General features: G+C 40.6%; 9 protein-coding genes across 20 annotated transcripts; 5 read left to right on the top strand and 4 right to left on the bottom strand.

Moving 5' to 3' along the window:
* The first annotated feature begins 55,155 nt into the window (after positions 1-55,155).
* rpl7l1 (ribosomal protein L7-like 1) lies at positions 55,156-58,913 on the top strand. Its single transcript, XM_068342418.1, has 6 exons — positions 55,156-55,200; positions 55,655-55,763; positions 56,124-56,287; positions 57,173-57,310; positions 57,395-57,504; positions 58,212-58,913. The coding sequence occupies exons 1-6, from the start codon at positions 55,187-55,189 to the stop codon at positions 58,418-58,420; spliced, it is 744 nt and encodes a 247-aa protein (XP_068198519.1). The 5' UTR covers positions 55,156-55,186; the 3' UTR covers positions 58,421-58,913.
* Positions 58,914-59,177: 264 nt separating this feature from the next.
* slc5a6a (solute carrier family 5 member 6a) lies at positions 59,178-72,653 on the top strand. 3 transcript variants are annotated; one of them, XM_068342322.1, is made up of 18 exons: positions 59,178-59,333; positions 64,327-64,434; positions 64,618-64,847; positions 64,968-65,189; positions 65,608-65,673; positions 66,156-66,207; positions 66,343-66,410; positions 67,091-67,245; positions 67,369-67,509; positions 67,691-67,820; positions 67,900-67,988; positions 68,084-68,196; positions 68,277-68,344; positions 68,438-68,524; positions 68,626-68,813; positions 68,898-69,001; positions 69,204-69,325; positions 69,412-72,653. In XM_068342322.1, the coding sequence occupies exons 3-18, from the start codon at positions 64,722-64,724 to the stop codon at positions 69,610-69,612; spliced, it is 1,932 nt and encodes a 643-aa protein (XP_068198423.1). In that variant the 5' UTR covers positions 59,178-59,333; positions 64,327-64,434; positions 64,618-64,721; the 3' UTR covers positions 69,613-72,653. The 3 variants fall into 3 exon arrangements, with proteins under 3 accessions (XP_068198423.1, XP_068198422.1, XP_068198424.1); XM_068342321.1 differs by lacking the exon at positions 59,178-59,333 and adding an exon at positions 60,027-60,071; XM_068342323.1 differs by lacking the exon at positions 59,178-59,333 and adding an exon at positions 64,109-64,228.
* Positions 72,654-77,300: 4,647 nt separating this feature from the next.
* Positions 77,301-80,450, bottom strand: LOC137613658 (transcription factor 24-like). The gene is made up of 4 exons (XM_068343038.1): positions 79,698-80,450; positions 79,148-79,291; positions 78,843-79,007; positions 77,301-77,576 (listed from the first exon to the last, which is right to left on the bottom strand). Exons 1-4 carry the CDS (start codon positions 79,872-79,874, stop codon positions 77,436-77,438), a joined length of 627 nt encoding a protein of 208 aa, XP_068199139.1. The 5' UTR covers positions 79,875-80,450; the 3' UTR covers positions 77,301-77,435.
* An 896-nt stretch (positions 80,451-81,346) lies between these two features.
* ephx1 (epoxide hydrolase 1, microsomal (xenobiotic)) lies at positions 81,347-86,579 on the bottom strand. 2 transcript variants are annotated; one of them, XM_068342361.1, is made up of 9 exons: positions 86,390-86,579; positions 85,103-85,305; positions 84,836-85,016; positions 84,542-84,760; positions 84,256-84,385; positions 83,869-84,083; positions 83,539-83,647; positions 83,093-83,215; positions 81,347-82,932 (listed from the first exon to the last, which is right to left on the bottom strand). In XM_068342361.1, the coding sequence occupies exons 2-9, from the start codon at positions 85,283-85,285 to the stop codon at positions 82,722-82,724; spliced, it is 1,371 nt and encodes a 456-aa protein (XP_068198462.1). In that variant the 5' UTR covers positions 85,286-85,305; positions 86,390-86,579; the 3' UTR covers positions 81,347-82,721. The 2 variants fall into 2 exon arrangements, with proteins under 2 accessions (XP_068198462.1, XP_068198461.1); XM_068342360.1 differs by having other exon boundaries at positions 85,103-85,302; positions 86,390-86,578.
* Positions 86,580-86,978: 399 nt separating this feature from the next.
* Positions 86,979-88,517, bottom strand: LOC137613614 (signal recognition particle 9 kDa protein-like). The gene is made up of 3 exons (XM_068342972.1): positions 88,405-88,517; positions 88,207-88,275; positions 86,979-87,642 (listed from the first exon to the last, which is right to left on the bottom strand). Exons 1-3 carry the CDS (start codon positions 88,474-88,476, stop codon positions 87,523-87,525), a joined length of 261 nt encoding a protein of 86 aa, XP_068199073.1. The 5' UTR covers positions 88,477-88,517; the 3' UTR covers positions 86,979-87,522.
* Positions 88,518-89,787: 1,270 nt separating this feature from the next.
* On the bottom strand, positions 89,788-92,005 carry LOC137613481 (signal recognition particle 9 kDa protein-like). Its single transcript, XM_068342741.1, has 3 exons — positions 91,835-92,005; positions 91,624-91,692; positions 89,788-90,784 (listed from the first exon to the last, which is right to left on the bottom strand). The coding sequence occupies exons 1-3, from the start codon at positions 91,904-91,906 to the stop codon at positions 90,665-90,667; spliced, it is 261 nt and encodes an 86-aa protein (XP_068198842.1). The 5' UTR covers positions 91,907-92,005; the 3' UTR covers positions 89,788-90,664.
* A 3,711-nt stretch (positions 92,006-95,716) lies between these two features.
* On the top strand, positions 95,717-186,478 carry enah (ENAH actin regulator). Of its 8 annotated transcripts, none has more exons than XM_068342128.1 (15): positions 95,717-96,073; positions 140,564-140,729; positions 142,541-142,718; positions 158,511-158,583; positions 169,317-169,639; positions 173,805-174,599; positions 176,127-176,461; positions 177,063-177,205; positions 177,559-177,607; positions 179,441-179,492; positions 179,725-179,791; positions 180,297-180,344; positions 181,867-181,951; positions 182,772-182,829; positions 183,046-186,478. In XM_068342128.1, the coding sequence occupies exons 1-15, from the start codon at positions 96,069-96,071 to the stop codon at positions 183,081-183,083; spliced, it is 2,415 nt and encodes an 804-aa protein (XP_068198229.1). In that variant the 5' UTR covers positions 95,717-96,068; the 3' UTR covers positions 183,084-186,478. The 8 variants fall into 8 exon arrangements, with proteins under 8 accessions (XP_068198229.1, XP_068198228.1, XP_068198227.1 ...); XM_068342127.1 differs by lacking the exon at positions 95,717-96,073 and adding an exon at positions 109,310-109,391; XM_068342126.1 differs by lacking the exon at positions 95,717-96,073 and adding an exon at positions 120,252-120,399.
* A 2,207-nt stretch (positions 186,479-188,685) lies between these two features.
* Positions 188,686-200,794, top strand: lbr (lamin B receptor). 2 transcript variants are annotated; one of them, XM_068342144.1, is made up of 14 exons: positions 188,686-188,823; positions 192,118-192,292; positions 192,759-192,974; positions 193,754-193,837; positions 194,707-194,884; positions 195,176-195,372; positions 196,096-196,150; positions 196,390-196,584; positions 196,679-196,782; positions 197,194-197,319; positions 197,442-197,610; positions 197,960-198,040; positions 198,555-198,677; positions 198,887-200,794. In XM_068342144.1, exons 2-14 carry the CDS (start codon positions 192,128-192,130, stop codon positions 199,045-199,047), a joined length of 1,854 nt encoding a protein of 617 aa, XP_068198245.1. In that variant the 5' UTR covers positions 188,686-188,823; positions 192,118-192,127; the 3' UTR covers positions 199,048-200,794. The 2 variants fall into 2 exon arrangements, with proteins under 2 accessions (XP_068198245.1, XP_068198244.1); XM_068342143.1 differs by lacking the exon at positions 188,686-188,823 and adding an exon at positions 189,833-190,032.
* Positions 200,795-201,320: 526 nt separating this feature from the next.
* On the top strand, positions 201,321-210,085 carry frk (fyn-related Src family tyrosine kinase). The gene is made up of 8 exons (XM_068342693.1): positions 201,321-201,914; positions 203,396-203,517; positions 204,540-204,703; positions 204,797-204,965; positions 205,409-205,567; positions 206,529-206,710; positions 207,411-207,576; positions 207,715-210,085. The coding sequence occupies exons 1-8, from the start codon at positions 201,520-201,522 to the stop codon at positions 207,921-207,923; spliced, it is 1,566 nt and encodes a 521-aa protein (XP_068198794.1). The 5' UTR covers positions 201,321-201,519; the 3' UTR covers positions 207,924-210,085.
* The last annotated feature ends 53,255 nt before the right edge of the window (positions 210,086-263,340 follow it).

Here is a 263,340-nt window from a genome sequence, read left to right as displayed (position 1 = left end):
TTCTAGTAAGTGACTTTCTGGCTTGTTCGACCAACTCCATTTAGCTCTGCTTTGGTTTCTTATCTGGGTCTTTAGCTGCCTTATCTGTCTTGTTGTGTTGAACAATTATTCTTCACAGAGAAGTTTTGGCAAAAAAAAAATGACATTGATGAAAGCTAAGCTGAAAAAACTTGAAATAACCATGATTCTGCATGTAGCCGGGTAATAATTGTGTGCTGAACTGTCCCTGTGAGCAACCGGTCACACACGTATTATAATTCTACTATACTGCTAGACTGAGTATTAAGTGTATATTCAACTGTAGGATTCATAGTGCAGTTGAATGATTATATAACAGAAGACAGCTGGACCGTTCACCAGATGACATCTACCTCCACAATGTGTGTGTGCCCACAGGGCTAATGATAAATGAGCTGTTCTGATTGGTCCAGACTTTTACCACAAAGAAAAATATTATTTTAGCCCTGCTGTTAAAGTGGGTTTTTTTATTTAAAATTAATGAGGATAAACAAGCTTTATAACATCTATACACACTATGATTGTGTGTGTGTGTGTGTGTGTGTGTGTGTGTGTGTGTGTGTGTGTGTGTGTGTGTGTGTGTGTGTATGTGTGTGTGTGTGTGTGTGTGTGTGTGTGTGTGTGTGTGTGTGTGTGTGTGTGTGTGTGTGTGTGTGTGTGTGTGTGTGTGTGTGTCCAAGCAGTGGCAGAACATTTCTGACAGATCACTGACAGTCTGTCTTCCCAGCATGCACCTGGTTACTGTCCACACTGCTGCCATAGACTTCATCATGATTAAAGCAGGCACACAATGCTGACCTTTTGATCCTTGTGTGCGCATGTGTGTCTGTGTATCCTGGCCATGATGTGTTTGGATTAGTCCTCCTCCCGTACCGCTTCCTCTCACCTCCCTCTGTCTCTTTCTCTCTTCCCCAAATTCTGCCCAGGACCCAGCCGTCCTCTTAAAGCTGTGAATTGACATTGAGCTCTTGTCCTGCAGCTTTGGCACGCTGTGCTCGGCCGTCTGGAACCTGGCGTTAGTCTGTAAAACTCTGTTTCTTCAACTTTTCCCAGCGAGGGAGCGGGTTCTGATGTTGCTCTGCATGGGACCGGAGCTCACTGATGCCTATTGGTTCTGTGTGTCTGCAAAGGCCCAGCAGAAATAGGCTGGCTGTGACTCACTCAGGACAAAGACACAGCTATCCACAGTGAACATAGGATGGTGAGTCAACTTATGTAGAAGAGACTGTCGTGAGACACATAGCAGTAGTTATTCTAGGTTGGTAGTTTGGATTTCTGCCTGTGGCAACCCTTCAGGTTTTCATTCACACAAACATATGCAACATTTTTAGGCAAAAAAAAACAAAAAAAAACTGATGTGCTGAACAAAACTTGACAATTTTCTGCAAATTGAAAGCACTTCCAGCACTTAGCCAATTTCCACTTTGCTTATGGAGATTCAGGTCATTTTAAAGTAACCTGAGGAATTATGGGCAGATCAGGTTCCATGTTTCTGTCTTCACTTTATCAACATTGTGATCAATGCCAGTTATTTTATGTTTAACAGCTGACTCAGTGTCTCTTACTCTGAGAGTCCTGCTCACTGACTCAGTCTCTTTGTTCCAGCCAGCTGTTCGTCTGCTTTTCACCTGGGATCACACAAAAAAAATTCTGTCCTACACTATTTTATGCTTCCACTGCAAGTTCCTTACCTGGTTTCACTGTCATCCTTTTAATCCTCACACAAGACAAACGGTCAGTGTGTGTGTGTGTGTGTGTGTGTGTGTGTGCGTGTGTGCGTGTGTGCGTGTGTGTGTGTGTGTGTGTGTGTGTGTGTGTGTGTGTGTGTGTGCGTGTGTGCGCGTGTGTGTGTGTTTGCACCAATACAGACAGTGATATTTCACGAACACACACTTGTCCGGTTTTCAAAGTCAAAGTCAGCTTTATTGTCAAATGTACCATATATGCACGACATACAGCATGGATGGAATTGCAGTCCTGTCAGACCCACTCGCTGCTACTAATAAATTAGTACCAGGTATGTTTTCCATAATGGAAAGGCGTAATATAAAGAGGTAACCAGGCCTAATCGTATGGATCACAAACTCATTGTGTATCTGAATCATTCACATCTACTCCAAAGTGATAGAAGAGCAGCAGACGCAGTATAAAAGGAAAACTTTATTATTGATGGATTTATGTTCCAACATCTGCTGTAGGGTAAAGTGAATACAACTTTTCAACTAATAGGAAAATGCTGGATTTTCCTCCAGCTTGTATTTTTTGCTAGCTGACTCTCTCTCCCCTGTATGGGAGTGTAGATTATGCAGCAGACGGGTGTGACTGACAATGTGCATGAGCTGAAATAGCATGAATTGCATTACCTTACCTCAGTGAGTAAAAACAGATTTCTCTTAGTAAAAATTGCAGAAGCGTGTTTGTGCTTTAGAGCCATGATAACGCAACACATAATAGTAAAAGCTGGATGCATCCACCACTGAGTCAATGTACAGCAGACATTTAAAGCACTGCTATATTTCCCTGTAGGCATTAAAGGTGACATTAAGGTCTTGTCCAGTGTTTGTTTCCTGCAAAGAACATCTTCTGTGACACTGTTTGGTCAGAGGGGATGAGAACACGTCTATGTGACTTAAAGCCCAAACTGTAGTGTACAGCTATCTGCCAGGGGCCAGGCTCCCTCTGCAGATGAGGTTTATCGGCTACAACAAAGCACAGAGTCAACAATTCAAAGTAATTTGTTTGTCCTTGTGCACAAAGAGAAGCAGAGCTGGATTCAATTTAGCAGCCTGCTTTGCGTGATGCAGGACACATTTACCGTAGGGTAGATGATAGAGCAACATATACAGTCACATATATACAGTACATAAATGTAGTTTTGGGGTTCTCTTACACCGTCCTGCCATCAAAATACATTTAGTTTTCCGGCTTCCTCCCACCTCCCAAAACATGCAGCTTAGGCGGATTGGTCTCTGAATTGTCCATGAGTGTGAGTGGTTGTCTGTCTGTTTTGTGGCCCCAGGATGAGCTGGCATCTCACCCAGGGTGTACCCCACCTCTCAATCGTAGCCAGCTGAGATAGGCTCCAGCAAATCACGGTTTCTGTTTGGTTGGGATGAGGCAACTAACCTGTTGGTTAGTTTAAGAAGAGAAGTCCTGTTTGAGTTACTGATGTAACCTGTAAAGTAACTTCAACAGGTTTAATATATTAAGTCTCACATGAAAGTTTCAGTGTCTACTTTGGGTTCCATGTGAAAGCTGGTCTCCTGGGCAACAGACCTGCATTTGTTGGAGCATCCATCGCTACATACTACAAGTGAAGATGGGTTCACACCTGAATGTCTGAACCAAATGTCAATAAAGTCAGTTAGAAGAGTCTTTTCTTTGACGTGTGGCTAACAATGCAATATAAAAACTAACAAATATATGAGCAAGCATAATATTTAATTTATATAATTTGACAAAATGTTCTGAGTTTTGGGAACTTTTTCAATATTGTTGAACTTTGGACTTAATTCTATTTTTGGAGACAATTAACAATTAAATGTTGTTGTTTTTTAATGAGCTCTTTTAGGGTTTCAAAAATTGGTCTTGCTATTAAAGTTTTAGCAGAGTGTGAGCTGCGCCATTAGACACAGATGCTGTACTCTCTGTGGGAGTGCTAATTAGAAAAGATACACTCCTCTCCTTCATGTTATGCTGACCTTCAACACTGTTGCATTAACCACAAGGCTGGCAGCGTTCACACAGCTCCCACACACTCTGACACACACACATGCTGCTGAGAAATATTGTTACTCTCCTACTCAGTTGAAGGAGCAGTTTGTCCCTGGTCTTTTCCCAGGAACAGCTTTAGAGAAGACCAACCTCTTAATCATCAAATATCCGAGCACCCAAGGTGAAACCGGTCTTATTGAGACGTTTTCATATTTTACTCATCCTTTATGTATCTTTCTAAACCAGAAGGTAATAGTGATCAATATTTAGCGCCCATGATTTCTTCCTAACATGGAATCCCAACAAGATTCTGTATGTTCTGCAGAATCTGAATTTGGTCAGACTGGTTTGTGTTTTTCAGCTTGATCAGATGATGTTGTATCAGATTGTATCCATTATTTAACACAAGCACAAACGTTGTTCATTATCTGGATGTGAAAATATTTTTGCACCATGGTGATAAAGAGTCCAATATCATTGAATGCATCGTTAAAGAGATGGGATTGAAATGGGATTACTTTATTAAGGGCTGTAATACCATCATTTATTTGATAATGTCATAGACAACCTTGCTCTCACCTCTGGTTCCCAACTGGTGGCTCCAGGTCTGAATGTGGGTCTGAATCACAGGTCCATTTGGAGTGGATCACAGGGTTTTGTGTGTACATCTTCAGTCTCTCTCTCTCTCTCTCTCTCTCTCTCTCTCTCTCTCTCTCTCTCTCTCTCTCTCTCTCTCTCTCTCTCTCTCTCTCTCTCTCTCTCTCTCTCTCTCTCTCTCTCTCTCTCTCTCTCTCTCTCTCTCTCTCTCTCTCTCTCTCTCTCTCTCTCACGCACACACACACACCACTCTTATCCCCTGCTGGCTTCATATGTGCCAGCCTTTCATCTGTTTATGCAGGATAAGTACACCATAACTAATAAAGATGGAGTCTATGACATACACACTAACACACACTTGTGTGGATTTACATGTATATGTATAGTGAAAATGTGTCCATGATACACACAAACATAGTGACAGTCACACATATTGTATGTAGTCACACAGTAACACAGTCACTGGTGGATTTTCTCTGAGCTGCATCTGTTCTTAGGCAACCTATTTCTGTTGGATTGTGTGTGTGTGTGTGTGTGTGTGTGTGTGTGTGTGTGTGCGTGCGTGCGTGCGTGCGTGTGCGCGTGTGCGTGTGCGTGTATGAATAACTGTCTTACATTTAATGTTTCGTCTGAGTCAGACTTCAACATTTACTAACACACCAGGTTGTGAAGCCGTGGGTAACTTATAGTGTGATGTGGGATTACAGTCATGTGATCACAGTCGACGTGGAGAGCTGCAGCTCTACTGGTTGCCTCCAAAGGCTCAGATGACTGCAAACCAGTTCTTTTAATTATGTCAAATGTTTGCCAAATGTTATTTTACAAATTAATTAAGATCTATACCATCTGGGAGGTTAATGGTTTGACAATGTTTTCCCAGGCTAATCTGGAAACAGCAGTTTATCTAATGCACTATATATATACTACTACCACGGGGACCACATCAACCTTGAGATATATATATATATATATATATATATATATATATACACTGTATATATACTGTATATATACTGTATATATACTGTATATATACTGTATATATATACTGTATATATATATATATGTATACTGTATATATACTGTATATATACTGTATATATATACTGTATATATATATATGTATACTGTATTTACTGTATATATATACACTGTATATACTGTATATATACTGTGTTTTATTTAATTACACACACACACATCCGCCCCCATGCCATAGCAGATTAGTGCTCTTGTTTGATCCGGGCTTTATTGGCTGCATTCTGTACAGTGTAGCTGTGATATATTGAATGCTGCAGTTGTGAGGTCATGTTGTTCACATTATGAGGTGCTAAGCAATATTGCTTAATATATCATGTGGCACGGCTTCAATAAAGCATTGACACTGACTGTTTACTGAGTGTGTGAATATCTCTGGACTCATACATTCAGTACAAAGACTTGTGTATATCTCCAGGCACACGGGTGTCCTGGTGTACATGTTACCGCGTGGAGTGAAGCCCCCCGGGAGGACCAAAATAAGAAGGATGTTCAGACTTGTCCTGTCGAAACACATACAAATACAGAAATAGCTGTGGGACAACAAAGCCTGGACATTTTCTCAGGATGAGTCTTCCACCAGATAGCAATGAAATCAGTATGTGAGGCAGTGCAAAAGCACACACACTTTCACATTATACTTCCAGTAAAGCTACTAGCAAATAAAACTTGATTAATAGAATAAAAAACAGCAAAATAAATTTTAACAAATTATACTTTGAGAATTCTGAGATGTTCTGCTTCATTTCATTCGTAAGATTTCAGAAAACATGTACAAATCCAGACTATATAAATATTTAGTATGCACAGAGGTGTCATTTTTCAGCTAAATTATAGTTAAGGTCCAAATTTGGAGAATGGAATCACAGTTCAGAACACTTACAGGCAGTACTGATCAAAGGAGAAATAATCAAAATAAAAACGTCTATTAACAAGGGAAAAATTAAGTCCATAACCTCTCTTGTTTTGCTCTATTGTGTTTCTATTCCTGGGCAACAGATCGATTACTCAAACCAACAACCATTTGTCGTTCAATACAACATAAAACTGCAAAGTCGACGCAAATACCTGGCCCACAAATGTTATGTCAGGACCTTTGGGGACACATGAATAGTCACACAAACACTGTTTGGGAAGTTTGTTTTCTAAATATCAAGTCATTTCATCCCTGCCACAATCTAATGAAGCTGACAATTCAATGTGTTCTGCCATGGAGAATAGGAGGATGCATCGGTGGTGGAGGTGAGCTGAGGGCTGGTGATAAGCAGCACAGACAGAGCTAATGAGTTTGACAGGGTAAACGGGCCACCCTAATGGTGGTGGCAGTGTGCAAACTCAGCTGACACCAGATGACTCAGACTAGCGCTTCACCTTCAGACCTCTGCTCAGCTAACTTCATGGTTTTACTGGTGCAGCATGGAGAAAGGAAACAGACGTGATGCTGCAGATGAGATAGATAGATAGATAGATACTTTATTAATCCCGGAGGAAATTGCATAGAGGAAACTGCAGCCTGCTCGCGCATGCGCAGAAAGACTTTAACATGAAAACAACATGAAAGCAATGAAAACATGAAAGCAACATGAAAACACATAGGAGCGGGGAAACTTAAAAATATAGACGCTTTACACATGACTGGGATGTCATCAACGTGTATTAATTGAAATTGAATCACCAAATTGAAGACCAGGGATCAAAAGAAAGGCGTTAAGTTAATGATAGTTAGATTTCAAGCCTGCAGACAATGTCCTCACATATGTTTTGCAAGTTTATCACTGAATAAAGAAGTTTACTGACAATAACACAAGCTTAAACTATAAGAAGTTACCTAAAGTATACCTCGCCCTTCATTTTGTCCTCTTCTTCATCGCCTTTCTCCTCTCTGCCCTCTCATGAATCCTCTTTCTTTCACATCCCCATCTCTTCTTATTTCCTCTATCTTCTAATACAGAGAGCCAGTAACAATGGCCCTGTGGAGAGGGTTGCAGATCAATTTCTCTTCCCCCTGGTATTGAATAGTGTCTTTGTCTTGTCGTAATGCATCACAGCCACTGACCTCTCCTTTGCTGCCCGACCCGGCGCTTTACTGGAGGCTATCTCTCCAATTTTTCACTTCCTCCTCCGTCCTCTGACACATTCCATTAAACAAAGCGTTGTTGCTTTGGTGGAATCACTCTTTAACAATGAATTTCCTGAGCTTTGAGTAGGTAAGATATGAAGAAGTCTATTAGTAATCTGTGGGAGCCGCATGAATGAATAATGTTCCATCCTTCCTCAACAGCACGGTGACTCTTAACCTGCAATTGAGCTCCTCAGAGTCGATAGCATTAAGTGGTGGTTGATCGTATCAGCTACCGAATGAAAATGCTAATTAGCTCTGAACCTTCGTCTTCTTCCTGTTGTTCTTATATGACCAAAATGTTCTAACTGAAATACTAAAAAATCACAAGCTAACATTTTCATTTATTTAACCTAAACTCCAGTGTTGCAGTAATGCCCTTCAATTATGAACATTAGGACACAGCTACACCTAAATGGATGAATAAAGTATCCTAATTTATCTTCATTTACAAGGTGCAGTGATAATGGAAGATAGGATTTATAGCACCAAAATATCAGTAAAACAACTGAAGACAACATGATCCAAATATGTCTGTTGTATAATCTGAAGGTGCAGAGATAAAAATACAAAGGAGCTCACAATAAGTTGTTTAAGATATGTTACTGGCTTTATTTGCCTTTGTTTTCTATGCGAGCAGAGAGAAGAGAGAAATGAAAATATAACAATATTGTTTTCAGGATCTTTGCTATGGCTTCATCTCCTCTGGGTTCTGTGTTATGTTCTCATCCTTCCCTCTGGGATATGGGACAGAGTGTGATTGTGTTTGTGTCCACGCACTGGATATCTAATTACATATTCAAAGTTCATGCCATTTAATCCAGAAGGCAAGTAATCATAGACAACAGAAAAGCAGAAAGGACAAAGAACACCCAAGGACCAAAACACAAACATTACACAGACTCTTTGGTTTTGGTTTAGTTGACTTAACTAGTATGCCTGTGTTTTTTATGGTATTCAAAGAGATGACTTGTGAAGTAAACTTAAAAGAGATGTACACACCTGCAGTGACATTTATAACACCTTATGAACTCAAGATACCTCACCTCACAGGAAGTGTTGGCCCAAAATATACTGTTAATAGAACTTCATCAATGCCAATAAGATTAAACCAAGACATTTATAAACTTTTGATCTGTTTATATATATAAATCAATAACTTTGGGTTGATATATAGTGCAAGCCCCCCCGTCAACCACACACACACATACACACCGTCTCTTTTCAACAATCCTGTTTTCATATGATTTAATGAGCAGAATATAATGACTGCAGAAAGAGGATTTGAGCTTGATACGTAATATAGAGAAAGGTTACCGTACCAATAGCTCCCCATGTCACCCATTTAACTTCTCTCACCTCACTCTGTGTGTATGCAGTGTGCATAGTGTGTGTAGTGTGTGTGCAGTTTGTGTCTCTCAGCGGGATCTCCATTTTGCTCCCAGTATGAATCTCCGGTGTGGGAGGAAGACCTTTGGATGAGCTTCAAACCAGATCCGTATGGTTCCAGGGTGTAAATATTAACAGCCTCAGAGCAGCAGATTGACACGCAGAGGCGCCGTCATCCTCCCAACGGTGGCTAAATCATCCTCATAGGCGACCGACAAAAAAACAGGTGACTGGAATAGTTTTATTTATACATCTTAATTTTGTAATAACGTTTAAAATTTCAGTAAAACAGTTGTGAGCTTGAAGTTGAAGTTGAAGTTTGAATCAAAAAATTGATAATAGAAGAAAATTATTATTACATCCTGCGAAGCGGTGATGTATTGTAATTGTCAGTGTGTGTTTGTGCGTCCGTCTGTCCTTCCATATCTTCATAAGCATTGCAGATAGAAAGATCAAACGAAAAGCATATTACTCAGGCGGCAAAATGGATGAAAATGAGATGATGACCTTGACCTTGAGAATACTAGGTCAAGGTCAAATTTCAACTTTTGTTCATTTTTTTTGCACATATCTCAGGAATCGGATAAGATAGAAAGATCAAGAAAGGAAATCTTGTGACATATTTTTTCTGTTAAAAAAAACAAAACATTAACATAAAATACTAAATTGAATTATTGATATCCATCCATCCATCTTCTTGTAGATGAGACAATCGCAATTAGCTTCTCTATAGTCCCTTGTCAGGTGTCACTGGAGCCTATCCCAGCTGGCAAAAGGCGGGGTACACCCCGAATGAGATGTCAGCTCATTGAGGGGCACTACTGATATTATCAAAAATATATTTAACAAAGACAAATAAAACAAACTGCTTCAAATAAATCCTTATTTTCCAGAGATAAATGCAGAAATATTCTCATTAAATCGTAACGATGTTGGACTACCGCTGTAATTCACCATGACACCACCTGTCACAATCTGGCTCCATCTTTTGCAAGCTGTGCTGGATCGCGTTCCAGCTGTGTTCACTGGGAGGCTGCTGGACCTGGTTTTCATGCTCACAATGTAAGAACTGCATGGAGACAGCCAGAACATCAGCAGTCGGCTGGTCTGATTACAAGGAAAATAAGAAAATGTGACTAAAACTGAAAAAGAAACAACAAAACATGAGCAGTTTTAGGTCATACATTTATGGTTTCAATTTGTACATGACAAACAGCTGAGAGGGAAAACAAACCAATTGAAGCCGAGGTGTAAAAACGAAGGGCAATAAGCTGCAGTGGAAAAAGAAACAAATGGACTGTCATTCAAAATTTATCCAGAAATTCTGTAGTCGGAACAGAAAAACAACAATAAATATATTCAACATTTACATTGAAAGATGTATTGTTTATTCATTAAATTATTCAAACACATTCTGAATTTGGAGTGCGTGTGTCGTGAAGACACAGCATTTTAACCCCCAACTACGCTGAACCTCCCTCCACCGTATGCTCACCAGCTGTTGCATCACAATGCACCACATTCTGCATTTCAAATTATGCTCTCAAGGTTCTCTGTATCGTCATCTGCATGTCACACAGCCTCGAGGTGAATAACATGAGACCAAAGTGGATCTATGACTATCTCAGTTGCGTTATCTCAACTCAGGGAACAGTGGCTGCTCTGATGATGAATTAGGATCAAGTGTGAGATCAGCCTAATCGGTTGATCTCACACTTGATCGGGAGGTCATATTTCCTTGTGTGCTTCCTCCGGATTTGTTTTGCACAAGTTGTGTTGTTATAAGCCAGTTTAACCATCAGAGAGATCACTTTATTTCCATACTCTTCTGTGCTCCTGCAACCTCTGGACCTTTTCTCAAATCAGAGATAAATATCGTTAGTCGATTGGTGAAATTGACACACTTAATTCTATTATTCTTGTTGACAGCAATCTGTTTAGGTTTAAAATGTTTTCCAGTGTTCGTTTTGTTTAACTGGGGGTTGGATCCCCATCCTCAGCAACACCTTCCAGCTCCTCCTGGGGTATACTGGGGCGTTCACAGGGTAGAAAGGTTCTGTAATCTCTCCAGCGAGGTGTGGGTCCACCTTGGGGTCCCTTCCCAAGATGGATACTAATTAGATGCCTAAACCACCTCACTTTGCTCCCTTTGATGTGAAGGAGTAACAATTACACTCCAAGCTCCCTTCTGATGTCTGAGCTCCTCTTCTGATCTCAAAAGCTGAGCCCAGCAACTCGACTAGGGATGTTAATTTCAAATGCTTGGCTCCACTATCTCATTTTCTTTTTGGTAACCCACACCGAGCTCTTGACCCTCACTGGAGCATAAATCAGCTGTTTCTTCGCCAAGATGGTCCCGATGTAGTGCCCAGATTTCCTCTCCATCCGTTGGTCCAACTTCTCCACACAGATTCAAAGATGATTCTAGACAAGCTCCTCATCACAAACGGGATCAGAGACGAGTATGAAGTGGCTTCTGTTCTATACATGTCTTTCATCCCATAAATTGAATCTGTCAATGATGACGAGATGATAGAATTACAGTCAGTTCGTGTTTGTTGAATCATCAACACATTATATATAGAATATAATGAAAGGGGATGGAGAGAGGAAGGAACAACCAGTTGAGAATGAATGGGTTTGTGAAAGTGTGATAGTATATATCTGTGCGTGTCGACATGTATTTAAACTTAAGATTCGTTTAAGGAACAATAATTTAATTTAAGTCATCTGGAATGGTCTGATAAAATCCCCTCCTGTAACACCTCTTCTTATACTACATGTTTTATAATCTTTCTTGAGCCATCATTTTGTAAAACCCTGCTCTATTTATTTACATTTTGACATTGAATGTGTTTTGCTTGCATTAGGATTAATCTTTTATTAGCGTGCGGCACAAACCGATGAGAAAATCCTTTCATGATTTTAGAAAAATCAATTACTGTAAATCCGTCCATTGAAACTTAAACCTCAACAAATAAACAGTCCAATTTCCTCCTGACAGAAGCATTCATACGTTTACAGCACATCAAAGCGACTCTGTTCTACATCTCAGGCATTCATTTCACCTCTGTCCTCCACAGCTACTCCAGAGATAAGAGATGAACGGTGAGGGTGTGATCGAGTCCCCTTTCAATTTAATGATGTCCCCATGAACTACAAGGAGCTGCTACTGTGATCAGAGGGACAGACAGACAGACAGACAGACAGACAGACAGACAGACAGACAGACAGACAGACAGACAGACAGACAGACAGACAGACAGACAGACAGACAGACAGACCACTTGCTGCTCTAACTTCAGACTACTGATCCAGTGATGCAGCAGTGATACAGTAACCACAGTCACATTTGCTAACAAGGATGTCCTACAACTATCTACTCCTGGACTTCACATCATCAGTCTTCCCTTTGAAATTCCCATTAAATTGTTGCCATTTTCTTATGAAAGGAAGGACAGTTGTGTGATCTCTCTGTTTGGAAGTGCAATCTTTGCCAATTTTTGTCAATTTAAAGCAATCAAAGTTATTCAAGACTCCATCGGTTGCCTGTTTGATCTAAAGCAATCTCAGGGGGAGTTTTGCTGAAGGTCAGCGTCGACGTAAAATGCAAAAGCATATGAATTTATCAGCTCTCTGAAATAAAAGCATTAAAATCATCCTGTCATTTCATTGTAGTGATTAAATCTATCTGTCTGTGTTTATAACATTGTCTTTTCAGTTGTTTGCTTCGCTTTACACATTCAGAGGAGATCAGTGAGCTAATTTTGTGTATGTGTGTGGGTGTGTGTGTGTGTGTGTGTGTGTGCGTGCGTGCGTGCGTGCGTACGTACGTGCGTACGTGCATGCGTGTGTTATCATGAAGTAATTTGTCAAGTGTTCCTCGTTCATTAGAGTAAAGTGGAGGAGCGTCTTCTTCTGCACATCTAAAAATGATTGAGGGTCTAACTGGTTCAGAGATTTCCAGGAGGATAGAGATAAACATCAGCACACACACACACACACACACACACACACACACACACACACACACACACACACACACACACACACACACACACACACACACACACACACACACACACACACACACACACACACTTCAACACATCAGCACATACGTGTGTATTAAGGGAAGCTAATGTAATAGCATTAATCTGGTCACTACTAACACACTACATAAGCACAGAATGAATAAATGGGAAGTGCTTCAATACATAAATACCAGTGCAGATGGCTTTGTAACATTGCTCTGAAACACACACACACACACACACACACACACGCACACACACACACAGCTGATAGCAGGAACAGAGAGGCAGCTGAGTACAAATTATTTTCATCAAGCATGACATATCCATTTGACATCTCACCATGGAAAAAGTGCTTAAGCAATCACAGATTTGGCGAGCCAGCATCAGAGATGCGAATACATTTTCTATGGGGCTCGCCGTTGCATCCCCACACCCTGTTCTATCTGTCCTCATTTCAAAGATGACTGGAAAACACGGAACGAAAGAGGGGCAGGCGCTGTGAGTGAGTGGGGAGGGAAGGGGGGTGAGGAAGGGGGAAATGAAATAAAGGCTTTTCTTTTCCTTAGTAGATAACTAAGAATTCTATAAATATACATCATGCAAAATTCTTACAATCGGCACACAGTTGATTAAAATGGAAATAAAAAGTGTCATAAAAGAAGAATTTTGATTGTTTTAATACAATATTGTGACATTTATTGCATCTTTTGAATCTGTTGGTTTGAATGAGTTGTTTCCAGTTGGTATTGTGTGTCAACCTCTCTATAATGAAGAAGAAATGCTCAGTTTTCTGATCCATCTGCACTATTCCTGAAGTTTAAATCGGGGAAAGAGTTTTGCAGTACGATTTGTTAAAATAATTAGTTGATGTAGAAATATGTCTCTCTTTGTTAACCTTCATTCGGAGCCGTCCTTCAGACAGGCAACACTCATCCACTTGCCGCTGTAATATTTCCCACACTGCAAGGCTAATCTGAAAAGTAAAGGAGAATAAAAAGTTTAATCATGTCATTACTGTCAAGGAGATGAGTAATGATCTCCTGTTATCTCTCATCCTTCTTTCTGCCTGTATCTACCTAGCAACTCTCTCTCCTTGGAATGCCCTTAGACAAGATGCACCTCCACACTTCGTGTACATCCATCATCAGATAGAGCAGCTAAATATTGGAACAATGTGGACGACGCAGAACACGGTGGTTCTTAAAGCTGAAATAATCAAGTTGCACCACAAGGTGCTAGCATGTAGAACGAGACGGTTCTTCTCCAGCCAACGTCCACTAGAGCGAACTCATCAAGACTGTAATTGTACAATTAAAATTACAGTGTTGAAAATGCCATCATATCATCAGGCTAAGCATGTTATGGTTTCAATCCATAAATCAATCAAATCTGTCAAGTTATACATAATAAATGTATATAATGTATATAAATGTTTAATAAATGTGTGTTGTTCTATTTTGATTTTACAAATAAATTTTTACCTCTGCAAAGTGTTTTACATTATTTATTTTTTAATTCCACTATCAGATTGAAACTTTGCAACGGAACAGGTGGATGGAAATGCATTGTCGGCCTGTGATTTTAGCACCAATTACTCTTTCTCTCTAATCAAGGAAGACAGAAATGGAGCTAAGCAGAGTTAACATTGTTAACCAGTGCAGTCAGACAGTTGTCCAAATGTTGGAACACTGTCACTGATGAATAGTTAGTGGTGACAAAACTCCACGTGAAAAGATGTCAGGCACAAATAAACAATTCAAGTTGCTGGAAGTTTGTTTTCAAGTTGGCGTCTCCAGCTGCAAAAGGGTCTGATGACGATTGTGAGCATTTTATGAACTAGACACACTCAGCAGCCATTTGTGTACCGCTATCCAGCTGTATGAGTGTATGGTGTGCAGTAGGCTGTGTGTGTCCCTATTATTTGCTGCTCACACTTTAGTTATTGCAGCTGTGCTTGTTCTGCAGCAGCTTGAAGTCCTGCTCTCAACTTCTCTCTGATATTTTTCCATTTTTCCTCCATGGCTATTTGTGCAGCAGCAACATTTAGCAGCAGCGTTTAGCAGCAGCGTGTAGCGCCCTTCTTTAGTAGCTGTCTAGAGTCTTCGCCATCAGTCATTAGTTGATATAAGCAGACCACGGAGCATGTCTTCACTTTTGAAATGATTCCTGTCTGAAATATGAATGACTGTGTGTGTTGTCTGTGTTTGAAGACCTGCCCTGCCAGATTAATTTTACTTACTACCTTCAATATAAAGCCTCACATCTCAGATGTCATTGCACAGACAGCAGGCAGAGATATGTTTTGTAGAATAACTGATAGCTACTTGGGATATCTCTATTCCATTCATGCTGATGCCATTTGTGTAACTGATTCATGAGCGAGGTTGTCCGCCCAGACTCCTGGACTGGATGTATGTTTCTGTGAGGAAGTGAACAGGCAAAGGTGCTGGGTGTGATTTAAACCTGAGAGGGGGACAAGTTCACCCTGGGTGGATCAGATTTCTCTTATTCGATGACAGCCAGCATTCATCAATGCTGACATTTTAAAAACATTCATTTAAAAGTCTCAGGGTTAGCCAAGCACATTAGCAACCTATACGTTTGATAACTCCTGTTATAATAACTCAGCAGTGATGCATGAAGGATCACAATTAGTTTTCAAGATCAAATGTATAATTATTTTAAAGCTATTAAAATATAGTAATCAGCCAATTTATGCCACACTTTAAGCCACGTGACACGCTGTTTCCCTTCCTTGCAATCAAAAGTCCGACACACTACTTTATGCTTGATTAGTCTGTTTTATATACATTAAATTTCGACAATAAAGCCCAGAAGCCCAAATGAAGTCAGACATCAGAGCGAACTGTTCACTCAGTCTTTTATTAGCTGAGTTATTTTGACATGACCTGAAATCTGGATCAGCGGTGTGTTAATGGTACACTGCTAAGTGTGGGTTGCAGCAGGAAGAAGAAATTCAGTATTCGGAAATGGCAACGCACGGTTGTTTGTATCTAAAAATGTTCGTAAATCAGATGTTCGCATCTTGAGGACTGCCTCTATAGTCTGTCTTTATCTATAAATGAACATGTTACACTATCTGCCTCTATAGTCTCTATCTATAAATGAACGTGAGTGTTATAGTATCTGTTGTCCACAGCTACCCCATGTAAAATCAGTCCATTAAATGCCTCCGGCCATCTGGAGATTATCTGCATTGGAGCAAAGCGACATCACACACACTTATTGATTGTTTACCATCATTATATCACATGCAAACAATACCAGGCTGCTAAATTACCACACACAACTCTGTACATCTGTTTTCATCTGGTTTGAAGACAAAGATGGATGCGTTGGGTTAGGAGTGGCTCATCACTTTCAAAAGTTATTGTCTACTTTTTAAACTTTTTTATGAAAAATTGACTAATAAGCTGTTTATTCTATTAATTTATAACTGTATGGTGCTAATTAATTGTTAATCATCATCCCACACCATCTGCCACCAGCTGCAGATCAGCTGTTGTTTCACACCACACCCTCAGACAACAACACAATTTCCTGATGAAGCATCTTTTCACTTGGACCGTTGGACTTCACTCTGATGGGCTCAGATGTTCAAAAAGTTAAGAAAATTATATTATATTATATTATATTATATTATATTATATTATATTATATTATATTATATTATATTATATTATATTATATTATATTATATTATATTATATTATATTATGAACTGTCCTATTCAGGAGAATGTAACAACACAGGACTGAAGTCGTCCTTATTGGCTGGACTTCCATTGCATAATAAATGTTATTACTATATCCAGGTCTGAGTGAGTATAGTTATTGAAATATATTAGGAGCCCATTTGTGGGTGATAGATTTTGTATGATCCTGTTAGCACAGATGCTGTTTTTCTGGCGGTGAATAAAAACAACATTATCTGTATTTGAACAACGTTCTAAATCCTCTGTATCTGCCCCCCTCCCCACCACCACCACCACCACCACCACCCCCAAACTCAATGTGCTTGACTGATATTGGTGATCAGAAGTTGCTCAGTTGGTTAACCTAACTCATGTCTGAGCTTCAGATCAATGTTTTTGAGTACAGGAGTAAGAGAAATATTTATTTAATGTTCATAAGCTTGAATGAATAGCCAGAGTTAGTGACTGTGACTCCTGGACTAAGATATTAATGAAATAATGTATAAAAAGATTAAACTTTTGACTCTTCTCTGACTAACTACACTGAAATACTTCGCGTTTGATTAAAAAAGAAGACTAAAGTACTTTCAGCGGAGTAAATCTCCTCTGAAAAACAGGATAAAGTGACTAACTATTGTAAAGAGGACATACTGTATTGGACACCTGACCAAGAATGAAAATGAAAAAGTAATTGATAAAATTAATGGTCTTAATCCACTATGGAGATCAGGGTCATCTTGAAATTTGGAGGGTTAAACACAGATGGATAAATGACAGGCCCTTGCCTGGTATCTGATAGTAATGAGCCATTGTGTTCACGGCATGCTGATAAAGTTGTCCAACACTGCCCCCTCACAGAAACATCAGCGTCAGCAAACAGCATCTATTTCTCAGGCTGTATTTCACGTTCTTTGGCAGAACAGAGCTTCAAACTGCGTCACTTATGGTTACTTTGACATTTAAACGACACCCCTGAGCAAAAGAAAGGACTCTGTAAAATACCAGGGGTTACATAAAGGCCTGCCCACGTGGGATTAATTGTGCCAGAGCAGGTCAAGTTCATAATTCAATTCTTGTGCAAGGAAGCATTACAGGGTGAAAAAGAAAACGATTTGTCTCAGCCATCGGGGGAAGTAGAACTAAAGGATTCATCGAGGATGGATCTGAGTGAAGTCACTTTCCTGTAATGTCAGGATTAACAGACCGTCTTCACATGGAGCCCCGTCTGTAGGGGGTTCAACACCACATGTGATTCAGTTACCGGTACAAACAGCCCGCGGTGTCGCCCTTTACACCTCCAGATGACACAGGAAGCTCTGTTGGGGTTATCTACCAGTTATTGACAGCACCATCCAGCTGGAAATCCTCCTCTGCTGCCATGGGACCAGCACTGCTGCTGTAAAGCTGCTGTTGAAATGGTATGTAAATCACGAGCTGATGTAACCCACAGCAACCGTGTCAGACCAGTATAAACACTGCTTCAAAGGGGAATAGTCGTTCTTAAATGTTTTAATGTGTCGTATCTCCTGTGACTTCAGTCACACAAGATTCAGTAAAAAATTCAGATGTTTTAAACTGAATTAATCTTCTCTGTCCAGACATCCTGAGTCCTCATTCACCTCCAAGTGGCATCCTTCGGTTTTCTCAAGAGGAAATGCCCCAGTTTCCATCTAACTTTAACCATTAACAGTAAATTGCTCCTTTGTTTTGAGTTGAAGTGCATCTCTGCTTCCTGACTCAGTAACTGGAGAACTAAATGACGAGATTTTGCTGAGGCTGCAGCTTTATGTGATTTTAATGGTTCAGAGTTGCAAGTATTTTTTTTTATTGATTAATCCATAGATTTTGGGGGGGATTAATCCTTAAATGACTTTACTACCAGAAAATAACCATAAATAATCTTTCCACCTTTTAGTCAAGTAGCTTTACTTTTTTTTTTTTAGTGACTCTAGTTATGTTTTTTTGATTAATCCTATTTTATTGATTATTGTAACACAAGTATATTAGCCATAAGTAACCTTTCCAGCTTCCATTGGAGCAGTTGGTCATATTTTTTATAAAATACAAATATACTGTAAACTGGCAATAATGAAACATATAGCTGCAATGCAAATGTCCAACAAAAGTTCTGTCAAACTTTTAATTTTTGGTCTAGTGTTGACTATTTATCACTAATGTCTGCTGCGAGTAGTAACGTGAAATGTACTGTGTGTGTGTGTGTGTGTGTGTGTGTGTGTGTGTGTGTGTGTGTGTGTGTGTGTGTGTGTGTGTGTGTGTGTGTGTGTGTGTGTTCATGAGATCTCTATTCGCAACTGTTATCAGAGGAAAAGCTCTCTGCACAGGCGTCAGACCGCAGCTCATAATCTTATCTGAGATTCTGGTCTGTAATCCAGGAACCACTGCTTTCTAATAGAGGTCTTTCTTCTCTTCAAACAGACAAACACTATGTTGAAAGAGTAATTACTTTTGGCAATGAGAGTTGGAAAGTTCTGTGATACGTTTTATATTATTTGTTGTTTTATCTGCAAGATATTTCAAAAAGTCTTCAACAGATCAGAGATTGTTAGTAGTGAATTTTGGGCCAAATAAGAACTGATTGAGTCCAGATATGTGGAGGATGTGGATTATGAGTTACCTTTCACTTCAATCATTTCAAAAGGTGGCCTTTTTTTCACCGATATCATGAAAAAGATAAATGCTGTGGCAAGGATCATTAATTGTTTTCCCCCAGGTGGATATATTTCAAGGCAATAATCCTTATCTGGTAGATTAAAATACATATTTAGAGAGACAAAGGGGAGAGAAGTGGCTCAGCCACCAATCTATTGCTGAGATAAAGATTCAGAGTCATTTCAATTAGTTGAATGGATCAGATGTGTTTGTTGGAAGTGCGCAGCAGAGCTGCTAATCTGTTCTTAGACCTAATGGATATTTTATAATAATCATTTTGCTCATTTGCATTTTTCAAGCCCTTGTTAAAAAGGCACTCACATGGACAGACAAAAAATAAAACAACCATTACAGTGTATAATTAAAATGAGAAAGGCTCTAATGAAATTTTGAAAAAGAATTTTAAGAGATTCCTGACTCCATCCACCTGGTTTTCTGGGAATATCATTACGGAGCCGTGGGGCCCAGACTCCAAATGTTCTGCCCCCCTCCAGTCTTGAGACGGACCCCTGGAACAGATTAGACCTCTGCCCAAGGACCTCCAACTGTGTGCTGGCACATATAGAACTAAGATGTAGACGTATAAGTGGCAGAGAGGCTATAAGGGGCCTTAAAGGTGATCAGTAAAATATTAATCTGTCCTAAATCATACTGGGAGCCACCTTTTATCTGTATTACCTTTTCCCTCACTCTTATAGACTATTTAAAGCACTTTTGTGTCTCACAGAAGTTCAAGAATAACAGAATGTAGCACACTGCCGTGAGCCAATAGAATGTGCAAACGGTATCACGTGACTGCCTTCCAAAAATCCACAAGAGTACAAAAGTTGAAATTTGACCTTGACCTAGTTTTCTCAAGGTCAAGGTCATCTTTTCATTTTCATCCCCTTTGCCACCCGAGTAATGTGCTTTTTTTTCATCTTTCTATCTGCAACAGTTGTGAAGATATTTAGCGGACTGACAGACAGACAGACACGAACACTGACAATTACAATACATCACCACTTGGCGGGATGTAATAAATATGCCATGAAATCCTGTTGCATTAGAAATATACCGATATTTAATTAGTGTTTGTTTTCCTACTCTTTTAAAACATTTTTCCATAAATATTAACATGAATAACTTGTCGTAGGTGTTGCCACATGGCTGCTGTTGGCCAAAGGGTTCATTTCCAACAGCTGACTTTAGTAACTGCTGCTGCTCAGTGGTCAGTGCAGCCTGTGTAAAACTTTATCATACAGAACACAATGAAGACGGCCTCTGTGGGGTCATAAAACATCTGTTTTTTTGTTGTTGTGTTGTTCTGTCAGTGACTTTAACTGCTCAGTCATTTCACGGATCCTTGTTCCTCTGGTTTATACGGCCTGTCTCCTGGGCTGCCAAGCCTAATAACTCCTGATCTGAGCTGCATGGATTCAGGGCCCAGGAGGACCATGTAGCCCTGCCTGAAAATATCAATAAAGCTTTATTGGCCTTTGAGGACATCATGAGAAAATCAAATTGCAGAATGAAGCCTGGGAGTGGAAGAGCATATTACATAACACAGAATAATATAAGATTTGCTATATGTGTTACAAATAGCTGTTGGGAACAGGAAATGAATGACAGATATCATTTAACAATTAAATATCTTCATAGACTCAGTTATAAGTCTGAAATGGACAACCGTGCAACAGCAGACAGTTTATATAAATTATACTAATCAGCTCCTGAATTAAAGTAATGCTTCCTCCATGAACACAACAAGGAAACATATATATTATCCCCATGTGAAATAACAAATACCTTGTTATTTATGACCAAAAGGAGCAACTCTAACCCCAGGGCTCTTATTAAACTAATTATACTCTCATAAGGAGCACATTCAGAAGAGCTGTTTGACTCTGCTTCATGACATTACGCTATGATTGGATTAAAATAATTCCTTTCAGTGCTGCTGTGTGTCTGGAGCTGACCTACAGAAGATAGCCACAGGTCTTCTGGATTATTATCTTACTGTAAAAAGTTCACCTCTGGCTTTAGAACAACTTCAGCTGGGAAATGCAGGATTGCTCATTTACAAATCATCAAAATGAGTGATCCTCCCTAATCATCTGATATTAACAATGATAATACCTGTGTAATATAATGCTAGAAAGTATAGTATATATCCATTATAATGTAAGGATAATGACCATTTTAAATGATTGCATCATGCTTTGGATACATTTGAACTAGAGTACTTTTTAAGAAAATACATCGTCCATTGCTCTGAATGCAGGACTTCCTCTTAACTGCTCACCAAAAAGTGATTTCAGCGTATTTTCATAGTGTTTGTCTCGTTGCAGATTTCAAGTGAAAGAAAGATTTATTTGGACTAAAAATCTATGTTATTAAAAAGTCTTTTTCTTTCGATGTGAAAATAGTAAAGTTACGGAACACGTAAACAAAACAATAAGCTGGAAAGTGCTAAAATGATTCATAGTAAAGAAGAAATAATTCCTCTTCCAGCAATAACTGTCTGACTAAAATGACTGACTTTAATCTTCTCCAGCTAGTTTGTAGCCAGTTTTTTTTTTCCAGTGCAGTTTTTAAGTGACATTGACTAACATGCCACAAGAGTGTCGCAGATTGAGGTGAATACTGGCTCACATTCCAGCCGATGACACACTGACAAAGCGAGAGGACATGAGGAGTCACATCCCCACCGGACATGATTCAGCACAAAGTTAGACTCGTCTCTTCTCACTGAATACATGAATATCCAATGACGCAATTAGACCAAACTGTCGCCAACCACATGCACCCGTGTGAGTGACATTCAATTACTGCCGGTCCTTTGGTGCCGCTCTCAAATGTTCTTCTTTGGACGACAGCATTCTCATTTCCATATAAAATTATCCCATCATTTCTTCTTGGCAGCCAATTGCAGTTTGATGTATTTCTCTTTTTTTTTTCTTATTACATTTTCCTAATTTTCACCAAAACAGGCTCAGCTGAGCCAAGAGAGGGGTCCAGGGGGAGGATTTCATGCAGCTGCCGGAGCCAGACGAGCGTTTTTGGATTCAAGTTTGGATGATGGGGTTTCTTTTAGCTTGACTGAGATCATCAAGCATCGGCTTTACTCTGATGGAAAAGAAAAAAATCATTCCAGCTCACTCTGCATTCTGTAGATAACAGAGGTTTTACAGAAAAACTCAGCAGGCGATTTTTTTTTTTTTCAGTTGAAATAAGGGTGTTGCAGGAGGAGAGTGGCAACGTTTGATTGATGCGAGTCAGCAGCCATCTGAAAACACAAGAGACTGGGTCAGAAGTCCTGCTGCTTATCTGAGAGTGTGTCAATACATATTGTATGTGTGTTTCCCTTCATGTTTGTGCAGATGTGTGTGTGTGTGTGTGTGTGTTTTTTACCTAGTGTTGAAGGTGTGTTTGTTCCATGTATCTGAAGCCTCCACATGTGCATCTGTGTGTGCACATGCAGGGGAGCATCCCTGACTGGTTGGAAGAAAAGCTGCCTTCAAAGGCGCAGTGTGACTTTTCAAAATGGGACGTTGCATACAGGGTATCCTCTGCATCCTCCTGTTTAAACTCGAGTCAAGAGATCACCGTTGCTAGGTAACTGACAAATTAAACATATGCCATGATCGACTCTTTGATTTTTCGTTAAAAAATAGTGAACATCTGTCACATGTTGACACGATCCTGGGAAACTTCAAAACACCAGAGGGGTGTGCTAACAAATAATATTAATGGGTTAGTGGGGTATGTTGTGGCCAGAGCCATGTTTTTCAAGGTGTCTCTCTTCTAACCTGGCTAGATCACCATGGTAACCATGGTGAGAGGATGGTTTTGTTAGGAGGTTTGGATTAAAAACATGCTGCCCTTTAGCTAATGCTCTTCCTGACAATATTCACTCTGGGCCTTTCTGATCCTCAAGTGAGGAAACCTGTTAAAAGAAAATTGACATTAGTAACTCACTGACTCTGCAAAATGACGAGAGGAAGAGGAAAATCGGAGGACGATGAGAACAAAAGAGAAGCTAAAACCTGTGCTAGACGCCATGGAAGAAAAGGACGAAATGAAGAACATGCAGAAAGACATAGATGAAAAAGACCGAAGAACAGTTCTGTTCCTGAAACCAGACAGTGAATCTATTGTAGGTTCAAGGTTATTTTGATGGTTGGTTGTGACTCCATCCACATGAGCAGCTGTTACCCATTAATGCAAGTGAGGGCTGAACCTGTACAGTAGGTACAAACATATTTTTTACAGTCAAGTTTACTGTCACCTTCACAGAACAATCTGCCAGAAAATAAACACCCATACATGGCTCAATTTGACCAAATATTGCATTATGTAAAATCACCCACAGCTAAACTTAAATCAATGGTCTGGTCCAGACGGATCAATGGACAACCTCCACACTGGCAAAGTGTCATTGGCCTTTAGTAGATAAAAGAAAGGTCAGTGTGGGTTTCTAGAGGAGATCAATAAATAATGGGTGTACCACTACTGCACATCATACAGACACACACAAATATGATTCAGCCTCTCCTGTATCATAGGGTAATGATTGATTCTGTATATAGTAGATCGGCATTTTTTGTGTCTATCTTCTATTAATTTCATGTTTGCAGCTCAGCCCAGGAATTACTCAATAATAATTCAAAAAAACAGGTACAAACACAGATCTATAGCAACCTTACATGCAGTAGTAGAAGCAGAGGTCATTTGTATTTTTATAACCTACTAATTTTCAAAGTACATGTGAGCGACAGTGCGTTTATGTATTAGCACTGAATGGAGCTAGAAGAAGAGTAGAGGCGGTTCGCGGAATTGTGACGGGGATCTCTACTAGGTGTTCTGTAATAAACTGAGCGCTCTCTCGCCCTCAGCAGGACAGACCCGGTTCTGCTGGCTATGTGGATCAGCACGTACAACTTTTAATTTGAGTGCTGTCATAAGAATAGAGGGTAGAATTTTGATTATATAGTCCTGAGGAAGGAATCTGTGCTGACATCTAATATTTCTAAACTCCACAGCAACTTAATCTGGTCATTAAAGTATCTAATATTAAATCTATACTTATTAATGATGTCCCAAAGGTATAATGCTCCTGTATCTCCTCTGGGTTGTAGAGCTGTAAATAAATGTGGACTGTCTTGGACTGTGAGCTGCCTTGATTTGCAAAATTCTTTATTTCTAATGTTGAAATAGGGACACTGCTTTCTTAGAATATTCTCAATGGAATACACAGAAGTTGTGTCTGTGATCTAACTCATCAGCAAATTCATCAGTGCCCAGAAAGCAGGGAAAGGAGTCATTTCTGTCATATCAATTCCCGTGACACCGTCATGTACTACTAATTGTAGTTTTGTTCTTTTTTCCTTTTCCTTCCCATTTGTCTTCACAACTGTTGCAGATAGAAAGTTGAAAGAAAAAGCACATTACTCGGGCAGCAAAGGGGATGAAAATGAGGTCAAGGTCAAATTTCAACTTTTGTACTCATCGCGGATTTTTGGAAGGCAGTCACGTGATACCATACGCGCATTCTATTGGCTGACGGCATCTGGAAGTGCACTACATTCCGTGAGTCTCGGACTTCCTTGAGACACAAAAGTGCCTTAAACAGTTGATAAGAGTGTGGGAAAAGGTAATACAGATAGAAGGTGGTATAATATCGGTATGGGGAGGGTTCATAAACATTTAAATTACCGTAAATATTAAGATATATAGTTCATTGCTATATCACGGAATTTGATTTGATTGCGTGTGGTTCCTGGAACGCATTAACCGCCAGGAACACTGTATACCGTTTTAGGTACACATCTCTGAAACTTGATGAGATATAATCACAAAACAATAAGCAACATTTTCAGGACGCCAGAGGCACAAAAATGCATAGGTCCGGTTAAAATGCTGAATTCAAGGGTGTGGCGGGATGTTGCAGTCTCTGACTGCCTTGTTTTAGTTTGCATTTGAAGAGAACACTCCTCTAAAGGGCTTGAGGTTAATAACACAATGTGTAGAGGAGGGGGTGAAATGAAGTATATATTAGACAGAGCTGGAGAGGTTGGTTAGGAGGACTGGCAGTAAGAGAATAAGTGAAGAGTTGAAGAAGCCTGGGATTAATTAGAGGATGGAGTGGCTGTCTCTTTACTGAATGCTAATGACTTGTATCAGCAGTGGATTTACAACATGCTGCTTGTGCAGTAGTGCGTGTCCTAGAGAGTCAGAGATCAGTTGTCTGGACTCGTTTAATCCACTCAGCCATTGTGTAGAGACTCGACCAAAGACACAAGAGCCCATGATTGTTTCCCCAACTCATGTCCACAGCGCGAAAAGCTGATCACACACTCGCAGGTGTGAGTGACCGCAAGACAGCAGCATTAGCATTACGCTAATCATTGAAGCAGAATGTTCTTCTGAAAGGTCTACTACTTGAAATGATCGCTGCGTGATCACAGTAATACATACGAATCAGTTCCAGCTACAGCTCTCAACTTACTGTCTGCTTGTTATCTCATGTGCTCAAGTGCATCCATGTAAACTGCGTTATGATCTGCAATAATACACTTCATGGTCCATTTTCTTTGCTGGAAGATGTTTTTCCAATTCTTTTTTCTGAATTTTGAAGACGTAATATGTGAAAAATATTGATGTTACAAAGAGAATTTGTTAATTTTGCTGCTGAAGTTTATATTTACATAAAGCATTTTAATTGCTTTCTTTTCAAGTTGTCCTACACTTAAAATTAGGCCTTATCTATGTAAAAAGGCAGAAAGCAAGGAATCAGCTAGTAGTCTGGCTTTTGGGAATCTATGTGAAACATACCTGCAGTATTCACTGGCTCAGATCTCAGTTGAGTCCATTACTGTTTTGCTTGACAACCTGCATCAGATGAGGTTGGAACTTTCTCCGCTGCCTTTCCTCACTAGAATGTCAATGCAGATGCAACTTGGATATGAAATGAATCATTGATGTAGAATGTGTTTCGATGGGCAGGGCTGGTGGAGTATAATGTTGTTGTGTTGCATGCAAATGAGAGATGAAGAGGAGGTTTGTGAAAGTAGTGTCATATAGTATTCTGATAGATCATATTTCAAGCTGCAAACAGCTGCAGCAGGGGAGACCAGAGGAGGATCGAACCATTGGAGTGGCTGAAACAGGAAGTCCATCATGACGGAACAAAATAGTTACTGATTAGTCAATCAAGGTGAGATAGGTACAGGATAAGGGGATTGATTATAACATATTACCTACATTGATTTTCTTCCTGGTTCACCTAATTATTTTCACAGGAGTATTGCCCCCTCTTTCTGTTCTGGTTCATCCGTGTTTTTTACTCTGGTTCTGTTTGTTACCAGACTTCTCCTTTCAGCCTTTCTGCCACCTGCCCTGACTGCTATCACCTGTGTCTCATTATGTCCTTCCACACATCCATGTGTCTGTGCCCTTTGTACCACTTGTCTTTCAAGTGTTTTCATATAGTTTTTGGGTTTTTGCTCTGCTTGGTGTTTTTCCCCCCCCAATGATTTGAATTACCTGCCTGAATGTTTTTGGTTGTAATTTTACTTCTTTGTAAATACTGCTGCTTATCTTAGATTGTCCTTGAAGGGCAGCTGGCATCTTGGAATTTTTCCCAACATGGGAGTCGATCAAGAATGACCTGGATGAAAAAGTAATGTAAGGTGTCTCTTATGTCTGAGGAACAATTTGGAATTGCTTAGGACAGGGACACTTGAAATATCCTATTTGTCATGGATTGCCTGAAACACGTATGGAATGGTGAGATTTTTACTCGGAATGTTCATATCAAGTGATCGGCACAATGGTACCAAAAAAAATAAATAGCACATCTAAAACGATTTAAAACTTGAATCATAGGTAATATCTGCTCTATATAAGCAAACTACATTTAGACTGGCAAGAAAATAAGTCCACCCAAATGATTATAGGAAGCATTGACAATTCCTAGTGGCCTGTCCTTACCAAAAGAGTGATTGATTCTGGAGAGACAGCTAAAGGGCAGAGGCTTCCAACAGTTTGCATCTAGTGTGAAAAACCTTTCAGGGCCAGAGAGTGTGGGTGTTTGCTGCGAGTGACACACTGATATATATAAAAAAAATATGTGAAAGGGGGAACTTGGAGAAACAAGCAATTAAATAAAATGAGAAGTGTTCCATGGCAAAAAAAAGAAGAAAAATTAGAATCCACTCGAAAAAGAAGAAAATATACAGACAGCTACATACAGTAATGCTAAACTGCCCCATGTCCTCGTCCAGTACCTCCCTCTGACCCTGATGCATGCATTTACACCAGAGAATCAAAGATAGTAGGCTCAAACAAAGACAAGAATTGGGACTGGCTACATGAGAGCAAACAGAAAGAAATGTACAGGTAGACTTATGAACATGGGATGCAGGCGGAGGATGATGGGACCACACTGAACAACCTGACACCGGTTTTGAAGAGAAAGTGAGATATTGCCTTGTCAAAGCTCTCAATGAACAGATAAAGGACACAGCAGAAATGACTCACTCTGAATAACAAGCTCCATATTTACAGTAAGGGTGGGCAAGCATGGACATATATGGATTGTATTATAGAAACATATATGTGCACATATGGAGGAGCTGAAACAGACAGCTAGAAATCCTTTTCATGTGTTTGACATGCTGTTTTCAAAGGCATTGTCACAGGGGAGGGAGGAGAAAAGATGAAGTGATGGAGGGAGATGTAGGCAATACCCTCTCCATAACCCTCTCCACAAAGTAACCTAATGGGAGGACTCTCTAGGCATCTCCCTACTCATCAAAAGATAGATGGTTTCTAACTGGAGAAGAACAACTAGGCAGATTATGAGCATCACAATGATCCAGGTGTCTGCATCCGTGGGATGCAGACACCTGGCCCGCGGGCCAGATGCGGCCCACCTTTGACATTTGGCACACCCCCCTGAACAGGAGATTCCTCAGAGATGTGTAAGAGATCACACAGAGATGCAGAGCCAGACAGACATGGTCAAACACATACTGGATGATCATTATTTTAAATTAAATCAGCTCAGATTCAAAGGTGACAGGGATTTACATTTTACATTTATCCTCAGATTTGTTCTGGTTTAGGGTAACCAGTTAAATCTAAACCTCGACAAGACGTTTTGAGACTAAATAAAAGTGTGAGATGAGAACAAATGGCAGAAATTTGCTGACACCCATTGCTTTTCATAATTAGAGTTTGAACTTGTTCTTTGTGAAAGTGTGAAACCGGTTTTTTTTTTCATTATCGCTCAAAATGAGAAAGACTTGTCTGATTAATTTGTGTGTGATGTTTTGATGTTAAACACGTAGCCTTGCATATTCACTGAATAAGCGCACGCGTGAAAACAGAGATGAGAAGCGATGAAAACAAACTGATTGGAGATCATTACTGTTACATGTTGTTCTGACTTGTTAGCTCTTTCTGACAGTTATGCCCATTTAATTTGTTACGTGACTTTTAAAATGTACATCTTGTTACCTATACCCCTATTTATAGAGTAAATGCCTAGTGTGAAATTAAGTTATGAAAGATTCACAAGAGTTCCTGGTGTAATAATTCAAATCCAAAGCCTGAAAATATATCTGTTCTTGAGATCATTTAAGAACCATTTGAATCACAACACCAAAGACTTACAAGATGTGTTTGTTTACCAGGCACCAGATATATGATTGGATATAAGATACAACAGATTAAAAACGATCTGCAAACATTTGGATTCATAGTTTTTCTTTTCAAGTTCGAAGAAGCTACAGCAGCAAACCTGACTCCTCTTAATAACACATTGATTAAATACTGATTGTGCACCAAAGCCTATCACATGTGGAACAGATAGGTTCCCTCAGTGATCCCAAAAGGATTTATCCATCTGAGATCTGACCCATGGTCATGTGACACATGGTTGTATTATGAGTCTTTAAATAATCTCTATGGGAAATGATGGTGTTCTAAAATCATTACTGATTGGACAGGAAAGACAATAATTGTCAGAGAAGCTAGGACATAAAAACTATTTTTTCATTCTCATTCTGCCTTTTAGTTCTCGATGTTGGCTGCGTGCAAACTCACTAATAATAACTCTAAAAAACAACACAATAGAAGCACTTGTCACCGTATAAAACTCACGCCTGGGAAATCCCACATGGAACAATTAGGGTTTTCCCTCCTCCAAACCTTCAGCTCTGCTATGGAGGATGTCAAATTCTATTTCTCCTTTGGGTGGCCTAAAAAAAAACAAGAAGAAAAACAAATAAAAAACCATCCCACACATTCAATCAACCACTGCCACTTCTTGTTATGATTCCTAGTAGTTACTTGAATGCAGCTTTTCCTGCCAAATGCATCTCAGATATCATTATGTGTAAGTCACCTCCAGGCGTTTTTGTGGTGAGGGGATGAGATCCATTTCTCTCTGGTGGTGCGCTGGATCGTTACAGGCTGCTTCTCCCTGTGTGTCTGTCACACGCGGAGGTGTAGCCATGCTTCTCGTCGTCACATGGAGGGGGTATATACTTTCATTCCCTAAACCCCCACGGGAGGAGCTCCGGTCATGTTCAATTATTAATACCGGCTACATTTCTCAGGCTCATTTCACCCGTCTTTCACCTCCACACTCACATCTACATCATCAACATCTGCCGCCAATGGGAGTTCAACGGGAGCATTTAAATCATCGATAGGTTTGCATATACCTTCTTCTCCATGAATGTCCTTCCTACTCTAGAATTGAACATCGGTATTGACTGTTAGTTGGAACGATAACCCCTGATTTTTAGGCTGACATGCCTTCATGTTGTCGTCATCTTCCTATTCTTGGTGGCTGATTCTTCAGGTCATAGAGAAAAGTGACAAAGTCCAAACCAAATGATTTGGGTGTGAAAGTAGACACTAAAAGAACAAAACCTGTTGGGGGAATCCACACATTAGTCATGATTTCTTATAGTTACTGTAGTGATCACCTACCAGAGTTATCAAGACGTTTTGACATGTTGAATAAATGAAATCAATCGAATGAAGTGATTTCAAACGACCTTCATTGACAGTAAATTTCTTCCATAAAAGATTTTTCATGAAGAGGCGACCTGACCTCTATATTCTGCCCAGTAATCACCTCCTTCTGGTTCCATTATATGAGAAAGCACAGAAAATGCAGGTTCAATATGTCCCAACTTTATTTGCTCTTACCCCTACTCCTGCATTCTCCTTCACAATCTCTCTCCACATCAGTGGCTTCGCCTGGTTGTTTGCTGTTGTCCATCTCTTTCTGCTCAACCTCCTCCACCCGCCCTGTACTCTTTACACTCCTCTCTTTAAACTAGTTTTTTATTCTTATCTATGACTTTTAAGATGCCTGACAGACATGTTTCTAAAATGGCTTTTCCCTGTGGAAAATCTCACTGGTCGTTCAGTTGCTAAAAGGTCAAAAATCCCCCGCTGGTTGCTAGGTGATGTAGTTTTACTTTTGATAGCATAGAAACAACTCCTTAATTCAAGGGAATACCTGGCATCAGAGGATGTAGTGAAATTCCATGTAGTCGAAGTGGAGATAAAGATTGTTCATCCACCCAGGGAATTGTGTGTGTGTGTGTGTGTGTGTGTGTGTGTGTGTGTGTGTGTGTGTGTGTGTGTGTGTGTGTGTGTGTGTGTGTGTGTGTGTGTGTGTGTGTGTGTGTGTGTGTGTGTGTGTGTGTGTGTGTGTGTGTGTGTGTGTGTGTGTGTGTGTGTGTGTGTGTGTGTGTGTGTGTGTGTGTGTGTGTGTGTGTGTTGATGTTTGGGCTACCCGTGGCCACTTACCGCTGCCAGGCTCACTCGCTCATTTCTTTCGAGCTTTACTGTCACTGTCATATATCTGCTGTGCAGAGCAGAGGTAGACAGCATTACCCAGAGATAACTGGTAAGCAGATAAATATGAATCTCTAAGAGTTCATCTAAAACAGGAAGCATTGCTGACACGGCCAATTAAACACACTTTCCCAAACGTCACCTAAAATAGATAAATTATAAATTATAAAGTGCCCTGTGGGGCAATTATATGACAGCCTGGCAGTTAAAAGAGGAAGCATTTTCTAAGTCTTCCGTACTCCTCAACTGTTTACCTGAAGGAAGGGAGGGAGGGGTGCTGACATAGAGAGACATAGGCTGTCGAATAACGCCCCCATACCCCCATCAAGCGAGAGTTACAACATCATCTTACTTCTATGATTAAATTATATTCTTGTCTTCTCCTAAACGTCACCTTCAGCCAATAACTTTTGAAAGAAATCCGCTTTTGTGCTAAATTATAAAAATAACATTTATATAAGGAGTAAAAAAATATTAAACGCATCTGTTATTTTAAATATACCTGCAAAATATTCAAGAAAATCCAGTATGTTTGCCTTCCTCTATGGACCGATGAACAACCCTATGAGAAAGGACAGATTTACCTTTAGTAATTTTTACTAACATAACCAGTTTTTTATTGCAGCCTAAAATGAACAACATGGTGGATGTACATATTCTTACAACTTCTGCATAGATGAATGCTAAAAACAACACCCAGTGAACATGAACCTAGTTTCTAGCAGACTTGAATCCATCTCCAGTGAGTCTCCTAGAGAATCCATGTCACCTACAGTACACGGAGGCCAACTATTGGTTTAGTTGATGCTTGCATTTCAGTAAAAGATTAATGCAACATGGACAAACAACAGCGAGATAGCAAAGATGTTGTGATGCTGTTTTTGTTCCTCAGTGGGTGACCTGTTAATTACTTGAGTGATGCTCCGGAAAAACTACTTGAAGATAACGTATGGGAACTGCTGACACAGGCTGATACGCTTAATAGTTAGCTTTGAGACCAGCGTTCTCCCTGCCTCATTATCATTCCTCTCCAGTTTTCCTTCAAAAGTGCTGCTTGTATGAGAGCATTTTCTAAATTAAATATTAGTTCACAGCAAATGAGGAGGCAGAGGAGATGAGATGTGTGCGAGCAGCAAGCAGCCGGGACGGACGTGATGAGTTCAAGTGTTGAATTTGTCGATGTGAGAGGTTTTAGGCCAGGCAAGCATTATTCGAACTGTTACATGTAGCGTGTATTCTTTAACTGGAACAAAGTCGTTTCTTATTAACAAGATTTTCTAAGAATATCTAACAAGAATATGAACAGCACACAAACTAATTAATTTGGATCAGCTTTTGAAAAAAAAAAAAAAAGGCACAAAGCAAAGCAAAGCACGTACATCATTCACATTTCTCATTACTGAAGGTTCCCTCAACCAGTCAGGCTGAGAAGAATGATGACCTCACCTCGTGGCATTCTATTACCTCTGGTAAACAATAACAATAGATGTTTGGGGGGGGGGGGGTTATTCCTGTGTGTTGCATCTAGGGACGATTTTGGCCTTCAACTCAACACAACTCATTATAGTGCACAGAGTTTGGAAGATTGAAAGAGACACCAGCATAGTTACATGAAGTGAAAATGATTTTAAAAATCACTTTAACATCATGAAGCACAAAAAATATCAACCATAAAAAGGTAAAAATAAATGAAGAGAGGCAAACAGGTCATAACAGGAATATCCATCACGCTGTTTCTTACAGCGACATGTTTCCATTAGAAGAGTATGAAGGTAGTCAGAGAGAGGAATATTTCCAAGTGCAGATTGGAAATGATTGATATTTTTATGAATTCTATGAATTGAAGCCCAATTAATCCAAATCCAGTCACGGTATTTCAATCTGCTGCATCTGCTAAATATGTGGTACATAAGTCCACAACAAAGACTTACAAACACTTTTTAAAATATTCAAAAGCTGCTTGAATTTGTGGGCTCCATAAGTATTGTTCATAATCTGAGCATGAGTGACATTTTTCAGTCAGTTAAATAAGTATTTCACAGTGGAGATGATGCTCATGTCATAAAAGAAGCCAGTCCGTGCTGCAGAGAGATGCACGCCTTTCCAAAAGTGGTGCAAATGATGAGATGAAATGACTATGTAGCTTCTGTTTGTTCCAAAGTTGGAAATTAAAAAAAATTAAAGAAACTTTTAAACTTGGCACATATTTAAAAATATATATATAACCATCCAGAAATAAACACTGAATAATTTCTCAGCCCGGATTTTCGCAATATAAAGAACAGAATGGATGCATCAAAGTCATTGTTGGCTTCAGTTACACATCAGAAAAGTAGAACTAAATGTGTTTTCAAAAACATTGTAGGTTAAAAAAAAAAGAAAAGGCAATAAAGATTCACTATCCTTTGAAAATAATAGCCTGTAGTGTATGTTCTGGTGTCATATTGAACTTTTTTTACAAACCAAGTCACAAACCAATGAGAGGAGAATTATCAGACAAGTGTAAGAGGAGGGCTGGGAAGAGGTCATGTGATGCATGACAGCACAACCTGTAATCTGCTCTGATCCTCAGGTGACTGTAGTGGAACATAGGCCTAACAGCCCACTGGTGCCAACAGTGATATCACAATAGTTAGGTTTTATAATTTCATGGCTTCTGATGAGTTTGAAGAAAAAACCTCAAATACTGCTGTCAGCAATTTTTTAAAGAAACAGAATCTCATCCTCTCTCTCATTAGCAGTGCTCCCCTCAGATTTCAGAGGCTCATTATCAGCCTTACAGTATTGATTATGGAATTGGTTCAACATTACAGTACATTCCCAGCCCAGATTCCTTGACCTCAATTATTTGGCCGGGTGGTCTGTGATGGGCTCGGCCCCCTGGCAGACAGTCAGCAACTCACGCTAAGTGACTGTCCATAGATTTAAAGTGGGTCAAAAGTTAATGAAGAAAAGAAAAGAAACTAGAATTGGACACAGCATGACAAAAATGCTGCTAGGTGGCTAGGCTAACAAGGAGGTCTGCTTCTCATGCCTGGGTACAGCATACACGGAGAAAAAAGTTGTATTTTTGTATATGTTAAGAACTTTCAGGATGGATAAAACACATAGAAATGACACCATCTAACCAAAAACACAATCTATTGTAATCAGCCTTAGGATTTGGAGAATTTTTCATCTGATGAAAGAAGCTGAAAGAGTTCAGACCTCAGATAAACATTAAGAAGTGAAAGAGCAGCTCCTGAGGTGCTCTTGTGGAGCGAGGACGTGATTGTATGATTTTGACTTTTACCGTTGAAAACATCCAAACATATGGTTTCAGATACCTCAGGGGATGAACAGCATGGTGCAGAGCATTGCTGTTTGAGCAACGGTGCCTCGCAACAGGGATCACCCTTCTCATTAAAGGTCATTAATTCATGTTTTTGCTGTTCCAGTCATTAAAACTGAGCCCCAAGGGAAACGCTTTTCAGAGCAGTTATGCAGATGTTAGGCAAACACGAATAAAACTATTTATGACAAAAACGGAGTCAAGGTCACAAACCAGAGCCTGAATATAGGATTGGGAAAAAAATCTCTTAAAAACATGTTGAATCTCATTATTGAACATTTCTTATAGGTAAAGAACTGATTTGTCACTTTAATCTGAATAAATCAATGATTCCATCACTGTTTGCAGAATAAATAGATCATAGTCTAGAAGTTCACAGTCCTGACACTGAATTTTTCTTTTTTTAATAATGAGCAGCTTTGAGATTTTCTGTTTTGGTAGAACATCCTCCTCCATATCACCAAGCTGGTCACTCTTGGTGATATGGCAGATTCATCTTTTTAATGTAGTGCGTTAACGTGTTATTATTTGATAGCTCGAAACCATTAAAATTCATAAATTGTAGCACTGGGCAATTAAGAAAAATATACCCAATGTTTGCATTGAATTAAAATTTCATTTAAAAAAAAGTATAATGGGAAAATGGATATTTCAGTAAATGCAGCAATACTTCTGCGTAACCCTAACCCTGAAACGACAGGTTAATTATAAGCAGTGTGTCTGTTTTAATAGTCTGAAAATCCATTTCCAAATAAATCCAGGCTAATGAAAATGTCTCATTTCCTGTCTGTCTGCCGCGTGTGACGTCGGTTTAACTGTGACTCAAAATTTATTTTAACTTTAAATCACTAGTATGAATCAGAGAAAACAAAACTGCATGATTTCAACATGGAGATAATGAGCTGAAACTCCCAAATAGTTCTCTGAGACGTGACATGGTGTCTGGCTCTGACCTCAGTCTTATTCATAAAGCGAAGGCACTGGTGATTGCACCCTCAGTGTGTGTCACCCAGAGCCTGTTATTGCCCACATGCCTCCACATTATGGCCACAAATTGAATCCTGGACATCTGCAGCTTCCCTGTGATTGAGTTACTTTGTTTATCGCCTCTTATGAGTTTTCCCCTCAGCATCCACAGCCTGTCAGCAGCCAGCAGGTGTAACGCCGCCGCTGTCAGGGGTGAACTACTATGTGGTGTGTGCGATGTGGACCGCGTGTGACACCTCACCGCTACTGTGTAGCGGTGATAATGCTGCTTTGTGCTGCAGATTATTCCTCCTGCCTACTCTTATTAAATACAACAGCAACTTGTTTTGACAAGAAACACTTCCTGATTCATGAGCCGGTTCTCCTTCTGCATGCTTTGTCCTTGAAAGACACATTTTTGTGTAGCTGTGCACTAGAGAGGACCTTCAGTTGGTGACAGCCAGTTTGGTAGGAAACGCATAGATAGAGTACACACACATCTGCAGGTATTGCATACATAAGTAAGGGTTACCATGGCAACAGTGGGATGAAATGGTGGTGTTGAGATAGCAAAACATTTGGAGAGTTGAGCGTATTCCGAGTCTTCCGTCACTTTGTTGTTGGTGACTGTTATTGTAACAGGTTGGTCATTTCCACTGAATGTTGTGCAGTCGGTTTAATACAGTATGGATTACAGCTAGCCATTTTCAAGCAAAAACACCATGATATGCAGACACAGAGATAGGAGTTATATTTTCTACACTCACTAGAAGTTTTCAGCCCATGTGCATCAGAATCGTATAACTGGTCCAGGCTTCCAGTCACCGTTTCAGGAGATGACACCTTGAACCTCCATCAACTTTTGAAAACCCTCACCTTCAATAAAGGTGATAGGAGGTCTACCAACACTGTCCTCTGACTGTGTAACTGTCAGATTTTTTTTTACCTCGCAGAGTTGTTACTGCACCTCATTCTCATGTATTTATGCATTCATTTATTTAAGGAAGTTATACACTGGAGATTTAAAAACTATGATTCTGCAGCTCTTTCTGTCTTTTTATTAGGACTGAAAAATGAATTTATTTTATTTTTTTATAATTGAATGACTGTTTGAGTATTTAAAGATAAAGGCCCATTCTTATTACGTTTGTCTATCACAATCATTTTATGCAAGTACAAAAGAAAACAGTTTCCTTTAATCACACTGAAAAGAAAGTGGGTTTTTTTCCTGCATATTTTCTCTGCTACCAAACAAGAAAATATAGAAAATAATCCTGCAGCTTTTCACCTAATTTTCTGAATCCATGGTAATCATGGTAATGCTCAAGAAAGTCATTGTTATCCAGATATACATACAAAGTGTTGCCAAGTCATGACTTAACCCCCAAAGGAATGCAGCCATGGAGCAGAAAGCAAACACATACCACAGTGGTTGGGTGTAGCCGGGGCAGATCTGTGCTAAACCACAGCTAGCTGTCTGCTGGACCCGCCAGGCTGACATGTAGCCCAGTGTCAGTTTTTTAATCCACAAATAAACTTTGTTGAACATATTTATTTATCTCAATAAGGGTTGTGTCATGTAAAAACTGAGCTGAAACAATTTTCTCAAATCTATTGGTTTTGGTTGCCTGAACATAATCAAGCACAGAAGTCTTCATAATGTTGATCTCAATTTTAATGTTGTTGCCATGGTGACATGGCGCTTGATTTTGTCCTTTCCTGCAAAGCAAAGTCTCAGAAATCAAGTCTCCGCATCTTCCAGGATATGACATACTTGTGGTGTTTATAATATTTATAATACTAATTAAGATTTATATTTATTGTATTGCACATAGAGGAATAAAATTAAAAAGCTTTTCCCATTCTGTTTTAATCTAGAATTTAAACTTAAGCCTGTTTTTATGTTTACATCTGGAGTTATTGGCTCTATCAGAGCCAATAACCCTGAACTGTCTCAGCTGCCAAATATAGTGTTTCTCTCTCCAAATCCCATTCTCTGCTTCTCACACCAGGAGGCAATTTACCAACTTTCCACCCTCTCTTAATCCCCATCCACCTACACTCCACTTTCTGATACTCTGTTTGCTCAATACTGTAATTACTAGTAAACTCCTTTCTCTTTTCTCTGTTTGTGAAATCCAAAAACATCCAGAAACTCACTCCAGACGAGCTCTGATGAAGCGTTTCTGCTCATCCAGAGTGTGAGTATAAACAGCTTTTTGTTTGAGCTGTTAATCAGGTGGAAAGTAATCATCCTGAGTCCACACAAGAAAATTTATGGAGCCACATGCAAAAATTATTAACATTGCAGCACTTCAGTTTAAATTTTATTGTGCTAATTTAGTTGTAATTTGACATGAAGGTTTTTTACTTGTTTTCTTGGTTTTGTTTGAACTACGTATTCCCAAACCAGCTCGCCTGATCACTGGACAGTTCATCATATGCACCATCAGTACATGACCTCATTTCACACACAGCTGAATTTGCTCTTTAGAAAGTTGCGCAAGCCCAAATGGAGCAGTACCGAGGGGTGTACCACAAAGGGAGATTAATGGCTAGGTGAGGTATGGTATAGTTAAGTTTGGTCCCTAAATGGTTCTCTTTTATCCTGCTTGAATTGTTGTGGAAGATTTGTGATTAAAATGTCAATAATCCTCCTCACCGTTCATCCGTTTAATTTTCTTTCCTCTAAGCATTTACAATTTTTGTCCTCTTATTCCTCTCAGGTGAATAAGGTGTGTGTTAGTTATATCAGAAAATATCATTACACCTAGTGAAAGTCTTACAGCAACATCACACCTATTCTGCAAAAACATAAAATGCAAAAATATGAGCTTCATGCCAAACAGACGACAGTCAATCATAGATCCGTGTGCTCCATTCTCATAGCCCCTTTCACTTTTGGTTTCTCTACACTCGGTGTGTGCTAACATTACAAATCACACATCACACACAAGAGGGAAATTACCTGGAATTGTGCTCCCATTGGAAAAAGGCAGTTTTAGATATTTTCTCCTCTGAGCCCTGCATTTATGGGTCCAACTGAGCCAAAGTGGTCCCAGGTCTTCCTGTCGGTGCCACCATGATTTATTCAGGAAACTGTGATGACGGGGAGCAAAGCTTGTTAGCAGAAAAAAATACCTGATATTTTTTCTTTCACTTGGAAACATTGATTGCATTTTGTAACCTTTAAAAATTTGGTCTGATGATCATGTTAACAGCTTGTTAAAGGTTAATTAAACATTAGCATAGAATTAGGCTACGTTTAAACTTCTTTAATCCAGTGCTCTTCACCACATGCTCTTTGTGCAGGTCGTAATAAGAAAAGCCATTTCACTGGACACTGCAAACACGAATCATATTTGCAGGAAAAAATCCATACAATTAAAAATGATAGAAGGCTAAAAGAGCTCAGGTTGAACTTCAGAGGTGGGCGGGTAAATATCTGTGCTGTCTAAATGTTTGCTCAAGCAGAGTTTAAAGCAAATGTTAGAGGAAGCATGAAAAGACAGGGCTGCCAACTCACCAACGTTCACCATGAGACACATGCAATTCATTCGTTCTCGTGCCACACGTCCATTATCTCACGCAGTGACAAACAAATTCAGAACTGATAACGGAGTGATAAAGCTCACAGTCGGTGCAGCGCCAGGCAGCAGTGAGTTATTCCAACCATCAGGATAGTGAGAAATATACACAAATGTAGTAGGTTGCTTTAATTTTCTTTCAGCCAGTGTCCCACTCTCTGCAGGGGAGGAGTGACAGTCACTCTTTAATGAGTTCTGGTTTCCTTCTGTCGTCTTGACAAAACAAAATGACTCCACACACTCTCTACACTGCACACACAGTCCCTAGAATTAAAGGCTTTCTGCAGGGTGACTCCCTGATAACCTGCTATGTTTTGCTCTTGTCATATAATATTATGAGGTTGAGAGATTTTTTTTCTGATCAACCATAATTTTTCTTTGTTGATTGTGATTATTGAATAGATTTGGCTGGGACAACATAATTAACATTGCATAACATAATGTAGCATAAAACATAGCATAGCAACACTTAACATACCAACATAATGTAACTCAACATTATGTAACTCAACATAATATAACTCAACATAATATAACTCAACATAATATAACTCAACATAATATAACTCAACATAATATAACTCAACATAATATAACTCAACATAATATAACGTTACACAACATTACATAACATAACACAACATGCACTATTCATTCACCAACCAAAGCAGAATTCTGCATCTACTCTAGGAAAAAAGTTAATTTCAGATAGGACAGGATGGAAAGCCTCTGATGATGGGATGTGTTTCCATTCAGTGGATGTATCCAGTGGTCCATCAACACACTTGTGTTGTTCAAGAGATAATAGATCACAGAAGAACATATCCATTCAACCAATGAACGAAACAAACAAACTGAATGAAAAAATTTTTGGGGCCATTTTAAACATGTTTTGTGCAGTTTTAAATCATCCAGGAATGTTTTATTACCTGAAGAATTCATAAAATCCTGACAAAACACAACAGTCTGGATGATTTAAAAGTGAGAGCGCCCTTAGTAGTAGTATGTAGCGGTATTATAATCTAGTACATTGTTGTAATATATTATTTAAGACTATATGCATGTTCAAAGATATTCAAATATCTAGAGCACAAAAGCATGTGGACAAAAGAAGCGTTCAGTTATGTTATATTTCTCGTGGGGATGACACATGACATCTGAAAAGGAAATCATCTGCAATGGTGGTAAGTGTGAAATGTTAATGACGAATGAACTGTAGCGTGGTTTTTGGACTAAAGTGAAATTCTTTTTAAATATGACAGAATTTATGCATCCTATTAAAATAAGAGCGGCATAATGTTTTTTTCAGGGAGGACAAAATAAATCTTGACTTTGTAAAATGAAATGCCAGAGAGATGAGCTCCACTGCAGCTTGAGACAGAAGCTGGCTATTATATTGTTCTCGGGTGCGCTCCTGTAATAGTAGGTTGAATGCAGGTGGATATTAAAGCGATTATCTCCCCCAAAGAATTGGGAGACGCCGGCCTTTTCACGCCCTTTCAAAATCATTGTATGTGGAGGTCGATTGAAGTTGCCTTGTCAATTGTCAGCGCTCTGCTATCGACTGTCTCCCACCTCCACTCCGCCAGCCCTCCCATCACCTCTTCACTCCGCGCTTACTCCCATTTGCTCAAATCTTTCCTCGCTTCCCTTTGTGAAGTGATGTCTCTGTCACTGTCTCCATCTGCTTCATCTTGTGGATGCTCAGCGGTGAGAACACGTCTGACAGCAGCAGGTACGAGGAAGTTGCGGTGCAGAAGAAGTAAATCACAGCATGAAGTGTGATGCAGATGCACTGACAGGAGAATAAGGGGTTTGCACTGAAGCAGCAGGAAGTAAAACACAGGTTGTGCAAATTCCATTGTGCACTAAATAGCCAAAAGTATAGGGACAGCTTTCCATGTCTCTTCCAGCCCTGATTATAATAAGTTTGAAGCTGAAGTTAATTTTCTGCATTTCCCTTCACATTTCTATCCCATCTTTTATTTCCTTTCTTGGTGTAAAATGTTGCGCAGAACAACAAAAGCGTTATTGCTAGTGTTTGAGAGATGTACCAATCTGTGTGCCCACGGAAATGCTGTTCCAGCGTTGCTGGTGCATTCTTACTTAGGAGAAGCAGTAGGATTGTGACAAAAAAAAATGTCTAAAGTCAGTGACGAAATGTTTTATAAGGAATAGACATAAAGTTTTCACGGCAAATAAGCTTTTACAGTAATTAAGTAAGAAGGAACTTTTGAATGGATGGATGGATGGATGGATGAATGGATAGATGGATGATTTTTAAGAAGGTGTTTATGCAAGGTCTTTGCTATAAGCATCCATGTGTTGCTCTTAAATTAGAAAAAGGAGTAAGACACTATCCTGCAGAGAAATATACTGACTGCGTTTTAGCTTTGTAGAGTGACTTGTTTAAAATGTAAACTCTGTATGAAGTTAATCATCCGTATTCGTTCATTCTAAGCCCATCCTGTGGTCTTTCCATGGGTTTAGGCAGGGCAGGGCAGTTTGTCAGCTTGAAGGCTGGAGAAGCTCTTATTTCTCAGCTTTGGAGGACCCGCACACTTCAGAGCATCCCGAGGTGACAGCATGGCCTTGGTCTGTCCCATCCATTGTACCAAGGAGATGATGTTACAGTCGCATTGCCACGGGTTGTCATGGAGGCGCAGCTTTTTGAGATCTAAGAGGAGACAGAAAAGGAAAAACTAAAAATGTTGGCATTAATAGATGTCGTTCTTTGAAAGTGGGGCAATAAAAATGCAAGCTGGTGGCAGTTTTACCAGGCATATGGGCAAACATGTTTCCATCCACTGTCTTCAGGCGATTTGTGCTGAGAGCCAACTGAGAAAGCTTGGCCATTTTCCCAAACACATCAGGCGGCAGGTGCTCCAGTTCGTTGTTCCTCAGGTAGAGCTCCTGGTTCAATATTCAGCTCATTTATTATTGGGACATTTAGAGAACCAATGCAAGAAAGTTATATGTAAAACATTCTGTGGGAATATAAGAGCAACTGAGTACCAAAATATTTTACTGCAAAGGTCACCTAATTATCACACTTAACCAATTTCAGCTTAACTTCACATAGAGGCGGTTGGTTTTAAACAAAGACGGATGAATCAATTCTGGTTGTGTTCCTTTATGGAAACTGATCCTGATTAAAACTCAAGACAGTTTGTTACCTGCACATTGTTCAAGCCATCCAATGCTGATTGGCTCAGCGTGGACAAAAGGTTGTTGTCTAGAACCAGCATCTCCAGAGAGCGCAGCGGCTTGAAGGCTCCAGCAGGGATGGTCTTCAGACTGGATTGAGTAGAGCATCAGAATTCCTTGACATTAAAAATGATGCCATATCCGATAAGATCATTTTCTTAAATTGACCATATTTTTATGCCTGAATCTAACCAAACCCTAAGCCTAGGTCTGAAAAATCATGAAACACGTTTGGTTTTCAACAAAGACTGCGATGGATGGTCACCAAACAACATATTCTCTCACACCAGACTTTGTGGAGGAGTGAGACATGGGTCAGGATTGTCAAAGCCTTGGATAAGGTTTGTGCTGGTTTAGCTTTACCTGTTATTGTCTAAGTTGAGGAACATGAGCTGTCTTAGTCCTGCAAAGGCCTGAGGAGAAATCTTCTGGATACGGTTCAAAGAAAGGTCCAAAACTTTGAGGGCGATGAGAGGCTTGAAGACATTAGATGGGAGCGTAGTTAAAGCATTGAGGGGCAGGTCTAACTCTGACAGATTCCTCAATCCTGCAAACATTTCAGGTTTGAGGATGCCAAGCTGGTTCTGTCCCAGCATGAGAAAACGAAGGTTCAGGAGGTCCTAGAAACACAGGTTGAGATTAAAGTATGAAAGGAACGGTTAATATGGTTAAACTCAATGTGATTTGTAAATTTGTAAATATGTAAATCCTTTCCAGGCTCTTTACCTGCAGTCCCCTGGGAGGGAGGGTGGTGATGTGGTTGCCATAGAGATCGAGAAGTTTCAGTTGTTTTGCACCAGAAAAAGCCTGGGGATGGATGGACATGATGGCATTTCTTTCCAGCTTGATGCTCTCAATTTTTGGGACAGACCTCAGGGCATTGGCCTTCAGTTCTGTGATGCCATTCTCACCTATGCACAGATGTAAGATTCTTTGAGGTTATTTGCTTACAGTAAATGTCAGGTTCAATTGAAATGAAGTGTCTTGAACTTCACAGGAGTCTTAAAAGTCATTCACCCAGTTTGAGGATCCAGACATCAGTGGGCAGTTTGGAGGGAAAGGCCCGAAGCCCTCTCTTATGACAGTTGACCTCTGACCTTTCAGGACCGGACTTCCTGGAACATTTACACACATCTGGACAGCCTTCCACTCCCATCACCACCCATAATATCACTAGCATTAACATGTGCAGCATCTCCCCTGTAAGATAGATATAGAGAAATGGAGTTAGTGTTGATGCTGAACAAGCAAGTTTGTTTTTTAATTGGTAAATTTATATATATATATATATATATATATATATATATATATATATATATATATATATATATATATATATATATATATATATATATATATATATATATTCTTTAAATATTGAAGGTAATTCTTAGATTTTATATATTTAAATTGTTACGTATTTGCTGTTAAAATTATTCAATTGTAAATCTCTCTTTTGGTCAGTTTTTTTATTTACTTAATTATCCATCCATTTACTTATTCTTTGATTCTGAAATATTAAATAAAGACAAATGGGGGGTAAAAAACAATATTGATTAATTTGAAATAAAATTAATCAATATTTTTCTCAAATTTACTGTAGTATAAACTTAAAATTCCTCAAATCTACAAACCAAATATTCAGTTAAAGTTAAAGTGTCAAAAATAAGTGGAACCAACAAATTAACACTAACCAGAATCATCCATACACCATTTATGTTCTGGTTGCCTAGATCTGCAAACACCTACATAATATTTACTGGAAATTGCTTTTATAAAGCACCTGTGTGTTTAATTATGGATTCCTTAGATGTTTCTACTTGCTCAGACATTCATAGGGCAGAATTTAAAAGTGAATCACTCAAGTAGATATAAAAATACAAGAAAAGCAGAGCTTCTTAAAGTATTTAGCAAAATATGAATTAATGTGGCAAATCTCACATTTTTAAGGCCACACTGTGTGTGGAAATAATCTTTTTCAACAGCTCCTACAACTGCGACACACTAGAAACTCTAATACCTGATAATCATTTGAACGTGCTAAACTTCAGAGCTCATCCAAATTTGAAAAAGACGAATTAGAAATCAAACTGTTTTTCCTCCTGCTGGCTTCTACTTACCTAAGCAGGCTGTCATCACACTTTCTAATCAACTCTTGATTTTCCAGAGGTTTGTCCACTTTATTTCACCTTTCTCTTTAAAACTGTCCATCATACTTACCCGTAAGAACAAGACGCCAGTCACAAAATCCACCTTGTGGCCTCTCTTCCTTTGAAAAGTGAGTTTGAGGATTAACTATTATTTTTTTAATATATGACAAGAAGTTCTTGAAAAGGTCTGTGCTCTCCCTTTGTTCTGAAGCAGGTAGATGAAACTGCGCAGCATATATCTGACACACAAGCAGCTAAAAAACACTTTCCAGTGCAGAGTGTGGGAATGCAGCTCTGAGACAGTGAAAGTAAGGTGTGAAACTCGCAGAGCTGCAAACCCTGCTATGTTGCAAAGCCCAGAGAAATATGGCATCCATAGATTATGGCACCAATCCATGTTGAGTTTCCAGGTGTCATGACTGTGTGTGTGCGTGCGTGCGTGTGTGCGTGCGTGCATGTGTGTGTGTCGCCAAAACATGACCTGAGCTCATACACACTGAACTCATTGAATGCTCCTGTCTAAGGCTTGACTTAAAGGCTTTTAAGATTTTCCCACAATAACAATTGGAGAAATTATTTAATTAAAGTCTAAAACGATTAAAGATGTATTAAATCAACATGTTAAGACAATGAGAAATTTTTTATATTTTAATGTTTTTTTCTTTCTTTTTGTGTACTTTGCTGAGTATAGCACCCTGTCACTATAATTTGATAGAATTTAGCTTTTTTCAAGCATGATAGATCAGCTTAAAACAATGGAGGGAAATGGGGACTGACTCTGTCTGACAATATATAAATTTATATTGTGTAAAAAAACAAAAAGCTGTAAGTCACTAAAGAAACAACACAGACTTTTTTTTTTAAAGTCCATTTGTCCACTAAGCTAACTGGCGGATTTAGTTTAGGGTCATAGAGTGATATTTATCTTCTGATAAGTTCCATAAAACGGTAACTGTGACAGTGTGTAGCACTTTCATGTCAGCATCATCCACGTAATGAAAATCAACAAATATCAACATCATCAGTGTTTCAACTGTGCATTTCAGGGGTGTCGAGACCGTAGCGAGGACTAATCAAAAGGTTCATTCATCAATATGTAAATGAGTCATAATATCAAATGAATTTAGTGTCCTTATGAGTAATGAGCGAAACGGAAAAGTTTTAATAAGTGAAATCACCAGAATTTGTCATGATTTTTTATTAACAAGGATTCAATGCTTTCCAAGATTAAGAGTCACTGATGGAACTCTCAACATTCAAATGTGGTTTTTAAAAAAGACGTCTGTTTTATGATGATGAGCTGTTGTGTTTGCATGCAGGGCATTTGTGTATTTGATTGCACTGTTTGTCTAATAAAGACTTTTGAACAGCACTGAAGTGACTTCAATGATTTTGAAATCTTTTTTCTCTTCTGAATATTACAGCGAATTCATAAAGTATTTGGACAAAGTGACACTGATTAAAGTTTAAGAAGGTAGCCAAATCTTTCCCTGGCAAACATGCTGTTGGCTGCATTTTCTTAATGTTGAGGATTACATCTCTTCCCTGGTTTTTTGAGTCTAGTAACACAACCATTAACAGTCAGACTGTCAGACAGGACCAAAAGTGGTTCATGGTAGATTTCCTGCCATCGCTCAGGACTTTATTCTGTACTCACATCTTTATTACGGTCAATTCTATAACATTCATTCAACAGTACAGCACGTGCTTTGATTCTAGGATGTTCATTACATCTAATGCCCTTTACATTAAGTTAACATCAAGCAGAATAACAGTTTGGCTTTGCTTTATTGTCCGTGATGTAATGTGTGTCATAGCCCATTCTTTTTTTGTCATGCAAAATTTGTCCACACAGACAAATATTCCATCAATAAGGAGTCATTAGATTAGTGCAACCATGAAAAAAATAACTCTTCCTCCTACATCCAGCAAAATCTATCTGGTCAAAGCAAAAAGATCTGTAGAAACAGCGCCATAGATGAAGAGTAATATAATTTATTTCTAAAGAACCTCAGATGGTCTCATTGGTTAAAGTTAGTGGGTGGAGCTATATAAAAACATTTTAGTTGTTAGAGTTTTCACAGTTTTCTTGGATGCAAAAATGGATCAAATAACCAAGAAGCCTATTTGGCGTATTTTAGATTTCTGTAGGCAAGCGTGACAGATTCACACATTATATGATGCCGATCCAGTGAGGTCGGTCTGGTAGTCACATCTTTCTCCTTGGTAGCCTGTGACATGAGTTGTTCCACAGGCGTGTGGATGTGGCAGTGGCTGCATGTGGAAGTGGGTCAGAACAGTAATTCCTTATGAGAGGAGGGAGCAGAAGAGCTGCCAAACATGTCAGTCTCTGTTACACAGCAAAGAGAAGACTGGGGATGGAGAGAGGAGAGGAGAGGAAGAGGCAGAGAGACAAAAATCGAAAGAAAAAGACAAGAATTTGAGGAAACAATGATGGGACAGAAGGCTGGAGAGCCGGCCAGACAAGAGGAGAGAGGACGGAAGAGAAAGATCTAACACTAACACTGGAACTGCAGGGAGAAACAGAGAGGAATACACTGTGCAAATGACAGATTGACAGATTGAAAAAGCAAGAATAACATTAGAGGTGGGAAAGAGCGCACGCCGGGACCGAGCTGTGCAGCATGACGTCGGGATTAATTGGGACATGTGCTGGGGAAAATGGGCAGCAAATAGACAGCTGTGCTGACTAGACAGATTCTTTTGTCAGAGGAAGATGAAAGATCCTTTTTAAACCTGGCTAAGACACACGCACACACACACACACACACACACACACACACACACACACACACAAGCTAGCCATCTGGTGTCATTAACCAGGCTCCACAAAGACACAGAAGGAGACAGAGAGCAGATAGTAAAACACGGAGAGGTGAGACACCGGGGGGAAAAAGTGCATTTAACCTCTTTTACACTGACTGGTTCAGGCAAGCCTGTTTCACCTTCATTGTGCTGTTTCTTATAATGTAATGAAGGATCATTAGCTCTGAGTCCTGTTATGTGTGTTAGCTCACAATGGGATGCTTTCAAGGGCAGCTGGCAGTAGTCTGGAGATAGCTTGAAGAAGGATGGAACTTTACTTCAAGTTGGGGCGACAAAAAAGGAACAAATGGTGTCACTGGTTAAGCTACTGTTAACCACATGGATTTTGTAATTATCCAAGGAAAATGTGTCTACTAGTAGTGCTTTAATATAATGTGATAAAAGTTAGATTATCATCTGATTGTTTTTTTTTATTTCAATTCATAGCAGACCTGGACCCTTCCCTAGCTACCAGCATGAATAAACAAATTCAACCTGATTACCAGCACGATTGGCTATTTCTGTGCTCATTAGTATTATTAAGGTCAAACACATTAACAGAATTGTCCTATTAAGTGAAGTAATGAACATTCATTAACCAATCTCTCAGGTGTGACATGGGATATTTACTATTTGTTCCCCGTGCCAACACATTAGCAAGTTTTATGAAGTCCGTTAATCCATTGTCGTGTTTGGTGCACACACATCAACAACAGGCGGCTGTTTTTAGCACAGTAATACCTGCAGAATGCTCCAATTCATTCCCACGTTTATAAGTCCTTCCCACATAAGGATTAAACTGCGTGCAAGAGATAAACATACAGACCTTTGTATGGGTAATGGGAAATGTTAACTCTGAGTCAGTATTCAGCCTGCATCCATCTCATTTCATTGTTTGTGCATACTTTGTGACACACAGACACACACTCACACTTTTCTAAATAGTACATGTAAGTAGTTGGTTTCATAAACCTGTGATTTTCATTTTAGTTGTTTTTCATTGGATTTCACTACTGGTGAAATAATGTAAAATATTACGGGTTTTTTTGTTTGTTTTTTAAAGATGCTGCATTCAGAATTAATAAATAACCCACATGCTACATCATTAGCATGACCAAAAATGAAATATGCATGAGTCACGCTGTTCCACTAGACAATATCTTCAACCATTACTATGAACACACACTGTTCTGCTTCCAGGGATGCTAGCCAACAACAAACAGGAGTAAAAATGTGTCTGTGAAAGTTCTGGTGTAATTTTATTCCAGTGTTCCATAAAGCACAGCAAATGTCACTGCAATTGTTTGTACAGGATCAGAAAACCTCCCTCGTCTCTCCTCCCACCTGCTGGTGCTTTTACGTCAATCCCTTCTCTTTTTTTTTAAAAACACATTTCAGAACACAGGTTGGTGCTAATGGAGCAGATCATTCCTGCCGGATACGCATAGTTAACCCCCTCTAGCAAATAGAAGTCCACTTCCTCTTTGGTAAACAAGCTTTTACCGACCCCAGAGGAGCATTTAAACCATCTTTATTGATAGCGGCGGTCCGATCCACAGGGGCTTTGACAAATGTGAGCAGTCAGGTCGTTCATGGACAATTGAAACAAACAATGTCGGTTGATGAATTGTGTATTTCAGCTTCACATTTTGGCTGATTTACTCACAATGTGGAATATTTGAATATTTCTAAAATAATATAATATTTACCCAGCCTGGATTTTCTTATATTTCCTTCGTCTATTTTCATTTTTTTATAGATAGTAGTTGTTTGTTCTGTAAAATCAATAAAGTTGAGGTGTACAGGACTCTGCTAAAAGTAGGACTTTTCCATTTTGTGGCTAATTGGTACCTGATCCAGCATTTTAAGCAGTAGGGGAGCCACAATATTGTTTTGTACAGTGTTGGAGCAACTATTTTTGAATCTATATGTGACTTCATTAAGAACCAATGGGTTTAATGAGGAAGAAAAACAGAATAGTCCCACCCTTATCCTTTAAGCCCGAGTAAATGACAGAATTCTGGCTCTGCTTAGTGTAATATGTGATGTACAAAATTAGATCACGATCATCTGTCAACTATAACAGATTTAATTTTTTTTTTCTCAAAAGCATGGCTGAAATGCATGCTGTCGGTTTAATCCATCACTAAATCCCCAGACAGAACGGAAATAAAGTGAGAAAACAAAATTATGGAAAAGATAAAAGTTAAACTAGCAGAGAGGACGAGAAGACGGGAAGAGCAAACAGGGCTGATGATGACTGTCTGATAAATACCTCTATGTCTCTCTACACAGCCATCTGAAGCTGTTAAAAACCACTGTACTCGCTGCAGATGGCTATTCAATTTGTATGACTAGCTCCCAATCGAAGAGTTTGTTAACAATGGACTGATGCCATCAGATCAAACCTAATAGTGATCAGATGACATTTTTTATGGAGGAGTCCATCATTTGTGGCGTCTCCTGAAAGCGGCCATGTCAATAAACTGCTGCTGTAAGAGAGATGGATGCAGCGAGTGCTTATTGATTAGAGCACTTGAGTTTACACAGTCAATAGCCTGCAAATGGCAACAGTCAGTAATTGCCTGCTGGTGCACAGAAGTACGTTCCTCCAGTTTTTAGTTTTAAGGACACATTTTATGAAATCACTACTCAGTGCTCAGGTAGGCGATGAGCCAGCATGGGTGCACTTCCTGTGTCAGAAATGTCATAAATATGTATTCAGGATCTGCTTCAAATTCATAAATTATGAATTCATGACAAAAGTGGTCTAACTATTAGTAGAATGGTGGAGGAAATATGAGCTACAGGACACCACGGTGAAGGAACTCTGTTGATGTGCGCTATATTGCAGCTGACAAAGGTAACAGCCTTCATATCCTGTCATATCTAGACTGTGTCCAGACTTCAGGACATTGTAGCAAGGTCGTCACGGGAGCTGAGGGAAATATTTCATGTCAGGAGGAGCAGACAGAACCAGAAGGCTGAGATTTCTCTTTGCTGTGCAGCCAAAAGCACAGAAAACAAAGTGCTTGCAGAAAACAGACAGAAAAAAGAGATGTTAAGCACGTTTTATGATTGTTAGTAAGGACAGAAAGGCATTGGAGTTAATTTATTTCACTTAAAATACCCGTAATGATGATAAATGTGGCCTCCAGTTTAAAAAAGAACACGTTTACTAATGATGTTTGTGTTTGCTCGTTTCTGCTGCCCCCTGGTGGCCAAGAAACACTTTCGGTGCAGATTTTATTTGACCTCCACCAACTGCCTGATGACCTCTTGTTCTTCTTGACTGGTGACACTGGAACTATTTGTCATCATGGATCCCTCTACAAAATGTGGTCCAAAGCTTTCTGAGATATTCTTCTAACCAACGAGCAAACAAGTGAAAATATAACATCTCTGGTAAAGGTAATGATTTCTTTAACTAATATTTAAAATGTTCCCTTAAAAACACATCCAGTTACTAAAATCTCAGCGGATACCCAGTTATGTTTTCACGTCATGCATTTCATGGTTAGCACAAAGATCTTGTGGCTTCATGATGTCAGCAAATCACATTGAATGATTGTGTTTTTAATTTCAGAGAGTCATATTCAAGCTTCATTTTAGTGGCTGGTGTTATTTTACCTCTGAATCGGTCATGTTTAGCATCATTTGTTGGCAGTATGTCACATAAACTCCCTAACAGATGTAGATAAACCTTGTTGTAAGGGTTGTGAATAGAGGGAGGAAGAATGGAGTGGATCCGGAAAAATAGAAGAAATTAAGAATTCCCTCTGCTTTTTTAAACACTGCAATATTTATTGGAATTCAAAGCAGGGTTTAGCTGAATTGAAAAAGAAAAATACTTAACCTTCGTATCTTCTCTGCACGTCCACAGCCGATGGCTAAGACACTTAACAACTCATGCCCAAACAATCTGGAAGAATTTATCTGGCACACCTTTGATGAACTGTTCTTTTCAGGATAACATCAACCACATTGTTGCTTCTATTCTAACACAAACAACAGCATTATATCTCTCAGCTGCCACTACTTCTGAAAGCCTACAAGTTTCCAGAGCCTGCTGTTAGAAGAGCTTCTGTGATGAGATGCTTCACGGGCTAACGACAGGCCCTCGTGGTTGGGTTCCTATCAGACAGATGTTAGCTGTAATGATGCTCAGTCAAGCACTGAAAGCCCGATCACCTAATCTCCCTTCAGTGAGACCATTTCCTGAGTCAAATCAACCATCGTCTACTTGAGCGAACACTTCGGTCGTTCCCTGCAGGCTAATGACTGATCCCACGTTAGACCCCGCGCTCAGTATCTTCTCGCTCATGATGGTGAAAACAGAGCCTGCAGAACACAGACACCGATAGACCATAACGAACACACATTATTTCCATGGTGATGACAAGCCATGCCATATGTGTGGCTCTCCAGTACCCCCTCCTGACAAACGGTGTGCAGTGCTGCTTGGGTTTTATTTATTCAAGCATTCAAAGACGAGATTCTGAACTCAACATGGACTCTCCTTCAGAAGTGTGAGGGCTTCTATTGTGAGGCATTCCCTTCTTTATACATATATTCATGCATTTTAAGTGTAATTTACACTGTGTGCAAGAGCTGTTTTATAATTTGCATCATTCAGAATTCAGTCTTATGCACTGACTCCTAAAATAACAATAAAGACTTGTTATTCCATTCTATTCCCAACCTTGTATCCTTACATGACTCTAATTTGTTAAAATTTCTTCTCACATCTACAGGATTTTAATATTCACTACCGCTTTCATCCTTCGAACCATAACCACGGGTACAGAAAACATTACAAATAATCAGCCTTGGGGTGGTTTTTGGCGTCCTTCCAGCAGAGAGGGCGAAGACTAAACTTTGCTGATTAAGTATGACATATTTATCTTCCAGCTCTGAGCTGAAGTTTGACCTCTGTGGAAATGGAAGCAATTAAAAGAAGAACTTCTCTGCAGATCAACTCAAATAATGTCTCCTCTCTGAACTTTTTGCAATAAATTTTGTCCAACCAACACCTCACTGTAGTATGATTCATTCCTGTGAAATTATTCAGTCGCATCCGCAGTAGTGACACCTCACATCTAGCCTTCAAAAGCCACAAGTGGCGAGCAGGCTGATTGTACCATCTGTGTGTACTTGTACACTGTGTGCTCTACCTGCATGTGTGATTAAAGCCAGGGAAGCCCTCTGTGCTTCCTGTCGGAGCTGTTTGCCTGCTGCACCTGTCACTGTGTCATATCTGGCAGCTGTAAAAACACATCTGTGAGCTGAACTGTGAGGCAGCCTCATCTCCATGTCAAACAAATGTAAAAGATCAGCTTTTTACTCTATTCCCACATGCCAGAGAGGTTTGTTCCTAGCCAGGTTGCCAACATAGGAACGGCAGTGTTGATTGGTCGAGAGCAGGGGGAAGTCGAACAGTAACAGACACGGGGCTCATTTCTTTAAGGACTTTTTCTTTCACTATATTTTCATTTTATTTAAATTTTTTTTTTGCACATGAAATTCTATATGTTGCAAAATAGGGCTATTTGCATTTAAACAGATTACTGAGACTGGGAGGAAGGGGTGGGACACGTGCCACAAAAATACCATCAAATGTTTGGATGATCTGGATTAAGGGGAAGATCTGGGAAGTTGTTTCATTCCACAGGACAACATGGACTGGGACTGGCTGTACTGCCAGGATCATGGCTGACACCGTCTTGCATCGTCTTGATTATCTTTTGTTTCCTCCTTGTGCGGTGTGTGTGAAAAGTGTGTTCAGTTTGAACGACTGCGTTGCCAGGGGAACAAATTGTCCCTTTACCCCAGGCAGCTCCTCTGTCTCCATTCCACTCCATCTGCATAGCTGCCTCAAACTGTCCAATTTATTGATACATCCAGAGCCTGGCAGAGGTTAGCGTTTACTCTATTGAATTTGAACTGCTCGTTATACATCAAGGGGAGCACCATAACGTCTCATGATGTAATCCACAAAGCCGTAGAGAACTATCACCCATCTCCAATTCATTGTCTGTCTGTTTGACCTTATTTCCAGCAGCATGAAGTTAATGGTCATATGCACCAAACAACTAAATTATTCCTATTCTCCAAGCAGATTGATACAATTTTGCCATTCTACAAAGTTTCTTGTGCCTTTATAATTACCTGTTGGCTTCTTGACTGTTAGCTTAAACCTATAAGGCTAAGTAGAAAGACAAAAAGAACTGTAAAGTCTGTTTTAGACTGTTCCAAGAGGGTTAATGAAATATTCCAGCTGTAGAGTTAGTGGATTTTCTTGTAATGAAAATATGGCCAGATGTAGTAAAGAAATTACAGTCACAAGAAGTGAAACTTCTGAAAATGAATGGGATAGACATAGACATTTTAGCATTTATTCCAAACTTTGAAGCTCAACATAGACTTTCCACCTTCGAAAGGAAACAATTCAAAAAGCAATGTACATCAAAGACTTTATGAAAGATCAAAAAGCAGTTCTTGGAATACGCAGTGGCGCAGTGGGTAGTGCTGTTGCCTCACAACACGGCGGTTCTGTGTTTGAGTCCCGCTCTGTCCGGAGTTTGCATGCTCTCCCCGTGTCTGCGTGAGCGTCCTCCCACCTCCAAAAGCATGCGCTTCAGGTTGATTGGCCGGTCCCACATTGCCCGAGTGTGTGTGTGTGCATGATTGTCTGTCATTGTGTGTGGCTCCGCGGTGCACTGGCGTCGTGCCCGGAGTGTCCCCCGCCTCACCCTATGCCAGCCGAGATGCCTCTCCGTGACCCACTACGGCGGATGAAGCAGCAGAAAATGAATGGAAAAGACAACAGGGCTTCACCATTCATAAAAACTTGCATTACATTGAACCATGTCAGCAGCTTCATTTAATCACACCAATATGTGTTTTCATGTGAATGAGATGAGAATTTTTATTATAGTGCAAATAAATGTTTTCACTATATATTATTAGCATTACTCTTAAACAAAATTATTTGATACCTTTGTCACACTTAGAACAACTGAAGGGTTTCTCCTTTGTGCGGTCTCAAGTATAAGTTTCCAAAATCGCCTTTTTTGCCGTATTGTTACAATCAACCTGAGCCGCTGAACCTTTGTCCTGAAATGCGTTGCCAAAAGCTTATTTTGCTGGCAGCGTCCAGTTATTTGTTTGTTTGTGTTGTTTTTTGTTTCTCCTCGTACTTTGCTGATGTTCTGTCAAATCGATCCGACATCTCGTTAGTAAACATCGTTTGCTGCTGAACAAAACCTTTTAGCGTCTCCTCCAGGTAGACGAAACTGGTTACTCATGGATGTGCATCAAGTTGGTAAAGTAGATGTTCAGTATATCTGTTTACAACTAACACACTAAGTTACCTTCAAAACCTTCGGAGAACAGCGAGAGATAATTCACATATTAAACATTTCCAGATTCATCGAACAGCTAATTGTCTATTTAACCAGCTTTTGCAGTACATGAATAAATAATTCCAGTTGAGTTTGTCGATATGTTCCAAATACTGTAGCACCTCAAAGGCGCTCCGTTTGGGCTCAATCCGCTTCCTGTTTCTCTTCTTCTTGGATTCTTAATGTCGGTTGGCAACCTGGTTTTACACACATGGCCGCCTCCTGCTGGACTGGAGGAGGTAACGTTCTACGGAAGTAGAACATTAGCGGAAGGAGAAAAAGACCGGTAAAAATGAAAACTGTTTTTTTTTCTCTCTATTTTCTGTTGACGTGCTAACTTGTTTTAGAAACAATTTTTACAAACATTTTTATATCTGACTTATGGACAATGTACACAAAAGCAAAGTTCACAATCTTTGTACACTTGATAATTGATATCGTTTATGACCTGTGAACGCCTAAGTGGCCAATAGATGGCAGTGTGTACTAGTCTGGCGAAATTTAAAGATGTTGTGACGTCAAATGCAAGCGACGGTCTAGCGTTCCGCTCCACCATGGCCGAGTCAGAGTAAGAACATGTCAATAATTAAATCTAAATTCATCCGTCCGTTCTTTGTGTTCAGATATATATATACAGACTATTTCCGGGGATTATAAATAGTATATATTTGGTACAAATAATTCATTTAGAGGATTGATGTTTGGAAAAGTTGATTTTCGGGAGTTTAGTTTCACATGGGGTCAGATTCAAAATAGCGACAGATAGCCTCAATTTAGCAACGTTTTCTCTATAATATGAAGTACCTTTAAATATAACCGATGATCTTCATGTTACGTGTTAACACGACTTTTTGTAGATACTGTTAGCATTATTGTTGACTAGTGTAACTCACCATCACGTAAAAGGTGAAGCTGCATACTGTACAGTTAATTCTCTCTGGCAGCACAGAGCCGCTTGTTTTCGTGTAGCTCTTGATCCACTGCTTGTTATGTGTGTTTGAAATGAATGCTCCTGTTATTAGATCAAAAAAGGTAATCAAGCTGGTTCCAGAGTACCTCCTGAAAAAGAGAAAAGCGTATCAGGCCATCAAAGCAACACAAGCTAAGCTAGCTCTGCTCGAGAGGAGAAGGGTAAGTCACATTGCTGTTAGATTGTTTACTGTCATGCTAGTATCAGCACTAGCATTCAACTGGCGTGAATGTTAGAGTATCTGACTGTATCTTACTGTAAGATGGATGTGCAATTTGGGCTCTATTTGAAATTGCCTTCAATCTGACTTTTACCAGAAACAATATCCCTGTTGATTAAAAAAAAAAGACCTCAAAATTCTCACAAAATACACGTCTCACTCGCAGGAATTCCACATATTATGAAGTCAGGACGTACTCACTTGGATGTCATTCTTAACACATGGCCTGCCTCAGTGTGAAAAATCCAAACATATGTATGGACTGTTTTGTCAGATTTTTTGCATTTATTCTACATTCCAGGTTTCCAAGGGTAAGCCTGTGCCTTTCAAGCGTTTGGAAGACTTCTTGAAAGACAGTCACAGGGCGCATCGTGATGAAACTCGAATCCGCAGAGCAAAGCACAGACCTCCTGCTCCTCTTCCTCCTGCTAAGAACAAGCTAGCCTTCGCCGTCCGCATCAGAGAGTAAGTTCTCGGACCCACACAGGGACTTGAATTAACAATCCTCTCATTTGTGTGCGTGTGTGTGTATGTGTGTGCGTGTGTGCGTGTGTGCGTGCGTGAGAGAGAGATGTGGAATACACAGCTTTTGTCCACAGCAATGGTGATATCATCTTCCCTGTAGAATATTCTTGTTTGCTGTTTTTTTCTGTTCCAGCTTTTTTAAATGTCTTGATACACTGAACACAGTACATTTGTTGGATGTCAAAGCGATTAGCAAATTGTTGCACTGATTTTTGTTGATGCAGCATCTTTTTGGTACCATGGGTTTTATGTTAGTATGAGTTTGATTGAGAGCTTTCCTAATAGGGTTAGATTTGACTTATTTTGAGAATAAAAACCATTTGCTTTGATGCTTCTAATTGTAACGTTGTGTAAAAATGTTCAAGTTGGCTGAGAATTTGGAAATTTGTTGTTAAAATTAAGTCGAATAATCAATCATTCCTCAACTCTTTTCAGTCTTGAATAAAATCGACTTTGAGAAAGCACCCTGAAAAGTAATATAATAATATAGAAAAGTTTAAATTATTTTGTGGGTGTTTGTTTTTTTTAGCCAAGATTAATATTGATGCAGAAAGAAAACAGCTTTGCATTGAGTTTTTTTTTTTTTACATGATGTCCTAAATGATTATACAGCTGTTGATATTAATTTCCCAGAATTCCCTAAAGGAATATTGAATGAACAGGAAGACACTGTTTGCTCACTCTGTATGATTTCAATTTTCAAACTGACACGAGACACGGTGACATCCGGACTTGTGCATTAGAGCAAAGGGACAAACCCAGTTGTGTTTGTGTGAACAAAACAGCATTCCAGTTAGGTAAGCACTGTTTCTCCTCTCCTGCCAGGATCAAAGGTGTCAGTCCCCAAGTGATGAAAGTCATCCGGATGTTGAGACTGAAGAAGATCTTCAGCGGCACCTTCGTGAAAATCACTCGGGATTCGGTAGACATGATGAAGATTGTTGAACCTTATGTGGCCTGGGGGTGAGTGCTCAGAAAATATATAAGCTTGCATGTCATTTGAATGAGAGAGGGGTGAATTTACATTTTAAACACATGTTCTAATAGATTCCCAAACTTGAAGTCTGTTCGTGAGCTCATCCTGAAGAGAGGGCAGGCCATGAAAAAAGGGAGGAGTGTTCCTCTAACGGACAACACCTTCATCGAGGAACACATGGGTACGTCTCCATAGAAACGCAGCAGGACCCCAAACATTCCATAATAAGGCTTATTTATGCTTCTCAAGGAGACATTAAGCAGAGTGGGGTAATAGTTCTGTCACATCCGCGCTGGTTAAGACATGTATTGCCCTGGTTCTAGTAGAAAGGTCATCCACGTCCACATTGAAGTGATTTGCCTCTTTATGCGGCACAGTGACATAGTGGTTAGCATTGTTGCCTCACAGCAAGAAGGACATGGGTTCAAACACCAGCATTCCCAACATGGCCTTTCTGTGTGCAGTTTGAATGTTGGATGAATATCAGAGGGAAGAGTTGTGTCAGAAGTGGGGAAACAGAGTCATGACCAATTGAAAATCATGGAGCCATCATCTAAATTTATTGAGAATTTAAACAACTATATTGAATTTTTTGATTCAGTTCCTTTTGTCAAAATGATTTTGCTTCATGTTCACACTCGCTCATTAACACAGTCTTCTTGCATGTTGAGTGAGAAAATGGCATCAGGCAAATTTGGATGTTCTCCAACTGTGTTCACAAACAATATGAATGTAGATGAGGAAGCGTTAGCAGGCTGGATGAAACCATTTCTGTTTTCAGTGTCAATTGACTCCAATAGCTTAATTCGTCCCTTTTTCCTGTTGACACAGCACTGTGTCTTCAGGCGGCTCCTCCCCATGACTCACCTCCTTCTCCTTGTTTCACAGGTGAGCATGGAATCATCTGTTTGGAGGACCTAATTCACGAAATCTCCTCTGTCGGCGACAGCTTCCAGCCCGCCAACGACTTCCTGGTGCCCTTTAAACTGTCAGTTGCTCGCCATGCCGCCAAGGACAAGGCTGGACTCCTCAAAGACCTGGGAAAGCCGGGGTTCCGCGGCGCAGACATTAATTCCATCATCAGACAACTGAACTGAGGAGGACGACGCGGATGGTGGACGCTCGGCAGCAGCTTCAAGGACGCCAACTGCTGATTATTTTATTGTTTTTTGGCAGAGGTGTTCCACCCAGAGTCATCCTCACTGTACGTTTAACTGTACGCCCATCCTGGGCGGGGGAAACGTGCAGCGTACAAGGACCTGTGAAGGACTGCTTTTACTCCTCCGTGATATTTTGCTCATGTTTGGGTATGCACTGGGGTTTTTTTTTGTTTTTTTTTAAACCTTTCCTAAATGTAAATATCATTTAAGCAGCATCATGTGAAGTTCACGTCATCAGAGGAATTAATACATGATTAATGCACAAATATAATTAAACGATTAGGACCGCATGTCTTTCACTCATTTTCATTGTGAAAAAAAAGGGAGAGAATGTGTTGTGTTACTGTGACATACTGTTAATACTTCATTTGTACAATTAAAAACAAGATCAATATCAAGGTTTTCACACAACTTTTATCACAAGGGAGAGAAAATGATGGAAATATTATCATTCAGATGCTGAGTCAGTAAATATTTACCTTGGAACCGCACTTCTGTTGGTTGCGTGTTAACATGAAGCAGTGGTGGAGCAAGTTTGCGTTGTGGTGTCTGTGACTTATTTCATAGGAGAAAAATTACTGGTTCGTGGAAAAAGTGAAGGGAATGAACCGGTTGTTTGTGGTGACACTCTGCTAGTCGTGTTTTACTGGTGTCACATAATCCAGTGAGACACAGCAGTCAGCTGGAGGAGGGGGATGAGAGGTGTTCTCCAGTGCAGCTGCGCCTTTTTCAGTGCGCACTGGGAGAAATGGAGGACGGCATCCGGTCATGATCACAGACACCGATGAATTCCCCCAACGCGTTTATTTATCCGCACGACCCACTGGAGGATATCGACGTCAAAAAGCAGGTATGGGAAAAAAAAGCACCGTGTGTCTTTTATAACGTAGAGTGGAGGAAGCGTGTAGAAGTCATCTATAGAACCAATCAGCCGCTATTTCCATGGTAATAAATTGTCATATTGACGGCAAAGCCGTTTTCAGTGCGGCAGCGATCGCATCCAGGCGTCCTTCACCTCTCTAATGTCATTCAGTGTAGCACCGTGACTCATTAATGACGTCACGTTGGCAGTCAAACGGCTTTCAAACGTGCTTGATGTCAGTCATTACGTTATAAAACGTCAAATCCGTTTTGCGCTGGTCGTAACAAGACACTTGTGACATAAATTGAAGCTATTTCCAGGCAAATTTAATTTCAAGCCGACAAACCACGTGTTGTGTTGCCTTCAAAGTATCGGAGATGTGCAAAATATGGAAACATTGAGGAAAACTTGTGATTTGCTATTCATCATTTCCTTTTATTTCACACGGATACGGTTTGGATAAAAACAAATCTAAAGTTATAAAGAATGTGGGTGAAATAAAACGTAAAAACACGCATTTGTGACAACACCGTGTTTTGAAGAATCCCACGAAAATCGTGTTGCCATTGGCAAGTTCAAATGTTCAAGTTTACGAGGATCACCTGAATGCATCATCCAATAGTAGCGTCAAGGAGAGTAGGCAGCCTGTTACCGTGTGACCCCACGATCAGATCGTAGTGAGACGGCGATCATCGTCACAGCATTTTGACCGCGAAGAGATCTAAGGTAAGCTTCTTCATCCTATCGATGAATTCAATCAATTTCCAATTGAAAAGGATGAAATTATCTTCAGTCAGTAGCGTAATTTAACATGGGCGCACGCCACAGCACGAGAAAGTTTGCCTTGATTCTAGGCAACAAGACCATGCGGTTGTTTCGGAAATGACAGCATTGCGTGCTGGTGCTTGGCGTTAACTGTGTCATCAGCTGTGATAGTGAATGATACCGTCTGGTGTGTAACACAACATCTGTGCAATGCATCGATCTGTTGCGTCACGTGTAACTCGGCAATCGTGAGCCGGGTTAGCTAGCTCTGACTGTAGTAATGAATGAGTTGTGCGCGCATGCGGACACCGGCTAGCCAAATTAGCAATGCATTATGCATTATCATGATTTTTTTTTTTAAAAATAGTCACATTTTTTTGGAAGTTTACTACCTGAACTTTTGGCGAAGATAACTTCCCGCTACCCTGATCATGTGTAAAACTAATATTTAAAACTAATATTTATAGCTTTATCATCTCCTCTAATGCAGTTAGCGTTAGGATTGAATTTACCCCAGTGAAGGGACTTTCATTTATGTCAGTTTGTTGAATATAAGATGAGTCCACACGGTAATTGTTTTTGCGCAAATACAAACTGATGGGTTCAAATTCGATTGAACTTGCTCTCAGAAAAACGGACCCAGATCAATATTTATATTTTGGAGGGGGTCAGTGTTAGAAGTGGGTCACAGCATGCTGCTGGAGAGATGACATGTGCGTCTGGGGTGATGCAGATTCAGTCCTTCACGTGGATTTCACACACATGTATTATGTGAAATGTTAGGATACTGAGGAAAAACAGAACAGCTGCAAATAAAATATTCCTGTTCAGTACCCCCCAAACTACTGGTAAAGGGACTGAAAGTGATCAAGTGGTGTTACTTCAATTATATGAAGTGGATCTGACTCCTGCTATATCTATTTTTTCAAGTGAATTCCTTTCCGATCAACTGCTGAAGGTCAAATTGACCTGTTTGGTTATCTGTTATGTACAGCAGTCTCATCTCTTTCAGGCTAATGATTACATAAAACTTGGACCATTCCTCCATTATCTGCTCTTGTTGTCTCAGAATATTGTCACAGCACGTGTCTGTAGTTTTATTCACTGTTATCATGTCATCTCAGCATTTTTTTTAGATAGATAAATACTTTAATAATCCCGGAGGAAATTGCACATATCCACTGCTCAGCCAAACACCAGGAAAATACAAAAACAAAACTGGACATACCACAAGACATACACTACACTAACAGACACATGCAGCATTAACAGGACATATACTAAACTATAACTAAAATATCACATCGCTGCCTATCAGACATTGATAGGGCGTTAGTCAGTGGTTCAGACGCTGGATTTCTCTTGTCAGTGGCCTTTTGCTTTCAGCTTATAAAAACAAATTGGGATAACACTAGTTATCGGAGTTGACCAGGGTTCATCTGAAACATTAATGATTTACACAAATTTATGACCTTTTAGCCACCGAGGGGGGAAAAAAACAGCAGGGACCCATAGGATGAGGCATGCATGGTGTTTACACACACATTTGTAGAAGAATTCATGATGCTCAACCCATATAATTAAACTTTTCTGTTGTTATCTTTACATACATCCTAATGTCACTCTCTTCAAAAAAAATTATGGAAAGGAAGGTTTTTAATACTGTGAAATTGCCGATTTGTCATGAGTATGTCTTGTCAGTGGAATAGAAAGCTGAGAGAAGCGGGGGTGCAGGAGCCAAAACATCATTCTAGAAGAGATAGATGGATAGATGTTCAGTCTGGTGTGAATGAAAATGCTGGGTTTGTTTTAATAAAACAACCTTGAATGGTTTTTTTCAGTCCTCTTTCTCTGATCGATTCCTGAGCAGCTGCTAACTTTCCCATCATGCTCTACCTGTTACATCATCTTCAAACAGCTGCTCCTTTATTTTCTAGCATTTACATTAAACACAAGATGGGGTGGGGAGGTGTGGAGGGCGTAGGGACATGAAAGCGCTGCCGGCTCTGCTCTCTTCTTATGTATAGCCACTGTCATTGTCCCTGTGTTGCCTGGCAACCAGCAGCCTGCCTGACCTCAGGCTCAGGATAACCCTCCACCACAGTTTTACCCCGATACACACACACGTGCGGTCCGACTAACATACAAGCGGGGCTGAGCACAGGCTGTATTTGCATCGTATGTATGATATATGCGTAGTAAATATTTCTTCTTGACGTTTTGCGATCTGTGGAAGTGCAGAACTCAGGCAAAACGGGCTTCGGGCCAACTGGTGCAGAAGCAAATCGCTGACTGTGTGCTGTACGTTTCTTATGGAAACGGGCCATTAAGTGTGAGACGGGTGTAGCCTTTGGGTGACCAAGTAAACACAACACAATCCCACAGACCCCCACACTGCTTGATAATAGAACGTCAGATTGAACACTTGAGTATGCCTCCGCCTTAGGGGGGCTATATTTTTGTCCGTATATCCATCAGTATATGACAGGCGTGAAGGGGGTGTGGCCTGTTCACATCAGCTTTCATTGAATTCAGTGGCATTTCACCTGCCTTTTAAAGGAGAGCGTATCCACCTCCATATCACAAGGTTATTCCTGTCAAATATTCCCACCAGGATTTCTGTTAGCATTTAAATCACTGAATCACAAGATTGGACGTTTTAAAAAGGAAATAAAAGACACAGATAAAACCAGCCGGTCAAGGAAACTGCCAGCCAATCCTGTGTGCTCTGTCAAACTGGTTGAGTCGGTAACAGGAAGAGACGGCAGATGATTGCGATGACACACTGAACGGTTTTCTAATTAACTTTAAATGGCTTTTCATCCAGATTCTTGAATGTTTATTCAGAGGTTTGGGGTCACCTTGTCTTTGTTCGCTCTGATTGGCTCTCAGGCTTCTGTAATGATGTCAATCTGAAATCGGTCAGATTAATTTCTGCTGTGGTTCACTTTCTATTTTCCAAACAGACTATCGATCTGCTTTTAGAATCTTGTCAGCGACCGCTGCTGCTGCCCTTGGGGGGGTGTCCTGTAGAGACGTGACCTGTCCCACATGTAGAACTGCTGGCACATTTCAGTCCTGGCATGTTAAGGCGCTTTACCTCGCTGATTTTCAGTGAACACCACACTCTTAGTGACTACAGGCATTTTAATCCCTCTAACCCCTTTGTGACTCGCCAGATATTACATGTGATATTTTGTTTTGTTTTTTTAAGATGGTGTCGTTTCAGTGGGAGCAAAGGTTTTGTATGAAACACCAGGACAAAGGCCTGCTCGATGAGCCCTGCTGTAAATTCAATCTAATCTAACATTTGAAAGTAATTTAGAATACCCTCCATATTGGCATGTACACATTCTATAGAAAAACTTTAGCGTTTTAGATCTGTCAGGAGGTTGTTCCTTTTAAGTCTCACCGATAGCTCTGTTCCCGACCCGTCATCTGAGATTAGATGTAATGAACAGTAATGATAGGATTTAATCTGTGATCAAACCGGCTGCAGCGTCACACAGACGGGCCTGTCGGTACGGGATGGATAGGGAGATGATGTCTGAAGGAGTCACACACACATACACACACACACACACAAAACCTCCACGTATCAAATCCCTGTGGGTCTGTCCTCATAAACTATTTCCCCATCACTGACGGCGCAACTTAACGACACCTGTTGCATGAACATGTGACCACGTGTTTCTTCACCCTTCCTCATCCCTCCCCCCATCCTTTTCTTCTGTAGTTGTACTTCTCACACCACATCCCTTCGTTTCCCAAACTTTTCTTTGCTTTCTGAGGACCCCCCACCCCGCCTCCGCCCTATCCACTTTCACTTTTTTTTGCCAACCCCTCCTTTTACCTCCTCTTCCTCTCCCTTCCTCTCCTTCAGCAGCTCTTTGCTCTTCAAATGCAGAGTTAGAAGCTGCAGCACAACTTGTTAGAAAAAGGACGCTTTTGTTTCATGGGAAAGTAGAAGATTTTTTATTTTTGTTGTAAGATGAGCACCACAAGGTTCTTTCTTGTTGAACACAATAACAAATCCCGTGACGTGAGAAGTGTAACGTATCCTTTATCAAAATAAAGTCCAGTCATGGTTTTGTTTGGCTAAAGGTGTTTTGGAACAGGTATTGGATTATTCGTAACAATATTGTGACGTTCGTCTTGTGTTTTCTGGTGAATTGTCATTTTTTTTGCTCAGTGAGTTTCTCCTCTTCCTCCACAGTGACCGTGATTGGACGTCGTGACACGGAGACACGCCTCCAAGTGAGCTTCAGTCGGAGCGGTCGGCGCGCGTCCAGTCAAGCCGGTGGCGGCGGGTGGATCTCAAGAGGTACTGTCGTCTTCCCCTCTTTCGTTTGTTTCATTAAGAAAATGTATTTATTTAATTTATTCCAATTATTATTTAACTTAACCACCGGTGACCCAGATAAGCGACTGCAGATGAAAAGATTACCATCGATTAGAAGAAAATGGATGGGATATCACTCACTTCCTGTTTGTTCTGCTCCTCCAGCTCTCGGTCGTCCCGTCCATGGATGAAGAGCTCTCTCTGAGGTCGTGATCAGCCCTCGAGGCCGCTCTATCACCAGCTCCCCCATCCCAACATCCAACAGCATCATGGGGGAGGTAATCCAAATGCACTTCACCACTGTGGACTACGTCATCTTCGCCTTGTTGCTGGTGGCCTCAGCCGGCATCGGCCTCTTCTACGCCTTCACGGGAGGACGCCAGCGCACGACGCAGGTACGCCGCTTAAATGAAAGACCCAGCATCCGTCGAGGCCTCCCGTACTGTGCAGGATCCGTCGGATTTTCACCGCGGAAATTTCTGTCTTTATCTCTACGTGTTTTGTTTTTGCTCCAGGAGTTCCTGATGGCCGACCGCTCCATGAGCTGCTTGCCCGTATCCCTGTCCCTTCTGGCCACGTTCCAGTCGGCTGTGGCCATCCTGGGGGCTCCGTCTGAGGTGTACACCTTCGGGACGCAGTACTGGTTCCTGGGCTGCTCCTACTTCCTGGGGTTGCTCATCCCAGCTCACGTGTTCATCCCGGTCTTCTACAGGCTGCGGCTGTCCAGCGCCTACGAGGTACGAACAACCAGCACAGAGACTGACACGACCGTACCGCTGGTTTGGATGGACGCATTTGAATTTCTTCATTGTGATTTCTTTTTTCCCGTCTGCTCGTTTTTCTGTTTTACACTTTGAACACTTTAGTTTTTTATTCAATTTTGTTAAGTATGATCTGAGACCTTTTACGGTATCAGTTTATCCTTTGTGTACTTGTTTTAAAACAGACATTATTGACTTTATCTACTTCCTCTCCTAAAAGCTCAGTGACTCTTAAATCCTCATTTTGAATCTAAACAGTTGCTCAGATTAAGCACAGCACCAATCGGATGTCACAGATTGACTCTGAGATTATATTTTTACCAGCTTTTTGATTTTTATTTAAGCTTTTTTCCCTTTTTTTTTCTTCTTTCTTTTCATTCCGTCCCTTCAACAGTACCTGGAGCTGCGCTTTAATAAGACGGTTCGTATCTGTGGGACCGTGACCTTCATCTTTCAGATGGTATGTTCATCATCATATCTTTTTGCGATAACTTCTTTGCATTCTCGTGTGGAAGCTTGCAGGAATTGTGGGTCAAGTTCCGATTTATCAGCTGGATATCTGCTGAGTAAACGTGTGAATGAAAGAGATGTTACTGTGACCGCTGTAAATTTTATACAAGTTTCTTTTATGAGCTTTTATGTGTGAGGTCCCCAATTAAATCATTGACAATGTTCTGAACTGATGACATGACAAAAACAAATGGTTAATTAAGTTATAAAAGTGTGTAAAGTATGGCTGGTGTTCGTTTGCTCAAAGGCTACTTGTCCTTTTCACACATCGTACTGTTGAAGCATCCAGAGGTCACAATATTTACGACTGGAGTGATTGACAGGAAGGTTTAATCTCACGCCAAATTAGACCACAATACGACCTCAAGAGTTCGACTAAGTTCTGAATAAACGTGCAGCATTTTCTTCTTGTCTCTTTTTTATCTTCTGCAGATCATTTATATGGGTGTGGTTCTGTATGCGCCGGCATTGGCCCTCAATGCAGGTAAGAGTCGATGATGTCACCACACAGGATGCTGTGTTCACCGATGCCACTGAATGCAGCGTGTATAATTATATTGTTTAAAACAGTTTCACCTGCAGAGGTGCGTTTGGTTACCCTCGCTCTTTTTACTTGCAGTAACGGGTTTTGACCTGTGGGGGGCAGTGATGGCCATGGGATTAGTGTGCACTGTGTATACTGCTCTGGTGAGTCACTCTACAAACCACTGATAACTTTTATCCACGTTTGTTGACTACTAAACACCACAATTATGTCACAAAAATTAAACCAAAAATATAAACAGAAAATAATATATATATATAAGAGATAGATAGATATACAGTCAAACCTCGGTTTTCGCACGCTTCTGTTCTCGACCAAATCGGTTTTCGACCAGAAAATCCGAGAATTTTACGTCTCTGAACTCGACCAAAATTCGGCTCTCGACCAAACCGAAAGAAAGCCGAGCGTACCTGAACGCAACTCACTCGGGAGCCGAGCGAACTGCTCAGGATGCTTCCTCCGTAGTGCATTCGTGTTCAAAGTTCGACAGGACATCTTTTATTAAAATAAAACACAGTGTCTATTTCTACCCCTTTTTATTTATGGTAAACAGTATACAGTGCAGTTTATGGTGTGAAACAGTAAAAAAAAAAAATTTAGAAAAAGTTGTTTTTTAGACTTGGAACGGATCAAAATTATTTACATTAATTATAATGGGAAAAATAGCTTCGGATTTCGAACAACTCTCTTTTCGAACAGCCTTCTGGAACGGATTATGTTCGAAAACCGACGGTTGACTGTATATAGATATATATATATATCTGATTAACCAAAAAAATTGACAAAAAATGGCCTGGATTGGCATTGTTACATCTCCTCACAGGGCGGTTTGAAGGCGGTGATCTGGACCGACGTGTTCCAGACCGTAGTGATGTTTGCGGGCCAGCTGGCGGTCATCGTGGTGGGGGCTAGTCAGGCAGGCGGCATGGCAGAGGTGTGGAGGAAAGCGGTGAACGGCAGCCGCATCGCTTCCCTTGAGTGAGTGGTTGGCCTTTCAAACCGCATCAGAAGAAGCTTTCCTTGTTACCTTGGCGCTTCGACAGAGATCTCCACTCATAAACGCCTCACAGATTCAGTTTCGTTTCCTCTCATTCTGCACAGCTTGAACCCCGATCCTCTGGAACGCCACACCTTCTGGACGCTGGGCGTGGGGGGAGTCTTCCTGATGCTGGCGTTGTACGGGGTCAACCAGGCTCAGGTCCAGAGATACCTCAGCTCTCGTACTGAGAAACAGGCTATCATGTGGGTACAAGCAACATCAAACCACACGTGCATTCAAGCATTTTAAGGATCGTTCCATTTCCCGAGTTGGGTTTTTATTGCTTCAGATTGTTTCAAACTATTAAAAGAACTTGAAGCTATTCATGTTTTACCCCCAGCTGGTTTCTAAACATGTTCGTCTCCGTCGCTCGTGTTTTTCCAGGTCCTGCTACGTGGTTTTCCCGTGCCAGCAGATCGTCCTGTGTTTGGGTTGTCTCATGGGTCTGGTGATGTTCGCTCGCTATGGCGAGGACAGCCCTCTGGATAAGGGTTACGTCAAAGCCAACGACCAGGTAACACTCTCCTCCATCGTTTCCCAAGTTGAACACGTGTGTTTCATTACGAAGGCTAATCGGATTCGTCCTTGCGCAGATGGTGCTGTACTTCGTGATGGACGTGTTCAGAGATCTGCCGGGACTCGCCGGGCTGTTTGTGGCCTGTCTCTTCAGCGGCGCTCTAAGGTAAACCAAGGAAAACCAGACTGAAAACACCCCCAGGCGCTCCTTAAAAATTCCCAGTTATTCATTTATTCTCATTTTCCTTTTTTTCCTCCCAGCACCATCTCATCAGCATTCAACTCCTTAGCGACAGTAACCATGGAGGACCTGATTAAACCTCATTTTCCTGACATGACTGAAGCTAAAGCCACGCTGCTGTCCAAGGGACTCGGTAAGATGATATCCTGTTTGTCCACTAGGGGGAGACTGCTCGTCTACACAACACTAACACCTGATCCTTGTGCTCCACAGCGCTGGTGTACGGGCTGGTGTGTCTGGCGATGGCCTACATCGCCTCTCTGATGGGATCCGTGCTGCAGGTAGAGAATTGCGGCATTGTTTGTTGCAGAGTGTTTAAATGAAGAAATGCTGAGGAAGCCAGGATTAACCCCTCGTGTTCTCTGTGCCCTCAGGCAGCCTTCAGCATCTTCGGGATGGTGGGGGGTCCCCTGCTGGGTCTCTTCAGTCTGGGGATGTTCTTTCCCTGGGCAAACTCTATAGTGAGTCCTTTCTGTTCAGTGTACATTTGTGTCCACACCGATTTTGTATCCGTATCGCCATGGAGACGTGGTTTCACCTGCTGTCTCTGATTCGTCCTCAGGGTGCCGTGGTCGGGTTAGCGGCGGGTCTCATCATGGCCTTCTGGATCGGCATCGGCAGCTTCGTGATGCGTGTTTCCGCCGCCACCCCGGCGCCGCCGCTGCTCAACGCCACCGCTCCGCCCCTGTTCAACAACATGACCACGGCCGTCATGACAACGCTGGTCAATGTCAGCACAGTCAAGCCAAGGTAAAGTATTAGAGGAGAGTCCGTGATGATGACGTCATTAATGGAATTTCACTTGTCTTAAAATGGGCCCCGTCTGTCCTTCAGGCCCACCGGTGTGGAGGCTCTGTACTCGCTGTCCTACATGTGGTACAGCGCTCACAACTCCGCCACCGTAGTGGTGGTGGGACTGATCGTCAGCCTGCTAACAGGTACCGAACGCATCATCACACTTGGATCTAGTGCAAACACACGATTTCTGGGTGAGGGGGGTTCAACCCTGTTTTGAACAGCTCATGGCTTGGCAGGCTTGTCTAGCCGCTAGCTGACCAGGTTAAGCTTCACGTAGAAGTCCTTGCTTAGAGGTAAATGTGATCAAAGGTCAAACCTCGGTTTTGCTGGTGTATCCCTCAGGACCTATGAAGGAGAAGGAGCTGACCCCCGGGACAGTGTTCCCTGTCCTCGGAATGCTGCTGTTCTTCCTGCCCAAACGCTACAAGGAGAAGCTTTGCTGCGTCACACCTCTGTCTAAGAAGGTACCGCCAGTGTTTCCCATCCATACTCTGGTTTCATTTCTCCCCTTTTTTCATTTTTGAGTGACCCAAGTTTTTCGCTCCTCCAGCCCAAAGAGATCAACAGACAGCCTTACCAGATGGCCAAGAAGGACAGCAACGGGGCGCCTTACTGCAAAGAGGACGCGGTCACGGAGGACAAGGAGATGGAGAGCGACGAGGCTCAATCGGAGGACGACCGCTTGAAAACCAGAGTGGTCCTGCCCAAATGCCAGCTGACGGCTCACACGGTCCAGGAGACGGCTTTGTGATCCTTTTTCTTTTTTTATTTATTTTTTCCCCTCTCATACTTACAACACGCACAACACAGATCACCCCCCCACCCCATCCCCCAGGAAGAGACATCACTATGTACAAAGTCCTGGAGGTCTTTTGTACCAGGTTTGGTTGTTTTTTTTGGTGTTAAATGAAGACAGTCAGGTGACTCTGATTGTAGAGGAACACTTCAGTATCTGCACAGGGAGGTGAGTTTTTTATCGGTACAGATTCTTCTTAAACCGACTGTCTGGGGTTTTTTTTTTGTTTTTTTGCCAGGCTGGAACTTTGCACCTATAGCCCCAGAGGCTATGGTTCTGTTCTTTCTCAATGCACAAGGGTTGAAGCTGGTGGGTAGCTCTCCTGCCCAGTGAGCTACAACCCAGGAGAATCAGGTAGCTCTTAGATATAGCATGTAGAATGTTGTTTTTTGGTTTATTTTTTATTTTGTTTTTTTACTGAAAAAAAATGACCCAAATCAATCCAAGAACACGTATAGATGTGAGATTATAACGGAAAAAAAGTCTGATTTTTCAATTGAAGTTTCCAAGCCGGATTAGTGTCCTTTAATGACGCTTTAGTTAATATGAATAGCTGCTGCTACAGACGGTTTTAGCCCAAGATAACTGGAAATGGAAAATCTAGCGCGCTCTGTTGTTCGAGGCATGCAATTGTTGGATGTCATCCAACTGAAAACATTTGTTTTTTTTAGATGGAACAACTGGAAATGGAGAAAAATATATTTTAAGATTTAGTCCAAAAAAAAATTGCATATAAAGGAATAAATTAAAGTTAAATACACAGACGTGTTCTTAGGGAGATACAGCATCCACATCAGAGTGTTCTTCAAATAGATTCTTCAACATTGTGGAAGTTGATGAATGATTGTAGTTCAGTGCAGCTGACAGGATGTTTTATAAAACAACATGCCGCCCCATGAAGTGAATCAGAAAACCAGTGGCATCAGTAGAAATGAGCACATGACCACAACTGTTAGCGTGTTGATAACAGAAAAGCACTAGAAGGTTAAAGTGCCTCTCTGGACTTGTGTTCCTCTGAGCTCATACTATGTGGGATATAGGTAGATACAGGTGTCGCTTTGTTTAATCGACACACTACTGCTGGGTTTTGCCCCTGCTGCGACCGCCCTGACCTGCGATAAAGCACAGAACTGCCCCACAAGCACAGGTGAGTTCTGCCAGGCAGCAACACGCTGCGTTTGACTGGGAAGAGAACCCAGTCGTCTCTGGTAAATCTTTGTAAGTGCCCGTCGTCTTTACAGTTTCAGGTCTTCATCAGTGCCAGTATGTGATTGACTCGAGTGCTAACGTGTCCTTAGAGTGTTAACAGTGTTGTGTGTTTTTTGGAATCAGAATTCTTGACCATCGCATTTGTGGCTTTTTTTTGTCATCCATTGTCGTAGCTTAAAGGTATTGTGTTTATATCACAACAATACTTCATGGCCATATTTTGTCAGATGACTCAATATGATTAGTTGGCTCAGCTAAGCTTTTTTTTTTTTTTTTTAACTGAAATATTCACTAACTTCTAAGCTAGATGCTTTAGTGAAGGTTTCGTCTTTTAAAAACGGGGTGTAATTATTGTGTTTGGATTAGATTACATCAAAGTCCCCATATGAAATTGTGAGGTGTACTACTCCTTTAAATACCTGCAAGACAATCACATGGATCCAGTTTAGCAGCAGGAACAAGCAGCTTAGTGCATTTCTTTTATATCTGAAGGATTGTGGACTCTAGATCCCCCTGCTTGATGGCGCGTTGAGCCCTTTGAGACCCATGTGAACGTCGATCCGCTACCAAATCGCCGTATTTGAACCATCATTCTTTAGAAATACCTCAACTTCCCCAAAGCATATAGAATATGATTATTTTTCATATTTTTTATACCAGCAGAAGATTTGTTATATTTTTGTAATTTCACATAAAGCCTGAGCACATTTCCCAAGATGAAATGTGGAATTCTATATGCAAGAGCCATGAAATGTTTGGAGGGTTTTTGTTTTTTTTTGTGTTTCATTTTGTTGTGAATGTGCAGCAGGCTGGGGAACGTAGCGATAAAATGTTTTTTGCACTGTGTCCTATAGATAAAAACTATTTTCGTGCTACATCCCATAAACCGGCCTCTATAGTCACATTCCTTCAAACCATTTTAGCGTTTGAAAAACAATCATGTGTGATAATCTGTGCTTTATTATTTGATTGCCTTCTATTGAACCCTCTCCTTCATACCTGAAATTACTTGAAGTGTGTGCCTGTGATACGCCCCTGATACCCTTCCATGATATATAATTCAAGTGCTGACGCATCATCGATAACACTATTAGTGTATCACTGTGGAACCAAGGAACACTAACACACTTAATAAAACACACTGATGTCATAGCTCCGTAGTGACCATTAACATCGACTTTGAAATACAGACCTACTGTATACAGTAAAGACCACAGTTGGTAAAGGTAAATCACGCCACTTGGTAATTTCTAGCAACAATAAATATTGTTTTGAACAATATTTATTATATTTGTTCTTCATCCACAAGAATTCTTCTTGTAGCACATTCCAAAAACAACAACCCCACAAGCACTGAAGTCGAGATGACTCCTCTGCTTTGGCTGTGCCTTCATGTTGTGATTTATATTTTAACTCTATCCTAATGTGGATTTTATTTATGATCCAGGATAGTTCCATGAATGGGTCAGCCCCAAACAGCTGTCCAGGAGTGGACCCAACCCCAGATTTATGAATGAATAAATGAGTTCAGTGTCACGTGATAAGACGGGGAGAAGCAGCCCTGACAGGAGTATGAAACAGAACACTGTTGCATGGACCTTTAAAACTGACCCGTTGATGTTTCACTGTTCTTGGATGTATGACTATTAGATTTATGGTTGATGTACTTGAATTGAGATGTTAAGAATGACGAGAATAAATAACGTGTGTGTCATGAGTTTACCGAAATAAACGGTTGTGTTGAGTCTATCCGCTGTCGCCCTCTAGTGGAGGAAGACTTCATGTTTCCAAACAGCTCTGGACTGTGATGTTCAGTTTCTGACATCTTTTATTTAAAAATGTTGACACTTTATACATTGAAAAAAATTTATTCAACTATGTAATATATCTATAACGTATGTAATTCTTTCCATAAGTCTGTTAAATCACAAAAATGAAGAAAAAACCAGTTATGGCAATTTTTTCGTGAGACTTTGTTGAGGTTTGTTGATTTGAAATGAAGGAATTGGAAAGGATAGGTGAAGGATGTAGCCCATTATTAAGTCTCCCTATATTTCACATATCTATTATCATTGGATTTTGGAACTCCATTTAGAGTAAAAATGCATTTCTTTTCTATTTGTGGACTATTAACCTCTGTACCGTAACAGATCTGTTCGATCCCCAAAAATTAAAACCACAGTTTTAAATTGCAAATTTATACCTTTACCCACCACAATACTTTCCAGAGCCTCACCACAGCAAGCTTTTCAGACCCACATTGACAGTGTTCTCCAGTCCCACGGTTGCCATGGAGCTGTAATCACATTTACATGTGGTCATGTGATGATGTTCATACAGATTTCTCTAAGTAGTCTCGCACAGACTTTTGAAATCCAGCAGAAATGTGAGGAATGAGTTCATGTTATCAGCAGCTCAATGCTACTTGCTGGAATTCCATACTGAGTTTGACTGAAAGTGTAAAGCAGCAGCTCTGACCTATTGCCATCAAGGAAAACCAAAAGAAGAAAGAAAGTGAATAAAAGATGTCCTGCTTCATGATAGCAATGTTTTGCCAAGCTTAATCTTACAAGGCTCTGTCATTTAAGACAAATGGCACAGCTATAATCTTATCTGAGGTTGATCGAATATGATTTATTCCCAGCATTAGCTTTGTTCAGCAGGAGTCAGTTGAAATACAGTAAGTGAATCATTCGTCACCATCAAGCTTTTCATCATTTTAATCCCTTTGCACCTCCATCCTCGGCGCCTCCATCATTTCTCCTCCTGTTTTTCTCCTTTCTCCTTCCAAACTCTTTCTACATTTATTTTCTCCACGATTCTCTTTTCTCCACCCCTTTCTCTTCCTCTTCATCTTTCTCTCCAGCAGTCCTCCTCTCCAATGTCATCCTCTCCCTGGATTTGAACCCAGTTCCAAAGAAGAACCGGCCAGAGCAGGGGGAGTGTGGCCTCGGAGCTCCATAAATCCAGCCTGTAATGGTTGTGTGCCGGCCATAATGAGCAGGAGATAGTGGAAATATGCTGATTATCTCCCAACATGAGGGGGTAGTTTGGATCCATGCTCTCTGTCTTTACATGGAAGCATGGACAAACACACATATTGTAAAGGCAGACACAGGGCTTAATGTTTGTATTACTGCAGCCACACACACACACAAAATTGCTGCAAAAAAAAGATTTTTACATATTTTTTAAGGAAAGTTTAAGGTACTCGTAATCTACACCAATATGCTGGTGGATTTCTCTACAAAACATTACAGGAGCATCGCAGGAACATTTGTGGAGCATTCACTTAAACAGTTGAAGACGATGCACAAGTATTAACTTGCACTACAAGAGGAAGGCTGGCTTAGATCAACTTGTACATGTGCTGCTCAACAAGAAATCCTTCTTCTCATTGATCTTGTTTGCCAGCGTGACTAACTAACCTATTAACCAAGGCAAAAAGTCTTGCTTGAAAGGATTAAGTTCAAGTTCAAGGAGTAAAATGAGATGAAATTATTCAGGTGTTAAGTCAGGTAGTTGAAATCTTAAGGTTTACCTGGTAAATGGCACTACAATGGTGCAAAATTATTATATGAAACAAAACTTTGTACATGAAAGAAAAAGTAAAATTACAAATTGCAACTGAACCTGACTCAAACTAATCCTATACTGTCGTATAAAATCTGACCATCTGTCTGAGTTAGCATCAAGGCTAAAGCAGAGCTAATTTTAAAGCATTAATGTTGTCAAGTAAAGGTTAAGAGCTGCTCCCACACCTAATACAATAGAATTCCTAACTAAGCTGACAGCAGGATGTATTTCTACATGTAACATCTAAACACGGAGGTACTGAGTAGCAGCCAATCACAGCACAGCAGAGCAGGACAATGACACTTGGGAATGAAAAAGGCCAAACTATTTAATTTAAGAGTTTATTTTTTTAACAAATCTATTGCTTACAGTACATTTGAGGACAGCAGTACCGTTGGCCCACAGCTAACTCCTGGTCCTGGTTCTTATTTCAACTCAAGTCTCACTTCACCAAACCGTCTGGATTCTTCAGTCGGTGTGTGTCCTCAACTTCAGCAGTCAGACTTCACCAGCTCCAAATTAGTCATCACCGCGTATGGGAATTCGGGACAGCCGTCCCCCCCCTTGGACAGATTTATAGAGCTAGCCTTGAACGCTGGGCTGTTGCTCGTGGAGCTGAGCCCATCTCGTTCCAGGGGGAGATGATTTTAGTTTGTTTGGGCTCCCATCTGTTGTTGGCTTCTCATACCCACCCACAAACATATCTACATGACTTATTGGGTTGGATTGTAATCCAGAACTCTTATTTCTGCAAACACAGTATCACTAAAATATGATACATGGTGAATTATGAGCGCAGAACTGTAAATACTGTTCAAAGGAGAACCTTGAAAATTTTATATCTTTTTTATCTATCGGAATAGTCCGGTCCAAACATTCACTCATTTGGTGATTTGGAGATATTTTACTATTAAACAGCTTTACTTTTTTAGAAAACATACAAACATAAATCAATATTAAGATAGTGGTTTTAGGTTTGAGAAGTGATTGACACAAAATATATTCTGAAAGAGCTTTAAGTCTTGAATTAAAGCTTTTCAGGAAGTAGTTTATCTTGGTAGTAGTATTTCTCAACTGGTGATAATGTCCCGTTTGTTTGATCTCATTTGTTTTGACGCTCAAATTCACACATGTCAAACTTTATGTGTATTTCGACCTGGCATTTCATTTTATGTTGCCTGCAAAAGCCAGCTGTGGCATTCTAGTTGGGTGGTTGTGTCTGCACAGTGGTGCTCCAGATGTTCAACATAAAAAAAAATTTAAAAAAAAACATGCAGAGGGCTAAACTGACATTATCAGGATGAAGTGACCCTGATTTTCCAGGGTTGCGTGAGCACAAAATTCCAATCTTTTAAAATTGGATCCTAGATCGGATGCATATCCTGTTCAGATTCAGTTTGAAATTCAGCGTGAGGTCATGTAGCTTTAGCGTGAATAAGAGATATGAACAGCGGTTTGTGTTTATTAAAAACAAACTGGTGCGTATGAAAGCCAATCCTTGAGATGTTGCTATGTCCGTTAAGCGTTGATCCTTTTCAACAAGAAAATGAGGTTTTAAATAAGCAGCGGATTTATTTGGGCCTCTAACAGGTGGCGTTCAGGCTCTGCAATAACAACACACACACACGCACACGCCTCTACACACACACACACACACACACACGTTTTTGTAGCTGATGTTTTATTCAAGGAGGAAGGTTACATTCTGTGGCAGAGCTGTAATGAGAAGTAAGTGGTCATTACTGCAGAGATAACAAGTGATCAGACAGCAGCTGTGTTCCCACAACAAGCCCTCCCTCACCGCTCATCTGTCCGTCCATCCTTTCACTCCTACACACATGCACGTGCATTCACACACACACACACACACACACACACACACACACACACACACACACACACACACACACACACTCACACACACACTGATACCACAAACATCTAGATAAAATAAGGATTTGACCCCATTGGAGACGTTTGCATTCGACTTTTTGTGAGAGCAAACAGGTGAGGGGATTCTTCCTTAGGATGAAAAGTAATGTCTGACAAAATTAAAACACTGTGCAACCTTTAAATCAGGCAGATAGGTTACACACTGTTCCTCCATGTGATGATTTGTGGAGTTATTATTCAAGCAAAGCAGCTTTTTCATTTCCTCATATCAAACCTGTTCCTGACACCCTCAGATAGGATGGACTATATCCAACAGGGCTTGTTGAGTGTGTTAACCTGTATGTGTTATTCACTATTTCTGTGTTCCTGTTTCCTTTGCTATCACTACTCCTGCAACTATGCACGGCTGCACATTGGAGAAACAGGGAGAAAATACAAGGACATCAGGTTTTATTCTTACTGTTTATTCTGCAATCAGCCGACCAAACATCTAAAAAAAAAAGGCGGTATTCTGAGATTAGTCAAACATCCAAAATAATATAATAAATGATATTGTAGATGACAATGCAGCAATGTTATGGAAGATTTCAATTGGTTAAAAAACAATAAGCATGAGGATTTAAATGTGTAGAACATGTTTGATTAAATCTTGCTTAAAAAAAAGCTTCCCTGGTAAAAACCAGATATTTTACCATTAATTATGTTTCAAAACAAAAGTAAAATTATGAATTATTTCACCAGATTATGCACAAATGTGGAGTGCAGCATTTATTTGTGGTTTTTCATTTGTTGCTCCTTCTGACAGCCAGTGACAGATTATTATATTTATCCCCTCTATTATAAGTTCATGAGGGGAACATAATTAAAAAGGGTACAGCAAGAATATTGGATCAGAGATTCAGACAATAACACACACTCGTGAAACACATTTATGATTTATTATATCAAACCTTTTTATTTCATGATAAACTTGACATGTATAAACATTTACAACGTATGTTTGTATATGCCCGTATGTGCTCTGTCTGTAAATGTAAATGTACGTGTTTGTGAGGTCATAACCCTCCGAACAGGAAGAAAATAAAGTGAATGAATTTGGATTAACACTCTTTTCCTGCTTCTGAGTTCGGGTTCAGAGAATGTGTCCCATCCTTTCCAAATGGAGGCATCTGATTGGCTGGGACTCCTGACAACAGCTCTCCCACACTGCCGCAGTAAAGAAGGGACCGCATGGGCCACTTCTGAGGGGGACAGACGAGTGAGTTAGCTCATCATGCTAATAGGCTAATGGTATTCTCAGAATTCACAAATCTGATATCAAGAGAAGACAGAGAAGAACACTCTAACTCCATAAGAGATAAACTTGCATAAAGTACACCAGTATGCATGTCAAATACCGTATTTGCCCGAATATAAGACGACCCTGATTATAAGATGACCCCCTCTTTTTCAAGACTCAAGTTTGAAAAAAGACTTTTTGAACACCAAATTTAATTTTTATACAGAAAATAATTACAGTACATCTGAAACAAATGATTATATTAATTTATTCAATATATTCGATCACATTGCAATTGTTTGAAGACTCTGCCTCATTTATCACCATCATCTTGAAGTTTGCATCATAACTTCTCCTCAGCTGCCGGTTAACCTGGCCGATCTTCGACCCACTTTTCTCCAGATTGTCGCTACGTTTCTCCGTTTTCTGTTATCTCTTCTCTTATTTTCTTCTCTTTTCTTTCTTACCGCTATTTTTTATTTTTCGTCTTCGTGACAGGGGTTCGATTTGTCCTGGGGAGTTAAGTTCAGCATTCGCTTTAAAGATATCTGGCGCCATCTAGCGTTGTGAATGGGTATAATGTCTAGACCCCGAATGTAAGACGACCCCCAATCTTTCAGTCTTATTTCAATGCAAAAAACACCGTCTTGTATTCGGACCAATACGGTACATTTTTAAAAAAACTTTTTTTTTCAAATAAAGTTTTCAGTGCTCCCTCAGCGGTGGCTTAATTTTTTATTCTGCTACACACAGAAATCTATTACTCATTTCTCTGTTAGTGTACCTTGCTGACATTTCTTCTTGTCCAAATGAAAATTTGAGAGTTTGACATCCTTCTTCTTCTTCTCCTTTCGGCTTTTCCCTTCAAGGGTCGCCACAGCGAATCAGCTGCCTCCGTCTAACCCTGTCTTCTGCATCCTCTTCTCTCACATCAACTACCTTCATGTCCTCTTTCACTACATCCATAAACCTCCTCTTTGGTCTTCCTCTAGGCCTCCTGCCTGGAAGTTCAAAACTCAGCATCCTTCTACCAGTATATTCGCTATCTCTCCTTGTGAAACACAAACCAGTTAGTTGACATAAAAGTAGATGCCTTTGATTTGATGAGATGTGCGTTACGTTTAGCCTCAGCTTCATCCTAACTGTCTCTCATGTTATCATGCTTTGTTAAGTAACAATCTATACAATCCACCTTAAGAAGAAGTAGGTAGCTGACTGCTAACCTGACCTTAACAGGATGAAGGTAACCACCCGCTCGGGATGACAGGGTGTGCTCAGCCAGCGTCCCTCCTTGGTCCAGGGTCTCGGTTAGGTAAGCTATGTAGTTGGTAGCCAAGACCAGCACGTCTAGTTTGGACAACTTGGTGTCTGGTGGGACTGAAGGCAGCGCAGCCTGAGGACAGAGGAATACTTTCTCTCTTAGCTCTTACACTCAAATGTGTTAAATAATTAAACATAAATAAATAATTGTCTAATAATAGAGGTTGTCTTAACATAATTTAACAGGTACAGGTCTGTCTGTGACCAGGGTACCTGCAGGCTGTGGAAGGCCTGTCGCAGGTTTCGGACTCGACTCCTTTCTCGCGCTGCATTCTCCGGGGAGTGTTGACCCCTCAGCGTCCTGGACTGAACTGCAGACCCAAAACTAAAACCAGGGTTTGACCTGGACCCACACACCTGTAGCAGAAGAATCCTTTATAGAAACATTTATGTAATGGTATTTATTTATCTACTTTGATTTTAAAAAATTACATTCTAGGGATGCAACTAAGCAGAATTGCTATTTAAAAACATCTTTCTTCAATGAATATTTCATGCTTCTTTAAATTTGTTAAATCACAACCATGTTAAATAAAGGATAAATGTTTCCATTATTATCCAAACAGCCCCTGAAGAAAACACAGCTTTATTATAATCTGTGTATTCATCTGTGGGAAAGGAGGAAATTAATCCCACCGTTTCCTCTCTGAGATAGCATACAACAATTTTATGAACACGTTTGAAGCATGTTTCCTGTTCTCTTTTGGTTCCATTTGATTTTTGATGGTTATGATGATGCTTGATGATGTAAATTCCAACTCACCCACTTGCTCGGCTCGCGGCTGCTGCTGCTGTTCTGTGAGCTCTGCCTGATTCCATGCAGGGATGCTGGGCTTCCCGCTGCACAGGGCTGCTGCCTCTGCAGCTCACTGGTGGAACTGGAGACCAGCTGGTGGTTGGCTGCAACTGACATGAGACCTTCCAGAGGATTCACCGCCATGGATGTTGCTTTGCTGACTCTGTTTTCATTAGCCGGGTTGAAGTTTGCTCTTTTGGTGATGGCTGTGCACCATAATCTGTTTTAACTGCTTGAGTTAAAATGCTGCAAAACACACTCTGAGGTCGTCATCTTTCCATCTACGCTGAAAACATCTTCAAAGGTTTGCTTAACTAATAAAAAAAATCTCAAGAGCAGCTGAAATGACTCATCTGATCTGAAGAAAAATAATCAACATTCTCATCAATGAGAACCAATCTTCATGCATCTCCCAGATCCTCTCACCAGGCCTAAGGGACCCCGACTTCCACCCACACCCCTAAATAACTGGTGAAAACCCCTGCTCATCACCGTCCGTCCAGAGAATTCCTCCCAGTCTGACCCTCTCTCTCTCTCTACGTCTCCTTCTGCTTGTTTCCTTATCGGGTGAGGTAATGTGGGGAACTTCATGCGGTCGTTATCTTAGCCGGCCGGTCGTCCTGATCCTCCCCTGGCTGTTTGGCTGCCAAGAAGAGCAGGCAGGCAGGCAGTCAGGCCTGGGGGAGTGCAGTGCTGGGAGGGTGTCCTGAGCCAGGGCACTGGGGGGCTTGGGAAAGTCAAAGCTGTGCAAAAAAACTGGACAAGGGTGGGACTGGAAGCTGGGAGCAGTGCGACATGGAACGTTACTACAGAGAGGCAGAAGTGGCTGTCTCTTTTGGGTTGTTGGAAACATTCACTGCATCGCAGCATCTTAAAAACCTTGTTATGACAGAACGGAGAAGAAAAGATTCACTGCAGTGCTGTAACTCTGCTGTGTAACAGCCCAACGTGGCACAGACCTGTTGGACCATAACTCCTGGGTGGTATTCCAGAAAGGAGGATGACTTAGCTCCATCTGCAAAAATGAAATTTAGGGAAGTTCCACACTGTCATTCAGCCGTATTCCAGGAATCAAGATTAGTATCAACTACAGTCAACTGATGCCCCAAGGCTAAATTGCCGCTATGATTCTTATCTTGTGTTTACTTGTGTTTTTTATCTGTTTTCATGTCTTTTAAGGTCATTTCACTGTAACCATAAGTACCTTTACGAATGTTTCATGTTTGTAAAAAGTTCAAAAATGTATGAATACCAAGATTATAGGTACAGATAAAATGTCACTGTCAATAAAACACATTTCATGTTCTCTTGAAGTCTTTTCTAAAAGAGTATTTGTAAATATATTCCTATATTAGGATATAAAACTGCAGCTCTGAGTGACTTTTCATGACATCTGAGTTTCTGGACTTTCATTATAGAATAAACTGAGTGAAAAATCCAATGATTCATCAATGAATCATGTGTGGATGCAACAGTCTGAGACTAGAATGGTGTTTAGTGGAGTGGAATAATCCCGTTTGTCTGTTTATGTCTGGACTCCAAGGTTTCTGGCAATGGGAAGACAATTTGTTGAACACGTTGAATAAGGCAGTAACAGAAGCAAAGTCAGAGCAGAGTATAAATTTATTTAGATCGAAATTAGAACGTTGTTGAATGATTTATGATACAACATACTATTTTAGTCAAAAAACAGATTTTAATATTGGTATTAAAAACGTATGCGGTAAAAGAAAGACCTTCCTTCATTAGAAACAAATATTTCAGCATTTAAGGAAATCATCAGAATTTTTTTTAAAAAAACAACTTGCTGCAAACATAATTATAGATTTGACCTTCTTCCAGATCAGCATGGTGAAAGACTCATCTCACAAGGATTGCTACCTTCCTATGAGGTTATCATGCCCTAAAGCAGCTAAATAATACACATCAAAGAAGTGAATCTAAAACTCTCTGCAGGCATTAAAACTCTAGAATGAAATGAGAATAACATAAATGTAAGTGTCCAGTTCTTCTACTAACATGCTTTACAATAATACAGAAAGCTTTCTTCTTATGGGAGAATGCAGAGATGTTAGTGGAAGCTGTAGCGTGGCAGGACAGTTGTGGTTCTCAGCTATCAGTTACAGGAATGCCTGGTACCTTCTGCAGGCTGTCAACACAATAACAACTGGTGACCCCTGACCTCCCATCTGCAGCTGCATGGTGAACCACTCAGCGGTGCAAGGCTGAGTGGAGCTGTGAGGAGGGCAGACTGAACGGGTGGATGCTGCGTCCTGACTTTAAACAGGTGTAGCTCTAGGTTGTACTCACGCGCCTGCTGGTTAAATCCATGTCACCAGCACACAGGGATGCAACCTGCAACTTTACGATTCTTTACCTGAATGATGACGTAATAGGGTTATTATTTTGATTCTTTGTCAATACATCTTTGAAACCAGTAGTTTAAGTGTAAAAGCTTTTAACAAAAAAGGATCTACGATTAGATTGGATACTTAAACATTATTAGACATGTGTTGCTGTATTCATGGACTTTCTGCATTTTCATTTCTTTTTGTCACGGGAGGGCTATTGTGATTTAAAACTAGCAGTGTACAAATGTTTGAAATTCTGATATTGTGGTAATCTCGGTGCTAAAAGTTTCAAATATATGTCGTTTCATATTTATCTTTCCTTTTTAGAAAAAAATTCTTCTGATTACTGATGTCAATTCCTGCTTTGTAAGAAATAAAAAAGAAGCTCTCATGTCACTGTTTGCTCTTCGTGTTGACATTCCATACATTTTTTAGGATTGACACTCCAACATGAAGAATTATTGGACATTTTGCGCTACACGTTTACTATATTGTGGATTGCACCTCATAGAAAAACACTTGTGTACATGTCTACTTCTTGCTCACCAAAGTGCTCCCATTCCTTCTTGACACCTTCTAATCAATACCATCACAATTTAGTTTTAATCCATTTTATTTGCCCAACCTCTGCCCCCTGCTCTTATTTCTTCTTCTTCTTCTCTACTATCTTTGTGAAGTTCTGGATGTCTTCCGCCATCAGCTGGGGCTCCTCCATGGCAGCAAAATGCCCGCCTCTAGCCATGGCCGAGAAGGTCAGGAGTTTCCGGTATTTCTGTTTCACCCATAGTTTGGGGGTGTGCATCAACTCATTGGGGAAGCAAGCAAACCCGGTGGGGACGTACACCTGCATCCTGTGAAGAGACGATGATGTGCTAGTTGGTCAGCGCCCAATTCCTCCTTAAGGACAAGCAGTACCTACACCACCAAGACCCAACCCTCCTATATGTTCATCTGTCCTTTAAATACTCCAACTCTGATTTAACCATTATCACCACAGAATCAGTATCTTACTTGGTGTGAGGCGGGTAGAGGCCTCTGCTGAGGTTCTCCTTGTAGAACCTCATGGAGGGGACGATGCAGCCAGAAGTCCAGTAGATCATCACATTTGTCAGAAGATCATCCAGGGAGAACTTCCTGCAAGGCACCTAAAACTTTATCTGACAGTAATCTGTAGAGACTTCCAATCTAATAATTTCTTTTTAAAAGGAATTTCTACATTATTTGGTCTATGAAGTGTCCAAACTTTTTTCATCAGTGCTTCCTGAAAATCAAGATAATGTCCTCATGCAAAAATAAATTTAAAACAAAATCAAATATTATCAATTATGAAGCTGGATTGGGAATATTTCAACTCTCCATAATTACTTAAACCAATTAATCAACTATCCAAGCAGTTTAGTAGCTGGTGATTGATTAAATGCAACTAAATCTCTTATATTCTATTCTGTGCTAGTAACCTGGTGAGTCCTCCATCCTCCAGGTTCCTGAAGTTCTGATCTGTCCAGGTGGAGAACTTTTCCAGGATGTAGGCAGCCAGACCCACAGGGGAATCATTCAGTCCTCGACCTGATGGAACATACAGAGGCACCGATTATTATGGATGCTGTCATAAGGTCTGGTCAGAAACATCTCCATAGGATACTATAAATACAGAAAATAAAAACAGAGTTTCTGCTCCCAGGATCTGTTTCATAAAAGTCTCTCTGCTTACACGCATTCTTCTTGTGTCCACCTCAGCCTCAGATAAAATGATCTCATGTCGCAAAGTAGCTGAAATGGACACTTACCCACAGTGTCAGGCTTGGTGGCCTGGATATGCATGTAGCCGGTCTCTTTAATCATCTCCACCCCCAGTTTCTCCAATGGAGGAAAGAGACGTTGAATATCCATGTCGGAGAAACCGAACAGCTTCGGGAAGCGGCGGCCAAGCATAACGGACAAAAGCACAGGCAGCCCAGGCTTGGAGGGTGGGGCAAAGTTCACGTGGAGGCCTTTGACTGTCCTGGGGCATAAAAAAATATCAATATGTCAAAAGAACCAAACAGGAAAGTCTGAAAAATATATGTATCAACGTTTGGATTTTCGAGGAAGAATACATCGTTATTGCAAAATGTAAAGCTGGTAAATTCATTCAGAATGAAGGAAGCTTTCAAAGCTTTTAGTAAATCTGTTACTTGGGCTCCAGCTGAGCCATATTGGTGGTGATCAGCCAGCCCCAGTCCCCTCCATGAGCGTAGAACTGCTGGAAGCCCAGACGTCTCATGAGTTTGTGGAAGATGCGTGCTGCACAAACTGAATCAAAACCTGTTGACAGAGGGATGATACGACAAAAAGCACATACAGTACTTAGTGGTATATATGCAATAGAATAGTCCAAATCCAATAGTCATGATAGTAAAAGCAAGTTTTTTGGATTAGCTTCGTTTTCAAGCATCGTGGATACTTTCCTTCCAGACTCACCTTTCTTGTGTGGAGCTTCAGAAAAGCCGTAGCCTGGAATGGAGGGACACACCACCTCAAACACCAGGTCATCTGGGTTTGATGGTTCTGTAAGCAGAGGGATCAACCCGTAGAACTCGTAGAAGGAGCCAGGCCAGCCGTGGACCATTATCAGAGGAATGGCGGTGGTTCCATCTGGAACCTTCTTGGGCTTCACGTGCAGGTAGTGGATATCGATGCCTAAATGGAAGTTCAGTGGTTAAGACGAGGTCAAATGAAGGATGATGTTCTTCAGTGTCTGATCAGTCGCCTCACCTTCGATGTTGGTTTTGAAGTGGGGGTACTGGTTGAGTTTGTTTACTTGTCTCCTCCAGTCAAAGTCGTTTCTCCAGTACGTGACCACCTCCTTTAGGTAGTTGGAATTGAAGCCATAATTAAACTGACTGTCCTCCAATGAAGGAACAGGACGGGTCTGGTCTATCCTTCTGTAGAGGTCCTGATAGAGAAAAACAGAAGGTATGAGGGCACCCTCACCGTTCACAAGCCTTCCTACTGGTCAACTGCTCCACGAGAGAATCTGACCTCCAGCTCCTCATCACTAGTGGTGACTTTAAAAGGACGAATGGCACCGTCCTCTTCGCCATCTGGGGGTGCATCAACCCCCCACCATCCATCTTCGGTCTTTAGAACCTGGCTTCTGCTCCTCTGAACCAGGAATAAAATCAGTCCTCCAATCACCACGGCAACCAGTACTTCCGTGAACATGGTGCTCAGTGTCGCCGCTGCTTCAGACAGAGTAACAGATAATTGACACAGCTAAGACGTCCATATAACTAAATATTCTTTCATTCAAACATTAACCAAACAACAACTCCCTCTCTGCGTGAGCTCTCCCTCACAATGATGCAAGCTGGGTCGAATGAATTCATTAGTCAGGAGTTAGAAATGTGAACAGGAGCAGCTGAACAAAGGTGTCAGTGTTGTGTTTGTGGCCAGCTAACAGGATTAGGTAAAGAACGGAGCTGACCAGGCCCCTTATAGTCCTGCATGACAAAGCTTTTCTCATTCGGGAGCGCTGCAAGCATGATAACACGACAACATGCCCCCACTGCATCAATGTAGTGCAGTTGTTTAGAATTTGTGAGTTAGAAACTGCCACACTATGTTATCGGTTGGGATAGGACCAACCAAGACTACTAAACCCCTTCTTCTACTGCTGGCTTATTGGACGTTTACAGTAATTGTCAAACTAAATCAGGGCAGCAGCTTTTGTAAATGGTCCAAATCTATGAAATACAGTTCCTATTGACATCATTAAATCCTATCATCAGCATTCAAACAGCTAATCCTCTCCAAAGATTTTGCACATTTGAATCCCATGTTTGCTATTCTTTTCATAATTACTCTGCATTGCTATATTATTACTCATTGCCTTATTTGTGCTCCTATCATATAATTTTATCCATATTTAGTGTCCCAATTAGCATATTTACATGAATATGCATATTTCAGGTTGATATTATTCGTTGTTAGGAAAACAGTTTGAGAGGTATTTCCTGTTTGAAAGATTCTATTATTATAACACACACGCCTGGTATTGTCACTATTCACACTGCTCTACAGTTTCTAGCTATAAAAAACGTGAATCAGCAAGACGAGTGATGACGTCAGGACGTAGGTTAACCTGACAGATAAATTAGAAAGTAGTTCCGACAAATGTTCCAAGTTTAAATTTTATCTACGCACTCTGCAGATTTGATCACTTCCTGCAACTTAAGCTTTTTAACACACACACAGAAAAAATCTTAACGAAGATTTTTTAATTCGCGTCTTTTTTACCCCTTACTGACACTGTTCGAGCCGTTTTACCTGTCGCTGCTGCTGCGGGACGAGGTGGTCGGCGGAAGTGCCTTCAGTGGTCTTCCTCTTTAACCCAGTTCAGGAAATAACAAATAAGTGACAAAATACACTTAAGAATTCATTTAGAAGGACGATGCCGGCCAAATGACTGAGAAAGGCACGTAATCATCTGCACATGATGGAGAAGTGTAAGGACGAACGTGTCAGGAAAACGAGGTGTGCGAATACGAGTGCCTTATGGGACATGTAGTGTACTGTAGTGGACTACAAGTACTGTCCCGTTTGGGTGAGTCGGTACAAAAGATCATAGTGCAGGTGGAAATTAATCTTTAGCTAACATAGATAATGACCGTTTTCTGGTCAGTTTTTTTTTTTTTTAACTCAATGAGGCCTCTTTCTTTTAAATGCTCATGAATAAATTACTTCATTGTTCACTATTTAGTTGTGGGACTTAATTTACAAAAGTTGAACCAAATTTGCAGTCATATACTGTCCTCAACACATAGCAGGAGACAGTGATTGTACTGGGGTAAATAAAAATTTATTTTACAAATAATGTGATCATTGTAAATGATATAGCATTTCGATGTGTGTGGAAGTATTCGACTTCAGTTTCTCTGCACCATCCTCAGGAAATCACATGGTCTTGCTTCATCAAAGCCGATGGGGAAAAACAGGAGGGCAAAATAGTGCGTCCCTAAAATTTAATCTAACATAAAAACATAGATGTAAACACATAAGACATGCAACATCTTCATTCCTTGTCCTTTTTGTCCCCTTTCAAAATAAAAGTAAATGCTCCTCTAGTGATATTAAATATCGTCCTACATTTCCCCAACAAGGTTGATTCTCCAGCAGCTACAACTGACTCTTATAAACACCATCAGGGATGTGATCTAAATGCCTCCCAAGGTAAAGCTGCAAAACATGATATTTGATAACTAATAAAGAATCGTTAAAACAAAATCCTGAGAGAATAAAATATATTTACAGTATGTAAACACATCTCTGACAGCATATTAATTAGTGGAGGCATCTGCATTGATCCCACGTGTTCCCTCTTTACATACACCCACATCACACTCCGATGGTACTGTGTTCTCAACAACTGCTGAAATCAGTCCAGGTGCTTCTACAGCATTTTAGTTCATCTCCATGGAACCACTGTGCGTCTCCTTGGACACCATGAGTCTCATAAACTTTCCATGGAGCTTGTCCATCTTCTTCACGTCCTGAGCCTGGTCTGTTTTGTACTGTAAGCACTGTAAAGATGGACAAAACACCACATGAAGGAGCCATTTCCTGTTAACATTTTTACAAAACACATTATACAAACACGTGTTATGTTTTTGTTACGCATTACAGTTGGCGAATTTTACTGTATCCAAAAATACAAGACATTAAACAATGATGTTTTGATGTTATCTCCGTATCTATGGCCATGCTCAAAACTCTGTTACGGAGATCATTATTCCATGAGGATGAATCTCAGTAATCTTTACATTCATCTAAAACAATCATCCGGTTGACATGAATCTGTCAAACATTTTGGTTTTATTTATGAAACCAAATGTTTAATTCAAATATTCCTGCACTGGTGCATTGTGGGTAGTCGTGCTGCCTAGTTTCTTCAAGTAGAAAGTACCCAGCCTCACACGTGTTCACATTTGTTTGTATCGCCGTTGTCGTTACACTATAAATTAAATATCGTCATCTCACCTCAATTAGAACTGTCACAGGGTTTTCTGTTCATAAACCGGATTTATATTATTTAATCATGACGACTGATAGTAAATCATCAATGATTTTTAACTTACTTGACTTACCACATCATTGTCGGTCATTTTGATACAAAGTTTGCCGTTACAGTGTCTGTACTTTATCACCAATCTAACCTGCAAAAAAAAAATAAACAATTACTATATCTGACAATATTTTTTTTTTTTAAATAATGTGCAGCGGTCACCCTGTTCATAAGCGATCTAGCTAACACGCTAAACTACTTTAACATAAAATGTTTTTACCTTCATGGGATCTGCCAGATACAATTTTTCCGCTGCACGGGCAAACTCCTCCCAAACTTCATAACAAGTCATAATTTTAACCGAGCAAAGCTACTGTTGTACCAAACAATCTGTTTGAATTGAACGATGTGGATGAATGATGTGACGTCATGTATCGCGGCTTTAAAGCGTGTGCCGTGAGGAAAGGTGCTGGAATGAACCAATGGGATGAAAGGCTTCAAAGCTCTATGAAGTTTCATATGCCCATCACTACGGATAACTATTTTCTCAACAACACATCAGCAGTGTGTTCCAAATGTCTTTCGTCTCAGATGTGACCTTGAACATGTTCACAATAATATTTTCCCAGGGACAGCAAGTTTTGTAAGTATCATAAATTATTGGAAGAAGAAGTTGACCTAGCCAGTGTACTTACAGTCTCTGTACACAATGTTATGAAAGGTTAACCAACATTTCTTTATTTTCACAATTAGCACGTTTACATTAACATCTATATTTCTGGTTGAAGTTATTTGTTGTTAGAAAACAGTTTGAGGAGTATTTCTTGTCTGAAAGATTCTATAGAAATACAGATGATTTATTATTATAACAAACGCGCCTGGTACCCATTCTCACTATTCAGACTGTTCTACAGTTTCTAGCTATAAAAAAAACATAAATCATCCAGACGACTGATGACGTCAGGACGTAGGTTAGCGTGGAAGTGACGTCAGAAAGTACAGTACAGTACTGTATTTCCGACAAAATTTAAATTTTATCTACGCACTACGATTTAGATGTATCTGTCAGATCAACGGTTTTCTTCCCCCCTCACGGCTAAACCTGGTTAAAACAATCACTTCCTGCAACTTTAGCTTTTCAACACAAAAAAAAAAATCTTAACTAAGATATTTAAATTCGTGTTTTTACCCCTTACTGTCACTGTTCGAGTCGTTTTACCTGTCGCTGCTGCCACGGGACGAGGTGGTCGGCGGATGTACCGTCAGTCGTCTCCCTCTTTAACCCAGTTCAGAAAATAAATAAATTATTACAAAATTGACACTGAAGAATTCATCTAGACGGATGACTGAGAAAGGCACGTAATCATCTGCACATGATGAATACCACGAGTGGCTTATGGGACATGTAGTGTACTGTAGTGGACTACAAGTACTGTCCCTTTTGGGTGCACAAGACCCTAGTGCAGGTGGAAATTAACATTTAGCTAATATAATGACCGTTTTCTGGTTGTTCTTTTTTTACATAATGTGGCCTCTTTCTTTTACACCCTCATTAAGAATTTACATCATTGTTCATTATTCAGATGTAGGACTTAAAATTGAACCGAATATGCAGTCACATACTGTATAGTCCTCAACACATATCAGGAGACAGTGATTGTACTGGGTTAAATATATATTTATTTTACAAATAATGTGATCATTGTCAATGAAATAGGATTTGGACATGTGTGGAAGTATTCGACTTCACGGTTTCTCTGCACCATCCTCAGGAAACCATAGGGTCTTGTTTCATCAAAGTGGTACAAGCCGATGGGGAGAAACAAGAGGAAACGAAATGCATCCCTAAAATTTTATCTAACATAAAAACATAGATGTACACATAAGACATGCAACATCTTCATTCCTTGTCCTCTTTCCAAATAAAAACCGTATTTTCTGCACTATAAATCGCACCCAAAAGCCTTTTTCTCAAAAGCCGACAGTGCACCTTATAATCCAATGCACCTTATATATGGAAAAAGCTTTAGAATAGGCCATTCAATGAAGGTGCACCTTATAGTGCAGAAAATACTGTACTCTTCTAGTGACATCAAGTCATTAAAACTGCTTCCACCACAGCAGGGGATTTTTAATTTAACTATAGTCCCACATTTCCCCAACCAGGTCGGTTCTCCAGCAGCTACCACTGACTCTTATATGAACACCATCAGGGATGTGATCTAAATGCCTGGCAAGATAAAGCTGCGAAACATGATATTTGATGACTAACAAAGAATTGTTAAAATAAAATCCTGAGAGAATAAAATACAGTATATATACAGTATATAATCACATCTCTGACAGTATTAACTTTCAATTTCATTCTACCATCCCTGTATAATGACAAATAAAGCTCTTTGTCTCTTTGTTTGTCTTAAATCAGTGGAGGCAGCCGCATCGATCCAACATGTTCCCTCTTTACATACACCCACATCACACTCTGATGGTACTGTGTTCTCAACAATCGCTGAAATCTGTCCAGGTGCTTCTACAGCATTTTAGTCCGTCTCCATGGCACCACTGTGTGTCTCCTTGGACACCATGAGTCTCATCAGTTTTCCATGGAGCTTCTCAATCTTCTTCACGTCCTGAGCCTGGTCTGTTTTGTACTGTAAGCACTGTAAGGATGGACAAAACACCACATGAAGGAGCTGACAGCTTACGGTCATTAAATCCACCGGGGAGACATTATTACTTTTTTTCCCCTGTTAATATTTTTTTAACACATAATGACTTATGTTTTTGTTTTGCATTACAATTGGCGAATAGGGAAAAAGCGCTATAAGTTAATATAAACTATTTAACTGTAGAAAAATATAAGCCATTTAACAGCAATGTTTTGACTGTAGACACACGCTTCTATTAACAATAATAACATTGAGGTGTTCCACAGCCACAGCACTCCTGGACCTTCTAAGTTGACAGCTGTCATTTTTTACATCGACTTCACCTGAGCTTGTTCATTCAAGTCGCATGAAGTTGTCTGGTATGAAAAGATCAACTCAGGATGGGCATCAATTTTTTTTAAAGAGGATAGAAGATGTGGAGCACTGATAAATAAGCCTGTAGCATGCTCAGCTGGATTAGTTGATGTGTGGTTATAGTTGATGATTTTGGTACAAAAGTTTTGTAGTTGTAGTAAATGTTGTGGTATGACAGTATCACGATAGTGAAGCTAGGGTTGTCATAGCACTCTTTTATGTTGCCATGATCCAAACTTCTAGTAATACAATCAGAAACAAATGGGTGAGGATGCATGATTTTACAATACAGCTGTCAAAAGGATGTGGCCCCTGAATTGAGTCACGGCTAATTTCTATGAACTGGCATGACGTGTACAAAATGTTAGGATTCTAAAACAATTATCTTCATATCTATGGCCATTCTCAAAACTCTGTTAAAGACATTTTTTATCTTAGTTTTTATTTTTATTTCATTTTAAACTCATTTTACTTACCACAGAATTGTCGGTCACTTTGATACAAAGGTTGCCGTCACAATGTCTGTACTTTAGTACCACTCTAACCTGTAAAAAAACCAAACAACATAAAAAAACAATTACAAACCTGACAAACATTTTTTAATAAAGTGCAGCGCAGTCACGTTGTTCATAAGCTATCTAGCTAACAAGCTAGCAGCTAACCTACTTTAAAATGAAGTGTTTTTACCTTCATGGGATCAGTCAGATACAGTTTTTCTGCTGCACGGGAAAACTCTTCCCAAACATGATAATACGGCATTATTTTAACCGAGTAAAGCTACTGTTGTACCAAAGAATCTGTTTGAATTGAACGACCAGGATGGCTATTTTCTAAACACCACATCAGCAGCACAGTGAACACAGCCAATCAGAGCGAAGAGGGAGGGACGCCCAAAGCATTTCCGGGTCATAATTTCAAAACGAAACAAATCAAAAGCTAAAGGGCAATGTTGAACGGTGACTCAAACCAGACCGTTTAATTCGACTTTTCAATGGATATTTTTAATTTAAAAATATGTTCCAAAACACACATATAGTTTACAAAGTTAGATGCAAATACGTAAATCATAACTGTGTGTATTGTGTATACTAACTGCATGCTTACAGGCCCCCTCCTGTGCTGTGGTTGTTTCAGGGGCCTGTACATACTGTGAAAAACTAACAGAAAAATGAACGAAATGTACACCTGAGTGACAAATGTAATTTCCGTGAGTTGATCAATAAAGTATATCGTCCTCTTCTTCTTTTTCTAACTCACGATTGATAATCGTTTCCAATTTCCTAAACCTGACAAAGTAATGCTGTCTGTTGATCATGATTCCATTATATGGGTTAAAATTTAAACCGAAAAAATATGCTGGTTGACAATTATAGTTAACGCCAATAAAACAATGTTACGTTTTTTTTAAGTACTGCACTGTTGCCTTTTCGTAGGGCGTTTAGTAGACCTTACTTCGAAATGTGTCTTCCCAGCACGACAGGAAGTGTTCTATTCGCCGTTTGTTTGTCTGTTTACTGATGCGGACAATTTAACATACCGCCATCTAGTGGTTGGAGGTAAACGGAACACTGACCATAGCCGACCTCAGTGTATTATGATTTTATGCAATTCCGACTGGTTACCTTTCACATTAGATTTTACTGTGCGTTTAGAGACAGTATCACATTCAGATGTTTTCGCATCAAGTTTTCTAGTTGTGTCTTCTCTTCTGTTCCTATTTTAAAACGTTTTGGTAAGACCGACATGCCCCTCTGAAATGTACACAATTAAAGGATCGTAAAATGGAAATGCTAAAATAGAGAACAAGAACCTCATAATTGTGTGGTCGCAAGCACATGTGGTTGAGGGAGAAGTTCTGCAGCTGATAAGAAATCAGTGGGATTTTATTTGACACTAGATGGCAGACAAAGCTCATGTATGCACACAGCAGTCAGATTATTGAACTTGAAGCTTTGTATTCATGTTTGGATGCTGTTCTTTTTCTCCCTCCTGAACATTTTTAAATGAGTGCAACGAGCCAGTCCAATTTCTCTCACATCTAATGACATTTACTGAGTTGAATGTCACAGTAACAGAGCTGTAAGGGAGTGGGTGGTGTAATGACTGCTCATTCATCATCAGCTGAGTCAGCGGTGGGCCTGCCACTCGCTGAATAAAAAGAATAAAGTCAGTGTTAAAGTCTCACAACCTGCAGCGCTAGAGCTACCTTTAAAAGGAATAATGCACTTCCACAGCAGTTAAATCATGTTATTTATCATGACTTGTGTTTACATATGTCATTGTCTCTCTCGGTCCGAGGCTTAATTTCAATCCCACCAGATCAGTTCTTCAGGGTTTTTTTTTTTTAATTACTATGCCGAAAAAGGATTTATGTGTCTTATTTATTTCCTCTTAATCAACATGATGCACGTCCTTCAGATCAAGATATCACAGATGGGGGAAGAGTACTGCATCCCTTGTGCTATGAAGACATATCTTACATATTTTGTTGTAAATGGTTTAAATAGGCTTCGGCTCTGGTAAACATCCATTCAGTAGTCGGAGGGTTAAGTCCTATATGCAGTGCCATTATAGTAAAGGTGATATTTAATATTACATGATGGACACACACACACATTCGGCAATAACAGAAAACACAATCCCGTTCCCTGTGAAAAGATGACACCTTTGTGTCCCACTGACATTTAGATTAAATCCTGAAGGGTTGACAATGACCCTCCAGTACCACCTCCACCCACTTAATCACCTTCACCCCCCCCCCACACACACGTATACTGTTTACACACTATATGAAATGAAATGGAAAGAAAAGACAAATGAAAAAAACCAAATGATCTCAACTTTGTTATGTCCTCATTGATAGAGACAGACAGACAGACAGACAGACAGACAGGTGGATGGATGGATGGATGGATGGATGGATGGATGGATGGATGGATGGATGGATGGATGGATGGATGGATGGATGGATGGATGGATGGATGGATGGATGGATGGATGGATGGATGGATGGATGGATGGATGGATGGATGGATGGATGGATGGATGGATGGATGGATGGATGGATGGATGGATGGATGGATGGATGGATGGATGGATGGATGGATAGATAGATAGATAGATAGATAGATAGATAGATAGATAGATAGATAGATAGATAGATAGATAGATAGATTGCTAAATTGCTAGATTGCTAGATTGCTAGATTGCTAGATCTGCTATGTAGCAAATGTACTATTTGGCGTATGACAAGCATATTTAGGCTACATTAACAGACATAGGGCACATTAAATACTGAATTGCAGACACTTGACTTTAAGTCATGTGGATAGTTAGACATTTAATCAAACAGTCCTCATACACAATACACATTCAAAATACTGAGAATGATATTGACTGCACCGGAAAATGCAAATACAAATAACAGTTGTCCTTAACGATTTTTATTGATGAGCGCACAGTGTAATCCACATGGGAGTTTACAAGGGGCATGTGTGCATTTAATATTTAATGTGACTCCTTATGTAATTGTGGCTCAGGACTCTTATTGTGTTAAGTAATTCCTGGACGTAACCAGAAAAGGGGAACTAGAACAGATACAGACAGTTTTACGGGCTTATTTTGTTATATTCTCAGTCTACTGTGGTCCCTGCTCAACACCACAAGCACACAGCGGGAGAGCCAACTCAGTTGTCAGGGGCAACCCGTACGTGCAACGTCCCACAAGTTGCGTAAAGTGATGCCTTCTGGTACCATGGTAAATTTTGCTAAAAATCCAGACGGGTATGTGAGTTACACCTTTGAGTTTCTTAAAAATATTATTGCATGTTGCGAAGAACAAAAGTAAATGTCCACTACCTGGAGTAGAGTGTTTTATGAGCTACAAATAAACAAAACACAAACTGCGTGTCACAGCTGGTATGTGATCACTAATACAAGATCACAAATTATTTTGGTAACTGTAGTTTGTACACGTTTAGAGACATTTTAACAAAAATATCAGCCTCGCTTCTCAGACAAATAGTACTTAGCGACGATTTTTTTGTCACCTAGATCAGGACTTAGGCACAATAAAGATCAACATAATGATCAGTTGGTCTACACTGTTTTTATTAAGTTCCACAATAGACTGTCAAAAAGTTGTTATGCTTACATAGACACATATCACCTTTATTTATTTAATTCTCTCATATTTGATTCTATTACAACAAAATAGTTTGAAAAGAGGATATCTCATTATTTATTATTTTGCTAGGATTCCGTATAATGCTGTCAACATGACAATACCCTTTTTTCACTTGGGCACTTTATTATGAGTCACAGGATTTGCTGTTACTCCAGAGTGCTATAACATCCCGCTGGTGGAATGAATCTACTTGCAACACACGTTCTTTTTCCAACGTGCCTCTTTTGACAAGAGATTAAGTAAATATTAAATGAAATATATGTTGTTGTTTTTTTCAATTTTGTGGCAGGGAAAGTTAAAACTAAGTTGACCGAGCGGCCTTGAACGCAGCACATGTTGCAGCCCACAGTCCGCGGCAGCAGTCTGGTACCCGAGCGGCACAGCGCCGCATCACGCCGACACTCGTGCGATAGAAGTAGCAGAGAAACGCCGCAACTGTCCTCGTTCTTCTCAGTGACCCACTGGCACCAGCGGAGACACGATGCTCTAGATCATGTAGGAATCCTCTGTATCTTTTTTTACACCCAAATTTTATTTTTTCTTTTCTTTTTTTTTTGTACTTTTTACCCGGATTTCCCTGCAAAACTGTGAAGCCTCGGAGTCCCATTCATCTGGTCGCCTGTAGCCTTGAAACGAGCGGTGAACTTTTTTTTTTTTGGAGAGCTCCGAGTCAGCCGTCACCGATACTTAAAGGGAGTTTCTGATATTTATAAGGCCTGACAACACTTTGAGGTCATGAGGTGAGTAGCCAGTTTCTATATTTATGAAGTAAGAACTGAGAAGAATCTCCTTGTTGGACGTGATGAAGTCAGAAGCTACCGAACAGTTTAGCCTGGCGCGAGACAACTGTGAGACATTAGCTAAACATGTTGCGTTGACATGTCACACACAACTGTGTCCAAAATCAGCCCCGACAGCAGCCCGTGAGGGACAAACTGCATGCGGCGTCTGTCTGCACTACCACGTTAATCATTTTAAAAGCTGAATATTATTGCCTCGCTGCTCCGGCAGGACCTTCCACTCGGGTTCGTGCTACATTTGAGGACGTGCATGGGTTTTGGAATGGCGCTGCTTTTACTCCCACACTGCATAAGAGGGATTATCTTTCAGCACTTGGTGATGGCAAAGCGTTTATTTCATGTCACTTTTTTTTTTTTTATAGCCTGGGACTGGTGAACGTGTCTGAACATAGACCCAGGGTTATGTAAATGAGGAGACCTGAGAGAAATTGTTACAAAAACTTTATTACACATTAACACATGCGAGGGGTGTGATGGGGTCGTATTTATTGAAACTAATTATAGGACCTGTAGTATATACCCCCCCCCCCCCTTTAGGTTAGGCTGCACCCAAGATCAAGATGTTCACATGGAAGCAATATTATTGACCATAATTTGTAGTAGGTTTATTTGCTAAAGCCTCTGTTTACAACAGTTGACATATCTCGATGTGAGAGATATTACACGTGTTTCTCCTCAGTGGAACAGAATACTACTTTTATGGACTACTGCAGTCTCTAAATGATCCATCCCTTAATGACGAGCATCTCTAGTTCTCTATGGAGACTACTAAACTGCTATGACCTGTTGCAAACAAGATGCATATCCAGATACCAGCAGTCCTGATGAATCTTAATTCATTCCACGTGGAATAAGGCCTCCACTTCTGGAATATTCCTATTTCCCTGCTGCAAACACCTTCTTCAAATCCTAATAGAGATTTTATCAAGGAAAAAAAAGGAACAGCAGCGAACCTCAAGGTCTGCTGGGGATCCTTGTTCTTTGGGAACGTGAAGTGACATCCAAGCTTCTTCTTCCTTACAGATTGAGATATTTTCTCCAAGGATCTAGAGCTCTACCGGAAAACTGTCTCATTTAGATGGTTTTGAACTAGTGGAGAAACTTTTCCTATGCTTTTAAGTCAGCAGTGGTAAAGTCTTGGAGTTCAGACATGGATTTAGGCTTTGGTATATAGTTCTGAAACTACCATTAAAGTACATGAAGGTTGGTACAGTGTTATAAAAAGTGTGCTCTTATGAGAGATGTTGTTCAAGGGGGTTGAATAATTTAGAGGCTGCTGTTGTCAAAGTTGAATGTTGTGTTGAATGTTGGTGAAAAAGCATAATAGCTGTCACACTGAGGCTTTGAAAACATTTGATTTGGTTATTGCAAACAGTTGATAAATAGTGGATGCTGTTGTGTAACACGGATTGAGTTTTCACTGTCTGTTTTTTAGAGGGCAAAATGGACCCCAAGCTGTGAAACTGCAAGTTCGCTAAGCATGCCCTGTCATTTGAATATATCTGTTTTCTCTTTTCTGAATGGTCTACAAATGCCCTTGTTTATTTCGGACACCTTTCAGAAATTATTTGAGCTGTTTGTGCTGAATTGCCTTCAGGAATGTGTGGGTTTGACTTGATCCTGCCCGACACGTCCAACGCCGTCCAGCAGTTCTTGGATGTTTCTTTTTTACACAGTGCCATGAGTGATGTTCAGTTTAACAGTCAAAATGTCAAAACGGCTCCTACGGAGGAGTGTGACCTTGTTTTGTTTCATCCACCATCTACCAGTGTGTTGAGAATGCGGCGTGGATGGGGCCTGCTGCCTTTAAGAAAGCCCTTAACTGATTCCAGCTGTTGGAATCTCTCTCTGGGCCAAACTGTGGTTAACAATAGAACTGCTTGTTTCATGTTGTGTCCATATCCCAGAATGGAAACCACTATCTTTTCATCTTTCCTCTCCTCCTTCCTCCTCCTCACACTTTTAAACAACTTTGTCAGCAGTTGCTGCTAAACTGTCACACATTGTGGAGCTCATGTCTCCTCAAAGGTGTGTCTAGCAAAACACAAGATGTGTTCCCCGCCGTTGTTAAAGGGAAGGGGTGAGGTATTGATAAATCAGATAGCAGGTGTGTGTGCACGAGCGTGTGTGTGTGTGTGTGTGTGTGTGTGTGTGTGTGTGTGTGTGTGTGTGTGTGAGTGGCAGCTCCAGCTGCTAACAGCTGACGCCTGCAGCTCAGTGTGAGGGTGCCATGAGGTTGTGACCACAGTGACAATCCTCAGCTATCGGTCACACACTTCAGCACACACTGCAGAAGTTTAACACTCTCTGCTGAGTGTATTGACAAGAAGATAAGAATGAGATTATATTTTCCATTCTTAAAATTGTGCTTACATAATCTTTGTTGTGCTGGCTCGCTGTAATAGGTAGGATATTAATTGTTGCCTGTGAATGGAAGCATGTTGATTTAAAGTTGAAGAAGTAAGTGAAGAACCAGGTGTTGATGGCTGGTTTAGGCATGGCACAGATGCCACCAAATGTATAAAATCACTCACATCAACAAACTCTTAAATTATATTTTGTCAGATACTTCATAGAAAACTAGTCCGAGAGCAAATTATTCAAGGCACTCCTGCTTGACTGTTGCACATATTCCTATTTAACAAAAGCTGATGTATCAGGAACAATAGACATGTCTGGATGTACAGGTCGGAAGTCAAGTTGCTTCCAGCTAATTAGTTTGTAGAAGTGAAGAACAATGTTCAGTTATTTAGACCTTGTATGATATCTTTATAGTTGCATTCCATCCATGATAAGCATGACCGTCCGATTGGGCTTGTGTCTTTATTGCTTTGTGAAGTTTGACTTCCTGTAATTTTGAGTGTAGTTCCTCTTGACTTCAGCCCAAACAAAGAACAAATACATGGTTTGTGGAAGATGTGGTCCACAACTATAAAGCTAGTTTGTGGACCAGACAAGGTAAAAATACTTTGTTGGGCACCAACAAAAGAAGGTTTCATTCCAAACCAACAGAGCTCAGCTGATGTTCAGCAGGACATGGCTGGTGCTTTGATTCAGTCTGGTAAGGTCAGAGGAAACTACCGGGGCACATTCCTGCTGCGTGAGAATGAAGATGTACTTTAATATATATAAAGTAAAGCTGGTCAGTGTGTTTGCCTGTGTTTTGTCAGGTAGCACCTAATGCTGACGTCAGCTTATCTGAGGCTGCTAGATAAGCAGCGTAGCTAGGATGCAGGGCCATTAAACGTAATGGTAACAAGCTTTGACAACCTCTTCACAACTGCATGCCACCAACGTACGTCAGGCTTCACCTCGTGGGTGAGTGACAGTCGCTGAGGTCGGACTTTGTGCATCCTGGAACGCTTCTATCGAATGCCCCACTGGATGAGCAGTTTGTTTAATCGGTAAGGAGTTGAACTGCAGCCAGGTGTACATCTGAAGGAGCTATTAATGAGGTCAATCTGAGGCTAAATAGAAATGAGAATAAATTTGTCTTGTGTATTGATTTAAAAGAATCCAGATGCAACCGACTGACTCAAGAAGTTTAGTTTTATTGAGTCTAGACAGAATGCGATGCACAGGAACACTCAGAGGGGAGATGAGTCACACTTTGCTCTTTTTACCAGGACATAATGACAGATCACGTCTCTGTGATATCATTATAAGAAGTATGGCTTCAGTACAACTGAGCATGATGAGGTAAGTCAAGGTCAGTCACCGTGCAGCAGTCTTTACTGAACTCCTGGGGCTGCAGACTTCTATAGATTCTTTTCTCTTTCTAATTTTTGATCATCAGAAAGAAAAAAAGCAGCAAAATGGAATAATAATCATGAGATTATTGAGGCAGACATGCCAGCCTGTTCCCAAGGCTGGAAGAATCATGTCAATGTTATCCAATTATATGAAATGTCAGAAAAATAATCAGTAGACTGGCCTAGTCAGGTGAATGAGTAAAGCCACATAATCAGGCTCTCAGTGTTCCCCTTCTGCTGTTCTGGATGTACCTAAAGGACTGGATTGCATTAAAGAACATTAAGCATGTGACAACATGACTAAATAATGAATAAATTATTTGCCCGCAACTTCTTTTTTGAAGTTTTTCGGTGATATTTTCGTTGCCACTGCTCCTCGCTGCCATCTGCTCCTCACACTTCACATCTCTCCTCGCTCTGCAGCAACCTCTTCGTCCATCTATCCTTAACTGCTCTCTCTTTTTTTTTCTCTCTCTATCACCTCCAGAAAGGGCCAGTTTACTGGTTTCTCCCTGCTTGGTGTTATTTTATTATTTCTGTCCATTCCCTGACGAGTTTCATCCGTTACATCTTCTGTTTCCTCCATCTGCTGACCGACTTTTTGCAGAGGTGAAATGTTCTCTCAGGATAGTGCCGATCCACTGGGGTAAGAATATGGCTTTCAAGTACATCCAGGCATTTCTTCTTTATTAGATGAGGCTAAAGACAGAAAATGGCTTCAGTCATAAAGCACACATCTCAGCCACAGTACTTCTGTGCTGCATCTGAAGGTTAAATGCCGTTCTCAAGTGCTTCCCCACAATAACTACAAAGGCAGCGTTTGATGACTCCCAGTGCTTGAACTGACCTGGTGATTCAAGCCTGCATCTCTCTAATCTGGAGGCGACCACCACCCAACATGTGAGGTGTGTTTGCTCTCTCTTTTTAGTCATTTTCAGTTGTATATAATAAGTCCCCATTGCTGCATAAGATGAAGCTGATCACAGATCAGGGTTAGAACCTGTCTTTACTCAGAACTCTTTATGCAGCCTGGATGACTGACAGATTATCTGCAAAGAATTGGACAAAACGAAGACTATGGATCAATAAAAAGCGGCTTGAGGTAGTAATACTGTGCTGCAGCATTTAGTGTGGCTTTTCCATGTAGACACCCCAGCAGCACTTTTCTGTTATGCTGTTCTCACGACCACAGAGCTCATAACAGTTTAATTCTGCCAGGAGCTCCATTCAGAATAGATTCTCATTGAATGAAGGGATAAGGGGGCTATGCATTCTGCTTCGTGTCCCTGTATACCGCTTGCCAAAGTGGTCATCGCTGTTAGTTCAGTGAAACAACATGAAACCTGACTGGCAAAAATGAAATAAGTGATCCTTAGCCTTTGCTTGGAGGGTTAAGAGATTCTGGAGCCGCTCCGTCTCCTGACTTTGCTTCAATTTCAGTTAATGTTCTTCTTCTTTGAGTTGCTAACTGCTGCCACTTGCTTTTTTTTATTTAAATCATCCATGTATAGAGAGCAAACATAATACACATCGTCAAAATGTCACACCTCCAACCTGTCCTACAGCTTGTTGCTGGTTTGCCTCTTCACACAATAGATTGTGGTTGTATAATGTCCCTCTGCTGATCCAGTAATTATTCCGATATTTTATTATCAACAGTCACTTTCTTGTTCTAGTGTTGTGAAATAGTCCTTTGAGATGTAAACTGTATTAAACTCTAAATTTCAAGGATGCTCGTCCTGATTCCCAAGAGTTAGTCAGTGTGTGATGGACAGGTGGTTTATGTGTTTAACCTGCGAGGCGTTATTCTCACCATCCTGTGGGTTTGGTGAGCTCCTGCCATTGACATCACTTCCTGTGGGAGGATGGAATGCAGTGAAGGTATGGTCTGTGTGTGTGTGTGTGTTAGTGTGTGTGTGTGTGTGTGTGTGTGTGTGTGTGTGTGTGTGTGTGTGCGTGCGCTTAGTGGACAGATGGCTGTCAGGATAGCCGATGCATCTTTCAGTTTGCGAACACATGATTAAACACCAACCACCGTCTCAGCCTGCTATGAATTACAGTCATATCCAGCTAATTAGCATCAGTTGTTAATATTCACTGGCAAACTCCACTTCTTCTACAGCGACTATGGTGGCAGCATCGCAATGCACCGATCGCAGACTCAGTTTTTTTTAAATCCTGGCTTGTCAAGTCAGTGTTTTCTTATTCAAAATTTAGCAACCCAAAAGTTTCATACATCCTTAAATACCTTCGTCATGTTTCGGCACTGATGTGTCATGAATATTAGCCGATGCAGTCAGTGCGAATTTCATCCATCAACCTTTGTGAACAGGCGGCACGGTGGCGCAGTGGTTAGCGCTGCTGCCTCACAACACGGCGGACCCGGGTTCAAGTCCCGCTCTGTGCGGAGTTCGCATGCTCTCCCCGTGTCTGCGTGGGTTCTCTCAGGGTTCTCCGGCTTCCTCCCACCTCCAAAAGCATGCGCTTCAGGTTGATTGGCCGGTCCCGAATTGACCATAGGAGTGAGTGTGTGAGTGAATGGTTGTTTGTTTCTGTGTGGCTCCGCGGTACACTGGCGTCGTGCCCGGAGTGTCCCCCGCCTCGCGCCCTGGGACTGCCAGGATGGGCACTGGCTGCCCCGCGACCTGCGTTAGCGGATTAAGCGGGTCAGAAAATGAATGAATGAATGAACCTTTGTGAACACCCACACATGCCGACAGTGCTTTTTGCATGGGAACAAATTTGCAGCTAATTTTGTGAATTTTATTCTTATATCACATGTTTTATAATATCTGTAGCCTCATCCTGCTGTTGGCAAGATGTTACAGATCTGTCTAGATATACAGGCCAGCCTTTCATTAAAGCATGTTTAGAATATTTATGTTAATTATTTTTGCCCTCTTGTTTAGCACCGTCTGTCAACATATCTACTGAAATACTGGAAATGCTGAAAGGTAGTGTCTCACTATATGGTGATGGCATCTCTAGTAGAGGTGGGTGTGTTTCTGTCTGTAGGCAGAAATCACCACTGTTGCGTCTTCTGTGTGGCAGATTATTAATCGATTACTGGCCATATGTTAGTGTCTTTAGACCACTGGTTCTTTGATGAGATGTTTTGAACTCATTTGAGTCCATTTGCCTTTAAATTAAAGGGGTCTTATTATGATTTTTTTTCAGGTCTCTACATATGCATGGTGGTCCTTCCTAACCCCACCAGCTCCTAGAATCTGGAAAGCAAATAGGTCCTGTATCGACTTATATGTCCAGAAAAACATCCAGGAGTCTAAAATGTCCTGAATAAAAATGTATACAGTGGTATGTACAGTTTTTTAAATTTGGAAAAGGATGATACACTGTAGCGACTCCTATCGGGACAAAGGAAAGGAAGTTTAGTTTTACTACGAGGATTCATCAATCTCCCCAACTTTGTGAGACTTCTGACAGTTATTCTCATCTACTGGACCTATGAAGACTTAGTGCAAAGAAAGTTACAGAAAACCATCGGAGGTCAATATCAAACATTAAAAAACACTTCATAGGAAAAAAAGGATTTAAATGTGGAAGCACATATCAATAACACTTGAATTTCATTCTCTAAATATTAGTCTCTATTTCTAAAAGTACCAGTCTAGACCTGATATTCCTGCAGTAATAATTTTTCCTTGGGAATTTCCAGACAGAAGACTTATCTGGTTGGAAAATTCCTTCCATGGATACTTTGTATGTTTGTGTGTGTTTCTGAGCCATGCATGCTAAATCTTTAATAGTTATTGCGGACTGTAATGGATTGATCAGATAAGACATCATCAGGATCTGATCCAATGGCGCAGGAGTTCTGATGTAGATGGTGTGGTTGTTGGAAATGTTCCGTGTCTTTTGAGCCCAGCATATAATAAAAAAGAAGGTCACCAGACGCCATGCTGATATGAACCACTCATATGAATGAAGGGATGAGCTGTCCCGCCCTCACAGCTGCAATGAACTGAACTGGAGGGGGAGATATCCATTAAGCAGTCCGATCATGCCGGTAGCATGGACTGAGTCACCTCACGTGGGACGTCACCTCTGTTCCACTGATGTTCAGGGCGTGTGCAGAAAGGAACTTATGGATTAGCATCTTAAAGTAGCAAAGGAGCAGGACTGAGTCCCAGGATACAACACATATCCAGACATTGCTGCACATCCTTTGAATTGATGAATGCTGTGAGGGAGCTGGGAACGTGGCTGAGGCACCAAGCAGCAGAGCAGCTCATAATCAATGAAAGTAGCAGCAGTGAATTCAAACCTGTTCTCACTATTCTGTCTGTAGTTGGGCTCAGAGATAAAATACCAGAAACAATCAGCCTGGAAATAAATTGAAATCAATTACATGTATTTTTTGGTAAAGTTTAATTTAAAAAAAACAAAGAACAGAGGCTCACTCTTCCTGTAGGCGAATTCACTGTGAAATGGCTTGACCAAGGTGGACATGGTGCTGTTGTTCCCCTCATTTCCACTCAAACCTAACTTCATGAACTTGTGACCTTCTTTCTCCTTCTGTTTCGAGCCAGTACTCACCAAGCAGGACAACCTGGATCGATTTGAAGTATTTAAACACATGCGACGGCCGAAGAGCTGAGAATAGCTGAAGAGAATAGCTCTGAGGTTCATTGTGGCTAATGAACCATTAAGTACTTCCCAATCCACATGTGTCCCCTTACAAAAAAACCCCTTCAGAAGTAGATCTGGGTCATTACATAAAAGCCTACTTAGGTTGATAAGTTATGAACTGCAACATTAAAAACACGATGCTGGCTGTTGGTTTCCAAGGTCGAGGAATTTGATCATATTCCTAAATTTAGCATGAAGTTATTCCCTGTAAATTTGCGTTATCAATAGTGTATGAAATGGCTCTAGGATTATCATGGGATGTTTTTAACATAGACAGGGAATTGTCTTCTCATTAGTTCAGGTTTTAATGACAATGTCAACAGTGGTATCTTAAGAGTTTTCCGGTTTAAAAAGTGCTTTTTTGTGAATCATTAGTTCTTTTTCTTTTTGAATGAAGAGGTATTTAGGGGTATTATTGACACACACGCACACACACGCACGTCTCCGCTGTGGTGCTCCCCCCTGAAACCCCCCCCCCCCTAAATAGTTCAGTCATCAGAAGTGGTCACCCTAGCGACACAACTACGCTGCCAATTTGAGTTTGTTTAGCCAACTGTAGCCTCACTGAATGAATGCGTGGCGAGGAGAAATAAGAGTTGCAGTTCCAGGAAATATGGAGACAAGGCAAAAACAGGGGGAGGGAGGGAGGAGTGTCAAGAGGGAGTTGTGAAACAGGTCATCCACATCGAAGGCAGGCCTCATCTGCCCCTCCTAATGAAGCCAAACCCAGGACAAACCTCTCCATCTTTGTTTGCCCAGACAATGGCTGTGCTTCTGGGAGAGAATCATCTGACACATGAACTCCACAGGCTGGGCTGAAAGGTAGAGGGAGGTTTGAACTTTTTAACTGTCCAAATACCAAAAACGTTGATATGGACTTAAACTGAAGTATCAATTTAACTTCCATTAGCAGCCTCATTTCCTAATTTGCAATTTTGTTATCTTTGTGTCATCTTTGGTATAAATCTAATTACAAAACCCGTAGAAGTTATAGAGTTTGCTCATTAAATACTTAATATTGGGCTTAAGATATGTAGACTGTGTTTTCTCACTATTAAACTGATTGCTGCTGTTTCCTATCTCACATAATTCCATTTATTAATTTGGTAAAAGAAAGATCCAGAAAATCTAAGTGTTACATTTAAGGATAAAGACTTTAAGGATACTCCTTTTGTTCGTCCTTCTGAGGGAACATGGAACAGGCACGGAAAAATGTCAAGAAAAATGAAACTGGGTTAGAGGTAGGACAGACTGTTGGAGTTTCATTAATATTTTATTATCTCTTTCAATAAAGTTAATTTTAGACCTTTTTTTTCCTGTGTCAAAAATGCTTTGTCCAAATGGAATCCTCTTGTGGCCCATGTTAGGCTCCTGGACCACAGCTTGGCAAACCCTGTTATAAAAGATCAGTGTTCACTTTTTGTGTGTGTTTCTAGTGTTCAGGCTTTTTATGTAGCGTTTGAAATGATCTTCCTTGTGATGGTGTGATACCGATGTTTTTTATCTCATCCTTTCTATCTCTGATCTTTCATTTTGAATATAAACAACATCTCCCGCTGAAGCTGTAGGTTCACCGTGCCCCCTGATGGTGTGGCTCCTGATCTTTGACCCTGTAACCCCTGTCAGTGAGTCATGTTAGTACTGATGGTGTCAGCTCCAGCTACTTCTTTTTAAATGTGATCTAATGTGATTATGTTCTGCTTCCCTTCATTGGTGTTCCTCTTCAAGCGGTTCAGCTGCTGAGGTTGTGACCCTGGACTGTGAAATGGACTGAACTGGACCTGGACTTTGGTATTGACTGAAAGCTCTCCAAAAAACTTAACTGGTAACTGCTGAAGACTGCCAAATTAGATTTGAGAGCGCTCGGTCAGTGTTGACCTGAACAGCAGTATCTGGAAAAAATAATCTTTTGTTGGACACTTACATCAGATGACAAGATTTAAACCAACATACTGCAATTTTCTTCCCGCCAAAGTTTAACATTGAAAAAGATTAGCATCCTTTTAATGTATTGAAAATTAGCACTGAAAACGTACATGTGGTACTCTCACATGACATCTGGAGAGTTTATTCAACTGTTAATAAGCTTCAACGATCGATTGTAATTCTTATTATAATTTTATAATCAATTATAAATTTATAACTGATTATAAAATTCAATTTTGGACCAATTTTATATTAAGTACTTGTCTGTATGGCTTTTGGTAAGGATGTACAGTATGACCAAAAGCTCCTATATTAATAAAAAGATTATGTCATATCTCAATAATGATTGAGATGCAGAAATCCCCTTTTCTAATTCATTATTACATTCTATAATTCATTTATAAAGCTAAATTGAAAATGCGTTATTCTCCATTGACACATTAACTGCTTTAATCTGCTCTTGAATCATAGGATAATGAAATAATGGATGACGCATTTCATGAAACAATCTAATGACACATGCCTTCATATCCACAGCCTCGGTCTAAATCAGACATCAATGAAGATATTTGTTCCAATGTCACAGAGTCACAAATTAGCTAGAGACAGCATTCAGAATGAGTGGAACATTGTTAACACACCCCATACAGAGTGGTTGGTTCGGGACAGGCGGCCAACCGAGGTCTTCAGACCCCGTCCCTCTTAGCAGCGTGTCCTTGTGCCTGCAGAGCATCCATTAAACATTCAGAGGTCCCTGGTGCAGCGTTTCCCCTGTTGCCTCCGACAGCCCTCAGCCACACAGCTGCTGCTGCAGCCGCCTGCCGATCACCTGCCGACACTTGAGAACAGTTGCTGCTCGGTGCTATTCGGTAGCCCGAGCAAGGGCCTGCCCAACTACTGCTGCTGCTTTATGCGTTTAGGAGGCAGATTCTGTTTTTAGTGATGTTTACATGCTCTCCTCTTCTAACAGTGTATTTGGTGTGCGTCTCGTGGGCACGGGCTGGAGGAGGTCAGACAGTAATCTCTGTAGGGGACATTAGTCAGATTACACAAGATTACTGCTTTCCCCTCTTGGCATCAGAGTTTAGTGCTTGATTAGTTTTCTTAACCTTTGTTTGTGGCCAAACATAATTTGGATTGTTCACGTCATACAGACGTCATGAACTTGGATGTTCAGACAAGTCAAGCTCTTATCAGCTAACATTACATTTAGGCCATCATGATATATTATGAATAGGAATATCTCCTGTATTTAGTATTGAGAAGAACGTTTTGTGTGTGTAGTGTCTGTGCACACCTGATCCGTAACAAATCAGCATGTGGCAAGGTTAAGATGACAGTCCGATGGGATTAGAGAGGTGAGACATGGACTAAAAGCCAATCTGTTTTACCACAGCCAGGACAAACACTCACTGGACTTCTTTCCTCTGCACGATCTGCTGCTTTAGAAGTCATCAGCAACAGCATGTACTCCTCAGCCTGTAGGGATCTGTTGTCTTAACATCAGATGATGTCACACTGATGGTCCTGTGTGAGTTCTGTTTTCCGATGTGAGCAATCCAATTTAGATGAGATATGTTTGACAGTTAGATTTTAAAAAATGGCTGTGGTGTTCCTACGAACTGGTGGAATCCATATGCGACCATATACTGTGGGACTGTGGGCTTCATGTTATAATTCAGCATCAAATAGTTTGACAAGAGACCCGCTGAACCTCCAGCCACTATCTTGTAGTCTGTACTGAGTAATGAAACAAGATCACTTATTCAAATCCATTTCCAGCTTCTCTACGCTGTCATGTTTGTGCAAGCTCATATTCCCAGTGTTGCTGTGTTATCAAAGCGCCGTATCCTTGCATGTAACCCTAGGCAGCAGATGTCACTGGTAGTAAAAACTGGAAGAGGCTTATGTGGCAGGCGGTAATGCGTCTGCCAGCGTAATGCCCAAAACTCCGTTGAGTGTGTGTGTGAGTGTGTGTGTGAGAGAGAGAGAGAGAGAGAGAGAGAGAAGCTGAATGCGTCTGAGCCGTTGACATATTTGCTACGATTTTTTGGTAAAAGATGACTGACTCTCCTGATGTAAATGGTACTGAGGAGGAAAAACAGGTGGCTATTTTGTTCTGTCCATCTGTCCCACTGTCCTACAGCAGCTGTCTGTCCTTCTTTCTCTTTCTCCTCTGTGTAGGTCTGCGCTCGGGTTGAGGGTCACGAACTACAATCTGCAGACGATAAGCAGTCTGGAAAAACAAACTTAGTGCAACCTGGCAAGATCAACACCCTGCATTGCACAGGAGAGGACGGTCATGTGGTTTAATGGCTTTGTGATGGTATCTTGTATTTTTGAGTAGTTATGTTTACTCACATGTTTACTTGCATTCACCATGAAGATATCATTCGTCCACATCAGAACCAATTAAATTTTTCCACTAGTGGGGTTGCGTTTGTGTCCTTAAACACAAACTTTGGTGTATTGTTCCCAATAGCAGTCCATCTGTTCTGTTCGCTGATGACTAACCATTTCACCAGTGTGGATTTATAGCTGCTAAATCTAGATTCACTCTTCACACCGGAAATTTTTGTTTTGTGATTGCACTCATGACTATTTTAGGAAATGGTTTTCATGAGACACAGGAATAGTGTCTGTGTTGACCATAAGGGAGATTACAATAACACCGACTGTGTGTATGTGTGTGTATTTGAGACCTAGCGCTGTGTATCCTGGACTAAATGTACTGTCAGAGCCAAGTCTGGTCTTATCAGCTCCAGAAGAAGAGGAGCGCTTCACTCCGGAGGTGTAGCTTATCTCCCTCTTTCTGTTCCTCCGTCTCCTTTTATTCTGTGTTTCCCCATCTTCTCTCAGCTTCTGGATTTTTTTTTTCTTTTCTGTTTATTCCATTCGAGTTGTGAAGGACATCTGATGCACAGAGATGAGTGAGTCAGCTTTGCATGTGTTGAAATGCAGATCTTTTTCATTTGATTTTGAGTTTTCACAACTCAGTGTGTATCTGGGAGAAAACACAGCCGCTGCTTTGACTGTCGTCTTTAATTGCCGTCTTGCATCAGTTCAACTTTTCAGCTGCGAAGCCCTGCTGTGTGACACATTCACAAAACTGTGTCACTTTCTGTGCTGAGGCAGCTTTTTAGTTGGTATAAGTCACTGGTATCTAAATGATGAAAGATGGTATTCTCTTTTTTTTTTTTAAACTTATTCTTGTTCCTCATTAAAATATGTGTGCAGTGAGCAGCAGCAGGATGCATTATCAGCTCTTTGACAAGAAAATGTAAAAATACATCAGCCGTCTGCTCTTCCTCCTTTTTCGCTGTCAGTCTTTTCTCTTCATTCATTTCTCATCTTTCCTCTTCTCTCACTGCACCTCTCAATCGCTTCTCAGCTTTTTCTCAGTTTGCTCCATCTTTCTCACGCCCACACCAACAGATGGCTCGTAGCTATTGTTTCACACTGAAAACACAGCCAAGTTATTAGGGCTCCGACAGCCATTATGAAACATGTTTATATCTGTAATTGTGTGTTCTTCAGCTCCATGTAGGGATTAGTAATATTGGAACTGACCAAGGCTTAAAGCTGCAACTCTCAGATACATGACCTGCGCTGGAGATCCACCATCACTGGCATCAACTCAGAATACTTCAGAGACACACAGTACTCATACTCGCATTCAGGTTTCGGAGTATCTGGACACAATTCAACACTTCAACTTTCACCCAACTTCACCCAACTCTGAACCTACTGGATGAAGATCAATTACCTGTTGTCAACAGGTACTGGTCCCCTACATGTCCTCCACCTGAACCCAACCATTACAGGACTTTTACCTGTTTCTTATCTGAAGACAAATGGCAAAGGTCCACTACTTGCACCCAACTGATACAGCCCCCCCTCACCACCACCTGTTGAGGTCAATCCCTGGCCGTGATGAAATGGGTATAAAGAAATATTGATACACTTTAGTGTCATCATGGTTTGTTCTGCAATACTGTATCGAAAACAGTGGATTAGCTGTAAATCAATAGTTTAAAGTGCTGTGAAGAGTGAATCGTCACCATGGTGAAACACCCTCTGCCAGACTGTCAGCTGGGAGATGATTTGAAGTGCCCAATCAGGTACAACACAATCAGACACGTTGTGTCATGGCTCTTGGAGAACGAAAGGCGGCAAGGGTTTACATGCTTGCTAGATTTTAGAATCCGTGACAGGTGAGGAGGAGGCCTATGAGTCTGAGTTGTATAAATATTTTCACTAATTGAGAAAATGCAAAGCACAGTGAAAGTCAGCTGAGAGAAGGGGAGTTGGCGGCTTCATCACAGCTTTTTGTTTCTTTTTCTGAAGATGAATTCCTGTTGTCTTTGTGAACTGAGCACTTCTCTTTGCAAACGCCAGCATTAAATCCAAAGACCAGACAACGTTATGCTTCCTTATCAGCTCATCTGCTGTTTGAAAAGACTCCGAAACATAATCACAGACACAGATAAGCAAATACACAAGCCAAGGAGCGCTTTGCTAATTGCTCTAATTGAGCCTCATATTACTTTGCAATATTTGTTAGTGTTTTGTGCGTCATTATAGGATTCAGCTTCTAACAGGACTTTCATTATGTCAGCTGGGTAGCACTCTCTTATTCTGAACTGCAACAGTGTCTTCTAAACCCATTTTATTATATTCTGTTCATGATGTCATTCATTTAGATAGATGAATAGAAAGATACTTTATTAATCCCGAAGGAAATTACGTTTTATTACAATTTAATATGGAACCTTTTCAAACAAAGTTTAAATATAAAAAAAGTGTAACTTTCAAGTGCTTGTTGACTCTTGTTAAAATACGTATGCAGATACATCATATATAATAAATGAGCCAATCTTATCTCTACTTTTACACTTGTTACTTAATGTTGTCTCTTCATCCTTATTGGCAACAAAACGTGAACGAATAATTGGATTCCTTTACATAAATCGTCTTTGCAAATGTAATGCAAGGAGTCTGATTATTTATTCAGCTACATAAACTGTTGGCACTTAAACTTCATACCAGCTGCACAGATGAGTAATGTACACTGTGGCATGCAAAATTGTTTTTCAAACAAAGTTTATCTATAATAAATCATTTAATACATCATAATATACAAATGCAGTTAGGAATCTATTTTAACATACTCACTTGCTAACTCTTTCATCTTAAATAAAATCTAACACCTTGACTTTCTTGGCAATTTCTCTGTAGGAAAGACCTACATTATCAAGTGTTATAATGGTCTTTCTCTGTTTTACTGTTAATTGCCTTTCCCTCACTATTTTTGTAGTAACACACTACTTGCTGCACTACAATCCTGTTCAAATAATGCTCACAACAGTATGATACCAAAGTGTGTTGTAACACTACTTTTATGCAGACAGATGGGGTTGAAAGTAATTAAGAAACGTTGCGACAGCTGTATGAATTGGTAGCACTACCTCCGAGGCTTGATCAACCTCCAATGTTAACTGCTTTAAGTTTTAAATCCATTTCTTAATCCCTTTTTTGTGTGAACCAAAAATGTACATTATTTTTCAGATTTTTTTAACCTCACCTTTCACCACTAACCTTTGTACCATTCCAAGCTGTTCAGGGGGCTTGAAATGCCTGCATTTCATTACAAAACTTTAAAAATTGGGATGTTCTTAAACTTTTGACCGATAGTGTACATTTATTGTTATCTAAAACCAGAAACTCTTTCTCAGTGGTATGTGGTGTATTAATACCAGCTTGTTGAAAGAGTTACGATCACACTGACCTAAGAGCCGAGAAACAATGGGAGACAAGACTACCTCCAGATGAGATCTGGTTGATCTGATCGAACTTGTATCAGAGCTTATTTACAGCTTTAAAAAAAGACTAAGGAGGCATTTTTGTCTCGCAGATCTTGAAAGATTACTTCACCAGTTTGTGTCTCACATGCAGTTCTTTTAAAGTTTTGGAACTCCTCCTGATTTTTTTTTCCTCGGTGTGGGGAAATTCTTTCTTGCATTTGACCCATCCCTGAGCAGACTATTTGGTGCCAGGGCAGCACATTGGGGTTCAGTATCTTGCTCAATAATCCCTGGATGTGAACACTTTGGGGAATCTGGATCAAACCACCGTTTCAATAAACGGATGACGGTTTTGTGTTCCAGGAGCTGCTGAACTGTGTCTGATGTTTGTATAAAATTTTATATAAAATAACCTGAGTAAACACATTCTAACTTTTATATGTTGATCTTATTTATAGAGGCAAAAAGGTCATCCAAAAGGCATTTGCCTCCCTGAACTTAATAGCTAGTTGCATCATCGTTAGCAGCAACAACAGCAACCAAACACTTCAGATAACTGAGATCAGTCTGATATCATTGTGGTAGAATTCTGTCTCTTTCATCTTCATAGTGCTCCTTTAGTGCAACAGCATTAGCCACTATTACATCATGTTCAGACTTTCACTAGGACTCCCCAAAACTCCCAAAATGTATAGCCAGGCAGATATGCATTTACTCTAACTGCATGACCCAGTTATCTGTGAGGTTGATGACAGATGACCTGATATCCTTCTTTGGAATTTTCTGGTGGAGCAGAATGTTTCCTCAGTTACAGCGAGGCATTCTGGCCCTGAAGAAGGAAAGTATTCCCATAGTTTTACACTATCACTCACCTTCGTCTCCTTCATTGCTTTTGTGTGATTTTAGTGAAGGGTTGTTTGTAGTTTCCAATAGATAGAACTGGGTCCTGTCCCATTCTATCTACAGTTCATCTTTCAGCTCACCAGTCCATAGAATATCATCCCACATGTTCCAAGGGTTGCAAAGTTGTGTGATTGGAATAGTGGATTTGTGGACGCTGAACTTCATTGAGCTGATGGAGATCTGTACTTCATTTGATGTTTTTATCGGATCGTTTATGATTTCTTGGATTTTGGTAGCTTTTGTTTGCAGATCTGAAATAGTGTCAGCCAAAAGCCCTCCTGTTCAGTGGCTTTGTCCACTGTTACCTGCTGCTTTAAAGTGTCTTGTAGAAATGCAAACACTTTCCTTTGCATTATTTAATGTGTGTTTTCCTGGTGTGTTATGTTGCAGCTCGTCACTGCTGTGGCTTTTCCATCCTGGCCCTTTTTGACTCACTGGAATCTGCTAGAGCGGAGGGGGGGATTTGTGGTTTGATGAAGCTCCACATTAGCTGATGGCTTAAATAACTTATAGGATATTCCATTGTGGTGTACATAAACAGTACTTCTTTTATCAAATCATATGAACCACAGGATCTTACTTGAGGCTATTCAAAGACTATTGGAAAAAAATTTTGGCCTGATTATCTGCTGATAAGTTTAGTCACCCGTCCACATGATTTATATTTGTCAGCTCTCGTCTGGATCCAATAACAACATCATAAACCAAAGCAAATAGGGAGGCCAGGAAGAATCAATGCATTTTTCATTTGTTGATTGATGTATTGATCATACATGACACAGGTTCCTCCTCTCATGTTTTTAATTCAGTGTTCAACAGCATATTATGATGGTTGACAATTACTTTGGTATTAAAATAATTAAAGATTGTCTTAGATTTGTGCCTTTTGTCATTGGCCTGAGGATTTGTCGCGGCAGCAAATGGCTTATTAATTAATGAAACCAAGTGAAACATCTTTTCTCTGAGGAAATGGCAGACGCATTGGAGCGGGGCTATAATTGAGTTGTGTTTGTGTAGCACTTTTCCTCAAATCTACAAAAGCCTGAATGACAGGAAAGTTACTGAATAGTCAGCTATTTTAAAGCTGTAAAGATGAATTAATTAGTCTCTGCAATGCGGACTCCGTCAATCCTTTCCTTTTTTATTCTTTTTCTCTTTTATTTACTCCATTCTTTTCTTCTGTCTTGGCTTCCTTTTTTTCCCTTCTTTTCTTTCTTCAGCCTTCCTTCTTTCCTTCCTTCCTTCCTTCCTTCCTTCCTTCCTTCCTTCCTTCCTTCCTTCCTTCCTTCCTTCCTTCCTTCCTTCCTTCCTTCCTTCCTTCCTTCCTTCCTTCCTTCCTTCCTTCCTTCCTTCCTTCCTTCCTTCCTTCCTTCCTTCCTTCCTTCCTTCCTTCCTTCCTTCCTTCCTTCCTTCCTTCCTTCCTTCCTTCCTTCCTTCCTTCCTTCCTTCATTTTCCCCTCTTTTTTCCTTCCTTCCTATCCTATGTTCCCAGTGATTAAATAAAATGCGAAGTCTACTTTTCTTCAGATTTGTTCACATTTTATCAGATTTAATTTTTCACACCAGCAATCAGGTGACTTAATTCTTTACTGACCTGTTTATTCCTTATCTGCACAACATTAACCTTCCACGCTTATCTCATAACACTCGCTTACACACATGATATGATTATGATAAGCAATTCTGGTGACTGCCGTTGTGAATACTTTTATTCTTATCAAGCCTCTAACTACATTTCCTCCCCATTACTCCTTTTTCATCTAACAGTAACTACAGCCCTGTAGCTCTGTCAGGCCGTGATGGTCATTATTAAGAAAACTAGATGGATCAATGTTTGATTCGGTGCAATGATCCATAAATAATTGCTCTTGACTGTGGTAGCTCCTTATTTTTTTGTTTGCTTTTCCTTACTGTGAGTTTATTTGTGCGCAGGTAGGACAGGACACAACTGTGAGTATCGACCTAAAAAAGACAAGAGTGATGTTCAGACTTTATAAGAGTGCACCAAAGACTTCTTGTGGAGTTTACCTCATATGTTTCCACTTCCTTTGCCTCATTATTACTCACGTCAGTCAATGTCATCACCCCCCGCAGTCTTATTATAGGAGTGGGAGACTGGCAGCACTGTACAACAAAACACAGACAGTATAACTACGCTGGCAAACTCAGGAAACTATGGATGAAAGCCCAAAATAAAACAACAACCAACTCACAAACAGTCCCCTGTGAGAGAGGAATTCCATGGACTCAGCACAAACTAGCTGGGAGGAGGGGGCAGCAGGAATGGCCCTGACAAAACGTTTTTACAAATTGCTCTCCTTTTTAAACATAACCAAGAAAGTTTTAAGTGTAAAACTGGGCTCATATTTAGTTTTTGAATGGTAGAGGGAAGATTATAAAGGATGTGTTTGTGAGGAAAAAGTAAACAAGAGACTGTCCGTGTCCTCCTTTGAAGAAAGTCATGTGTTTTTATCAGACGAGATGACATGTCTGTGTGGTGTACACTGTCTGGCATAAATTTTGTGATGGTAAAAAATGTCATTGTTGCATGCAGACAGAATAAGAAATGAATTATCCCAATAGTAGGGCACCCTCCAATAAGCCATTATCTTTATCATAACACAGGCAGGTGATGACTGCATATTGCCCAGAGTCATCATACATCCAGTTAAAATTCCTCCCACATCACCAGCAGCTCACCATTTCTCCCATGACTGATTCTAAACACTCTGGCATTCACTTGCTGTTTTTGTACAAAACTGAAACTCATAGGGTGGAAGACTCTGCAGATTATTTCTTTGTCAGCGCCCCGTCAGACAAAAGGTTTTAATACTGTGGATAACTCCACCTAGAAAATAATGAAGCCTTCTGTTATCTTCAAATTCATGTGCAGGGTCTTCCTGAGACACCATGTATCTGGAAGAATAACAGGGAAGGAGACTGAAGGGAGATGGGGAGAGATGCATCCGAGGAATTAAAGCCAGCATTAACATTTTTTAGCCGATAAAAGGCCTCTAATCGGAATTTAATGTAATAAATACACCCAGTTCTGGGAAGGGAAGAAATTCCCAAGTCTCATCCGGATTATTTGATACTGTATTTAAATATCAATCAAATCTCTTTAGTACAACCATGTATATGCACATTTAAATCAGTTGAACGTTTGAAGAGTATCTGGCTAAAAGAATGTGAAAACGTAGATAGAAACAAAAAATACATTTAAAAGCTGAAGAGTGTGATGTGTTTGATAGCTTGAATGCTAAGTCCCCTGCAGCTGCTGCTGCTAATGTTAGCACATCCGCAATAGCATGTTTGTTCATGGAAAGCTGAACCTTCCACGGATGACAAAACTTAAAATGAGGCATAAGTAAAATCCTCTGCATCATAATTAATCAGTTGGATAGGTTAATACTGGAGATAACTGAGCTTTTTTTTTCTTTTTTTTTTAGTAAGATGACATTATTTAGAATGTCGAAAACATGAGAATAAAACCACTAGTATTTAAATTGCATACAATTTGTGAGGAATTGTTAAAATATACTTATTACTGATACCTGTCTCAGTGTTTCATATCAGTGTGGTCCAAACAAATGAGATTAGTTTCTCAAAATACAGCTGACCACACCGGTCCCCCTCAAAGCTATGTATCCACCCATATTTGCACAAAATTGTAACTGTTTGAAGCCTACAGAGCTCAGGCAGGGACTCTACTGCAGGTGTGGGTTGAGATGATTTTGCGGACACACTTAGATACACGTTTTTCAGCAATAACGGAGGAGTCAGTGGAATCCACTCACATATGTGAGCTCAGGTTGTCTGCCGGCTGATCGCCAGTGGTAGAAGATGCTGTGTCTTGTCAGAGCTCCCTTTAGGTCCCTCAAACCATCAGGAAGAGATCTGGTATCTCAGCAGGGCCTTCCTGGCTACAAATAGGATAAATTACATGTCTACTATAACTACTGAATTTTTAGGTGTCTCGTATCATCTTTTTGTGAGTGATGATAATCCATTTTTCCTGCATCAGGGGAATCTGCTATCTTGTGATCACAGCTGAATTTCTATAATTTATTTCATGTTTCAAATTGGGATTATTACTGAACTTTTACCTGATTATCACCTCTCTCTTGACATAAACTGGGAGTTATCCTTCACAGAGGCCTGCTTGCCAAAACCTCAAGAAAATAGGAATTATTTTCTCGTTCATGAGACGTCTCCACCGGTTGTACTATTTTAACTTGCTGGACCGTTTGATTAATGCTCGGATCACAGACAGGAAATTCTCCTCTGTTATTTTGTGTCTTTCCATCTCATTTTCAGCCTCTCATATTCGTGTGTGTCCACATGTAACCACACTGGAGCATGATAGATGGGTGACGCGGAGCTTATTGTAACAACCAATCTTAGCTACCAAACACAGCTAATGTTTGCTCTCCTGCAGATCGCCGAGTCAGCACCGCAACTCCAGCCGATCTGTGTTTTTTATGTTTTTCGTGTGCACATGGAACCACAAGCACACACTTGGCTCTGAGTGTGGGCCTTAACCAGTCAGGCTGGTTTTTTGGGGTTTTTTTTGGCAAATGACTGGATCAGGTCACATGTTCACAAACATTCAGTGCTGAAAATAGAAAGATGTTTAGTTCATCAGCTAACATGTGCACATGCTTCCCCTACTCCTCTCAATCCATTGGCCCTTTCTCCTCCAGTGGCATGAAAAGAACATCGTCATAGAAACCGCATCAATGGCATGAGAGGTGAGCCGAGGAGACAAGAGGACGGACTGAGTGGGAAAAGAAGAGATGCTGAGGGAAGAAGGGAGCAGCAGAATGAGCTGGAGGGGAAGGGATGAATGAATGAGGAGTGTGTTTGAAAGAGGGTGGAAGGAGGCGGGTGTGGGAAACTTTAAAAGAACTGATACACTGGATCTTTCTGTGTTTTGTCAAGGAAGAAGTTTATAGCCATGGGTTATTCTGGTTTCATTGCAACTGCCTATCATTTTTTTCTCCTGTATTTTCAAGTATTGGCCTGATCAGATCTCGTCCTCTAGGTTTACAACAAAGCAGTTATATTGGATTATTGTATGTTGATGGGTCAAGCAGGTGTTTCCTATAAAAGCTCCTATTACAACCACAAACACTCACCAAGGCCCAGACAGCCTTCGGTGCTTCACAGATATGCATCAGATGAAGGTCTTTATAAATATAGACTTGATCAATATTTTGACTAACATATTGATCAGTATGGTCTGCCATTAAAAGGTCACAGTGTTCTGACTTGATCTGAACAGAGCTGTGAAAAAGTCAGCTTGTACAGAACACTTGTTCTACAGAAGACATGAGATTTCCAGCAATGAAATATTTCTACGTTTTTACACCTTTTTGGACACTTTCAGACATTTGTCATTTCATCGTTATTGTGATTAGTAGTAGAGTATTTATTGGTGTAATTCAGGACATCTTTTGTAATCGCCACAAGAGATGCTGCAGGGATATTGACAAGATTTCCCCTTATTAATAAGCTCATTTAAATATCTGCACTGAATTGATTTGGCATATTTTGTCATGGCAGATCATGACCAAAGACCTGCTGTGTCTATTTGTGTCTGTGATGATGGAGAGATCTCCAAACAGCTCAGGCTATTTAAGAGCTGACATGCTCTAACTGAGGGGGCCAGGCCATAAACCTGAGCGACTCCTGGTTTCTCCAGAAAGACGGACACTGGATACATTTGGTGTTTGACCTCCATGATGCATATCCCATGTAGCTTTTGAACTGCATAACCTATTAGGATCAAGGCCATCTGTCGGGGGTTCTACAATAGACTGTCTATTATATATGCAACTCCAGGTGCAACGAAAATAGTGAAAGTGTTTGATAAAGAATCACAGGTACAGGCTGATGCCCCCCCACAGGCTCCCTCTGTTATGCCCCAAACTCAGACTCACTTAATGGGAATGAGTGGATTTCATATTGACCTGCAACACCTTGAGGTGTCGTCTGTATCTCCCCATGGCCCTCGGTCTCTTGTTTCCCCATGGAGAGCCAGTGTTTCTATTCCATGCTGCTGCATTGATTCAGTGGGTTTAAATCAATCCTTCACTTGAGTGCGGCAAAACTATACAGAGACCACTCTATTGTAAATGAAATCACAGTACTAATACACTACCATGGTTAAGTGTTATGAAATACTATCTGTAATACTTTTCCCCTGAATAATATTTGCTGTGCAGCACAAAACAGCAAAAAAAAAGGGGAGATCTGTTGTCATCCTGCTGCTGATAGAATCACCCATCCTTCTTGATTGCTTTCTTCACAAAGGTGTACAGTTGGAAATGTGGCTGTATACATACAGAAAAATGTAAAGGGGTGAAGAAACATAAAAACAAATGAACTACAAAACTTTGTAGAGGGCTGGAGTATGGTTTGGTGTGTATCCGATGTTACACGCTCTCCCCCTGCTGATTGGACTGGGCCTTTGTCATGATGGTCATATTCTCATGCGATCTCCTTATCCTCATGTGTCTGCAATCATCTTCAGTGCAGTAATGATCTGCTGATATCAGTAGTCGTCTTGATATCGGAGGGTAGTCTTATTACAGGTTGTTATTGGGATATTCCCGCCTAATTTGTTTGGGGAATAATTAACGATCAATCATTCAGAACGGCATCACCGACTTCACAAAGATCCTTCCAGATACAAGATGATGATTTTGGTAATTGCATCATTTGTTAAGGAAGACACATTTCCTTCTTTGGTACCAGGTGGTAACATCTGTATGAGTATACCTTGTGTTGGTTATGCTGATGACGTGTGGAAGGATACCTATTTTTGGATGGGGCAGTGAGACATTCCTTAGGAAGGGGGCAGTTCTCCCTCTGGACCACCAACTGTAGACCCATCTCAGTCATTCACACCCCCACCTTGTTGCTCCACTTTTAGCCCTGGCTCCAGCGAGGTGGGTGGGTGAGTAATGGGGGGTTTGTGGGTGGACATGAGAAGGGGGTTGTTCCCAGCAGGCGTTGCTGGTTAGTGGGTTGGTACCATGCCACTGTCGCTGTCCATCTAAATGCCTGTTCACTCTCTGCTTCTGTAGTCAGCCGGTCAGTCGTTCAGCCAGCCAAGAAGCTGCTGAGTCAGTCGGTGAGGAAAGTGGAGACTTGGAGAGAACTGTTTTTTTGCTTGGTGGAGGCTTCAGATTCGCTCTTTTACCATCATCAGGATGACTCGTGACTCGTAAGTTTCAGTGGCTGAATGAGAAACGGTGAAGCTACTGTAGGATTTGTGGGTCAAGGAGACTCAATTTCCTGTATGATCTCTTTACCTGCTGTATCCACCATCTTTAAAACACCCTCAGCTTTTACAGTGTGCAGACTCTGAGTGGTGTCTGAAACCAGTTTATGGTTGAAGATTAACAAGGTCTATGAGTCTGTCCGTACCGGTGCTCACCTTTCCGGCCTCTCGTCTGACTCAGATGAGAGAGCAGCTTTAGCTTTTAGTGCCATCCAACTGTTCATTCATTATTTGGAGCCTCTCTAACCACATGAGAAGCTCACATATTTATAGAACTGCAGTATCTGTTGAACTCTGTTGAGTCCAATCAGACTGAGTTTCTAGCTCAGTTACAGGGTGGGATTTGTCTCTTCATGTGGTGATGGGGCACTTTTCTCCTTCACTGCCTCTGGAGCTGCTGCAGCAGCAGTAGAATGATCTATATAAAAAACGCTCTTCATGGGCTTAGTGGTTATTTTATAGTTGTATGTTGTGGGTTTTATATTATATTTATTCACTACTGTTTGCAAATTCAGCATCTGTCGTTGCACAAATGTGATTACCGCTCTGGAGACACAGATGATTTGTGTCCTTTACATATATTAGATTTATTATTAAATCTTAAGTAAATGAGTACAAGTGAAATCATCATGTCCCCTTTCAATATTAAGTCATATAGGTTCACTCTTAAAAAGATGTGACGTCACTCTGTCTGAATTCAATAATTGTGAGTAATAAAGCTTTGTTAAAGCTAATAATGAAATAATAGCCTTTAATGTAATAAATTTGCTTTTTTTGAAATGTAATAGGCCAAAAACGTAATAACTGGTCAGTAACGTAATGAAGACCCTGAACCGATAACATAATTTTTGGCTAATAATGTTATAATAGATTATAATAATAAGTTGTAAGTTATTATCTTAGGCAAAAATTATTGGTTCAGGACTTTCAGTACGTCATTGGGCAGTTATTATGTTACTGAGTGTGTGTGTGCGCATGGTTGTCTGTCTTTGTATGTGGCTCCGCAGTGCACTGGTGTCGTGCCCAGAGTGTCCCCCGCCTCACGCCCTATGCCAGCTGAGATAGGCTCCAGCTCCCCATGACCCACTATGGCAGATAAAGCGGCGGAAGATGAATGAATGAATGGCCTATCACTCTTCAAAAAGGGAAAATTAATTATCGGCTGTTATTACATTATTGGCTTCAAAAAACTTCATCAGTGATTTATATCAGTAGTGTCCTGACCATTTGATGTGTGATGTCATCTCCTTGTCTCCATGTTGACTTAGTTTCTGTCGGCATATCATCTGCTGTTGGCCTTGCCAGTTCACCCAGCAACAATGACATCATTGTTCAGACTGGACAACAGAAGTGCAGCAGGTCAAATGACAGCAACACAGAGTTATGGTCCCAGAGAGAGTTGTAGTGTCCTTTTGTCAAGGGGCTGTAACCTGGGTGGCCACGTCAGTCAGCTGTTTAGTCTTGGATTGTTTATACAGTTTGTGTTTAGATGAATGATATAATCCTAATTTGCCCAAACTGTTAAATATTTTCATGTTGAATTAATTTGGGTGCAGATTATTAAGGTACCTGTTATCCAACTCTACTTTAATATCATTGAAGAAACAGTTCACACAAATGTTAACTTAAACTATTTTTTTTGACCAACGCCTATACGTCGCCAAAAACAACGCCTTTGTTTTTGGCTCTAATCATGGTTGATGATTGTCAAACCCAGAGCATTTGGTCAGTGGCCAAAAGCAAACTTTTAAAGGTTAATTTAGAAATCTGAGAATGCAAAAAAAATTGTAGTGTATTTGCAGCTGACTTAGTGTTTTAAAAAATGACTAACAACATGAGAATTTATGCTACTGTCTTTTGAAACTGACCTGGTTGTATACCTTTAAACTGATCAAGTATTGACATGATGTGAATGAACAGATGTTAAATTTTTATATATTCATTTCTATTTATCATGTTTTACATACTATAAATATTACATATTTAACACATTTTCAAAATGAAGCACTCATACTGTATTTATAACCTTCTCTCAACATAAAGATTGGTTAGAGTTAGCAAAGAAGCCAAGATATGTGTGTCTCTAAAATCTGGATAGACAGTTTAGGTGGTGACTAAGCAGAGACTGATGAGGCTGATAAAATGATGAAACTGTTACATCTGAAAAGACAGGGTAGTGAAGGTCGCTTCATAACAGCAGCATAAATTAATAAAGAGGAATGATTTTACAACCCTAAAAGTGAAGCAACAAGGCAACAGAACTTTGACTACAGCCTCGCTTATGAGAGTCAGACTCTGGAAAGAAGAGGTGAGACAAAATCACAACTGCTTCCCTTCTGGTCCAGATATTTGTGTGTTGACTTTTATTAAGGAGAACAAAAGCCTTTTGTTCTCCAGCATATTGTGTTGGACTTCTAATCTAATAACACTCCTTTCACATTGCTCACCTGCAACGCTGACATACCTTCCAGCTGAGTGATGTCACTTTTGGCAGGTAAACTCCTGTTGTTACGAGTCTGGTTTTATGGCCAAGGAGAATTGTGTCATTCGTACTAGATGAATTGCTCACATGACAGCTGAAACACAATACTGCTTTTCACTGACTCTTTTCTGCAGACGAAAAACACTCAAGGCTTCATCATACATCTTTATCAAAGATTTATGTAGCTGCAAATGTCAAGGTTTGCTTCACACTTTGGTTTCAGGGTCAAACTGCAGGTGATTAAAAAAAAGGCACAGCAGTGCGTCAGCTTCTGCTGAACACTATCTGTTTCAGGTCTTTTACCTTGATAGGCTCTCCTGTAAACTGATCTGTAAAGCAGTTTGGTCTACCTGAGACATTCCTGTGGGAGTTATCTGAAAAGACAAAGGCTGCTTTTTGTGCTGTATTCTGGTCAGTTTTGCCATGAAGGCAGTAATAGGACGCTATCTCTCTGTTGGAACAGAGTGTTCTCTCACCTTTTGTGTGGCAGCAGTAACTGTATCATCTATTTTCAGTGTCTTTTTGTTGGGAATTTAATAAACCATTGTTATCATGGCGGGTTCTGCCTTTTGGTGACACTTTTGCCTGTCTATCCTTTTGTCTGTAACTTAGTTGCTCTGTCGTTTTAAACAATAATTTTTTTCAGCCTCTGGATTTCAATGTCTGGTCAAGGACACTCTGACAATTATGGATGGATTCATCATCAGACCTCACTGTCAAGCCTTCATCTCTCTTTGTTGGACAACCACTCCCCAAAAAAACCCCAAACTAACACAAATCAGCAGGTCTCGAGATTCCACGAGTCTACTCTTGTTTTTACTAGGGAGGTTTACTCGTATCATATTTACTGTTATCCTGTCTGAAATTCTGGTTGGTTTGATGATCTTTCATCATGCCTCTTCCATCTCTCTTAATTTCCTCAGCCATCTGTCAAATCTTTAAAATTCTAACAGTACAGATCTGTACAGAAATAAAACTGCTTCTTCCTGGAGATATCTACTCATCAGTCATCTTAACAGCACAGTCAGTCAGAAATATTTTGAAGACAGAAGCCCCACTGTTCTGACGCATCATACCAGCTATAATAAGGCCTCAATAACTTTTAAAAAAAAGAAGGATGCCTCCGATAGAAACTGAACACCAACTGTCTTCTATCTCCATTTAGTAATCTGTAATTTTTTTTCTTGCTCGCTGTGGCGAAAAGGGGCTGCCGACTAGTCGAATGATGTCATCTCCTTTCCTCAGCGCCACACATGCTTTAAGAAAGAGGCTGTTTGTAGAATTTAATTAAAGAGGAGGGCTGACGGTGAATGACCTTCCCCTTAGTAAGCCTGCTTTAAAACAGTGTTGATAGAACTGGGCAGTGATGGATTGGGAGGAAGTCTCTAATTAGATATGAGTTCCATTCTGATAGTTAAGTGTGTTTATTTCAGTCTGTGTTTGAACTGTGATCATGTGAGAGACTGATGAGTGTGTCCCCTTTCTTCATCCTTTTGTTATCTCTTCACCTGTGCCCATTAAAAAAAGTGTACTTCTCTCTTTTTAATTTTTAAGTTGTTTTTAACTTTCTTAACAAAACAGAAATTGTGCGCATTACATTTGTGTCATAGTCATGTTCAAGGGGTCGGATGTTAAGTAGCCAGATTTGACATACACAAACATTGCCTGAAACATTAATAACAGCCATGATGATTGAAATATTTGACGTCTGAACAATCTCCCTGACCTCCACTCTCCTTCCCCGTCTTCCTCTCCTGCCTCACGTCATCTGTGCTGCTAAAAGAGGCACTGGCTTTTTCCAGGTGCCTCTCGCTGCACTGTCATTTACCCTCTGTTTCCCCATCCCTCTCTCCCTCTAATTTATTCTAATAGCTCTTGATGTGAGCTCGGTGTTTAGACAGCTTTTGATTGCATGCTTAGCCAGAAGTGTGAGGAACTGCTGTCGTTGTAGACCTTACATCCGTCACTGCCTGTTTTCCCGGGGCGCACATTCTGCTTCTCCCTGCTTTTAAAACGTCATTTTTATCGTTCTAATCATTAGCATGGCAGCTCCGATTTAAGGGCTCACTCGTGATTGAATAAAAAATCACACACTGCCATTTTTTTCTGAATGATAATTTCATACCAGAGTGTGTTCAGTATTCAAGCAGGCTGATCTTCCATTGGTGCAAAGCATTTTTATATTTTTGATGTCTGCATTGATGTGTTATCATTGTTTAATAAACCGGGTGTTTGAGTATGTAGTAGTACATGTGCCAGTCAGTATTATGTTATGTTGAAGGCACAGTTCAGTATAATAGCTGAAAGCATCTGCATGCACATTAATGGGCTCAACAAAAGCACAACTCTCTCCTCCAGCTCTTGTTGTTCTGACCTCAAGAGTTTGGTACAGCCTTCCCTTGCAGCCCTGCTGTGTGTGTGCATGCATGTGACTGTATCGTAGCTGCCTGCAATGCTTTACTGTATGGTGTTTTCTACCACATGACAGTCCTTATACATGATGGAAAAAAAAGCACTGCCTTATTGTGGCTGATTTCATGCCTGTTGAACAGAGGTCTGATGGGAAAGCAGAGAAAAAGCCTTTTATTTACTACATTAGTTGTAATTACAACAACCCTCACAACCCCTTTGGGTGAATTAAGTTTAATTCAAATGCGGGGAAAAGAAATCTGTTCTGTCTGTTCGTTTGTCAGTGACAGCTGCAGAGGAAGCTACAAGTAGATTTTGAAACAAGCACCATTGTTGAAACAGTCGAGTGCAGCAGAATGAACCCGATGAATTATATAAATACAAAAGGAAGCATGCAAGTACTTTGTTTACTCTTGATTTTGAGTTATTCTCTGTGCAAAGTATCACATGTATGTAATGAATAATAAAGTGAATCATCAAGCTGTCCAATGTTTATAATCTGATTAAATATGTCTCCAAGGTTGTCAAGGATTTAAAAAATTTAAGAGAACCAATCAAAAGCAGCAATTTGATACTAACTCCAGTTTAAATACATTACAATTACATTTAATTTGTCATGTAAATAATCACTTTCCATGAATGATTTTGTATCTGATATCACATACAGTAGATGGGTCGTAAAAATATGAACACAATGATAGATATTATTTGGATTTGATTTTGTTGACATTTAGCTGTGTGCATCCCTTACATCCGTGACTCCAATCTACACATTTGATGCCATACTTCACCTTTGTGTCAACTGATTAGAGCTGAAATGCAAAGAAAGACTATGAGCTTCATTGTTTTGTTGGAGCAGGTCTTCAGTTCACTGCACCATATTTAGAAGGATGAAAGCCTTGCAGCGACGCCACAAGTTTTGTTGTGCAGTAAAGAAGGAGAATCCCTCCTGTTGGAGGTGCATGTTTGTCAGATGTTAAACTAATCCTTGTTCCAGTGCCACCAAAAATCCCTAATTGTGGCACCTTATTCTTTCTAACTCTCTCCAGCATTCCAGCATATTTATTCTGGAGCGAGTGAGGGAGATGAGTTGAGTGGGTGTAATGCGAGTTAGAGAGAGAGAGAGAGAGAGAGAGAGAGAGAGAGAGAGAGAGAGAGAGAGCGTAAGCGCGTGGAGAATCACACTGATAAAAGCAGAAAGTGGAGCTGTGAGGGAGGGAGCCACGGGCAGATGAAAGAGGGAGAGATCAAGTGAGTGACAAAAGGTAGGAGATGGATGTAGCAGAGGGAACCAGGCGAAACGAAGAGGAGTGACGGAAACCAAGAAAAGACCCACTTGAACCCTCCTGAGCGGAGCTGAGTCAGTCACACCGCAGCGGTGATTCCCCCCTAACGGTTGCCTGACATCCTCTGCCACGGAGTCCAGAGCGTACGGGATCAGGAGCCTGTTGCCTGGATACCCCTGCTGAGCGACTGGGACCAAGCCGAGTGCCTTCGCTTGGCGACTGGTGGTGCTGCCGCCATGGGAGAATCACCGCTGGCTGACTCTCTGCATGGCTTTGTCGCTCTCTGGCTGACTCGCTGACTTTGCACATATGAAGGGAGGAATCACCCTTACACGGGGGCTTTGAGGAGAGGAGGTGGGACGCGAGGGGTAGGAGTGGGTGACTGGCACCCTACATGTGATGATGAAGAGAGCTGATCAGTAGGGAGGGAGTGAAACCAGAGATTGACTGGCTTACGGAGTAAAGGAGTGGAAGTGAGGATAGACCCTAAGACAGGAACGCCTAGGAAAGGGACGGCTGGTAGGGGAGGAGACGGGAGAGAAGAGGAGGGGAGTGAGGTTAGGGTTAGGCTGTGTAGAGACATGCAGATCCAGTCTTCCAGTCCCCAGTCCAAAGCTTCTGGCTTCATTCTCAGTCAAAGATGTGTTCTGTCCTCCAAAATGGAAATCCACCGGTACGTACCTCACCTTATTTCAAATTACTTATTCTTCCACTATGTTTTAACCTACCTGATTGTTGGTTCATATATCATGTGTTTGTGTTGAATTAGTTGTGAGAACTACCTTTTCAGGTTCATGGTTTTTTTTGGGGGGGTGTCCCTTCCCTTTTTGATTTATATAGAGACCATTGTTTTTTGCTTACCTGCTTGCTGGTTGTTTTGTACTATGGAATTACCATAAAAGAGTTTAAACAGCAGTGAGCCATCCTTGAGGTCACACTGTTGCCAGTCCTTGTTAACAAAACAGTCAGTCAGTAGGGAAAAGCGCCCTCGCTAGATCATCAAGTGTTTTGTCACTTATCTATCAGTTACCAGAGTTGACATCATCAGATTCTTGTGATGATTCTTGCAGCCAACTACAACGATTTCCACTTATCTACATCATCATGTTGCAAGAGTTGGCAATGAACTCTTAACATCCATCTTTGTTTGAGGGTGTGCCAGACTGGTTGCAAATTGGGGATAGGGGTTGGATAAACATCTCTTCTTCTAAGGATGCGTCTAAGGGTACCAGCCTAGTTACATCAGTACTATCACTCAACAGTAATTAAACTAAGAAGCCAAATTTACGTGCTCCATAATGCATCTGAACAAGAGAATTAAAATTGATTATAAATGTCATATATTTTTGGTATTTCTTGCTTTATTTCTGAGTGACATATGTAATGAAAAGGCTAATGTTGATTAGCATACTGTATTCCGGATTCTCATAGTTTTCTAATATAAACACTGGTGGATGATGACATCGTGAATTCCTACTTTGAAGTGTTTCATCTGGAGCTCATAGAGGTTCTAGTTATGTTGTTTGTCTGTTTCATCTTTAAATGATGGTTGTGTGAGGATTATGCTGTTGTTCAACTCTGAAAGGCTTCTCCTCTCTTGCTTTACACTCGTCTCCCTGAAGGCTTGGTTTGGGAAAGCTGGATCACCACCATCCACATCTCTGTCTTTCTACTTTAACAATGTCAAGCAAGAAGATTCTGCTTAACTATTTATGCTGCTTGCTCAAATGTCAGAAAGCATCTTTCTTTGAGTCAGTGGGCTAAATGTGTTTACGAGAAGGGAGGAATCCCTTATGAAAATACCTGGTTGTTCAGCTCACCCAGATTTCAGATCATTTCCCCGTTTTTTGTTATGAATGTTCCTGAAGAAAAGAAATCTGTTACATCCATAGAATCTTGCAAAACTTAATGTAATAGAGATACAGTACGCCTTCGCACATTCGCGCATCGACTTCACTTCATCGAGGATTTTTGGTCGACAGTCACGTGATACCGTACTCGCATTGTATTGGCTGATGGCGTCCGGAAGTGCGCTCGTTCTGTGAGTCTCAGACTTACATGAGACACGAAAGTGCAATAAACAGTCGATTAGAGTGCAGGAAAAGGTAATACAGATAGAAGGTAGTTTAATATCAGTATGGGGAGGGTCATAAACGTTTAAATTACCATAAATTATAATATAAATCATCGCTCAATCGTGAAATTTGTTAATCGTTAATGGTTCATGGAACACATTAAGCACGAGGAACGAGGGCGCACTGTTTATTAATAGTGCACAGAATAAAAAATTTAGTGTACCTAAAAATTAAAAATTCTTTCATTATATCAGTTTTGTTTGTGACTTGTCTGATGGATAAGGTCAGCCGAGCTATTTGTATTTTGCATGAGCATCAGTCTTTAGCTCACACTTTTAGTGCGAGACTGTTGGACCACAGTCCTTGGGATTGAGTTGATTTATGCCTAGAATTATATGAAGACAGTCCTTTCAACATCGCTGCAAGAGTGGAAATGTTTAAATCCATACAGCATGAGCTACCTTGGAATAAATCTCTTTAATGCTAAATATGTTCATTCATCCTTTCAGAACACACACTCTTTTACTTTAGCTAAGTGATGACACCACTTACAGATAAATAAGGTATAATAAGGATGACTATTTGTGTTGGCACATAGTCAAAGTACAATGAAACAAAAAGGAGATCATGCATATTCATTCATGAATTTTGTGACTATGTGATCTAAATTGCAACAATTTTGGACCTTGGGTGGTGCTGGGCCCATGTTGCCTGATAAAGAAGGAGTTTACAGAACCAGTCTTTATTGTCATGATCTGCTCCAGAATCGTGAGGGCTGCCCCGAAAAGCTAAACATGTTTGAAATTTAGGAGTAATAATATAGATGATTACGAAAACACTTTGTGGAGAACACCACAAGACCCATTGGGAGAGCCAATCCGGTGACAAACCATTCTAGCCCTTGAAGCTAATGTCCACTTGCAAACTGTTAACAGAACTTGGACCTGTTCTTCACCATCGTGCTGAAGAATTGACAACCTGCATTGGCTATGTCTCCCAGCCATTTTGCCATCGAGACTTCTTTGCTGCATTTCTTTTTGCAAAGCAAAACTTTGAGTTTGTTGCAATTTATGAACAACATAAGTAATCAGATTATCTTTCTTGGTTTCATGTTGAATTCCGATCCCGAATGAAAGAGGATCACCAGCTTATTTAACAGGATGCAACGTCAGTGGTTCCATCCTCTGCAGTGTACATGTTGAAGTATCCTTGAGCAAGATACCAAACCACACTGCTCCCAGGGCGACACGAGACCACAGTACTCTCTGGGATGGGTGAAACTGCAGAGAACCAATTACACTGATACTAATAGCAGCTTCCTCTGCTTAAATGCAAATAACATTAACAATGGTTCTGGTGCATCCAAGTGTCCCAGTTTGTCCCGTCAGTGCTGATAATGAGCCAGCATGTACAGCAGGACTCTGACAGTGAAGCAGCTAAACAGAACTCACCTTCATTCATTTTATTGTTTGCAGCTGGGCTTTTCATTCTGCAACACGTCAAAATGCTTCTCTTCAAAAAAAAATAAAAATTAAGTGACATCCAGTCACATGACATCTTCGTTGACAATGCAATGCTGGATTTAAATGTATCCAATAAGGTGAATATTATGTATTCTTATACTAGTCTCGAGGGTTAGAATTCTGTTGTAAAAATTGCTCCTTTTTTTAATATCAAAACCATTGTAAACAGATTTCTTCTGAAGGTTCCCATATTCGACAGTTATTCCATTCACAGGTGATTTAGAGAGTCAGGAGCATTTCATAGGTATTTTATGAAGTTCGAACATTTGACCTCAATCCATCGTTGTGTTGAAACAAACCTACACAGTTACCAATCTGAATGCTTAAATTGTTGGTTTCCTTATGACAAACGAGGAATGAAAGCAGAACCAAGCTCAGCCCAGGTTCAGACCTACTGGGTTTCTCAATGTGCCCCTTGTCCCTGTGTGAAAGGGAACATGATCAGACTCTTGTAAAAAGTGTCAGGAGCCCAGTTAACACACTGGCTGCACTCTGAACCCTGCAAACACCCTGCAATACACAACTCTATCTGTGTGTGCCATGACCCAACACATGCTAACAAACAGGCTTCCACGTGGATGTTGTCTACAGGGAAAACAGTCTGGACAGTGTTTGGATCCCACAGCCATCGGGTGTTACGTATGTGAAGGAGTTGCTTATTTATACTCCCTCTTTTCTAGCATTTAGAGGACCACTGCCAAAGAGCTGCTGCTCCAGTATTCTAACTGTTTTTCTAAATGAAATGACTTTTTGAACCCACAGGCCATCGGTTAAAGTCCGCCTAAATCTTTGGATTGTTTGTGACTCATTTCTGTCTTTGACAAAGCGTGCCCTTTCATGTAGTGAAAGGTCAGTACCGCCTGTATGAGGGTTCTCTCCAGAGGGTGAACCTGCTGATACTGGTTGCCACGGAGATGAAAAGGGTGGAGTCATCGAAGGGCACCAGCCACCTGTGGATCGTCTTCAGTCAGCTAATGGGTTCTGTGAGGGAGCTACTTGAAGACTAATTGACCCAAAAGGATTCCGTGAATCCTTAAACAAGCCTGGTGTTTAGATGGGCCAGTCGATGGTCCAGGTAATTACCTGGCAATAATGTTTTACACTGTAATAGTCTGCATTAACCTACTAGAAAATAATTAGTGAACAACAAAACAGCACTATTGTGATTTGTGCAGTGAAGCTGAATTTGACTCTCAGCAGCAGTGCTTACCACTGTTTAAAGTGTTCATGTCTTTATAGACAAAGGTGCTTTGTTGGTGTTAAATGTGAATTTTCCCTTTGATTATCTGTCCCTGCATGTCGTTTCTCCTCCTCCCTGCAAGTCCTTAAAAATGTCTTCCTGTTTTCCTGAACAGGAAGAAGACATTTTTTTAAATATATGCACTTTTTGTGATCCACAGCAAAGCCGTTTTTAACTAGAAGCCTAGTGTTGTGAATGTAGCTGTGATTCCCATGACGTATTTTTTGCTTATATTTATCACTTTCTTCTGCTTCATTGACAATTTAGGCTATGGTTTTTTTACACACAGTTCCGCGGCGTGGGTGCTGTGAAGTCCTTTGAGACCCAAATATAAATGACAAGTGTAATTCCCCATTGAGTTGCGCTACAGCTATTGGCAAAGCCATGACCTTTGCTCACAGAAACAGCGCTGAGAATCATTACTCTATTTCTGAAAGTCTGAATACGTAGAACCTGCAGAAGAATGTGTGTCTGCCCCCATACACCCACACACACAGCCTCTCTCTGTCCGTGGGCTGTGCTGGGTTATATATATCCACTAGCAGTGATGGCTGCTTTGTCACACCTCAGGTGTTTTTACTGCTATCATGTCACAATACTGGACTTCTCCTATTCTCTCTCTCCAACCATCTGGTAGAATGGATGACTCATATTCACGAGCACAAGGTATTTTCTCAATGCTCCACAATATCATACAGTATGTGTCTGTGTGTGTATCTATGTGTGTGTGTATCAGAGAATTAGACAGTAGGTAACCTCTTTGCAGACAGGCAGCTGTTCATTAATGAATCGTGACATATACATACATACATCTTTAGAGCCGCTCCTCTCTTTTTTTCCTTTTAGCAGCGATCAAACTCCACCCTTGTGAGGCTGTTGCCAGGGCGACGATACAGTTTGCAGGTCCTATAAAAAGGCAGCGGTGTTGGAGAGAGTGAGTGATAAAGGAGTCTTGTGTAGTCTGCTGATTGTATTGATTACTATAAGCTTGCATTTGATCTGTGGGTCAGGCCTCCAGACTGTAAAGTAGTAGGTTTCATGCTTAGGTTAATACTTTGTGATCCAAAGAATAATTTTCTTTATAAACATATGTGTACTTTATGAACACGACGGAATTCAGGACACAAATGTCTGTCTTCTGGATTAAACATCTGTTCCCATCTACTTCTACCTTTTCCTTATGTCTCTTTTAATCTGTTCCTTGTCTTGTCTGCTTCAGTCATCATTACTACGATCATTAAAGGTCATCTGACAATTAAGTCTGCAGTATGCTCCTCTTGTATTCAAGAGACTGTATGATGTCTAGTATCATGTTCCACTCTGTGTGGTTTATGGAGGATGCTGATGCAAGACATGAAGAGATTGATGTCTCACCTTTTCTACATTGATTAGACACGAAATGATCTGACAATACGGTATTAAGGTTATTTTGATCATTTGTTAGTTAGGGCCTCTTAATGTTCTGGGTTTACTGCGCTGTAATTTTATAGCTAGAGAGTTGTGGTGATCTGTACAGAGAGACAGGAATAATCAAAGAATGACACACATTATTAAAGCAGTCATAGAGGTTTTTTTTTCACATCGTGAAGGACAATCTGAATGCATTTAAAAACCTGTGATGGTCTCTTGGCTTCACTGAGCAATCCACTGTCTTCACAAACATGAGGAATACCTGCAGGCGATGGTTCAACAGGGAGTTTCTCTTGTCTGCAGGGCCTCAGCTCTTCCTGCCTGCTCCTGATCACTTCCATATGTGCTGAAAGCTCTCGACATACTCCACACCATAAGTGAGAAAGACAAAGACACTGAGGAGTCGGAAAGGGAAAGATGAGGGGGGGGGTGTTTGAAATGATGGAAGGAAGACGGGTCAGCGATGCAGAAAGTTAGAGATTAAGAAAGAAGGACGAGTACACATGGCTGCAAAATGTGGAGAAGAGATGATAAGGACCCCCACTCTTTCCATCTGAGGCCAGTTGTGCTCCCCCTTGGTACCAGCACAAATCTGATTCCTTCCTTCCTCGTAGAGAGGACTCCCCTGCTGGATTCCACACCCAAACTTGGGAAAAGCCTTATTTAACATTTTCATTATTCCCCTCATGTTTTGTTCAGCTACACATGATTTATAATCCTCCCCCAGCTTGGGGAGAGCTGACTCTAGCCTTTCAGAGAGGAGCGTCAGTTTATTGTTGGATTTCAAGCCAAACTGCAGAGACTGAGTCAGTCTTTGGGAGAGAGATGGAGTCAGAGAAGCAGTCAGAGGAAAGAACTGCCTCTATAATTAGGTAGTTACTAATTAATCTGCTGTAATCACAATCAGAAAGTCATACTTCTTTAAGATAAAGGCGCATGCGTGCACCTTTACCTCAGAGGAAACAGGAAGAGGCAAATGAGGCAGTTGTACAATAATTGGAGGCAACTGATTTAAAGAGCGAGCAGCTGAAATGTTTAAAGGGCCGGTGATTTCATAGGAAGCTATGAGTGGAAATGTACATCTGTTCCGGAAGTACCCCCAAGAGGTAAATTAAATTACTATCACAACTGGGAAACAAACAAATGCTGTGAACAAGCAGTTTTTGTTCGTTCCTTGACTGGAAGTGCACAAAAGAATGGAATGAAATGTCGGTAAGAAGGGAAACATGCCAGCCACAGTTTCCCAAGATGACAGCTTCAAATGTGTTGACGAGCAGTCAGTAATCAACAGCTTTTTACAATCACCACAGATGTTTTTGCTCAGAGCAAAATGAAGCCAATGAATCCATCAGAATATTTGCTGAATATTTTTCTTATTGTTTAATTGACCTTTAGGGTGCTGATCTCCCTAATAACAACTTTCTGTGACATATGAACAGAACGCTGGAGAATGAGGCAGACAATCCCTGACAATCGGGAAACCAAACTTTTCTGGCACCCAAATTTTGACCTAGGTTACTGTATCTCGTATTATGGGGCATTTGCAGGTCCAGTCTTCCAATTCCCGGTATGTCGGTGTTTGATCTGACTTCCAGCTAATGTTCAAACCATTCTGTTTTTCACGAGTATCTGAACCATTACATTAGTCCTGTCTGAGTGAGATCTAATTAGCCAAGAAGAGAAGCAGCCCAAAACATCCCATGCTGTTGCCAAGCAACACTTAACATTTTAACCTTTTAGGCACTGTAGATATTAACAGTCTCGCTTCCAGTTGTAGCTGAGGGACGCACAGCCTCTGTTGACCATGTCTTCTCAACCCTTTCCTCATCCACAGATGTGTCTTCTATTCTCTTCTGTTCTCACTGTAAAGATGGCCAGTGGCAACATCATCTGCTGTCCTGTTTTCTTTACACAGCTGCGTCTGCAGAGATCACATGAGGTGAAGTTCAGTGAAATCCTGTCATTTGCCGTCATTTTTATTATTTGCAAATCTTTTAGTGTGAAAATGTTTAAGCTAATTGCATCAAGATGTGGCCATTGAAGACTTGGTTGTTTCTTACTCTGGCAGGAGGTTTTGGCCCAACTGTAGGGGTTAAATGAAGAAATGGTTGCTGACAGAATGCAGAATAGATTTCAGATGCCCATGGTTGCTAGACAATTGCCTGTTTGTTTGAGCTGGACTTTCACTTCCTCTTTATCACATTGTTCATATTCTGTGTCTCCAGCATCAATTATGTAAAACTATTTCACTGATGTCAAATCTGTTGTTAGTCAGGAGATACCCTGTGGGTATCAGACAGTAATGGATCTTCTGTTTTGTTGTTTTAACGTCATGTGACATGAAGTTTGGCAAACAGGTGCCATTATTATGACCTCAGATTCGCGAATGATTTCAGTATTTAATGGTAGAAAAGGTTTTCTCATTTGTTTCGACTGGTCTAAAATCAAATCTATCCTGTGGTGTATGATCTGTAACATTATCAGATTAACACAGAGATGTTGGATGTATGCACAGATACAGCAGAACTACAGTACAGCTGGAATAATAAAGATTAAACCATTATCCTGAGTTTGGCAGACACCACGAGTTAGATTGCAGTTACCCCTTTTTGTTTTGTTTCTATTTTTAGATATGTTGGTTGGTTATGTAACTTTTCAATAAGGGCATAGAAATAAGTCACAAGTTCCACCCATGTTAGTAATGCAGTGACCAACTGGTTCAGTAACCAGAGTCAAGAAAGTCCAGATCAGTAGTGATCCCTCCATAAACATCTGACAGAAGATGTAAGCATCCCTCTGCTCTCTTCATCTCCCTATCTCTCCTTGTCTCTTCCTCCTTTTGGAGCTACACTGCTGTGTTGCCTTCTGCCCACCCATACCCTACCCTGGCAGGATGTGACATCATGGCGGCAAAGCCCCTGGAGCTGTTCTGTTCCTCTTTGAAGTCAGAGCCGTTTTTACTCTGAGCCTCATTAACATTAATGAGGGAGATGGAAATATTCTCATCACATATCCCGTTCTGCAGTTCTATTCTCGTCTGATTTTTTTCCTCTCTAACCGTGTGTGGTATCTGTGTGTGTGTGCGTGTGCGAGTGCCCCCCTCACTCCATTGGAGACCTTTTAACAAGCTGATGTGATGTCCATGTCTAACTGGGTTGGAGGCAGACTGCTTTTGAAACAGGACTTCTGTGGCATCTATGTGAAACTAAAATAACAAGATTTTTTCCATCTTGTTTGACTTTATGGAGTCTAGCGTGAAATGCAGCCCAGTAACGCAACATGTTTATTAAATTTTGTGGTGCTGCAGCTGTTGTCAATGTCAGGACATTAGAAAAGCCTTTTGGGGGAAACATCAGGAATCCTGATGTTAGGGCAGCAGGATATATCCCTCCAGAAATGATGTCAGAATGTGTGCATGGGCAATATTCACATCACAGGACACATTAGGCCAGCTATAATCTTTCCATGGAATGCTTGAGCAAAGAAGACATCCTAGCCAAACTGCTGTGGGAGTGACCTGACTGTTGTATCCTTGGTCAGTGTATAAATTGTATGATAAATGATAATTATCCTAAACATAACTCGTTTACTGATGATGCGACTGGTGGCATCCCATTTCCTTAAAAAAAGACTTCAGCCACTACCTGTCGTGTCTGTTTTGAGGGCTAGAAAGAGGAATTGGGATTGGGCCCAAATATACACAGCAAGTCTCATCTTATAGCTCAAAAATAAGAAACCAGTTTTAAAAACATGCGGCCTATACAGTATATCAAACCTACTCGTGCTGCATTTTGTAGCTCTGCAGATTGACAGAAAGTTTGATGGTGTTATAAATAGAAGAAGACAGCGGCTGACATGTTCAATATGAGGTTTAACAAGAAAACGAGGAGGGTCAACAGGACTGGATTTAACCAGTCAAGTGCTTAACAAGCAGAAAAACACATTAAATTGGGAGTGCGTCTGACATCACCTACCCTAAAGTAGCTGCAAAGACGAAGGGGCAGAGCGCCGGCGCCTAATTTAGAATAATCTCAATGAGGAATGCTAATGATGGAGTCATTAGTGTAAATGAGAGATAGTTGTGCAGTTTCTTTGCACAGTAATGTATTCATTGTCGTTTTGAGAGTGGAGAACTCAGCAATTCTGTTGCAGCCATGTTTGCTTTATCCCGTCGGAGTACAGATGTGTTTTAAGACCATTTTGTCTGTGTATCTCATGTTGTTTTTTTGTTCTTTAAGTTGCCACATTTTCATCCTCTCAAACACTCTGGATTCCTCCGGCTTGTAGCTTCCAGCTTGCAGCGGTCATAAAGAAGCCGAGCTTCAGGCCTTTGGAATAACGCTCACTTACAATCACACTCCATACACATGCAAACCATTGTGCACTCACCACACAAAAATGTCCAGCAATGTGTGTGTATTGCACACGCATGATGCGGAGACCCAGCACACTGTGGTGGAGGTTTGTGACTTAGACCTTTGCAGGCAGAGGCTGTGGTCTTTGCATTGGTCCTGAACTTAAATTTTTTCCATGCTATGAGAGCACCCTGACATTTCATCGAACTGAATCAAGTTACCACAATCAACATCACATGCAATCATTATTTTTTATTACTCGGATGTGATTGTTTAAAATGTCTGATTTGATTGGCTGAACGTGATCAAGAGAGCCTCTCAGCTTCAAATGAGAGCTTAGAGGAAGCTCTGGGTGGTGAAATCACACTCAAACGACTCGTTAAAAGATCTTTTTTTTTTTGTTTCTTTGTATTATCGACTCACAAACATCAGTATCTGTGAGGCCAGTAGGAATTCAAAGACGGCAGAAGATGGGAACAGATTAACAAAATTAGTTGGAAGAGGTCACTGCATTAAATCAAGAAGTAATCCTGCACATACTCCATGCATTGGACCACAAATACTCAGAGATAGTCAGAAAACAATTAAAAGAAGTAATAATACCACGGTTATCACAATGAGACCAATGCAGAAGTTATTACAGATCGACAAAAGAAATAAGGAAACACATCAGGACCCGGACATGTGAACAGGAGAGCACCTGAAGTCAGTCCGGCTCTCAAAGGAACACCAGGATGACAGTTTAGGCATAAATAAAGTTCTAATGGTAAATGTGGAGAAAAAAAAGTCATTGTGATTCCCAACCCTACTCTGTGCTAAGCTAAATGACTGTTATAGTTAATTATTAGTTTGGATCTGAATAGAGGCTTCAAAATGCCAAAATAAACCGATTCAGTCAAGCCAAGGAAACCAACTCAAATGTTGTCAGACATTATGATCAGATAACTATCTGTTGAAGAGCATGGTTGATTCAGTTGCCTGCTTAGGTTTAGTGCCTGTCTGTAAATACTAAATTTTATAAAAAGAGACTTCAATGGTCCCTTTAATGGCTAATTGAAGAAGATCAGAGAATTAAAGACTAAGTTTAAATGAATGGGTCAGGGCTTTTGATTGGGGTCATGTCTGTTTGGTAGAAGGAAACTAAACTTGAACAAGTCATCAGTGGTTGGAAGACTTTAATCCCTAGAAACATCCCCAGAAACCAAGATAACAAACAGCTTGAAATAATCCCTGGTAATATCTAGTGGGGTCTAAATCCCACAGGATAGTGAATTATAACTTAACTACCGCAGTCTACCAAATAGGAACTGACACATAAAGCTCCGGTGCAGAACCACAGCTCCTTCTGGCCAAATGGTTGCTTGATGGATTTACCAAAAGACCGAATCCACAGACCAGCAGGAAAAATCAGAGCCTGAACAGCTAACCACAGAACAAGAAGTCACGTTTCTGCAGCTTCGAATTATTGAATTTAACTTGAATGATATTCTAATGTTTACACTACACTTTTATATTAAGAGATGTAAGCTTTATAACCTTGTAACCAAGGCAGCAGCTTCTACATTTAAAGTAAACACTCAGTCAAGAGAGCTGGTTTATTTCATTATATAAAGGCGCTACCTCTTAATGCATTGTTTTAGAGAAAGAAACCTGGATATTCAGCCATTCTTTCAGGTCATCAGCTGCTGTGGAGTTTAACACCACTCAGCTTCTGTTACCATAATGAAGCCCATTAGTGGAAGTGTGAAAGAGCTGGATGTGTGAGGAGGTGTGTGTGTGTGCTTATGTGCACGTGTGTATATTTGTGTGTGCTTGTCTTTGTGCTGTTGAGCGCCTAAGTTCTGTGTACACACCAGACATAAATGTTTTAGAGCTTTATCAAAAGGATTTTGACAAAAAAGAAGCTTCAAACCTGGAGAGAGAAAGAAACTTTGGCACATGTGACAAGCTACTGTGTGTGTATATGTGTGTGCTTGTGTGTGTGACTTCTTTCTTTTAAGCACAAACACACAATACTCTTAGGAGATTAACGCTTCAGTAACTTCAAAAAGCATCATCCTCATAACAGAACAGTCTCAAACCCAGAGTATCTTCAGCCGACTGTTTAGACTGCTGCTGTCTGCCTTCCAAAGACACCTAGAGGTGTGTCTCAGTGGAAGTAGATCTGTCCTCCTCTCCCAACTTCCAGCTCTCCTTCTTCACTATTTCACACTTCCTTTTCATCTTCCTGGGCAATTTTTGCTTGTCATTTCCTCCTTTTTTTAAACACCCTGTGCTTGTTAATCGGTCCACCCTCTGCGTCTTTCCCTTTCCTCACTTTCTTTGCATTCACCTTGTCGTATTAGCAGTTATAGTCATGCCATGAATCATTTTGGCTTCCTGCAGTCTGTCTCACACAGGATCACAGTGCAGTTCAATAACAGCACATATGAGGGCAGAGAAGGATAGCTGCATCTCTCTGGTCAAGAAACATTGTGGAAAGAATAATAATTTTTAGCACCATGTGACCCATATCAGACATAAAATGTCAGGAGATCTCGGCTTCTGTTGCTGCTGATTTTGAAGTTGTGTTTTTTCTTTTAATTAATTCTTGTCCCTGTTGCCTGACCTAAAAGAAAAACAGCGACTTTGAAATGTCGGACTTTCCCTTTAATAACCACAGGGCATGAAGCTGCGATGTCTAGCTATCAGTTTCAAAGCCTGGACTCTTGGGAAGACAGAAGTATTCTTGGGACAGATACAGAGTTCAAAACAGCCACCCAGGCAGCAGATTTGATTATTTTTGTGCTTTAGGGCTGAAATCTTCTAAACTGAATCTCATGTGAACTCCTTCATTGTGCTCCAATGCTAGTAAAAGCTTTCTGCAGACTAGAAAAAGACTGGAGGCCATGTTGTTGCGGTGTATCTGAGCCTGTCTTACCTAACATATCTCCTTTCTGTCATTCTTGATTCTTCTGTGTGATGTTTTACGGGAATATTTAACTGGAATGTTTTTAATATGAGGAAGTATCTTGAGGAGTGATTGAATTGTAGTGGACTCTGGGTTTATGGGAAGTTGTTAAGACTGGTGACATTTTCCTGCTCATTTGGAACGGCTGTGTGTAGAGATTATGATGCTGTGACGACTTTGGTTCAGATGAAAGCACAAATCCCCGTTTAATAGCAATCATTGATTAGGGCATGGAGAAGAGCTCGCTGATAAGAGGAACTAATCAAGTGTCGGGACAGTTACATTAAAAAAAAGCAGTTTGTTTGGGAATGATTATCCAAACTTAATTGACTCCCATTCTAAAGACTGTGTCTCCTCTTGTCTCTTTGTCTCTGCAGTGAACAGAGTATCTGCCAGGCACGAGCTGCCGTCATGGTGTACGACGATGCCAACAAGAAGTGGGTCCCAGCGGGTGGATCCACCGGCTTCAGCAGAGTCCACATCTACCACCACACGGGGAACAACGCCTTCCGTGTGGTGGGGCGCAAGATCCAAGATCATCAGGTCAGTAGATGAGACAAAGATGGACAGTGTGTTACGTTAACTGGAAAGACCAGGCTGAGTATGTGTTACATAATATAATGAAAAGTCTGCTTTACTCCAGTGGCCACCCATGAGGTAGTTTGTTTCAAACATGTTGTGTGTGACACTTTTGGCAGGAACAGAGCTGCATATCCATCAGAATCATAAAGACTGTTAGAGCAGAGAAAAGGAAGGCAAAGTGGACTTTTACCCAAATATGGTGAATAAAAACTGTTCAGTGTCAAGTATCCGATGATGCCAGCACATGACTCCATCACCTGAGTATCCAGTGTGGTGTTCATGTGTGCACATGCTACTAGGTAGCAAGAATCACATTTGACAATGTGGGCTCAGTGGTCTTAGTTTAGCAAAGGGTTGCCAATAGTTTGGTAAATCTAATATAGAAGCTGTCAGCAGGTATAAGATTGAGTCATGGGATCCTCAATGTCTATACCCACTAATTTCAGTGTAGTGGCTTTATCTCTTCAGCTTTTTTACACCACCGTTCATGCATTTAAACATGGGTATTGCCAGTAGACAAATCTGAGTGACACTAGAATGTTGTTATTCTTATCTAATAAATCCTAATGCCATGATACCAAAGTGTGATTATTATAAATTTGAGCTGCTTTGCTATCAGAAGACACTCATTTCCTCTGTTTGTTTTTCACTGCCGTATTCAATAATCGTCTGGAGTCACGGCGGCTCAATTCTTTTTCACATCTACAGGCTGCTTGTTTTTATTTCCTGGTCCACCAACAATAAAGGAACGCTCCACGTCAGTCAGAAAAACTGTAATAATCCCAGAATGTGATGCTAGATTATTTCTTGCTGGGTTTAAATAAACTGCCAGCTCCAGCATTAGATATTGCTTTCAGTGTTCTAGCAGACTGGTTTCAAACTTTAGCTGTGTAGTTTATTGTCCAGGCTGGTGTTATGCTCTAAGAATAAAATATGACCTTCTCAGTGGCGTGCAATCCTCGTCTTTTCTGTGGTGTCTATGAAATTTTAACGAGCCCGAGAACCGATTAGATAAGCTGGTGCCTGAAGGTCTCAGATTCAGTATCTTATTTTATCTGACATTAGAACGCATTAAACCTGATTATGCTATCTTTTCGTTTGTAATTCAGATAAATCGGATAGAAAATATACAAACGAGTATATATTTGTGTGTGTGTGCCTGTAATTATGATCAGGATCAAGATACCTTTTTCTAATTCTGAGCGTAAAGGTTGCAGAAGAGAGGAGGATTTGCTGGAGGTGTAGCTGTCTGCCTGGCTGTTTGCCCAGGACATTAATTCTCCTGACATTAGCATGAGAAGCTAAACCCAGAATGAGTGGATCATAAAGTCTGTTTACTAGCAGCTATGATTGACCTTTTACCACATAATGACTTCACAGTGGTGCAGTAGGTAGCGCTGTTCCCTCACAGCAAGAAGGTTCCAGGTTTGATTCCTTTCTGTATGGAGTTTTTAAATGTTCTCTCCGTGTCTGCATGGATTCTACTGCATTCTCTGGCTTCTTCCCAACAAAAACATACAGTTTAGGTGAGTTGGTCACACCAAATTGTCTGTAGGTGTGAGTGTTTGTGTTTTTTGTCATTCATGAGGCCAGCACTGAGCTGGTGTCTCATCTGGGGTGTATCCTGTTTGTAGTGGGACAACTTAATAGTTAATTGTTTTAGGATTATCATCATGATTTTCCTCCACCGAAGAGGTTGTAGAATTACAGAAAAAACGTACTTTTTCATGGTGAATAAAAATATTAATCACAAGAAGCCATCTTCTGTCCAGGTGGTGATAAACTGTGCCATTCCCAAGGGGCTGAAGTACAACCAGGCCACGCAGACCTTCCATCAGTGGCGCGACGCCCGGCAGGTCTATGGCCTTAACTTTGGCAGCAAGGAGGACGCCAATGTATTTGCCAGTGCCATGATGCACGCTCTAGAGGTTCTCAACTCCCAGGATACAGGTAATCTGCTTCCCTGTATTGACAAGTCTATTGTGTTTGTGATGTCATACCAATTCTTAATTTCACAAATTATTCCTCTGAAAAATGTATTAAAATTAATGCAACTCTATCATTCTAAAGTGGACATTTTCAACTGGTAAAACAACCTGAACTATAGCAAATAATGAATATTAAGTTAAAGTCAGACCTTGTTAAACTTTTAGAAACGATACTGTCTTTAAGAATAAAAACTCACTGAGAAGATATCCAAGAGGAGAAAGACTACATGACATCTGGTGATGCAAACTGCAGATGCAATCACTTTTATCATTTTTCTTTTCAGTAAGAGGCTCACAAGAGAGGAAAATTCACCAGTTTGAATTTAATAATCACATTTTTGCTGCGACCTCTAACTACTGCAGCAATCTGGTCACAAAATTTGTTTGAACAAGTATAAATAAAGATTTTTATTGTTAGGCATTAGAGATCTGTCTTATTGTGATCTCCTCTTCGTTGATTCTAGTTATTCTGTAACAATAAAAGAATATGATAATTCCAGGTCAAGGCTTTGAGGAATTCCTCTGTATTAAATAATTGAGCATTGAAATAAAGCTGTTGTTGTGGTTTGGACCGGATATAAACTAGCTGGCTTTTTACTAACTGTGTGTATTATCCTTCAGTGGATGAGAACATTATGTGAAAAATGTAGGATAACTGAAGACATGTGACACAATAAAAATATTTCATGTGAACATGAGTCGCTAATAGCTTTACAATGAATGGAAGCCGAATACTGACTGCAGTTAGTAGAGACAGTTTCAATTAAATGCAGAATTTGTTTTTAATTTAGGGAACAACTTTGATGATGATGCTTTTGAAAACTTGGAAAGGAACGTCCCCAGTCTTCCTTTCAGGAGAGACTCCCTCTGGTAACAGCATTGATTATGTGCTGACTCAGTCTCTGAGCCTGACGGATACTGTTGTTTATCAGTTACACTAGTAAATTCACCACAGAGCCCAGCATAAAATGGCAAACCACTTGGCAAGAGGCTGCTGCAAACACACACGCACGCACACATATGTTCATACAATCCGTTTTAATTGTACCACAGATATTTATTTATTCAGTTTATTTTTTTTCTTTCCAGACATGTTATTACAGCAGACTTAACTTTCATCAGTTTTGGAACATCAACAACATCCGAAAAGAAAAAAAAGGGTTGACGGGTAGAAGCCATTGGCTTGTATAATTCCCGTCCCCTGAATCAACATCTCATTGCAACACATTATCAACCAAATTCATACATTGAATGTCACATTTAAATTATTTTATTTTGGTACATTACTTTTTGACTAATCTTACTAATGTTCATTGTCTCAGCTGCTATCCTCAGGTCAGTGATATTTTTCACAGGCATAAAATGTGCTCTGACTCCTAAACTCCTCTCCTCTTCCATTGCCTCTCATATCCTAATCCCATGCTCTAATTACTCTGATAGTGATGCTCCTCATTGTTTCTGTGTTTGTGAGGTCAAAACAACAGGTGGAGTATCAGAGAGACAGAACGGGGTGAGGAGGCTGTCCTCTAGGGGCTCAGAGGTCGGATGGGGCTACATTAAACAGTTTGCTTGCAAATGATTACATTAAATGTTTGGAATCAGGATTTGCATTGAGCATCCTACATAATGATCATTACATAAATCAGAAACAACTGTCTAGCCTCTATTGGCTAATCGATAAAAAAGACTTTGGTATTGATTTTTTCCTTGGGATTCTTTCATTATTATAGATTATTTACCAACTGTGTGGTGTTTATTCATATCTTCATCAGTCAACTAAAAACGTAAACAACACAATTTATTTTAAATGAAAAGATGACTGTTTATGACATTGTTAGATTTAAGATTTTGATTAGTGTAGATTTTTCTTTTGAGAATTGACAACTGAAAGTGCATTTAAATGATAACTGATGACTGAAATCACTTTTCTTCAAGAGAGATAAGTTTGACATCAAAGTGAAATAGAGGAGTGCAGGTTGTTCCATCCATGTCTGCAAAGTCTTGTATTTTAACATCTCCCTGTCACTGAACATCATAATCATATATAATCATAAGTGGTGGACAATGAGGGACTCACAAACCTGCACATAGCTATTTAAATGGATTGAATGGGATGATTAGATTACAGTGATTGTGTAGGGCTAAAGTGGCCCTTCTTGGGGCCCCATGTGAGGCCCAAAATCCCAGCCAGCACAACTGTTAACAGGTAAACGTGTTGATTTATGGTGGATAAGAGAAGTGCTTTCACAACTCGCAGTCTAAGCTTTTATCCAAAGTGCCTCAGAATACCAGTAAAGAGTGTTCACATGCTACAGGAGCAGATCAATATTCATTACAGACATACAGTAAATCATGATGTATTGAACTTAGTTCATATACTGACCAAGACAAAAGTTTCATCTGTGGAATTATGTCATTGTCAGGTGAATGAGGACTGTGTGTGTCTGTGTGTGTGTGTGTGTGTGTGTGTGTGTGTGTGTGTGTGTGTGTGTGTGTGTGTGTGTGTGTGTGTGTGTGTGTGTGTGTGTGTGTGTGTGTGTGTGGTGTGTGTGTGTGTGTGTGTGTGTGTCATTTATTAGGCCTCCAAAATGAGAGCACAGTCATGGTTTTGACGTTGGGGAACACACCACACATACACACTCCCCAGTTCATCAACTGGTCTTATGTTATTAAAAGCAGCCTCTTCCTCACCTCGGTGCTATTTGTCTTTTGGCTCAGGATTACAGTGACGACTCAGAGTTGTGAGCTCATGCAGAGGAGTGAAGCTCCAGTCACAGAGTGTTTATCAAAGTTACTCGCTTCTCCTAAAAAGGCTAAAGTGGAGCAGCACGGAAGGGATGGGTCACACGCCGCTGACCGTCCGTCTCTGTTGTGGTTTGGTTCAGGAGAGGGAGGGGGAGGTGATGAGGACAAACGTAATGTAAGCCGTCAGAGACAAGGTGGATGTTGATGGAAGGTTAGGTTTGTGTGACAGATGCTACTCTGACTCTATTAAAGGAAACCAAACAGGACGGTTGACACTGACGTCAGTAAACATTTCATCCTAATCATCACGTTCTGGTGAATGATGGGTCAGAAAACAAGGCTCACCCGGTCTGACCTATGTGGTTGTTTTGGCAGCTCAGCGCTCAGAGTTGGTGCTGAAAGGTCTGCATGAAGAAATAGAGCCGCAGCGTTTATGCCTCATCTTATGGGGGATGGGTCAAAGGTCAATACCCTTACACCAAATATTATTACAGATGTCTTTTATTCTGTTTGTTTTTGGGTGTGCGGGTCAATTTGTTATCATCACTTTTATAATTTTATTATCAATTACATATAATTAAATGAGATGCAGAGATCTTCCATTTGTGCTTAAAGAAAAAAGAGAAATGTAATGAATACTGCCTGAAAAATATAATTTTCAGATTTCTTTTTATTTCTTCTTCTATTTTTATTATTATTTTTTCATCACAGCAAACTGAAGTGTGAGTTGGAGGACCTTTAGCTCTGGTTTCTACTTACAGTAGTTTGTTCAGTGACATTTGGATCTTACTTGAGCTTAATGGATAATATAATCCTGAAATGTTGCATCCAGTAGTTCAGAAATGACATCTGAATGATACAATACTGCATTGATTCTCACAACCTTCGTATTTATGAATTTAAATATAAAGATTAAAGTAGAAGGGGTAAATTTTCTGTTTCCAACTGACTGTAGCGTTTGTCTTTAATATTAAACCATTAGTGTAGATAGGAACAGTGTTTTTAAGCAGCAATAAAACCTTTATTAGAAGAACTACTTATTCCTAACCTTGAGTAGAAATGCTGAGCCATTTATTTCCCCCCTTGTTATTAATAATGTGGTGTTACTTTATTATTGATGACTTAGTGTGTAAGCACTCTTAACTGAAAAAGACAATTCATGTACCTCGTAAACTGTTGGCAGTTTAATCCATAGAGGTGTCACATCTTAAAAACAGATCATAATTGGTGTATTCAAAACTTGAAATACTCAAGTACAGCTATCTGAAAAGTTTACATACGTAGACTAAATATACTCGGCCATGTGTAGGACTGTGTTTAATCGGGACTGGATTGTTCGAGTGCCTCTTAGAAGAGGAGTAGAGTCAAATTGTCTAGTCTGTTTGTCTGGACAGCCAGACTCACACTTGGCAAGAGCTTGTCTCTGTGGAGACATGTGAAGAGTTGCTAACTGGGCATCATCGTTTATTTTCGATCTTTTACGGTTACACCATGTGGCTCTGAATCTTGTGAAAGCTTTTGGGGGGGGGGGGTGCAACCTGAGAGAGTTAGAGGCACAGAGGGACATGTCGTCTATTGAGGTGGCCTGCAGGAGTTTACTTTTGCAGGTCAGGAGGGTGTAAACAGTTCCGGTGCTCCACATCAGTCTGGCATGCAGGGTTATCCACCCCTCCTTACACCCCCATCCCATGCCTGCCCCACTTTTTCTTCCTCTTGATGAGCACACGGTCTCTTGCATCAAAGCTTAGGTTGGCACAGCAGCAGATGACACAATGCAATATAGCTGGACAGCAGCGGGGAGAAATGTAGACTGGAAGAAGAAGCGGCAGTAATAGAGAAAGACTTGTCATTAAATGTAGATAAAGAGGCAGTTAAGTGAGTAAAAAGTCAGACAATGTTACAGGAAATCGGACTGGAAAGGAAAGAAGATAACTCAAATAGAGAAGTAGGTATAATTTCTGTCTGCTACAGAGGCTTTACTAAACCCAGGTCCCATAAGGCCCCCATCACTGAGGTATTCAGAGATATGCCTGCTGCATCAAGAGTTCATAGATTCTCCCAGGAGCAACAGAAGGTCAGCCATGCTCGAATCATCCTCAGGAGTGAGTAGTCTTTCTCTTCTGTTCACTGTGATGCTTTGTTTGAGTTGCTGAAACAATGATTGAGTGCATATTTGTCTTTATCCATGTAAAAATATGTTTGGCGTTTTATACATAATTACACAAAGTATTTTTTTACTTTAAAAACATTTAAGTGGGAGAGATCTTTAAAATTTTGGAGTTGTAATATCAGATGAGATGGATCATGTGGAGACTGTGCAGTCATTGGCTACTACAGGAGCTGAATTTTGCTGGGACAGATGTGAACTACTTCTTTCTTTTATAGCGTAACGAAGGAGTCTTCCTTTGATTGGCTACAGAGCCCTTCAATAGTTTAGCTGGATTCTAGTTGCCGTGCAGGAACATTTCAGAAAGGCAGAAGGTTGGAGTATAAATGTACATGTGAAAGCCACATGTTCAGTGCATCAATACGTCATTGTCAACAGTGTGTATGATACTGTATGTATAGATTAAAGTCATTATAGTGTTTGCCACAGTCATGAATATACAAATAATCAAAGTATAAGCCGCTAATGGAGCCACACAAGGGATTTTAAAGTTATGATAAATAAATATGACAAAACCAAATGAAAAGCTCCAAATAGAAAACACAAGGGAGCATAAACATATATAATATTATGCAGTCTGTTTAGGTTGTGTCTCATGACACAGCCGAGCATTAGCTTGTACAGCATTAGCCGAGTGTGAGCTTGTATCATCAGCAACTAGCAGACGGCACTGATTGATTGGTCGATTGTACTGTACATCATGACTCTCATATACGTTTACTAACCTTGTAGTTGCAGCAATAATCTCAACTGCAAATGATTGTTGGGATTATATCACTATTAAATATGTATCCTCTTCTCCATTTGTTACCATGGTTCATTTTTAACATTTGTTTTTATTCTTCTATTCGTTGATGATGGTATCCTGCAGTAAGTTCCTGTAATTGGACTGAAAGTTGAAGGCATTCACGCTGTGAACAAATCAAACCATGTTTTCATTTGATCTGAACCAAGACCAAACTTGTCCATGGGAGGTTTCACACCTGGATTTCTCATCCAGATCAAAATGAAAAGTCCAAAAGTCTAATTTACAAGAAAAGACAGAGGAGTTTCACTACTTTTTTGCATAAGCACATATTCATCTACAATAAAAATGTAACTTTTGATTGCAATCTGAGTAAATCTGTGTAAAGAACCTTTTATTATATGAATCAACAGGGAACACACACTACATAAGGAATACTAGTGGCACTTTCTATGATTTACACAATGAGGATATTGTAACAATATCATCATACAAATTAATGAATCACAAGATTAGCTGCATCATCCCCTAGTAGAGCTTTTGCACCCTACAGTTTTTTGTTACTTATCCTGAGGTGAAAAAACTTTCCTTATTTTGTCTGGCAGATACTCACTAATGAAAAACATCTCACCGCACAAGGTTTTCTATTTTCAGAACTGAAAATATGTGGTGGAAAGATCATTATCACGGCACGAAAACCCCAAACCTCAACAGTTTCTCTAAAACAAGAACACAACATTCACTTGAATAGCAAAGACGTCATTTTGCCACATCAGCTTTGTGGACAGAGAGATTAAACATGTACTGACACTAACAAGACTTCACTCACTGTAATGTTTTCAACCTTTAACTACTGTAACATTACTTATTTCCCCCAAATCATTTGTCCAATCTAGGATGAAAAATTTTATTTTTTTTCTGGTGACCTGAGCTAAGCTCTATTGAAAAGAAATGGGAATGTGACTGATCACACCTACCAGTACAACAAATTTAGAAACACATTCTTAATAAAATATTACAGATTATAATGGAAAAATTCCAAGCTGAGTCCTTGTCTGAATTTAAATCTCAACTAAATCTTGAATTCCAAATTTGATTAATAGAAGTGGATCAAAAGCTCAAATCCTATATTCATGCCACAATTTTGGCCACAATCTCATATCTGAGGAAAATTATCTCTTCGTCTGGTAGTAACTTGTTTACCAGCGGCACACTCCATCTGTAATGCTCTCCTGCTCCCTGTCGTAATTTATTGGACATTCGCTAATAGTTGTGAATGGCCGTTTCCCTAGAGAAGCTGATGGAGCAGACTTGTGTTCAGCTGCTTCCTCTTCTGCTTCTTTTCTCATTTCCTCCTAATTTCGTTTTTAGTACTCTCTTATTAAAGCTTTAACAATAAAAATATAGACTGTCAGAAGATCTAATGGATGGCTGCAACTGCCTGCAGTGCTCTTCTTCTTTGTTGTTGTCTGGTTGTTTGGCTCATGCATTCAGAGATTTTGGGGGTTTTTTTGTCAGTGGTAGCCCGGTGAGCTGATGATGAGTCATACACTAATGCATAATTCATGGATTGTATTGATTTTCTGAGTCTAAATGATGCCATTGAGCAAAGTAGAGATAGCGACCAAACAGTAACAAGAATATGTTCACTAGTTTATCTTCAGAGTTTAAGAAAATCCTTTGCAGGCAAACATTATTCTGTGGATGAGGTCATTTGTCATTATAATTTGCTGTCGACTTCACCAGCTCCACACAGTTATACAGACATCAGATAGTGTAAGAAAAAACCCGGCCTGTTCTTGAAATCATAAGTAAGAAAGGACAAATAAAAAACTGAGAAAACATCTATTATGGTGTAACATTTTTTGAGTGTTAACTCAGTGTGAAGGTCATATAGCTCTGAAATGGAATTTGATACAATCTGTAATACTCTGTCTATGGCAGACATAAAGAAAGTACTTAAACTACTCAAACGGGAAATAAAACAAAAAAAATGGATGTTACATAATTTACTTTGGAATGTATCATATTCCCAATATGAGTCTTTCAAATATGGCCAATTTATTTGATTAATCAATGACATCATTGGTCTTTGTCCCAGAGTCTTCAGAATTGATTTAAATTCCAATTAATTCTGTTAATTGGAGTTTAAATCATGTTGGGGAAAAAAAGAGAGAAAATAGCCAAAAAATTTGGCTAATTTATTGGACATAAACTCAGATAACTAACTTGTCAGACAGATCAACTTTCTGGAACAAAATGGCATCAAACAAAATAATGGGCAGCTTTTCAATTTGTATTCAATTTGTATCCAAAGAGTTTTACACCTCCTGGTGTGTTTTGGTCCTGATGCTTTGACCCAGTTGTTGTTTGCCTCAGGTCCACAATGAAATCCATCATCTGCTGCGTGTCAGCTCTAATCCCCAGTGCTCCAGTGTTTACCTCAACCCTTAGGCCATCTAATAGGCCAACCCACTTGTTGCCAGGCAGATCTGAAACTATAATGAGAACTTGTTTGTAGGTTGTGTCAGTCTGGACATGTGATCCCCCTCATCAGGAGCCTGTCTGCCATGTTACTGAGATATTGTAACAGGGCAGCAGGTTGGAATCAAGTATCCGGGGTTTATACATGGGGGGTGAGGAAGGTAGAGGTGTGGATTTCAGAATCCTACTGCCCTTCTAGACAGCCTGACTCCCCACAGCACCAAAATAATCCTCCAACATGTAAGACACTACAATGTAGTTAAATAAAATTCAGAAAATGCTGTTGCATTCACACTGAACCAGGATTGACTAATATCTGGGAAAGTCTCCAATATCAGTCAGTGCTAATTTAGGTATTGATGAGTTCTGATCAAGACAGTTCTCCTTGTGATAATACTCATTAAATTTGTCTTTCCTTTTGCTTTACAGGAGTAAGAAAGTTTTTAAAAGTTTCACCTTTAGCATCTCTGTTCAGGGTGAGAAATGAACCAGGAGAATTTCATCATGCTGTGTTTCAAGAGTTCATTCAACAGTTGATTAACTTATGAATAATTTAACATGGTTCTCAGAGGTCTTTGGTCGACTTGGGGTTGTTGTTTTTTTACAGATTTTATAAAAAGTTAAGATTTTTCTCAACTGAATGTTTTGGCCTTATATGTACGTACTTCACAACTTTTTTTTCTCAATCAAAGTACAGCATCGAAATTCATCAGTGAGCCTCAGGATGTTGTCAAAGCAGCAGTCTGAAATTAAATGACTTTTTTTGTTTTTTACAAGATTATGCCTAAGAACTCTGCATTAATCATTTGAGCCCTAAAATCCTAATAAAGTTTGAACTTTGGAGTCTCCACATACTTTGAAATATAAACGACCAGAGAAGTCAAAGCAATGCTGTTCTACAGTAATGCATTCATGGATAAGGTTAACAGAGGGGTAAGGGCACAGGCAGAGCGATAGCAAATGATGAGGAACTTTAAGAGAGCATGAGGCAGTGTATGTGCCAGGTAGCCCATTTTCTTTGGCCATCTCATATAATGGTTATTGATGGAGCATTCCGAACAGACCATAAAACCATTTTACCGGGCTCTGCAGAAACCCGGGTGTCAGCAGGAAGCAAAGGAGATGGGAAAGCCACACAGAGAGCCATTAGCCAGTTACCTTCCCAAAATTGCTGGAAAAATCATCTTTATTTCATCAAAAACACTTAGGGTTAGGGTTAGTATCGCGGTTATGAATGGAAGTCTGTTAACAAACAAACCAATACTGTTTGTTTTACAAGGTTTTTCAGCTTGTTTGATGGAGGGATGTGTTTGAAAGGGAATTTGGTAGAGTTTTAGTTAAGAGTGGATCCGGTATTTTTTTCTCCCGTATTTTTTACCATTTCTTCACGCGGTTTTGTAACATTTTAATTACACAAAAATTACTTTTCCATAAAACTTTGTGGGGGTTGTTGCCTTGGGCAGGAACTCTAAGCAGATGTGTGGGGATTGCAAGCCTTGGCTGAGGTATGAACTCTGCATAGTGCCATTCTACTTTAATACCAGATCCACAGTTCTCCATGGAGGCCTATACAGTTACACAATGCATCACATTACTATTACTTTAGGCAGTGTTCAATGAGGCTGATGCAGTGGGATTAATGTATGCACCTCATCCAGATTACCTATAGCATTGCATTTAGTTTTTCAGTTTGGTATTGTATTTGCATTTGCTATTTTGGTCCCACACTTAAATAACAGTCAAGAACTTATCCTACATACTTCTTCATTGACTATGTCCTTCTTGGCAAACACAATTACAAGAATTTGCTATTCTGTCATTCAGATGATGACATCATGACCCAAATAGGATACAAGATGTGGAGTCTGACTTTTGAGAAATGTGCCTCCCTGTAATCCTGCTATTCTGCTTTTTCCAGGCAGTCTAAATAAGCTTGGCTGTGGACGTATGTCTTACAGTCAGGTTTACTTTGACACAGTGCAGACAGCTGGAATTTCCTTTTGCATTTTTCCACAGGAGTCTGTCTGTGATTGCCATGTGTGTGTGTCATTCAGCTGTGTGAAGTGTTACTGGCATCAGTTCCCACTGGAGTTCCCTTGTACCCTTAAGAAGGGGTGTACAGAAAATTGATGCTAACTTATAGAGATTTGTTCAATAGAATGCAGAGGATGTATTGTAGCAAACATAACATGCATGTTTTATAAGTCTATGGCTTCTGCAATAGGTCAAAACATGTGAAGTGACTGATCAGCACAGAGGAGTTGGGCTAACATAGCTAGCTAGCCAATGGTCTAATACCCTGTAAAGTAAACAAGTCATCTATTATTCACAATAGAGAAATGCTGATCATCACCAACAGTATACTGTATGTACTTCCATTAATATTACTGACCGTGAGTCATATCTGGACCTTTTTTGACACTTTGCCAGCTATGTTGTTTTTCTTAGCGCTTAATCAAACTTGTACTAACGGAGATGTTTTTGATTTATCCACCCTACTATTTCAATATTCTGATTTACTTTAGCCATTCATTCTTAAATTTAAATATCTCCACATTGCCAACATCTCCACCTGTCTGCAGCCGAATTTAATGTTACATCACAAAGTGGCAGTGGTATTGAAGTGTTATCGTAAGTGGAAGAATGAGCAGAAAGACCTGAAGCCAGATACAGACATTGGTATAATGCATCCCTACCACCAATCGTGCATACTCATCATACTTTAAGACGCTTTGGATGAAGTATGGGCTTCATGCATTATTCATAGTACCTTTACTTCTTGATGTGTTGTCCTCAAGCAGAGTGATGGATGGACTTGTGTCAGTAGGAATGAAGAAAAACACCTTGACCTCTGGCCAGGTGACAGGGTCATATCTTTACTTACACAAACACCGATGGATGGCAGCTCTGATGACAGCTTGTTTCTCTCCTTGTAAAATAAATAACCCACTGCGTCCTTTAGGGTTACCCTTGTCTGCTCATCCATATGAATGTACATTTTATTTATTGTTGTCCTAACCAAACAAAGAAAACCAATCCAATCAAAGAAAAGCACTGTATCATTCTTTTGTTGCTCATTACACAGAGAATACCTGAATGCTGTCAATTTCCATTTTTTAATATTGTAGTATCTACATTGAGGTTACTGATGCATGAACGTTGCCACCACCATGAAATTATCTGCATAACTTTCAATAGTCTGTAAGTTGGAAAATATTCTATGATAAAGATCCCCTGCTGATTTTTAGAGCTTTCACTACAAGCTTTCACTACAACCCTAAAGTACTGTTCAGTGATCCCTCGTTACTCGCGGTTAATGCGCTCCGGGAACCACCTGCAAAAACGAAAGTCCGCAATATAGCGATGAACTATTTATTTTATTATTTAAAGTACAGTAATTTAAATGTTTATGAACCCTCCCCATACTGAAAATAAACCACCTTCAATCTGCATTACCATTTCCCACACTGTAATAGACTTTTAAAGCACTTTCGTTGATGCGTGAATGCACGAGGGATTACGGTATCTCTGTTTTCCCACTAAACTGCTCAGAGTCCTCCAAAGTCACTCCGAACCATTTCATCACAGTGCTGCTTGATCAGAATAAATCATGTAAGGAAAAGGTTTTTATGGGAAGCGTCAAACGACACACACACACACACACACACACACACACACACACACACACACACACACACACACACACACACACACACACACACACACACACACACACACACACACACACACACACACACCGGTACAGTTACACTTTATGAATAATAGATTGGATCCAGGATGGACAATCTGGCCGACCAACCCACCACGTGGAGTCCTACTGTACCACTTCCTCTCTGTCTCTCTCTCTCTCTCTCTCTCTGTCTCTCTCTCTCTCTCTCTCTCTCTCTCTCTCTCTCTGTCTCTCTCTCTCTCTCTCTCTCTCTCTCTCAGGCTTTGTTTCTCTCCGTGTCTTATCTATTTAGCCATCTTTCTCTCATTCTATTTCGGTCTCACTGTGCCTTTTGTTCCCTCATTCTTTTGCTCCTCGTTCTTTGTCCCTGTCTATCACATCATCCTCCAGCTCCTTCTTTCTCTCTCTACTTCCTGTGTTCTCCAATCCCTCCCACTCTGCATCCCTCCCTCTCCTCATCCTTTGTTTCCATCAGTTAGAATCTATTGGAGAACTGGCACAAAGAACAACAGGCATGTCGGCGTCATTTGTAAAGGTGTACCGCCGGGATGTTAAAGCCTCAGATTACGGAGGATAAAGAACTTGGCTCTGGCAGAAAAAAAGGGCTTTGTGTTTTGTTTATTAAAACTTTCTCTCTTTTCTTGGTGGAAATTCATAAGCATCACATTGAGCGAAGTATCAGTGTGGAGGATGCGGGGCTGAGGCACAGGAAATTGAAAGAAGAACCTCAGAAGACTGAGCTATGGTTTTGTATGTGAGCTCCCAGGATTGCAATGGGGGAACTGGCACCGGGGCGGTGGTTGCACTGAGGCCTGGCAGTGTGTCAAACGGGACCCCACATGGACTGTGGCGTTATGTATGCTGCCAAAGGAGGCCCACATTGACGCGGACTTCATGTAGGTATTAAGCAGCAATAGAACAGACTACTGTTAGTGAAGATCCTGTGGGAGTTATTGTAAACAGGAGCTGGAAAACTTTATTGTTAGAATCTGTGTTCTTAACCTTGCCTCTGACTGCTTTTGTCTTCTCCTTATTTTATTTAATTTATTTATTTGGAGCTATTATCTGCTTTATCCTCCTGCTGAGGAAAGGAGATATGACAAACACTCTCCTTCCTTGAGGTCTATTTTAGTGCCAGATAGTGAAATCTTGACTAAATAATATAGTGAAGTACAGCCCAGATTCTCTCTGTCTGTCTGTGAAAAGCTATCTATAGCAGTACTTTGAGCCTTTCTCTGCTCTGTGTGTCTTCTCTGTTTTATCTTCCTTCCCAGCACTGTGTCAGATAGCATGTTTGGGAAGTGGCCAAGCCTAAGTGCTGCTGTTTGTGGCTAAATGAATCAATTCCCTTGCATTTGATGAGAAAGGAACATGACAGTGTCTGTCTCTAGAAGAAAGCTTCAGAGTTGGTGGGTTCACTTTAATTGCTCAATTAAGATGCCACAAAAATATTATTTTTGTTGTGAAATGGTGACATAATAAGAGAGTAATTAAAAGCTGATTATAATATGAAAATGAGGCTTTGAATGTAAGGCCCATTGATCTGATCTTAAACCGTAAAATCTTACAAGATTGCGATGTCTATTATTGATGTACATTATACAGTATGTCCTTGTCATTAATTATTCAGTAATATTGACAGCTTTTGGACTCTTGACGTTTTGGTTGATCAACATATCATTTGTATTCCTTGAGAAGATGTTATTAGATATAGTATTCATCAATGCTTGTTTTGTCTGCAATTCAGTCTTTATTCAGTTTGTTGTAGCAAAAATATTTCTCCTTGAAAGTATTATGACTTCCCAAATTAAATCATAATATTAAAAGAAATTAAATTAGCCCATTGAAAGAAGTTTAACCTATACCTTTAAATAAAATAGTTAAAAAGTATAACATCATTTTATGAATTCCATTGAAGGAAGGCCGTTAAAGAGGTGCTTCTAAGGGAATATCTGATTTAATGGCAGCGGTGGGACTGATGCCAAGCAGCGATTGGCACTAGAACTGGCACAGCTGTCTCAGCTCTGAATGATGTAGGATAACTATTCTCTCTGGCACAAAGGCATCGTCCAGATAAAAGCTATACAAATGTGATACTCGAGCCACATGAATAAGCTCTGTTCAAACTAGGAGATCAAGTCTTTGTATTCCGTCAGTGGTTCCCAAATGTAGTCATGTCTGGGACCTTGAAACTGGAACAATTAACCTAGAATGATAAAACTTTGTCCTGGACGTGATAGAATTTTGCTTTGAGATCTTTTTTTAAAGAAAGTGTTTGAAACCTTCATCAAAACGTGCCTTACATTTGGTCTCAGGGTTAATTATATTTTTGTTACATAAAAAAAAATGTGTGTGTGGAAATCTTGACATTATCCTCAAGACAGATGCCTGTTAAGTGTTGCTGTTGAGTCATCTCCTGGCTGGATGGTTTCCTGACAGAAACATGGCTGGACCTCCTGAACGTTGCATCGACGCACGCCTTCTCCTGAGTGTTTGCTTCTCAGGAGTTCAAACAAATCTCACATAAATATTGAAGTCACAGCTTGCTGTATTTTATAAACAGTGCTGTCAGACTCCTCTTTGCTGACCCACTTTTTGCTTTGCGCCCTGTAGTACACGCCCAGAGAGACGTCTGCTATCTATCAGTGAGGAATCCACATTGATGAAAAACAAGACACTTCATTATTACAGTTTTTGCAGCCTGAAACACAAGTTATCAAGTGTTTTTCACCGTGTGTCATGAGACATCTCTTGTTTTAGGCAGTACTTTCTACTTAATAACACTTTCATGTTGGTCCAGGGCCCCATGCTTACTCACCAGACTGGATTTTCTGTGCTGACTCTATGTGTTTCCAGTAAGTTGTAACAAGCGAAGGTCACACCAAAGGAACACATAGGGCATCTTTGTATGTCTTTATGTGTTCGTCTCAATTTCCATCCCAGATGTTCATCTTTGTAGCCTTTTGTATTTGTCTGGACAGTCACACTGTTTCCAGAAATATAATTTTCCTGTCTAATGTTAAGACTTTCAAGACGACTTCCAGGATTTTACTGGTCCTCTGTGATTTTAGAAAATTCAGCATGGTATCAATGTGGTTCATGTTTTGCAATCACTGGTTCAAAAGTTTGGTTCTGTCGAGAGAGTGAAGAAATTCAACGTCTTTGTTGTCAGTCCGGACAGCTAACACCTGGCTTAATGGTAAATGTAATGTGTGTGTTTTTTTGTATGTGTTTGATGCACAGACACAGGCACGTCGCTCCATCTGTCCCTGCTCAGGTTTCACAGAAAACTTTGCTCATTAGGAGTGAATTAGACAGCGACGTCTGGATCCGTCTTGTTCTTGTGCCAAAGGCCAGTGAAGCTACACCAGTGTGTGTCTGCAGGGTTTAGAGTTTATCCCATGACTGACCACAAAAATTTATGTCAAGCTTGATAATTGACCTTTTTGGAATTCTTCTTTGTTTCTTGTACTTGTACTGGTAACTATAAACTGGAAAGAACAATAGAAGCACCACTATGTTTGTTTCACGGTTGACATGCTTTTCCATCATAAATTGGAACAGTTTTTAAAGTAGGAACTCTGACAATTTAAATGCTGACATTCTTATAAAAGTTGAGGTTATTTGCTTCTAGAGTTGTTAATTGATCAGTAGTCAGTAGACTAGTTAGTCTACTTTAGTCTCTGTGTGCTGCAACTAATGGTACACTTCTTTATTTATTAAGAACATACAGCCATACCAAAGGTTTGTCTTTTGACAGGGGAAACATGCATTTTGTCAGGAAATCTTGTGATATGATCAGCTTTCTGAATGTGGATGATTTTTATTGTTTTGTTTATGAATGTTTTATTCAAAGAACTGCGTGAAAAGTCATATCATTAATTACTAATGTGGAGCTTCCTATTCGTGTCGCCCCCTACAGGCCCAACATTGCCTAGACAGAGTCCGCAGGTTCAGAATGGCCCTACACAAGAGGAGATGGACCAGCAGAGAAGGTAAGAAACACACACACACACACACACACACACACACACACACACACACACACACACACACACACACACACACACACACACACACACACACACACACAGTAGAAGAAAAACAGTAGGTCTCAACGGTTTGAGAACATTTTAGTGTGTTCGTCTTGTTTTCATCCATCTCCCCATTTCTTACTTGTCTTAGATTTATTTCTACTTCATAATAAACTTCTATTCACAATCAATCTGGTGGTATCTCACACAGACTCAAATACGGATGTACTTGACTGAAACAGTGTACACTCCAGTTGTTTTTCTTCCCCATACAAGGTTAGTCTTTCTCTCAGGTAATAATGAGGCTCTGGAGCAGCACACTCCAACATCCACTCAAAGAGAACTGTATTAATGGAGGCCAGCTGCTGGCCAAGTTTTCGATCCTTTCCACCAGAAATCTTTAATTAGAATGAATTGCAAATGTTCACACAGCAGGAACATGGACACAAGCTGTTTGAGCGTGCTAACACACAACTTACTGCTGGATACACACATATCTGGACACAGTGACAGCTGTAAAACTAGCCAGGGATGTGTCATGGGCGTTTTCAATCCAGTGGTAGAGATGGAACATTTTATATTCACCCACTCTTGCAGGACAAAAACCAATTGAAGTGTTAGTCCTTATATCAATATCTTTATTTAGATATAGAGACAAGGTGAAGATATCAGGTCTAGGATATCATGAGTCAATACTATTACTTTGAAACTACAACCAAAAGTCCTTCATTTTGTGCCTAACGGACTACTTAAGCAGTTCTCTGACAGCTCGATGTACCTCCTGTAGTCTGACCGGTGATCTGCTGTCAGCTTTATGTGATGGCCTGTGTGGAGGTCATGTGGTGTGATGGTGCATCCACTCGGTTGAAGAAAAGAAAAATCTATAAAAGTATAACTTATTGACTCATTGTCTCGTCTTCAGGGGTTGGAAAGCTACTTTCAGAATGAACTGGGCCACTGGAAAGAAACGTTACCCAACCACATTTTCTGAATTCATTAATTTTCTGTGGGAATCGTTGGCAGGACAGATGTGGCCACCAATTGACAGTTAGTGGTATGTGGGATGGAAAAATAATCATGGAGGTTACAAAAAGGGATGGACTCCTATTCTGTATTTTGTTTTACTTTCTCATCAGTGATGTGATATTAGTATTTGACAGTCAATGATATACATAGAATTCAAACACCATATTAAGTGGTGGCCCATATTAACATCTGGCCCTTGGGGGCCAAAAATATGGCCCGTGAACAAAACTGTCCAAAAATGTAAAATGTGCACTGAGGCAGTAGCATTCTCTAATGGAGCATGACTGCTGGAGAAGTATTGAATTCCAAATGTGAATCAACTGAAGTCAGCACCACATCGTAGAAGCAAGGCTTTTTCCTGCACCACTGTTTTTGTTTGGTCGTCCTTTTCAGCGACTGATTATCCGTGATTGATCTGGGTCTGAATCGACCCAGCTGGAGAGTGGCACCAGGTTCAAGATGTAGATTCTCCCTGGACATGTCTAAAGGATGACACAATTCATGTTTTAACATTCTGTAATCTCTTTTTTTGTTTCTCTCCCTGTCTCTCTGTCATTCACACACACAGAAAAGCATTCTTCAGGTGTGAGTCAGAGGTTCTTGTAATTCTGTTTGAGGTGAACTTTGTACGTCTGTGAGAGCCTGATGGATGTGGCTGCCAGCAATCCCTCCGCTCTCCTTCCTTTCCTTCTTCCTCCCCCGTTTTTGCTTTCTTGGTTTTACCTCTTTGTCTCTGTCTGTTTTGATTTGCCTGGCTCTCCCTCTCTGTTCCGGTCACGTGCCGTATTTAGCTGGAAATGACAGACAGGCAAGAGCAAATCGGCGACTGAGGTCATCTGCTGATACAGAGGCCAGTATCAGCCTGGTTTTTGAGAGGGAGGCGGAGAAGTGAAGAGCAGAGTGACATTGGATGAAGGAAGTGAAGAGGGTCATGGAAGGACAGGAAGTGTACAAATTAATTAGAAACAGAGCCCGACTGCATCTTTAAAGGAAAGCGAACATGCTTTAGAGGGTGATGGTGTGTGTTTTCTCCCTCAAACATACAGTACATATTACTGCACACTCCACAGGTTGCTTAACTGTCTTCAGTCATTCTGATTCCCACTGGATTGAATCCAAAACTCCCTTCTTTGTGTTGTAAATGTGTTTCTGACTCCTGTTCCCTCCCTCCCCCTGTTGTCTGTCATGTCTTTACACAGCTGGACATTTAGAAAACACTGTCCAATGTCACAGCTAATGCTTCAACCGTCTCACTTCATTTAGCCGAGGGTCCTTTCATCAGGATTGTGTGCCACTCCTGCGGCAGGAGGGAGAAAAAAAAAGACGTACGGACGAGTGTTCACAAATGGGAATGAGAGGGATGCTCCTGTTGCTGTTCCTCGCTTCATTAGAGGAGATCAGTTTACCAATAATTGCAGCATTTCTTTTTCGCAGTGACACCACACATCATCAATGTGGATCATCAATCTCCACTCTATATGAGGAGTAAATAAGGACATCATCTTTAGAAAAACTGGAAAATTCAAATCGCTCTCTGATGGGATTTTCTACTGGGTCGAATGAGAGAAGTCAAATCTGACGGACATCGGCCTCTCTTTCCTCCAGCTCCTCTTCAGTCTCTCCTCTGATGCACTTTAATATTGAGGTGTGGATGGATGAAGAGGAGGAGGATTACATTGCCGCATCAATGATTGATGGACGTGTTTTCTGCATGAACAGGTGGATTTATGGACTGAGGGAAAGAGAGCAGATAGCCCACCTGTTCGGTAATGCAGGGCACTACCCTCAGATTAAAAAGACATGAGCTGGAAATAATAAGCTGCGGTATAAATAGCTGTGTGGCGCGTGGGAGCGAGGGAGTGTGTGTCAGAGGAGAGAGGAAATGTGTGGCATAGTGTTGAATGAAAGAAATGAGATGGAGGCAAAGCTTGTGAATGTGTGTGTGAAATGTGTTAGCTGTTAGCGTTTACTTTAATGTCCAGGGGGTGAAAATGGCAACAGCTGCTGAGGTCAGGATACCAAAATGGATAGACTTCAGAATTCTCAAATGAGAAACACAGTTTTTGTTCATACTGCATAGCTTGGATTTGATGGCAGTATTGGGTTGTGTTATTAGGACATGTGGCACATTGATCGTACTCTTGGGTCCTCAGTCTAGCAGATCCATATGGTCTATGTAATCTCCTATCCAGTCAGGCAACATTTCCTGGTTCTATCAGCCAATCAGGTGATCTGCTCAGTTCTGTCTTACAAATGTGCCCGGGCTCCGATGTCCCCATTGCTTTGACCAACTTGCCACGTGGCAAAAACAGAACGTGACATAATTTTTGCTCAAGATTTCATGTTCAACCAGACTGCAAAATAATAATGGCAGTATTGCAATGTAAAATCAAATATAATTGTTATTTAATTATCTCTGTAACACTTGCATTATGTCGTTCCCTCCAGAAGTCCACAGCATATCCACTACTGTAGGTTAATATTCCCATAATATGCAGCATGTTATCGATACAAATATACTGTGGTTCAGCTCGATAAGTGACGATGACTGCTGTGTGTTTGTTGAGCTACACAGAGTCATGAATGAAGACACGACGCTGGTTTTCATGAGATTACATTCAGGATTCGCCATCTCTATGTCTAATGTTGTTGATGGTGATTGTAGGTAGACTGGCTGCATCAGTGTCAGGTTGAGCAAACATATCATGTTGTGTGTGGCGCCACAATGTGTGTCCCAAGATAAAACTGTCCCCCCCCCTTCGTTTATAATCGATCTGTTTGTGTGATAAGGGATTGTTTCTTTTTACATTTTCTAATCAGTGAGTCAGTGACACTGAATCTTTAAGACCTACTTCAATTGTAGCACTTAATGATTGCACTCCTGGCTATTAATCTGAAATAATTAACTGGTGCCTTAGTATCTTTGCCATCCTTTGATCCCCATACCTCTTACTATACTCCCTGCACTACATTATTTGCATTTTGCCGATGCAGCCTTTCTCTTTTATGTTTCTTGGCTCTCCGTTTATTAAGATGTTTCTAGTTGTACCCTGAATCTTCTCTGACTTTGCCTCGGAGCAACTCTGTTATAGTAAGTTATTATAACAGGACTGGAACATGTGTACATGTGCATACAGTATATGTCAGCATGCAGGGATTCAGGCTGTGCCACCACCCACACTCTCAGCAACGGTTTCCCTGGCAACTCTTGTTGGGAGGGGAGTAAGATGCCGATGGAAGTGTACAGCAGGAAGCTTTTTGCAGCTTTGGATCTTGTGACGTTCTCCTGCAAAGCAGAGAAGAACCCGGATGGAAGGCTAACCTGCTCCAGCTGCACCTGTCAGAGGCAGTTAAAGCAGAGGGATTCACGTGGAAGTCAGCGTATTTGTCCCGTGATAAAATTCAGAAAATAACGCTGTTTCTGAACTTTTGATATACTTTTTGCAGTGAAAGTGACAGGACATTAATCCAGCTGACCACAGTCGTTTTACAGCTATCTGTCAAGCTAACAGGAGGTCACTGCATCACTCGACAGGTTTTCATGTGCACTGATGATGATCATCAGTGATGCGCCACTCAAAAACTGACAACAGCATTTTTCATGGCTGTTAATCATTTTCTGTCAACCTCATTTACAATTAAAATATTTGATTTTTTTTAATCTAACAGTGTCGGCGAAGCTAGTAGTGTATGCAGCTAAGTTGAAATTTATTATTATTCTTTTGATGCAAAATATTTTATTTTTCTTCTCTGTCCTTGCATTTATATACTGTCTTTTTTAACTAATCAATGATAAGTGACTACATTTAAGTTTTATTTCAAGAAATTCAGAAAGACAGTTATTTTTTCATACTTATATTTGACCTAAAATTGTGATGAAGCTTCTTTTTTTTTTCAGGGTAACTCTCTTAGCAGTCCGTTTTTTGTTATCTCCCTGACATGAACCACATTATCTGAGTAGAACTCTGTTTCCTTAAATAGAATTAAGCTGTCACTGTTCTCAAATAAAAGAAGGCATTGGTCCAAAAAATAAAATAAATAAAAGTTTCTCTCCATTGAACATATGAAAGTTTAAGAATTGGAAAAAGTGTAAGGATCTAGACACATTTGTCACTTGCCAGAGAATGATTGAATCATTCATTCCTGTTTTGGTGAAACTAGCTGGAAACTGTTAAAGGAAGGCTAACAGTATTAAGTTGTATAAATAAATAAAAAGCTCTCCCAAAATGACTTCATTCTAAACTGAAACCCTGGTCTTGTGCCTAATGTGGACTCAATATTAATGAGTAAATCTTGATATTCAGAGTACTCTTGCTGCCAAATGCTAAAGCTATCAACTATTTCTCACAGCAGACATTCTGACCTATCACGTAGCAGGAGCATCGCAGGTGGAACCAATCACGCCAAACCTTCCTGTGCAGCACTGAGTGATGTTTTTGAATAACATGTGTTTGACAAGCCAACATATCTGCAGTAAAAACGATTTAATCAGCTTCAGTTTCACTCTTTCATCTGCTGAAGGTTTGTTGGCGTTTAAATGTGGCAGCAGAACTGAGAGTTGTTGCTATGTTCCTGAAGCGGAGGAGAAACTTTTAAAATATTAAATATCCAACACAGTTTTGTGCCGAGACATTCTTTCTGAATAAATAGTGACTGTGATCAGGCTGACTGTGAATCTGCGCTTCCCCTCACAGGGAAGTGTTTTCTCCAAAGCTTGTGTGACATGATCACACAACGTCAACTGCGTAGTATTCCTGTAAGTTTCACCCTAAAGAGCAACAGACTCGCCGTCCCCTGTGTGTGATCTTTACAATCTCACACACACATATACACACACACACACACACACACACACACGGACAGACATCCACACACACCTCAAGCGCTCCTCTCCAGACTGCTTATTTAAAGTGTGTGTTCACATTGTTTTGGAATGCAATGATCTCCTGCTTAGGGGAATGCTGTGTGCGTGTGTTGCATTCATAAATTACATGCTGAGGTGTGTGTGTGTGTGTGTGTGTGTGTGTGTGTGTGTGTGTGTGTGTGTGTGTGTGTGTGTGTGTGTGTGTGTGTGTGTGTGTGTGTGTGTGTGTGTGTGTGTGTGTGTGTGTGTGTGTGTGTGTGTGTGTGTGTGTGTGTTCTCGTGCAGCTGGAGATGCCCTACTTTACCCTTTCTGGAAAAAGAACCAACTGGTGCCAAATGTGGTTGATTCTAATCCTGAAGCAGCTAATTCACTGCCTTATTGTCCTTTCAGGGTGGATTTGGCCCAAAGTTTAAAAAGCCTTTTAGACATCAATCAACAGCAACACATCCATTTAACTACAAAAAAGAAACAACTGGATGTCAGTACAGCTTAGGCTGCCTGTCACCAATTCAGTGAGTCCACCCTCTCACCACGCCGATGGTAAATGGATGGAAATGAGTTGGTGCTCAACACATTCTCCTCTGGAAAGTGATGACATGGTGGCTGGAAGGTTAGCAGCCTGAGAGGTCACAGGTACGGGGATGCTGACGTGGAAAAACTCGTTCTCTGGAGGTCTGAAGTGACTTGGAAGCAGCCTGGTTTCACCAGCCGCAGATCAAGACACAGAAGTTAAAAGTTATTTCCTTCCTCACACATTATAAGCAAAGATGGTACCTATTGGGATTTTTAACATTTTTATTTTTCTGGTTTGGAGATGAACGCTCACCTTTGGTTATTTTGGGTGTAGAGTCCAGAGCAGAAAATTAAAACCCTTTTCACCGACTTGGGACACACTGTGCTTGCACACCGACCGTGTGCATGAATGGTGCCTTTTGCTATTTAAAAATATTTGGGTTGTCCGTGTTTCCATGGCAACAGCATATACCTATTCTGAACAAAAAAGCAGCTTTTTTTTTTTTTTTGAAGAATATCATGTAAACTGTGAATCCTTTTCTGCACAAAATGGGAAAATCTTTTTTAGCTCTCATTAGGACAATTTATTTTCAACTGACTGCTAAACTAAAAGCTCATATTCATGCAAACGCACACAGCTAAATGCAGCAAGTGTTGACGGCCGTGGCTCCTCTACGCTTCGCTCTGACTGAACATATATTACTGTTAGATTGCATCAACTACAGCCCTCTTTTAAAGCCCCCCCCCCCCCCCAGGATTTTGTATGTCTATCCGATTGCCCGCCTGTGCCTTTTCCTTCATTGCTTATGCCATATTTAATCTTTGTACTGTCCTCTCTAAAAAAGACAACAACAACAAAAAAAAACCAGATCCCTGGCTTTTCATCAATGTCTTCTTCTTCAGCTTCCTCTTCATCCAAACCACATATGGATGTTAAATAGAAAAGATGGCAGGTTACCTGCCAACATTGCTGCTAGACAAATTATAGTAGCTTTGCCAGCAACAGCCTGCCAGCATTTGGCTGCTGGCTACTGGAAGTTCAGCTGTCTTTGCATTTGTAAAAGAGCAAGAAATTAAGAAAAACGTGCAGCCACTGGTGATCCTCCTGTTTGGACTGATTTTACTTCCATGACGCTGTTGCATCATGAGCTGTATTTAATGGGGAAGCTGATTTCTTTTTTTTGCTCTGCAGAGTATCCACTCTGGGACTAATTTGCTATTGGAGGGGATATTAGTGGAGATGAGGGGGGAACCCCCTGATGAGACTGTAAAACCCTCAGAGATGTGACCCTGTCACGCTTCCATTGGCTGTAAATCCAGGTTCTCCCCGTGTTTCTCTAATTACATCAGAGGACCAGAGAGACACCGTGAGAACTGGGGCAGTGTGTGTGTGTGTGTGTGTGTGTGTGTGTGTGTGTGTGTGTGTGTGTGTGTGTGTGTGTGTGTGTGTGTGTGTGTGTGTATGTGTGTGTGTGTGACAGCGTTCCAGACTCATATGTCACACGTATTATATAGGTAACACACACTATAAATCTCCTCCCCATTTCCGCCACATCTTTTGCTTTTGTCTTATTGGTCAGGATGATCTTGAAGTGTTAACAGATGATCCGATCTGAGCCCTGCATCCGTGTCGCTGCTAAGCTTCACTGCTTTGAGAAAATCAACTTAAGTGATGCTCCTGTGTATTCGAATCAATTCAGCCCTTTTCAAATGTTGCCTTTTCAGTGTAAGATTGTAGCATAACGTGTCACAGCCGTTCTTTTAGTTATCTTTAGTCTGATTGGATCAGATTTTGAGCATGAACCTCTTTGTTATAATTGTAGTTGTTGACTCCCTGGTACAAATAAATAACCTGTCATGTAATCACCCCAGACTGACTCTTTGTGATGTCTGAGAAGATTCTCAACACTACCTCGTCTGACACTTTCCTTATGTTTAACTGGAGCGATTTAAAATAATTCCATCTAAAGGATTTGTTCCCAGTCACAGCTTCCACAATCCAGAAGTACTCACAGGACGATAGCCAATCATACTTTAGTAAAATGGGGAGTCGCCACCTAATAACCCCCGTTATCTTTCAAGATTTTGATTGGGCTGTTAACCTCTCCTCTCCTGCTTTCATGAGTTTGGCGTGATGACAAAGCGTGTTTGTGTATTTAACATGATGACAGGGAATCTGTCTCTGATTGGTTCGTCACAGCGGCCTCAGGCGGGAGGTGGACCGTTCCCACAGCTGAGAACATCAGCAACACACCGTCTGTGTGGGTGTTAACCCGCTGGTCCAAACACGTCCTGAGACGTGTGTGTCACCAGTGAGCCAACCTTTGTGTGTGTGTGTGTGTGTGTGTGTGTGTGTGTGTGTGTGTGTGTGTGTGTGTGTGTGTGTGTGTGTGTGTGTGTGTGTGTGTGTGTGTGTGTGTGTGTGTGTGTGTGTGTGTGTGTGTGGGAATATGTGTGTCACCACCAGTGCAGATGGAAGCAAAGGGAACGAGTGTTTGCATGATGCAATGTTTATGCTGATGACTGACTTTTAGCGGCTCGTCAGCTTTCTACACAACAGCATGAGTGAGAGCTGACAACCTGATGGGATTTGATACCTGTGTGTGTGTATGTGTGTTTGCGTGTGTTGGCTTTAGCCCCAATTCTCATCATCTCTCATCTTGTATAATCTACGAAGAGAATGCTCGCTCATTTGCAGTCAGCGCTGTAGCAAGTGATGGGACAGTCGGCGCCTTCCAATAAAATGAAAGATTTCCTGGGAACCTGACAGATTACAACCTCCCACAGTTTACATCTGCTCTCCCATCACACTCACTCTATTATCTATTAATTCAGTCACAACACACCCCTTGTACTATTTATTTGTTCATACAATTCCTTTACTATAACTGTCAGTCATTGTCAAGAAGCAGCGATTGTGCTTCTCAGTCATACGTCTATCAGACACTTTATTTATGTGAGTACGAACTGGTTTAAAAAGTTTGCTCTCTGTTCAGTGTACTACCATTTTTGGAGTTTTGCTTTTCCTTTATAAACATTTTTTCTACACTTGGCTGCTGTTGGTGCGTTTCCCCTATTTTTTTTTTTGTTTTTTTGAAATAGGTGAAAGCTGCAGTGACATTTCCATCCAACACAACACTGAATATCCTGGCAGCTGTTCTTGTTTATGTCCTGCTCTCATTTCATCTCACTGGCTCCTCTAACAGCAGACTAGTTTTTCCCACGGGGATTTCTCCAGATTTTTGCATCAAATCTCAACAAAGAAATGGCTTCAATCATTTTCACATGCATGCGGAGACCTCACAGACTACTGAGTGGTTTCCAGCCGACGGTTCTGATCACACACACACACACACACACACACACACACACACACACACACACACACACACACACACACACACACACACACACACACACACACACACACACACACACACACACACACACCAGTTCTATCGCTGCCGTCTGCTGACACCTAGCGGCCAATCCTTTACCTGCAGGCGCAGTTCAATAGCCTGAGGAAAACCTCCCTGAACACACTGTACTTTATGACAGATTTAAATCATTTCATGCATATTTAATCACCGCTGATATTTTTATTGGTGTTTTATTGCCCCCTTTCATATTTTTAATATTGTAATTTCTACAACGTGCACCACGTCCTGTGTCTCATTTAACTTCTTTTCATGTATTAATATTTTCTAAATACAAACACAAAACTATGATCAACATCAGCTCCATTGATTTTGAACCAGATGTTTTTCTTTTATTTTTACTGGCACACACACTGCAGGCAATTTGCAGTAGTGTTCAATCAAGAGAAACTATTCACCGCAGGCAGCCGTCAACTCAATGTGTGTTTTCAATGTTCCCAAATTTTGGTAAAGCTGTCTGGCATTGCATAACTATTGTGCCTAAAAACAGTCATTGCATAATGACACATATTATGTAACAACAACATGTCTTGACCCTCCTGTGGGTCAGGAAGGTCAAGAAGGCCCTACACTAATTTGCTTCTTTCCTTTCATACTAGATGTATTGTCATTTTTTTCTCCACATCTGTTCCTGCTATCCCTTTCTTTCACCTTATCTGAAAACACTTAGCATTGCTAGATTAAGTGTTTTTACAGAGGTCATGCAAAGCAATGTCCTCTAAGTCTCTCCTTAAATAAGCTGGCAGGAGAGACGTTTCCTTGTGTTTTCCTAAGTGACAGCAGAAGCTAATCATGAATTTTCTTTTCTTCCTTCCCTCCTCTGCTTTTCTCCTCCTCTCCTCCTCCTCTGCAGGCAGCTTCAGGAGCTGCAGAAGCAGAAAGAGATGGAGCGCGAGCGTCAAGAGAGGGAGCGTCAGGAGCGCGAGCGCCTGGAGCGGGAGATGGTAGAGCGCGAGCGACAGGAGCGCGAACGTCAGGAACTCGAACGTCAGGAGAAGGAGGCGCAGGCGGAGAGAGAGCGACTGGAACGGGAACGCCAGGAGCAGCAGGAGCGCGCTGAGCGCGAGCTGATGGAGAGGGAGAAGGCGGAGAGAGAGCGAATGGAGAGGGAGCAGCAGGAGCCATTGGACAGAGAGCAGCAGGACTGGGAAAGAGGGAGACGCATCTCCAACGCTGGTGAGTGATGCCCATTGGTATCTGCACACACACACACAAACAAACACACAATCATTTAACACTAAACCAAATGCTGCCTTGACTTAATATTTGATTATTGAGTAATGGAGAGAGCAGCTTACTTTCTTTATATATTTATTAATGGGTGAAGTTTCCTGTTTTGACTCTGTGTAAAATCTGTAAAGTTTAGACTAAGTTGAATTTCAGTTTGTTTAACGTGTGTCGAAGACGAGGACGTCTCCTCTGCTGTTCATCAACTGTTTGACTAACGTGAACAGACTAACTATCTCTACTAAATAGCATCGTTTGGACCAATTATTTTATGTTTTCTGCTCTTGCTTGATGCTTTGTAGCTTTGACCCATTTTTCTACTTCCTGTGTGCATTGCATTGTGGGAGAATAGGGTCCATCACTAATACGCTCACATATCACCTGATGTTTCATGTTTTTTTTGTATCGTGATGCAGGAATTAGAATTTAAATTTTCCTGATAATTTGAATTCTTTTAATTTAACCAAATTAACTTTAAAAACTATAAAATGTACAGAAGGAATAGGGTCTATATGTGTCAACCTTTTTTGTGTTTTAATCCCTTTTAAAACATGCAGTACATAATTGCCTATCAGTCAAAAGTAATATTCTCTGAAAATAAAATTCTCTGTAACTGTAGGAAATGTTTGCACATTAACTATTGAGAAAAAAATATTTAAAGAGAAACCATACAACATCACAAAACATTTGCTTTTCTCAAATGTGTCTATCTTTTAAATCCCTGCTTTGCATGCAGGATTTTATTCTGTCTCTTCTGGCGTGAACTTTGACACATTACCTACTCCAACTCTGCTCAGATGTAGTTTGTTTCGTGGCGATAGCACACATATTTCATGTAAGGCATCGATTTGAACAGCATTGAAATTTCTAGCTTGTTGGTTTGAGGAAGCTGCTGCTGATTGTAAATCTATTTGATGGTGCAGAAGAACACGGTAACCCCTCCAGCCCAGAAAGTCAATTTTAATGCTGGACACGAAACATCAGAGATGGACATCTTTTGGTCTCCTTTGCCTTACCCAGTCAGTGCCTTCATTATTAGCTACCTTTTTCAGTGCTGACTTACAGTATGGCCCACATTGCTCATCTGCCCATCGGGTGGAAAAGCACTGTGAACAGATTGCCAAGGCAGTGGGCCATGGGGGAAATGACTGTCAGTCTACTCCAGTGATTTTAGGGTTGACTGCATTATTTTTTTAAAGAGCACTGCCAGCCTCTGCCACAGTTGAAAACATCTAATGGAGACATAATGATGGTGGCGTGCAGCACGTAATGAACAAATGTACTTTGGTTATGATCCCTGTTGGTGAATTTAGAAGCAGATTCGTTTAGATGATTTACAGCTGTTTGTTTTAATGTTTTAAAACACAAAAGATATTTTACCACATCTCAAATCCAGTAGCAGCAAGGTTAGCCACTGGAATGCTGGGATTGTCAAGAAGATCGATGCATGTGGTACAAATTGAAATCCGCTCGTGGTAAGGAATAGGTCAGTAGGGAAGGCAGAAGTGTGTGTTGTGCTTCACTGCTTATTACCATGCATGTATAAGCACACACACATACATACACACACGATTCAGTGGTGTTAGTAAGGGCTAAAAATACATCATCAGGGAGAATGCTGGTGAGACCCCCCCCAGGGATGATTGTGCGTTGTGTGTAGATGCTGCAGGAAATCATTTCACATGTCATGCACAATAACCCACTGAAAATAAGCACACACATGTTCTATTTGAACATACAAATCCATGTGTGTGTGTGTGTGTGTGTGTGTACGCGTGTGTTTGTGTGTGTGTGTGTGTGTGTGTGTGTGTGTGTGTGTGTGTGCGTGTGTGTGTGTGTGTGTGTGTGTGCACATCATAAACTTCACTGCTTGTGTTCTACTGTAGTCAGTGACGTGATGTGAATGACGATCCTACTGCTCACACCTTCTGAACACAAGTGTCTCTGTAACTGTGAAAGCTGTGCATTGTCACTTTTTTTCCCCACCATCACAACGTTGACTCACAACCTGTCCTGAGAAAAGTGGAACGGTCACAATTGTTCTCATATTCTTCTGAAACAGCCTTTTAATTTTGTAGATTTTAAGTTGTCTGAACAATTATGAAATGATTTTTCATTCAGTAACAGTGAAAGTGACCTGAACCATTTTCTGGATTCATTTAACTTTTTCTTTTTTTCCCCCCACTGTTTCATCTTCTCTTAGTGGGCAGTGACAGGGGAAACTTCAGTTGTGTCAGCATAGTTCTGCACACTGATTTAGAGCATTTGCACTTGAATTAATCAGCATTCACAAAATCGTAAAACATTTTTTGTCTTTTAATTAAAGCGATCTGGCGTATTTTTTCATCCTTGTTGCTTATCCTTTTTGGTGCATTTCCATGAATTCATGTTGGTTTGTTAAAAACCAGCCTGGCTTCAGTACTTGGGTATCTTGTTTTACGTGCATGTGTGCTTAATATTCTTGTGGGTCCATCACTGTGTGTAGGAAGAAGAAGAGGAGGAGTGAGGGGGATGAATACTGCAGGGGCAGGTTGATGGAAGTTGGAAAAGAGTGAGGAAGTTTTTATCAGTTTATTAGTTGTCTTGTGACTGTAGCACTGTTCCTGCTGCCTTCATGTGCGTGTCTGTGTGTGACAGTCAGGTCCAGATTGTGGTGTGTAAGTAGAGACTAGTTTGATTGCGATTACATCTGCGAAAAGAATTCTAATTCTGTCACAAGACTGTGACTGTGTAAAGTTCAATCAGAGCGAGTAAGTGGAACAGAAGGTGAACCCAGGATTAACATCAGTACACCATCCACACACACACCCAGAAAACATATAGCTGCTCCATGTAACATCATCCAGGCTGTGCTAAGTGCTAGAGGAGCTCATGAACAAATCAAGGTCATTAGTTAAAGAGGACTGGGGTGGATACAGAAACATGGGAGGCATTCAGGACACTGTCGGCACATTTTAATCATATAAAAAAAACAGTAAAATGATTCTTTGGTGAGGTGAATCAAATAATGAAAACCTGAATCAAGTGCCTTTATAAAGACTAAAATATCACACAACACGACCTATCACAAGACCGGAAAGCAGAACACACTGAAACAATAAAGTTTTTTTTTTAAAGAAACTAGATTTTTAAAAGAAAATGAGTACAAAAGATACAGATAAATGTTCAACAGAGACAGGTAACCAGTGACATTCATAACAATTATAATACTTTTAAATATATTCACATAAATATATTTCATGTATAAATCAGAGCACAATGTGAAGACCAGCTTTTAGAATATTTCTTCCTTTTACATACATATATCCAATATCTTAATTGTTATCAGTGGCAGTAGTAGTTGTAGCATTTACTAACTTATTAAGAAATACATGAAATGTGAGCAAATTCAACAGGAGAACAAGTCCTGGGTCTGCATCTTGATCAGAAACATCCATGCCGTTGTGGCTTCTGCATCTGATGTGACATTTGACATTTATATTTATCAGAGCTTTGTAAGCAATGAAATCACTTCGCTGTTCATCTTCCATCCTCTTCTCAGAGGGTAATGAGCTAAAGGCTAACTTCTAACTATTTACTGGCTGCTTTTTTAAACCTCCCATTTGTGGGTTGCTCACTTCACATCTCCTCAGACAGTGTCTGATTTTAACTTTAAACAGATTTTAACTGGCATACAGATCCGAACTTTCTGCGGGCAGAGAGTCCAGCATTTAGGGGTTAAATGATGGTTCCCATTCCTGTTGCCACAGGCAACAAGACTAAACTAATGCCCCTTAGTGTTTCCCCCTCCTCTTCTGTTACCATGGAAACGATGACTGCTTCATGTCTCTGGCTCTGTCCACGTGCTAACACACTAACATAGCATCACTCAGTCCTGGACATATACAGAATGGCTAATAGGACTTTGGTATAGCTCTGTGCTGGTTTTTCCTGCTTCATCTGCCCCCTTCTCTTTTCTCGCCCCTCCCTTCTTCCTACTCTCTATCCTGACCTGCTGTCTTTCCCTACTGTGTGCATGACGGCTGTTTCCTGTTTCCTTCTTTCTTCCTTCCGTTGCTCCTTCCCTTCTGTGCTCTCTTGTCTTTGGTTTGTCATTCATGTGGCGCTCTCTCAGCCTTCGAAAGCACTCTGTACTCTCCTACTCCTCAGGAGTACAGGACGTCCTCCACGCCCGTATCTCCATCCGCACCCACCTACCCAGCTCCCGGGGTGCCGTCGCCCTCCTCCACCACCCCCCCGACCCCGCCTCTAAGGCATTCCGCCTCCCGATTCGCCACCTCGCTTGGTTCTGCCTTCCATCCGGTCCTGCCTCACTACGCCACTGTACCGAGGCGTCAACAAGCCTTTCCCCAAGCCCCGCCTCCTCAGCCGGCCCCCGCCCCGGCTCTACCTCCTCCATCCAAATCTGTGGTGTGGTCAGCCTGCAACTTCACCCCCCTGCCGCCCTCGCCTCCTGTCATGATAAGCAGCCCCCCAGGGAAGGCTGCCGGTCCACGGCCGCTCATCCCCATCGCGGCGCCTTCCCCTCTCACCCAGAAGCCCCCGTCACCGGCCCCCAACGGCCCGCCCATGTTTCCCGCACCTTCACCCGTGACGATCCCACACAGCCACACCCCTCTCGGCATCGCCTGTCCAACTCCGCCACCCCCGCCCGCCACGCCCCCTCTCCTCTCCCCCATAGCCCACCCTCCGTCTTCCTCCTTCGTCTCGTCTCCCCCCTCCTCATCCCTGGCTCCCTCTCCCTCCACAGCACCCCCTGCCGCTGTAGCCGCTGCCACCTCCGCCTCTGCTGAACACCTCTCCCTCCCCGTGGGCCTGGGCCTGTCGGGGCCGGGGGAGCGGGACACAGCTGCAGGCCCAGAGCCCCACCCATCTCAGTGGGGCTCCAACTGTCAACCCCAGCCCCAGGGTAAGGCCTCCAGTCCAGACTGTCGTCTGTCTTTCTCACCGTCTCTCTCCCTTCTCTCTGACTCACACACTAACGGGGGGGTGGGGGATTTAAACGGGTCCAGTAACAGAATGAGTCCCTCCATGTGGACTGAGCGCTCCTGACACTAACAGCTCCTCTCCTGTGGGATCTTCTGTCACTGCTGTTCATGAACATGTTGCATGTGTGTGTCCGTCTGCTCAGACGCGTCGGCCGGCTGGCTGTTTTTTGGATAGAAAGTGTCTGTGGTCCTTCAGTTCAACCTGTGTGTGAATGTGTGTGTGTCTGTCATTGTGTTGCTTCAAATCACTGAAAGACGCCGACACACAACCGCTGCCTGCTCATGGGTCATTTTTCTTTATCGGTTTCCTTCTCAACCAAGGTTTCATCCCTTTGCTGATCTTATATTTTAGTTTCCATTTGTTTATGTCCTCTGTGTGTCTCTGGTCAGTGTTCAGTTACTCAGAGGTGTTTTAATGGTCTGTGATTCGCCTGTGAAAGCTGTTCCAGGGTCAGTCATTTTAATGACTGAATATAAATCTGTTATAAAAATAAAGTCAACACAATATTAACAGCATTTATATGCAAATAGATCAGGGCGGCACCAACCTCTGCACTGACTGACTCCCCTTTGGCTCTTTTTAGCCACAAGAGCTGTTCTAATGACCTTTGACCCCATTGACCCCCCCCCCCCCCAGACCAGCATTCTGAGAGCATCAGAACGCCGGCTTAGTATTGATCACAGCATAATGTGGTCACATTCTATCACAGGCAATTGATCACAGCTTAAGCTCTGTGATGGGAAAGACATAGTAGTGACATCATCAGATGTAACTGGGTCGTGTTTATAATGAGATCAGAAGTCAGATCTATTCAGATGGCCTCCATACAACAGCTGCCTGTGCTCCTTTGTTGTTCTTTGTGTTATTTTGAGTGTGTCATTGTGTGTGTGTGTGTGTGTGTGTGTGTGTGTGTGTGTGTGTGTGTGTGTGTGTGTGTGTGTGTGTGTGTGTCTAATTACACCAAACAGTTTGTGTTATCTATTTAAAGCTCAGCCAATCAGACGTACCTTCCAGATAAGACAGAACAAGTTATAAAGAGATGTATAATATTTGTCTTTATATTCGTTGTAGGTTTTTTTAATGGGATAAAGAGGTACAATCACTTTTACGTCTAACTTAACATGCTGTCACTACTGCTCACTGACACTGCATTAATCAGACTGGCTATGATGTTACAAGTCGTCACAAGTTCATTTTGCAATTTCATTTGACAGTTCACCATTATTTCACTACATGCTCAAGTCAAGCTGTTAAGTTTACCTGACAGACTCTCTGTCGTGCTGCAGTGATATTTAGCTTTCAGCAGCTTTACTAACAGGTTTACACTGAGATGCAGCTCTGGGGTCAGATTTAAGATGTGAAGAAATGATGCAACAGGTTTTTGTTCTCTGAAACTAATCCTCCGTCTTTGTGTCTCTCCCCTCCCCCCTGTCCTCTGTCCCATCAGACGTGGTGCAGACCCCGGGCTTGACCACCCCGACCCCTCCCCCACCACCTCCCTTGCCACCCATTTCCACTGTGACCTCTGCAGCCGCCACCCCGGCCGCCACCCCCACCACCCCGGCCGGCCACCCTCCTCCACCGCCTCCCCCACCGCTCCCTCCAACACTAACTCCAAGCGGGACACCCCCTCCTCCACCGGGCCCACCTCCTCCTCCCGGAGCCCCGCCCCCTCCTCCAGCACCCCCCCTTCCTGCCGGACTGTTCTCTCATTCAGAAGACCGTCCCGTCTCAGGTCTGGCTGCTGCCCTTGCTGGAGCCAAACTGCGCAAAGTGCCAAGGGTGAGCACCTGATTGGTTTTGGATCAATGGGCGACCTGATCATTCAAGCCTGAACTGGTATCGCTTTCTAGAAACCGCGACGACCAGTGTAAACACATACACCATTTGTTTGTCAGTGCTTTTGCAAAAAACCCCATTTTTTCTCAATATTACATTGTCGACACAATGAGGCTTCACTCGTTATGTTCTTATGACTGTCACTGAAACACACACACCATTTGTCAACAGCTCATCTCAGACTCGTGAGGTTTACATGTAATGCTGACAGACGTTGTGTGTCGATCCATGTGTTTAACACACGGGCCAACATGAAAATCAACAAATACACATTTTGTGCCTTTTGCGGTTTTTTTTGTAATAAGTCAAACAAAGAAAAGACCGAAAATGTTTCTGCACAACCTGTCTTCCAAAAATGTTGTGATGTTTCTTTGAAAAGAAACAAAATGTAATAATTTGCTAGTCTTTAAAAAACATTATATTCAGTCTATTATCTCATAACCTTCATTTATTTTTGTACATATCTATTTGAATAAATGCATTTTAATGTAATTAAATTCACCACCATGGCTTTAATCTGTATTTCACACACTTCTCTCTCCAGAGTGATGAGGCAGGGGCAGCTGTTGCAGCAGCTATGTTGGGGACTGGAGGGGCCGCAGGGGCCAAATCTGAAGCCAGAGGCAACGGCCCCCTGCCTGGAGGAGGAGGGCTTATGGAGGAGATGAGTGCCCTATTGGCCAGGAGGTAGAGACACATCACATGTTATTGTTAGCACCAGTTGCACTAATGATGTTTGTGATAATCTAAAAGTCGAAACAGCCCATTTTGAGTTGTTTTTATTTCATTGCATTGTTATTTATTTTGCTGGATGAAATATTTAAATTCCATTAATGTTACATTATATTGCATATACTCAGTAGATAAGAATGAAAGGAAGTGTTACACAGAAAACGGATTTGTGCTTTAGTGCAGCTACATCACAGAAATGTCTATGAGTGACATGCTTACATTGAAAGTTCACAAATGCTTTGCGCTGTGTTCCATGATTTAAACACATGACTAAACATGAACCTGACCCTGAGCTCCATGTCTTATAGGAGAAGAATCGCAGAGAAGGGCTCCTCACCTGAACCTGACCAGAGATCAGTGAGTGTCATCAAAGCTGCTCGGCCTTCTCTCATGCCTGTGTTTGATTTAGGTCCAATACGTCTTTACTTCCTGCCAACACACCACATTCCTGTCTGAAATCAGTCCTCAATCATGGCTCTATGTGATAGAAAGCTTGTGTTATAACACAAGCCTGTCTTTAATTTTATTTAATCAGGTGAGATTGATTGAGAACAACTTTTCAATCACAATGATGACCTGGCAAAGAAAAATGTCATAGTGTATAAACATGATATTTGTGATTTTATCACATCTTAGTTCGAGGCTGTGATGATGTGCTTACCTGATGTCTTTATAAGTCAATTTCATCAGCAGGTATCACACCCAGTATTCTACTTATCTGAGTTTCTCTGTGGTTGCTGTCTTTTGTTATCACCACTGCATTGTTTTTCAGCTGTAACCCATTGTCAGTAAAACTCAATACCATCAGCAGATGCAGATTAAAAGGCTTCCTCCTTGCCTTTTTTTTTCTGAGGAGCCTCATATGAAACATCTGCAGAAAGGGTTTAGTTTCTCTGGCTACCTTTCATTTTGCTCCAGGGTGCATACTTCTCATATTCACTATATTAAAAAAAACATTTCTCACATGGAAACAGTTGCTGAGTCAATTTCTTACTATTACAAAATTCCATAGCATGCACATGACAGTAGTTTATGACGTACAGACAAACCTCGGTTTCCAACCACAATTCATTCCGGAAGGCTGTTCGAATACCAATTTGTTCGAATTCCAAATACATTTTTCCCATTGCAAATAATGTAAATTATCTTAATCCGTTCCAAGACACTAGAAAACTACCTTTTTTCAACATAATATGTTATTTCATAATGTCATTTATATATCAGATTGTATAGTAATGAAACATATCAAAGAAATGTAAAAGAAAGAAGCAAACACGAGAAAGAAAGAAGAAAACATCGACGTAATCAGGTTAGCCTAAGGTACGAGTTACCGTCGTCTTTTGGGCAGAAGTTTACAGTACCGTAACTCGCACCATAGGCAATGGACTGCAAATTAAGTGAAAAATTATTGAATACAGTAAACTAAAAGAAAAAGCACATTGCCGTCACGTTTCTCTCGACTTTTCTCGCCTTTTCTCGCGCTTGGCGGCAAGAAATAATAATCATCATCATAATAATAATAATAATAATAATAATTCGATTTATATAGCACTTTTCTTGACACTCAAAGACGCTTTACATTGGATCCATTATTCATATATTCCTCACTCATACTTGGTGATGGTAGACTACGTGTGTAGCCACAGACGCCCTGGGGCAGACTGACGGAGGCGTGGCTGCCAGTCTGCGCCTACGGCCCCTCCGACCACCAGCGCAACAATCACACACATTCACACACCGGCGAGTGCCCCACTGGAGGCAAGGAGGGTAAAGTGTCTAGCCCAAGGACACAACGACAAATGATTTGACAGGGGCGGGAATCAAACTGCCGATCTTGAATCACTGGACGACCCGCTCTACCACTGAGCCACGGTCGCCCCCAAAAGGCATTTGTTTCGCGTTCGACTTCCAAATTTTGTTTGACTTCTAAGACAAAAAAATTCTGAATTTTTTGGTCGAATTCCGATTTGTTCGATGTCTAAAGCGTTCAAAAACCAAGGTTTGCTTGTACACCTCAGTAAAATGTATTTTTGTTAAATTTTATACTCCATCCAAAGATGACTGTTGTATCATCAATGGAAAACATAAGTCCTTCTTATTGTTTTCTGTTTTCAATAAGATATCCATGATCTTTGATCATTACCTCATGAGTGTCATTCTCCTCTCTGACCTTTGACCTCTGTCCAACAGGAGGAGGGCGAGATTAACACAACCCCTAAAGTGTCAGCCTGTAGCACACCAGGTGAGTGTCAAGAGAGAACCGACACACCAAGGAAGCTCCACCAACAACAGCAGAATTTCAAATGTATCTTCCTTCTGGTGACGGAGATCAAAGTTAGAACAGAATTCATCAGGTTTACAGTTTTCAGCAAATCTGCTGAAAACTTAAAAAACTTACTTTGTCTTATAATTTACAAAGCAAATTGTTTTTTGTTAAAATTTGTCCTGTTTTTATGTTATTTTTTTTTCTCCAGACATGCCCAGAAAGCCATGGGAAAGAACAAACACCATGAACGGTAGCAAATCTCCAGTTATCGGAAGGTACACCACCCACCGTCTTCACGTGTATTTAACTTCTGCTTTGTCAGTTGTGGCTGCGCTTTAATTAAATTACATATCGTCTATGTTTTTAGTAAGTTTTATTTTGTTTGAATATATTTTGTCAAATTGCCCATTCCATTGCCAGCAGTGATGCTACTAAACTTCACTTTTCCCGTGAAAAAAAGAGACCCTATTGAAGCATTAGCATCAGCTAGCTTTAGCATGATGCACTGCTGGGGCCGTTTAGCACTGGCTAACATCACTAAAGCTTAATTATGCCTTCATGTGCACGTTTGACGACAGGGATGACCCGGAAAACATACATTTTCACACTTTGCCTTCCGAACATCTCAAGATATAGAAAGAGCTTAAAAGATTTTATTGTGGGTTTAAACATCTGGATATTTACAAGAAGGATAAATCAGTTTGGGCGTCACTGACCCGTGGTCATACAGATAATTCTACGCTATAATTTGTTAAGTCAGTGTCTCTGCTGCTCACACAGACGAGAGTCTCCGTGGAGAAATGCCTTGGGAGCAGAATCCTCCAACAGGTATAGAGAAAGGCGCTGGATATTTTGAGAAATCTTTTTTCTTGAAAACAGTCTCCTTTTTTTTTCCAAGCGAGGTTTGCTGTGCTGGACTTGGTTTTGCTGGAGAGGAGTTATTTTCAAATGCTTGTACAAGATGTTTGGAATGAATCCTGTGTTGTCCCTCTTTTCTATTCTAAATTTACCAATCTATGGGTCCTAGCTTTGTCTTATTTTTTTTGTTTTGTTTTGTTTTTTTACTTGTGGCCATGTGTTGTTTCCTAAAACAGTCACTGCCTGCCTGTTGAGTTCCTCCCGCGACCCAGTCCTGAATTTTGCATGCTGCTCTGCAAATTGTTTTCATTTTTTCTTCAGAAAAAGGAAATCCATATTAGTGCGTCACACAGTGTGCAACCACCATATCACACACCCAGACATGAAAACGGGGGTACGCCCAGCTCAGAGTAGTCACAGTATGGCATTATCATAGTAGAGCCAGAGCAGAGGCAACAGGCGTACCCAGATAAGGGCTCACTGGGTGTAGGTGCGTACTTGTGCAACTACAGTGAGTTTGTGTGTGCGTGTGTGTGTGTGCGCGCACCCACATGCATGACAGATGATACCAGATGGGCATCTTCTATTCCAGTTTATTAAAAGTACTTGAAACGTTTTTGCTTTGTTAAAAAATATTTTCAAGTCCCTGAAATAAATGTAAAAACCATTTTCTCTGTAAAGAAATAACTAATTTATAATTTGTGTAAATGATATTTAAATTAACTCCAACCATAAAAGATTGTCTCTTTTCAAGCCTGAGCTTAGAAATTTCTCCCACATAATAATTATCCTCATCGTTTGAGAGCTTTTATCCAACCGAGTCCATCACTAATGAGAAACCTGCTGCCGACCTCATTTCCTTTTCTTTCACTTCCTGTTTCACTTCCTCTGAAAAAGCAATTGGCTGCTGTGTGAGCTTTGCTGCTGATGACTTGCATAGAGCGGCGAGTTTTCTCACTGCAGCTGCATCAACGGGGTCTCTTTGCTTATTGTTGGCGTCTTCCTGGCTTATCGCTTTTCTACAGATGTGTGAAGGAGAAAAATGGTACCAGGAAGCCAAGCTGCACCTTTAATGAATTGTAAGAGGATGTGACAGAAGAAATCGATTTACATAAGTCGTGTTCTCATCTTGTTTCAAACTTTGCTCAGACCTTTTGTGTTTATATGCATGTCTAGGTGAGTGATCACCTCCCTCTCCCGTATGTGTGTTAATGCTATGACCCGGATTTGGTTCCTAACAACAATTTTGAAATCAGTTTAATTTGTACTAATAGGAAACAATTATAAAAAAAGATGAAGAAAGAACTCTCTTGCATTTGATTTCCAATCATAGAAGCAGTTTGTTTTTACATCATTTATTGACTTGAAGAGATAATTCCCCACCAGATTTTAGTCACCAGATGTTAGTACGGTTGAGTTCCAGTTAAGAGATCACCTCAGGCTTCCCTCTTCTCCTGTGATATATTTTTGCTATCACTGTCTCCCATTGCAGGCCTAAATCCACTCCTACACCTACTGCATCCTTAAGTGCCAATGGTGTGCCAACAGAAGCTGTTGACTATGACAGATTGAAACAGGTAGGTGACATCTCCATCTGCCTGTTCACAGATTGTAAGATAAATTCTAATTTCATCCCTGTGTAATATGGGTGGGATGTTTTACTATCCCAACCAACAATGATTCCCTCTTGTTGATGGATATATAAATGAAGGATCTGAGTCCACGAGACGTTTTTGGATCTTCGCTGCAAAACCATTGTCCTAAATAATTCAATGTAAAAATAACATAAAACATAAAATACTTCATGCAACCACATATCACACAGTCTCCAGCCGATGGTCTACACACATTTCTTTCATTTGAACTTCCTGTCACCTCTTAGATAAACACACACCCTGTCTGAAAATGCTGGATGAGATGAGAACATTCTAGCTGAAGGCTACATAGCATATAGAGAGAGATCAACAACAGACAGATTTTGGTTGATCTTCTTGAACTTTACTTGCCTTTTATATTAACTCAGGTTCTTTGAAATATGAGCATCATGGAGACATTTAATGTTTTGTATTTAATTTGATTTATGAAACTGTTTCTTCTTCAGATTTTGTTAAGACATCTCTCAGTCAGTCTTTATTACTTTGTCACCCTTAGTGTTGATCACAGCGTTAATGTAAAACATGTTTTTAATGTCTTGCTGTCATTAGGGAATCTCAAATCCTAATCTCACAGGGATTAGCATCCCAAAAGAGAACATGAAGGACCAACCTTCATCAGTTGGTTGTTCTCCCAACTAGTCTGTTGGTATGACTTCTCAATGTCATGTGACCGTCCACAAGACTGACTCTTCTCTTAGTCTGATTACATTTCTATGGAAGGGTGACTTGTTTTGCTTTTCAGGATATTCTGGATGAGATGAGGAAGGAGCTGTCAAAACTAAAAGAAGAGCTCATTGACGGTAAATATTATCGAAACAAGCATGAAGTCCTTCATGAGAAATCAACCTTCACATATCAGTCTGCATCGAGCACAACAGAGCAACCGCACAGCCATTTTTTTCCTGTTTCATCCCTCTATTTGCTGTTGTTTTCTAGGGTTAAAGTTTCATGTAGGTTTTTACACGTCAAAGCTGATCTCAAGTCAGTAACAACCATGTTTCTGTTTTTGTCCTCAGCTATCAGGGAGGAGCTGGGCAAGTCCAGCACGGCCTAGAGGATCCATCGCCCTCTTTTCACGGCAGCCACTTCCCCTCGACCCGACAGAAAACTCTTAAGACATGACAACACAACAACGCGACTGAGATGGTGAACAGCAGCAGACAGGGTGGCAGTGGGAGGCTTGTGAATCTGATAGCTTTGATTCACAGAATCTGTTCCACGAAGGCTGGTGCCTTTCTGACCACCCAGACTCCTTCTCCCACTGAGGGCATCGCATCCTTGAGGACAGTGCACGGTCTGAAAGAGAAGCTGAAGTCTTTATGCAAAGACGATGTCCCTCTCTTTGTCCTATCATAGCAAGAGAAAACAATACTCTACAATGATACTGTATTAACCAATTGCGCATAAATGACATGATGCTGAGTCAGAAACTCGGAAATAAGACAGCATGTTTTATCAAGAGGGTTTGAAGATACAGTAGAAGGAAGGTGGGAAAGGAAAATAAACCTTTTTCCCATAATGCCATAGGGGTAGCGTGCATGTGTGAGCGTGTGTGAGTGTGTATGGGGGACTGACAGACTCTGGTGAGGTCCACCACTGCAGGACACTGTAATGCTTGTCTTCCTCAAATACTATTTTAACCAGAATATGTACAAAAGAAGAGAAAAAAGTTATTTAGAACAAACTATCTATCAAACCTGTCTGTTTAAGTGTAGATCTATGGCCATATCAAGTAGCTCAATAATCCAACCTTTACAGAGGATTTTCTCGTCTGTCGCCTCTTCGCTGGGCGAGGTGTAACCCTCCTGAGGCGAGCGCTATGTGCCGTCATCTCTTTGTTCATACCAGACGACACACGGAGGATAGCTGCCTGTAAGACAGCAGCCATTGTAGCTCTCTACCAAACTTTATCTGTCAACAGGAAGTGCTGATTTGCTCATCACGGCCAGACGTGTAGATAAAATCGACTTGTTACTTTTTGATTTGAAGACTCTCCCTCTTCCTCCTCCTCCTCCTCTCCTGGTCACTTGTCACACTGAGGCATTCCGTTGTGTGTTTTCTCCACACGGCGAGGGTCACAAGTCTGCCACGAAAATGCATTAACTGTCACAAATTTAATTACAAGCAATAAGTGTAGCATCTACTTGAAGGCCCAGTCACTCTAGTCCCACCCATCATTTATTTGTGTCTGTCTGTCCTTTTTTGGCCCTCCTGAGCACCCATTGGACAATGTCACTGTGTGACAAGATATAAGCCTCTTCAGCAGAGCTCTGTGAAGCTGAAGGCTGACATGAAACCGTGTCAGAGCAACACTGTAGGACATAATTTCATGTAATAACACCATTTATTCTCCGTTATTCTGTTTAAAATCCAAGGACACTGTATCTTACTGGAGCCGATGAGATTTTGTTTGCCTTTTATATATCTTTATTTTATAACAGTAATTAAGTAAAACTCTTAAAAAGAGCACAGAACAACCCTAAATAAGAGACGCTGTCCATCCGAGCACATGAATGTGCCATTTATTTTCACCAGTGCTTAGGAACGACATGTTCACTTCACTTATTTTTCTTTGCCTTTTTCCTATGCCTCCTTAAAATTAGAAATCACATGCAACATGTCTTTTACTTCCATTCAAGTTCATTTGCTAAAGCTTGTTTGGACCTTAAAACCCCAAAATCATTAGTCAAGGTAACAGATAAAAACGTGACATCCTGAGGAGGGATAAGTAGGATTTACTCCAAATTGTATGTGGTGCATTCATGGAGAGAAAGGTCGTTCCTTTTGAATTGTGCTGTGAACTACGCATTCAATGTTTGTCTATTCAAATGATAACTGCCAGTCAAAAAAAATGATTGCACCAACTCTGCAATGTTAAGATCTATTATTAAATAACCATCTGACTGTTGGATGTGTAGCAACTCTAATCATGTATTTCCACAGTCTTATTCACCAACTCCTATGTAAAACTGACTTAAAATAGACATTATGTGTCATCCATGTCACAGTTCAAATGGGATCAAGACAACATTTCTCTTATGACTTGTTTGTTTTTCTGGCTAACTTTCATAACAACACTATTTTAAAATTAGAGGTGAAGTGCCCCTTTAATTTTTGATCCTTTCATCCAGATCACACTTTGTTTGTGTCGCAGGATCCTAGTGAAAAGTTTGTCAATCAGTGACTGTTGGATCTCATTCAACACAATTGTGTTCAAGGGCTTGGATGTTATGGCTTTGCCGCAAAAGATTTCAGTGTCTCTTGTTTTCTTCTTACGATTGACTCGAATTAGTTGAAAACACTGACATTTGAGAAATGAATTCAATTCTGGTTCAGACACACAGATGCTACAGTCCTTTGGCTTGAGTGTTTGCAGGAGGTCTCGGCATCTCGTTCAGGTTTCAGGTCGGTTTCAGCTCTCTGTGCATCATCTTTTGTAAAAACGGAGACATCCAGAGAGTTTATAAAGTTGCACTTTAAGATAAAAACCCACAGAGCAATCCATCGTCCTCTGACAGCAGCTGCTCAGAGCCTCTGTCGATCGCGACACGCCTGTCACCAAAGGATTCAACTCAACAGTCTCCTGCTAAAAGTATCACTCTTTAACGTCTTTCTTATTTTTATATCATTTTGTCAAGAGATTAAAAAAAGGGAGATTTCCGCCTTTATATTGAATCCTTTGTATGTTTTGATTAAGAAAAGTTTGTTTCTCTGTGAAGCTACGTGGTTTGTGCCTTGTTGCATTTAATATGATGTAAAGATGAGTAGTAATAATATCAAGGGACTGTCATTACGATCGCCTGCCGTCGTTACTTTATCTTTCTTTTTTCCCATCCTGGTCATATTACTTTGAAGGGAGAGTGTAATGTCTTTGGTACTTATCCCCAAAAAGAAAACATCTTTATTTTTTACATATATGTGATTTATTTCCATATGGTTGTAAGGTTGCTTTTCTTACAGCTTGGAAGTACAATCAAACCTTTGGGACATGAGGCCTATAAGGGTTCAAAACCGATCTGCACTCTTAAGAAGAATTTTCTGAAGCCCTGTTTGGAAGTCCAGCTGTGTCTGTCTGGCTGCAGTGTCCTGTGTTCCCTCATCCTATTTAAATGTCACAGACAGTTTGTATTCAGCCGCTTCGCTTCCTTTACACACTTACAAATCTGTTTTGTCCTCTGCAGTGAGGTTTGCAACATGTTAATGTCAGATCGCTGATGGAAACGTTTTTCGTTATCCGTAAACCCAGTGCTCTGGTGAGGGAACTCAGATTGTGAATTTACAGGAATATTTGCAGTTTAATTTTGGTTGTAGCAAGTTTCACAGATGGGTTTCCAAACTTAGTCTTGTATCATCTGCATTGTACCATACTGTTCTTATGTTAATTAGTCTTTTCTTACATGCTAACATATTGTTTTTGTTTGAGCAAATAAAATAAAAATTGCAATAAAAGACCGGAAGTTATTTCTTTTTTAAATCTCGCTTTTCTGACGTAAAACTAAAACCTTCAAGTTGATGCTTTCTCCCATGATGATTGAACTCCAGGTGTATTTCATTCAACACAACAGTAAAGTCAGTCAGTATCTACAAAACCTCTGATGTTTTTGACTGAATGTAGGTGAGTTTTATTTCTCATGAATTAATTTCTTCCATTTTTTAAGAGGAAGATTGTTTTGTTTCATCTCTGAAATATTGCAGTATCTAGTTTGATAAGGTCAACCTCTGCTCGACTGTCCAGTAAGCAACATGTCTAGTGTTCCACATTCACGCTTGGTGGAGAACAAGAAAAGGAAAACAAGTGTAAACAAGCCTGCGTGATGTGCATGCCATTCTGCATGCCTTCCTTCATGTGATGCAGCGTCAAATGATGACAGACCTGAGTTCAGGACCAAGGTTTGACCCTGCAATACTACAGTTTCTTGTTCACACTGTCAGAACTCAGCTACAAAGAATATCCTCAGGTGATGTCGCACTGACCCTCTCCACGAGTCAGATGCATCACATAATGTTTGAAATTAGTTCATCTCTTTTCAATTGTGTCATTTTTCTTTTCATTCTTGCACAACTATATTTTGGAGATATTTTGCTCGTCTGTGTTTACTGAAGCATCCAGTTCCAGCTCAACAATCCATCACATTCCGCTCCCTTTTTCTGTTTTTGTGTGCTTAGAATACAAGCATCTCTACTCTAGTGAGTGATGCATGACAAGAGGAACAAAGAGGAGGGATGTAGAAAGAACCAGAGAGGTGTGGCGATGAGAGACAGGGTACCTATTCAGGTGGGGTTTTTTCTTTTTTCAAACATACATTCATGTATGTTTCATGTGTAGGTGGTCCTTAAAGTCATTAATCAGCTGTCATTTTGTTTATTTAAATAATGCATGTTTTATTTTCATGTTATCAGTTAAAGTATTTCTGTAACTACTGAAAGATAATGAAATAAATTAATTACATTTCTGATATATTATGCAAACGTTATAAATTCTGTTAGATCACCTTTCCCTCTGCATCTTTGTATTAAATGACTGAATCTCTTAGTAAAATACAGTGTGTGAAAGGAATTTCATGATAATATCAGACTTCCTGCATGACACTCACACTATCTACAATCTACTCACTATCTACTCACTATCTACTCACACTATCTACAATTGTAACAAATGTTCTAAAACTTGGTGACAAAGGGTGAACCTATGTGTATGATTAAAAGAGACTTGCTGCACTTATGGACTCACTTTATAGCACATGCAGCAACACTTCCTGTGGGTGGGGTGAACAGAGGTCTGGCAAGGCATCTGGAGTGTATTTGAGGTTTTGTGGGATGTTGCTGTGCTGCAAAAGTTGCATGAGGACAGGAAAGAACCCTGAGCTGCATAGCTGCAGAAAGATGAGGAAATAGAAAAGAATGTGATGCAGCGAATGATTGGAGAGTTTGAATGTTTAAAATCTAAGTTCCTCCTCTTACAGTTATGAGCTTTGTGTTTGAATGCCAGATGCAAAAAAGAAAAAATGTCACAACAGCCAAGCCTCCAGTTCACATGCATTCATGCAACTGGTACTTTCTCTCTGTTTAAACTTCATGTCAAAAGACTTGCTCTCACTCAATGGTACACTTTCCCACACACTTTACTGTACAAGAAATAATGACAAATTCCTGGGTGTTATTTATTTTGTTCATTTCAATTTTTAATATTAATTAGATTTCCTTATGAGTTGTTCCTCATATTAAAACCATTTTTACCATCAAAACATTAGGTCTTCGGGTAGTACTACAATACAAATATTACAAATAAAAAAATAGAAATAAAAATACAAATAGGTTCCCTCAGACAATTAGAGAAAATTCTATTCCCTAAAGTCTAGTAAAATTGTTTTTGCATCACCCAAAATCACAACTCTGAATTTACCTCAGGGAATTTAACTTTAATCCTCAAACTGAGGGAGAAAATCTCTACAAATTAAATTCCAAAATATATTAACTGAGTTTTTGTACCATCTTTGTCTAACGGTAATTTGACACTGGTAAACAAAGCGGACACGTCTTCCCCACGAGTCATTTAAAACCCGTCGCTGACCAATGATTTTGCAGAACTGTTTGAACTGAACGCTGAGCCAGCCAATTAGAAGCCTTCGCGCCATTCTAGTCACTGGTCGGTTTCGCTGGAGAGGGAGGGAGAACGACCTCTACGTCAAACGGGAAAGAAGTTCGTTTTTTTTAATGAAATATTAACATTCATTTATTAATTCGTCGTCTTGTTAAGGAATATTCTCTCACTTCCTGGAAATATTTATATTTAGGTAAGTCTACCCGTCAAAATTACATGTTCGTCATTCAAAATAGCAAAGTGGCTTTCCGTTTCTCTTTGTTGGGAAATGGGGCTGAGCCGCAGCTAACCAAAGCAGGCTGCGTAACAGCGCTGTAGGCTCCGGCTACATCCTGGAATCTCCTCCTTCACCCGCTTATATCATGTTAATTACAATTTATTTTGTGTGATGTTGGTCTCCCCCTTAATAGTTTATAGTTTTGTACGAAAAAATATTAACACACGCCGTCATCTGTTTTATTAAGATGCTTAATGGGATATTCGCGGCATACAGATTAGCGTCAACTAGTACCGGGGTCAGAAATTAGTCTGTGCCTGTTTTGCGACATTAATCAGATAATAACGCTGATATCCTCTTGTAGTAATGGTTCCTGATACCTGCATGTTATAAATGTGTGAGTGTTTTACTCCAATGCTAACAAGCGTTTTGAGGTTAGCTGCACTGAATCCTGTATGCTAACCTGACGGGTGAGGACTTTGACAGATGCGTTCGCTCACGTCGTCAACAGCATTTGAATGCATGACGTTTTCCCTCCTTAACTTTCTGTTGCTTGCAACTGCATCGGTTCGATTCAAGCTCCCAAAATAATTCCAGAAGATAAAAATGGCTTGTATTCATTTGGAAATTAGGACCATTCTTAAATGAACGGACTGGGAGTTGAAAACAGACATGTGAAATTTACAATATAAAAAAATAAAGGGTTATTTGTTTCAATGTCAGATTAGAACGCATAGAATTCATTTGTCTTTTGTCATATATAAACCACATCAAGCATCGCAACAGAATCAAATATTGATGGATTTTCACGATATTACAATCCATCCATCAAATAAATATGGAACGTGAAGTTTGTTGTGCACCGCTGCAGACTGATCCACCTTGAAAGTCAAAGAACACTTCTCGGTGTTGTTGTCACTGTTTGGGAGGGAGTTTCCAGCATAATGCACACGTTTGTGTCTCAAGGGGAGTGCATACCAGGTGGAGCAGCAGAAAAGTGGGGGAGGGAGGGTGTCTGGCTAACCAGTGCTTAAAACCCCACCCACGTTACTGCCCGTATCCTCTCATCAACTCGGCCTGGGATCTGATGGGAAACTCACTCCAGTCACGACTCAGTCCTGAATTCCACATTCCATATGGAAGTCAGCAGGCAGGCCTGGAGAACAGCACGGGGACTTCCTTTGGGTGTGTCATTTTTGAAATGTTGTACACTTGGATGTTGTGGATTTTTGTATTTCACAGACTTAGATCTATTACCATTAGATTACGCATTGACTGCACATGTTTGACCCCCCCCCCCCCCCCGCCTATTTGTTGTAATCCTTCTGATCCAACTTGGACTGTACTGTAAATCAGATGACTGTGATCGGTGAGTTAAATATGGGATTTGATTGTGCTGCAGAGTTTTTCCTAGATGATAATCAGCTGTTATAGTTTAAAGAGACACAAATCTGTTCATTGGTAGCTGTTTAAATTTTTCAGGTAAAAAATAAAAGCACAAACTGAACTGCTAGTCACTACTAGGCTGCAGGGTTTGGTCATTGCTATGTGATTAAAATTGTCTTCACAGAACTGGAGGTAAAAATCAAATTTTTCTCAACGACTTCAGTGAAAATTTTTGTCAAGAGGCTTCTATTGAAATAATTTATTTTATTGCAATGGCCTTACATGGATGAAATGTGAACTTTTTTATAAACGTGCTTCCATTTGTCTGGATATTGTATACAGTTGTATTGAATGACCTGAATATAACTCAGTTGCGTCCAGCAGTTACACAATTTTACGAGATGGGTTTTATGGAGTCGGACGCTGTTTCATTGGATTGGGGTTGTCGTTTCGTATTATTCGCCCTGTGGATGGTTTGTCTGGCATTCCTCTGTCAGACAGATCGCTTTAGTAAACCTATCAGGGACAGACCTGTCAGCAGTTCTACAGTAGTGTAGTGGTTTTCTGAACATTGAGCTTCTCCGGTCACTACTGTGTCATAATGCTGACCTTGCCTGGCCTACCTCATTGTATCCTGTACTGCACACTGTAGAAGGATTTTGCATTCTAAAGTGTTGGCTAATGCAGGTTGTCTCGCCTCAAAGTGATTGGCTGGTTGGCTGGTTTGTTCATGTCAGTCAGTGATGGACACAGTTTATCAGATGTGTTACCATGGACACAATTTAAATATTTAAACTTGACGGCTATACTTTTGCTCTGTGTTGATGCAGAATTTGTTTTTAACATTGTCATTCATAATCTCAATTAATCTCGACTTTGGTGCTATCTCTTCACTCCTTTGTAGTTTATGATTGAATTTACTCATTACTTAAGCAAGTGCAGCTGAAGAATGTTTGACAATCAGCAGAACAGTTGAAAGATAAATATAGGTTTGGGTCTGCTGCATCACACATCTATTAAAAAAGTTTCACATGTGATTAAAACAGCTTTTAATCACCACTACAGATTCAGTGATTAGTACAAGTCAGTCCCTCGGGAGATAAGATCTCAACTGCAGTTAGAGCAATAGATTGTGTCATCCTGGGGTTAAATATATTTCCTGGTATTTTAAGAGTAAAACCCTGAGGGAGTGGCCAGAAGAACCCACTCATCTCTGGTCATGGTGCAATAATGTGGACTTAACTCTTCTCTTCTGCATCAGTTCCTGTTTTCGACTTTCAGAACATCTTGCAGCTCAAAGAGAGACCTTTCCTGTAACCCTCAGCCGTTCGTCTCTCTAAATGAAAAATACAATCACATAACGAAGTGTAAAATTGTTGTTTTGTTTTGTGAATTGCTTTGCATGCTAAATCCCTGCTACTTAATGAGATTACCATGTTCTTTAAAGTAATACACATGACTAACACTTGATTATTGTCCAGCTGTTACACTCTGTGTCAATACAGTAGTCAGTGTGAGTGACAATAAGACCATTGAGATTTTGTGATGTCACTCCTGGTTATCACTCAAGCAGATTGTTGCAGTCGATTGTTGCATGCTGCAGCGGACTGCACGGAAACAGAAAAGGGGGGGGGGTAATGACAAAGCATGTCATTGTATGAAATTGTCCTTCTCGTATCAATGCTGTGTTAATTCACGCTCTATTGATGATTTTCTTGTAAATGATATACAGCTTCACACATACCAGTAAATAAATTTGTACTGATGAAACACCCATTATCATCAGGAAACAGTTTTTCCTACATCTCCACTTCGCCTTCCTACAACAGCTTCTCTCCCTCATTCTTTGCCTCTCTCTCCTCCTTTCTGTCTGCTTGTTCTCAGGCCAGTAACGATGCCTTCTTTGAAATATCAGAAAGGGGAGATGGTAATGGGTCGTTGGCCTGGCAGCAACCTCTATTATGAGGTCAAGGTGCTGGGCTACAGCACCAGAAGTCAGCTTTACACCGTCATCTATAAGGATGGTACTGAGCTGGAGCTGAAGGAGCAAGATATCAAGGTAACACCATGGTTACAGAGAGACTTGTGAATGTGACATCACATTTTCACACAGTTCTCAACAGTTTCATTGAATGTGATTTTATGTGTGTGCGAAGCTTGATATAAATCTTTTTGTCAAGGTTTAACTTAAAATGGTTAGTAGAACTAATTTAAGAAATTACCAACTTTCGTCTGAAGCTTTACAATAGTTGCCTTATGTTGGTAGGCAATATAAGTTTACAACTAATACCTATCTTAATAAGTCTTACTGTTTTGTATATAATATCTACTGAAGCAGAAAAATTCTCATTTCATTTTTAAAATATTATATTTTCTTTAATCCTCCATATTTAAGGAAGGAAACCTGATGTGTAAAATTTGACTATTGCATACTATCTACTAGAGATAAGGTAGATGTCTTTAAAGAACAGATTTTGTGTATAAATAGACATTGTGCGTTTGTAATGTTCTGATCTCCTCCCCAGAATGCTGCTGGTTTCCAGTTGCGTTCCCGCTCCAGATCTCGCTCTCGATCTCCCAGTCGCCGTCGCAGCCGTTCGCGTTCCCCGGCTAGGACCACGCGACGTTCGTCCTCCCGCACGGCGGCGGCCGTCGCTGCTGCAGCTATAACAGAGAGTGCACCATCCTCCCGCAAAGAGACAAAGCTGAAGGACAAGATAGAAGTGACGCTCAGTCCCTTGGTGAGTACCAGAGCTACGTTCTCTTTCTTATCACTGGTGATGGCAGAGACAACGAAAGTATTCGTATCATTAAATAAACCATACATGGGAAATGGTGCATTCAGCTTTTACTTCCTGGATATGTATTTACTGTTTCTGACAAGAAGAACAAATTTTATTCATGGATAAATGGGGAAATTCACACACACACACACACACACACACACACACACACACACACACACACACACACACACACACACACACACACACACACACACACACAAAACACACACACACAAAGAGCCTATAGACATGCAAATGTGGAGATAGATGGTGGGGGTGGTGGACAGCCACGTGGTAGCGCCCCGGAATCAGTTAGGAGTTTGGTGCTTTGCTCAAGGGTGCCTCGGCAGTACCCAGGGGATGAACTGGCAGCTCTCGAGCTACCAGTCCACACTCCATACTGTGGTTGCTAAACAACATTGTATTTATCTAGAATTTCTAAGGAGTATTGTCATACTTTGTGAGACCGTAACTCATCCATCCAAATTGTATGCCTTGTATTCAGCTATATATAACTGAATCCATGCTGTTGTAGGAATCAGTGTTATAAATACTTCCCAGTTTTCTGGCTAGATTTCAACATCATCAAGTGTCCTAAATGACACCTTGTAATTGTGGTCTGACACGTCTACTTCTTGACCATAGCATAGTCACGTTCGCTCTGTCTCTTCCTCACGTTGGCTTTTTCCCCTGTTTTGTCTCTCATCAATCTGCCTCGATTGTGTGGAGGGCAGCAACAGACAAAGGCAGCCGAGAACAACAGCAACAATAAGCATGAAGCGAAAGAGGAGAATAACACTGCAAGCAAAGTGACTGAGGTGAGCTTTATCTTGCAATTAAAACAATGTTCATCTGTTGGGGGCGAGGTCCATTATTGTAATCGTTGATATTCAAGTGCCTAGTTACACTGCCTCACTAATGTCAAAGTCAACACAGACGGACATGGTCCAAAGTCCTCATCAAGACGTGAAAATTTACTATGAAACTCTCCTGATCACATTGTTTCCTAACAAGACTTTCTTTCTTAAGTGAGCAATTGATTTAATTTGTCAGATAAACGTTATTCTATAAAAATAAACTGACGTTTCGGGCGTTTTGAGGTAAGTCAGGGCTGTTGGAATGTCATGATGTGAGCATGTTACGTGGGGCCGTGTGTGTTTTCCAGCTGAGAGGCTCCCCTTACGAGATCATGCTTCACTTCGCCGGTCACATGGTGCACAACATGTGCCGAGACTTTTCTTTTCCTGCTTTCTAACATTTTTTCACTGCTTTGCAGGGAGCCGTCTAGACTAATAGCAGAATGGTAGACAATCTGACTGTCTTGCAGTAGTTAAGATTGAGTTTGTCTAAATCAGATCCTGTTGTAGGATTACAGACCAAGAAACCAGTTTAACCAAGTCAGTGTTGATGTGTGTGACCCATAGACATTAATCCAAAGTATTTATACCAAGAGGACTCTTAAAGAAAAGAAATCCAACCATTTTACCACTGATTTTATGTCTAATTTTAGGCTTGCAGTTTGAGTCGAAATTGAAATTTCAATGAGTAGAAAGTCTTTAAGCAAATTTATATTTGAATGTTAAGACTCATATTGTTAGGCTACATGATATTGTTCTACTATACTTTCAACAATACCTTATTCTGTGTGTTCTAAAAATCCTAAATAGTCTAAATCATTTCTGTTCAGTCGGAGTCTAAGGCAGAACCGGAGCCAGAGAAGCTCCAGAGCCGTTACAACCTACGCCAAAGGAAGGACGACTCCAAACAGGCCGAGGCCAAACCAGAGCAGTCGGACAAAAAGGACTCCAAGCTGACCGCTGCTCCCGTCCCCCTCTCCTCCCCACTTGACTTTGGCGGGAAGATAGGTATGATGCGAGAAAAAGAACAAAATAACCATCCAAAATATTTTTAAAGTGGTACATACATTGAATAGTTTTGAGGTTTGGACTGTTGGATTTGGAAAAAGAAACTTTTACCGTCGTTTCACTCAGGATTCTGGGTAATCGCGGTGGCATTTCTCACTATTTCACGATGTATTCTGGGGTTTCCAACATGAAACAAGTCTCTTTATTTATCTGTTTATACATGACTGCCATTCAGACAGAACAAATCAAACACAATCAAACTGGTGACATCGGCATGTCTTTTGTCTCTAGGAGCGTTCTTCTGGTTGCTCTTCCTTCCTGCCTGGGTTCTGTTCGTGATTCTCCAGGTTAACTTGGCGGACCCCAGTCTGGTGAACTTCCCCCCTCCCCTACCCCCGCTTGAAACCTTTTGGGATGCCCAGGCTTTTGGTTTTGTTATCCTTTGGATCTTATTCCAAGCCCTGCTCTACATCCTGCCTGTCGGGAAGGTGAGTGTTTTTATTTCTACTCTGCACTGTGCTGCTTACTCTTCCTACTGAACTGCTACATAATGATATTCAGCTGAAATCGGTTTCCTCTGTTACTACCTCTCCTTTATTGTAATTATACACAAATGCAGTCTGTTCCCCTACTCCTATGTAGCATAACATTCCATTACCTCTAGAGTATGGTTAAGGTGGTAGCTCGACCTATTCCCTAAAACAGTAGAGGCGCATGTGAAGAGCACATGACTAAAATGTCTGTTGACTCTGGAAGGGAGCAGAAATTGGATTATTGGTCAGGAGTAAGAGTTAATGAGAGATTCCACAGGAAAAAAGGAGCTCTTGTTCTTTTCCTCCTGTTGGATTTCTGTCCTTCACATCCCAACTCACTCAGTGTGGCTGTGCACCTTAATAATACACCTTATAAACTTTATGCGTGTTTCATATTTGGTTTTCTAGCTTATGCAGTACTTCTAATGTCAGTCAAAGCCTTTCATCTCATGCCCTGGTCCTCATCAGAAGTCACATCATTGATTAAACAGACATTGATTTGTAATCTAAAAATCCCGCTTGGCTTCTTTTGGTTCGTCTCTGGATCCTGGAGCTTCAAGCTCCCTGTTTGCATGGGAGGGAATGGTCTCATTCCTACCATGACCTCTCTCCCACAGTAACTGAAGATATGCTTTTGGGTACGTCGCTAATCCTCGTTGTGATGTTTCTGTTCTGTAGCTGAGTGACGGCATGCCACTGAGGTCTGGAGAGAGGCTGAAGTATAGAACCAATGGTGAGTCTGTCTACCTCTGCCACCTGTTGTCTTTTCTCTGACAGGTTTCTGGACTTCTCTCACAAGTATTCCTACAGTATTCTTTTTACTTATTGAACATTCTCGGTTACGTTTAAAGGTTGGTGAATTTTATTTCAGTCCTTTCACTCTATGACAGAAGATAGAGATTTCACCAATCACTGCAAAAGAAATTTTTTCGCCCGTCCTTCTTTGGGCCAAACCACTGTGTCTCTCTCCAGGTTTCTTTGCCATCGTGGTGAGCTCTCTAGCAGTAGCTGCTGCCATGTTCCAGGGTGTCGACCTCACCTACATCCACAGCCACTTCCTGCAGCTGGCAGTCGCCTCCTTCGTCGTCTCCGTCCTGCTCAGCGTCTACCTGTATGTCCGCTCACGTTGCACCTCTCCAGAGCAGCTGGCGCTGGGGGGAAACTCAGGCAAGTGAAAACCTAGTCACCTCCTCGTTGATGGAATATGTTATCTCCTCATAATTAGTACTGATTCTTCTTCACTGCTTCTTTTTTTTCCTAGGTAATGTGGTTTATGATTTCTTCAAAGGACATGAACTCAATCCCCGTATCAGAAACTTTGACTTGAAGTTCTTCTGTGAAATGCGGCCTGGACTGATTGGCTGGGTGAGTTATCACATGATGTCAAAGCGTCTGTTTTAAAAAGACAGAGTTGGCACGGGAAGCATAGTATATAGTCAGAAAATAGGCCTTTTTGTATTGTCCTAGTTGGATACATGAGAAACAATGCAAGTTATTGTCTTTTCTTAAACGCGTGCACAGTGCTCCCCCTGGTGGCCGAATGTAAAGATGTTCTTCATGTGGTTTTTATACTGTATGTAGCACCAACTCTTACACCTGATGTTTAATAGAAGTTATGAGATTTCTTATTCAATTTTATTGTATTGTTTCCTGCTTCATGCTGTTGTTTGGTTGTCTGTGAAAAGTGTTTTCCAAGAGAAGGCAGGCATCTAAGAAATACCTCTATAGCATTCTTGATGACCAGTAAACATTTGTAATGAATCTCTTATGGTTCAGTGTTTGATCAACTTTGCAATGGCGCTGGCTGAGATGAAGCAGCAGGGTCTGGATGCTCCATCTTACTCCATGATCCTGGTGAACCTCTTCCAGCTTCTCTATGTGGTGGACGGCCTCTGGAATGAGGTATGATCAGCAGAGCAACAGTTAAATGTGCTGTGACATTCCCCGCAAACGGCATCATATGTAAGACCGACAAATGAATGGGTGTTTCTGGGTGATGATTGTGTGTCTTCTCCTCTCCTCAGGAGGCCATCCTGTCCACTATGGACTTCATCCATGATGGTTTTGGCTTCATGTTGGCGTTTGGTGATCTTGTGTGGGTTCCTTTTACTTACACTCTGCAGGCCTATTACCTTGTCAGCCACCCCAACCCCCTGAGCACCCCTGCCCTTGCAGCCATCGTCATACTCAAACGTAAGTGTTTCTTTACAGCCCTCACTACTTTATCTCAAGGTCACTTACAAAAACAGAAATATGCTTGACAAAGTCTCTTTTTCTGAAAGCCAATGGAAAGTCTTCGTATTGTTTATTGAATCTATTAGTTTTGTTGTTCTATTGTCACAATTTCTGGAAATATTTCATTTTTGATTAATGAATACACAAAAAACTGTTTATCTCAGTGCTGCATTTTTGCAGATACTACACTTTGACCTTCAAGGCCAGATAAATATAAAGGACAGATTCGTGATTATTCTCAGGAAGATAAATGGATTTTATATCCTGTTTCTGAAGCTGAAGTTCTCTTGTTTCTTTTCTCTTTCAGTCGCTGGATTCTACATCTTCAGGAAATCCAACTCTGAGAAGAACTCCTTCAGGAGAAACCCATCAGACCCCAAACTGTCCCGTAAGTCAAGACTCAACGCTGTTTACTGTGGTTATAGAACTCAAAGAACAAAACATTCTAAATCTGGATGACCAGTGTAATCTGCAGTCTGTAGTGTATAGTTTTGTAAATATAATTCTTTTGTTATTTCCCCTTGCGGGGTTCAATAAAGTATACTTCTTCTAACTGTAAATTTCTGATAATATATGTTAATATGTTTACAATATGTGGATATGTATATTTCATATGTTGCATATGTTAATATGTATGTATATTATTTAAATATTTATGCATGACACCCCCCCCCCGCTGCCACAATCACAAATTTCCCCACTGTGGGACAATGAAGGATTATTATTATTGTTGTTGTTGTTGTTATTATTCGATCTATACATTTTGTCATTTGTGTCTGGGGAAAATGACTGAGATGGATTCTTTCTGTATATTTAATGCAACACTCATGTTGAATATGATGCAAACCTCCATTCTCGTCATCCTCCTCACTGGTGACTCTGGGCTTCTCTGTCTTCTCCAGATCTGAAGACAATCCCCACCGCTACAGGAAAGAGTCTGCTCGTGTCTGGCTGGTGGGGCGTGGTCCGCCATCCAAACTACCTGGGAGACCTTATCATGGCTCTGGCCTGGTCCCTACCGTGTGGTGAGTGGACTTCACAGTCACACCACCAGTAATCAAACTTAAACAAGTTGTTTTATTCTCATCCCACATTTTCTTCTTGGATTAAAATTAAATGTGAAAAACTACCACATAAGAAAAAAAAAAGGCCTAGTATGAGTACAGCCTTCTGCCATCTGATAAATACAATCAAATAAAATATATTTTTTTAATTCTTCCATCCACATGTGCAGGCTTCAGTCACCTCCTGCCATGGTACTACATGATCTACTTCATCATCCTGCTCGTACACCGAGATTCCCGAGACATGAGTGAGTGCAGGAGGAAATACGGCTCGGCGTGGGACGAGTACTGCCGAACAGTTCGCTATCGGATCATTCCCCGTGTCTACTGACCAACCACCACCGGACACTCCTGAGCTGAGGCCTTTTTTTTTAACCCAGTGTTGCAGCCCTGATGGCTCACAAACAATATGAATGGATTTATTGACTTATTTGTCTTTTTAAAATATTTTTTTTAAATGAGAATTTTTAAAAACTTGATTCTGGACTGTAGGTGCTACCATGGATTGAATTTTTTAATGGAGGAAAAAATATACAGTCATTGAAGAATTGCCTTTTGAAATAGGAAATGTTCAAATATGTACTTCAAATAGTTTACAAAACATGTGGGGAAAAATGCCTCTGCAAGGAATGTCTTGTTAGCATGTATATTTTTGTACATACATATTTTTATACTTCTACAGTGACTCACCACTTGCGTATTTTCTGGTGACTATTACTCTGTGCTCCCATTTTCACAGTGTTAAAATATCAGCTTAGTTATAATGAATCATTGTGTAAGTACATTTTCCTCCTCTAATCATACAGCTAATGTTAATTCTAAAGAACAAGGTTGTAATAATTTTTAGTGACCTGTACAGTGGAACTAGAACATTGTTTTTCTCAGGACCCAGAAACTTCAATTCACATTATTTTGTCTTTAATGATTTTGTTGTGAATAATGTTATAGCAATACATAGTTTTTTGTTTGAGAGTGTTAAATGATTTTTCTATAAAACAAATGCACTAATGGGCAAACTTTTTTTTCCTCTAATTTTATCAGTTCCAAAGTGTATTTGTATTTGAATTGGGATTTTTTTTTTTGCTACCTCAGGTTCACACGCTGTCCAGTCATTCCTCTTTCGCATCAGGCGGGAGGTGGTGTGTGTAATTATGAGTGTGACGTGACCGATGAAGAAAGTTCAACCGTAATGGTCGTGTCTGACATGAACAAGTGGAACCAATTCTACTCACAAGAGGCATGCCTTCAAAACGGGGCTCCTGACTGTTTTCATTTCCTACATTGTTACAGCGCTTATAACATTTGTCTCTTGTCCTGCTGTGTCTGGGCCGTGTTCTCTCACATGAACAAGTTTTTAATTCACCATCATTACCATAAAAAATATTTTTAGCCTCATAGAGCTTTAGATTGACAGGTCTTTAACAATTTTAATGACGTTTATACTGTGACTGTGCTGAGCGTTCATTTTTAACCTGTGCATTTGCAGACCCCCAAAAATCTATGTTTTTATGCATGTGCAGCTGTAGATGAATACAAATGTAGCCAAACATTAACTAGCTAGGGGGCCCTTTTTATGCTGTGCTGACTGAATAACATGTAAATATTTTCTTAAATCATATTTTGAGTAAAAAGAATAGTGATATTAGTAATGTTTGTCATTAGATATTTAATGTTGCTTTTTTTTAAAGTTAAAGTTCTTAAGTTTCACCTAATTTTTGTTTTGTTTACAGCTAGATCTTTCATGTGTTCAGACAAAATTTACGGAATGTGTTGAAACCACTGAAACGGTGTGACACACTACCTAACCAGACAGCTCACATGTTTGACACTGTAGACGCCACCATTTGTGTGTTCCCTTATACATATGTTTGAATGATTTTTTTTTTTTTTCTTATTTTGTAAATTTCTTTCCTTGGTTTGAGACTCGGAGTGAAAAGCAATAAGTCGGATGTACATGATTGTATGTCACAACAATTAATAAGAATTTAAAAGATTAGCAGCCAGCGCCAGATCTGTGACAGTGGCTGGACGAAGCTTATCTGTATACATACTGCAAAATAAAATTCAAGCTTACAGTATTTCATTCGTTTGCTGGTTTTGGGACTTTATTCATTTTATGACTTGTTGACAGGTGCTGTGTTGGAAATTAAGCTACGGATGTAACATCTATATGGTTTTAAGACTTAGTACTGTACTTGTGAATGTGGTGTACTATCACATACTTTTAATGTTGCTAGCTTTTACGTACTCTTGACACTGAGATATTTTGTACACGTCAAAGATAGTCAACACTTAAATTTTTATGTGTAACGGATATTTAAATTTAGGTTTACTAAAAAAATTCCCAGTGAAAATACTTTGTAATTCTTTGTTTTAGAAGCGGTACTCGGTTAGTCAAGTAGTTTACCACTAGGACTAACTTTGACTGCTACTTCCGTCATCTCACCGGAAGTTAGACATTATGTCTACAGTACGGTCACAAGAATAAATCTGATAAGCTCTTATTTTGAAACCGGAAGTAGTCTTTTAAAAGTATGTACCATAAACCCCAGACTACAGGAGCGCTCCAATTGGAGTGCGTCTGTTTTTACCGCTTGAGCTTCAACAGGGGGAGAGAACATTTGAGCGTCTGTGTGTTCACTCAGCTGGGTGTGTACTCAGGTCAAAGACCGCTGCTGATTGGGAATATTAATATTACTCCTTATTTTATGGATCGTGAATCATGACCGAGGAGGACCCCAGCAAACATTTTCCGTCATTATTTCTAACACAGGATGAGTCGTTGTGATTGACGGCCAAAATCATGGATATCCGAAAGAGGTTCGATTCGTGTTGGCAGAGTTTTCTGGGATGTTTCAGAAATCCGGATGCAAATGCGGTTAAGACCCAAAAGAAAACGGAGAATGTCACCGGTATCGTTAATCCAGGAATGGACGCGAAAGATGTGGTTGTAACTGCGATAAAAGATCCACCAAAGCTTTTAACGGTGAAACCAGGAGTTTATTTCATCGCTCAGTATGATTACTCCGCTCGCACCGACAACGACCTGAGCTTTAACGCAGGTGATAAGCTCGAGGCTCTGGACCAGAGCGCTGGGGATTGGTGGTACGCTCGGGCCCTCACAGGTGTGTCGGTCAACAAGAAGGGATACATCCCGGCGAATTACGTCGCACCTGTGGAGAGCATTGACGCAGAACCGTACGTACACCTGAACGATCACACATGCTGGGATTCCTTCATTAGTCAAAAAACCTAATGCTCAAAGAAAATGTTTCAGTGTTTAATGTTAGGAATGTGTTGGCATTTCTTTTCTTTCTTTTTTTTTATTCCCTGGTGCTGCCAGCGCTGTGAAGTCCTGGTTAATGTTTGTGTGTGACCAGGAAATAAAGTGACAGGTTAATATTTCCCATCAAGGAATTCTCGAAAACAAAGCTATCAGGGAGTGAGAGCCCATTTGTAATGTAAAATAAATAGTTTGTCCCTCACTGTATGATTGATGTACCACAAAAAAAAAAGGAATTTTCAATCACATTGGTATCAATATTTTTACAGTTGATCAAAGAAGGAGTTTTATATTTAGTTTTTACGTCATACAACCTGATAGAATTTGGTCAAGGGACTACAGTATATGAAAGTGCATTCACGTCCACTTTGTGGCATAATAGCCATCTAGGCCCCAAGACTGGAAAAGGAGAAAGTGGTCAGAAAGACATACTGTATTGATAATATATCTACATCACACGTAATCACGTCTTCAATCCATGAATTGGCAATTTATAGGATTTCTTCAAACTTGAGTATAAATTGTTGGGGGAATGCTGCTGACAGTCAAACCAACATAACCTGGCATCAAACCTGTCATCTGTTCAGTGACACCACACCCATTTATCTATTTAAAAGATATCCAACCAATGTCGTCATTCAGAAAACATTGCGTTCTATTTTATTAACCATTCTGTGTAGCAGCATTTCAGGCAGTCTAATCTAGGGTCTGTGAAGGGAAGTGTCGAACACCTGTGGGATGCATTCTCAGCCAGTCCTCTCAGTAAAACAAGTTTGTTTGCAGCTGTAAGCTGGTTTTTCCCGTTTTCTTTTTGTTCCTTCTCAGGTTTAAAAATAGCTTTGATTTCCAGTACAGTCACTGTTACGGGTTCACTGAACCGCAGACTTCACACATGATGCCGGTAAATTGTAGGCCTACAGTTGACTAAGCCTGTATAAATGCAGAGGTTTGCATCAAGAAGGGCATCCAGCATAAAAAACAACAACTGCCAAACAAATATGAGAGTTGGATAAAATGGATAAAGGCCTGATATGACATAAATCCATCTTAAAAGTTGAATAATTAATGTTCTTGCCTCCAGCACAGATGGTGTCCCTCAGTAATGTATGATGTTGTATGAGATTATTTAAAATAAAATAAAAAATTATTATCAATATGCAGTTGAATAATAAGGACAATGTATTAGTCTTTTACTAACTAGTCTTCTACATGAGAATGTAAATCACTAAAATGGTTATTAAATATGTAATTTCATTGTTTCAAAAGGACAAATCCTAAATCCATCAAATTACCAATGAGCAAAGTGAACCTTGATGTTTTGGGGGGTTTTTTGAGGGGGGGGGGTGATGATGATTAATATCAGTTTTATATCAGTCATCCACTTTGTGATTTTCAGATGGTACTTTCCTGACACCAAGAGGCTGGATGCAGAGAAGATGCTTTTGGCAGCGGGGAACAAGCATGGCGCCTTCCTCATCAGAAACTGTGAAAGTCAGATGGGGGAGTTCTCCCTTTCAGGTTGGTCACAATAAGAGATGCGGCTTGAATGGCTTCTCCATCATTTAGGAGACATGCGCATTAAAACGGGTATTTAGGGGTCAGTGTGTCGGACTGTGGAGCAGAAATTCAATAGAATAATCAAGGGTCACTCAGTTGGTTAAAATCTGCAGTATTACTAAGAGATTGCAACTAAATCTTGAAAGTTTTGGAGCTCTAATGTAGAGTTTAGTAAAAAATTTTAAGTCACCGAATTGATATGGATGAAATAAACATGCAAAGAAAGCACTAAAGGAAGTGGATTGTTCTATATACCTGTCATAGCAACCAGTCATAAAGCAATAATACCGCTGTTTAAATACTACAGGTATATTGTTCTGTTTCTTTATTGTATTTTCTCTTGATGTCATGCCAGTGAAAAGTCCGTCTGCATACTCGACTGTCGCAAAGCCCACATTTCCAAACAGTTCTGGCATTGTTGGTCTCCTCAATCGACTCAAATGATTAATGGTTCCAAGGTCATTAAGTTAAATAAATAGAGGTCAGCGCTCAGGAAGTTTTATCTCTCTGTTCTGATACGTCCTCCCTCACCGGTCCAACTCTTTCCATTATAGAAAGTCTTTCCACTGTCATTCATTAAGCTCCTTCGCTGCTTCCCCCCCGGCTAATCGACAGACGTGTGAATCAGATCATAGGAATGAACACCAAGTTTAACTAAATCCATGAAACTGTCCCAGAAAAAAAAATCACACTGTCTCTTTGTTTTCTGAAGTTTTCCTTGTGGAAATTGCTTCAGCTTTTTTTTTTTATACACGATTACGGGAAACTATCAGAAAAGTCTTTGTTATTCTGTTCCATTTCAAGCCTATAAAATGATGTAATTATTTTGTAAATCAATATCAGTACAAACATGAATGAGCGTCACTGTTACTGTTTTTTTGTTCATTTTATTAATTTGTTTATCTGAAGACAGATTCCATGTTTTACATTATTTGTTTCATAGAAACGATTTATTTCTCAGAAGATGTTGGCCTGTCTTTCAGTGCTGGACAACAACAAGGTGAAGCATTACAAGCTGAAAAAAACCGAAAGCGGTCGCTTCTTCGTGTCGAAAAGCAAATCCTTTGAAACACTCAAAGACTTGGTGGAACATTACTCCAAAGAGTCCGACGGTCTCTGTGTGCGTCTGGGGGAACCATGCAAAAAGGTAACGTACAACAGGACTTATTTGTAGCCATTTGCTCTTTCACACATCATAAATTCACATTGTCATAATGTTGAGTGATGGTTTGTATTACAGATGGAGGCTCCGCAAACGATCGGCCTGTCATACAACACCGTGGACCAGTGGGAGATTGACCGCAAATCCATCAAGCTGGTGAGGAAGCTGGGAGCTGGCCAGTTTGGAGAGGTGTTCGCCGGCGTTTGGAACCAGACCACAGAAGTCGCGGTGAAGACCCTCAAACCGGGTACCCTAATGCCTTAAATGTGTTCAACAAGAAATAAACCGTTTAGAAATGATTAATAATGAATGAGCGCAGGTTGATTTCAACAGCGCATTATGTGACGAGTGAAATCTGATGATTTATTCAGTATTTAATTACTTTTATCTTTATGATGGTTTGCATGGTTCCATTGTCATGGATCGTTAGTGTCGTTTGCTTTGCCTCGTCATAGTTTCATCTTAGTCATGGAAAAAAAGCTGTCGGGGGAATTTCCTTCCGTGACTCGAAGCGAGATGTGAAGATATGATCTGAACTAAAGTGCTGCGGGCAAAAAGTGACTGATTGGAACTCTTCAGCTCCTGGAAATTTACTGAATAATAATGAGCATCGCTCACCTCTCTTAAAGGAATAATGTGTCCAAGTAAAGTTGTACCTCCTAATATACCACAACTGAACCCCTCTGACAGGTACCATGGACGCTGAAGACTTCCTGAGGGAAGCTCAGATCATGAAGAGGTTGCGGCATCCCAAGCTGATCCAGCTGTACGCCGTCTGCACCCTGGAGGAGCCCATCTACATCGTCACCGAGCTGATGAAGAACGGCAGCCTGCTGGAGTACCTCCAGAGTAAGACGGCCTTGTCCACACATCAACCACACACCCGCCATCACGAACCACAGAGGCTTTATGACAGGACCAGAGTCCAGCTCTGCTGCTGTCCTGGAAAAACAATGTGCTGCGTGACAAAGGTCAAGTTACAGTAGGGCAGCAATTCAGTTTTATCATCGTGCTTCGCATCAGCTGATGTTTGTGCTTGCAGTCTCACGGTGTCCATGTGAATTCTGGAGCACATAAACTAATTTCCTTGGTTACAAAATTCTTTTCCAATTCCAGGTGTGTTCCTCTTTGGTGAATTATATTTTTAGATGTTAATACTCTTTGACAGATTCAACTGAGTGCTTACCGAGGATGAATGCATGGTAAAGACAAGACCCCTAAAATGTTGTTCTGGTGGTGTGTTTATCTTTCACCACAAAAGTGAGGAGGGAGACGGGAGATTGGTTTCTATTCATTTATTTGAAAAGGCTTTTCATTTGCTTCTTGTTGGACTCGCCCATTTAATAAACAGTTCATGTTTTGACCCACATCAGCCACCGTAGTCAGATTCGGTAGGGATAACAAACATCAAAAGCACATCCTAAAAATTTTATTTGAGATCTTTTCCCACTGATATTATTATTTTCTCTTAGTGTGATGAGACACAAACAGGAGCAGTTCCCTATCACACATTTTAAGAATCTGTATTTTTAGTTTTTTAGTTATTCCTATTCAATTTCCAAGTTAAAAAAAATAATTCAGCATGAATTTAAAGTTTCCTGTTGGGAGCTAAGGAATTATCTCTATCAAGCTTCCAGCTAAAAACAGGAAAGTGGTTTAAAGAAATCTCAGGTGTAAAATATATATGCACTAACATGCAAAGCGGGCGTTCTCCTCTTCAGCATTTAATTATCAGGGTGAAAGTCAATACGCTGATGATGTATTACATAAACAGGCTTTATTAGCTTTCTTATACTGCCTTCCATTCCAGACGATAAGGGCTCCACGCTGCGGATCTCTGACCAGATTGAGATGGCGGCTCAGGTGGCGTCGGGCATGGCCTTCCTGGAGCTGCAGAACTACATCCACCGAGACCTGGCAGCTAGAAACGTCCTGGTGGGAGAGAACAACGTTTGCAAGGTGGCCGACTTTGGTCTGGCCAGGGTCTTCATGGTGGGTTTAAAACACATATGCATACACATATAGGATCAAATGACATCCAGAAACCTGATGTCACAAATTCATTTAACTGGCATGCAGTATATCTTTGCATGAAAATAAAATACAACAAATGTGAAAAGTTAATCATTAATTTTACATCTTTATTTGCACACAATCTCTATAAAAGCACCGCCCCTCTGTCCGTCCGTTGATGTGGCAGCGTTAGTTTCTCCAGCTGCTTCTTTATATTCTTTACACAACATAGACACTCCTCTGATATACACTACATCTCGCCACATGTCGTATGAACAGTGTTATCTAAATTCTAGCCCTCCTTTTCCAGCCATGTCTTTATCAGCCTGGTTGTGACACATTATAAAACGTTCTTAAACGAACCTTTGACCCCCGGTGCAGTGGAAACACAAGCAAGCCGATAGGAATAGGAGTCAGGACAAGATGACGTCATGAGCAACCTACATTTTACCAGTAGTGTTGATTTAGTCACAACTACTGTCGCCTCTCGCCTCTTCTTCAGAAGAGATGGCTTTTTTTTTTTTTTGTCATCACTTTCATTAACAAATGTCAGACCACAGCAGTGATGCTCCAGGGTAGAAAGGAAATCTTTTAAGTCCTGTTTGATTTGCTGTAAATGTCTGTATTGTGTGTTTGAGTTATTTATTTGAGTTATGTATTTTTTTGTGTGTCTCTCTAGAAAGAGAATGAGAATGTTTATGAGGCCAGAGAAGGAACTAAATTCCCTGTGAAGTGGACCGCTCCAGAAGCCATCCACGAGAACCTGTTCAGCATTAAATCCGATGTTTGGTCCTTTGGGATTCTGCTGTTTGAGATCATGACTTTTGGGCAGATGCCTTATCCTGGTGAGCTTTGCATTCACCTTAAAAATTATTTGTAATAGAGAATTAAGAAAAAGATTTCTTATTAAAGCTTGGTTGTTCGTTGATCTTCTTAACCATTGGAAATCTCCTCAGATTCTAATGTCCCTCTGACTCTTTCAGCCATGACCAACTTCCAGGTGGTCCAGAGGATTCCTCAGGGCTACAGGATGCAGTGCCCCCCTAACTGCCCCAAAGTCATGTACGACATCATGCTGGACTGCTGGAATCAAAACCAAAACGATCGACCCACCTTTGAGACCCTGCAGTGGAAGCTGGAGGACTTCTTCGACCTGGACGTGACGTCTTACGATGACGCCAGTCGTTACTAACGTGGGTGCAGAGCGGGACTGTACCGTCTCTGCGCTGACAAAAAAAACCGAATCACCTGGATCCAAACATGACGATACTGTGATGAACTGGCTTTATAATTCCTCTGCCTGAGGATAAATGAAGGATGGGAAATGTAGGAAGCTGTATGAAGTATGCAGCGAGGAAGTGTTTACTACAGCAGTGACGACACTGCCAGCACTTTGACACAGGCTTCATACCTGACTATGTCAACTCCAAAGAGACATAAAGCTGCTATCTGTCACTCTCGATGAACCGGCTCTCCTCCTTCCACTGAGCATAGCACACATTCTTTCCACTGGCTACCTGCCCAGCTATTATCACATGTACCTGCAATCTATAGCCACATGACTCATCATCAGCGCTCCTCCTGGGTTAAGGAGCAGAAGGATCAGCAAAGGAAGGATGTGAGTCAAAGTTCAGTTATGAATAATTTAATGAAGGATTCCTTTTTTCTTTTTTTTTTGTGCAAACTATAACTGGTTCTATTATTTAAAAAGTAGACTCAACACCACTCTCTCTATTACACAATCACATGTTTCTCATGGGGCTAGTCTCTGTTGCTGATGCTAATGTAGCAACAAGAGGGGTAAACGCCAGTTTAACATCAATGGTATGTTAATAATGCAAACCTGAATCAACTGCAGATATGACTTATAATGAATTATAAGGGTCGTACGTCTGGTCATGAACTAGAGGTGGTCTGATCTGTAACAGATGTTTTAGATGTCACCTTCATCGAAGGTGTTCATGCACACAGATTTTAAAAAAAACCCTGTGTTTTAAAGTTTGTGTTCTCAATGGTTGACGACGACAACACTGAATGAAAAATTTAATATTTTCATATAATATAAAATAAATAATATCACCATATATAGATGTAAAGATGTAAAGCAGCAGTATAAGCAACAGACGAACAGGAGTTGAGAGAACATGCGAGCAGGAGTTGCTGACGTAAAAAAAAATCTGTTTTTATTGATAGTGAGGTTATAATAATAATATAATAATACTCAGCACTTTGTTTTAATAGGCTAGTTTGAGCTCCTGTTTGTTTAGCACAATGGCTGCTAACGGTTAGCCACATGTACATCTCTGTAGGTAAGAGGTGGTGAAGCCAGTGGTGTAATGGTCTGTGGATGTTTGACAGGATGTTGTCACAGCTAACCCACACGTTTACCTTTGACACTCTTCCAGCGTTCCTTAAAGAGTGTTTAGTTCATTTATGAAGTCATTTGAAAGTGCAAGTGATTATAAGTAGTTTAGAAGCCCACCCCTGGTAAACCCATCAACCACCCTACCCACAATCCTGTCTGTCTGCTTATACTAACAGGGTGGTGTTGTATTTAATGTATAGTAGATCAGTGACTGAACACTGACACTGGACTCAATCCATCCTTTATAAAGTTTGTTTTGTTAAAAGCCTGGCTGTTCTGAGATCTGTGGCGTCTTCTATCTCTCATCACTTGACCTAACCAGGAAGAGTCGGCACATCTAATCAGTGCATCTGACACACTGGTTGAACAAAGGAAAGTTGTCATTCTGATGATTGTTTTTACAGTCATGAATAATCTTATTAACTGTAATTTTTTTTATATATATAGCTGTTCATATGATTTTACTGCAATGTAATGTAAGAATTTTACTGTATCATTTATGCATTACACAATTAAATTACTTTTCCTTATCATGTTCAATTGGATTGTTGTTGTTGTTCTAACCATACCACAGTAAAACTGCATTCAGATCAGTGTCCAGATCAGCCTGAAGGAATCCAGAGCACCGTCTGTGGTTACTACACCTCCTCCACTGTCATTAAAAACCTGAACAACCAGGAAATATTTTCAGGGCTGTATCAGAACAACATCCAGTAAACGTAGATGAGGGAATTTCAGGAGAAAGAAATTGCTCTTCCTCTGTTAACATAATATTACCCAACAAGTTCTGACCCCCTCCATTTAATCAGATTGGCTTATTATTATTACAACTTTTGCATTTTTAGTTTATAATCAGTCATCTCGGATAATATGTATCTTGGATTATAATTTTAAAGAACATATAACAGTGAGCCTGCTTGTCAAGTTCTTTTCTGTTGTTTTGTTGTTTAGGATTTTGTTAATTGTGTGCTATAAAAATTCTGTGACAAATTATTGGGAAAATAAAAATCAGTAGCTGAACTCATACAAAAAGGATTTGTTGAAAATATTTTAATATGAATTCATTTATGAGTATGTTTATTCATATTTTATAGTCTTATTTCCAACATAACATAAAAGGAAGAACGAGTCACTTGAACTTGACACCATCACATATTACCCCTAGCCAGACGCTGTAGCTGTAATGTACCACTCTGGCCACACGGTGGTGCTGACGTCCCTTCTTCCGTGAAGCCTCAAGTCACCGCCGCCTGCAGACCCAGCTGCCGTTCCCTAAAGTAAAGCCAGCCGCAGTGACAGTTTAACTTCCAGCCTTTGGAGCCAACCAAATTGTTAAATTTTAGTGTCCACCCTAAAATCCCTCTGGTACTCAATCTTCTTTCTACCCATCTGTCAGAGAACCGTCTATGAGTGGAATGGGGCTTCTGGTTCCTCTGGTGATCTCAGGGATGTTTCCTTATGAATATTGATGAAGAAGAAGAAGAAGAAGATACACTTTATTGATCCCCTAGGGGAAATTACATTTGAAATTACATTTGAAATTACATTTGATGGTAAAACTTCCATCTGAAAACTAACCTAACTTGCGTATTTCATTATTTTTTATCAGTGCACCAATTTCACATTCGTTCATAATTTCAGATCATATTGTTAGTTGATTTAAAATTTGCCCATGTTTTAAATCCCACAGATTCTGACTCAGGCCCGGTTATTAAAACTGACATGTCATTTTTAAGTGTAGTATTACAATTCTCTCCAGCCAGAAATGAATAGTTTAAAAAACAAACAAACAAAAACTACCAACAAACCCCCCCCCCATTCTCTCAGGTATGACATAACTTAGTCTGAAGTATGGCATAGGTCACAACAGTGCTTGTGCAGATGTAAATTAATTTATTAATATGCTAACATGATGCATGGCCCTGTGGTGACCTATCAAGGGTGTATCCTCCAGCCTCCAGTAGGATAAGGGTGAGAGGAGGCAACATGGAACATGTGTTGCATGTTACATGTTTTGTAGCTCTACTTGACATCCTATGTTGTGCATTACTTGAACATAAAAAAAAAACCTCAGTACAAGCCTGCTAACATGCTTGAGATCTTGGTTTCTCCCACTAATATGAAGACTAAGTATAGAAACAGACTGTAGGAAAACGTGAATGACAAGCAACAACTTCCCTTCAGTGCACTGTGAATCTTCTACACTAAAAGAAAATGCAAACAAACCTGTATAAATTAAATTGGCTTTAGTCATTGCATACATTGCAGGTGCTCAATAGCTGGGACAGTCAAACATGTTGAAAATGTTAATTGCTATAGGCTTTGTGTGACCAAGCTGAACAAATGCAGCACTGCAGGATCACTTACTTGATAATGAAGTTGTTCACGCAGCTGCAGTGCAACAAAAATGCATCTTAATTGACTGTGGAGGATGTGTTGTGATGCTCAAAAGCTTTTAAAAAACATTTTGCCGATAAACTATTTTGCATAATTTGTATAATGAATAAGAAGCAGTGCAAAATAATCCATCTTCCTTTTAGTGTCTCTGAAAGACATAAGGCTGAGTATCCACCTGTCTTTTTGCATTAAAAAGTTCATTTTTTCCCCATTTACCATGATGCCTCATAATAACAAGAATGTGATCAAATGCCGGCCTGTAAAACCACAACAGATTTGCCTGTGGTCATAAATTACAAGCAGACAATGGGTGATTGCTTCTCAAAGGGAGAACAAGTGGAGGAGACAGGTTTAGTGAGAATTATTCAAATGAATTGCTCTTGTTTGCATAGAGAAAAGGGGATTTTGACAAGATGGGCTACCTGGAATGGGATGGGTAATTGCTTTTGTAACCAACATATTTACAAGCTCAGAATTAATTCCCTAATTCATAGAGACATGTCAAAAACTCTGGATTTTCTCCTCTTCCTCGTGTCGGCAGACGTCTGTGTGTGATTGACTGTGAATTAATTCCACTACATGGAGGACGTAGATTGTTTGGAGCCCTGCTGAGTGTGATTTACACGTCGTGAGTCAGCATTAGGACGCCTTTATGCTATAAAAGCTATATGAGAGACAATAAAACCGCAGTGAATTTTGAGGTTTTGGTTTCATCAACGTGACAAATTGCTTGCTCTTTGTTTGCCGTTTGAAAAGAAAAAAAAAAAAAGCTGCTCTCCATCTGAAGCCACATTATTTAGTGCTCCATTTAGATCTGCTTAGAATGCAGCACAAGGCCGAACGCTGAAGCCTGAGATCGGACCCAGAAAACTGCGTTTTCATATTCAGGATTTATAATATCATCAAATATACAGATAAATATAACTGTGTGTTTGACACAAGCATTTTTCATTTTAATGTTGTGTAGATTACCTTGTGTGTGTGTGTGTGTGTGTGTGTGTGTGTGTTGTGTGTGTTTGTTTGTTTGTGTGTGTGTGTGTTGTGTGTCTGTATAGATGTGATGGACACTTCTATAGTTGAAGCATAAATAGAGCCAACAAACCAAATTTTTATCGGGTGAAATCTGGAGCTGGGAGATTTTACTGGATGGCCTGAGCACCCAAGTTCAAATGGATTTGAGTTTGCAGCCCTTGTTCCACCCCCACCCCCCACCCCCCACCCCTAGTTCCAGAGGCTCTGGAATGTCCCTATTCGTCAGTTTCCCTCCTCACGATTTGATTTTACAACAATCCCCAGCAGCATCTTTTTTCATCACGGAGCAGTCACAGCAGTCTGCTGCTGCACCCGAGTCCTCAAACGTCACATGAAAGAACCCTATAGGCAAAGATTTGTTTTCTTCTTTCCAACACCAAATGCAGCTTCTGTGTATTGTAACTCAGGCGGAGGTGATGGGGCTGACGGAGGCAGAGACTGGTGAGTTTTGGATTAAGGTAGAGGCTGGAGGCAGCTGGCTGGAGTCAGACGGGATGGGACAACTGGCGCCGGGAATCTGGACACGGGAGACGCGTTAGGAAAAGCATGTCGGCAAAACAAAATGTGTATCTGCTGCACAGAGATACTGAGAGAGACACGACACTGAGTCAGGAGGAGATTACAGGTGTGGCCATCATTCAGGTATGTTCCATCAGGAGGCCATTGATCCCTTTCCCAGATCTCTCCACAGCTTCTGAGCGTGTGACAAGTTCACTGACATCCTGGAAATCTGTGACTATGTGCATTTGCAAATTTTAAGAAATGCCTTCTCTTCCCTTCACCTTCCCTTTCCAATTTTCCCTTCAAATCTGAACGTCATCCTACGCTATAAATTTGGAGACACGGTGGGCCTTGAAGTATCCGACACTTGCATTCTTCTCGGCCTGGGAATAAAAGGCCACATTCTTGCGCTGCATTTGAAGGAGCCTTCAGAACAAGATGGCCTTGTCACACTGCCGTGATGCATTCGGTCTCATAACACGGCTTTGGAAGGATGCTGTCCCTGAGATGAGGCACAGCTGGGGTGTGTTTGTCACACAAGGTGCCTTATACTGTCCATCCTGCCCTTAACTTCTCTGCTTATTTTTCTTTATCCATCCTGACTCTAAACGTACATCAGGTCCTGATGCTGAGTCTCTCAGAACCACTGATAATAATAATAATGATGATGATGATGATGACGATGATGACGATCATGATGTCTTTGGGTGAATTTAGTGTAACGAGACAGAAACAGACAGTTTGTGGCCTGAGGTTAGGTGGCGTTCAGGAAGTCAGCGCCGTCGGGTGTGGTTGGATCGTACTGCTCTGTGGCTCACATGACGGATGGACACCCGCCCCCCCCACTCCCAGGCCGCTCTGACGGTAATGGCCCAGAGATAGAGGCCGGGACAAGAGATGAACGATCCGTACCCGGAGTCCCGGGCCCCTCCTTTCGAGGCCTAGGCTGTCACATCTTCATCACGCATCGATTGGCAGCGGCGCTAAAAAGTCTCACTGCGTTTGATGTTAGATGATGGTGGAAAGAGTTTTCTCCTCTCTAGCAGGGAGCTGCAGTTCATTAGCTTTGAGCTGACATGCGTTCGTCTATATTTAATTATCTCCCCTTTGGGAGTGAATCACGCACTGCGTTTTGTTAAAGCTGAACCAGGATCCCAGCAGCTGACAGAATCTGGTCTGATCAAAAGGTACAAATGAGGAGCATTGGGGGAGTCTGCGGTCCTGGAGTCTGGAACTTCACAAAAGACGCATCATTAGAAGCCAGAGGTTGACTCACTCCAAAAACAATTTAGCTTGTAGCTTTTGTAGCTTTCATTTAGCATTAGAAATCAAAAGCAGCACCGATGCCTGCATCTGATGAGACGTTATATACTGACGTCTCAAAACGCCTTCAGATACAAATCATTGTTCAAAACACGTTGTGACTGATGGACTGAGCAGAGAACTTTTCTCTTACACCTGTTATTAAGGCTGTTTTTCATGACATTTGTTGCTTTGTTGGATGGTTGGTTTGTTTGTTTGTCAGAAAGATCATTTCTTTCTGACAAACAAACAACGTCAGAAATGATGCTGTAAAAATAATTTCTGATGTTGTAAACTAAATGTACAAAATTTGGTGGAAGGGCTCCCACTCAGATTTGTAGAGCATCCGGTTAGAGAGGATGTTTTCTGAGTAGAAGTGAATGGATGAATGAATGAATGAATGAATGAATGAATGAGACACATCTGCATTGTTGATCTTTATATTAAAAACAGAGTATCCATTCATGCATCCATCCATCCATCCATCCATCCATCCATCCATCCATCCATCCATCCATCCATCCATCCATCCTCCTGCTCTCTGCAGCTCTTTTGTTGTGCTGCTTTAACTATTACTGCTCTGATTGATGAATGTAGATACAGAAGCAATAAAGTTAATTTAATTTTCTCCTCTTTGTTTAGAGCGTCTGCTCCTTTCCTTCCACTGAAGATCAAAATGTCTGCATTTTAAATGGGGTTGTTTTAGCTCATTTAATACAAGTTTTGCCTGCAATTTCAAAAGAAACTTCTTCTTTGTGAACGTTTCACAGGTGAATGGGAGCAGATGAAACTGTGCTGTTTAATTTGCTGAGACTTGATGAAGTGTGTTCAGGTCCTGAGACGAGCTGTTCAGAACCCCGGAGTCAGACGGGGGGCGTCAGGCAAACAAAGTAAGAAGGTGCTCCACCTCCACCAAAAAGCTTGAAAAGCTTAATTTGAACCCACAACCTTCTTCTTGAGGCAACAGCGCCACCCACACATTTTCATAAGCTTTAATAAATAGTCAGCACTTCTAAGTGTAGTTATTACCACCATTTATTATTAATAACCTTATTATTAATAAGGTTCTAAACAAACGTGCTGGCGGTGGATCCTTTGCTGAAATAGGCACACATTGAACCACATTGGACTCACATGTAAAGTGGATCGCATGAATGCTACTTTGTGACATTGTCATTGGAATAATGCAACCATTATACTTTGAGAATAATTATTAATAACATGTAACTGGATATTTATAATTTGCTGAGTGGACAGTAAAAAAACGTTTGAAAAGGAATGTACTGTATCTAAAGTGAATTAATTACCCTCTTCTTAGGTATTTATTAGAAGGGAATCAGGGTTAATTTGCATATCATTTACTTATCCTGCGTCTGTGAAAGAGCAGCCAGGCCCAGATGGTGAAGCAGTGAAGAAGTGATGCTTTTTACGAGTAATGAAAAAAATGACGGTGTTACCTTTAGAGTAGAATTCACATGAAGGCATGAATATTTAGAGTTGTATTTTTCATGATTCAACAACTCTGAAAACTGCTGACTTTTTCAGGGAGACTGGGGAAAATGACAGGTCATAGATCTGAGGTGAAATCGTTTGAAACGGAGTGAGTTCAGGAACATCTGGTACTTTAATCTGAATCAAGTTTAGGATGAGACGATGACTGACAAAATCCTTGTAGGTGTGTGGCCTGATGTGCGTCTGCCTTGTGACAATTCACACAGTTAAATAGTGGGTTTGATGTGAAAGTGGGGATGATTTAATGTGACTGAGAGTAAAAGTGTGGCCAAAAATATGCCTGTTTCTTTAGGTAACAATGGAGCTCTGCTGTGCAGCAGAATAAGATAAATCAGGCTTTGATGTGCTGACTTACAAAACTGATTTTTAATTGTGTTTCAGGACACAAAGTCAGCAAACAGGCAAAAAAGGGGTTGTTTTAGGGGAAAGAGAGTTGAGCAGAGAAGAACTTAATGGGGCTGAATCATTCCATCAGGGAGGAGAAAGATGACAAAGGAGGAGAGACAGAGTGGCGCCCTAACGCCATCTCTAAGTCAAACCAGGTCGCAGGATGAGGAGGAGGAGAGGGAAGAGAGGAAGAGTTCTGGCTGGAGGGAGCTTCAGCTGCAGAAGATTTTGTGCTTGGTTATGCAGTGGGAGATTCAGGTAGTCATTTTAAATACTTTCTTTTAAATACAGGAAGTAAGTTGTTCGTGATTATACAGAATACATCTCACACTGCAGCATAAATCTAAAAATGTATGTAAAAATGCTTCATGAATCCATCTCCATCATCACTATTCTATGTGATTTGGCTGAATTTGTGTCAAGGTCATTATACATGACAACTTCACCAGTACACAATAGCTAGAGCACATGCAAACAGTCGGAAAACAAAATAAAATCCATCAGCGTTCTAAGACCGAGCGCACATCGGCTACAAACACAATCTGACAATCCTGCATGATGCTGCGGAGCTAATGCAGGGTTAGCAGTTTGAACCACCATTACCATTACTTCCAGAAATTCCAATTTCTCTGGGTTGGGGTTTGGCTTCATCCCAAGTCAAAGGTAAAGAAGGAAAGTCAAACATGGAATACCAATAAATCAAAAATGTCATCTGGGTAGTTTCGGCAAATAAGCAGTAAAAGTTATTTCAAGGAGACACTGTTGTGTAAGGCGGGGCGTCCAGAAGGGGGACATGGATAGTATGATTTGAAGATGTAGCTGAGAGAAGGCACGTTACCTAGCAACGCAACAGCTTTCTGTTGTGTTGCTAATATTTTCTTTAGAATAACCTGTACATTAATAATTTCATGTGATAACTGCACCCTGAATACTCAACTGTAAGCAGATGTTCAGAGATATGTCACAAGAGAAAAGCCTCTAATGAAACCATTGTTCTGCTTTTGCTCTGCACATTTTGTAGGTGACTATAAGACACGGATGAAAGTCAAAGTACTTCTTTTTGAGGCTACACACAATTCTACAGATTCTGTCTGAGGCAGACACCAGCCTCCCACACATACTTTGCCTCAGTAGCCATGTTGGGGGTAAGCCTTGTTGGGAAGCTAAACCGCAGATGACAGCTGATGTAAAACTCAATAGAACTGAATGTGCTGCTCAAATTACAGCATTGTTTCTCCAGCTTTCAGATACAACATAGTTCTAGTCTCAGCCATTGGTTAATTTAACATCAGTGACTTAATGACTTTTATTTCAGCTGAGGTAGGAGTCGTCTGTCTTTCCAATCCCTCTGAACTCATAGATTTAACTATATCGATTTGAAAGCCAAGTTTATCACAAACAGGCCACAGTTTGTTTCCTCCCAGGTGTCCTGGGAAGAAACAGACCCCCGCCCCACCGGGGGGGGGGATGCGTGGTGTGTTTTAAATGTTTTATGCTGGCCTGAAATCATAAATTATGGGACTTTCTCTTGTTTATGTTTTTGTACCACAATTATTTACTGCTATATGTTTCGTTTTCTCAAAGGTAAGAAAAGCTCCTTTTAGCCCTTACAATATAAATGAATGCATTTTTAAGGGAAAACATGCATCAATTTATAAATACTTCAAACAGAGCAGCCGGAATAAGATGAGCTTCCTGCTGAGAATAATGAATCCACCAGCGGGTGACGTCACACAGAAACATCCTGCTACAATTCTTCAAATCACCATGAAATAAAGTGTTTCTGTTCAGACAAACGTGCTGCTCTCTTTTCTGTCTGTCTCTACTTTCCCTCTTTCTCTCCTTCACCTGCAAGGAAAATGAAGCTATCCTAATCCAACAGGATCACCCCAAAGCTGTCACAGGTAAATAATAACATCTGCGCCTCAAACTGTTTTTAGAATCAGATTTAAAGAGTGTCATAATAAACCTCATCGGTCGTTCCTGTTTGCAGCGAGATCAGATGGAAACCTCTCCATAAACACATGTTTTCCACATCTGGGGCACAGGAGAGATGCGATGAGACAGCCATTACATTATGTCCTTAATTATATATTATAGTATAATCGGGTCATAGTAATAGTTGCTTTATGATGGGTGCACATTGAAAAGTTAATATTTGGGGTGAACTGTCCCTTTAAATGACCAAAGCGATCACGAGGCAGTCACCTGGAGAGCAAAACAAGGACTTCTGGCCTATAATGAAATGATGGTGAGACGGACAAGCTTGGGGCGTGACTGGAGGGATATCTGCCTGAGGTCCCCAGTAAGGATTGTAACAGGATGTCATTTTGATTTATGGATGTCAAATACGCGTCAGTAAGTTGCAGCAGCGGTGACTTAGAGTTGCTGAGATCCCATCTTTGATATCTTTTCACGTCTTTCAACAAGGGATTTCGGCTCGATGGCTTTAATAACATGCATGGATGGAAAGGCATTTTATGTTAAGTTACAAAATTGTTGCTGGGATTTTTTTTTTCTCCCCTTCTTCTTTGTGTCATTAGAGAGCGATCGCTGGCCAATAACCTTTTTAATGCTCGCTGCAGGATCTCGGTGAAAGTCAGACACACTTCCTGCTATCCGCCAGGATACTTCCTCCCAGGCTGCCCCTTCATTTCTGCTCAGATGTGGGGTACAAATAATAAAGATAATTCTCACTGAGTAATGATTTCCCATTTTATCTTTACTTGTACCCCATTATTAGTTAGATCAGCATGACAGCAAAAATTAATTTTCTTTCCACTTCGAGGGGACATTACTGTGATTAATTTCAGCATAGAGTGGAGGAAACTAGAGGATCGCTGCAATGTGAGGAGTGAAATCAATTTAGTGTGATGTGAGAAGAGCCGGGGAATGTGGGGCACAAACAAGTATGAAATTACCCTCTCTGTCTTCTCCTCTAATAGGAGCAGAGCATCATTTGGCGAGGCCCCTTTATGCCAGGAGTGTGACCCTCTTTGGCCTTCATCGGGATGAGAAGAACTTGGAAATGAAATTTTCTCCATCTATCGGCCATTACATCAGCATCACAGGCACGGATAATAGAAATCAATTCATTAGTAAAAAATCCATTTCAGTGCTGACGCATTTTTGCACTGTTGACTCTACATTTAAACAGAAACAAATTTTCGAGGCTCACATTAGTCCATCATACCCATCAGGCTTACACCCATATGTGATGGTTTCTGTTTTTGCAGCAGATCGATTAATGTAGATTTGGAAGAACAGCATTCCAGTTCTTCCAATTCAACCATCTGGATTTGGATTTTTTTGTTGTTGAATTTTTTTCTTTTTCATTTTTCTCTCAGTACGTCTCTTCAACTTAAAGTGTGGAGTCGCGGGAGGTGGTATAAAATCTACGATGACATCGTAGTCATCGTAATCATCTGAATGATGCTTCACAGGAAATATTTACTGATAAGTGGAAAAATGTGAGTAGCGCTGTTGCCTCACAGCAAGAAGGTTCTGGGTTTGATTCTTTTCTGTGCTGAGTTTTTATGTGTGGGTTCTCTACGGGTTCTCTTACTTATTTTTTTGTAATATTGGATAAAGTGTCTGAAAATGATTCTCTGCTTTCAAACTATGATTTATTCACTCACATGCTGAATGTGCTCAAAGCGTCCAAGCAGGTGGAGACGACCAGATGGAGCAGGAGCAGATGGAGGTGAGATGGTTTTGTTTTTATTGCTCAAGGTGTATTGTCACAGTCCCAGTTTTTCCTCTTGCCCTCTATATATTGGTTTTCGCCTCCATTCAATCCACTAATCCACTAATTTATTCGATCACAGTGCCGCGAACATCTGAGTTTGCAGGCAAACAACATTTTCATTTTTGAATGAACAGTTTCTTTAAACTGAACCTTTTTTGATCAATGCAAAAAGCTGATCGTCTCTGAAGGTTTCTGCTAAATCCTGTCACATTACGATCCTCTGAGCTGATCAAGATAAATGAACCGTAGGAGCCAACGTGGTCGAGTTGAAGTCCAGATCTTGGACTTCCACGCCGGTCTGAGAGATTGGACTGCGGCCATTGCTCATATTTGTTCTGATAGGGATGAGGGCCACCGAGGAGGGTGTGTCCTTCGTCCCCAGCCGCTGCAGCCGGATACTCAAAGTCATCTCACTTGACAGATAAAGATGGATGGCTGGAATTTGTGTCTTATCTTGGCATGCTGAGGATCTCCACTGCAAGCAGAATTAAGATGGATGAGCACTAACGGCGGCTGATTTGGGGGATGCTCGGTGTCATCCCTCAAGTGGACAGCGACCCGAGGACCATCTGGGCGGACAGGCGAGTGTCCTTGGCTGGCCGTGGCGACGATAGCTCGGCATCTTCTGGGATGAGGGGCGAGGATAAGATGGTCCTCCAGTGTTTTTCACCAGTTGTGCTGAGGCGGAGCGCTGATGTATTTCCTCCAACACTGGGTCCAGCGGATCGATAGCGCGAGAGCCGGTGGAGCAGAGGAGGGGTCTTATGAATGGCAAGCCACTGGCGCTGAGATTGATGGTGGGTCTTCCTCCCAGGCCCTCAGACGCCAGAGAGCGACTGATGCTGAGATTACACACGGAGCTCAAGCCAGCAGCCTCTGAAACGCATCACTCCTCTGTGGCCTGAGCTACTTTTTGTAGAATGTGAAAACACTTGAGAGCAGTCCCTCTTTCTTCTGAAGTCTTACTTGTTGTTTTGAGTTGTTCTCTCCTGAAGAAGTTTGGTGTTTAAGTTTGTTTTTATGACCTCAAACTAAAATAGAGCTGAAAACAGCCGGTTTTCAACAGTCTGGATGTAAAAAAGGTAAATTCAGATGCAGGAAAAAAGGAACACATTGTCATTAATCAGGATTCTTTCTGGATCCATCATCTAGATCCAGAAATGTTTTTTTATTTTGAAGGGTACTTTGGCATTGGGGATAGGGGCAGTTTTAAAAATAGTTAAAAATGAGCAATGACGTGCCCATAACAAACATTGTTATAGCTGCAATGTTTCAAGCATAGTTAGAATGTAGTTTGTAGTTTCCCTCTGGTCTCTTGGCGGGGAGAGTTTTTTTGGGGGGGTTCCAAGCTAAAACTTGAGAAATCCAAAGAGTGCAAAGGGAAAAATTGAATGTAAGAAATAATTAAAGGTGATAGAAGGTATGTTTGATGATTACTTTGAAGTCAGAGAGTTATATTTTTATAAGTAGTAGATGACGATCAGCAGCAGAACTTACGAACGCAAGTTTCAGTGGGTACAGAAATGGCCGTATCGACTCCCACTGAGCAGTGGAATGACTTCTCCTTAGTGGATGTTTGTCAGCGGAGGACGGTAATAGAGGCACAGAGCAAGTGAGATGGTTTAATTAACAAAAGACAGCTTTAATAAACTTCCTGGAGGGGATAGCACAGTCAGGCGAGGGAACACGATAAATAACCGAAGGCAGCTGGGAGTGCAAGTAAATCAGGCCTGGAGAGGACGATCCCAACCGGAGAAAAGAAATTCATCCATCCATCCGTCCATTCATCCATCCATCCATCCATCCATCCATCCATCCATCCATCCATCCATCCATCCATCCATCCATCCATTCATGTCAAACCATGACCCTCGCAGATATTTTTAGGATCTGTCAACAATCTGTCTTTGTGAACGTTGCGAGATGAAACCCCAGCAGTCTAATCTGAACTAATCAAGCTGTAATTTTAATCCAATGAATTTCATTAAGACCCATCAGCCGCACAGTATGAGCTCTAATCATGACAATGAAGGCCCCACTTCTCCATTTCCCAGCTCCACTCCGTGCATCACCTCAACCTGTGACACCTGGTGAACTCCAACTAAATCTTCCTGACAGGACTTCCTTCAGTGAAGCCAGTTTAAGTTTGATATTCCAGACTAATGATACAAAATGTGTGTACAGCACCTGCAGTGACAGAAACATCTTCACACTGCAGTTTCATCCTGGAAAGTCACTTTTTTTTTTAGCATTATCTGATGAGTATGGGCCCTGCAATGAGTTGGTGTCCTGTTTGGGGTGTACCCCACCTTTCACCTGTAGCAGGCTGGGACAGACTCCAGCAGACTCTTGACCTGTAAGGTGGATAAGCGGCTGTAGAAACAAGAAAATGGATGAACGGATGGATGATTAGTATGGAAGATCAACCAAAGCAACACTCTCACTGATGATTAAGTGTTCAGGCAGCGTTCCATCATTCCTCCATACTCACCCATAAACCATCAATTAATGACACTTCCTCCATCCTGCCTGTCAGCAGTCATTGAGTTCCGTTTGACCAATAGGAGCAGAGGGATGGCGTTCAGTCGGTCATCATGTCTGCCGGAGCAGCGGCGCTATCCGACTGCTCGCTGCTGGATAGTGAACTGTTCACCTGGCAGAGCACACTTGAACCTTGACACAGACGGACTGACAGCAGTGCAGCTTGGAGGATTAGGAGCCATTTCAACTTGCTGACTTCTATAATTTTTACTGGAATGTCTTGAAAGGCCTTAATAAATCTTTTGGATTAAAAGAAACATATCTGTCATGTTCATTTAATAGCATATTGGACACTGTTAGTGTTCGGCGAGGGTGTCATAACATGGATTGATGGAGCTGGAACACATTCGCAAGGATTGATGGGGATTCATTTGATTTCATTACTTCGGATCAGCGTTCAGGAGGCTAAATGATGTGCAAGCAAAAGTCACAAGTCATCTTTCAAGTGGGCCGACTTAATTCTGGCTCATCCTCCCTGTGTGGTTTGAAGCCATGATGGACAATTAACGTGATGGATTCTGAGATTACAGGAGGCGTCCGATAGGGTTTAACAGTCAAAGCACATGCAGTTGGAGAGGATACAGATGTGGCTGCATTAATGTGGAGTAGATGAAAAGTTCGATCCTTTCATTAACTACAAATTTTGGAGGTCAGAGAGGTGATCATGGAGTCAAACACATGTTGTTGTTCCGTGTACACATTTCATTTCAATTTGGAGAACAGAGCCTTCAGGTTTATCCGCCAAAGATGTTAAGCATGAGGCCCTGCCACCTGCCTCTGAAGAGTTGTTAGCGCCTAACTATATTAGAAATAAGTATGACTCAGGAAATTGGAAGAAGGGCAACAGAGCGTTACAATCAAGATCTGTTTCCCTTTGCTGTGGTCTTGTATACCAAGTACCCTCACCACTGTCTGATGAGCCCAGGCATGGCCTTATTACAATGACAACAAGAGCGTTGTGTGGTGCATCATCCTGTCAGTCCTGAAACGGAAAATTGTATACTGGATAGTTTAGTCCTGAGTAAAGAAGAAGCCTCAAGCTGATCGATGACAACTGGCCTCAGTTTGTTGTTGGCCCCCGTGCAATCAACCTGATTCTGTTGGTGATGCTGCGCACGGAATCACAGTGCATGTAGTTGTAACTGCTATAGGAAACACTCACATAAAATCAAATGAAAGCAAATAAAAAAATAATTTGATGGATGTATGTGACGGTTCCCTGTATATTACATTATATTATATTATATTTATGTTATATAGTATTATGGTATAGTACGTATGGGTAGCAAGCTAGTTTTGGGTGGTCTTTGGTAGTATATATATTTTAAGAATCACTTTGGTTATGGTTGGTTTGGTTATGTTGTATTTGAGTATAATTTCTGTTCTCCCTGTTTCTTTTAGTCGACTGGGAGCAGAGCACTTGGTGGCAGCAATCAGCCAAGTGTCGGCACCTGGGCCCTGTGCCGACACCCTATATAAGAGCCTGCTTCCCCAGTCCCAGGGGGAGTTCTGTTCGGTTCGGTTTTCTCCAGCTTTGGGTTCGGCACCGCTCCCTTAAGCACCTCTTTCAACATTTTGGTTAATACACTCAACGTGCACCCACATACATTCCACTCATGCATGCACACACTACACCACTGATTACTGACTTCCACACCTCATCTGTTTGTTTTGCTTTGATTAATTCGTTTGATTCATTCTTTTTGGCTTATTTAACAAATTAATTTACTATTTGCATACTGTGTCTCCCCTGTTTTGTTTGTTGTGTCTTGGCGCCCCTAGGCCAAGGTATAACAATGTATGTATGGATGAAAATGAAATTTAAAAAAACCCATGCAAACAAATCTGGTCCCTTACACTGCATAAGAAGTTAGCTCATGTTAGCCACCATATGCTAATGGTCCCAATTGCCCTAGTTTGTACATTATGTTCCAGGTAGAATATTAATGTTATGTTGAAGTCACCTTTCACGTTGTTGCAATATCTACTATTTGAATGTCATACATTTAAATTATTCTATCATTTTAGGAACAAATTTCAAAGTTAAGAATTGTCAGTCTGAGCAGTGAGAATGTTTTCACATGAAGGGTTTGGGATGGTTGTTTAGCAGAACAAAGACTTTAACCCAGGAGACCTGTGTCTGCATCCTGTCTGAAGCTGAGAGTCGACACTGACCTATTTTACACTGTCTGGAACTTAACTTCTCCAAAACTGCAACACACCTAAATATTTTTTACTCAAACCAAAAGTAAATTAAGTAATAGGGATCCATGTAATAGGGATCCAATAGGGACAGGGATCCATGGAAACGGCAACAGAAGAAATCAACTTACACACTAAAGCTGACTGAAAAAAAAACCCAGTTGGTTTAAATGTCCGATTCTTGCCATCGTTCATTTCTGCTAAATCTGTACAGGTGCTTTGCAAATGTTGTCACGACCAATAAAATTGTAGCAATCATGTGCGATTTGGGAAATCAGTTCAAATCCTGAATAAACAGTGAAATACTGGATGCAAACAGTGGCGCTGACTGACATCTACACTGGCATATCCTCAATAAAACGTGGCGTCACAAGTAGCCGTCCAACACGGCTGTCAAACACTACACATTAGCAGTTGTTTCCTCAGCAGCTCCTGCATCTGCTCAACATTTCTTTCAAGTGTCGTCCAGTTTAATGACTTCCATAATTCATGAGCTAATCAGCAAATAGACTGAGATATGTCACGCTTTAATTACGAGTGGGCCAGAAAGGTCACGTGTGACAGCCGACGAGCAAACAAAAACAGTGTGTTAGCGACCTCGCTTTGAGTCGCTGTCATATTAAGGAGAAAACGTCTGACGTGACTCAGCAGAGAGGTGCTTCATTACTGGTCAAACATCATCCTCATTCTGTTTGTTTTGAACACTCACAAATTAATTTTTGAATGCACTGACATAATTTGTTTGTGGAGCGATTAGCCAATATTCATGTAGCTGCTTCACAGCCAAGAGAACAGCTCAAAACAAGACATGACAAACACCATCTTATTGTGTATTCTGTTCACTCTCACTGCATCTATTTTTAATTTGCATGGAAGAAAACCTGAGTGGATGCTGAAAATTAGACAATAAAATTCAAAATACCGCTAAAAGCTTTTACGCTCAGCTCAGATGAATAAGTTGGTGTAACAGTAAAAAAAAGACAATTTGACACAAGTTACAACAGAAACAGACTCAGAGAATCAATCAGGAAGGCATTATGACTTTAATGAAGTGTTTGACTTCAACGTCCATTGAAGCTTTTGCTCTATAAAGAGACGAGAATTCTGACAGATGGAAGCATTAAATGTGCTTGTAGCGAGTAGGAGGCTGTAACTTTCTTTAAGTTACAACATGGAAATAATGTCCTCTGTGTTCTCTACATTCTGTACATCAGTTAAGGTTTGCTTGCCGTCGCATTTATATCATTTGAAAACAAAATCTAACTCTTATAATCTACTCTAATCCAAATCTATCGAGGAAACCAACAGTGTTTTCCATATTTCAGATTATGCGTCCATATTAGTCATTCTGAGGTTTTAGTTTCAAAATACAGATATGGTATAAAGCAAAATCATGACATCATGACATGTTATATTTCCTTCCAAAAATACTCAAATACTTAAAGTTGTTCCTGATTTCTTAAATTTGACATTGTAGGGAATTAAACAGAGCAGAAGGACACAACAACAAAGTTCAGTGTTCCTCAGAGAGCAAGGCTGTTTTCTGTTTTCTCTGATAGATAGGAGCTCTGATGTTAAATGTAAATATAATCATGCATCTGCTAAAATTAATGTTATTGTGTTCATTTTGTCTGACTTGATTATAATATATTGATTTGAAGTAGTGCAGCAAACCACTGTTTCTGCTGTCAGACTACTGTAACTCTTTTAACTATTTATATTTAAGTCCAAACACAAGACAGCAGGAAGAAGAAAGTCACGATTTAATAACTTGAAGCTGAAACTCAAACAACAAAAACAGACAGCAAACAAAAAAAGAATATGATGGTTAGAGTGATTTTAAAAGAACTAAAAGAAGAGAAACAACCCACCTGAAGCAGGAATAAACCACTGAAGTGCAGGAAAACCAGGAGGAAATATGGAAAGAAAAGAGGAAGGGAAGCAAAAGACTAATCAACTCAAACTAATCCCACAGATAGAGATAAAAAACCGGAAATGTAACGCAAAAGGTATCACACAAGGAAAAAAATAAAATAAAAATGGAACAGAAACTAAGCATAAAATACTTCACCTGGATTCTTATTTATGACTTATCATTACTTATTCCATGGTTATTTGGAATTCTTGTTGTACATAATACATTTCTCTGAATCCCACCCACTGAAAGTTCAATTTGTAACTAATAAAAATGAATAAGGAAAATTGCATCACTTTTTAAAAAAAATTTCGGAATCATGACAGGACATTGTCCTGTCTTCTCTCTTAATCTATGACGGGGGGATGTTCACCTTACACCCCAAACTGTGATGACTTCCTGCACGAGTTAAATGACTTTTACACACACGCATGCAAGCATGCAGGAACACACAGAAATATCAAACATAAAATAAGTAAACCATCAGCTTCACCAGGTGTCCGAAGAGGAGTTAAAGAAATATTCCTGGAGCACTAGTCTGACATTTATTTTGATGTTTTGCTTCCACATACACTTTATGTAACTGACTCTATTAATTGTAAAGCACAGCACAGTCTCTCTTTAATGCAAATATAAAACAGTAAAACGTAAAGGTCAAAATGTAACAAGTGAAAAATTGAGGTTGTTTTCTGGTGTCTGGAAGCGACAGAGAAACCAGGCGAATGCATGAGAACACAGCCAAGAATGCACCATTAAAAACCCATTACATCACAGGATTGTTTCTCCTTGCCCCACCTATTGAGTCCATTTTGCACTTGGATGAAGGTCCAGCAGGATGTCCTTCTCCCGGGATGTGAAGAGCTGCGACGGCTGATGAAGGACACAAACTCTCAGTTCGGCCTTGTTATGGCGGAGTCAGAGAATGGCTGCGATCCCTCACATGGTTGGACGAGTGCTGGAATATCCACTTAAGGCTAAGCCAATCTCTTCCTCTTACATATCACTGAAACATCACTTAACATTTCACCTCAACACTTCAACTTCTCAGTGTGATAAAAGTGACACATATTACCCACTAAAGGAAATGGGAGCATGAAATGGCCCATAAATCCTAACAAGCACCCCTCTCTCCGGAAACATGGTGATGAGTTCTCTAACTTGGGTCTAAATATTATGACTCAGTGGGAATGTGTGCAAGCAATCAGCCAAAGTGGCAACTATTTTACAAAGTAGATAATGCCATGTTGGGATTGGAGAGTCAGAAGAACTTACTATGAGAAGGGTTCAGCCTAGGGTCAACCCCAAACACCTCTATGTCAACTAGGAGAAGAGATTCCCACCAGAACATCCTCTGACTGTGTTTAAATATGGAGTCAAAGGCAATTTTTAGACAGGCCAGGCAAAATACTCCTATCCAGACAGGATAGAGCTGAGAATGAGAGAGAGAGAGAGATGATGAAATGACAAGAGAGACAAAGTAATGAGAAGGCAAGAAGAGCCAGAAGGGGTTAAGGAAACGAGGGATGCAGAAGAAGCAAGAGGAAACGCAACAGAATTGAGGTTTTTCTGCTTCATCCCAGGGTTTCCGCGACTGATCAGCAATTCAAAATGCAAAACCTTAAAAAGACTTTAAAATGAAAATGAACAGCAGTGCGTCGTATTAAAGCTCGATGCTTTGTTGACCGACTTTTCCTCCCTGATCTCCCCGGCCTCCTCATTTGCTTCCATCACTATGACAACTACAAAACTTTGTCACACAAGCATGAACAAACTTTTAGGCGCTTGCTGAAAGAATTCATCAGTCATAAATCTGAAGATGGGTTTTAGCATAAGGAGGTTAGAGGTTTTTTTTTATATCTTCATAAAAATACATACTGGAAAATAAAAAACTCCTTCAACACAGAGAAATATAGAACAATACCCAGCTGGAGGTCTTCATCTTGGAAAGCCATCTCTACCCACGCAGCACTTCTCCATCTTTTCCTTTCTGTTGCACTAGACTGATGATGGAGAGATGAATGCAGGAGAGTGAGGAGAAAGTAAAGATCAATGGTAACGACGGAACAGGAAAGGATGACTGAGTCCAATCTAAAGCGGGATTAGTTCAGAAGAGGGAGGCTTATAGACGGAGCTCCTAAAGACCATTGTAACTGAAGAAGAATAGAGCTATTGAGATATTGTCCAATGTTTGTGTATCTTTACAGAAATTACTTACAAGAGGAACAAAAAAATGCTGTTTCTGCATAGTTCTGAGTTATCTGTAATTTATACTTTCAGAATACATGCATATTGAAATCAGTTCAGGAGCATAACTGCCTAGTGTTCAGATATTCGGACTGGGTTTATATATTATTTATGTTTGTTTATTAAAACTTTGCTTGTGAACTTGTTAAATTACGACCTTTTTGCTGAATATATCATATTTTGACAGCCTGTTTACATATAATTTTAAAAGTAATGCTTGATCGGCATCTGCAATCACCGCAGTTTGTGCTTGGGGTAACATCCCTCATGTGTGCTAGATATTATGATTATTTTGTGTAAAAAATAATTGACCGTTGTCCCAGAGTAGATAAATGTTCTGATCATTAGGAATCAGCATCTAATCTGCCTGTAGCTCCATGTATGTTTGTAGAATACATATATGACAGAACCTTTCTGAGAATCTAGGACGTGTGAGCGTTTATTACCATGGATACAAACAGATATGCATCATTCCTTCATCGGCTCACGCAACCCGTCCTCCAGTGGAACCCAACACTCATTTCTCATGACTCAGATCAAATCATCTTTATGTCTACGCTTGTGGAGATAAATCTTTTCTTTGACATTTCAGTGCCAAGGTTAGAGCTTGGGTTGGGTCAGTCACAAAAAGACTCAAACACTCAACACCACGTGCTGTTTCACCTTTGTGACGGGGCCAACACGCTGGTGGCATATGCTCAGCTTTGTGCCTGAACGCACCATGTCTTGTTCTGCTGTATGACTCCTGTGTTGGCAGTGTATGCCTCATGTAATGACCGCTTTATAGGAGTCCTTTGTTAAAATAAGAGGACGTCCAGCATCACATTGCCCCCCCCCCTTTCATTGTCTCTAATTGCACCTAATTGCTGAACTCAACCGATGCAGACCGAACAACGCACAACGCTAAAAATCAATCACACGGAAAAGAAGATTAATGTTTTATACAGTTTCTAGTGTATTCCACCATTATGTAAATGTGATGTATGGATGCTAATGCTCTTCAAATAACGCGATATACAAAGAGGTGACTTTGATGGCAGAAAATAAACCTCAGGGGTCACTGCCCGACCACAAAGACAGCCTCTCTTGGCTGTTCTGCTGCCGTGTAGAATCCAGACGCGTCAGGAAGAGATGGATCCACACGGTCGAAGTCTCAGAGGAAGGCCTGGTGTCGCCAACGGAGCTCAGCCTCGCCGAGAAACCTGATCTGAATCCAATCACGACAGCCGTCTCTGTGTACTCTCTGCAAACACCAGCCACCTTGGAGACTGGATGACGGTCTGTCCACATGAATATGATGCAGAGCTGTCTCAGCCGTCTGCTGCCAGCCTTCTCCCACAGCTGAATGACACTCTGGCATTTTACTCCAGCAGTCATCTCTGTGTTGGCGGATGTGTGACAGGAGTTTTATTCTATTCCTATTCTTTCTACGTCTACAATAGAAAGAACTCACTCACTGCATCGCAACTCCTACGGGCTCATCGTAGGTCATCAAAATACACACCTACCCTGATTTAACACGGCGCTCCTCTAATGCTGACTCACAATGGACAGGTTTTCAGGATTGCATTTTTCAAGCGGCATACGATGATGATGCAGCAAAAAAATAAATAAATTCAATCTCCTTTGTAAATTTGCTTTATTGACAAAATGTACTTTTTAATCAGCTATATAAAAATCTCCACCTCCTTTGACCATTACACCTTAGCTGTGTGTTTTTTGGAGCTGGGAGGAAGCTGGAGAGCCTGGAGGGAACCCATGCAGATATGGAGAGAACATATCTGCATTTTTTCATATATGTGAAAAAAAATCAAATCGTACCTTCTTGCTGTGAGGCTACTCACTGCATCACTGTGTCACCCTGTGCTATTTTAGCTTCTCCTATATTTATAGGTGATACATAAATAACAAAGATGCAAACAATCATGAAGCATAGCCGTCAGATATGAATTTGATATGACTTTCATATGTGCATTTTGTAAAATTAATGCAATGTGTAACCTGTCTTCTGAGCCGATAGAGGAGATGTTGATCACTGAAGGATCACTTCAGGGATCTCTGGTAATCTCAATCATATCATGTGCTTGTTTTACAATGTACAGTATGTCTATTTATGGGATGTTAAACATAGACTCCAGCCTTTGAAGTCATATTTAATTTGCTGTCACTATGAATGTATTGATATTCTCTTTATTAAGGAGAAGAATGGAAAAGATAAGCTGGCCTGAGGAAAAGTAAAAGTCTTCAATTGTTCGTATCTCTGTTGGACACCTGATGAGATGCTCTGCAGTCGAGAGATTAATGTCAGTCATTACTGTCAATTGTTTCTCTCTTTAGGCATTTTGTTTTCCAGTGTGATTGTGAAACCACGAGTGTGACTCCATGTGAGCGGACGGAATTTCAAAGCTGTGGCCGTGAGATCGGAAAAGATAAATACTATTTGTCCTCATACCTGGAGGTGAAAAATTAAGTTCAGCCAAAAGGCGACGAGGCTCATCACACACACACACACACAGACACACACACGCACACACACACAGACACAGTCACATTTTGCATCGAACCATTTTTCAACCCAAACATCATAGATTTACTTTGACGCACTGAATATGAAGACACCAAATCGTTGCAAAGTAAGTTCAGCTCGATTAATTCATTCATCCCTGCTCAAACTAGAAAGAGGGAGGGAAAAAAACAGTCTTCTGCATACAGTTTGTCTCAGGCCAGGAAAACAGTGATGGATTGCTCTGCTGTGTGAATGCAGGGTGGCATGTATTAACATTTGTATTGTTTCTAAAAACATGTAGCATCATTTCCATAAATGCAATCACACCACAAAACGCAGACACTTGTCTCCTCTTCTGGTTGCTGGAGTCGGCAGTCTGGCTGTCTCATGCATTACGTCAGATTATGGTGCCTTACACTATAGGTTGAATAAAATGTGTAATATCTAGTAGAGCTTTTTCCATTGATAAGTACAGATGTAGGCGGCACGGTGGCGCAGTGGTTAGCGCTGCTGCCTCACAACACGGCGGACCCGGGTTCGAGTCCAGCTCTGTGCGGAGTTCGCATGCTCTCCCCGTGTCTGCGTGGGTTCTCTCCGGGTTCTCCGGCTTCCTCCCACCTCCAAAAGCATGCGCTTCAGGTTGATTGGCCGGTCCCATATTGACCATAGGAGTGAGTGTGTGTGTGAATGCTTGTTTGTTTCTGTGTGGCTCCGCGGTATACTGCCGTCGTGCCCGGAGTGTCCCCCGCCTCACGCCATGAGACTGCCAGGATAGGCACTGGCTACCCCGCGACCTGCGTTAGCGGATTAAGCGGGTTGGAAGATGAATGAATGAATGAATGAAGTACAGATGTAGCCAGCAACATTTTCCCCCAAAAAAGTGAGAAAAAAAAAATTAGATGTCAAAAGAAAACACCTGGTAGAACATCTCATAAATACATACATCAGGTAACAGGTTATTAAGATGATGGGGGACAAATAGAACATCCAGAGAGTCAAGAACTGACTTCTGAAAAAAATCAAACAGGATTCTGTAATGACATCACCTCATTAAAAAAGTTGACAGTCAGTACCATCTATAACTGCAAAAAAATGTTACGGTTTCAAGGATCACATTTACTCCACTGATAAGACATATAAAGTATTGTATCTTATATGATAAGATGTGATACTTTATCAATAAATAGGCAGTAGAAGCACGGTTGAATTCACAAGGAGTCTGCATCTACATTATAACACAATTTCTTTGATTAAAAAAAAAGAAAAAATCCTTACAGCTACTGTCTCTGCATGGTCTCATTAATCGGTCCTGCTGTGGCTTATTTAAACTATGACCTGCTTCACTGTGGGCTTCAGAGAGCTGAGCAGCCATCTGTGGCCTCTGCCTGCTCTGCTCCTGCTTTCTGCTGCTAATCTGGAAGCAGCTACAGAAAGGGATTAGTAAACGGCGAGAAGACAGAAAACGAGGGAGAGGGAGCTGCCAATATTCACTGGTGTGAGTTACCTGTAGTGCAGAGTCTGCTTTCTTAGGCCTACTGACATTATCAAATGGACTGACATTTTCAAATATTTGCAGTGCTCAGCGGGTCCAAATGTGGTGCAAGCGAACCACGGGCCTACTCTGCCCTGTTCAGCAAGCCATGCATGGCCATTTCATCCCGCGCACAGAAATGAGATCCAGCAGCCAGACCTTTTCAGCTCAGACAATGCAATCTGAAGAGTCGCTACTTTCCTCTAAACAGGCCATTGCTCCGAACTGACTGCACTAGCTTAAGTGCAAGAGGTGCATTTTGAAGTACAGGCACTGAATGATTCATTTAGGTCAGAGTGCTAAAGCGGCATGTGCACTATCTCCTTTTAGCTACAGCAGATTTTTTTCATTGTGCAGAAGTATCTGCAGCCGCTTCGAGATGACAGCGTAGCACTAATCCACACAACTTTGGAAAGAGGTTGCAGTAATTGGTGTGTTTCCCATCTTCTGGGAAAAAAACCCCAAAACAAAACATGCTGTCAGAGCCACCATAGAAAAAAAGGAGCACTGTGAAAATAATCTTACCAAAACAGAATATGCACCCACAGTGAATTTGTCCCAGTTCACCTGCATGATAAAACGTTTTTGCACTACAAAGGTATTAAAATAAAGTTGGAAACTCAGATAAGAGCGAGACAACTGACTCGACGTCATTGTTCGCAACTCAAACAGAACACGGGCGTACGGCTGATTGAGGCATCTGACATGAAAATAGTTTTTTGTTCTAAAGTTAGCTCAGCGCCGCGTCTGATGTCAGATAATGTGAGGATAAAACGACGCTCGCAGCTGCGGTCGCTGTCACTCTGATGAGTTTTACACACTGTTTTTAGGCTGTGATGTTTTAATTTTTCTCTGAGGCTCCACTGAACGCATCACGTTTACATTTAATGTCGGCGCTCAATCCACCAGAGCATGTCAGGACGTTCAAGCACAGGTTTTAAAAAGTTACTTGTATCCAGGGTTTATTTTTGTCCTTTTTTTAGTTCTATGCGAGGACACTTTTTGATATCTCCCAGTTAGAGAGCAACAAGTGTAGAATAAAGGACTAACTTTTCTTCAACTATCATTTATTTATGTGTCTTCTACTTCTATTTTTCCTGTGTGTATAAAGCAGAGTGTCTTTGCACAATGACATCACTTTCTCTGGCATGATAATCTTAATTTCCTGTATTACAGAATAGAATACATTATATTTTATTAATATTACCAAAGAGAATAACAGCAAATATTGATCTAAAATGTTTAATCAGTGTCTGAACTGTATCTGATCTGCCTTCACTATCCTTTCAGGGTCATCCAGTTCATTGTGATCCCCGCATCCTGAGCAAAGGTGATGAAAATATCCATCTCTGTTCATGCAGAGTGGATTTATTAAAGCTCCTTTATTCCTTTATCAGGACTTCCTGACATTTCACTTTTCAGACTCCCCTTGTCCTGAATGACTGAAGCCAAAATGTACCTCATTTCCTTTGGAATCAAAAAAGTATTTATTTTTGTGTCTACGTAGAACTGAAAGATGAGGAAGGAGTGATGTGGTGATAACTCTTCATGCCCACATACAGCCTTCACTTCACACATATTATTGCTCACAATAAATAAATCCCAGATCTCCATAGTTCTAATTACATAATCTGTTTATGGAAAGGTTAAGTGCTAATCTACATTGTAGTGTGAACATGTGATGTAAATTCTGTGCTGTAATCAAGACTCTCTGCTCAAAGCGATCCACCTGCCTTCCGTCTGTGTGCTGATTCATTTCGTTTTCATTTGTGTGACTAAAGTCTATTTCAGCCATGAAGAATTTTTTTTTTTTTTTTCACCTCCATCTTTTACTATTTGACCTCCTGGTTGATTTGATGTGACCTATAATCCCACTGGAGTGCAGACTGGACAGAAGGAGGGAAACAAAGACAGAGAGAGAGGAAGGAAGACAAAGTGTCGTTGAGTGAAAGACGGCGAAATAGCACTCTTGTCATCATGACAGTGACTCACGCCCACATTATTACTCTATGTTCCTATGAATAAATCAAGACAGAACCGGTCTAGAAACACAGAAGAGGAATCCTCCTATAGCCGTCCTTCACTTCAGCCTCTCTGTGAGGAGTCTTTTAGTCAGTTAATGCAATAATATGAAATTAAACACCTTTACCTTGAGTGCTCATCTTAGACTGATGCATAAATTGGCATTTTGGTGTTGGATGAGACCCGGAGGTGTAATGGCTGGGGTGGGGTTGATGATGGAGATTAAGACTCTACAACATGCGGTCATGGACAGACCCAGGTCTGGTCAAGGAGAAGCCCATCATTAAATGTCGCCTCTGGTTTCCAGACGTCCTGCTGCGTACATTTAAATGCTCCTAATGAGGATCCTTAAAGAGGGCAGCGGCGTTATCTCCTCCCTCAGAGGTGCAGCCGTCTCGTCGCTCACGAGAAATCCATCAAATCTGCTTCCCCTCGGCCCCAGCATACAATTAAAATACCGCCAGACTCAGTGTGTGAATTAGTCAGGAAATAGATGAGCCACGTAGAACAGTACCTGAAAACATTTACAGCCCGGACTCAGAGCATAGTGATAGTGATATCTGTACAGTGGCAAGGTGGGACTCCCAAATTCACCCTTGAGCAATAATTCCTTTATTAACATCCTCTTTTATTTTACTGCTTTTAGGGGTTATGAAACATGATTAATCACAGAAGACTGCAAACTGGAGTGAAGCCAGAAGCTTCATATGCCTGTGTTCATTCCGAAAAGAGAAAAACAGCCGTGTGTTGTATGAAATGGGAAGAGAATTCTGTGCTGTTAGAATATAGAATATTATGCATGAGACAAATCCAATGGCGCAGTGAGAGAGTTATACCGAGAGACATGACAGTGCAATGCAACTTCAGCACAAACCTAATTGCTGTCATGTGGAAAATGAATCACTATCATTGATCCACCTAATATGTGTTTTAATATTGAACGGAGCCATCGAGGTGTGTGCAGTTGAGACACTACTTACTGTCACCTGCTTGTACTGTGGGCCTGTTGGGCGGCAGCCGGCCTGTCTGTGGCGGTTGTGCAATCACAGAACATCATTGGACACACATTCGTTTGCTGACTCAACAACCATTTGGACAGGAAGTTGGCAGATTGGCCGGTTGATGTAGAGCTACGCATTGAGGCCACAGAGGAAAAAAGTAGGAGAGTGTCTCCTCTGTGATTAAAGGCTGGAGTTCCTGACACGCATGATAGCGCCATGGCTCCCATGACCCCGGCCCAGCGGAGATAAAGCGATGATTCGCCTTCTTCACCTCCACCGAGTAGCCGTAATTCACCAGGTTGTGGTGAAAGCTTTTCACAAACAACCCCCCCCCCCACGCTCCCCCCCAATCCATTCCCACCCCTCCAGTTCCTGCATCCCATCCCGACTGCATCAGTCACCGATCTGGAGAGGAGTGCGAGAAGCAAGAGAAGAAGTCGAGGTTCGGTATCGATTGCAGCGAAGAGCTACGAGGGGTCACCTCAGAAAACACCTCTGCAGTCGTTCTGTGATTAAAGAACAAGAAATTAACTGGAGGGCACACAGAAAAAGCTCATCAGAGAGTGATTATCTATCTCGAAAACAGTTTATCAAACACGCCTCAGGAAAAATAATCACAAGAGCGATTAAGTCAAGAACTAACGCTGGTTTGTAGAGCGGCTGTTGATCTATGCAGCTTTCTGAAAACCGGCTCTAGTTCTTGAATTTATGGCTTCTGCTTTGGATAAAGAGATAACTGTAGCTTATTTATTTGAGGAAGTTATATAGTTAACTAAGTCAAATCTTGCACTGAAATCTACTGTAAAGTTTTGATGATGGATTTTATACAAACAGACAAAAATAGATGATGGAATTCTGCCTCAAGGCTCACAATATGATCGGTTGAGGTAAAATAAGTTTACGTCCTAAGATCTGGGTTTACTTTAAATGTAGAAATACCAAATATACATATTTATATCAGTGTTTGTCATTAATTAAGATGCAGGTCAGGAACTTAATTACTATGTAAATGTTGATCTACCCAAACAGCCTTTGTCTCAGGGAAGCAATTCATCACCCGTTCTTCTGCTGCCTGGTCGGGTAATCAGGCCCACGAATCAAAGAGCCGAGGAGCCGCCTGTAGCCCAAGACCCCAATACTTATTATTGCCATGATCTCATGTGGCATATGATATGTAAGTAATGTGGTGCGATATAAGATATGTATCAATACATGAGGTGTGATACGGCTGGGAAAGCCCCCGGGACACTTCGGCGGAGACAAAAGCGCTGCTTCAGTAATTACAGTTCAGGTTTCTTCTTCCTCATTCTGGAAGTGTGATACTCCCAGCAGGGAGAGAGCTGGTGGTGGTCATCAGACAATAATTCCATCACAAAACGACAATAAACCACACACTGTCAGTTTGATACTTCTGTTTGAGCGTGAAGTAAGGATTCAACATGTTGGAGTCCTGATACACTAGTTCTTTGCTAAGTTAAGAAAACAACATCAGACAGAGGTTGATGTCGCTTTTTTTAATCTTATTCTCAGCCCTCACCTTAATGAAGAAAGTCTACTTAAGCTTAAGTTTGGAACCTGTCTCATATTCAATATATTTTTAATTTGGAATAATTACCAAACATGAATAAAATAATGGCAAAAAAAAAAAGTTCAATCAGACATTTCCTCATTAAGTTGATTAAAAATGTACCAGCTGACAGTCTGTTTCCTCTAATAACTGATGGAAAATAGTTGTTTGTAAAATGTAAAATGTCAGAGCAGAAGATACATTAGTTGGGATGTGATTATCTGCAGTCCTGAATGGATCTAAATTAAAACAGGATGGGTAAGTTGTGCAGTCCCACACCCTGGGACAAACTGCTTCCTCCTCAGCACCCCCCCACATCCCACAGACACTTATTTGCAATGTTTTATTTCTTTGTAAAAAAAAAACCCCAAAACATTATAAACAACAAAGCCGGATTTTTTATTTTTTTTTTACTTTAGTTGGTTTCCAACCCTCTGCATAAACACACATTCTAGCTAGAAAAGGAGTTGGCTCCAGAGTATTTGGCTGCAAATTAAAGCCGAACACATAAAGTCTCACCTCACCACAGATTAATGAGAGGGATGTGCTTCACTGGCCTCACATAATGCTGCAGCACGAGTCGGTTTGAGTCTTACATGGTTTCCTACAGTCTGTTTCAGCACTTTGTCTTCATGCTACTGGAAGCTGTGAACTCAGATCACAGGTCAGCTGCTGTAAAGACCAGCAATGACTTGGAAAAGGAATTGAGGTTCAGGATGTTCTGAAGTCAGACAATCCACAAACCTGTCAGCATCTCTTGACTGAAGTGTTGCAGTCAGGTGTTGTTTCATTAAATCCATTAATTTCAAACACATCCTCAAATAGAATATGTGAGCTCATTGTCTTTAGGGGCTTCAATCAAACTTCTCTCTTTTTTCTTAGTTTTTAAGGGTGTTAAGTAGAAAGTTATTTAATCATCTTTTGATATAATGTAACCTAAATTGAAATGAATTTTGGTTATTAAACTTGGCTGTACATTCTATCTGAAATCATGGCAGAGAAAAATAACTAAATTCAATAAAGGAAGGAGCAGGACAAAAGCTTCCAGTTCACTATGGCGATTTCTTCACTGGTCTGCAAGAGTTAACTCGAGTCAACCTCCTCAGGTGCTCACCTGCAAAACTTTGTGATGTGAACAGAATTTCTGGGGTTTTAGCCTCTTTTTCCCCCCATAAGAACTCTATCGAGGGCCACCCACCAAGAAATTACATAAATACAAGTGTTTCAAAAGATTTGACATGAATTCTTAAATGTAATTTGACATATATTACTTTGTTGTTAATGACCAAGCAACCAATGAATTTGACAGAGAAACAATGCTGGGGAAGCCTATGACGAATGAATGCTTACAGCAAACCATTTCTATGCATTTGTTATATGTTTGTGTATTTGCTCCTGTTTGAAAAACACATTTTAATCCTCTTGAGAAGCAGGGTGTCAAACAATTAAATGTGTAAAAAAAGAAATAAACTCCTGAAAACACAGAAAAGCAGCTGCTAGCCTCCTGCAATGATGTCAATACATGACTGCAATCTTTCTTGTCCCTAAAACAAATGCCAAGCCGATGGAACAATGTTTTTTTTAAAATAATCTTGGAGAAAGGAATGGCTAGGTTTATGTTATTCTAAAATATATGAATGTGTATATTTAAACAGAGTGAGAGTGAATACAGCTGAAGTTTTAGCAGCCAGCATCATTCTTATCCTGGTTCAACCAAGACAGGACTCAGGGAAATGGATTGATGCGGTGCATTACGCTCATTAGACAGAAGTGAATTAAGCACAAATGCTAACAACGGCTCCAGCTCTCTTATGTGCTTTTAAGACCTGTTTAAATAGTAGACATGATGTTTTCAGGGGTCAAGTGATCCATCGTGTGCTTAAGTGAATAAAACTGCAGCTCACACTGGCTCATACGTCACTTTGATTCATCACCTGCTACCAGCCGCCTCCTGCCACTCGTTATCAATCTCGACTACTGAAAACCTCCAGCCCAAGAGAAACGGTGGGGAAAGGCAAAAATAGTAATGAGATTTTAATTAGCAACTGCTTTGCTGTGGCAATGCTCAACCGTGAGGTGTGACAGCTGTAAATGAGAACGCATATCCTGCTCGAGGTGATGGTGTGATGGCGTGGGAGAACCGGGCTGGGTAGATGGTGCTGGTTTGGCTGGCGTTCAACGGCACAATCTCAGGCAGACAAAAGGATGGTGGAGGCAGAAAGAGGCAGATGCTGCAGCCTAGGGGTGACCTACAGGAGGGAACAGAACATCTGTAACAGCTGACAGGCCAATAAGGACCCAGCATCCCATTATCATCAGCAGCAGGATGCATCGAGGCAAGATGTCTGCACAGAATCACACCCAGGATGGATGGACTTTAATCTGTCGAAAGCAACGTTGCAACTGCCATAAAGCCAGCAGTTATTCCACCTGCTGATTCTCTCTAAATGTTCATTAACTGCAGTAATAAATATACAATAAACATAATAATACCTGCACTTTTGTCAGTGAAAGCAAGAAGCAAAGAGCGGCAATTACCAACAAAACACAACAGCATAAAATTGCAATTAATTTTTCTTGCAGTAGCAATGTGTAATAACAATTTAATAATGGGTGTAGGACAAGGGAGGTTAAAAGCACTATAATGGCAAAAGCAGCATTTGTTGCGAGCAATAATGGCAGCCATTGTCTGGCACAAATGAAACATGTAAATGAAGAATAGATAACAAAACGATGGCGATGAGAGACATTTTTCACCTCCCCTGAACATGATGGTCTTTCATAGTGTTTCTGCTAATGGCACTACAAATGAAGTAACAATGTGCTCTTTGCACTTATGGTATTTTTGCTTAATAGCGCTTATATTAATATGATCAGATTGTTGTTGATTTATGTTGTTGATGTAGATAAGTCTTCCACAGGCAATGTGGAATGTGAATTCCGTACCTTTAAGGGTACATCAGCGCTACAGGGAAGCGACTCAGTTTAAATTAATCGTTGCCAAATTGTGGTACCAAAGAGGGCATCCTGGAGAGAGAGTAACATTGAGTTTAAACAGACGACCTGTTAGATGTCCAAGTTCTGCAGAATCCAGGGATGAGTCATCAGGGACTCTAAGCAGCTGGCAGATGTCCTTCCACAATGATTACCACTTAATTACCCCGACTTCCATCATTATGAAGTGCTTTAAGAGGCAAGTCATGCAGCACACCAAGTCCAGCCTTTCCACTTCTGCAGCCACCTCCAGTGCACTTAGTATCAACTTATGGCCGTCTGCCCGCCACAATCTAAGGTCTAGAGTGTATATCCTGCTTCAAATTGTGATGCTGGAGCCTAGAATGTCTTGCAAAATGAATATTTAATGTCAGGTTTAATGATGATAAAGTGAATCAGTCCAAAATTACAGACGTTTTGCTGGACATGTTTGGGGAGAATCTCTAAATGGGCCTTTTGGGGACATTTTGGCACCATCTGTGCCATTACAGTTTCTCTTGTAGCAAACTGTGAAACCCATTTACTTTCACTTACGCAGAACGATGATGCTGCTCAACTCCCACTACAGGGTAGGCGAGGCTATATCTCAGGAGAGCATTGTTGAACTCGCATGACTGACACATCAAAGTACCCATGAAAGCACGGGTGACATAAACTTTTCTGTTCTTTACTTGCTGGTTGGGCAAGTTTCAGTCATAGAGTGAAAGAACTTGTTGTAATCGCTTGACTCTGTTTTTATTTTGTTATCATCATCAGAAAAAAAAAACCTCTTCAGGCCTTTACACGATACTGTGATGTCCTCCACTTCCTGTGGCATCTGATGAAACTGGGATTCCCTTTTCCAATCCTAACTAATTCCGACCAGTAATCCAACCAGCTGTCTGATACGAAAACTGCAAGGCCTCAGCTCACAAGATCCTACAGCAGATAGTTGGAAAAATAGTTGGACCTGCTCTGCCATCCATCCAGGCTATCTAGAATTCACTGTGCATCAGGAAAATCTGTAGGATTGTGAAAGAACCCACCTATCATCTCCTGATTTACTTCAACTCCCTACCATCTGCTGTACATCAAATGTACAGGAGCATCTGTTCTCCACCAGACTGAGCAACAGCTTCAAACCTCAGGCTGTCAGATTGAGTTTTTTTAACCAATATTTGGAATCTTAGAACTTTGCATTAATTGTAATACATGGTGCCACCATGAAACAGTAATATTTGTAGAACACAAAACCACGGCAAAAGTTGTCTCAAGGTGAGATGGTGTAGAATAAATTCTTTATCCTCCTGAGACCCAAAAATCAAGAACATGAAGACAACGGCGAGAAAAAATTGATGCAGGTCTCTGTTTCCTGGGCCATTTGTGCGCAAGGTACAGCATCTTAAATGGAGGGTTTGTTTGACAAGTTGACAGGATGTAAGATTGATTAATTTTCTGTGTTCTTTCTTCTAATAGAGCACACATGCAATCCAGGTTCATACAGTAAAACCGTTGGCAGAAAAATCAGATATCCTTCCGAGAAATCTAGATGCTTCAGTAAAGGTGTGCTCGTTTCTAGAAGGTCTAATTTTGACATCTGACCCTATAGGTTAATTCAGGAGGCCTGTCCTGTACTGTTGTAGGTGATGCATTTGCAATCTTTCTACCAGTAGAGCCACATAGCTGTGTTTTGGCTTCTGAAGCCTTAAATATTGTAGTGATAGCAGAAAGTGCTACTATGATCATCTTGAAATATAAGAGAGCTGTGCTTAAGATGAGCTGTATTCAGTGGGGGACGGAGGAAAGGCAGCTCCATTTATGGTTTCATTATGAAGAGTGAGTCTCTGTTACACTCTCGGAGATGGCTGGAAATGAATCCCAGCCTCTTTACATTCACTGTGCACCGAAGCATGGCGGGGGAGCCGACTGCCATCTCCGAAAATGTGTTGACGCAGACGAATGACGATGCTTTGTTCTCTCCAAGTGTGAAGTTTAGTTGCCGCATCAGTAGCGCAGCAGAGTTCATGAGAGCTTAAGGGGTTTATAGAGCGCTATTGAAACTTGCCAGGTTGCTTCCTGTATACTTACTGATTAGTGATTCAGCTGCTGAAAGAGAAGACCAGCAGACAGCCACCACCAATCAATACAGGAAAAGCAGATGAATAGATTTCAAATTCAAACACTCCTGCAGTAGGTCTGCTAATGACCCAGAGGGCTATAATCCAAGGTGTCGGACATGGGAAGGCACTCAAGGGGCGAGGTGCCATGATCAAATCATACTCCAGATGTCCTCCTCTCTCGCTCCGCTCATATTCTTCAGAAGCACTTTCTACAGCCATTAATCTCCATCCATACAACTGACAGAGCATTTCTTCTTTCTCCTCACCACAGAAACTTTCCGTGGTGACAGAAGAACTTTTTTTTCATCACTGTTTCATTCTTTCACCTCACCAACAATCTTGCCTCAAAATATTTACTGAAGGTAATCAAAACCCCATTTGAGTTACCATAGCAACTTCTTTTTTTTACCTTTATAATTCTGATACATTATCACCAATAAATAATCAATGTTCAATAATCAATATTAAAGCAGCAATAATGGCTGAAAATGTAATATGTAGCATTACCTTTGATGCTTTCATTCATAAAGATGTGTGTAGGTCTTTTTCTCAACATTGATTGATTGAAATATGATTTTCAATCAATATGACACCGGAGTCAGTGGTAAGAGCATTTCAGAGAGTTTGCAGAATGACAGAGTACCCTAGCATGAGTTTCTGCTATGTTAAATTGGATTTATCCAACTTAACCAACTTAAAATGAGTCGACTATTTGTTTTACATATATGTAGATGCTTTTTATGAACATGACAGAAATCATGGAAACACAATATCGTCTCTGCTAACATATTCAGAGAAATGAGGTTGAGAAAATTGTTGCATCCAGCTTCTCTTGTCTCACTGTGTGATGCCAGTGGGCCAACATTTCCTACTATACCCTCTCCGCCTCCCCATCCCTCTCCTGACGTTGTGCCATCTGTCAGTGTTGCTCCCGGCCAGCCTCCACTTGACTCGTCTACCTGCTTATCAGCCCTGTGCTCTCCAGACCATTGCGTTGTGCACAACAAGCAGAGGGCAACAAGCTCAAGATGTGTTTGATGTGGGAAGCAGAATGTTCTGTGTGCTGTCTCGGCGCACAGAGAGTATTGTTTATTAATGAGGAAGCACACAGGGAAGAAAAGGGGCTGTGTTTTTGACTTTGCAAGTGAGTTTTTGTCTCTGTTCGTAATAATTTATGTTTTTGAGCCTTTTTTTTTTACATGTTTCAGTGCATCTGGTCTTATATAGTTTTATTTCTAAGATATATTGTGGTCTCCAGGTAGTCGAGTCATCATCATCAACAAAAAGCAGAATACCTTGGTTAGTTTTTTTTTTTTAAATAAAAAATTGTATGACAAAACAACATATTTTTTACTTAATAGAAAGTGTCAGTATTTCTCCTAAAGTACAAATAATTCAATAGCATGTGCATGTGTGCTTCCTGTTTCGCACAAGCTGAGATGGAATATGACTTTTCTGGTTTTAGAGATCCACATATATATCTTTCTCACTCCAGTGAGGAGAGTGGGAAATCAGGAGTTGTACTTTTACATGTTCTATACTCTTCTCCCATTGGCTAGAAGGATGAAATACACTTTCTTCAATTTTGATAAATTGGTCAAGATGGAAATTTCGGTGCGCTGAGGCTACGTCTACCCCTACCTGGTGCTAAAAGTTAGATTGACCGAAATGCTATAAATACTGTTAACACCTTTCATGAAATCAAACCAAAATACTTTCATTTTTCCTTGAGTAAAATTAGACTAAAATACAAAGTTGCAAGCGATGCTCTTGCCAAATTATTGTGCTTTTGAACGTCGGGATCATCAAACAACATACACTGATCAAAGCACTATGCTCCTCTTACCTTGTGATTATTAGTTTTATAATTATATTTTTCTTTTAAAGCTTTCTGTTTTTAAAGGTTGCAGTAATATGACATTTATGTAGTAGTTGGTCTTTGTTTGTAAAATATGTTGCTCTGCTTTCAGGATACTCATCCATGTTTGTGATTGATCATACATCTGCTGCCTCCGTGGGTCCATTTCTTCACTTTCTTCTTTCTGCCGCTCCTGATTTGGAGCTACAGCTGATGTTTTCATCCACATCGTAGATCTGCTTCAGGTTTTACAAAGGATGCCCCTCCTGCTGCGACCCTCCCCATTCATCCAGGCTTGGGACTGATGAATTAACCTGACTAGCGCACCCCCTGTTCATCATTTTGTTTCATCCGCACACTGATCAAGAACCCATTCAGTGGATAGATTATCCTCCAGGGAATAGAAAATAAAATGAATCAAATATCTGCACAAAATCTGCAAGAAATAAAAGTTTTATAAGTGTTGTATAAGTTTTTATAAGTTAACTCAACTTATGAAAAAGGGATTTAAAAAAGTTGTTGATTTTATATTTTTGTTTAATGTATTGTAAAGATATTTTTCTAGTAAAAGTGGTTCCTGTACCTCTGTGCAGGGCACAGTGCACATTCCCATGGCGTCATATTTCGCTGTCTGTCTTACCCCTCTGCATCGAATCCAGACATAAAAGGTACCCTCGGGTGTCTGGATGAGACGCACCAGGCTTTAATGTACCTCCGACAGAATCACATCTACGTTATGAGACACGATCAGACTGAACAATGTAATGTATTTCACAAAGCGAGGCGGTCTCAGGAGGGTAGGAAGTTGGGTTGAGTGGCGGGTCACACAGATAACTTTTACCCAGGAGAACAGAGTTCATGCCCCGGTGAAGGGAAACATGTCCCTGATCTTTTATACTAACTAAACCATGGAGTATTTGTGTTTAAATTTAATTCGATTCTTTGTGTTTCTTGTTAAGCATGTCGGAGACTTTTGTGACAAGAAGACTCTTCATCCATCAATACATGTAATAAGGTAGCTGTGACAGCAAAGGGGATAGTGGTGGTGGTGGCTGATGACGCTGCTGATTTTCAAGAAGCTGATGAAATGTGCATTATGACAGAACTAAAGGCACAGAGAAAGTCATATCTAAAACAGAAGGTGAGAACATGCAGGAGAATTTTTTTTCATGGAAACAATGAGGATGAAATCCAGCAATGTCTCTGACCTTCAGTCTCTCAGGTGACAACAAAGAAATCTATTGAAGCAGCTCATTTGATTTTTATTTGACTCTATCTGTTCTCTATCTATGCTCATAACCAGAACTTCCTGGAAGAACAGGATTTTTATGTCAGCGGTTCATTCCTGACTGAATAACGGATAATTAAAATTATGAATGAATGAATGAATGAAACATCAATCTACAAATCCAAGCTAAAACTCTACCACAAGAAGCACAAGCCATATGTCAATAACATTCACAACCACCGCTGACTTCTATGGACCTGAGCTTATCTGGGATGGGCCAACAGAAAGTGAAAGAATATCCTTTGATCCAATGAATCCACATGTCAAATGGATTGAACGAATTATAAACATTGTGTCCTCTGGGAAAAAGGACCATTGGGAATGTTACCACCGCAAAGTTCAAAGGCTGGGATCTATAATGGTGTTTGGGGAGGTTGTTCAAAGGAAGGGTGATGCAACGCAATGCTAACGTATCTCTGTGCCAGCTCTTCTGAAATATGTTGCAGGTATCAAGTTCAGAATGAATATCAATGGAACAAAAGGTGATCATGAAATTTATTGTCTTTGTACCACACTTTGTATCATTTAAGTCAGAGGTGTCAAACTCATTTCCACCGAGGGCCACATCAGCATCATGGCTGTCCTCAAGGGGCCAGATGTGACTAATAAATGTAACTAAATTTACAAATTATGTAAATCTAACTCAATGCACTGTAAAATAAATGTAACTACTTCTTAATGCTAAATAACTCTGAATCTATTACTTATTCAAGTTACAAACATTAACTTGAATAAGTTAATGAAACAAACATATTAGAAAAAATGTTTGTTTCTCTGTTATAACACAAAAGCTTTCAAGTTGTCAGGTTATGAAACCCACAGAACTCCATCAATCAAGGATCAAACTATTCAAGTGAATAGAGAAAAATAACATCAAACACAAGTTAGGACATTAACTTTGTTCAAAATGGGCTGAATTACTGCATTGTGGGAAGTGTAGTTTTGGTCAAAGCACACTTTTGAATTATTTATTTTTAGACGCTCTGACATTTTATGCTCTCGCGGGCCACATACAATGATATGGCGGGCCACATTTGGCCTCCGGGCCTTGAGTTTGACACATTAGATTTAAGGTAAAAATGAAACCCATTTCACATTTTCAATAATATCTGTACTTTTTCTGCCGTTGCATAAAACTAGCTTGATAATGCACAGACAGTAAAAACCATGGAGCTAAAACTATGGATCTTAGTTTGTCATATTTCTGGCAAGTAAAGGTTTACTGCTAATTGCAGAGGAATTTAGTACACTTATACAGTATATACGGCTGTGTGGTATTTACTGTGTATGCATAGCACAATCACTTCTTGCCAAAATGGGGTGCCTTGATTTGAACTATTGAGGTTGTTGAAGTTATCATTTAATGTCTTTCCAGATGACTTTCCTCTGAAAGCATGAGTAAAAGAGAAACCAGCCCAGAGTCAGGTAACATTCTTTTAATGAGGGTCCATGCTGGTGCTAAAGCAACCTTGACCTTTTTGTTGATTGCCTCTAATTTGGCCTGAGAGGTAATTAGATGGATGATGAATGCCTTGCTGTTTTATGATGTTGATTCATCCTCCGGATCCCAACCTGTCTGTCAATGTACCTTTTTATGACGCCTCATCACGACCACTTTGAGGACTAATCTTTTATAGAGACTTTAATTGATGCCCGGAGGAACAGAATCCTTGTGGGTGAAACCATTCAAGTCACACTGATGGCGTTTCTCAGGCTGTCAGGTGATGTTTTCCTCTTCTGTTAATTTGTTTTACGACATTGGAACAAGGTAATTTTAATGAAAATGGTTTCCACACATTTATTTTTATAATTGAAATAAAAGTAGATTTTTGAAAAATAAAAAGCGAATTTGGATTCTGAATGAAAATTATCCGAGGAGATGCATCTGTTAGAACTTAATGTGCTTCAACAGAAAATACTGATCTCTGTGAATATAAGTATTCCTCATCGACTTACTGAAAACAGGATTTTGTGTGATGCCTTGTAAAAACTTTTCTGGACCAAATGTGATTCATCACGTCACTAAACACAGATGCACAGGAGAGTGACAAGGCATTGGTATGAGATGAGCTAACATGAGAACACTGTGCTGCATAGACAAAAAAGGAATCTAATTACATTACAGGTTATGGACCTATCTATAAAGTGCTGCCAAAGGTAAGGCTATTAAGTTATGACATTCATGGTATCACTTGTATCAACAATTATTTTATTTTTGCAATCAGGGAAGATCTGCAATGTCAAATAAAATGTGAACATCTCAGATTATGATGGAGTTTAAAAGGACTACCAAGACCACTTTCCATGAAACCAACCCCTGAAACACGAGAGCGTTCACTGGCTAACGACTCATCTTTAGGTGTGACTCACTGACCCATCAATGTAAACTTCCTCCTTGCAGAAAGTACAACCTTCACTTTCTCATTCAGAGATATGCTGTGCAGCCCAGAAACTCAATAACAGATGACAGTGTCCAATTTCCACCAGTGTGGAAAATGAAGGCTGCCCGTGGAAGTGAGAAAAATCCGCTGGCTGTCTGCGGAGTGTACTGAGCTGGGCGGGGAGGGTGATGTCACAGTGGCGCCTGATATCGGGTCAAGCATTTGCATAGCGACAGGTTCCTCTCCGGGTCCGCCTCTCTGTCTCTGTCTGTCAGGCTGAGTCCGCCCTCCGGGACGGCGGGTCGAGGTCTCCTCCAAGGTCAGACTTGAAGAGATGGAGCTGACAGACGCGAGCGGATGCTCTGGGACTTTTCAGGTTTCTGAAATGTCGCAGAGATGCATGGTCCTGCCAGCCGCGATGATTGAGAGCGGAATCTGTCTCCTTTGTGTGTAAATGAGCTGAATTCCTTTGTTTTCCATCTGAACTTCTGTGTCGTTTCAAAGATGCGCAGGCTGGTAACCCCCTGCATAAAATCTCAGACGACGGAGGGCAATTTCATAGAAGGAAATGGAGAGTGGCGTCAAGGTCAAATACTCTCCTCCATCTTGTCTGGCAGCGGGCGTAATATGTCTAGAACAGTATGCGTGTCCCTTGTGTACAGTGGACCCAAAGACTCATGGACAGGGGGAGAACTCATAGAGGCTGTGAAGGTCCAAGTACAGTGGTGCAGGTACATGTTTTCTTCCTTGACATTGATTATGTAGACAAAATGAAGTGGATAAATGGAGGTGGAGGAAACCAATGGTGCAAACTCACCCAAAGACATTAAATACTTACAACCAGAAGTCACTCAGAATGCATAAACCATCACAACGCTATCACACTTAAAAGCAACGGTCCCCTAGATTATCTGACATCTCCCAGATCAGACTGGATGACTTTGGTATCATGATTACTTTGTCAGCTATTTGAGATAATCGATGTTTAACTAACGGTTTGCTTCACAATCAAAATTAGTAACTTTTGAAGATTTCTCACATTTGACATCAAAATGAATCCGCACCGTTTCAGCCACCATCCAATTTCACTTCAGTCTGTATCATTATTATTTATCTCACAGTGGTGAATTTCTGGGAACCCTATAAATTTAAACATGGGAGCTGAGCTGCCAAAGGCTCTGATCCTGGAACGTGACCACAGGTACAGTACATGCTAAAAGACTGCATAAAGGTCAGGATCTTGCTTCTGTATAGGAGGATATGAAGGTCTTTTTTAATGTCTATACCGGGCATTCATTGTCACATAGAAATAATTGGGCATGAAGAGTCCTTATTGTCTCGTAAGCATAGATGATAATGTTCCCTTTTGCCAATCTGGAGTTCATGGGAAAGAATAAAAGGCGATTAGGCATCTATCTCACGTCTGGACTGTTTTATAATCGGTCCACAATGAACCGGTAACGTACCAGTGCATACACCCTCCAGCCATCTGCCACTTGTCCAGTCCAGCAGCGCCTCCCCACTGGTTCCGTTGTGTCAATCATCTCCGAGCATGAAGGCAGACAACATTCGCTTTCAGTATATTTACAACCCCTCCTTGTCCCGCAGATGCCTAATTAGAGCAGTTTGCATTAACATATGGCTCTGTCACGATGGATTTGCCACATGTCTGTTTTCCACATGTTGTAAATTACTGTGTTCCTCTGCTGGATCAGACACCCACGCAACCCAACAGTGAGGAGAAGCAACACCTGCGCTTTTTACTGGTTTCTCTGCCAAAGCTTATCGTATCTCTCAGATATGTAGAAATATTTCCTACCACAGTTTATTCCATAAATAAATTTTGCAGGTCAAACGTCAGCTGGATCATGAGTGGTATCAAAGGCTAAGCAGAGAGGAAGTAGCTCTGCCGCTGCGCTCGTCTGTGGACAAGAGGGTCATCATGGTAACAGGCCAACGATTACAATGTTAAAGTTGAAGTGGGTCCAAGTGGGTCAACCAGTATTAATGGATTTGTTGTGATATATTTAATTTATTACAAGTATTGTCAATGCTTAGTCGTCCAGCTATTAAAGCAAGAACTAAAGCAGACCCACAGCGGTGTCTTGCTGTCTGTCTGTCTGTCTGTCGCTGTAATGGAGAAATTATTTTTCCATTTAATGTCCACCTGCTGCTCCGCTTCAGCGCTGAGACTCATGGACTTTAAAGAGACATCCACTAATGACTAAAGACGATCATAAGAGCCAGCATGTCTCTTGGATTCTGCCCACTATCCCTCGCACCAAACTTCTAAAGATCTGTCTTTGAATCTACGCTGTATTTAATTATGCAAATGAAAGCTAAAACTACACAGATGTTTTTTTGTTTTGGTTGTGCAGTCTGCTCACTTCACCACCTGCTATTCTTTACCTTCCCTTTTTAGAGATAGACATGAAAGGCTGAGCACTGGTGTGAAGAAACCAGTGTCCATCCCAGCATGCACTTGGGGATTGTTAATTTGAATACATTTCAGGCAAACTCCTGAGCTCGAACCAAAAATATTGAATTCTTTAATTAATACCTTATTACAGTGCAATTCAATGACTTCTTGGTCCTTGCAGACATTAAAACAGCTTTGCTGAGATTCTTACAACTGAACAAAAGAATATGACTGATCGATTACTTGAATCCATTGGGGCACCTTCTAGGATTGGTCCTCACTTTTCAGTCCAGGTATAAAATCACACATTTACCCATGATACTAAAACAGACAAGACGACAGTAAACAAAATATCAGAAAAAAAAGGACGTACATGTGTAAAGTCAGAGACAAGCTTCTGAGTGTGATTTATTTTCACACTTCCAATCAGCTTCATGACCCTGTTCCAGTTCGTTTGACCACATCTTGAAGTCAGAATGAATCAGATGCAACATATTTCACTCTGTCATTTAAAATCTTGTAATTTCTAACCCTCTAACATGTGTAAATGCGTATCAGATTGAATTAGTACCTTTGTATGCAAACATTCTGCCAACATTTAATATATGGAATTTATATAGAATGCATTTAAAGCCCAATATGAATGAGTGATGTCGGCACTCCTTTTCAGGCTTGTGCCAAACGAACCATCGGTTGTGGTGGCAGCAGCCCAGCGCATTCACACACCCCAGTCTGTTGACTGTCCACACACACTTCCTCCCAAAGATATTGCACACCTCAGCTGGAGGATTAATGAGAGAGCTTTCTGACTAGTTTGCCAGCAGAGATTTGATATGTGTGAGACAGGAAGGTGTTGCAATGTTTTCATGTCAGCATCAGACAAAGATATTTCTCCAAACAGATTTCTTCTACGCTAACAAGCTAAGTCAATAATGTTTTCTACAAAATAGAACAGAATCAGCATAGAAACAGGATGGAATGGAGACCAAAAAACATTTTTTGGATTAACATTTAAAAGATGACTAAAATCATCACTACAAATGCTCACTGTGGCTCAGGATGATGAACCCCCTGTTCGACCCCCAGCCTATACCCTCTCAATGTCCTTCAGCAAGACACCTGTTTGATTTCAATGATGTAGAAAATCCTGATAATCAGACTCTGTTGTCAGTAGGTTCTATTTTCTTTCTTTCAATCGACATGTGAATCGGCAATGACTGCAGCTTGTTTTTTGTTCCTTAAAGCAGACCTTCAAGTTGCTGTTTGGCCAAATACTAAACCCCTCATCTAAAGAACAATGCTGCCTCTACACTTCAAATCAGAACAAATGCACAGATCAACCACAATATCTCCCGTCCCTGTTTGTCCATGAGACTGTATGGTTGCTATGATTTCATATCCTATTCTGCCTCTCAGCTGAAGTGCTGTGTCTGCAAAAATGCTGCAGAAACTCTTACAGACAATTGAATTTATAACATTTGGTTTCCTCTGTTGTTCCTGCCATCAGAAAATGGGATGTCTCCCAATCCGTCTCCAGTGCACTTGTGGTGTTAACTGTAGAATCCCTCAGGCACCGACCTTTGACCAGATGCAGGTGAGGAGGTGTCAGTGGGTCCATCTCAGACTGCATTCATAGCAGGCTGTGACAAAGAGTGGAATTAAGGGTGGTGTTGTCACCCGATGGTGTTATTTATATGTAGATATGGTTGGTTCTTTTTATGTACCATGTTAGTGATCCAGCTTATGGCGACATAAATATCTTTGACATTGTCTGCAGCTTGTGATCATCAGTCTCACTGATGGGTGAAGAAAGAGAATAGTGGAAAGTTTGCCAGCATTTCCTTTGCATCTGACAACAATGAGGTGAATTGGAGCACCTTGCAGACAATCTGTATCCCAATCTTCCAGTAATAAATCATACCCTGAAAGACTCTTTTTTTTTTGTCAGTAGCCAGAGAAATATGACAATGGCGTGTGAGGGTGTTATTTATTCCGTGGCATTGTCAGTGTGTTTCCTCTCCACCGATCTGCAACTGAAAAAGCTTTTCTTACAAGCCCCATTCAGGCAGAACAAAGCAGGGTACTGATCATTCAGGAGCGGCTCGTGCTGTCCTCCAATGGGGCTCAATGGGAAATCTGTTAAAATAAATAGTTTTGAAGAGTCTACCAAAGGTCAAGTAGATAGCTGAAGTGATAAAAGTGATGAGATGGAAGTCAACCAAACAAAAGCGATATACCTTAGGTGGAGGACTTGTCGTCTTGCGACCTTTTCAGAGCTCCTCAAGAAGACAGACGGGCACCCAAGTGAGCTCAATCCGGTGTGACCTAAACCAAAGTATTCGACTACTCTGAGCTCATCAGTGGCAAAGAGTAGACAAACTCATAGGTCAACCGATAAGACTTTTGGCTCATTGAAAGCATTCATGAATAACAATCTCCTTCAAGGGCTCCTCTGTGTCACTTTGAATTTGAATTCCTTTATATCGAACATGGAAATACAAGCACACAAATCAGGAGGACAAACAAAACCGGAATAGCATGCTCGGAAAGGACAAGGAAGAAGCACATGCATATAAATAAGTACCGCTCTCTCCTTAATGAAGCCGGTAAGATCTTCCCTTGAACGACACAATTATTACATCCCGCTTCAAAGCGGTGATGAATTGTAATTGTCTGTGTTCGTGTGGTCATCTGTCCGTTCGTTCGTCTGTCCGTCCGTTAGTCCACCAAATATCTTCACAACCGTTGCAGATAGAAAGAAGAAATAAAAAGCACATTACTCGGGCAGCAAAAGGGATGAAAATGAGAGGATGACCTTGACCTTTAGAAAACTAGGTGAAGGTCACATTTCGACTTCTGTACACTCAGGAACCGAATAAGATAGAAAGACGAGGGAGAAGGCCAGTTTGAGTCAGACCAGTGTTCTTGTTTGTGTCCTTGCATCTTTGACGAACATTTTTTGACAGGGTCTCATGATCATTCGACAGCGTGCGTCCCTGGGACACAAGCTTTAAATGCTTACAATTAAAAAAATCGATTGCTACCTTTTTCCGCGATATAATATTGGGAAAAAAATGCACTTCCATTCAACAAAAATATTCAGAATTTATCCAGGTAAACATTTGGAACCCATTTAATTAAAAGATTGAGTCATGTTCACTTCATCCCATCTGAAAATGTGATCTGTGATCCTGTTGCGGCTTTTGATTGGATGACTGGAAGAACTGATAGAAATGACTGAACAAATGATATAAATTTATCCAAGTTGCATTAAAAATTTCATATATCACTTTGCCACCTCTGTCCTGGCAGTCTTTTGATTTTCATCTGTTGCATGCTGGGAAATCTCATTCAAAGATCCCATTAGTTCCCAAGCAACAACACCTGTAAATTTTACACCCTCCAACTCCAACTCTAATGACAAATAACACTGATTTGGATTCTGCCCAACACTCCCAATCTCATTTTGCAGCGTGTGTAGGTATGTGCATGAGTGTGTGTGGGCACGGACACACACACACACACACACACTCTCCCCTCAGTGTTTCTTGCCTGCTAATGAATACCGCTGGAATGAGGAGCTCTAATGGAATTACACTTTAATGATGTTTGCTGTTTTTACGATGGTAATTAATAAGATCTGTGTAATCTCTTTCTCCTGAAAATCTTCCCACACAAAAACCAGAAACACTGAACAGTGCGGCCCCCGGCCCCCCAACACATAATAAATGGCAGTAACGGTGTTCTCCCTGGACATGAAGGCAGAGCAGACACTGGATTCTCAGCTACTGGAGATGTTCACAGACCAATTAGCTCAGGTCTCTATATCTATACCAGACTATGCCTTCAAACCGAATCCCTGAGCGCCTCTTAAGTTTGAGCACTGCACACAAATCCCCAATAAAATGAGGTCTCATCAAGCTTTTACTGTAGCTTCATGTTCTGTATTAACAGCTAAAGGCTCACATAGGGAAGCTGAATTTATGATGCAATTTATAGAAAGCATGGAAACAAACCAGTTGTGACTTACTGGATGTTTTAGGGGAAAACAAAACAGAAAACCAGTCATCAAAGACAAAAATATTAAATATCCCCAGATAGAAAATCAGCTCCAGATGGACATAATTCCCACTATATTTGATCCGATAGAGAATGTTCTTATGGTCTTTTCATGGACGTATTACTGAATGCTGATTGCAGGAAAAAAGGTTGACTTTTACCAAATTTTTCTTCCAGAATATTTAGTCATGTCCACCATGGTTGTACACTAAAATCCAATGAAACACCCAAATAATTCTCAAAATGTATTTTGTGTCTGCATATGCCACATGTGATCATATATGGATCCAGATGATAAACAGAAGACTTTTTTTTTTTTTTTTAGAATAAAAGCTTATAAATTGGTCTTATTTGACTGCAGAAGTGTTAAAGCTATAATGAAATAAAAAAATTTAAAGCAGCGGTGAATAGAAAAGAAACAGTAAGATTAGAGCTTGAGTTAATGTAGTTTTCTTTTCAGTGCAAAGGTTCTCAATGAAACAATTAAATAATGCTAAATTAATACACCTTCACCGTCAGAGACAACTACTTCCTTATCCTGGACATAAGAACAAATAATGCCAAATATATAAATGTGACTTCCCTTGAATGTTGCTCTCATCGGCTTGCACACAATAAATGTGATAAAAGGACCGACCACACGTCTCGTTCTGGGCGCCGGAACAGACAGCGACTGCAGCTATCCATACAGTGTGATCTCATATGCATACTGATTCATGTTCTCCTGTTTTCAATTTGCATTTACAATGCAGCCATCAAGTGGATGGTCACACAGGAACCCCAGTGAAATATCTGCCCAATTGACATTGCAAGCACCGCGCCAAGGCAAGTGGAAACAAACACTGCAAATGAGCCGGTCACATGGTGAGAACGACCTTGGTTTATGACTTAAGTGCTTCCTGCCTTTTCCTTTCTGATCCGTCTCTTCCATCTATCAATCTAATGATGTGGCAAAGGGCCAGGTTAATCAAGCCTGATTACGTTCGCTCTCATTTAAGACTGACAGTGATGCAGCTCTGTCGACGCTGCAGCAGATCCCAGACTGGAGGCTTCAGGGTCAAGATTCTGGACAAGAGAAGACATTGGAATGATAACGTCTGTTCTGGGTTGGGATGAAACAGATATTTGGCATGATTATTGATTGTTTTCTGACAAAAATAAATAAATAAATAAAAGTAAACAAAATCACTTCAATATGTAATTTCTAACTGCATTGACGATATTAGATAGTAATCTCATATTTGTTTTTCCTGTTTTACCATTAATGTAATCAATTAACTGACAGATAAAAATGTAAAAGTTTACATCAGAGTCTTACACAGACTGATTCAGTGTCCTCCATACGCTTGTTTTGTCTGAGCAAAATGAATATTTAATTAACCACGATATGAATCAGATCCCTCTGATTGATCGGCAGCAGTAATGTTTTAGAATTTTCATTGATAATTAATTTGAAAAGATACTCCACTCAACTGAAGTTACCCAACCGATATAAACCTTCAAAAAATAATAAAAGCTTTTTCCAAGTTTGGAAAAGTTTTTTAACATCCGGTCCTCTACGTCTGCATCCCTTGCTTTTCTTTGTTTGCCCTTCTGTCGCGTCTCGACAACATGGCCTCAGTAGGTGACCAGTAAACCTCCTACAGTAATTTGATTCCGTGCTCCAGCCTGCTAGCAGAGTTATCCCATCAGCCTTCCCTCCTGTGCACTTCAAAACATCTCTGCCTCATCCCCGAAGGCAGCGAGACAAGGGGAGCATAAGGTCCAATAAATATTACATCGCACTGTAGGCCTAGCTGGAAACACATTGAGCTGATAGCCAACAGATGTTAGCACATCTTAAAAGCTGAGAAGCAGACACTGGAAAATAGACAGATCCTTGTTCATTTATTTCTTTTGAAAAATGTGTTTAAGTTTAAGTTGCTTGTATCTAAAAGAGATAAGCAGATATAGTGGAAAACTTTGATAATCATAATATAGATTACAAAAATTCTACCAGAAAAGCAAAGCAAAACTGGGGACTTTATAATAGTTTTATTTTATAATAGAAATATTATAAATAGTACAAATGATTAAAAAAAAACAACCTACAGATAATTCTCTTTGCAGCCTTTGCATGAATCTGAACTTTAAATCTAAATGTTTATACAGTAACAAAAATGGATAAACTACTGTCAGGTCATAATAACACATAGAATAATCATTAACGTATTATTATAATATACTAAACCACAAACACTGCAGCCAGGATTAGTGCTCAGAGGTGAGATGATTGAGAAAAATATAATTTATTAACATTTGTTCATCAGATTTGTCAGCACTGGGAGGCTAACTGTTTCCCCAAGTTTTAAGTCTTTGTGCAATGCTAAGCTAATTGGCCACCAAATATTTAACTATTCTTTTAAAGAACAATTAATCATCTTTTAATTAAAAAAAAGTCCATAAAGTCCCAAAGAGATATGAGTGGAGGCACATAAGTTTTAATTAAATGATACAAGTTATGTAAAAATGACTGCCTGACCATAAAATTAACTAGTGGTCATCAGTCATTCACAAAGCGTCATGAGGTCACCAGGAGCACGAATACTGAACGAATCAGGATGCAGAGGTGAGATGATTAGAGCTTCCAAACCCATTAGCACCGGCTTAGGTAATCAGTGTTCCTCCTACTTTATTTGATGCATATTTCTAATAATTAGCATTAATGAAGTGACCTCCAGACCCACCGCCTGCAGCTCTCGACTCACCTCATTTCGTTGCTGTAGGTAAGATAGGAGCACTGGAGAGCTTTTCAATGAGTTTGTGGAGAGGTCACAACAGAGTTTAATAACACCACTGCACAAAACACTTCAACAACCAACCAGCTCATTCTACCGATGATATTGTTGTCATCTTTGTGGCAACAAAAGTGCATATTGAGAAAGACATGTAGCACATCTATTCTAGTGTTTTTGATGCTAGATTGATCTGCTTGCGAGGGGAATTTTTTGTTAACTTGCAACAAACTCAAATCAAAATTTTTTTTGCTTGAATTGGTCTAAAAGTAAAATGACATGCAGGTCTGGGGTTTAAAGTTGAAGACTTATGCAAGATGCATGAGGTGATGAGTTTGTATTTATTGTAAAAGAAATATACCATTGTAGAATCTATATAATTTCTCTATCTAACACATCTATTGCAGTTGCTTTTAGGAGTTGCTGAGTGAATCCTCTGCATGAGTTTATTAGTAGAATGATTTTATAGCATATTCAAAAAAGAAAAGAAACCAAACAAGGACAGAAGTAAAGATTTCTTTCTAATATATCAAACAACAAAATTATATTTGTGCACTTCAGAGTTATAGAGCTATTCTTCATTTAGTTTGGCGAGACTCAACCTCATTTAATCCCATATGGTCTAAGAAGTTAATTTACAAATGCATGCAATCATTTTTATTTTGCCAGCATCCATCTGTTGACTTTTTTTTGCAGCTTTTGTGGTAATATGTTTGATTGATTAGCTTTCGGAAAGATGCCATTGGTTCATTTTGGGCAGAAAATCAAGTGACCAAACGTCCTCTTTAAGGGACAGAGCTTAAAGTAGAAAGTTTGGGGTTCACAAGTAAACTAAATATTAAAAGAAAGCCTATCTATCAGTCTCCATATATTAAGAAAGGATATTTTGAGGTTCTTCTCCCTACTCTAATTGTTTTTGCATGAACTGAACTAAACTTTCAGAACAGCAAATTACAATATCAATTCAAAGGTCAAGTTTTAAGTTGTCAAATGAAAAGCTGTAACATAATCCCTGGTTTACAGAAAAGACAGTGTCAACATTTATTCTGACAATTGTGCTGGGAATGAAAATGCCAGGAAGCAATCATTTTATTTACCAAGCAGACAATTTGAGTCAGAGCAGCTGGTCAAATCTCTTGTTTCAGACTTCCTGTCCTCGCCCTCATAGCTGGGGTCTTTTAATTATAATCCTGACAGCTAATATTGTTAGCAGAGTCAGAGGACAATGAAAAGACTAAATGTGGCCACAGAGACACATAGTTGAAGTGTACAGTGGGTGATGTCTTCATTACAGTGTTGCCTGCCTCTGAATTCACCCCCTGCCTCATTTCCCGACAGGTCAGATGTGATTTAGTGCGTATTTTTACTAAGCCTCTATTCCAGAGATTATTTGAAATACATCAAGTTTAAGCCTCTTCCAGTAGGCGCCAAAATAAAACCCTGTTGAAATGTTTAAACGCTTCTATAAAAAATTGAGTTCATTAAAAATGGAAATCTTTTGCAGGGGATTAGTGAGGAGGGAGCGGCTCATCGCTGGTGGGACATCCGTAAGAAAACCCTGCAGCTCGCCATCAACACGGAAAATGATGTCAGTGCTGTTAATTGCCCACCAAGTCCCCATCCCACAGCGAGGCTCTCAGCTCTGTCTGAATAATCTGCGCATTATGTTAATCAATGCCACTGTGATTTTCATAACAAACTTACATTCACCCCATTCCTTCGTTGCGTCGCTGCTGATGCATGTTTGCAGCAGAGGACAACAGTTGTTTCACCAGTGAAGAAGCTAAATTAAATCAGCTCAGCGTTGATTTGGGATGCATTTAGGCAAAATGTTGTCTTAGAAAGTAAAAGTAAAAAAACAAAAAACAAAACTGTAATCCGTCTGTAATCCGGTCACAGACATTTGACAGTGAAATACAGTAAACATACGGTTGATATGCAGTAATGTACTGAAAAAGAAGAAGAATACATTAACGAACAGGATATCTAACTTAAACCTTACAGGTGAATCTGCTGCCAGTTTATTCCCATACATTTACAGTAAATACAGTGTACATTAAAACCACATTGCACTTGAATCTGTAACACTTGTAATGCTACGATAACACCTATCATAAAATTGCTAGACTACTTATTTTTAACAGGCTTTTTATTTTACCTCGTCATTAACCAATGGATGCATGACAGCCTGACATTAGCGCCGCTCCTGGTCATTTCCATCCTGTGGGTTTTCTCAGCTAAATGATACCACAGAGAATCAGATGGGCTTGTCACCATATTATGAAGCAGGAGAAGAGCCAAGACGGGGGCCACTCGTCTGAGAGGAAGATACTGCAATATTCTGAAAGTCAAATAATTCATCCCATCCGGCCTGAGTCATTTGTCTGTGTCAGAGTTTGTGCGATGCTCCCAAACACTTTGCCTAGCCCCTCAACTTTCCTGTCTCCCATCCTTGAAAGCCAAATCAATCAAGCTTAGCCATGCAGGAAAGTGTCGAAATAAAGAGACAATGAAGTGGAATGAGGAAAAGCAGGATTGATAGCATTAAGGGGATTTGTGAGGAATTTTTTTCAGGGCTGCAGTTTTTTTTGGGGTGGAGTAGCACACTCCAGTCTACAATGCTGAATAGGGGGTTATGCATATAAATGGAGTCAAAGAAGCATCATCATATATTCAAGCCCTGGGAAGCCGTCCTTGGTGCTGGGCTGATGGACGATTGCCTGTCTTCACAGGGGCTGGGACGACAAAGGTCCACCACATAATGTGATCGATCATCAGCCTCCCTCTCTGGGTGAGGCAGAGGCTCTGACAAAGTATGTCTACAGATTGCTCAGTCCTTTTTAAAAAAAAAAAAAATTGCTCTTGCAGTGTAGATTGGTCAGACAGACTTATTTGATCCTTTCATAAGCAGAAAGAGAAACATACACTAGGATGGACGAGCTTTCAGCTTGGCGCTTCTTAATCGAAATCCTGACACGTAACCAAGCTACAATATTTGATTTGAATTCTTCGATCCAGTCAGTTTGTGTGTTTCATCATCACTGTTAGACCAACAAAGAGAGATGGAGAGACACCGGTTGATCCATTTAGCGTCAAAGCTGCTTCCTGTTCCTCTTCTTTAAAAGAAACAAAGTAGAAGATGACAAACTGAACAGGAGCTCTTTTTATTCAGCGTCACAAAGAGAGATTGGATGAGAAAAACTAAGTGCTTTCTTGGCCAGCTCTGCCAATGGTCACGGTATTCCTACAATGTTGTTTGATAGGCTTGGACATCCCAGATGATGTGAAACAGCACTTGACAAGACAGATTCTTTATTGTTTGGAGGTGAAAAGGGACATTTCTGGCTGTTGTTCAGGCATTTAATTTGTAGAAAAAACACAAGCATCTGTTGTCGAGTTCATTTTTCAGATTGGTAGAGTCATGCGAGCTCTTGATGAAGAGCTGGAACAGTCGGAGCTCCATGGAGACGCTCCGCCAGGCTTTGAGATTTGGCCGAGATTTGTTACATTAATAATAATTACTTTGATGCTAATTGGGAACAAGAGAGAAATCTTGAAATCTGTCTTTGAAGCAGAAGATGGGTGGGAAACAGAACTATTTAATTTCCTCCACTTTATGCACGGTGTGGCAACACTCAGCTGCCTTCCATCTCTTTCTCCGTCTAATCCACTTTCTTCTACAGGACCTTTGCTTTAATCTCAGACAGTTAGCGGGAGTTTTCTCCCTTAATGTGACAAAGTGGATGAAGCATACGGTAACACGGTAGGATACTGGGAAATGACGATCACCGTCACCATGGATGTGCTGCGTGAGAATGAAGCCTTGGCAGGAGAAGAGATCAAACTGGCCGTTATTCAAATTTGTGCTGCAGACGTGATCGTTGAGCAGTACGGCCTCTGATAAAGCCAGCAAGATCCTAACAGCAGCGTGGACATCTGTAAACACATCAAGCATGTCCCTCTGCTGCTAAGATCAATAGTTCACGTGTGGCCAGTGCTTCCTCCTAATAATGTAATTACAGTAATAAAATGACTCCGTTTGCTCCGTTTGAGTTTATGAGACAAAATATAAACTTTGTGTTGCTAAATTGTAATGCTTTCAATCATCTTGTAAATACAGAAAATCTTACACATCATATTGTTTGCTTCTCAATTCTGAAAATGTGTTTTTATTCTGATTGATTTAACTGCTTATTTCCACAATAAGTGGAGATGTCAGAATCTGATCCGCTCATGATCAAATCACCGGGTTTTATCAGACTTCACATAACAAGATAGATGAATAAAAGAATTTCTGCACAGTACGACTCCTCCTGAAATGATAATAACACCTCCTGTGATGCTGTTGTACTGTATTTGTTTCATAAAGGAGAATCTTTCCAAAGCTTCGTGGACTCTGATGGACGCTGATATCAGCTTCTCTGTTTGGATGAAACCTGAGGCGATTAGCAGTCCGGTCTAAAGCAGCGTGAGGGGAATGGCTGGCAGAGGATAATGACAGATTTCTTCATCCCCTCAGCAAACAGACCGTGGCCCCTGCCCGCACCCCTCGGTCTCCAAGATCCACCTGTACATCAGCCAGGGTTCATGAAGCGTGACCAGAACAGGGACCGGGGGGTTGAGGGGGGTGGAGGAGTAGCACCGGCATGGATGAGGCATCTCCAGCTCTGCTGCACGGTGAAAGCAAAAAAAGTATAGATCTATCAATATTATTATTAAATAGAGCTCCTGCTTTATCAATGTATTGATTATTATACTGGAAACATAATGAATGAGTGTATGAAGCTCTTATGAAAGTGATTATGTGGCTCTAGTGATGCTGACAATTACCTTGCATCATCGTGGAAAGGAAATCAATGATCCTAAGCACTGAATGCTGTTACATACAGTGTGTGTATTATAGTCTGTGCTGTGTCTTATTAAATTATAGATCAGGAAGAACTGTGTAAACGGGACTCATTGGATTCAATGCATTGCAGACACTGAGATAAACCCTGAGGATCTGTGACAACACGAGCCTGTGAAGTTTTATGCATCTTCATCAGATTCCTATTGGAGAAATTAATTTCCATTCACAGCACCATACTGAACAGGTAATGTAAACAGAGGTGGGATCACCACCTCAGATCAACCAGCTCAGATGTTAAGTGTTACAAAAACATGAGGAACCAACCAAAAAAGTACAGCATTAAGCTTATCTCTTCCCATCATTGCGATTGGCTCAAACAGTCTCGCTTGTTCCTGATCAACTTAAGTTTTGTTTGCAGATTTGTTTGAGTCTGTGTTAGTGAACGTTTCCCCGTGATGGATGTGATCCTTCCACCTGGCAGGCTTTGGGATATTGAGATTCTGTTTGAACAGCATTTAAGATGGTTTGTGGTGTATTTAGACATAATGTTCAATCAGTTCTTCCTCAGTGAATATGCAAATTCCTGGGCCAGAGAGCACTAACACATTCAAGTGACCTTGAAACAGCCAAACGTGACTTTGACTTTGCATCTCAACATCCCTGAGATGTGCAAATAACCACTCTTTTTCGTTTGCCTGGGAAATTCCATCTCTTTTACTTACTTACTTTCTTACTAAATGATCACCGGGTTTTGTTTTGTTTTTAAAGAGTGTTTGAGGTCTAGGGTGAACCTCAAACAGCGCATCATGACATCGCTAGAGTTTACACCCGATCTGAACAGGTGCCTTTATGGGATGGCCAGTCGGATGGCGGGCCCAGAGAGAGAGAATGGCATTGAAAACCGATTCTTTACCATTGTTCAGATGAAATTATGAATTATGGACTTTCTGGGTCTTTGCCAAGGGTTTCCAAGCTAACCACCAATTCCTCTCTGGATGAAATGGATCTCTGCTATTGTATAGTAATGCTGGATGTGTGTATTTTCTGAATTTATGAATGTTGTCTATGGGTTGTCGTCACTGCTTATAAAAGTATGCCAGAATATTAGAGGTACA

Source organism: Antennarius striatus, chromosome 19 (genome assembly GCF_040054535.1).
Source record: "Antennarius striatus isolate MH-2024 chromosome 19, ASM4005453v1, whole genome shotgun sequence".
Taxonomy (NCBI): domain Eukaryota; kingdom Metazoa; phylum Chordata; class Actinopteri; order Lophiiformes; family Antennariidae; genus Antennarius; species Antennarius striatus.
Note: the sequence above shows the minus strand (reverse complement) of the source record. Positions and strands in the feature narration are given on the sequence as shown.

Excerpts from the sequence above, each read along its gene's own strand:
- LOC137613481 (XM_068342741.1), bottom strand. The coding sequence starts at position 91,906 with ATGCCGTATTATCATGTTTGGGAAGAGTTTTCCCGTGCAGCAGAAAAA. Across the intron at positions 91,693-91,834 it reads ATCTGACTGATCCCATGAAG|GTTAGAGTGGTACTAAAGTA; the intron begins GTAAAAACACTT and ends GTTTTTTTACAG. Across the intron at positions 90,785-91,623 it reads AAGTGACCGACAATTCTGTG|TGCTTACAGTACAAAACAGA; the intron begins GTAAGTAAAATG and ends CCATCCTTACAG.
- LOC137613658 (XM_068343038.1), bottom strand. The coding sequence starts at position 79,874 with ATGGCGGTGAATCCTCTGGAAGGTCTCATGTCAGTTGCAGCCAACCAC. Across the intron at positions 79,008-79,147 it reads AGGCCTTCCACAGCCTGCAG|GCTGCGCTGCCTTCAGTCCC; the intron begins GTACCCTGGTCA and ends CTCTGTCCTCAG. Across the intron at positions 77,577-78,842 it reads GTTACCTTCATCCTGTTAAG|AAGTGGCCCATGCGGTCCCT; the intron begins GTCAGGTTAGCA and ends TGTCCCCCTCAG.
- enah (XM_068342125.1), top strand. The coding sequence starts at position 127,215 with ATGCAGATCCAGTCTTCCAGTCCCCAGTCCAAAGCTTCTGGCTTCATT. Across the intron at positions 158,584-169,316 it reads GAGATGGACCAGCAGAGAAG|GCAGCTTCAGGAGCTGCAGA; the intron begins GTAAGAAACACA and ends CCTCCTCTGCAG. Across the intron at positions 179,792-180,296 it reads AAATCTCCAGTTATCGGAAG|ACGAGAGTCTCCGTGGAGAA; the intron begins GTACACCACCCA and ends CTGCTCACACAG.
- slc5a6a (XM_068342322.1), top strand. The coding sequence starts at position 64,722 with ATGGGGGAGGTAATCCAAATGCACTTCACCACTGTGGACTACGTCATC. Across the intron at positions 67,510-67,690 it reads ACTGAGAAACAGGCTATCAT|GTCCTGCTACGTGGTTTTCC; the intron begins GTGGGTACAAGC and ends GTGTTTTTCCAG. Across the intron at positions 69,326-69,411 it reads TCACACCTCTGTCTAAGAAG|CCCAAAGAGATCAACAGACA; the intron begins GTACCGCCAGTG and ends TCGCTCCTCCAG.
- frk (XM_068342693.1), top strand. The coding sequence starts at position 201,520 with ATGGATATCCGAAAGAGGTTCGATTCGTGTTGGCAGAGTTTTCTGGGA. Across the intron at positions 203,518-204,539 it reads GGGGGAGTTCTCCCTTTCAG|TGCTGGACAACAACAAGGTG; the intron begins GTTGGTCACAAT and ends CCTGTCTTTCAG. Across the intron at positions 204,966-205,408 it reads GGTGAAGACCCTCAAACCGG|GTACCATGGACGCTGAAGAC; the intron begins GTACCCTAATGC and ends CCCCTCTGACAG.
- ephx1 (XM_068342361.1), bottom strand. The coding sequence starts at position 85,285 with ATGTTCACGGAAGTACTGGTTGCCGTGGTGATTGGAGGACTGATTTTA. Across the intron at positions 84,386-84,541 it reads TGAAGCTCCACACAAGAAAG|GTTTTGATTCAGTTTGTGCA; the intron begins GTGAGTCTGGAA and ends CTCTGTCAACAG. Across the intron at positions 82,933-83,092 it reads CTCTACCCGCCTCACACCAA|GATGCAGGTGTACGTCCCCA; the intron begins GTAAGATACTGA and ends GTCTCTTCACAG.
- LOC137613614 (XM_068342972.1), bottom strand. The coding sequence starts at position 88,476 with ATGACTTGTTATGAAGTTTGGGAGGAGTTTGCCCGTGCAGCGGAAAAA. Across the intron at positions 88,276-88,404 it reads ATCTGGCAGATCCCATGAAG|GTTAGATTGGTGATAAAGTA; the intron begins GTAAAAACATTT and ends TTTTTTTTGCAG. Across the intron at positions 87,643-88,206 it reads AAATGACCGACAATGATGTG|TGCTTACAGTACAAAACAGA; the intron begins GTAAGTCAAGTA and ends CCATCTTTACAG.
- rpl7l1 (XM_068342418.1), top strand. Across the intron at positions 56,288-57,172 it reads TTCGCCGTCCGCATCAGAGA|GATCAAAGGTGTCAGTCCCC; the intron begins GTAAGTTCTCGG and ends CTCTCCTGCCAG. Across the intron at positions 57,311-57,394 it reads GAACCTTATGTGGCCTGGGG|ATTCCCAAACTTGAAGTCTG; the intron begins GTGAGTGCTCAG and ends ATGTTCTAATAG.
- lbr (XM_068342143.1), top strand. The coding sequence starts at position 189,935 with ATGGGAAACTCACTCCAGTCACGACTCAGTCCTGAATTCCACATTCCA. Across the intron at positions 192,293-192,758 it reads TGAAGGAGCAAGATATCAAG|AATGCTGCTGGTTTCCAGTT; the intron begins GTAACACCATGG and ends TCTCCTCCCCAG. Across the intron at positions 196,585-196,678 it reads GGCGCTGGGGGGAAACTCAG|GTAATGTGGTTTATGATTTC; the intron begins GCAAGTGAAAAC and ends TTTTTTTCCTAG.